At 49.3% G+C, this 276,505-nt stretch overlaps 65 protein-coding genes and 2 non-coding genes across 67 annotated transcripts in view; 31 read left to right on the top strand and 36 right to left on the bottom strand.

Moving 5' to 3' along the window:
- J7337_008312 (uncharacterized protein) overlaps positions 1-2,075 on the top strand; it is a gene marked incomplete at both ends in the record, with an annotated part of 3,588 nt that extends 1,513 nt beyond the window's left edge. The window contains 4 exons of the mRNA XM_044825933.1: positions 1-726; positions 780-852; positions 907-1,642; positions 1,703-2,075. The exon at positions 1-726 is cut by the window's left edge and continues 165 nt beyond it. Coding sequence (XP_044678850.1) covers positions 1-726; positions 780-852; positions 907-1,642; positions 1,703-2,075 — 1,908 coding nt within the window. The remainder of the gene's footprint in view (positions 727-779; positions 853-906; positions 1,643-1,702) is intronic.
- Positions 2,076-2,893: 818 nt separating this feature from the next.
- J7337_008311 (uncharacterized protein) lies at positions 2,894-7,426 on the bottom strand (the record flags this gene model as incomplete). The annotated part of the gene is made up of 4 exons (XM_044825932.1): positions 2,894-6,344; positions 6,393-6,660; positions 6,709-7,084; positions 7,151-7,426. The coding sequence occupies 4 exons, from the start codon at positions 7,424-7,426 to the stop codon at positions 2,894-2,896; spliced, it is 4,371 nt and encodes a 1,456-aa protein (XP_044678849.1).
- A 4,038-nt stretch (positions 7,427-11,464) lies between these two features.
- Positions 11,465-15,729, top strand: J7337_008310 (uncharacterized protein; the record flags this gene model as incomplete). Its single annotated transcript, XM_044825931.1, has 2 exons — positions 11,465-11,839; positions 12,127-15,729. The coding sequence occupies 2 exons, from the start codon at positions 11,465-11,467 to the stop codon at positions 15,727-15,729; spliced, it is 3,978 nt and encodes a 1,325-aa protein (XP_044678848.1).
- A 1,114-nt stretch (positions 15,730-16,843) lies between these two features.
- On the top strand, positions 16,844-18,714 carry J7337_008309 (uncharacterized protein; the record flags this gene model as incomplete). The annotated part of the gene is made up of 3 exons (XM_044825930.1): positions 16,844-17,914; positions 17,985-18,428; positions 18,481-18,714. 3 exons carry the CDS (start codon positions 16,844-16,846, stop codon positions 18,712-18,714), a joined length of 1,749 nt encoding a protein of 582 aa, XP_044678847.1.
- Positions 18,715-22,238: 3,524 nt separating this feature from the next.
- Positions 22,239-23,470, top strand: J7337_008308 (uncharacterized protein; the record flags this gene model as incomplete). Its single annotated transcript, XM_044825929.1, has 3 exons — positions 22,239-22,364; positions 22,554-22,834; positions 22,966-23,470. 3 exons carry the CDS (start codon positions 22,239-22,241, stop codon positions 23,468-23,470), a joined length of 912 nt encoding a protein of 303 aa, XP_044678846.1.
- Positions 23,471-24,257: 787 nt separating this feature from the next.
- J7337_008307 (uncharacterized protein) lies at positions 24,258-25,607 on the bottom strand (the record flags this gene model as incomplete). Its single annotated transcript, XM_044825928.1, has 3 exons — positions 24,258-25,048; positions 25,099-25,241; positions 25,300-25,607. 3 exons carry the CDS (start codon positions 25,605-25,607, stop codon positions 24,258-24,260), a joined length of 1,242 nt encoding a protein of 413 aa, XP_044678845.1.
- A 1,446-nt stretch (positions 25,608-27,053) lies between these two features.
- Positions 27,054-28,676, bottom strand: J7337_008306 (uncharacterized protein; the record flags this gene model as incomplete). Its single annotated transcript, XM_044825927.1, has 1 exon — positions 27,054-28,676. One exon carries the CDS (start codon positions 28,674-28,676, stop codon positions 27,054-27,056), a length of 1,623 nt encoding a protein of 540 aa, XP_044678844.1.
- A 1,948-nt stretch (positions 28,677-30,624) lies between these two features.
- On the bottom strand, positions 30,625-32,804 carry J7337_008305 (uncharacterized protein; the record flags this gene model as incomplete). Its single annotated transcript, XM_044825926.1, has 3 exons — positions 30,625-31,147; positions 31,196-32,294; positions 32,615-32,804. The coding sequence occupies 3 exons, from the start codon at positions 32,802-32,804 to the stop codon at positions 30,625-30,627; spliced, it is 1,812 nt and encodes a 603-aa protein (XP_044678843.1).
- A 2,622-nt stretch (positions 32,805-35,426) lies between these two features.
- J7337_008304 (uncharacterized protein) lies at positions 35,427-37,443 on the top strand (the record flags this gene model as incomplete). The annotated part of the gene is made up of 2 exons (XM_044825925.1): positions 35,427-36,178; positions 36,228-37,443. The coding sequence occupies 2 exons, from the start codon at positions 35,427-35,429 to the stop codon at positions 37,441-37,443; spliced, it is 1,968 nt and encodes a 655-aa protein (XP_044678842.1).
- A 3,049-nt stretch (positions 37,444-40,492) lies between these two features.
- On the top strand, positions 40,493-42,120 carry J7337_008303 (uncharacterized protein; the record flags this gene model as incomplete). The annotated part of the gene is made up of 2 exons (XM_044825924.1): positions 40,493-40,959; positions 41,019-42,120. 2 exons carry the CDS (start codon positions 40,493-40,495, stop codon positions 42,118-42,120), a joined length of 1,569 nt encoding a protein of 522 aa, XP_044678841.1.
- Positions 42,121-43,081: 961 nt separating this feature from the next.
- On the bottom strand, positions 43,082-45,319 carry J7337_008302 (uncharacterized protein; the record flags this gene model as incomplete). Its single annotated transcript, XM_044825923.1, has 2 exons — positions 43,082-43,979; positions 44,031-45,319. 2 exons carry the CDS (start codon positions 45,317-45,319, stop codon positions 43,082-43,084), a joined length of 2,187 nt encoding a protein of 728 aa, XP_044678840.1.
- Positions 45,320-47,132: 1,813 nt separating this feature from the next.
- J7337_008301 (uncharacterized protein) lies at positions 47,133-48,881 on the top strand (the record flags this gene model as incomplete). Its single annotated transcript, XM_044825922.1, has 1 exon — positions 47,133-48,881. One exon carries the CDS (start codon positions 47,133-47,135, stop codon positions 48,879-48,881), a length of 1,749 nt encoding a protein of 582 aa, XP_044678839.1.
- Positions 48,882-50,220: 1,339 nt separating this feature from the next.
- RPS4 (40S ribosomal protein S4) lies at positions 50,221-51,249 on the top strand (the record flags this gene model as incomplete). Its single annotated transcript, XM_044825921.1, has 3 exons — positions 50,221-50,234; positions 50,347-50,769; positions 50,901-51,249. 3 exons carry the CDS (start codon positions 50,221-50,223, stop codon positions 51,247-51,249), a joined length of 786 nt encoding a protein of 261 aa, XP_044678838.1.
- Positions 51,250-53,183: 1,934 nt separating this feature from the next.
- J7337_008299 (uncharacterized protein) lies at positions 53,184-54,875 on the top strand (the record flags this gene model as incomplete). Its single annotated transcript, XM_044825920.1, has 5 exons — positions 53,184-53,192; positions 53,240-53,639; positions 53,699-53,917; positions 53,967-54,365; positions 54,433-54,875. The coding sequence occupies 5 exons, from the start codon at positions 53,184-53,186 to the stop codon at positions 54,873-54,875; spliced, it is 1,470 nt and encodes a 489-aa protein (XP_044678837.1).
- An 899-nt stretch (positions 54,876-55,774) lies between these two features.
- On the top strand, positions 55,775-59,958 carry J7337_008298 (uncharacterized protein; the record flags this gene model as incomplete). Its single annotated transcript, XM_044825919.1, has 2 exons — positions 55,775-58,745; positions 58,799-59,958. The coding sequence occupies 2 exons, from the start codon at positions 55,775-55,777 to the stop codon at positions 59,956-59,958; spliced, it is 4,131 nt and encodes a 1,376-aa protein (XP_044678836.1).
- Positions 59,959-61,526: 1,568 nt separating this feature from the next.
- J7337_008297 (uncharacterized protein) lies at positions 61,527-62,165 on the top strand (the record flags this gene model as incomplete). Its single annotated transcript, XM_044825918.1, has 1 exon — positions 61,527-62,165. One exon carries the CDS (start codon positions 61,527-61,529, stop codon positions 62,163-62,165), a length of 639 nt encoding a protein of 212 aa, XP_044678835.1.
- Positions 62,166-62,599: 434 nt separating this feature from the next.
- Positions 62,600-69,905, bottom strand: J7337_008296 (uncharacterized protein; the record flags this gene model as incomplete). Its single annotated transcript, XM_044825917.1, has 3 exons — positions 62,600-63,061; positions 63,114-69,395; positions 69,444-69,905. 3 exons carry the CDS (start codon positions 69,903-69,905, stop codon positions 62,600-62,602), a joined length of 7,206 nt encoding a protein of 2,401 aa, XP_044678834.1.
- A 644-nt stretch (positions 69,906-70,549) lies between these two features.
- J7337_008295 (uncharacterized protein) lies at positions 70,550-74,144 on the top strand (the record flags this gene model as incomplete). Its single annotated transcript, XM_044825916.1, has 4 exons — positions 70,550-71,192; positions 71,239-72,912; positions 72,960-73,841; positions 73,933-74,144. The coding sequence occupies 4 exons, from the start codon at positions 70,550-70,552 to the stop codon at positions 74,142-74,144; spliced, it is 3,411 nt and encodes a 1,136-aa protein (XP_044678833.1).
- Positions 74,145-75,529: 1,385 nt separating this feature from the next.
- On the top strand, positions 75,530-76,595 carry SOD1 (Superoxide dismutase [Cu-Zn]; the record flags this gene model as incomplete). Its single annotated transcript, XM_044825915.1, has 5 exons — positions 75,530-75,542; positions 75,914-76,093; positions 76,225-76,376; positions 76,425-76,521; positions 76,573-76,595. The coding sequence occupies 5 exons, from the start codon at positions 75,530-75,532 to the stop codon at positions 76,593-76,595; spliced, it is 465 nt and encodes a 154-aa protein (XP_044678832.1).
- Positions 76,596-77,686: 1,091 nt separating this feature from the next.
- J7337_008293 (uncharacterized protein) lies at positions 77,687-80,347 on the top strand (the record flags this gene model as incomplete). Its single annotated transcript, XM_044825914.1, has 1 exon — positions 77,687-80,347. The coding sequence occupies one exon, from the start codon at positions 77,687-77,689 to the stop codon at positions 80,345-80,347; it is 2,661 nt and encodes an 886-aa protein (XP_044678831.1).
- A 1,807-nt stretch (positions 80,348-82,154) lies between these two features.
- Positions 82,155-83,678, top strand: J7337_008292 (uncharacterized protein; the record flags this gene model as incomplete). The annotated part of the gene is made up of 6 exons (XM_044825913.1): positions 82,155-82,193; positions 82,415-82,433; positions 82,490-82,501; positions 82,659-82,942; positions 83,002-83,385; positions 83,445-83,678. 6 exons carry the CDS (start codon positions 82,155-82,157, stop codon positions 83,676-83,678), a joined length of 972 nt encoding a protein of 323 aa, XP_044678830.1.
- Positions 83,679-84,193: 515 nt separating this feature from the next.
- Positions 84,194-85,444, bottom strand: J7337_008291 (uncharacterized protein; the record flags this gene model as incomplete). Its single annotated transcript, XM_044825912.1, has 1 exon — positions 84,194-85,444. The coding sequence occupies one exon, from the start codon at positions 85,442-85,444 to the stop codon at positions 84,194-84,196; it is 1,251 nt and encodes a 416-aa protein (XP_044678829.1).
- A 1,340-nt stretch (positions 85,445-86,784) lies between these two features.
- J7337_008290 (uncharacterized protein) lies at positions 86,785-87,251 on the bottom strand (the record flags this gene model as incomplete). Its single annotated transcript, XM_044825911.1, has 2 exons — positions 86,785-87,158; positions 87,227-87,251. The coding sequence occupies 2 exons, from the start codon at positions 87,249-87,251 to the stop codon at positions 86,785-86,787; spliced, it is 399 nt and encodes a 132-aa protein (XP_044678828.1).
- Positions 87,252-87,631: 380 nt separating this feature from the next.
- Positions 87,632-88,480, bottom strand: J7337_008289 (uncharacterized protein; the record flags this gene model as incomplete). The annotated part of the gene is made up of 1 exon (XM_044825910.1): positions 87,632-88,480. The coding sequence occupies one exon, from the start codon at positions 88,478-88,480 to the stop codon at positions 87,632-87,634; it is 849 nt and encodes a 282-aa protein (XP_044678827.1).
- A 1,441-nt stretch (positions 88,481-89,921) lies between these two features.
- J7337_008288 (uncharacterized protein) lies at positions 89,922-91,261 on the bottom strand (the record flags this gene model as incomplete). Its single annotated transcript, XM_044825909.1, has 2 exons — positions 89,922-90,718; positions 90,772-91,261. The coding sequence occupies 2 exons, from the start codon at positions 91,259-91,261 to the stop codon at positions 89,922-89,924; spliced, it is 1,287 nt and encodes a 428-aa protein (XP_044678826.1).
- Positions 91,262-95,836: 4,575 nt separating this feature from the next.
- On the bottom strand, positions 95,837-96,695 carry J7337_008287 (uncharacterized protein; the record flags this gene model as incomplete). The annotated part of the gene is made up of 3 exons (XM_044825908.1): positions 95,837-95,940; positions 96,013-96,430; positions 96,468-96,695. 3 exons carry the CDS (start codon positions 96,693-96,695, stop codon positions 95,837-95,839), a joined length of 750 nt encoding a protein of 249 aa, XP_044678825.1.
- Positions 96,696-97,814: 1,119 nt separating this feature from the next.
- On the bottom strand, positions 97,815-101,251 carry J7337_008286 (uncharacterized protein; the record flags this gene model as incomplete). Its single annotated transcript, XM_044825907.1, has 2 exons — positions 97,815-100,763; positions 100,826-101,251. The coding sequence occupies 2 exons, from the start codon at positions 101,249-101,251 to the stop codon at positions 97,815-97,817; spliced, it is 3,375 nt and encodes a 1,124-aa protein (XP_044678824.1).
- A 3,151-nt stretch (positions 101,252-104,402) lies between these two features.
- On the top strand, positions 104,403-105,691 carry J7337_008285 (uncharacterized protein; the record flags this gene model as incomplete). The annotated part of the gene is made up of 3 exons (XM_044825906.1): positions 104,403-104,601; positions 104,657-105,329; positions 105,364-105,691. 3 exons carry the CDS (start codon positions 104,403-104,405, stop codon positions 105,689-105,691), a joined length of 1,200 nt encoding a protein of 399 aa, XP_044678823.1.
- An 836-nt stretch (positions 105,692-106,527) lies between these two features.
- J7337_008284 (uncharacterized protein) lies at positions 106,528-108,128 on the bottom strand (the record flags this gene model as incomplete). The annotated part of the gene is made up of 2 exons (XM_044825905.1): positions 106,528-107,833; positions 107,992-108,128. The coding sequence occupies 2 exons, from the start codon at positions 108,126-108,128 to the stop codon at positions 106,528-106,530; spliced, it is 1,443 nt and encodes a 480-aa protein (XP_044678822.1).
- A 2,300-nt stretch (positions 108,129-110,428) lies between these two features.
- HHP1 (casein kinase I) lies at positions 110,429-111,713 on the bottom strand (the record flags this gene model as incomplete). The annotated part of the gene is made up of 2 exons (XM_044825904.1): positions 110,429-111,532; positions 111,702-111,713. The coding sequence occupies 2 exons, from the start codon at positions 111,711-111,713 to the stop codon at positions 110,429-110,431; spliced, it is 1,116 nt and encodes a 371-aa protein (XP_044678821.1).
- Positions 111,714-116,042: 4,329 nt separating this feature from the next.
- On the bottom strand, positions 116,043-118,223 carry J7337_008282 (uncharacterized protein; the record flags this gene model as incomplete). The annotated part of the gene is made up of 2 exons (XM_044825903.1): positions 116,043-117,023; positions 117,084-118,223. The coding sequence occupies 2 exons, from the start codon at positions 118,221-118,223 to the stop codon at positions 116,043-116,045; spliced, it is 2,121 nt and encodes a 706-aa protein (XP_044678820.1).
- A 2,240-nt stretch (positions 118,224-120,463) lies between these two features.
- On the bottom strand, positions 120,464-121,202 carry J7337_008281 (uncharacterized protein; the record flags this gene model as incomplete). The annotated part of the gene is made up of 2 exons (XM_044825902.1): positions 120,464-120,609; positions 120,659-121,202. The coding sequence occupies 2 exons, from the start codon at positions 121,200-121,202 to the stop codon at positions 120,464-120,466; spliced, it is 690 nt and encodes a 229-aa protein (XP_044678819.1).
- An 864-nt stretch (positions 121,203-122,066) lies between these two features.
- On the bottom strand, positions 122,067-122,993 carry J7337_008280 (uncharacterized protein; the record flags this gene model as incomplete). The annotated part of the gene is made up of 1 exon (XM_044825901.1): positions 122,067-122,993. One exon carries the CDS (start codon positions 122,991-122,993, stop codon positions 122,067-122,069), a length of 927 nt encoding a protein of 308 aa, XP_044678818.1.
- A 12,886-nt stretch (positions 122,994-135,879) lies between these two features.
- J7337_008279 (uncharacterized protein) lies at positions 135,880-138,594 on the bottom strand (the record flags this gene model as incomplete). The annotated part of the gene is made up of 2 exons (XM_044825900.1): positions 135,880-136,154; positions 136,212-138,594. 2 exons carry the CDS (start codon positions 138,592-138,594, stop codon positions 135,880-135,882), a joined length of 2,658 nt encoding a protein of 885 aa, XP_044678817.1.
- Positions 138,595-143,000: 4,406 nt separating this feature from the next.
- On the bottom strand, positions 143,001-145,509 carry GUA1 (GMP synthase (glutamine-hydrolyzing); the record flags this gene model as incomplete). Its single annotated transcript, XM_044825899.1, has 17 exons — positions 143,001-143,020; positions 143,078-143,269; positions 143,331-143,367; positions 143,397-143,613; positions 143,685-143,722; positions 143,777-143,820; positions 143,969-144,022; positions 144,074-144,144; positions 144,205-144,241; positions 144,289-144,444; positions 144,506-144,564; positions 144,621-144,658; positions 144,714-144,877; positions 144,929-145,042; positions 145,107-145,235; positions 145,289-145,317; positions 145,370-145,509. 17 exons carry the CDS (start codon positions 145,507-145,509, stop codon positions 143,001-143,003), a joined length of 1,539 nt encoding a protein of 512 aa, XP_044678816.1.
- A 1,604-nt stretch (positions 145,510-147,113) lies between these two features.
- On the bottom strand, positions 147,114-148,679 carry J7337_008277 (uncharacterized protein; the record flags this gene model as incomplete). Its single annotated transcript, XM_044825898.1, has 2 exons — positions 147,114-148,416; positions 148,468-148,679. 2 exons carry the CDS (start codon positions 148,677-148,679, stop codon positions 147,114-147,116), a joined length of 1,515 nt encoding a protein of 504 aa, XP_044678815.1.
- Positions 148,680-149,570: 891 nt separating this feature from the next.
- On the bottom strand, positions 149,571-151,019 carry J7337_008276 (uncharacterized protein; the record flags this gene model as incomplete). The annotated part of the gene is made up of 3 exons (XM_044825897.1): positions 149,571-150,133; positions 150,186-150,817; positions 150,907-151,019. 3 exons carry the CDS (start codon positions 151,017-151,019, stop codon positions 149,571-149,573), a joined length of 1,308 nt encoding a protein of 435 aa, XP_044678814.1.
- Positions 151,020-155,031: 4,012 nt separating this feature from the next.
- Positions 155,032-158,343, top strand: J7337_008275 (uncharacterized protein; the record flags this gene model as incomplete). Its single annotated transcript, XM_044825896.1, has 3 exons — positions 155,032-155,064; positions 155,119-155,433; positions 155,485-158,343. 3 exons carry the CDS (start codon positions 155,032-155,034, stop codon positions 158,341-158,343), a joined length of 3,207 nt encoding a protein of 1,068 aa, XP_044678813.1.
- A 189-nt stretch (positions 158,344-158,532) lies between these two features.
- On the bottom strand, positions 158,533-160,979 carry J7337_008274 (uncharacterized protein; the record flags this gene model as incomplete). The annotated part of the gene is made up of 2 exons (XM_044825895.1): positions 158,533-158,856; positions 158,913-160,979. The coding sequence occupies 2 exons, from the start codon at positions 160,977-160,979 to the stop codon at positions 158,533-158,535; spliced, it is 2,391 nt and encodes a 796-aa protein (XP_044678812.1).
- A 944-nt stretch (positions 160,980-161,923) lies between these two features.
- J7337_008273 (uncharacterized protein) lies at positions 161,924-163,114 on the bottom strand (the record flags this gene model as incomplete). The annotated part of the gene is made up of 2 exons (XM_044825894.1): positions 161,924-162,778; positions 162,842-163,114. The coding sequence occupies 2 exons, from the start codon at positions 163,112-163,114 to the stop codon at positions 161,924-161,926; spliced, it is 1,128 nt and encodes a 375-aa protein (XP_044678811.1).
- Positions 163,115-164,533: 1,419 nt separating this feature from the next.
- On the top strand, positions 164,534-165,520 carry J7337_008272 (uncharacterized protein; the record flags this gene model as incomplete). The annotated part of the gene is made up of 2 exons (XM_044825893.1): positions 164,534-165,260; positions 165,312-165,520. The coding sequence occupies 2 exons, from the start codon at positions 164,534-164,536 to the stop codon at positions 165,518-165,520; spliced, it is 936 nt and encodes a 311-aa protein (XP_044678810.1).
- Positions 165,521-167,206: 1,686 nt separating this feature from the next.
- Positions 167,207-168,694, top strand: CMT1 (Alpha-1,3-mannosyltransferase cmt1; the record flags this gene model as incomplete). Its single annotated transcript, XM_044825892.1, has 4 exons — positions 167,207-167,489; positions 167,630-168,301; positions 168,356-168,621; positions 168,686-168,694. The coding sequence occupies 4 exons, from the start codon at positions 167,207-167,209 to the stop codon at positions 168,692-168,694; spliced, it is 1,230 nt and encodes a 409-aa protein (XP_044678809.1).
- Positions 168,695-168,951: 257 nt separating this feature from the next.
- J7337_008270 lies at positions 168,952-169,033 on the top strand. The gene has a single exon. It is a non-coding gene; the product is annotated as a tRNA-Gly (tRNA).
- A 555-nt stretch (positions 169,034-169,588) lies between these two features.
- J7337_008269 (Type I Iterative PKS) lies at positions 169,589-177,070 on the bottom strand (the record flags this gene model as incomplete). The annotated part of the gene is made up of 8 exons (XM_044825891.1): positions 169,589-171,093; positions 171,143-175,514; positions 175,562-175,911; positions 175,960-176,200; positions 176,252-176,454; positions 176,501-176,708; positions 176,774-176,830; positions 176,897-177,070. 8 exons carry the CDS (start codon positions 177,068-177,070, stop codon positions 169,589-169,591), a joined length of 7,110 nt encoding a protein of 2,369 aa, XP_044678808.1.
- Positions 177,071-181,064: 3,994 nt separating this feature from the next.
- Positions 181,065-181,640, top strand: J7337_008268 (uncharacterized protein; the record flags this gene model as incomplete). The annotated part of the gene is made up of 2 exons (XM_044825890.1): positions 181,065-181,246; positions 181,295-181,640. 2 exons carry the CDS (start codon positions 181,065-181,067, stop codon positions 181,638-181,640), a joined length of 528 nt encoding a protein of 175 aa, XP_044678807.1.
- A 2,721-nt stretch (positions 181,641-184,361) lies between these two features.
- J7337_008267 (uncharacterized protein) lies at positions 184,362-184,767 on the bottom strand (the record flags this gene model as incomplete). The annotated part of the gene is made up of 2 exons (XM_044825889.1): positions 184,362-184,604; positions 184,663-184,767. 2 exons carry the CDS (start codon positions 184,765-184,767, stop codon positions 184,362-184,364), a joined length of 348 nt encoding a protein of 115 aa, XP_044678806.1.
- Positions 184,768-186,279: 1,512 nt separating this feature from the next.
- J7337_008266 (uncharacterized protein) lies at positions 186,280-189,178 on the bottom strand (the record flags this gene model as incomplete). Its single annotated transcript, XM_044825888.1, has 4 exons — positions 186,280-187,321; positions 187,376-187,503; positions 187,553-187,687; positions 187,766-189,178. 4 exons carry the CDS (start codon positions 189,176-189,178, stop codon positions 186,280-186,282), a joined length of 2,718 nt encoding a protein of 905 aa, XP_044678805.1.
- A 9,763-nt stretch (positions 189,179-198,941) lies between these two features.
- On the bottom strand, positions 198,942-201,826 carry J7337_008265 (uncharacterized protein; the record flags this gene model as incomplete). Its single annotated transcript, XM_044825887.1, has 4 exons — positions 198,942-199,116; positions 199,627-201,101; positions 201,170-201,745; positions 201,803-201,826. The coding sequence occupies 4 exons, from the start codon at positions 201,824-201,826 to the stop codon at positions 198,942-198,944; spliced, it is 2,250 nt and encodes a 749-aa protein (XP_044678804.1).
- Positions 201,827-203,615: 1,789 nt separating this feature from the next.
- Positions 203,616-203,715, bottom strand: J7337_008264. The gene has a single exon. It is a non-coding gene; the product is annotated as a tRNA-Ala (tRNA).
- A 3,744-nt stretch (positions 203,716-207,459) lies between these two features.
- J7337_008263 (uncharacterized protein) lies at positions 207,460-210,722 on the top strand (the record flags this gene model as incomplete). The annotated part of the gene is made up of 2 exons (XM_044825886.1): positions 207,460-207,866; positions 207,920-210,722. The coding sequence occupies 2 exons, from the start codon at positions 207,460-207,462 to the stop codon at positions 210,720-210,722; spliced, it is 3,210 nt and encodes a 1,069-aa protein (XP_044678803.1).
- A 2,893-nt stretch (positions 210,723-213,615) lies between these two features.
- On the top strand, positions 213,616-214,710 carry J7337_008262 (uncharacterized protein; the record flags this gene model as incomplete). Its single annotated transcript, XM_044825885.1, has 1 exon — positions 213,616-214,710. The coding sequence occupies one exon, from the start codon at positions 213,616-213,618 to the stop codon at positions 214,708-214,710; it is 1,095 nt and encodes a 364-aa protein (XP_044678802.1).
- Positions 214,711-216,531: 1,821 nt separating this feature from the next.
- Positions 216,532-224,791, top strand: J7337_008261 (uncharacterized protein; the record flags this gene model as incomplete). Its single annotated transcript, XM_044825884.1, has 2 exons — positions 216,532-216,744; positions 217,718-224,791. 2 exons carry the CDS (start codon positions 216,532-216,534, stop codon positions 224,789-224,791), a joined length of 7,287 nt encoding a protein of 2,428 aa, XP_044678801.1.
- A 666-nt stretch (positions 224,792-225,457) lies between these two features.
- Positions 225,458-227,631, bottom strand: J7337_008260 (uncharacterized protein; the record flags this gene model as incomplete). The annotated part of the gene is made up of 4 exons (XM_044825883.1): positions 225,458-225,703; positions 225,758-226,284; positions 226,341-227,322; positions 227,398-227,631. 4 exons carry the CDS (start codon positions 227,629-227,631, stop codon positions 225,458-225,460), a joined length of 1,989 nt encoding a protein of 662 aa, XP_044678800.1.
- Positions 227,632-228,357: 726 nt separating this feature from the next.
- Positions 228,358-229,510, top strand: J7337_008259 (uncharacterized protein; the record flags this gene model as incomplete). Its single annotated transcript, XM_044825882.1, has 4 exons — positions 228,358-228,642; positions 228,706-228,907; positions 228,967-229,292; positions 229,349-229,510. The coding sequence occupies 4 exons, from the start codon at positions 228,358-228,360 to the stop codon at positions 229,508-229,510; spliced, it is 975 nt and encodes a 324-aa protein (XP_044678799.1).
- Positions 229,511-230,128: 618 nt separating this feature from the next.
- J7337_008258 (uncharacterized protein) lies at positions 230,129-230,890 on the top strand (the record flags this gene model as incomplete). The annotated part of the gene is made up of 3 exons (XM_044825881.1): positions 230,129-230,236; positions 230,293-230,372; positions 230,422-230,890. 3 exons carry the CDS (start codon positions 230,129-230,131, stop codon positions 230,888-230,890), a joined length of 657 nt encoding a protein of 218 aa, XP_044678798.1.
- Positions 230,891-235,350: 4,460 nt separating this feature from the next.
- Positions 235,351-239,469, top strand: J7337_008257 (uncharacterized protein; the record flags this gene model as incomplete). Its single annotated transcript, XM_044825880.1, has 1 exon — positions 235,351-239,469. One exon carries the CDS (start codon positions 235,351-235,353, stop codon positions 239,467-239,469), a length of 4,119 nt encoding a protein of 1,372 aa, XP_044678797.1.
- Positions 239,470-240,487: 1,018 nt separating this feature from the next.
- J7337_008256 (uncharacterized protein) lies at positions 240,488-241,418 on the top strand (the record flags this gene model as incomplete). The annotated part of the gene is made up of 4 exons (XM_044825879.1): positions 240,488-240,605; positions 240,655-240,826; positions 240,890-241,037; positions 241,089-241,418. 4 exons carry the CDS (start codon positions 240,488-240,490, stop codon positions 241,416-241,418), a joined length of 768 nt encoding a protein of 255 aa, XP_044678796.1.
- A 131-nt stretch (positions 241,419-241,549) lies between these two features.
- J7337_008255 (uncharacterized protein) lies at positions 241,550-242,478 on the bottom strand (the record flags this gene model as incomplete). Its single annotated transcript, XM_044825878.1, has 2 exons — positions 241,550-242,329; positions 242,380-242,478. 2 exons carry the CDS (start codon positions 242,476-242,478, stop codon positions 241,550-241,552), a joined length of 879 nt encoding a protein of 292 aa, XP_044678795.1.
- Positions 242,479-243,660: 1,182 nt separating this feature from the next.
- Positions 243,661-245,435, bottom strand: J7337_008254 (uncharacterized protein; the record flags this gene model as incomplete). The annotated part of the gene is made up of 2 exons (XM_044825877.1): positions 243,661-244,459; positions 244,513-245,435. 2 exons carry the CDS (start codon positions 245,433-245,435, stop codon positions 243,661-243,663), a joined length of 1,722 nt encoding a protein of 573 aa, XP_044678794.1.
- A 715-nt stretch (positions 245,436-246,150) lies between these two features.
- Positions 246,151-246,691, top strand: CYP1 (heme binding; the record flags this gene model as incomplete). Its single annotated transcript, XM_044825876.1, has 2 exons — positions 246,151-246,183; positions 246,236-246,691. 2 exons carry the CDS (start codon positions 246,151-246,153, stop codon positions 246,689-246,691), a joined length of 489 nt encoding a protein of 162 aa, XP_044678793.1.
- Positions 246,692-247,155: 464 nt separating this feature from the next.
- Positions 247,156-248,475, bottom strand: J7337_008252 (uncharacterized protein; the record flags this gene model as incomplete). The annotated part of the gene is made up of 2 exons (XM_044825875.1): positions 247,156-248,205; positions 248,407-248,475. The coding sequence occupies 2 exons, from the start codon at positions 248,473-248,475 to the stop codon at positions 247,156-247,158; spliced, it is 1,119 nt and encodes a 372-aa protein (XP_044678792.1).
- A 1,746-nt stretch (positions 248,476-250,221) lies between these two features.
- J7337_008251 (uncharacterized protein) lies at positions 250,222-251,274 on the top strand (the record flags this gene model as incomplete). The annotated part of the gene is made up of 1 exon (XM_044825874.1): positions 250,222-251,274. The coding sequence occupies one exon, from the start codon at positions 250,222-250,224 to the stop codon at positions 251,272-251,274; it is 1,053 nt and encodes a 350-aa protein (XP_044678791.1).
- Positions 251,275-251,671: 397 nt separating this feature from the next.
- J7337_008250 (uncharacterized protein) lies at positions 251,672-253,580 on the bottom strand (the record flags this gene model as incomplete). Its single annotated transcript, XM_044825873.1, has 4 exons — positions 251,672-251,766; positions 251,842-253,219; positions 253,278-253,357; positions 253,484-253,580. 4 exons carry the CDS (start codon positions 253,578-253,580, stop codon positions 251,672-251,674), a joined length of 1,650 nt encoding a protein of 549 aa, XP_044678790.1.
- Positions 253,581-257,094: 3,514 nt separating this feature from the next.
- On the bottom strand, positions 257,095-258,386 carry MPG1 (mannose-1-phosphate guanyltransferase; the record flags this gene model as incomplete). Its single annotated transcript, XM_044825872.1, has 4 exons — positions 257,095-257,991; positions 258,051-258,197; positions 258,285-258,328; positions 258,380-258,386. 4 exons carry the CDS (start codon positions 258,384-258,386, stop codon positions 257,095-257,097), a joined length of 1,095 nt encoding a protein of 364 aa, XP_044678789.1.
- Positions 258,387-262,025: 3,639 nt separating this feature from the next.
- On the bottom strand, positions 262,026-262,777 carry J7337_008248 (uncharacterized protein; the record flags this gene model as incomplete). The annotated part of the gene is made up of 2 exons (XM_044825871.1): positions 262,026-262,384; positions 262,747-262,777. 2 exons carry the CDS (start codon positions 262,775-262,777, stop codon positions 262,026-262,028), a joined length of 390 nt encoding a protein of 129 aa, XP_044678788.1.
- Positions 262,778-269,605: 6,828 nt separating this feature from the next.
- Positions 269,606-271,343, bottom strand: RAM1 (CAAX farnesyltransferase (FTase) subunit beta; the record flags this gene model as incomplete). Its single annotated transcript, XM_044825870.1, has 5 exons — positions 269,606-269,858; positions 269,924-270,235; positions 270,326-270,476; positions 270,502-270,629; positions 270,766-271,343. 5 exons carry the CDS (start codon positions 271,341-271,343, stop codon positions 269,606-269,608), a joined length of 1,422 nt encoding a protein of 473 aa, XP_044678787.1.
- Positions 271,344-274,835: 3,492 nt separating this feature from the next.
- Positions 274,836-275,915, top strand: J7337_008246 (uncharacterized protein; the record flags this gene model as incomplete). Its single annotated transcript, XM_044825869.1, has 1 exon — positions 274,836-275,915. One exon carries the CDS (start codon positions 274,836-274,838, stop codon positions 275,913-275,915), a length of 1,080 nt encoding a protein of 359 aa, XP_044678786.1.
- Between the last annotated feature and the right edge of the window lie 590 nt (positions 275,916-276,505).

Below are 276,505 nucleotides of genomic sequence, written 5' to 3'. Positions count from 1 at the left end.
ATGCGAAAGAACTTCCCGGAGCTAGCAACAGCGTGGGCATGGATCCAAGAGCATCAAGGAGACTTTGAAAAGGAGGTTTTTGGCCCACCCATGATCAGTTGTTCCATCAAGGACGAACGATATTCGGATCAGGTGCAATCCCTTCTTCAAGGAGACGACTTTACATGCTTTACAGCACAAACAAAGAATGATTACAAGAAGCTGTCAGACGAGCTCTACCGTGTACAAAGCTTGTCTGTCGTTATTCGATCTTGTGCTCAGCCTCTCAATGCCTTCTCAAGACCCGTCAGTATAGAGGAGGCAAGCGACCTGGGCCTTGACGGTTTTGCCATCGACTTTCTTGAAGGACCCGAACCTGTTCTAGCAATGCTCTGTGCTGAAAAGAGAATTCATCAGTCAGGAGTCTCTCTCCGGGATCACAACGATGCTCAATACGATCGTCTGGTGAGAAGCGGCAGAGTTAACTCCTGGGCAGCCGGTAACCAGTCTTTCATCGTCAGGAGGCGCAGAGAATATGGACCCCAGGCCATGACCACCGTCACCAAGGACATTCCACCCGGGAGATTCTGGACCTCACAGCCCATCGATGCCCAAGAGAAGCAAGAAATGAACAAGCGATTGGCTGAGTTGAATGGTGAAAGAGACATTCTGAAACAGCAATACCATGAGTTGCATGAGAAAATCCAAACCATCGAGGACGGACGGACCAGCATTCATGATAACATTGTAAGTAAAGACTGCTGACTGGTTCCATCCGCATTGATGCTAATGGGATCCAGAAACGACTCAAGTCAGAAAAGAATGCCCTGCAAAAAGAATACCAAAAATGGCAATCTCTGCCTGAGAAGATCGGTGAGAACCACTGAATGATGCTATGTCGCAAATTTTACTGATACGTTTGACTAGAATCCGAGGAGCGCTCCAAGAGAGCTCATGAACAAGCCATGCAGGATGCACGCAAACGAATGGTCGACATTCGTTACGACTGGGACGAAGCTGTGCTTCGTCGGGCTGAGATTGTTCTTCGCCACAAGGAAGCCATTGAAGACGTACGAAGAGCACATCAGGCACTCCTCGAGGCCGAGATTCGCAGTATTGAAGCATACTCTGATGTCGAAGGCCTCAAGGGACGAAATGCACATATCATGCAGCGTCTTGATGCTGAAAAGGAGATATTGCAACAAGCCATCGATGACGCCAGTCGGGCGCGTGACGAGGGCAACCGTCTCTCCGACGAGGTCCAGCAAGTCCTTGAACATGAGCCAGAGAAGCGCGAGCTATTTTCACGACTCTGCGAAAACAAGTCTTCCCAAAATATCCAAGAGGAAATTGGAGGAGAAGAGGCGAAGCTTGAAGTGATACATGTCTCCAATCCTAATATAATACGGGAGTTCGAAAAACGCGCTGACGAAATCGATCGTTTAACACGAAAGATAGCTGGTTCCAACGAGCAGCTGCAAGGACTCAGCCAAGAAATCGACGAATTGAAATCCAGATGGGAACCACGACTTGACGAACTAGTTTCAAAGATTAACGACGCTTTTGCATACAACTTTGAGCAAATAAGTTGTGCCGGTGAGGTTCGTGTTCACAAGCCAGAGGACTTTGACGCCTGGGCTTTAGACATCATGGTTCGTTTCCGGTATGTCTTGCTCTTCCTTTCCTGAATTAGCTTTGCCTGGTTCTAACCTGTGACTTCCAGTGAGAATGAAACTCTTCAGCAGCTAACAGCACATCGCCAATCCGGTGGCGAGCGAGCTGTCTCCACCATCTTCTTCCTTATGGCTCTTCAATCTCTAGCCCAGTCACCATTCCGTGTTGTGGATGAGATCAACCAGGGTATGGACCCTCGCAACGAGCGTATGGTACACGAACGAATGGTCGAGATCGCATGCCGTGAGCACTCAAGTCAATACTTTCTCATTACTCCGAAACTCTTGACAGGTCTGCGATATGACCCCAAGATGCGCGTGCTTTGTATTGCGAGTGGCGAGCACATGCCTCGTGAGGGGCGTAAACTTGATTTTAGACGATGCTTGAATATTCAGAAGGGTCTTACGGCCGGTTCTGCTTGAGGCGTGAGCTCAGGCGCCTCTTTCTCATACTTGAACGACAGGAAGCAGTGGGACAAAGTCGGCTTGCATCGTTCTGTACAGCATGGGTAGGAGACTAGGCGAAAAGGATTGGGAGTCCACGGGGACATATGATGGTTTTGTAGCATTAATAGACACCAGAGGGAGGTATGGTGTTTTGGAATACCCAGCCGCCGTGTCCTGTCTCTATTCTTGATTTGACCCCTTTGAAACGACTTGATCGGATAATTATGCCCAAGCTTACACTCAACTAGTATGGGTATAGAGGAGTGAGGTGAATACTCCAGATTTAAAAATAGACAATACTTCATTTATTCATTGACGCTTCTTCCAACCGTACGTTGCCTCGTGCTACAAAGTAGGATCTTCCTATAAAAGGCAAAGACACCATCCATGCCTATCTTCTTTCCCTTACTACCACAGAACCGACGAATAGAAAAAAGTCTCCTATTTTACATGCGGTGTTCTTCAAACATGTAGAAGAACAACTAGAACAAAAGTCCGCCAACCCAACTCGTCGATAAGAGAAGTGGAAAAGGGGAGGAATAGATCATCAACCACTCTTCGAAATGCATTAAATTTCAGGGAATCAACCAAGCTGAAAAGTGCAAAATGAAATAGAAAGAAATCCCGAATATAAAAACAAAAAGGTTGTCTGTTAACTAAGACAACGAACTCCATTTCCACCTTGGCAAAGATCAGGAAGTACAGACACTGACCGCTGGCCCGATAAATCAAAACGAAGACGGTGGGTATATTCGAGTCATGAGTGCGTATCGGCAGCCAGGAAGTGCTTCGAATTAGGGATGTCGGGGCTTTTCGCCATCACTGTGGTGTTCCTCGGTATCGAGTCTTTTGCGCCAATCCGCAAGGCTCTCGCTAAGGCCAACGCCTGCAGCGGTATCGTTGTCCTTCTTGACAGCCGAGGTAGTGTCGAAATCAAAGTTGGTGCTCAGTCGATAGTTCTTGTTTGTTGCTTCCCATTGACTTCGAAGGGTCTCGAGTTCATTGGCAAGGCTGTCTAAGGCAGCACTGTTTCTAGCTTCCAGACCACCATTCCCACTGGTGGTGCCTCCGTATATACTTTCACCTTCGGAACTTTCTTGCCTCGAATGCCCCAGTCCTAACCCATTGGCACTTGCAGCCATCTCGGAGTTCAAGCTTGGCACTTGACGGCTGCGTCGGCGGTAGTTATCGACAGAGTGCTCGACTTGGTCTAGTAGAAGGGCCACTTTCTGTTCAGCATCGCTAGCGCGTTGCTCCAGCAGCGCATTCTCTGATTGTAGTTGTTCGAGATCCTTACGATGGTTGCTCAACTTCTGTGTAGCCTCTTCGCTGTTCTTTAAAGCTGTTTCGCGGTGATGATTGGTCTCCTGGAGTTCTGTTTGAAGACCGAGGAGTCGCTTCTCCATTTGAGCAGAAGACTCTTGAAGCTCTGTCTCGAGGCTTCGAATACGCGCCTCGAGTTCGGCTTTCTCATTCTCCCAACGAGGCGAGGTAGAGGCTGTGCCACTTTGAACACGGTCTTCCAGCTCCTCAATCTCTGTCTTCAGACGGCCATTCTCTGTCTTATACCAGGATAATTGATCCTTGAGCTGCTTGAGCATCTTTTCAGTGCCTTTAACATAGTGCACAGCCGACTGATAATCACTTTCAAGTTGCGAAAGCTTCTCACGCCAGGCAGCCTCGGATTCCTGGATTTGGATTGCAAATGCTTGCTTAGTCTCTTCGTGAGCGGTCGATGAGGTGGCGAGCTGAGATTCAAGATCTCTGACACGGTTCAAATCAGGCGAGTTCGTTCGTGGGTTGGGAAGATTCCGAGCACGAATAGAGGCTGTTGGGCTTATGCCACGTTCACTCAGGATGTCTTTCAGCGCATTGTGCTGAACCGTCATCGCGTTTGTTTCAAGTTGTTGAGCGGCCAATTGATTCTTAAGATCGGTGTTGGCTGCCTGTAGGCTTTGTGTATCACGCAGCGCAGATTGAAGTTGCCTTCGAATGGTGACTCCCTCCCGGCTTGACTGTTCTTGGTATTGCTCAAGACCAGCAATACGTTCTTCTGCGCCACGCAACTTGTGAACAACAGCCTCGAGCTCTTGTTGGGATTTCTTGACCAATTCGTTCGAGGTGGTGAGCTGATTCTGTAACGCAGCAATGCGCTCGGCGTCTGCCTTGCTTGATCCAGAAACATCTCGAGCAGAAATTTTGTCAAGACCAGCGAGAACAGCTTGACGGTTCGTTCTAGCCTCAGCCGCGTGTTTTTCTGAAAGCTCTTCCGCATCACGTAGACGCTGGGTGGTAGCTACTAGTTCCGCAGTACGAGCTTCATGCTCAAACTTAAGCTTATTGAGCTGTGCTTCGATCTTCTCTCTCTGGGATCGTTCTTCAGCGAGCTTCGATTCCAGAAGGCCTGTCGAGGCCTCTGATGCTAAAATTGCAGCTCGGAGGGAATCAAAGGTTTCACTGTGGTCCTTTGAGCTTCCAATGGCTTCTTCGTACTTCTGTTGCACATCATTCTTCTCGATGCGGAGAAGTTCAACAGCAGCGGCAACTTCAGCGTGCGCAACTGAATGCTCTCGTGCTTCGTGCTGGGCAAGATGCAGCTCAGCCTTGAGGCGTTCAACCTCTGTCGAGGTTTGTTGTTTGTAACTTTCTAATTCTGCCATGCGCTTTTGGGCTGCATTCGAGGTGTCGTCTGCCAACTGTCGTGCCTTTTTCTCGGAATCAAGTTCGCTTTTCACCGAATCGAGTCGTGACTGGAGATCTTTCTGGATGTGCAGTGCAGTTGCAAGCTTCCTGCTCAACTCACTAGACCTTCCTTCAAAATCGTCTCTTGGGCCATCAAGCTGTGGTGTGCTTGCTGAACTTGCTCCTAGGTGGGCAGCCAGCTTAGCTTTAGAATAAACAGCTTCTTGGATGGCAGCATCGCGCTGCTTTTCAGCCTCGGCAATTTGCTTCGCTGCAAGTACGGCTTGTTTGTCTACTGCCGTCTGGACATTTGCTAATTCAGATCGCATCGCCAGCAAAGCCTCGATAAGCGGCTGGTCTTCGTCGTCAAAAGTTTCGGTGGCCTTGTTGTCAAGCAGAGGGCTGTATGAAGTATTGGGCACGTAGCCGGCCTTACGCGCGAGCTCCAACTCTGAGGCATACCATGCGTTCCTGTTTCGAGCCGAGTCCAGTTCCTTTAGAAGAACAACTGTTTGGGAGTTTCTACCAGAAGACCGCCTGGAAAGGGGATTGCTTGGCTGTCTCATGGGGACGGGCGGCGATGCTGGGCGGGGTGCAATTGCCGGCTTGAGAGCAACGTCTGAAGGGGCATCACCTGCTCCTTGAGGACGGCTTTGTTGAACTGCCTTCGCCTTGGATGTGTCTCCATTCACTTGATCTTGCCTGGAGCCAGCGCGCGCATTTTGCTGGACTGGCGTTCGTCGACCGTTCGATATGGGGCTTTCTGTTTCATTGATGACCTCTCGTGTGATAGGCGACCCGGAGTGCATTGTCCTTGGAGAGCCCGAGGCTCCACTGCGTTCGGCAGACTGTCCTCTGACTCGTGCAACTGCAGACACATCAACCGTAGGCCTAGCAGGCATCGGCCCCTGAGGGGGAGGGCCAGACGGAGGCATGGCTGAAGCTCTAGGAAGTTTTGTGCCGGCGGTTGCAGCCTGGGGGTTTTCCGCGTCGCCGTTATTGGGCGGCGATCGTTGCCCATTAGCTGGAACAGAAGCACCTCCTGCGATCAACTTCCTTGAATCCGTTGGTCCATTCGATCCATCTCGTGCAGGATGTGGCCGGCTGCCTTCGCTCGCACTTGGTCTACGTGAACCTTGAGCTCGTTGCTGAGCCGGCTGCTGCGCATCGTTCGGATATCGGATCTTTGAGGTGTCCAAAACATAGAGAAGGCCCAAATCGCTGACAGATGTAGTTGCTGAACTTGGCTCTCCGCCAAGGACCACAATCGATTTGCCAACGGTTGTCATACTATGTCCAGAACGGGGAGATGGGGAAGGGCCCATGTTCTGAAATGTGTACCACCGTCTCGATGATATCCTGAAAGCTGCGAGGTCGCCAAGATCTGTCCCTTCTTCTGTTCGTCCTCCGAAGACGTACATCACATCGTCTACAAGAGCAGCAGCGTGCCCCTCGCGTGGCGCTGGGATATAGCCAATGCAGTCAAATTGAGACCACTTGTTGAGAGCTGGATCGTAACACCAAACATCGTTGAACCATTGGAAGCCGTTCGTACCGCCAAAGCTACCAGCGTGTCAGTTTCATTCGATACAGCTCGGCATTGATACTTACAGATACATCTTGTCGTTAAATGTGATCATAGTGTGATTAGTACGGGCCGCGGGCATCTTGGGGCTTGTCTCGCCCTGGACCAAGATTTCCCAGCGATTATTTGGCATCTGAAGCTGGTTGAGATCGAATGCCGAAAGATCATTCATAAACAACCCCTCAACTTGGCCGCCGAAGACGTAGATTTTAGAGCCCAAGATGTTGAGTGAGTGGCCATAGCGACCTGAAGGTCGCGGCCCAGCTGGTAGAGCGCGGGACCATTGTCTTGTTGCTGGGTCAAGGTTAGAGAATAGAAACCTCTACAAATGGACAAGCTTACAGGTGTTTAAAAGATAGAGTGTCTCGTCAAGTACGTCAGCCTCGTCAATCTTAGTGTCGCCTCCGTATACGATAAATGCATTGCCGACAAGCAGACTCGAATGTCCAACTCTTGGGCCAGGTCCTTCAGCCGTGGTTGCCAATGGATAGCATGCCATGTTACCTCCAGCCTCGATCATCCAGAGATCGCCCTTGACTGTTGACCCGTTGATCAGGCCACCCATGAGGTACACGTCTCCTTCTTTAGACGACACAGAGTTCACTGCAGCGCCATATCGAGGGAAGGGAGACGGATGCGTCGAAGTATATGTCAATCGGCGTTGTGACCAGGGATATAGAGATGCATTGGGACCGTTCAGGGGGGTGCCATTTCGTACCTAAGGAGAGCTCAGTGGTTAGGATATCCTGACAGCATTGGATGCAAGAACGGGTAGAAAACTCACTGATGTATCGCTTGGTTGTTGGATTGGTTGGTCAGCACTCCCACCACGGCGCCCATGTCCATGGCCATGGCCATGGCTATGATCGGGACTACCGTTACTGCCTTCATTATCGATTGAGTTCAAGCTCCCAGTTGGAGTTGCGCGATGCTGTAGAGAGTTCTTCTCAGCAGTACGGGCGCTGACACTTTGGATCGACCCTTGAGAACCAGATCCTGCGTCGCGACTTGCAGGCTGCGACCTCTCTGGATGCTTTTTTGATTTGAATAGAAAGGCCATGGTTTATCGCAAGGAGCCGCCGAGCGGCTAAAAGTCGATTCGAAAGCCGTATAGAATGATTCGCGAGAACAATGCGATAGAAGGTCGCGAAGATAGTGCGTTGTCGTGATGCAGTCGTCGCGTGGGTCAGGGATCGTTAGGAGACGAAGCAAATATCCCGACAAGTGAGTTCCAGCCACAAGGATAGTAGCAAGAATCAATATTCGAATTTCGACGTGGCTGGGCCAGCATTGGTAGGCTTGTCGATAGAACTGCGGATTGTTCTTTGGGAATTCCAGGGACGTGGTCAGCCTCCCGAATTCCGGTCTTCGAGAGAGGGGGCTGGATGGCTCCAAAGCAGCGGATGCGCTGGTGCACGTCGTAGAGGAGCAAATGCTCTCAAGCTCGATCTTCGACGGCGCGGCTAACAGTCGTTTGAAGCAGATTCAGAAATTCAGACGCTAACGAAGGGAAACGGTGACGATGCGCAAATAAAGAGCCCCTGTTAGGTTGGCGTAGGAAAAGATGCGAGATGGAAAGAAAGTGGTGATGGTCAGGTACGAAATAAGTAAGGTAACTAGCCAACAAAAGCCTGCGACAGCTGTAGCGGAACGGAAACTGGCAGCACAAAAGACGGGGCTTGACTTAGTTGGTCCTTGTCAACCTTTCGCCTCCTGTTGCTAGTTGGCTGTCTTTGAAAGGGCTGGCCTTTCACTTCTACACCCTGGTGGTCCCAACCAATTATCATAGATTCCACTGCGCCCCTGGACGGTTGGCGACCGGCGTCAGTTAACACCCGACGATATTTAGGGGTTCCATGCAAACCAGTCAATGTACAGTGCCATTGAGCACAGTCTTGGAGTGTCTATAAGAAAATGTGTTTTTTATAACTCGACTCGCCACTTGGCTTAAGAAAGTTCTGTCATGTGCCTTGCAGGTGCCAACTGACAAAGCTTCGACATTTATAGTGTCTCGAGTCCAATTCTGCAGTACTATCCTTCATGTGTTTGTTGCGCATCCTGCCGAAGGCTACCTACAGGTAACACAACATCGTCATTGCTGATCGAAGCTCCTGTTCCACGTCACAGGGGAAACAAACAAATTGCTGCCCACCGCGCCAGGGTTATTATCTAAATACCTTGCCTTGTAATTGGTGACAAGACGGTATCGCGACTTGTGCATTCAACTTTTAGCCAGGGTCTCTTTGTTCCTTGCATCTTGAAGGTGGAGACGCCCTGGGCACTGGGACAGGAAGCTGAAGATATCTGTCCAATCAGCTAGACTTTTGTGCCCCTTTCGTACATTGTGCCTGGCATTGAGGTGCACTTGGCCTATTCAAGATCTGAGCATTGCACATGCAGTATGATACGGATTTCAAGTTACGCATATTTTGAAGCCAGAGAACGGCGTTGGTTTATCAGAACTGTACGGCCAAGCACAAGTTACATACAACCGTTTTAGTTCTTGTTACTAACCGTAGAGGATAAAAGCTTACGAAACGGCCTGGCACACGAAGACCCCATAGGTACCTCCTTGAACTTCTCCAACTTGATGGCTTTTTTTATGGATATGTTTTGATCACGTAGACCTAAGCTATGTAATACCTACTTCCCTTATTTATTATGGTTGGCCTCTAATTAGTAGGCTCTAAAGTGGTAACAAAATATCCATACTAAGCTAACCTTAAGGTACCTTAGTCGGTATGCCGCTAACTTTAGTATTCCTTGCTCACGCACGTAGTACTTGTACTCCGTACTGTACCTAGGTGGGTATTGAACATCACATCACTCACCTTATACCAGATAAATGCTCAGCTTCTAGGGTTGGCCTTCAGAAGGAAGCAACACCAAGTACGTGCTCCGTACTCCCATATTCGCCAATCAGACTTCAACCCACCCCCCTTACTGCACACCTAACGACTAGGTAGTCTTAAAGCTTTGTTTCCTCGTCCCTGGAGAATTGGAATCACAAAGTCTGCCCGTCCACTAACGTAGGATACCTTTTCCTTATTGGGTGGCCAGGATGTGGTTTCATGTTTCTCGGGCGCTAACATCGTCAAACCCAACGGCCTACGCACGCCAAGGTAAATTGCCTACCTTACTTCTCAGTTCTCTACTTCCTAAGTTCTCCCCTCTGGCTTAGCCCCACCGAGTTCCCTCTCGAATGAACGATGTAATTAAAGAAATAAAGGGGTGGAAATCCGGCACCTCGTTAACATACTCCGTAGTAGCGGCTTGTTAAGGCTAACACCTATGGAGCACTCACCAGGTAGGTACTCAGGTACCTCCTCTGGGGGAGGAAAGAAAACTCAGGACCTTGACCCTAAATGATGAAAATACCTAGGTAAATCTAGCCTAAATTTAGGGGAGTCTTTGCTAGGTTTATTTTGACACCTTACATTAAGGTTCGGTGTTTTCTTGCCCCCTCAGGCTCCTGTACGGAGTGAGGTAGGTATGGGTTGTACAGTATCAATGAAGATGTTTCTCGCAACCCGGAGTAATTCAGCGAAACGCACACTCCGCAACATTTTTTAACAGATACCTGGCAACCTTACTTCGTGGCGGTCTGCAGATCCCACACATTACAGCCTCAGACCCAGTACTTTATGATAGACTCGAAAGGATACTTGGATCGATCGTTCTGGCTTCCGCCGCAATCCCGCAAAGTTCTCAGCTCTCAGGAGGACTTACATCATCCCGGTAGATCAGCTTGTTTGGCCGATACGAGCGAGATCATTCCTTGTGACAGCAAACATTCGATGTTTCTACATGCTGATTTTGGATGCTAGTATAATTCAAAGAAACATACCCTGCTGCCCAGCTATTGGGGTTTCTTTAAATTCCAATCAATATTTGGTCTGCGTTCAAAGGTATCGATTATCCATCTTGGTGTTACTAATGACAAGACCATGAGCCATTACAACTGAAACTAACACAACATTTACACATAAGCGTCAGATAGATAAGCATACATCATGTCTTCTGCATCGTACAGTCGTGGCGGCGGTATTGGGTTTATGAGTGAGGGGAGAAAAAACCTCAGCGAGCTCGGGGGACTAACGAGCCACATGGTGATCACGTGCAGCCATCTTGTCTGTAGGTACCTACCTAGTGTTATGGCTTGCTAGGGTACTTCAGCCCACCTCATGTAATGGGCTGGCCAGGTAAACTAAGAAAACTTTAGCCCTCTATCCTAAATGATAGAATGACTTGGGTTGGCTCAGTATATGGTGTTTGTTGAACATTATACTATGGAGTACCTATTGGAGTTTAGGTGCGTTTAGCACCTTGCTTTGAGATCGGAGGTTTTCTTACGCCCTCTAGCCGGCCATCCAGAGTTTCGATTGGAGCTGGGCCCAGTAAGACCCATCACCTTAGGTGAGGTCGGCTAGTCGGTAAGTAACAAGAACATCAATTACCCTATGTCCATACCAAACCTTACATTGGTCAGCGTTCAAGCATTCGAATGTCCAACAACAGTGCTGTTGCGCGTAGACAGACCTTTTTTTTTTTTTTTTTTAATAAAAAAAAAAGCTCTAGAGATATTCAAATCATACTAACTACGATTTATTGACTTTACTGTATGCGGGCTGCCTTTGTGTGGATGTGAACAAGCCAGCACTAACTTAACGGAACCAGATGGTGTACCTACTAACTTAGGAATTCTTAATTTCTGCCTTTATTCTGGTCAGCCGCCAACGAACTTTGGACCTCGTCATTGGCTCTCTCCCAACCTCAGTCGAAAGCCCTCCAACTGCTTTTTGGTATTCTACACCTAAGCGCAGTGATCAACTAATAGTGAAACAGGCTCAAATAGAGGGCTATCATCCGCAATGCCGGCTTGAGCTACACAGAGGGCCATGACAGCTGTGTCGTTCCAATAAACGTCACTTCCTCCACATATTTACACCTACTCAGCCAGCCAAACCCGCTTCACTGTAAGCTCCTCCACCAACGCTAGGTAGACATTTCAACCCGCCCCCGTCACGGCAACCTGCGCATCTCGGCCACAACCAACTACCTGAGTCGATCGCGACAATTTTACGGTTATTCGGGCGTCATGGCGCTGCGATCCGACATGAACGGCACCTCTGCGCCTACCGTTGAGCCCAACGGAGCTGCCTCGGCAACGCGACCCAGGGTGAACGGCCGTTCAACATCGAATGATGCTACCAGGAGCGACGACGACGATCAACGACCGTTGAGCGCGCCAAACCGGCGCAACGGAAGCATAGCGCTAGAGACAAGAGACGACATCGAGCATCACCAGAAAACGCGGCCTGCCAAGCCAATGCTCCTCCGGTCGAAGAGTGACTACGCGCCCCGGGCGATGGAAGAGCCTGAGCCAACAGAAGATGACATACCCGAATGGGGTGCTAGACATGGGTTTGAGGATCATTATCAATCGGAGGACATCATTTCCCAGCTGGCGAATGTGAGTTTTCCCTCTCAATAATGTCAATTTGCTGGTTAGTCATCTCGGATACATCAAGCCTCTGTATTATGCTCGACAGTCGCAAGATAAAGAACCCTGGCTGTAGTATGCCGTGGCACATGGAAACAAGCACCTCGGGCATTAGCTTCGAGCCTCCCGGCAATTTGATCACCTGTTAGGTGTCTTCTGCATCAGTCCCAGAGATATAGATCCATGGCCTGGCTGCGAGACCATTCTCGCACGATATTTATGTTGCCTTAGGTTCACCTAGCTAATTATGCCCTCAGAACTGGTATATGTATTTTACCGATAAGCGACATGAGACGACAGGCAAACCTAAACCACTGCAATACGAACTTCAAGATTGGCGGCAGAGAGACAGGTTAAAAACAGTGTCTGCAGCCCTCGCGGTGTGTTTGAATATAGGAGTTGAACCTCCCGACCAGCTCAAGACCAACCCAGGTGCGAAGCTCGAGGCATGGACAGATCCCACAATACCTCCGATACAGAAAGCCCTCGAGAATATCGGCAAGTCACTTCAGGCGCAGTACGAGACACTTGCGATAAGAGCGCGGTACAAACAATACCTCGATCCATCCGTCGAGGAGACAAAGAAATTCTGCATCTCATTACGGAGAAATGCGAAGGACGAACGTGTTTTGCTTCACTACAACGGTCACGGCGTGCCCAAGCCAACCGCATCAGGCGAAATCTGGGTTTTTAATAAGAATTACACTCAATACATCCCTGTATCGCTGTACGACCTGCAACATTGGCTCCAAGCTCCCACCATCTTTGTCTGGGATTGCTCTGAAGCCGGCAACATTCTCAACAACTACCATCGATTTGTTGAGAAGCATGAAGAAGAGGAAGAGGAGGCCGCAGAGCGCGACCCAAACTACACGAAAACTAACTTCAGGCCTTATATTCATCTGGCAGCCTGCGCTGTCAAAGAGAACCTCCCGACAAACCCTCTTTTGCCTGCTGACCTGTTCACAGCTTGCCTCACCACTCCCATTGAGATGGCTCTGTGGTTCTTCGTTCTACAGAACCCTCTCAAGACCAACATCAGCCCAGAGCGGGCCAAGAAACTACCTGGTCGCCTGCAGGAGCGGCGAACACCACTGGGAGAACTCAATTGGATCTTCACTGCTATCACAGACAGCATTGCGTGGACAACACTGCCTCGTGATCTCTTCCGGAAATTCTTTCGACAAGACTTGATGGTGGCAGCGCTGTTCCGCAATTTTCTTCTTGCCCAACGCGTTATGACGGTCTATGGATGCCATCCTCAGTCTTATCCTAAGCTACCCGACACCCACCAACATCCATTGTGGGAGACCTGGGATCTAGCTGTTGACATGGCATTGGCTCAGCTGCCCATGCTTGAAAAGAAAGAGACCGAAGGCTTTGATTATGAATATCAAAATTCAACATTCTTCACAGAACAGCTTACTGCTTTCGATGTTTATCTTACGAGAGGCGATGCGATGGCTCAAAAGTCCCCCGACCAGCTGCCGGTTGTGCTCCAGGTACTGCTCAGCCAGCAACATCGGGTTCGTGCTCTTATCTTACTCGGCCGGTTTCTTGACCTAGGCCCGTGGTCTGTTCAGCTCGCCCTCAGTATAGGCATTTTCCCTTATGTCCTCAAACTCTTGCAGTCGGCTGCGGCCGAGCTGAAGCCAGTTATGGTCTTCATCTGGGCTCGTCTGATCGCAGTGGACCTTTCTTGCCAGCAGGACCTCATCAAAGATAGCGGCTATAGCTATTTTGCACAGATTCTGAAACCCTCCGAAGGATTGCCTGTTGTTGACAGCGACGAGCACAAGGCAATGTGCGCTTTTATTCTCGCTATGCTATGCAAGGATTACAAGAATGGACAAATGGTCTGTAACCAAACAGAGATCATGTCATATTGTTTAACTCATCTTCAAAATGAAGAGAACCCTCTTCTGCGCCAGTGGGCTTGTCTCTGTATAAGCCAGCTTTGGCAAGACCTTCCAGAGGCCAAGTGGCGGGGAATCAGGGAGAATGCATATGTCAAGCTTGCTTATCTCGTGAGAGATCCTTGTTGCGAGGTTCGGGCAGCGATGATCCATGCCATGACTACATTTTTGGGAATTCCTGATCTGACAGAGGAAGTGGCCCGTATTGAGGAGTCTATTGCATGGACGATACTCGACATGGGTAATGATGGAAGCCCAATGGTCCGCAAGGAGTTCATTGTGTTTCTTTCTCATTTTGCTATTCGCTTTGAGAGCAAGTTTCTAGTCGCAGCTTACGAACAACTGGTTGAGGAGAAGGAGTATCTCATATTCCCTCCCCAGGATGACGGCCAGGAACACAAGATGGGCTTGCATTACGCAAGACCGGATAATCGCAACAAGGATGGTACCATCAAGCCAATGGCCCATGGTCTATCTCATAACACAGTGTATATGGCATTGTGGAAGCTGGCTCTCGTTCTCAGTGTGGATCCTCATCCTGAGGTACAGCGCGAAGCGACTATCGTTGTAGACTTTGTTCACAACGCGCTACTCAGCTCAAAAGTCGGAGTTCAGACGCAGCTGGTCATGGCCGAAATCCGAAAGCGTACGGCAAGGACGGCACACAAGCATACTCCGAGTGCAAGCCAGCGAAACAATTCTCCCGGCACTTCTAACTCGCAGCCTTTACCCTCACCAGGACTCCTTCGTCGAACTGCGAGCCTGCTTTTTCCATCACTGGTAACCAACGAGGACAAATCAAGACCAACGACCCCGACTTTGCCCCGATCACCATCTCTGAAACTCACGCCGAACCAAATACCGGTGCCTGCAGAGCAAAACGATCGACCATCATCGCTGGCTCAATACAATGTTGCGCATGAGCCCTATTCAGGCGCATACAAAGAGCGGGATCTGATGAAGCCTCCTGTACTGCCTCTCAAAAGCAAATTCCTGGAATGGTCAATTGAGTATTTCCGTGAACCACAGATGAAGCCGAGTGAGGCGGATGAGCCTGGAAGTACCGAATACAATGAGCGTCTTTGGCGAAGAGCTCGGAATGAAACCATTATCAGAGAAACTCAGCCATTGAAGCAACAAGCGGGAAGTCACAAATGGAATAATCAACTTGGGATCATCAACAATGGTGCTCAACCCGCTAAGATGACCTTCCATCAATTCGAAGATCATCTTGCTGTAGCGGACGATGGCAACACTGTTTACGTATGGGACTGGAAGAAGCAAGGACGATTGAGCCGTTTCAGTAACGGTAATCCAGAAGGATCAAAAATCAGCGACATGAAGTTCATCAACGAAGACGACCAGGCGATGTTACTGACAGGATCATCTGACGGTGTGATCAGAGTTTATCGCAACTACGAATCGGATCGAGCCATTGAACTTGCATCATCCTGGCGTGCCTTGACACACATGGTCCCTAGTAACGTCAATTCTGGTATGGTGTTCGACTGGCAACAAGTCACTGGTCGAGTCCTTGTTGCTGGTGATGTCCGGGTAATTCGAGTGTGGTATGCCGCTTACGAGACGTGTGTCATGGATATCCCAGCACGCTCGGGTTCCTGCGTGACTTCGCTCACATCCGATCAAATGACGGGTAATATGTTTGTGGCCGGCTTCGGCGACGGTGCCGTTCGAGTTTTTGACACCAGAAATCGGCCTCAAGAGTCCATGGTGCGCAAATGGAAGGATGAGTCAGATCGACAATGGATCAAGAGCGTGCATATGCAGCGCGGCGGACAACGCGAGCTCGTGAGTGCAAGCAGAAATGGCAAAGTCAAAATCTGGGATATTCGCATGGATAAGCCGCTGCACTCATTCCAAACGACACGAGACACACTTAGAACAGCCAGCACTCATGAACATTTACCAGTCTTTGCAGTGTAAGTATTGGTTCAGCGCAAGAAGCATGAATCACAAGGACTAGAGCTAACTTGATCGACAGGGGTACATCAGCCCACGCAGTAAAGGTCTTTAATCTTGATGGGCACGAGCTTTCGAATGTTGAGCCCTATTCAAGTTTTCTGCAACAGAACCGCAGCTCACCTATATCGGCCACTGCATTCCACCCTCATCGGCCAATTCTTGGATGTGCTGCACGAGGTGATCAACATATCAACTTGTTCACTTGCGAGAAATCGGAGTCTCTGCACCCAAGCTAGCGTCCTTGGGGCGGCAGGTTCCGCTTATAGTAATACCCACAGAAGAGGACAGATGAGGCGGGATGTATTGATCGCCCGGACCATGGAGAAAGGGTGTCATTCAGGACTCGAAACATGGGGATACGGATGTGGGGTTGAAAGGGGTGGTAACGTTAGCTGTATAGGTTGCATATCATATCATCCAGGATTTCTTTCGGCACCGGCGTTTAGGAGTATGCAAGACAAGCGAGGCGATGGAGGCCCAGGACGAAGCGAATCCCTTTCCACAACGGGTACATCCCGTCAGCGTCGTCAAGTTAAGCGATGTTGGGCGGAAATGGTTTCGTCAGAATATAGGATGGGACATTGGAGAGTTGTATGATAAACTTAATATGAATAGCTTCTAATTTGAGAGCCTGGGCCTTATGGTCTTTGCGTGTATGGACACTAAAAAGCAGAGCAATGGTTCCGAGGGCATTTTCTTTGGATCGACATGCTGGGGTTAATAAGGTCCTGTCCGTCAGATGTTGAAGACGGTGCTTGGATAACCCCACCATGACGCCGCAGTTGAAATGGATTGGTATGGCGGGGCAGGAACCCCGCTGCGCGGCCTGACTGATGGGCAACCACCATTTCATATTTTTATGCGTCACCTTATTTTCTCCCACCGACACAGTCACCATCGTTACTATCTCCTGATTCCAGTCCGGTCTCGTTGCGAGCCTTCCCCTAGCTTTGGTCATATCGAAACACTTCCAATCGCGTGTTTCTATATCAACCGTCCGTCTTCAACCGACACAAAGTGATTGCGCGAGAACGAAACCCAACGCCTACGAAACACATATTCGAGTAGCTTCACCATGGCCGACGCCCCTGTTGAGCAAGCTGCTGCCCCCCCTCCCGCCGACCAGGCTCCCGCCGCTAGTGGTGAAGCCGTCGAAGGCGGAGAGGCTGGCCCTTCAAAGAAGGCATTGAAGAAGGCTGAGGCGAAGGCTAAGAAGGAAGCTGAAAAGGCACGCCGAGCTGCTGAACACGAAGCCCGACAGTCTGCTGCAAAGGCTGCTGCTGGAAATACCGAAGACCTCGCTAAAGACAACTATGGAGATTCCACTCATCTTACCAAGATCGACGCAGAGCGAGTCAAGCTTCGAAACCTGAGCGATGAACATCTCGGCAAGACCATCAAGCTTCGTGCGTGGATCCAGAATGCGCGCATGCAAGGTGCTAAGATGGCCTTTGTTGAGCTTCGTGAGGAGCGTGACTGGGCTATCCAGGGTGTCGTCGCTGCCAGCAGTGAAGGCACGCCTGTCTCTAAGCAGATGGTCAAGTGGATTGGTAGTCTGAATCTAGAAGGCTACATTCTTGTCGAAGCTAAGGTTGTGAAGCCCCAGGAGCCAGTCAAGAGTGTGAAGGTCTCCAATTACGAGCTACATATCGCCAAGTGCTACGTTATCAGCCCTGGCCCTCAAGTTCTTGGCATGGGTCTTGCTGTTGCCAACCGGCCTGTCACCAACTTTGACGATGAAGACGCTGGTGGCCCTGTGGAGGAGGTTAAGGAAGGCGTTGACAATCTAACCCTTGAGAACGTCCCTGGTGCCAGCATGGCAACTCATTTGAACAACCCCGTTATGCACAAGCGAGCTCCTGTTCAGCAAGCCATCGCCGATGTACGACTGGCTGTTCGTAAGCTTTTTGTCGAGTACCTTGAGGCTCGCGACTTTGTCCAATTTGAGGCGCCTTGTCTTATTGGAGCTGCCTCTGAAGGAGGATCCAACGTGTTTGGCATGCCTTACTTTGACAAGCAGGCTTACTTGGCCCAATCTCCCCAATTTTACAAGCAGTACGAGATTGCTGGTGGCCGGAAGCGTGTTTTGTGCATCGGACCTGTATTTCGAGCTGAGAACTCCAACACCCCTAGACACATGACAGAAGTAAATATCCCTATTTGCCCTACCAAACTCCCTCGTTTACACAGAGGACAGTGCTGACCTGCATCAATAGTTCACCGGTCTTGATCTTGAGATGGAAATCGAGGATCATTACCACGAAGTCCGTGACATGCTCGAGGGGGTTCTTCTTCATATCTTCCGAGGGCTTCAGGAGCGATGTGCCGAGCAGATTGCTCTTGTTCGAACAGTTTACCCTTCTGAGGACTTTCTTTTGCCCCAGCCTGGCAAGGAGGTTCGCCTTACATTCGCTGAGGGTCAGGCGCTGCTCAGAGCTGAGGGACCGGAGGAGTACCGCAATGTCTCCGATGAAGAGGACATGAGTACACCACAAGAGAAGGCACTGGGTGCTCTTATCCGGGAAAAGTACAACACCGACTTCTACGTGCTTGACAAGTTCCCTGAGGGTGCTCGACCTTTCTATGCTCTGGAGGATCCCGAGAACCCCAAGGTTACTAATGCATTCGATTTCTTTATGCGTGGACAAGAGATTCTTTCCGTATGCCACTCTCATATATCATTTTTCTAGTCGTCACTAACTTGCTCAATAGGGTGGTCAACGTATTCACGTACCGGAGACCCTGGAAGCACGAATTCGTACAAAGGGTATCGATCCTAAAAGCCAAGGCATCAAAGAGTATGTCGACATTTTCCGCAGTGCCGGTGTTCCTCCTCACGGTGGCGGTGGTATTGGCTTGGACCGTGTGGTTGCGTGGTATTTGAACCTTCCAAGCGTGCACTTGGCAAGCTATTATCCTCGTACGCCCAAGAGACTCTTGCCTTAAGAAGTTGAAACGATCTAGAAGCTGTATGATTTCTAGAATATGAGAACTACTAAAACTCAGATGAGAAAGGGAGACTGGAGAACAAGAGACAACACTACAGACAGTTCCTGGGATTATGACTAAAAAAAAAGATTGAATATCCCAGCCAAGAAGTTCCCCGTTTGTGTAACCTAGGTCAAAACGGGATTGTATTGCAAGCTCGCGATGACTCTTTTGTATTAAACAGAATTTAACGAGTGAAACTGTGAGTAAGAAGAAGCAAACATATGTAGAACGTCAACATCAAGGGCTTGTGAGATTCAAGTGTCCCAGGTTTAGGTATGAGATAACAAGGCTGGGTTGGTCTGCTGGAAAGAAGCTACTCCGCAAATGGAACAATTGAGTTTCAGCAGTGCCAAGTTGGGCTCGCTTAAAGCTCAAGAGTTAGTCACCTGGCCATCTGACTTACATTAGCTTCGTGGATCAATATCACATACGTGAGTATGATGATTGTGCAAGTCGGGAATAACGGCACCGACAACAATTTGTTCATCACATTCTAGGCACAGTGGCTAAGGTACCCGGCCATTGGTGTTGTGTGGTGACAACACGTAGATACCTAAATGCAAATCTCTCATCTCAATGTTACCCTAGGTAAGTCTCCAAGGTGTGATAAAAGTCGGAATGGTGAAGAGGGCTGGCGGGCAGCACCCACCCATCTCCCTGGGGCTTTAGGTGAGCGAGTGCGGGATCTACCTTATGTACGGGTTTTGCTCCGGAGGGTGCGTAAGATCCAAGTTGATTGCTCCCCACGTTTGACAAATTGCGAGTTGCATTAGCATGCACCTACCTACACAAAGCTGCGCCCGCCAGATGGATACCCTAGGTTATCATATCGTGGGTGCAACATCTGAGTCCGATTTCTCGGAGAGAAGCGTCGGGATTCAATTCCATGGGAAAAGGCATTGCGACCTTGGACTGCATATATCATGTACCAAGGGTCTTAGGATACCACTTAACTACCCAAAAAGAATTGACCATCCCAGGACAAATCCTGGAGACAGAAAAACCCGACAGGTCCAGCAGGGGATGCGCGAAGCTGCGCCTGGGTGCTGTATTATTAGTTACACAGACAGACTTCCATGTGCTAGCGATGATAAGTCAGTAAGCACCTAAACGGAGCGAATGTCTTTAGACTGTGGGTGCGGTTGCTGACTACCTTACTTGACATACTGTATCATTTAGGTTGCGTACAGGAGCCAAACTACTTTACTCGCAGTTCTAATGATTCTGGAGGCCATGGCGAATTATCAACAACACACCAATTCGACAGCTGTGCCGTAGTTATCCCCCTCCAACCCTGATATCTCACTCTCATGCGCGGATTCTATGGGCCGAGTTTGTATATATCTTCCCCAAACAAACCCGGCGAAGGTTGGGAGAAGTTGCCAAGAGAGCACAGAACTCCGGCCGAACCACGCGCAAGCGAGCAGAGACGGCTCAAAAAATTCTAGTGCTCAAGCTCTCCATTGTGTTACGGGAGCAGTCGGGGGTCTCTTGAGGGTCTCTTGAGGGTCTGTTGCTTAAGCGGGCGGGCAATGCGGGCGGGCGGCCGACTAAGCAGAGTCGGATGCAGATGTGGCTTCGCTTGATGAAGTTGTTGTCCGTTGTATCGAGATTGCTTGACCAGGCCGAACATACTAGATCAAATTACGGGTCTGTTTGTGCAAATAGGGCCGAAGGGGATTCAGCAGTTGTCCTAGTAAGGCTGGGAATGAGAAGGTCGTTAAGAGGTTTGCGAGATGCATTCATGGCGTTGTTGAGGTAGGTCGTTTTCCATCGATAAATGGATATACTGTCTGGAGCACGATATTGCCGGATTAGGCAAGGGAAACCGAAGTGTCAGGACTGTGCAAAGTCGATGAAATCCCGAACAAATTCGGAGCGTGTAATAAGTTAGAGGGAGATACATAGATATGGGATATCTTGGCTTATACGATCTTGATATGTCAAGCGCAGATCCTTTTGAACCCCCATGTGAAAGACGACCTCGAAATGCTTACCTACACTCCAACGACCCACCAGGCCTCGCTCGGGGACAGAAGGAGAAAAGAGAACCGCGATGGGGATCAGGCAACAGTTTATTTTTACCATTGTGCATTAGACGGAACCTTTGAAGTTTGCTAGAACCACGCTGGCCAGTGGAGTCGGTTATGTCAGGTCTGTCCGTAGGTTGTTTGTTCCAGGTTCTGAGGCCGTTCATATGTCTGAGCCGAGAGTTGTCTGACTAACATTGGATGTCAACTTGGCGCTAGCACAGACTTCAGAAACTCAGGAAACTACTGTGTTCTGCAGTTGAAAGTGGTGGTACACGAAATGGAATTAAGATACCAGCTGATAAGAACAATGTGTCAAGGGGTCTGTCTGTCTGTCTGTCTGATCAGTGTGCACCGCTCCCACTAATTACTGCGTCAACGTTGCTTGCTGTTCAAGGTAGCCCTGCCTGCATGTGCAGGAGACGCATTTTTCTAGCCTCAAGCTCGTGGGCTAACTCACGACTTGCCCTTCACGTCTGCACAACCATCGGGCTCCAGGGAGATAACTCAAGAGCGCTGAGCTGGCGGGTAAAGACAAGGAAATAAGGGACGAATTAAATGCCCAGCAACGTCGGCCGCCTTGCTGCAGCTCCCCCATCGAAACTCCTCCTAGGCGACACTTTAGCTTGGAACGCGACATGGAACCCTTTCCGTGATACTGGACAACCTTTGTGAGGCCTTTGATCATCCAGAAATGTTTCTCATTTGGAAGTCCGTTGCAATGCTCGAGTTAGGAAGCTCACGATGTTGATATCCGACCCTGGCTTGGCACGACTAATACACAACGGCCAATATGCACGTCAAAGGCAAATGCCGTGTCAGTCATGATTGGCACCTAGCTTTGCCTCATATCGCTTAGCCCGGCCTAGATCGCAGAGTCTCAGCCATTTCTTAAAAGGGCCCAGGCCCAACCTTTCCCGTCCCCCCGTTCGTGAAACGCATTGCACGTTATGCTTCATTAAGGCTACCACCATACTGTACTCCTCCGTCTGACCTACTGCCCTGCCCTGTCCGTGTTTTGTGCTCTGTGCTTCTGGGGCTCACTACCTTATCCATCTCACCTTGGTCAATCGGTCTGCACCTGAACCTTCTGGCCCCCTCACACCTCCACCTCCACCTTCACCTCTCTTCTTCACCCACCCGCGTCACCCGGCTCGTTCACACCTAACGTTACCTTAGTTAATTCATCCACCAACCTACAGCCAAGCCCCCATACAACCTCAACTTCTTCTCCCACTATTTTAACCAAGAAGCGCTTCTGTCTCTTCAAACCGGCATTGACTCATCACATCTTTGTTCATTCGCGCTCACGCTCTTTCATCTCTGGCTCCTCTTCCATTTTGTGTGGCCACAGTCACTCCCATCGAACTACTCGATTCGATTCTGCTCTACTCCACCTGCTTCGTTTAACCTTCGCTCAACCTCAACCACCGCCTCTGAAGGTTCACGATGGATTTCACCGGGCAATACAACTTTGCCAACCCTCAGCCCTATCACCAGTTCATGCCGATTCCTCCTCTGACGCCGTCGCACTCGCATTCCGCCGGCTCCGATGACTTCAATGCATCCCCGCCTGTCAGTAAACGACCCTTTCTCCGCGATCTCCCCCACTCCCCCGGTGCAGCCCTGCCTTAGCGTTTCCTTACCTGAGCATTACTCTAGCAATATTGAGCCTCACAAGCACATCTTCAACATTGTACCTGCAGCTCGTCTATCTCATAGCATTAGCGCATCTTTGCTGACATATTGCTTTGGCACGTATAGGAAAACTACGACGCCCTCTCTGCCAGTCAAAATGACCAGTTCCAGTCTTTCGATTATACCACAGCCCAAGGCTTCAGTGCAAACCCTCATCAACCTGCCTCTGGTTTTCCGGGCCCCCCGACACCTCCCGGCTATGCTTCTCAGGCCCCAGCCCATCAACAGCAAGGAGGCTCATTGAGGAATGGCTCTCCTGACGAGCAGTCCGTTGCCCGCGGGGCCAGCGAGGAGGACGAGAACCTAACTCCTGCTCAGTCTCGGAGGAAAGCACAGAATCGCGCTGCGTACGTCTTCAATCCTCTCCCGCCTTTTCCTTTCATTTTGCGAGAAGACCTCACAGTATACAATATTGCTGTGACTTTGAAATGCGTTTGATGACGACGATTTTATACTTGGCTAACATATGGCTGTACAGGCAACGTGCCTTCCGCGAGAGGAAAGAAAAGCATGTTAAAGACCTTGAGGCGAAGCTTGCCGGCCTTGAGGCCGCCCAGCAACAATCATCCCTTGAGAATGAACGTTTAAAGCGAGATCTCCAGAAAATATCTACCGAGAACGAAATCCTTCGTGCGACATCCCGCATGAGCCATGGTTCCATCTCTCCAGAGCCTGCAACCGGGCCTCTGCGCTTCAAACCCACCGACTTCTACTCCAACGTCTTGCAGAATCACACAAATAAGTCGCCCTCACACCGCATTGTTACCTCAGACGATGGTGAACGTCTCCTAGCTGCCGGTGCAACATGGGACTTTATCATATCCCACGAGTTGTTCAAGAAAGGCCTTGTTGATATTGCCGATGTCAGCGAGCGTCTGAAGAACTGCGCTAGATGTGATGGCCAGGGCCCTGTTTTCTCAGAGCGTTCAATCACCAATGCCATCGAACAGAGTGTCGCGAGCGGCACGGATGATCTTCTCTAAGTAAAAGGCAAGGCGCAAAAGGGCCAATTTGGAAGAAAGGATACATGAATGGCTTCATTATGATTGACGTATATTACTCTAAGAGACTAGGTGGAAGATGATACCCCGCCCGTCGGGGCTTTTTGGCGTGGCGTTTTGTATTCAAAGGTCTTTACGTATGTCTCCCAAGAAATTTTGGACAGGTTTTGAAAGACGCGCAGCAAATGTCTGCTACATGCACGACCATGCTGTAGGATCTTGGAAAGTCAAATATATTCAGGTGCAAAAATGATTAAATATTTCCTCCCAAAGGTTTCTTAGTCCCCTTCAAACGGCTTGATCTTGAAAGCCTAGACCATGGTGGTATTGCCTCCACATGGTCATACGTCCATACAGGTTCGCAGAAGACCAATATACTGTTAAAATCGACAGCAGAATAGAAATAGCATCTATAAGCTACAGCAACATTATACAAAAACACGCTGCAGAACTCCAAAAAGCAAGAACCAAGCCCGTTCCTCATACAAATCATACAAAACTTCTACACGAAAACCGTAATAATCAAAGACATGCCCGACCCTGATATATGTAATAATCGCAATGCCCCTCCTTTGAACCCTCTTTAGATACCTTGACTCATTCCCAATGCTGCATGAAGCGTTTCCATTACTCCGTTCGAACATGGAACTACCGACATCTCTATTTTTTGAGCCCAATTGTTTTGTCTTGTCATGTGACTCTTCTTCTATCCAGGGGATCGAGCCCCTGTACCGCCATAAACCCTTCGACGTGGGTCTATATCAGTCATTTAGTCCTTCTTTGTACCATTGGTCTGAGCACCTTCGTTTTCAACATGAGGATGCTTAATGGTGAGGCACCAGATGTCGAGGTAATCGCAGATGGTAACGATAACGTCAACGACAAAACTTCCGTAGACGCCGACGGCGGTTCCGAGCATCATGAACATGAAAGCCACTTGGTAGACATTATCGCCAAGAGCGCTGGGCCAGCCAAACCCTAAGTTACGCTGGAAGATGGGGCCCAATGAGTCGATGACACCAAAGGCAAGAGGCAGGCCCAGCACGTTCCAGTAGGGGAAACGCAGGTGAACAAGGTGAGCAGTGATCATCTGCCCGACGCTGTAGGCATTGACAAGGCCGGCGAAGAGGGCAAACGGGATGAGATGGCATTCGCGGATCTTGGGTTGAAGATAAAGGTAGGCAACCACCATAGACCAGATGCTGAAGAAAGGGACAAGGCCAAGCAGCGCACCTCGAGAACGGTCTCCACGGGCACGTCGAGCGCGGATGACGTTGAGTGAAGACTCGACAGTATTGAAGACAAGAACAATACTGCCCTGAATAAGATACCACTCGGTAAAGGTGAGGTTGTAGATGAAAGATGGGATGCCAATGGTGGAAGGCACACCGATGGTATGAAACATGCTCTGCTGCCAGAAATGGGCACCCCCAACGTAGCCAGTGAAAACGAAGACCAGGACGATCGCAAGAACGCCCTCGACGGGTCCGTTCACGATACCGAGAGTGAGAGTCTTGGTGTGATAAGTCTCCCATGTCTGAACATAAAACGTCAAGAGGGCTATCAAGTTAGCATCGCGGATCCCAACAGAACCGCCAGTGTTGACTCACATGCGAACAAGACTGCCACAGTCTGCCAGCTCTGTCCCATGTTCTGAGAAGCAGCAAAAAGAAGAACCTCAAGCGAGGTATTGCAAGCATCTACCCCATGATCGAAGAGTTCGCCCAGAGGTCCGGATTGCCGAGTTCGGCGCCTGGCGATTTAGTCAGCACATATTCAACACCTGGCAAATACGGTTGTCATAAGCTTACGCTTGAGTTCCGTCCACAGCATCGAAAGTTTGATATAGGAACAAGCCCAGTGCCCAAGAATAATACACCCAGGCGGGGCAATCTTGGTCAAGAGTGGGAGTATACCACAGCAGCGTCAAGAAGTTTGCAACGACGAATGAAAAGCCCGTCAGAGTGATCAAATTCGGTGCCATGCTCATAGGGAAGCACTTGATGACGAATTTCGTGTAGAAGGGCTTTAGAACATATTTGGAAAGCAGTGAATGGTCGACACCGGAGTATTTGTACTCACGGAGCGCGGGGAGCTCCTTTTGCCGTACGTAGACCATCGTTGTGTATCTCGTTTGTTTGACTTTGTCGCGAAAGTTGTTTGTTCTCAGTCTTGTGCTCCGGTTGGCCTGCCGAACTATCGATTGGTACGGATATTGTGGCCTTTTCTCGTTGGAGTGGGTAAAATCTAGGTTTCTCGTCCGATTCCCGCTTTGCACTTGTATCCTCTCTCTTGTTGGGTCGTGCGTTAACGCGCACAGAAAGACGGAATCTCGTGGTAGTGAATAGCCAGAAAGTAGTTAGCAAGCGATGCTTGTAGTTCAGGACCGGCACCCAGAAAGAAGGGAAAAGGATACGATCAAGAGACTTGGAACTTGGTAAAGGAAAGAAGGGAAAAGAGGGCAGCAGTAAAAAGAAGTGGGCCGAAGAAACACCAACGCGATCTATAAGGTAAGGTACCTAGCTAAGATAAGGGTACTGTAAGGAGGGATGGAGCTGACATTATCTGGCATCAAATACCGAGTCAGAGTCTCCGAAATACAGTCTATCTCGAAATGACATAAAAGAACACGTCTCCGTAATTGCAATTTCAGCTTTTCCCAACTCTTTGACTCTTGTTATCTGGGCGGAAAGGAAATTATGTAGTATACTCCGTACCTCCATAAGATTCCCAAAAAAACAAGGCCCCTTACCAACGTCATGAGACCCACTCACACTCTCCTTCAATTGTCTTCATCTTCTCCTCAAAACTAAAGTTGGTGCTAGCTTGAAAAGGCAACGTACCCAAGAACAATGTTGGTCACTGTCACTTTCTGACATGTGCCATCATGGCCATGCGCCAAGTGCGTATAGGTAAGGTATTCAACATCCCATGACAAGTCGAGAGCGCATCAATGATACCATGGTACGGTATACCATCACGAGTTAGACTATCGATTTTTCCCGATTGCGAGCTTGTTTTCAATGATGCCTTTCCCACAACATCTATGGTGAGATCAAGGTTTTCTGGCTACTACCCCCGTGTATATCAACAGACTTCTGTTCCTAACTCTCGTAATCCTTTTGAAAGAAGAAGTTGGGATAATAAGTAGACGCATAAGTATAGGTCATGTTGCACTTAGCCAGTTGCCCACCAGTCAGTCACAAGAGGATCAACGTTTCCGTTCCAAGTATGATAATTGTTCATCATATTCCGTTTTTGCATGCCGGCTATGGACTACTAAGTTACCCGTTTTTTCCATAATGCCAACGTCGTGGATCGGCCGAAATACATTTGCTTGGCCGTTGTTCTCGCGTAAGTATAACATCGCCGCTCACATGGTGACTGGCCTCCGTCAGAGCCCATCCCAAAAAGCATCCAACCTTCCTGCCATGCAACAGTCACGCAAGGCGGTCATAATCCACATACTTTTCCTCATAAACTATTCCATGCTATCGTGTATGGGGCATCGTATGAGAAATATTTCCTTCCCATCGCCAATCACCTCCTTCCTGACTAACAGCCTCTACTTGGTTGCCTGTAGTACCGTAGCACGTCCCTGGCTCTTGTTCCACTCGCTTTCAATGAATTGTTGCACATTTGCATGTGCCATGTTGAACAATGGGCGAGCATGGTCGGCCACTGACATGCGATTGGCGTCTTCAATCTCCATGCGGCGATGGAATTCACCTTTCTTTGATGGACGGCCATCCCCAATTGCACCAAACTGCCCTTTCCCCTTGGGAGGCTGAACCTGCAAAGCAATCTCGCTTGGTGTAGCTACTAGGAAATCGGCTCCGTAGTACCAGGCGTGATTGATCTTATTGTTGTAGGCTTGAAGTTCCTTTGGTGCTCTGAATCTGGGTCCCGATGTGTATCGAGACTGGCTGAGCTCGGGCGATGATGTCCAGCATGCTGATGTTGTAGCAGTATCTAAGCCCCAGGATGGCGCTCCTTTCGCAAAATACTGGAACCCTCGCGTCGCGGCGGTTGTGGGTGCACTTGGTCGGGTGATTTTGCAATTGGCAGACAATCCCTCCAACCCCTCTACGATTTGTGAAACTTGTGAAGCAGTTGCTTCAAACGACGGTGTAGTCTGTGCTAGGCTGCTGTTACTGATACCTGCTTGTCGTAGAGTCTGCCGAGTAATGATAAGAACGTCCTCATCTTCATCCTGCTTGACATCCTGGCTTGGGACGTTTGTGTGGAGTGCTTTGAAAGTTGACTCGAAGGTCGATGGTCGATATTGGCGTTGACCAGGGGGGCCGGCAGTCAAAGGCCGTGGAGCACCGGTGCCAGGAGCCATGATACCAGGAGCACGCGCGGTATTGCTGCCGACTGCACGATTGAAGCTCCGGGATGAGCCAAGGAGAATGCCAGGCGACTTATTGGCTTGGGAATTCCAGAATGCGTCATCGAAAGATCTCCCAAGTGTAGGTTCCTCTAACTGTGGTGGCTGTAACACACTTGGCAGGGCGTTGTTGTTGTTGTTGTTGTTGGACGCATCTTGGAGTCCAAAGGAATGAGTCATGGGAGCCAAAGGCTCATCAACACGGGTTGTCGTCTTCAGGCCCAGGGCTGGTTTGAGCCCCCGAAGAAGGGCTTTCTGAGCTCGCTTCTGATTGGGGTTTGGGTAAGACGCCAGATTGTGAAGAGACTTTACTGTCATATTTATTAACGGGTCCATGCCGAGTTCGCAGTCTTCGTCGCTTTCCTCACTTGCTTCAACGTCGGTAAGCGTGTCTTGTTCAGCTTCGGAGAAAAGGGACGTAAGCGGCGACGGAGTCGCAGAAGGCACGATTCGGGGTACTTGAGCGGACATGTTGATACATCTGTGGTCTGTATCGTTCAAGGGGCTGGATGCTCTGTCGTAGGGCGTCTGAGGGCTGAAATGCTGAAGAGTCGAGGACCGTGATCCAGCTTTGAGGGGCAGAGTTGCAAGAACAGATTTGGGAAGCAGAGATAACCCAGCTGCAGGGAGACCAGCAGGCCACTTGAGAGAGCGACCGCGTCGGGCAGGCGGTTGCAGTGGCTGAGAAGTGCTAGGATTGTACGGGGTGCCAGCAGTGGTGTAAGTGACTTTTGAAGCCGAAGTTGGAGCAGTTGGGGTAGACGAAGTGATGCTGATGGGGGAAGACAGGTCCTCCATGCTGGCTCAGCTTGGTATATCTTGTTCGTCGGAGGTGGGAAGGACGATCAGTATCTCTGAAATTCAAGGAAGGTGCCTGTTAGATTGGGTTTGCTAGATGGTCCAGATCTGTCTGAGTGTGGATGCAGATGAGGTCGTGGGGATATCCAGCAGAATGATGCTTCTGCAAAAGTGTGAGAAGGACTGTATAAATGCAGAGGTGGCCAATGTGCGTAGTGCAGTATAAGATACCTAGTTTAAGAACGAGTGTGCTTTCACAGCTTTGCCATCACTTTGACACAAGTGATCGATCTTGTGGAGAGAATCAGGCTGGAGAAATAAAAACGAAGTTGAGGGTAGGAAGACGGGATTGAAGAGAGAGAGGCGGGGAGGGAGGGATGGAGAGAGAGAAAGAAGTGTATCGGTTGTGGTGTTGGCAAGAAGCACTCCGGGGAAGACAGAGGGTATGCGCCTTCCTTCTTAACTCCAGCCCACGCTACGCAACTCGCAAGAGCAGGAAGGTGCCATATACCCAAAATCGGATGTAATTTGAGGAACATACAAAGAATTCTGGCGAAACACTTGGCCACAAGATCCAAAAGTTGAAGATATGTATGAGTTAGGATGGATTAGGTATTTACCCGGCTTTGTAGGCTTGGTGGAAATGCTTCTTTTCGGCAGAATGTGCAGAATTTCATAGTTTTCTTCTTCACTACGTTTCATGAGTAGGTAAGCAGAGGGAAATCAAATGCTTCATTCAATTTGTAACGAACGAGCTTGTGGTGGCTACAGAGGCACTCGAATTCTTCGACCCCATGTGTCATTCATTTCCAAGCCTAACAGTGACTATCAGTGTCAGGATGCATTACCGCAATATAAGCGCTGTATGAAAGGCGAGGCTAGGTAGTCAACAAAAGCACGACAACCATTCAATATAGACTGGCAGGTAGATTGGTACTTTAGTAGGCAAGGTACCTAAGGTAGTTTGCCATTACAAACTGGGGTCTGGGTCTGTCTGCCAGTCAACCTTGGGGAAAGGCTCTGGCCCAGTTGCTCTTTCAGCTCGAGTCACATACTCGAGCCTACCTAGGGTGTAAGGTATAGGTACTCTGAATGGCCTTGACGATGAATGGACTTACGCGACTTGATAGATTCAATTTGCATGACGGTGAATGCCTACCTACGTTAGCTGGCCATATACCATCAGTAGCGATTGCATATGCAAGCGGTACTGTCAAGTCACGGTTTGCCATGCAGTTCTCAAATGCGAACAAAGAGTATTGTTCAACTTCAGCTGAGAGTCCACAACTTATGCATAGAAGAACACTGTTCGATTGATACTTCATTATTCATCCTCTAAACGAAGATATATAGTCATATATTTGTTCCCTCCTCTCATTCATCTCAATCGATGTACTCTCAGGAACCACTTTTACCTGCAGAGCCTCATTTGTCACGTCGTGTTTCCTTTCTTCTTTCTTTCCATCAACCAACCAACACATCAATCAGATCAAATCAACAACCGTGCTAGCAACACGCCCTCTTTTCAGGACGGTGTGGATTCCATTGACATCAGACGTGGCTTGTCATGCAATAATCGCCAAGGAATCACAGCGTCCTGCGCTATAGCCAAAGACAAAACAACAATAATAGGGGTGCAAGAAGCGTCAGGTATGGACAGAAGCTATGCCTGATCTCCATGACATCAAAGTAAATAAAACAAAAATGTACGTTTCAAGGAGTGTAATACACAAAGGATGAAGAATGGTAAACCAACACAGTTTGTTACAGTTAACCAACAATAAGACACTAGATTAGTCTAAGGGACAATTGTGTCTCCCGGCATACCGCCATAATAAGAATTGCAAGGCATGAACACCCGAACAACAGGAGAAGGGTCGGGTATGTATTAGAAATAACCCAGTCTGGTGGCCATGATACTACCATAGAAGCTCACTAGGCAGATTCACTAGAAACCGCCAGGTGGGTATGCGCTTCCAGGTACCATTCCAGGACCTCGTCCAGTCCGTGAACTAGGCAACTGAAAGTCGGGGGTATCTAATAGCATGTCTTGACGCTGCTGTTGTTGATGTGCTGGTCGGCGATGAGGGGGTCCTTGTTGGTACGGCAGCGGCGGGGGATTAGGGTTCCAACGCGGGTTGATTCCACGCTGGGATATGGAGGTAAATGTTGAATGCTCAGACTCGGCAGGGCTTCGAGTCCCCGCATTATTGGCATGGATATCCTCGTATATAGGCTCAATAGGGGGCGGTTGAAGGTTGTTACTTGCGGGCGGTGCATCGGAGGCAAACCGGGGATCAACATCTTCATAATAGTTGCTATTCCCGGTGGCCACAGGCTGTTGGACAACAGGTGGTGTCCTTGTTTCAGTGAGTTCAGCTCTTGGTTGACCATTTACCAGAGGTGACGGGGCTCGGGGTGAATTTCTGCCATCGCCCTGAGTCCATCCTGAGCGGGGTGGAGCGTACTGCCTGGTCATCTGGTCAGTATCGTGGGGAAATCATGAGTGAGAAACATACTCATCGGTGCTATATTTACTTCCCTCGCTCATGTACGTATCATGTCGCTGTGGGATCTGCCCCTGCTGGAGTCCAACCATACCTGCAACATCCGCGTCACTGTCCCGAAGCTGTCCGTAGGTTCCTCCGTCATGACGCTGAACAGCCGGGGTTGCATCCATTTCTACTGCGCGACCCCCAACAGTGGCAGGCTCGGTTCCTGGCAAAGGCGGTGGCGACTCAGCTCGAGGCAATGTGGACTCTGGGCTGTAAGCAGTATAAGTGTTCACACTCGGCATCGAAGGATTCGTCGAGCTATATCCATTAGATGGCTCTGACGGCTGAACATCGTGAGCAAGGTTTTGAGCAGGTGACGGTCTCCGATCGTAAGAACCGTTGCTGTATCCTGGGGGCGCATTCAGACCTCCCCTCATCCCGTTTGAAGCATAGCCTCCTCGGTTGGGTTGTCCATAGCCTCCTCGTCCTCCTCTGGGACCATATCCAGCCCTTCCAGATGGCCCGTAGCCCCCACGACCTCGGACTGGTGCTCCATAGTTATCATATCCGCCACGACCATAGCCCCCTCTTCCACCGCGGTAGCCTCCTCCGGCTCCTGTTCCACGGTTACTCAAGCTTGGAGAAGGTCCTCTCCGCGTTGCATATGGGTCGGTAGCATTGTCGATTGGATTGCCAAACTGATCGCGAGAACCTTGCCTCTGTGGGTTCCTGCTAAAGGCCGCAACCCCACCCACGCTTGCCACCTCGTTAGGGGGTACTGGTGATCTATTTGATGTGGTCCGGCGGGTGAGAGGGATGGCTTCTTCGCTAGCTTGGTCGCTTCTACTCTTCTGTTCGAAGGTTGTAAAGGACGGAAGATTGTCATGGACACCATTGCCACCACTCACAGTGGGTAGAGTCGGTTGTCGAGAAACTTCAGGCTCCACACTCGTCTTATCTTGAGCAGTTCTGTTGTAATAATTCTCGCCACTCATTTCAGCATTCTGAGCGATACGTCGCTGCCTGTCTTTCCTGCTGACTAGAGTGCGACGCATCGCACAAGTTACCAACCCACTCATGGCAACTAGGATAGTAGCAGCAAGGACGAGGTAAGATCCCCATGCTAGATGTGGTACAAATAGAAGCACATCGATCAAAAAGGCTAGCAAGCAAACTAGGAAGTCAATGAGGAGGAAGATAAATAAAATGAGCAGGTATCTTGTCGAGTGCGACGGAGCGTGCAAGTGAGACACAGCCGCCATGATAGTCATGACAAGGGTAATAAGTGCCGCGACTGGATGCACAATAAGAATGGCAGATAGCGTATTCCGAACGCCAGATGGTAAGTCAAAGGCTTGACTATCATCCCCGACTAATTTGGCTGAAAGAAGCATCAGTACAACTCGAAAGAGGGAACGCGTTTCAACATCACGGTAGACTGACCAGTGTCGTATCCAACCCCGATACCGCTACATCCTTTGCCCTGTTGGCAATAGCCAAAAACGCCATATGTTACACCACCGAAGTCGCTCAGTGGAATGGCTTCAATGATTGGGGTTGATATAACAGCTAACAGGAGCAAAGCAAAAGCTGCGAACAGCAGCACCGTCAACGGTGTGCCAGGCCGTAACATGGCAACTGTGCGCTAAGCGCCCAACTCAAGACCGATAAGAGGACGACAGAGCAAGCGGCCGACGTCGTGAAGACGCGGGGACGGAAAGGCAATATATCAACGTGTAGCTCTTCCGTTATTTCCCTCTGCTGCAACGCTGATGAATAACATTGGCGAAGGGAGGGTGAGAGTTGTCGGGGAAATGAAGCAACAAGGCCAGTATTGGGCTGTAAAGTTGAGCTGTCGAATCCTAAATATGTCTCCTCAAGAAATTGGCCTGGTTCTTATTCTTTTTCTCGCGTTTGTGCCGAGATCCTTCGTACGAATTGGGGGCTATATCGGTGAATATAGCAAGATGCAGCGCAGTCGCGAGACCTGAGTTGTCCCTGTTGCCGGTATAAAGTCGTAGACTTGAAGAAGTAAACAATGGTCGCCAAGCCGCCTGATTATACTGAAAAACGCCCCAGTGGGCTTTGGCAATCGATGCTATCGTCAATATGTTTCGACACCGTGCTCCGGTCGAGAAATGAGTTGGGAACGAATGTCGTGGTCGAGACTGAGTAACGAGGAGGGGGATTGGCTTTGGGTGTTATCGGACAAGGTGCTTGGCTCTGGTCTATCCAACTTGGCTCTTTGTGGCTTAGCAGAGTACCGGGGGAACAGAGAGCGCTAATCTCAGATTAGCTGGTCTGGTGGGAATGTCGATGCGCTGGTCCAGGAACAAGGGGGCCAGCCCCAGCCGTCTGATCTCGCTGAATACACGCGAGACCAGTCTAACAAAGGACGTCGCAGAAATTTGTACATATATTCCATACATTTATCGATCTGGCCTACTTGTTGCATCTTTAGCACGTGCTCTATCCGCAGCCAATTCTCTTACGGGGAGTAAATAAAGATTCCATCCTCAAAGTATACGCCAGCAGCCAACTTAGCAAGGTTGCCAATAAGACATTCTTAGCCACAAGTTTAATTTCTCAATCATGGATGTCATGCTGCTTATCCTACTACCACCACACCATTTCACAGCATGAGGGAAATGGGAGGCTAGGACATGTGGGTCCCCACCGTTGTAACATGCCCACCAATCCCACGTTGGAAGACAGTCGTCATTTTCGGTTGCAGGTCATGCAGTACGAACCCTCTATCGCGCCTCTTCTGTGCTTAGCTCAATATCCTTGTCCTAGGCTGCCAGTTTAGGCTCGATCTCTACTCCGTATGTATGCAGTCTATGAAGCTAAGAAAGACAACTCCACCGACTTTGCAATCTTCTCTGGTTGGGTGACACATGTACCTAGTAAACAACCTGTGTTCTTCGCTCGAAAGAAAGCAACTTTCCCTGTGGCCTGGGCCCTTGCTATATATCTGAGACAACGTTTTGTCCAACACTCAATCTTCCCATCGCAACAACCCAGGTCGATAATGTGCACTGACGTGGCTAACTTAGTCTCAGGAGCAAACTTTCGATGGTAGCACCATGTAGTATTCCGCATTCCGTGGGAAATTTGATCTCAATTGTTTTCTCAGCATGGTTACGCGCGTGTAAAGGCTCAGTTGCGATGGTACTAATATCAAGGCCAACGACGGCATCTTCGTCAGCCACAACACTACTATAGATAAGTCGCCAGTCTAGCATGTTGATTTATTCACCATATAGACCGATGCATCTGCTAACAATAGATTTCGACCGGATACATGCATGACCTGGAGGCTATAGCTTCCGACCATGTAGTCATCATACCCTCCTCTTGTGCCGCAATTAATATGCAACGGGCCGATGCTCCTCTCGGACCCTGGCCCAGCGGCCAAGCAAGCTCAGCAAAGGGAAGGGAAAAAATAGAAACTGAGCGAAGGATGATGCCCATGCTTTGCTCCTCGATATGTAAAAGCTGTCTTGGCTCGATCACCTACAGCCCCATCCTCATTATGATTTTCTAAATGACGAAACACACTGCATAATGCTTCATGTTTCGACAACTGGGGTATAGTCTCATACTCGTCAGCCCATTGATACACTTGTTGATCACGGGCTTCACGTTTCGACTCGTGTTTGATAATTTATGGTTTTGTTAGTGCTCTTTTGATTTCCATGTTTAACTTACACCGTTCAACAAAGTGCTACGACTTCCATTTCTCAACCTTCTTTCTGTTATGCTTACCCTATAACTAGTCGATATTCCACGGTATCTGGGCAGCCGAACAATGCTAAGAACTATATGCATATGATCACTGTATGTCCAGAATCTCAACCCAGGGAACAAGTATAATATAATAATGGTTGTTAGAACCTAGATAGTATCATGAATCCGATGTGTAACTGGGTTCTAATAATGTCAACATTGAACAATGTGAACACGAGCTACGGGGAAGGCAATGGACAAGAAAAGCTCCACTGTGCCTTGGAAATCGGCCAGAAAATGCACCGACTTGCGGAAGGCGATCGTGTGCCCCCCGATTCTCCGAGCCGTTCCGGGGATAAAACTAGACGTCATCAATGACTCCGGAGATAGGGCAAGAGGATTATTGCATTTCGCACTTATCTTTTCCTTCAACCTCCCCCCCCAGTGTCCTCATTCAGTCGCTCGTAGCTATATTCCACTCAATCCTCATGGTACTCGATCGTTGATCGCCATCGACCCCCCCAGCATGTTGCGCAACGCCATGCAAGGCCACTCAGCGCGCGCCACCATGCGCTGCCGACACAGAATGCTCGCACCATCGTTGCGAAGATTACAATCAGGTGGCCCTTTCCAGGCCATGCGACCGCCGTCGCCAGAGGAGCTTGGTGCCCCCCGGCATGCAAAGGAATACAGACAGGGACGGCGGTGGGCGCGGCGCTTGCTCTTGACATGCGTAATGGGAGGTACTATCTATCTCGGGGATCGTCAGATATACGCATCTGGTTTTGGCCGCTCTCTACATACGTTCGGAACCGGCTTGCTCGTAGCCTTCGACTACAAGCTGAATTTTCGACCCCAGCCTATTACTGGCGGGACTGTGCAGGACTTGCATAATCGGAATGCCGAGCGACTGTTCAACCTTCTCCGTTCCAATGGCGGACTTTATCTCAAGATCGGACAGGCTATTGCAATGCAGAGTGCCGTGCTGCCCCCCGAATTCCAAAAGATGTTTAGTCGCATGTTTGACGACGCACCGCAAGACGATTGGAGTGACATCGAAGCAGTGATAAGACAAGACTTCGGGAAAAGTGTCGAAGAGGTCTTTGGCGTCAGCTTTACAGGAAAAGAGGGAATGGGGTTGATGGAGCGCAAGGCTCGAGCGAGTGCGAGTGTTGCTCAAGTCCATTGGGCCAGACTTGCGGATGGTCGCGAAGTCGCTATCAAAATACAGAAACGGGAGATTGCCAAGCAAATATCATGGGATCTATGGGCCTTCAAGTAAGTCCGAAAATTGCAGAGTTCCCGCCTGCTTACTGATGCAAAACAGGACCGTCGCGTGGATATATTCGAAGTGGTTTGACCTCCCACTGTACAAACTAGTCCCTTTCATTACGGAGCGACTCGAGCTAGAGACTGATTTCGTCAATGAGGCCAAGAATTCAGAAAAAATGCGAGAGCTTGTTAATGCAGAGAAAGCCTTGAAAGGGAGGGTATACATTCCTACGGTTTATCCCGAATTTACGACAAAGCGAGTTCTCGTGACCGAGTGGATCGAGGGTGTGAGGCTTTGGGATAAGAAAGCCATAACATCGAGATGGCTCGGAGGGCATGGCAATGGATCTCCTGGCGCTGGTCGCCCACTCCCGCAAATTGATATTGAGGCCGCACGACTTGAGCTTCGGACAAGGCCATTCCAAGAGAACCTCAAGCCAGAGCGTCAGGAATTATGGAGAGGCCGACGAGGCCGTGGGGGACTTGGTCTGTCAACACGAGAAGTCATGACGACCATGGTGGACCTCTTCTCCGCACAGATTTTCAAGTGGGGTGTCGTTCACTGCGACCCGCACCCTGGCAATATCTTTATCAGACGTTTGCCCAATGGGCGAGCCGAGCTTGTGCTTATTGACCATGGCCTCTATGTGTACATGTCATCGAAGTTCAGAAACGAGTACGCCACCTTCTGGAAAGCACTCATGACCTTCGACAACAAAACAATATCACGAGTGACAGAAGCATGGGGGATCAAGGCGGCAGATCTCTTCGCGAGCGCAACATTACTGCGGCCGTACGAGGGTGGAGATAAGCGCACGCATAATGGGATAATGAAAGACCTCGAAGGCAATACGCCGGCTGAGCGACATTACGAGATGCAGAAGCGAATGAAGCAGGGCATTCGAGAGATCCTGACAGATGAAGACAAATGGCCACAAGAGCTGATTTTCATCGGTCGCAATATGCGAATCGTACAAGGCAACAACCAGTATCTCGGATCACCAGTCAACCGCGTCAAGATGATGGGCGAGTGGGCGAGCCGAAGTCTATTCGAGGACCCCCAGTTGCCACTGAGCCAACGCCTTCAGAATCGCTGGCGCCATGTCATCTTCAAGACTGTCATGGCTGCCTCTGATGTGGCCTTCTACATCTTTAAGCTGCGCCAGTGGTTGGGCCTTGGAGGAGGGATGGAGGATGAAATGGAAAAAAGAATGAAGGATGTCGCACAAGACTTTGGCATCGAGCTTCAGCATGATGTTTTTGAAGGCTGAGCCAGTGCCACTGCAACGAGCCTGGAGGAAATGTAAACTACTATGTCCACGACAACTTATGACGAATTCCCCTTTCATGTAACAAGAATATGTACAGTTCATATAGATAGACGACGATTGGCACTGCCTGGTAATTATCGAGCTTGCCTAAGTCAAAAGATAGAACCCTCTCAAGATAGGCAAACGAGTCCACGATAGCATTCAGACCATTGGACTCGAATACATTTGCATAGAAAGTGTATGCGACAATATCCCATTGCATGTTGTCTTTATCCCCTATATATTATTTGGCCGGAGTGGCATGTCAGCTGAAGAATGATTTGTAATTGATCCTGGCTACTATACCTAAGGAGACATTTGAGGGGAGGAGTACAGCCCATTAGCCGTAGCCACCACCAAATCGAATATTTTGTGCCCTTTGTCGATGGCCTCCTCCTGTTGCCGTTAATCTATTATTTCGACTTGATCACTAAATCAACAGTCCTACCACGCGATAGCCACATACTGACGCCTCATATTGTTCTGGCTCACCGAGGTTAGTGTGACACGAATGGTTTTACTGATGAATATTTTCATTCATTGGTGTACCAGTAGGGAATTGCTGAAGTAGGACTGATAGATGTTCAAGGAGTAGCTCAAACCGGAATTGGAATGTAGTATCCATATGGGAACCTGCAGTTCGCATCTTCATAAGTTCATACCTGTAGCATTTAGTCAAATGAGGTAACATGGAAAGCAGTGATTGCCATCGTTTTAGAAACAGTGTACAAGAAACAGGCCTTGGAAGCTTGGGTTGGGTAGGACCAGGTGAATGGATCTGTCGGTAAATGAACTAGCGATAGAAACCTTTTGTTTCTTCGCTTACATGCATTAGATGCCCTGCAATTAAAGCCACTGTGTTTTATCTACACTTCTACTAGCTTCCATGTTCACGCGGAATACGGAGTACAGCCACCTCATAATACCTAGGCGTATGGAGAACTACAAAAATTGCTCGTGCTTTGACGTTATATGTCCTTCAAGGTAATCATTCTTAATGCCCAGAAGGACGACACTTTCTGATTGTTATCGACGGATGCAGATAGTGGAGGCATCTAACCTCTTCCTCAAGCCCAGTTGAGTTGACACTTGACAAGCCGTGTACCTGCATCAGTGGGTCGATCCGATACAGCCTAAAAGATGGGATTTCTGGTTTTGGTTGGCTCATAGTAGAAATATCTTCATGTCTGTGCTTTCAACAAGGACATGGGAGAACATACTGGGATTCGGTTCTGATCATCGAGCTTGTATCCGGGAATGCAAGCAATAAGGCCGCACGCACTCCGTACAGAGTACTCCGCACCACGAGCCAGGTAATTAAGACACAAAGACACAGACTTAACACATTGGAGTCTGAGCCCAAAGCCATGTGCCTGTGGCGTTAGATTGGCGGGACTGTCTCCACCTCATGATGCCCCCACTCATAAGGATAAGGACCATGCGACCAGGACCCAGCAACCAGGAGGAGCGCTGCAAGACTGGAGCTTCGTTGACTGTGTTGTAAGACATAGTCGGTGTTCAATGGTATAGGAAGAAAGTCGGTGGGAGATACCCAGGCTCCTTTGCTCGTTCAGACCACTGACTGCGGCTTTAAATTGACAAATAATCACCGTCTCTTATAAACGGAGTCAAGTCCTCATGCAGAATCGGCTTCCCCCTAATGCCCCTTACCCGTCCAGTCATATTGTCTTGGACCCTGCACCATCACTAGCGCTGCAGAAGGTTAGCGAATCAGTTTTAAGGGTCCGCATCCGGGATTGTGTCAGAACAAATGCGCCGATGGATTGCGAATCCTGACGTCTTTAGATGATATGGTAAAAGTCATGGTAGTTGAAACGAGGGGGGAAAGGGAAAGAAGCCTTAGCATGCTGTCGGATGGAAAGCTTGGCATCTGTGAGTACCTACAGGCCACAATGTGTCCGGGCTAGGCTTGTGTATCCTAATGTTTGAAGTGATCCAAATATGGATGATACCTACCTATGTCTCGGACACATCATCGACAAGCGCACTGTAGGTCAGGTAATATGGATCATGCCCGGCGTCTATACGTAGCAATGAGTCCGACTGGGCATTAAGACTTGGTTGCCCATGTATAAGGGCTGGAGTCGGTACTACCTTGGCTGGTATTCTTTTGGGCACAATTCCGTTGTCTAAGCTCTATTGAATCCATGCCTTTAATCTCGACCTCCATCAGTGCCGTTTTTTGACCTTCCACAACTTAAACAAGATAGCCAATCAGATGCCTTATCTTACTCGAAACGAGCCTGGGCCACCCCTGGCAAATAACTCTCCCAAAAGCGCCCGACTCTGGAGACGCGCATCAATCCTGTTTCCATCTCGTCTCAAGGCTACGAATCAACGTCGGGAAAGACCAGGCAAGACACGTCGTCCAGCTCATCTCCCCCTTTGCAAACTAAACGAACGCCTCGACCTTCATTCAGAGACTCAAATTCTCAAACACTCTCCACTGATCTCTTACACCCACTACTGGCACTGGCGGCTCTCCACACCTGGTACACGCGCCCTATACCTCAGGTAGGTACTAATCCATCAACCGTATCACCTCCCTCCACTGTACAGATCCCCTTTTCTGCTCCTCAAGAGTTATTTGGAAAGGCCTGTAGTTGACAGAGGGCAGGTGATGATCAGTCAATGTTCGTTCAGTTGACATCTGCTGATTGTCCGTCTACGAAGTTGTTGCAACCAGCTGCCTCGTGCCGCCCACTCGCTTGAACACTTTGAACTATCAACCAAGACCGCCCACTACCGCACGCCCATCCACCTTCCGTCTCGATCGTTCCCGTTTCCTCCACTCTGATCCATTGCCTTTTGTTCTCGACTTCATTTAAAGTCACACATTTAGTTTTTGCTCCCCATCCTTCCACCTTAGGCCCCCCGCTACTTCCACGTGCTCCGCACCCTCCTTCTCGCGCTGCCCACTCCCCTAACCTTCTGGGTTGCCTTCTCTTGGCCGCGACTCTCTTCCTTTTCATGATCAATTCCCTAGAGGATGAACAACGAGCAGCCTCGCCGTACCAGTTTCGGCATGTTACTCCGACGCAGCAAAAGTGGCGATCTAGGCAAAGGTGGTCGTAAGGCGCAGGCCCTTAGGGAGGCTGAGCTTGAACGACAGCGCCAGGCCTCGACGCGCATTGCTCCTAAGCTGCCCGAATTCGCCAACCATTCTGAACAACTATCTAAATCCTTTGGCCCCGAGTTGCGCCCCGAGTCACCAGCCAACGTTCCTCGATCAGCAGATTACATTACTGTCAGGCCTTCAGCAGAATATCCTCGGGGATATGGCGCTGCTGCACATGCTGCCGTCCCTGTTCCGCCGTTGCCCAACGGTGGTTTCGATCCATATGCCAGAACAGAAAGCATGACGAACCGTGGCCGCTACAGCTATGCTAGTAGTGCTATTAGCACGGTCAACAGTCCTCGTCGTGTTCGCAGACGAAAGGACCCGACGCCTTTGAAGTGAGTTTATAATTAATGCAATTCATTTGTTTGATAGTCGTGTGCTAACACCAAACCAGCATTCTCGTCATTGGTACTCGTAACTCTGGAAAAACATCCTTTCTTGAGTTTCTCAAAACCGCGCTCGCTCTTCCACCTAAGAAACGAGCCAAGAAGGGTGATGACGAAGTGCCGCAGAATCGCAACACCCCCTCTGGAAACTTTATTCCACACTACCTTGAAACTGAGATTGACGGGGAGCGTGTTGGTCTCACCATCTGGGACTCAGAAGGCCTAGAGAAGAATGTAGTCGACCTTCAACTTAGGGAAATGTCCGCATTCCTTGAAAGCAAGTTTGAGGAAACCTTTGCAGAGGAAATGAAGGTTGTACGCTCTCCTGGTGTGCAAGACACCCACATCCATGCGACCTTCCTTGTCCTTGATCCTTCTCGATTGGATCGCAACATTGCATCCGCAAGGAACCCAGCTATCAATGGTCAGCAAAACGGACACCTTGGTGCGCGTGTGCTAGGGAGCCTGGATGAAGACCTTGATTTGCAAGTTCTGCGTACGCTCCAGGGCAAGACTACTGTGATCCCAGTCATTGCCAAGGCCGACACCATTACCACCAAGCATATGAATGTTCTCAAACGAAGCGTTTGGGACAGCATCAAGAAATCGGGCCTAGATCCCCTGGAAGCACTTGGCCTTGATGATGAGGACGAGAGTAGTATTACTTCTGAAAGGATTGCCGAGGAGGACGAGGAGGAAGATGAGGTCGGACACGAACGCGGTGGTGCTCAAACCCCTGAAAGCCAGGAATTCCCACTACAGGGCCATCGAGAAAGCCCAGCGGCGTCTCCAAGCTCCAAAAGACTATCCACCAGCTCCATTCGGCGACATAAAGCACAAGAAGAGGCCAAAGAAAAGGAAGATGAGATCCCTTTCCTGCCACTTTCCATCATCAGTCCGGATCTGTACGAACCAGGTGTCATTGGCCGACAGTTCCCGTGGGGTTTTGCTGATCCTTACAATGAAGAACATTGTGACTTTCAACGGCTGAAAGAGGCTGTTTTTAGCGAATGGCGTGCCGAGCTACGTGAAGCTAGTCGGGAACAGTGGTACGAGGGATGGAGAACGAACCGACTCAAGCAGAGGGATGTCCCCTATCGTCATCGATGAATGCTCTTTATTGAAGGCAGCACCTACTACGCAGGACTGATACGCCCTTAAATACGATCAAAATGTTCAAAACGACATTTTGTCACTGGACCATGTCTTTGCTTGATACGGCATGGATCAAAACGCTCTTACTGCGACCATCTTTCTTTGCTCACACCACTTTAACGCTATACCATTTCCCGGAAAACTGCAGCATACCCTTTGTCATCTTGTTATAACATTTCTGAACTTGCGAGGAAGATTACTGTTTTATACAGACAAGAATAGCTTCAACTCGCCTTTACGGCTGATACCCATTTATTGAGACACCCGACTGTTTCTACCGCGCGGCTTTTGACTTTTAGACCGACGGACGAGCTAGTCTCGCAAGGTTTTTATCAACTGCTCATGATATGTCTTTCACTTCTTTTTTTTTCTATCTCTTTCGACAAACATCTCAGACACTAGCGTTTGTGGCATTGGTTTTGAGATGAGAGGTCTTTATGGGCGTCTTATGGCTCCGCCTTACAAATCGTACCCTTCTTGACATCACTATACCGGCGCTTATTGCTGTTGTCTGGACTGAGGGCACGACTAGCTTTGATTAGCACCATTTCTTAGGGCATGGAACACAATAGCTATGCCGCCAGCCATTGCGAAGAGTCTGGGCAAGGATGATGATATGTGTAGCTGGCTCTGTAGACTCAGGTGTCAGACGAGATCGCCTTTTCTTTAGTCAGCTTATTTTACTAGAAATACATTACGCAACTCGTGCTTTTTAACTATGAACTGACTTACAAATGCTATGCAATTTTTGACCAAGATTTGTAAATGTACACCACAGCAGTGAGTAGGGATTCGTCCCCCCCTGGCGCGATATGGCCTCATGATACATAATGTAAAGCATGACGCCAATGAAGAATTGTACATGATTATAACCACTCGCTGAATTTACAAGCTTCCGTATCTATGCCGCCCAATGTCAAAATGGCGTGAATTCTGCAAGCTCAGTATTGATGGGATTGTTATGGTCATCAACATCCGCCTCTTTACGAAACGGGTTCTTCCCAACTCCTTTGATCTTTGCAATTTCTTTATTGCTCAAAGCTACGCCGTCAAAATTCGGAGGCAATAGCATGTCAATCATGAGAATATCCGTCTTGAGGTTTCGAGCACGGTCGCGGTACGCCTGTTGATTGCGTGGGTATTCAAACCGCTCACTCATGGTTTCGATGGACGACCAACGGACACCGTGTTCCTGGATGAGATCTAAAAGGACCTGAGAGTCGTGCTCACTCCAAGGAACGCGCTGCCGTGGACCTTGTCGCTCTGGATCTGCCATACGAACCTCCTTTTTCCTTTGTGATGCCGCCTTTGCGATAGCATTGAAAGGTCTGGAGGACATTGGCGCCTGCGATACTGAACGTAACCCCATATCCTGCGACGACTGCTCCATAGAAAGGGGGGGTACGGGCTCTGAAGAGAATGAAGACTCAGTAACATGCCTTTGAGGACGCTGTGGGACAGGTTGTGGCCTTGGAGGTGGCGGCATCTGTCGTTGTAGCTCTTCTCGCCTCGCTGGATCAACGTGCCGAGTGTCGGTCTCAAATGAATCGTCCCCATCTTCATCATCCTGGGAAAATCGCGGTCGTTTCTGCCCTCTTTCTCGTTCCCTCCCGCCTCGGGTCGCTAAACGATAAGAACTTGCGGGGGGGAATGGGCTACCACCCAGGAGGTCGGCATTTGAATGCTCATGATAATCACGGGGAACTCCGGATCTGAAATCTGCAAGCTGTTGGTTGGAAGGGGGAACAGTACTGGTTGCTCGACTTCCACCACGCAAGGCTCGAATGGACTTTGGCCCGACAAACAAACTGGGCCTGCTGGGAGGTCAATATTTAGCTCTGTTACCAGGTAAGAACATTACTTACTCTGCCTCCTGACTTCCCATACGCACGATTGATTGTGACTCCGAACCATAATCATTGCCTTGGCTGTAGGCAGCCTCTTGCTGGCCATGTTGAGAAGGTTCAGTACCCACCCTCTCGCTCTCTGCGTACTCCAAAACTCTGTATAAGCTCTCAAAGCACCCTAAGAGATCTTCTACCAAATTATGCAGGGGAAAATGTCTTCTTAGCTCAGAGATTCCCCCGTCCTCCTTGTTATCATCGATAATCTTCTTGATCCGAGCGATCCGTGCTGAGCAGAGATCATCAACATCGTGATCGTCACCAGCTACACCGCCGAGGTTTTTGAAGTAACCCCCAGAGAAAAGTTGTGGATATGAAGGAAGCCCTTCTTCGCCCTCTTGTCCCGACCTGTTCAAATCCTTCAAAATTTCTTCTTCTTCTTTGCAGAAATATGCAACAAGAAGGTCCCGAAAGTCCTTTTCGTCCTTGTGATGAGAAAAATCCTCGACAAATAACCAGGTCCGTAGGTGTAATGTGCTCTGAGGGTTTTGAAACATATTATCAGCTGGGGTAAAGAATGCAGGCAAAACCCGGTTTAGGCATTCGAGAAAAGGAAAGATGGCCGATGTCTCCTCATTCTTAAGCCCGTAAAGCGTGTCGTAAGCTGTCACAACATTGGTGCGTGCGATCTGAGTAACCATAACGCTTTGGTTTCGAGTGAGAGTGTCATCCACGAAGTGCGCGAAATCAATGAATGGTGCCGTGTTAGACTGATCAAGTGCATCATATTCTCTTCTGATGGTGTGGAAAGCACGTCGCTTGATAGCCAAGATTCCATTGAAGACATCGTCAGCTTCCTTTCCTTGGAAGCATTCAAACAGACTATCAGCGGCTCTTGCTAAGTCTGGAACGCTTAGCTCCAAGATCCTTTGCTGTGCTATGGTGATTGCTGAACCAAGTCGAAGCTCTTTGATGGGGCTGTTGACGTTCTCAAGTTCTTCGCCGGAGTCTTCCGGTTGCGAATAATCAAACGGATCATAGAATTCGGTTTCATCGTCAGGCTTTAGTGGAATCGACGGGATGCTAATGTCGTCTTGAGCCTGAGGGGGTGGATTACGGCGAGCGACGGGATCGTTCAGTAAAACCCTAACAGGTTCAGGTACAGGGACGGGCTGAGTAACAATATTCTTTGTTGGGCTTGTTTTACGCTGAACCGGGTCGTTTCTTCGGTTGCTACGTCTCGGTTCGCGATTTTCATTCTGAGCAGATGCACGCTTTGAGCGCCCTGCGGCGGCACTTCGAGTATTCATTATTGCATGAAGAATTATAGATGTGTATGCGTGAGGCTGAGCCTAGGTAGTGCCAAACGCGCTGTCTGTTGTGACGATTAACCCTTCGCGTTATCAGCCAATAAGAGCCTAACCCTAACCCGACGGTATTGGGTTACACGAAGGCATCTTGGTGTTGAGAGCTTTGACCACCCTCCCAAAGAGCCACCCCGGACGCCAAATCACGGGACATGTTAGCCTCCACTACCTACAGGCCTGCCTCTAAGGCAACCTTACATTTTTGCATGTAAATACAATTGCAATCTTCCTTTCTTGTATGCGTATGACAATTACACCACAACTCATGATTTCTCAAAGATCTATACGCTGTAGGACAAAGAGAGAATATAATCCACCGGTCATGTGTTAGCGATGTCTTCCAAGTAGACTAGCTGTTTCACTCTCAGATTTTAATATGAGAACCATAAGCCATGGCTATTCTGTCACCAATACATAGTTTTCGCACTCATGGCTATTAGACGGTCTTCTTGGCGGATTTGTTGACATGATCAGGCCCAAAGAAGCCCGTAAGATAGACTGTTCGCGTGAAGAAAAGGAATAACTAAGTCATAGGTCAGCGTCAACCATAACGCTGGAGATGATATGGCAGCATCTGATTCTATTCCTGGCTTACCGTCATTCCAACATTTCCCCAAGTCATGGCATTCCACTGGAGAGGGCTTAGTAGCCTGTCCCGGCCTATCCCATAAGAGCTGAAGCCAACATGACCAATATCTGCGAGCCAAAGAGCAACGAGATATGAGCGAACAACTCGGGTTTCAGTCGTGGTTGACAGGATGGCGACCCCAATTAATGCTAGCAGCAGATATAAATTCCCTAGCTGCCAGGCTATAACAATGCTATTGGGAGAAGCATCGCCGTCGTTCTTCTGGGGAGATTGCTCTCCGATGAACCAAGCTGGATCAATGACGGCACCAGCAAAACCAACAACTCTGATTTTCCATGTTAGCAGATGTGCCATTTACCGGTCGGGTGCAAGACCCTTGTTATGGGATCTTACAAAGAGATAGGCTCTACAATAGTGAATACTATTCGTGGAAAGGTGGGGAGAGAAGAAGCCATGATTATGAATTGATTGATTGATTGATTGGAAGTTGAACGGGCCAGTAATATATGGCCAAGCAAAGCTGAAGAAATAAGGAGGGTACATATATAAGATACCAAGTTTGATGTTTGTTTCCCCAGAATCGAATCAAGCTCCAGTTTCAGATGCCGCTATCCAATGAGAATAACATATTAAATCCTGGAACTGCTCGGGATAGACCGGAGCGTAGCCGATATTGTTGACTGCTACCTGTAGGGGAGCAAGAAAATATCGAGCGTTGATATAGGGTGTCAAAATAAGCTTACCAAAACACACCCTAAGCTTATGCTACGTTACCTAAGCTCTTTTTGTCACTTAGGATCAAGGGCCTGATTTTTCTTCCCTCCCCTACCCGTCGCTTCAGTGCTGTTGTGCCCCTCCTGTTGAATTTGTCAATGGCAAGCTTCAACATGTGGCGATTTCACGTGCTACTGCAACTGAGAGACACACAGCCCAAGTGAGACCATATCAAAGCGTTCACGGCACCAACTCTTATGAACCAGCTCCCCAAACTCGTAGTCAACATGGTGTTCTGAGCTGTTGCCTCTTGCCAACGGCATATGCAGCTTCCCCTCCCCTCTTTATATTCTCCTCTCCCCTGGCTAATATCGCATTCAATCGTAACTGTCTCTTTCTTCTATTGACTTTTAACTCATGCTCAATGTGCCAACCCACCTTTGAGAGCCCACGATGGCCACGATCGAGCCACGCTTAATTCATCTGCTTAATGAGCCGACGAGGCCGCAACTCAACCATGCCGATCTTCCACCGCTTCATTCCCTTGCATTCCCTTCTGCCACTGATCGATCATTGGCCCCAATCGAGTCCGACACGAATCATCGTGGTGATAGAACAGTTGCTGACACGCAGTCTGTTATTAACGCCGTTGATTTAATAAATTTGACCAACGATGATATTTCTTCAGATCTCCGCAAGGAAGGGAATGTTCAGGACGGAAAGATTGTACCGGCCTCGGAAGGATTTCCGCTGCGAGTAGCCTCAAGCGACTCGGATGCTGTAGAACCAACCAATTCAATAAGTCGGTTACTAGGTGACGGTCCCGAGCTTCTTGAAGACGTATCCAACAAAAAGCGACATCGCAGCCTTCATATCAAAGATGAGTTCATGCAGCTCCCGCAGCCACTGAAAAAGCAAAAGGCCGCCCAGCAAGCGCCAGTAATGCCACCGATCATCAATGGGCTTCATGAACCTCCGCCTCACGCCGCTTTATTCCCTCCTATATCGTCGGATTCATTTGATAGCAAGGATGGCTCGCATATGAAGGCAATACCCGATTTTACGCAGCCTTCCGCTCAGCCAACTACTCAAGCGTCTCAAGAGGTTGAAACGATTTTGGTAGCCAGCAAAACACGCAAACGGACCAGCAAACCGAGACGGAAGTGGTCTGAAGAGGAGACAAACCATTTGTTATTGGGCGTCAATCGATATGGGGTCGGAAAGTGGACGAGCATACTTGAAGATACCGACTTCAGGTTCAACAACCGGACGGCTGGGGATCTTAAGGATCGATTCAGGACGTGCTGCCCTGAGGAGCTCCGCAAGTCCAACCGATCGCTTGAACTAGACTCGCCTTCACACCTCGACCGGGGATCGAACCAGACTGGCAAGGCAGATGTGCACTTTGAAAGGATATTGATAGATGGAAATGGTGCATCAGCAAAAGACACGACCTCAACGATGCAGCATGAGGTTGACACTACTCCTAAACAGAAAAGAAGTCGAGCACATCGCAAGAAGATGGAGGACCTTGTGGAGCTCGGTATTCATGGGCCTTTCAAGAAGTCGCATCGCCGCGAACGTCGACCTTTTACTGAGCAAGATGACCTGGAAATTCTTCAGGGTTTAGAGATCCATGGACCCGCTTGGACGAAGATTCATCGTGACCCGCGCTTCCATCTTTCCAGTCGCCAACCAACAGACTTGAGAGACCGAGTACGTAACAAATATTCCAGTGTTTATCAACGAATAGAGAAAAGCAATCTCCAAGCCAGGGAGATGACCCGAGGGAATGATGGTATGGCACCATCTGTGAAAATACCAGCTGGGAACTCATTTAAACCTCGAAAGGCTACAACACTGGAGCCACAAATGAACCAGCCGACCTCGCGCGAAGATCTTTCTCGATGGCCAGCTCAGCAAAAAATCGAGACAGGCGAGATTATGGGAGCAGGTCATATCTTTGAGTTTGGTGAAACTATGCCACCCCAATTCATGGGCGGTGAAATGGACATCTCGCGCTTGTTACTTGACGACGCCAAGCTTTCGCCAGCGATTCCACGATTTGGTATTGAGGGCATCCCTGGTCTTCCTCCGCCAGCGAACACCCCACAGAAAAGTCACATCAAAGAAGGAATACAACACCCGAGTAGGTTGTCAACAGTCGGGCCAGCATCCGTGAGTCGCAGTGCTCTGCATTAATGTTATGAAAATTAGGAGTCGGGAAATTGGTTTGCAACGGTATTGGGCGCATTGAGACTTGGAACTGGACGAACACACAGCACGCGCTGGTTATCGGTTGCTTATTACTGTTATCCGAGGGTATTGTTTGGCGCTGGAAGGCAAACACGGGTGCCTCACGGGTAAAGACGGAATGTTTCAAAAGTTGTGCATCGTCGATTCTGTGAGCCGCTCATGACATTCAAAAAGGATATCTTGTCATACTACCGCCGGAAGTTGAGTTGAAGATGACTTCAGGGGCACTCATTCACGGGATATGCCATGCATAATCTTAATGATAAGATACCTAGTTCAATAAAACATTTATTTGGTCAAAAGAGCTATGTGAGGATATCTCGAGGCCTCTTCATTCATGACATTCAGATGAAGGACTGTGTGAGGTTACTTGTTTGCAAAGAACGCATTGGCAACGATGATGGCTCCAAATTACAGCAGTTTTAGGACCGCAATTAGGCAATATAATGGAATATGTAAGTGAGAAAGAAGAGTTGGAGGGCTTTAGGTGATTTTTCGTAGAAACGGATGATAGTTCGCTGTGTCTCTAGATATTTACTAGCCCCCAAAAGCCTTACTCGTCACGCCAATCTAACTCGGAGCTTCGAGCCAAGGAAGATACAAAGCATCGCCAATCAAAAGACCCAAGTCCCATCAAGCACAACTCTTGTCGCTCGCGATAGAGTTTGAAGCGCGTGGGGATGAGCAGAAAACAGCGATATTTATTGAGACTGGCTAGAAACACAAAGTCGTGACAAAGATTTATCAGTCCTCTGCACAGACGGGGCACGTGACAAAAGAGCATTTTCAACCGGACGACTACATATCAAACCCAGAACACCATCATTTGAGACTCTCGTCACTTATTCGGAGAGGAGAGAAGTATCTACAAGCTGCCCCCCCTCCCCAGACATAGTCTGATCGTCATCTCAGTATTCGTCGTCTACGATAAGTGCGCAGTCAGGAGTGGGTAAAATGAGTGCTAAGGATGCTCGGCAACTCGTCCACGGGCTACCTACCAACCATTTGCTTAGATAAAATCACAAATCGCTTACCGTTGAGGAAGAAGACCGCAGTCAATAAATAGAATCAGCAAGAGGATAAATCTATCATGGTAAGGAACCAAAACCGATAAATCTATGGTGAGGTTAATTCAGGACATCTACTTTGGGCCCACTTTTATTTATCACGTGATCTCCACGCACAAAATCTAAAAAAAAAAGGCAACTACAAACTCCCTCTTTCTCAAAGTAGGTTTCTTCGTTCATCCTCCTCATCACCGCCGACAAACCAGCCAACCGACACCATGGCCCGCGGAATGTAAGTGGAATATCAAGGAGAACGATCGCCAATGCGATTGAAAGGAATCGAGATTTGGATTTATCTCTCCTATTGTCCCGTTATGAGAACCAGGATCTGACCGTCTCGATAGCAAGAAGCACCAGAAGCGCCTCAGCGCCCCTTCGCACTGGCTGCTTGACAAGCTGTCCGGCACCTACGCTCCCAAGCCTTCTGCCGGTCCTCACAAGCTCCGCGACTGCATGCCCCTGATCGTCTTCATCCGAAACCGCCTCAAGTATGCTCTCAACTACCGCGAGACCAAGGCCATCCTGATGCAGCGACTGGTCAAGGTCGACGGCAAGGTCCGCACCGATTCCACCTACCCCTCCGGTTTCATGGACGTCATCACCATCGAGAAGACTGGCGAGAACTTCCGTCTTGTCTACGATACCAAGGGCCGATTCACCGTCCACCGAATCCAGGCTGAGGAGGCTGAGTACAAGCTTGGCAAGGTCAAGCGTGTCCAGCTTGGTCGCGGTGGAATCCCATTCTTGGTCACGCACGATGCACGAACGTGAGTTCTGTCAGACATCATTCAGCCGTTGGATCAAGCTTTGGTCGATTCAAGTCACCCGACAAGACAGGAGCTTTATTTGACGGCTGTATGTAAACCCCAAATACTCCCGTGCTAACGAATTCTCACAGCATCCGCTACCCTGATCCTCTGATCAAGGTCAATGACACTGTCAAGATTGACCTCGCCACTGGTAAGATCACTGACTTCATCAAGTTCGACACTGGTGCCGTCGTCATGGTCACTGGTGGTCGTAACATGGGTCGTGTTGGTGTTATCACTCACCGTGAGCGCCACGATGGAGGTTTCAACATTGTCCACGTCAAGGATGCCATTGACAACAGCTTTGCTACCCGTGAGAGCAACGTTTTCGTCATCGGCCAGGACAAGCCCTGGATCTCTCTGCCCAAGGGCAAGGGTGTCAAGCTCACCATCGCTGAGGAGCGTGACCGCCGACGTGCTTACGCCATCTCTCACTAAATTGTGGATTTGCGATTGGAATGGTAAAAAATGGCATGTGGAATGGAGTCTCGGATTTGACGTTTGCTTTGCGGCTTTAACTACTCTGAAGATAGCCGGCCCCCATGAGGCTACGATAAAAGATGAATTTGAGCCCAACAAAAGTGTCGATTCTTGACAGATATCTCTCTCGAACTGTGATGGAAGTGAACTGAAGATGTTGCCCTTAATCTTGTAGCAAGCCAGGAGAAACCGCACTGCCATTCGTACATTTCTCAACTACGATAATATATCTCAACACTCTACCAGCACCCCTACACGTAGCTCGTGTTTCTTTCGAACACCGTGGTTGTCAAGGAGTAATGTGAGGAAAAACGCTGACTGGTAGGGCTGCATTGCACAACAATTTGCGATCACGGTAATGACGAAAACAGCCTGTGTACGAAAGTGCTCATGGGTTACATCCAATGGTTGTCGGACTATCAGTTGACCTCCTAATACGTATGTAAAGTTGTGGCTGTGTTACAGTTTTGCTGACCGAGGAGAGGAGGATTCGGATGTAGGCGAATTCCTATTCCTTAAGTTAACCACCCCACGTTTAGGAGAATGTTGGTTGTTTGCAAATGACTTGTCTCTCGAATTGAGTTTCGTCGTTTATTCCCCAACTTCTCCATTGAGCTAGTTGTTTCATCCCACTGAAGGAAGCTCTTGAACCCCCAAACTGCGAATAGCACCAAGTGGGCTCGGCTTCTTTTCCCCCTCTCCACACTCGCACGGTACATGCTGTATGCCGCGAAACTGCTGGTTTGGCGAGCAAACCGAGTCATTTAGGAGCGGGGAAATCCATCGTAAATCTAGGGTACCGAATCGTAATTACGCATGAGGTCAAAATGCATGACTAACAAGAACTGCAGTCGCCTGTCGAATCCTCCTCAGCCATGATGCAGCTGGCTGCACTCCCTGAAGCTGCGATTCGACAATGCGAGTCTCACGCGCGCTGTTCCTGTGATGTGCATGTGGGCGTAATGCGTGGGGAGCCTCAAACCATCCATGCGACTGAATTTCTTGTTACAGTAAGACCGCACACGCAACAAGGTCCATGAAAGATGGATCGTGTGCCCCCTCACCATTACCTAGACAGACCCGCTAGGCTCAACATGCTATGGCAAAAGCCATGCTAAGACCCATCGGCTACGCGGTGCCCAAGGATTGCATCAGCGAGACTATGCTTACAAGAGAAGCCGTTTGAATTTAGATTTCTACGTACTTTGCTGGATATGCCCCACGTGCGCCGATGATGTTCTTGAAACTAGGTAAGGTACTTATAAGTGAGTGCCAGCTCCATCGTGGCCACATCTAGTTCCGGAATTCCACTTCGCGAGGTCATCTCTCTTGGTTGTTTGAATTGAAGGATTCTTGTCCTACTTTCCCTTTCTCACTTGTTTGCGGATACTCGGTACATATTCGCTTAGATGCGGCAGAGCCTCCTGTTCGTGATCAAAACATTGCTCGCAAGAGCCATATTACGCAACGGACTCGTTGAAGTTTGTTGATTGGAGGAAAACCAGCAGTCTTTGGGCCTTGAATCGATACTGGTTTTATCGGTCAATTGCGGATCGGGCCGCCTGAGTCATAAAATTATAGGTTCCCTTTAACATTAGGTTGAAATGTTTACCAGCAGGACCTCGACAAGAACTCTATTGGGCCGTTGTGCCCCAAGAACGGAATTTCGACGAGGACTCACAGTCTCTTCTGGCCTTCGTTCTCGCATTGCCCATGATTCTGCTCAGAGAGAATCAAGGAATAACCAGGGATGGTCGCGACCAAAGGTTTTGGCAGTAGCCATTGGGGCTGGTGCTCTTGGATGGGGGCTTGCCAGCTTGAACGAAAGTAAAGGCACTGGAAAATCTACATGGGGTCGATCGGTTGCGCCTCATTATGCTACATTGCCCGAGATGGAGAAGGTAGAATACCTGCATATTTTCATGCCCTCAGGCTAATACTAAAACAGGCGATCAAACGAATCGAAAACGAGGTTGGAATAGAAGGCTTCATTTCGACAGATCCCGAAGATCTGCTGGCACATGGCTACTCAGAATGGTCTACGGTCAACCCTGATACTTTGCCAGTGGCTGTGGCATATCCTAGAACAACCGAGCAAGTGTCTGTGATAGCCCGTATATGTCATGAGCATCGCGTTCCTATCATCCCCTATTCTGGAGGCTCAAGCTTGGAAGGCAATTTTTCTGCCCCTTACGGAGGGATCAGTGTGGATTTTGCGTATATGGACCAGATCATTCAGTTTAACAAAGATGATATGGATATTGTGGTCCAGCCAAGTATTGGCTGGCAAGACCTAAACGCAAAGTTGTTGGCTATGGATAGTGGCCTTTTCTTTCCTGTCGATCCTGGTATGTGACTAACAAGCATGGAGCGCCAGTGATATCGCAGCACTGACGAATATTTCCAGGCCCATCAGCGAAGATAGGAGGTATGATCGGAACGAATTGCTCTGGAACAAATGCTGTAAGATATGGTACAATGAAGGATTGGGTCATTAACTTGACCGTTGTCCTGTCCGACGGGCGTATTATCAAAACCAGACGAAGGCCGCGAAAGTCATCTGCTGGATACAATCTGAACGGACTGTTTGTTGGCTCCGAAGGCACACTGGGGATTGTCACGGAAGGTATAGCAAGGCGTATCCAAGTAAATGAAAAGTCTACTAACGCTCACAGCTACACTCAAGCTGGCTGTCATTCCAGAGCAGTATTCGGTTGCTGTTGTTACATTTCCTACCATTCGAGATGCCGCTGATGCGGCAGCTGGTGTCATGCAGGCCGGCGTCCCCGTCGCGGCGATGGAGATCATGGATGAAGTTCAAATGCGAGTCATCAACCTCGGTGGTGCTACGAAACCGCGGGTCTGGAAGGAATTGCCAACGCTGTTTTTCAAGTTCTCAGGTACAAAAGACGGCGTGAAGGACAACATCAACAGGGTAAAGAAAATTGCGGCGGCAAACAAGGGTGGAAGCTTCGAGTTTGCTCGGGATGCTGCTGAGCAACAGTTGCTCTGGTCTGCCAGGAAAGAGTCCCTTTGGTCTATGCTCTCTCTCCGAAAAACTGGTGACGATGTTTGTGAGTACCACAGTGTCGCAATTAACATATTGCCTGTCGATTTGGTCGCTGATTTATGATGGCACAGGGAGCACCGATGTAGCTGTTCCGTTCAGTCGGCTGGCTGACATCATAGAGGTCAGCAAGAAAGAGATGGATGAGCTTGGTCTCTTCGCCAGCATCTTGGGACACGTGGGAGACGGGAACTTCCATGAAAGCATCATGTATAACAAGAACGTCCCTGGTGAGCGCCAAAAGGTCGAAGCTTGCGTCAAGAACATGGTGAAACGAGCGCTAGACATGGATGGGACATGTACAGGAGAGCATTCCATCGGCTGGGGCAAAAAGGAGAGTCTACTCTGGGAAGTTGGACCAGAGACTCTGGAAGTTATGGCAGCTGTGAAGAAGGCTTTCGACCCTGAATGGATCTTGAATCCTGGAAAGATCATGGATGTGCCTTGGGAGAACACTCTGTATCCTGGGTCAAATACCGCGGTGACACCAAACCGTGTGGTGAAAGGCTTGGTCTAAGACAGGAGCTATCGCTGTGTTTCTACGTAGCTCCTTAGACTAGTGGGTTAGCAACACCTAAATCATAACTGTATATAGAGACTTGCAGCATAGATTGATGCTTCTAGGGATGGCTTGCAGCCGTAGTTATTGTATTGAGTAAACATTGTAAGACCAACCCAAGTCAAAGCTATAGATTGAGAGAGCTACTAATGCAGCCAAATACCTACTCAGTCATGAATACAAAATCAAGGTACACTGCAACACGGCGTCTTATACTACAGAAACACTTGACAGAGGTGGTGCTGCCGTAGCAATCAGGAAGTGCATCAAATTCAAGTGAACAAACCATTTATACAACGGCGTCTGTACTCAGGAAAGCGAGCAAACACTGAACTGTTTGCTAATCTCGGCAAATTTGCTTCGATAACTAGGCTTCTTGCATTGCTCTCTCAAACAACACCAAACACCAAACACCAAACACCAAACACCAACAAACATCAACGGATAGCTGCGTTCAAATTTCGTCTGACCTGAAACCCTTTCACCTCTCCTAGAATTTCGACATTAGGTACCGTGCTTACCTTAGCGGCTTCATTCACTGCTTCTTATGACCTCCTAGTTCGATTTACTTTCCTTGTTTACTGCAGCACCTGCAGCAGGAGGCATCTGCAATCTCGGGCCTCTAGAAAATGCCTGCTCTCTGAATCACTGCACAACACTTGCTCCTTTTCATCGCACATCACCACGCCAAGTGAAAAATTTCATCTTTCTCGATCCAAGAAACTCTTGTTATTCCTGGGGCATCCTTCAATTGACAAAGGTAAATTCTCCCAAAGACATCACCACTACTTAGGCTCGTCGTCGAGGAAGCCACCTTTACTAACAACCTCTCCAGATTACACGGATAGAAATTGAACATGAGCTCCAAACGCCCCCCCGACGGACTCTCGAAAGGGTTCCAACCAAGCCCCAAGCACCAGCGAAGATCGAAGAGATGCAGGCCAGGCAGACCGAAGGTTCGACGAAACCATGCAGTCAACGTTGATGGCCTTGCTCCTCAGCTCCACGAACAATGGAAAGCATGGCCTGAACTCACGATACATCTGGAGGGATTGCCAACTTCAGTCACCACTTCAAATCTCTGGGACTGGTTCTCTCATGAGGGAGAAATCGCATACATGGATATCTATGAGACGCAAAGAAACCCGAACATCAGTAACGCCAAAATCAGGTTCGAGCCACCGCCAGAGCGAAACTTTTGGCACTCGGGCGGTTATATTGTTCGCCATTCCGATAGAAAACAACATCCCAGAGAGTTCGAAATTTCCGTCAAGCTTTCCAATCACGCACCTCCAGGTTTTCTCAAAAGCCCAGTACATCCTGACCGGACTTGCCCTGTAAAACTGACACTCTATCCTGCGGCCATACATTTCGGGAGCCTGATAGGGGAGAACTCAATGAAGATCATGAAGTCTATCCCTGGGATGGTCAATGGACGAAGTCTTAAACTCGAGCTCAGCCCGAAATACCAGAAACTGACTGCATTCTTCTCCATACCAAGTGTTGTGGGAGGGAACAGAACTGAAAGACAACACAAAGTTGTTATTGACTTTGCGAGTATGAAGAATGTTTACCAAACAGCGGCCGCTGATAATTGCTGTACTCTTGTTGTTCCTCTCAAGACACCACCTCAGTACTATTGGAAGGCACCTAATATCCATTCGACCTTTTCCGACGAAGCCAAGAATTGGAGTGTGATGGAGAGCTGGAACCGTGCGACAAACATTGTCCAGCATGCTGGCCTTCCCATGATGCACCCGGTCACTCTCCATAACGATTTCAAAGATCCCGAATTTGTTGATATTGGCCGATGGACCACCCTTGGCTTCGTTTTGGATGGGGGGACTGAAATAGCAAGCCAGGTCAATCAGCAATTAGTGACCATCCTGGACGACTTCAACATCTCCACCAAAGTTCAAGATGATTTCAAAACTGCGCATGGAACAAAAGCAAAGATGTGGGAATATATAGACCATCAGGCTCCGACCGAAGGGCACAACGCACTTCAGATGCTTCAGTACTCCCCGCATTCGGTTGTCCATCTACCTTTCGATATTAGATACCAGCTTGAAGTTTGTCTTTCACGCGGCTATCTAAACGAACACATGATAGGGAGGGAGTTCTTGGAGAGACTTGCGAACATGAAGCCAGCCAAAGCCAGGCTTTGTCTCGAAACTGTGGCTGATAGCGCTCAAGTTGTCGTCGACCCGATGGCTATTTTGGAGGAGTCTCAGCTTGATGGCTCCATAATCATGTCAAGAACTCCTTCTCACTGTTGTCTCATCCGTAAAGCAGTCATCACGCCAACAACCATTCGCTATACAACACCTGCTGTGGAGATGTCCAACCGCGTCATGCGTCGCTACAAGCATTATGAGGATCGCTTCCTCAAAATCCAGTTCACCGAAGAGATAGAAAAGGGGAAGATTGCGGTAAACAAGGACCAAAATGATGAGATCTATAAAAGGGTGCTTCGTTCAATGTATAAAGGCGTCCGTATCGGCGATCGTCTTTACGAATTCCTTGCCTTTGGCAACTCGCAGCTCAGAGTCAACGGCGCTTACTTCTTTTGTCCCACGGAGCACCTATCATGCGATGATATCCGCAGGTGGATGGGCCAGTTTGGCCATATAAAGGTTGTGGCGAAGTATGCTGCTCGCCTAGGTCAGTGCTTCTCTACCACACGAGAGCTTCATGCAATTTCGGCGCCGGCGACCCGACAGATACCTGACATTGAGAGGAACGGCTACTGCTTCACCGACGGCATCGGCAAGATATCTTCGTTCCTAGCGCAGCTTATCAGCGAAGACATGATTCTTGATGTTATTGCGCAACCCTCCGCCTTCCAGTTTCGCATGGGTGGCTGTAAAGGGGTTCTCGCCATTTGGCCCAACGACACTAAAGTCATGGAAGTACATATTCGCGAATCCCAGAAGAAGTTCGAGTCAGATTCCAAAGGTCTCGAAATTATCCGCAGCGCAGCAATGGCGACAGCAACCCTCAACAGACAAACAATCACCATTCTTGAATGTCTTGGGGTCCCCATCGCTTCCTTCACTAAGCTACTTGAACACCAGTTACGGTCGTATGAGCTGGCCATGGAGGACAACGATGTTGCTATAGACATGTTGACCAAATTTGTTGACGAGAACAATATCTCTGACCTGCTCAGGGCTGGCTTCAGAACAGATTGTCTGCAGGAACCATTCGTTGTTAACGTACTTAAACTTTGGAGGTCTTGGTCCTTGAAGCTACTCAAGGAGAAAGCAAGGATTCAGGTGCAGAAAAGTGCCTTCGTCCTTGGCTGCGTCGATGAAACTGGTACTCTCAGAGGTCACTCATCCGAAACCGAAGGCTCCGAAGATAAAGATATCGATAGACTTCCGCAAATCTTCATTCAGCTGAGCGACGCAACGCACTATAACAAGACTCAGGTCATCAGCGGCGTATGCATAATTGGACGCAACCCTTCGCTGCACCCGGGAGACATTCGAGTTGTTGAAGCGGTGGACTGTCCAGCCCTGCATCATCTGAGGGATGTCGTTGTATTTCCCTCCACTGGCGATCAGCCCGTTCCTAACATGCTTTCTGGTGGTGACCTTGACGGTGATGACTTCTTTGTAATATGGGAGCCGACTTTGATTCCTAAAAGGTGGAATTATCCGCCCATGAACTACTCGGCACCCAAACCCATTGAGCTCAATCGTGATGTCACAGTCGACGATCTCAGGAACTTCTTCGTCAAGTACCTAAAGAACGATAAACTGCCGCTCATTGCAACATCTCATCTAGCATTTTCAGACGAACTTGGCCCAATGTCACCAAAATGTAAGTCGCGGTAATGCTCACATATCAAAGTCTTATTCTAACCCTGTTTCAAGGTCTTGAACTTGCAGAGCTGCACTCCAAAGCGGTGGACTATCCGAAGACAGGCGACCCGGCGGTATTGAGACGAGATCAACAACCTCGGAAGTGGCCCCATTTTATGGAGAAGAAGAACTGCTACACCTCCAGGAAAGCTCTTGGTGTCATATTTGACAAGGTGAAAGGCAAGCAAGTCAAGTTTGACCCTATCTGGGACAGTCCGTTTGACCAACGGATTATCAACAAGTTTGAACTCGACCGAGACATACTCAAATCTGCAAGAAATATAAAGACACAATACGATACATCTGTGCGCCGACTACTGAGCCAACATGCACTCAAGACTGAATTTGAACTTTGGACAGGCTTTGCCATGTCGAGACCTGCTGTTGGTTCAGACTACAAAGTTCAGGAGGAGCTTCGTCGCGAGTACAATCATCTAAAGGCAGCGTTTCGACAGCTTTGCATCGATACTGCAGGTTCTAAAAGTGCAGAGAAACTCGAACCCTTTGTCGCAGCCATGTACAAGGTAACCGACGAGGAAATGAAGATTGCACTATACGAGCACCACCGAGGAGTCATCAACGACGCGGGAACCATCTTGCAACCGCGCAAGCTAGAACCAAAGTCAATGCCTCTGATTAGTTTCCCCTGGATCTTCCATAAGGAGATGTGCCGTATCGCAAACTCCAGTAACCTTGAACTGAGATCTCCACTTGCCGTGGGACCTCGTCAAGGAGAAATGCCAGGGGTTGGCGAGCACCTTGAGCCAACAGTGAAGAATGATGCCACACCTGCAAAACAAGAGGTCCCTGGGGTATCTGAGCTGGCGCGTGAAGTCCATTCTCACCTTCCGGATGGCACAGTCCTTCATCGAGGACAGCCATTGGCTATTTTCCCTGTGGAAGATGATGCGGTCTCCGAGGGAGATGACGACTTCCCTTGCGATATTCCTGGCTCAGGACAATCATCTTCTACTGGAAACGATTCTGGAATGGTCAGCGACGAACATCCAGATCTTTCATCAGAGAATGACATGGAAGTTGAAGTTCCGAGTGAGTGTGTCGTTGAAGACGATACAGACTCGATCTACAGTGATGAATTGAAGGAAGACGAAGAAGAAGAAGAAGCCATGGATCGCTTGGTCAACCTCATGAGTCAGGTGGATGCTACGTGATCATAGGTGGAAGAATGGACCGTTGGAACTGTGAGGACGATAACGGACCAGCCAGCTAGTAAGGGCAAGGTAGACAGTAAACTCAGTAGTACAACCAACCAAAGTCTTGGGACTACGAGGTTACTTAGGCCAATAATCGAAGTCATCGTCTGATGCAAAGATCCGTCCGTAAAACCCATTTTTCACCTGCAGTAACCTCTCGTCCTTCGTGCTAAGTTGTAGTGATTAGTAATTTGTATAGGATCAAGATTCATGTAGCACCGGATGTCTGCCTAATCAAAGATGGCAAAAAGGTGAAGGGAGCTTCTTACCAGTAGACAATCGTCTCCGTGTTTGTGCAAAAGCAATGTCCCAGTTTCGAGAGGAACCACAATCTCTTCTCGAGTCGACCTTCGATCTCTTGGGTAAAATACAGTCTCACCCCCAGCACAGCCCTCAGAAGCGGATGTCAAATAGAGCAACAAGGTCCACGTGGTTCTCACTGATAGTGGAGGATTCGAGGGCAACGTCAGGTTGTTCGAGTCGTCATCTGGTGGGTGGAACACACCTTGGTCAGCTAAGGTGCGTATGTCGAGTGAGAAGTGCGAGCCATAAGATAGATGGATGGGTGCTAACTATGGAACGATTGTGGAAGGACAGGCAAGAGGATTGCGTCTTTATGCCATCAAGCATCGAGGTCGCTACGATGGTCGCTGAATGGACAGTTGTGGAGATGAGACTTATAAACGTACAATGACAGTCAAAAAATTGGCCTTTCGAGTAACGATATACGCGAATGTTAGGATTCAGCCCAACAGGTTCACCACCCCTACGCAACATTAACTTTGTTGTCTACGACATCGTAATCATTCGACACGAAGCAAGACTTACCACTTCTTGTTAACATCACCGTCTAGCAAGACATCTTTCAAGCCAGTTTGCTCCCATAATCGAATAGCAAAGTCATAACTATCAACCTGGAAGCGATCGTTGACACGAACTGCTTCGCCCCGCTTGGGACGACCCGGCGTTGTTTGTAGAGGAAGAGTTTTTAGAAAGGTGACATAATCGCGGCAGAGCGACCGCGGGAAAAATGAAGGTATAAGAACAACCTTGGAAGTCAATGGATGGGGTTCAGGAGCCAAGCCAACTATCGGGAGAGAAGGCTTGAAAGCTGGCCATGATGGAGGAACTGGTGGCAGCGACGTGGAGGCTTCCACTTTGCCTGATTTGGGCCCTTTATTTCTTGTTTTCGGCATACTTTTCAAAAAGCAAAGTAGCGAGTATTTATTAGGCGGATGCTGGGCTGAGGGGAGAGAGGTTGATGATGTTCTTTATTGACTTGGCACGACATGACATGAGACGGGCAGTGATAGCACTTGAGTTATGTAGATATCCACTACATTTGCGACTGCGGTATGCAATGAGCGGGGGATACATATCCCTAAAAGCAATATCGAGCAACTACCTTACCTAAGTTAAGGTAAGAGGAAGAAATAGGCGTTCAACGATTTACCTTATTATTCCAGCATAGTTATCCGTCACAAACGCTGCCGCCAAATAAAAATTAGCGGATCACGAAAAGAAAAATGCCTATTCTGGCTTCTTTAGTAAGCTCATGGCTCGGGATACCCAGCTCTGATAAAGGTTCAATTCCCCAGGAAAACCAGGAAACTTCACCAGCCCAGCAAAGACCATCTGCCAATGTTTCAATCCCACCAGCAACACCAACTCCACCAACTATTTCTGCTGCTCCACAAAGAACATCGCCAATCACAGCAGCACAGCAACCGTCATGGGACCGTTCGATTCGACAGTTTGGTCTGCTTCTCACTGGTGCTGGGTTCCTTGCTGCATCTGTTGCTGTATCAAGACGTTCAGTGCTACGAATGCGGCACGATCTCTTCCCTAAATTTTACACTTCCAACCGACACCAAGTCAAGTTTGACTCAGGTGACAGATCTTTACTCGCTGTGCAAGCCCTTGGACTTGCCACGCTCAACGTCATGAGCTTTGGAGTCATGCTGGTTGGAGGCATTTCCTGGGCATTTGATCTCTCCTCGATAGAGGAATTGAGGCAGCGGACACAGGCTGTGACCCGTAGACCCGGGATGGTGAGCCCTGAAGATGAAAAGGCTATGGAGGAGTTGATAGAGGGACTTATGGGCAAGATGGGAATGGAGAAGCCACAGAAGCCTTCAAGCATTCTCCAAGAGGATGAGAAATGATGGCCTTGTGTCGCCTGTTGGGCCAAGGCGCTCCTCGATACTACAAAGCTGAGCAGAGCTTGGCGTGTAAGATACGATGTATTCATATTATGCGAGGTGGAAAATTCCAATCACAAAACGACCCCTGAAGAACATTGGGCATTCAACCAGTCGTATTGAAATATCATACAGTGAATTTGCCCCAGAAGGAGGGATCCCACATAGTAAACATGCAGCGTAAGCTCTTCATTAATTATACGCAAAGTAAATAATCCCTAAAGCACTAGCGAGCCAAAAACCATCCTAGACACCATCCGCCATCCATCATGCCCGCCTCCCATGCCTTGCAAACCATTACAGTACCCAGACCCTGAACAAATGCTTCAACGCCCCATCAACATGTTTCCAGCTTATGTGTGTATCCTACATTTGCCTCCTTGCTCAACCCCCTACCTTTATAGGAATCCTTTTGTGAAGCTGGGGACCCTACTAAGGCTACTCTTCCTCCTGGGAATATCTACCATGGATGCATCATCTCCTTCGCTGACCCGCCAGGGGCCCATGCGACTCCGGACACTACCCATGACGCTGCCTGACCCCTTGTCGTTGCGGAGGTTCTTCAATCCTGCCAATTCGCGCTCCAGTCGGGCAATTTTCTCTTTTTCTTCTCGGAGTTCACGTTCAGCTCGACGAGCTGACAACTGATTTTGGGACTCCGATGACTGTAGCTCCTCGATGGTCTTCAGAAGCTTCTCGACCTTGTCGCGCATCCTTGAGACATCCTCTGAGAGCTGTGTGTTTTGTTTGTCCTTGCGGTCGATCTGACCTTGCATATCCTTCACGATTCGATCTACATTTCGAACGGAGCGTTGAGATTTGCTACGCTCAGTCTCCTGGTCTTCGAGCTGTGATTCGAGCTGCATCATGTTAGCTTTGATAAAGTTGTTTAGTGTTACAGGAGCAACTTACCTCCTGAATACGTTTGTGCAGGAACTTGACATCCTGGCTGGCGCTCGAGTAGCCCTTGGTCTCCAGATCAACAAGTTTGAGTTGGGCCTCGTTGAGAACTTTTTCCAAAGATGCCTTTTGTTGTTGCAGTTGAATGCTGTTTTCGCGCTCCACCATGACGTCCTTTTGTACCTCCGTTACTAAGGCTTCTGCTCTGCGCATCTTCTCCACGGCAGCAGCCGCAATATCCTCTTGTTGGGCGAGGTGTGACCTTAGTTCCAGAATCTCCTTGTCCATATTGGCGGCATTGCGCAGAGAGGGACTGTCTCCCTTCACAAGGTCCTCGAGCCCGGATTTCGCTTCCTCGAGGCGAGCCTCAACATTTCGCTTCTCCCGGAGAAGATGATCCCGTTCTGCTGTGATCTCGTCCACCGACGAGCGGAGAGTACGGACTTGAGAGAGCAATGTCACAACCTTTCCTTGAGCTTCGTTGTGAGCGTTTACTGCCTCATCACGAGACGAAGCGACATCTGCCAATGTTGACTCTAAGCGAGCCTTCTCCTTAGACCAGGTTGAGCTGTTGAGGACTTCATCATCCCACTTTGACCTCAATTCATCAAGTTCTTCTCGGAGGCGGGCAATCTCTGCTTGTTTGAAGAGCCTCTCCTCACGAGCAAGATCAAGTTCGTTAGTCAATGTAGCGAACTCGGCCTGATACTTCTTACGAGTCTGCTCCATACTCGATTCCTTGTCCTCGATCTCCATGGCTCTCTGGTTACGGTAGTCCTCGAGTTCGTGCTGAAGTCTCTTCTTAGCTTGAGTGGCAGCTGCCAAATCTGTAGAAATATCCTCAACCTTCTCCTCAAGGCGTTGGTTCTGGCGTTGGAGATCCTCAATGCTGGCATCCATCTTCTCACGTTCTGCCATGACCTCCGCATATGTGTCTTCGGCTTCCTTTGCTTGGGATTTGGCAAACTGTTCGGCACGACTAGCTTTGAGAACAGCGATCTCGGCTTGTTCGAGCTTGCTGAAGTATTCGTCTGCGCGGCTCTTGTACATTTCAAGACTTGAAGAAACATCTGCAAACTTCGAGGTTTCTGCATCGAGACGAATCTGAAGATCTGCAAACTCTTGGAGAAGCTGATTTCGATTCTGTGCCTCTTGCTCTCTTGCTAGAGTCATTTCTTGCAGGTCAGACTTGACATCGCGGAGCTCGACTTCGGCTTTGGCGCGATCGTGTCGTAGTCGCTCGAAGTGTCCCTTGATATCGGTCAACTCCGCCACGGCGTCCTTGTGACTATGAACCAAGGCTCGACGATAGTCTTCTTGGCTATTCAGGACCTCCAAAATTTCTTCGTGTGTGCGTGTCTGTACATCCCGTAATGAAAGCTGTCCGGATCGAATTGTGCGCTCCAAAGCAGATACCTTCTTATTAGAGTCATCGAGCATTTCATGAAGACGAGTATTGACCATCTCGAGTTTTTGAATGCGACGCAAAGATGGGCTTTGGTCGTCGTAATTCTCCGGTATAGGCGTGCTTCGGTTGATCTGGCTCTGTAAGTGACGATTTTGCATTTCCTTAAGTTGAAGCTGATTCTGAAGTTCCTCGACTTCGGCTTTCAAATCCATACGGTTGTTGAAGTTGAGTGTGTCGATGGTACGATCGGAACGTGTTGAATCTTGAAGATGGTCGAGATCCTGGAAGCGCCGGGTGGGTGTGGAAGTATTTGAGTAATTGCGAGCATGAAGCTTAGCTGCCCTCTTCTGAGTTGGTGACCCTTGGAAGGGCGCCTCATTCAGCTGGATCTCTTCGAGCTTGGGTCGGCTAGCAGGGTCGTTCCTCGACGCTCGCATTTCACTCAGTTGGTTCTCGGCGTTTGTTCGAGCTGCTGTTTGCACACGAAGGTTTTGCTGAAGCTCCTCAACCTTTCTCACAAGATCAAAGTTCTGAATGAGTATATTTTCATCAGCTCCATCCGACTGAGGGGGGATGGGAACCTCTGGATCAACAGTCCGTAGAACATCAAGCATCTGAGCTCGTAGCTCATTCACTTCCTTGTCTCGTGTATCCACGGATGTTTGTAGGGTACGAATAGTGGTCTGAGCCTGAGTTCGCAATTGCCGCTCTGACTCAATGGTTCTATTTGCTTCAGCCAGCTGCGCTGTGAAGGTAGAAGTCGCCTTTTCAGCATTTCTGCTTGATTTAACTTCACGTGCAACCTCATGACTTAGATCTTCCAGGCTGAGCTGCAATTTCTCCGCTCTTTTCTCAAGTGATGCAATGGCGAGTTGGGAATCACCCAACTGCTTGTTGAGTTTTGTGTTCTGCTCTTCCAGCCGAGCCTTTTCGCGCTGGAGAGATATGATCTGACCTCGAGAAGCTTCACTAGCGCGTGAACTAGAACGAGCAATCTCAAGCCCTTTCTGCTGTAGTTTGTTCAGCAAAGCACGATTGTCATTCTCTGATGCTGTCAGGCGGCTCTTCACAGTGGTCAACTCTCGTTCAAGTCTTTCTTTGGCTTGGTCGTTTTTCAAGCCAAACTCGCCTGATTCGAGGATCAACTTGTTGAGGTCTTCAATCTGGTGGTTTAGCTTGGCGCACTCTCCTTCAAACCATTGAAGCCGTTCCTGTGCTGCATCGAGATCTTTTCGAAGACTGTTCTCGCGGTCCAGGGCTGCCTTAGAAGCTTGTCTCTCGCCAGCGACCTCGGCTTGCATTCTTGCCTCCTCGGCCTGTGTCTTCGCCACTCGAAGGCGGCGAATCTCTTGTCTTGCTTCGTCACGTTCTTTCTCAGCAGTAGTCCGAGCCTCCATTGTTCTCCGTAAGGTATCCTGCTGGGCATATAGTTCCTTCTCGATGATGATTTTTGACTCATTAAGACGATCGAATTCATCCTTCAACTCTTGGTAGCGGTGCTCACCGAGCAGTTGGACGTCATCTCGAGACTGGCGTTCTCGACTCAGATCCATCTGTGTCTTGTACAGCTCATCCTTCAGATCCTTTATTTGTGACTCGAGGACTTGGCGATTCTGATCGGCTTGTGCGTCCTCCGACAGACGTGCTTCCAACAAGTGCTTTGCGTCTTCGGCCTCTCGCTCCAGTTGAGATTGCCGAGACTTCATGGCTACAAGTTCAGCTTGGGCCTCACGGTACTTCTCGGCGTTTTTCTCCTTCTCAGTGGTCAGAGACTTTTTCTGATCCTCAAGAGACTGACGCTCGCTTTCGAAGTTCTTGTTGTCGGTTCGCAGAAGAGCAAGTTCACTCTCCTTTTGTCGAACAAGATCTTCGTAATCAGTCGACGTCTTGGAGAGCTCGTTGAGCTGTCTCTGGATATCTTCGTTCTCATGAGTAAGTTGAGTTTCTCGGAACTTGGTTGACTGAAGCTCTCTTTGAGCTGCGTTGAGTTTAAGCTCCGAATCTTGGTCGAGCTTCACAAGCTTGGTCTCCAAATCTTGAACCTTCCTTTCCTTGACCGATAGTTGACTCTGAAGCATCTTGATTTCATCTTGGAGGGCAAGTTCTTGCTCGCTACGTTCGGCCTGCCTCTGAGTTATGTCGGCCATTGATTGTTCAACTTCGCTGATCTTTGTGCTCAGTCCCTTCTTCTCCTCCTCAAGCTTAGCAATGAGGGTGGCAGCTTGCTCGAGCTGAGAACGATATGTTTCGATATCTCGTTCCGCCCGGTTCTTGGCATTTAGAAGGTCGTCTAGCTCGTCTTCTAGCCTTTCCTGGTCTTCAATTGCTCCTGCAAGCTTCTCCTCGAGCTCCGCTTCTCGAAGCTGAAGCCTCTTGAAAATTTCTTCTTTGTCTAAAGCAAGCGCACGCTCACTCTCAAGAGTTTGCTGGATTCGGACCATTTCGGCGTGACAATTTCGCCGTTCCTCCTCAAGCTTCATACGATTTTGGGACTCCAGTTGCATCCTTTCGTTCAGATCCTTGATCATTGCATCCCTTCGCTTGACTTCTGTGGCTGTACGAGTGGTACCAAGAAGAGGCTTCATCTTCACAATTAGCTGCCACCATGGATTTTCCGCCAAGTCCAGGTAAACGTTGAAGTTTCTTTGGATGATTCTGGTGGCCTCAGTGCGAAATAGCCTCTTATAGGCTGCCCGCCTTTGTATGAACCCTCGAGCGACCGATTGAAATCTGGACATAATTTGGGTGATTAGAGCATCTCGCTGTTCCTCAAGCTCTGCAAGGACACCCGCGCGGAAGAAGACTTTGGTCAAGCCAACCCGGTATAAAGCGCGGTCAAGTCCAAGCTTTTCAAGCATAAGACTGGCCGCGGCCTGTCCTTCGAGATATCCTTTGGGCATATCCTGGCAAAGGACCTCATATCGCTGTCGAAATTCTGCAAAGGGAAGTCTATTGGGGAAACCAGTCCTCGCGATTCTGATACCTTCCAGAACACCATTGCAGCGTAATTGGTCAAGAACAAGGAGATTGTTGAACTGCTTTGGCTTCTTTTTATGGTTGGGGAGGATGCATCGAACAAAATGAGGGTGGGTGGAGTGGAGTTGTGCCATGAGACTGTGAAGATGCTCCTTGTGTTTCTGGGCGACTGTGCGGAAGAGCCCCCGCTTGACTCTGCTTCTTCCAGTGGCATGATCCTCCTCAGATTCAGCACAGTCAGAAAACAGGGAAGCGACGTGCTTGTTCGATGAAGCAGCTAGAAGGCGGGTGATGTTATCATTCAGAGGATCTTTGTTTTTCTCTAGCCATCCTTCTGTAGAGTACTCGACCTCGGCAGCGTAGTGAGTGAGAATGAAACCCTGACCTAGACGCGAGGGTCGATATTTCGTTGATTTCTTGTCCCATAAAGAATTGAGCTTCTCAGTGAATGACTTGTCCGTAGCTTTGGGCATAACGCAATCCTCATCTAGGCAAGAAAAGACACCGATTGGATTCGACAGTTCAATCAAATCAATCGTGGGCTGCAGATCACGACCAAAATCGATGAATTTCCATTCAATCTGCTCACGTGCATATTCTTCTTGTTCCAGGACAAACATGTGATGATTGAAGAATTGCTGCAACTTTTCGTTGGTGTAGTTGATGCATAGCTGCTCAAAGCTATTCTGTTCGAAGATCTCAAAACCGGCGATATCGAGTACTCCGATAAAGTGAGAATCCTCCAGGCCCATGCCAGTGCGATCGAGCTGCCCATTGATTCTGTTGACGAGATCGCCGAAACCGCGTTCATATATGCCCTTTGAAAGAGCGTCTAAGCCAAGTCGAACTTGCTCAGGGGTTTGTACCTTCTCGACCCATTCTCGGCCTGCCTTGACTTTGGGGTGGAGGAGACCTTTCAAGAAGGGCTCTAATGGTACACCAAGAAGCTTACACACTTTTGCGGCTTGCTCTTTTGCATCCGGTGCCAGACGGGCTTGGTCTGCAGTGCGGCTTTCCTTGACAACGGTAATGTTGCCCAGGTGTAGCACAGCGGCCACAGTTCGCAAAATAGACCTCTGCTCTTCATCCGAGAACCCCATCACGTCAAATGCTTCCATGAGGGATTCCCATTCATCATGGTCTGAGACACCCACGATTGTGTCGTGGCCGTCCCTGGTATAATTGAAATCTTCGACGGTAAGACCATCGATCAAGAATTCCCTCTTCAAGCTGGAGCTTGCGCCTTTGAGGAGTTGGTAGAATACGTGGTAATTTCGTTCATGGGGGTTGATATGTACTACTCTGGACTTTTCTAGCAGATACCAGTCGATATATGCGCCACAAATAGCTCCATTTCGAGTAAATTCAATGCGAATGAATTTTCCGAATCGCGAGGAATTGTTGTTGCGGACTGTCTGAGCGTTTCCGAATGCCTCGAGAATTGGGTTTGCTCGAAGAATTTGTTGTGAGAGGTTAGAATGGTGAGGTTTGTTCTTGATTGTCGAGTCTGCCTGAGCAACAGCAGCGAGGTATTGAATGACCTTTTTCGTGTTCTCTGTCTTGCCTGCGCCGGATTCGCCAGTCACTAAAATGCTCTGGTTCTTCCCCTCTTCCACAAGATTGCGGAAGGCTTCATCAGCCATAGCAAAAATATGAGGTTTCGTGTCCTCTCTGTTCCGCCCGCGATACATGTTGATGTATTCATTGCTGTAAATAGGAATCGAGGCGTACGGGTTGACGGTAACAAGGAAAAGGCCTGAGTACGTGTAAATCAAATCGGCCTGGTATCGCATGTGAAGGTTGTGGACAACTGATGCCTCGTTCAAGTGTGTCAACTCGGCCATATCGTTTGCCTTGTCGAACTTGGCAGGGTTCACTTTGTCAACACTCTCAGCATCGACGTCTCTTTGCTGAACAAATGTTAATATACGGAACGTCAATCATCAGCTGATACTTACAGTGCCGTCGTCACATTGCACTAGTAACCGATTCCCATCCATTTCTTCGACGATCCATCCCCGTACGAATGCGGCTTGCGGATCCTTAAGCCAGACGTAGCGCTTCCCGGAGAAGTCGTTTTCGCCTTCGATACCCTTCACTGTATCATGGCGTTTCATCTCCTCAGTCTTGATGAATGACGGTGCAAATGTCGTCGATGTTGGAGTGCCGCTCTTGGAGTCGCTGCGTTGCTGTCTCGGCGCTGAGCCGGAGAAGCCATGAGTTATTGCTGATAATGATCCATTCGACTGTGTCCGGCTGTGTCCTGAAGGTGTAGAGAGCCCAGGAGTTGATGAAGGGGAGGAGAATATGGCTGACTTGGGTCGCAAGTTGGTATTCGTAGCTGGAGAGGCAGAAGTCGTTCTCGCAAAAGGATTACTGCGCCGATGCGCTGTGCCATTGGCGTTGGCATTGAAAGACATCGTGATGAGCCCACATGAACAATTGGTTGTATTGCGGTCGTCTCGGCCAGAGACTCAACTCTGGGTTGTGCGATTACACGAAGTAAACAAATCAGGCAGGGTAGAGAAACAATAGGGAAGCGCAGTTTCTGGTCTTCCAGTTATTAAAAAGTGAAATTATAACAAAGATGTGATCGGGATTCACCCTTTCATGAACATGCCATGAAGGAATGCAATGCAAATGCAAGTATTGGGATAGCACACTTGGGCATGGAACGACATTAACATCATCGATCTATTCAGCGCGTTGCCAGGGACAGCTGACGGGGGTAAACAAAGCTATGTCATGTGATCTAAGCGCCCGGCCCGCGCTAAACCGTACGCGACTAGACGCGGCGCATATTCAGACCAGTCAACGTACGAAAAGAAGAAATCACGGTGTTGACTGTTATGACCCATTACGAACTCTCGATTTCGAACTGCAACTTTCACTGCTCGGGGTTTGCATATTGAGATCACAACGAATAAATTGACCCTTGCCCCGACTTATTCACCCCGAAAAGCTCTAACGCTTAACCATAAGTCTGAATTAGCATCTGATTTTCTCGCCGACGCGATCGGGCACGCCATCTTTGCTTTGCGAAAACTTGGAATTATCATCACAAATGAGCCGGTACGTGTATGGCCATGCGGCTCAGGGCTACCAAACCTCGCAGCCCTACGCGTACTCAGCAAACGAACCATATAATCCTACTTTTTATCACAACGACGCAGCTGCGACTCAACCGACTCACGGCCAGGGAGTTGCGGAAGCGTATGAGTATAATCAGACTGCCATTCCAGGTTTAGGAATGAGATATTCGCAGGACACTGCGAACTGGCAACCAACATTACCTCAGAAAATTCCCGATGTTCAGATAGACTCGACCGGTGCCATGACAACGGGTGTGACCACAAAACCCGATTACAACAACGCATCCAGCCATTCGATAACATACAACTCGTGGTCGACTATGGCAATGGATGTGGATACAATGGAAGACGGTGAGCTCAGCGAAGGCGAACTCGAAGATATATATGAACCCAACGGGATAGATGGTCCCGCTGCCGAAAATAATGGCCCTCAGCCGCCAGGTTCTACAGCTGCCAAGCAACACATGACCGAGAACCTGCGAAACAACCACGATGGCGAGAAACGAGCTTCGAACTCAAAGCAGCCCGGTCGCGAACGTTCCGGCTCGTACTCGCCGTACCTTCTCCCCCGTGAAATAGAATCCAACGGCTCGGAAAACGCCAGGTCAAACACGCGTATGTCTAATTGCTTGGTACTTTGTGGTGATGCTAATTCGACCAGATAACTCAAGCATTGCTAATGGCCTTGCAATGACGGAATCAGGAACAGCCATGAAGACTACAAATGCTAATGGAGGCGAGTACAGCTCAAGCCCAAGGCCTGGCACAAGCCATATAGATGCAATTATCTCGGAATATAAGAAAAGGGCTGGAAAGGCTATTTTACACCTCTGGCCACTCAATGTTCGATATCACAACTATATCGAAGAAGGAATTGATCGGGCACTGCTGGATGACCTTTTTGGGGAAATGGGCCTCGACTTGGAGGCCAATACCGAAATCCAAGGAGAAGCAAAACGCCCGTCGATGGCAAAAGTTGCTGAAGTACCAAGTAATGCCCTTGGTCAAGAGAGTGCTTCAACGGCAACAAGCACGGCCGCCGCTGGGCTTAAGGGCGTGGAGCAGACGAAAGACAAGTCAGAAGAACGGAAAGACCGCATTGCCCGTTTATTGGCTGCCAAAGGCTCCAAAGCAACCGCTGGAGACACTGATATCGTTAAGCCTTCACATCCGATGTCATTATTGCCAAGCAACGCGAAAACAGACAAGACTAAGAGTCAATCGGAGAAGTCGAGGCTGATCCAGCAAAAGATGGAGGCATTAATAAAAGCACGGGAGGCAAACGCGAAGGCGGCACCCAAAGCTCATACACCCTCAGAGCCTCACTTACCTCCGCCAGTAACTGAAACCAGCAGGTCGCAAAGTCTTGCGCGTGCTGATTCTGTGAATATTGATGAGCAAACAGAAGCCAACGCTGACGTTACGGATCCAGCAACTGCACCTTCTATTCCTGGCTTATTCCTGTCGTCAAACGCACCATCTCCTGTTCCTCATCAGCGAAAACGACCTGTTGCAGCGGAGTTGAACGAGAACTCCACGGCCATTTCCCACAAGCGCCCGTTTGGCCAGACTCGAGAGTCTCGTCCATTCCTAATCGATGTGAGCGACGATGAAGACGACGCTGAGATGGAAATTGATTCTCCTGAGTTACGGCCTTCGTCAATACAGCAGCCTATGACGCCCGGTCCAAGAACAGCGTCTTTCCGTGACCATCCAGCTCTGCCAGACAGTGCGTCACATCGTGCTGCATCCAGTCCAAAGACTGCAGGGACTCCCGCCACAAATGCTAATAGCATGTATGATCTGAAGAGTATGAACAAAAAGATTGAGGATATGAAACGAAAAATTGCCGAGGCCGAGGCTCGTAAGAAGGCCAAACAGTCCGGCAATAATTCACCTTTGCCTCAGTCTGGATCGCCTTCAAAAGAGGGTAGCGTCGACATTCCGACCCCGCCAGCACCTGCTGTAAGGCGTGCTCTATCGACAAATGCTGAAATGGCTCAAGGTAGCCCGGCGTCAAGTGTGCACAGTTCTCCACACGCTATTACCAAGTTGCCTAAAGCAAGAGACCAATCAGTGACAGCAAGATCTTCGCTGCGCGCTCGAGTTGCCAGCGAACGCCTGTCTATTGTTGAGGCTCGGCGAAAGGCACAAGCCGAGCAACTCAAGCATCTATACTCCGAAGCCGCTAGACTCGAGAACGAGATTCAGAAGAGCTTGGCTGAAGAAGAGCGGTTGAAGGAAGATGCTGCAGAAAATGAGTTGAACCCGTCAACGCCGAACGAGTCTGAGCTGGAGAATTTCCAGAGGGACGGCTTAGATATGGCGACAAATGGTTAGCATAATTGATTCTGTACGTGTTCTATGCTGATCTTGAATTAGCTCGGAGTGCCTCTCTAGAGACAAACTCGAAAGAAACATTAACTAAACTTGCAGAGAACGAAAAAGCGAAACTCTCTTGCGATGAGGTTGAGCCAGACGCCTCGATGGACGAAGCCTCGAGCATTGAGCCGACTCTTGACAAGGAAATGATAGACGAACCTCCTCAAGGTGAACTGCAAGAGCTTGAGGATCGTAGGACAAAAGAGGCTGCTGTACCCGGTAGCCTCTCTGCATTGGCGACAAGATCTTCCACCACACACGATACAGCTGGCACATATGGCGATCCTGCCATGAATGGAGCTGAAGAGGCCGAAGAAGATGTGGCAATGGAAGAGGACGATACTTCGAGCGAGGAGGAAGATACCGATGACTACGAGCCAACGCATGTCGGCGTTCGTCTACCAGACCCGCAGTCCCCTGTTTCCCGGCATTCTTCGCCCCCTCATGCACCACTCGATCATGGAGTGCTGGAAACAAGTGATACTGACATGCAGGGCATGGCAACAACAACTCCAATCACTCAACCGATCTCACTCGGGGATGGAGATACGGAATCTGAAACGCATCGAGAAGTAGACAAACTTGGTCTGTTCTTGGGTTGCAAAGCTAACTCCTTACAGGCTGAGGTCCAAAAGGCACCGCGAGTTGGTGAGAAAATCGACAAAACCACATTCGTCCCATATGAGACGCCCCTTCAATACTTTAGGGCTTATCGCTTTCATCCTCAGTACAGCGGCTCGGTGGCCGGGGGGTTACGCTCTTTGACCTACAGCAATAAGATCGACGTAGCAAGGGAAGTATGCCCTGATCAGCTTATTGAAGGAGCTTGCCGTAAAGGCAGCGAGTGCCAATTCCAGCATTTCGAAAACATGCAGGTTCCGGGTACGTGCCATCATGATCCACGAACACACAACCATAAACAAGCGAGGGCGCATGCCAGTGGAGGGAACGCTAACATGCCGAGCGGCAATAGATGATCAAATTCTCCTTCAACTTGGTGCTTATGGCAACTGCGAGGCAGATCAACATGATCAGTACGTTGAAGGACTTCGCAAATTGCTTACAGACTTTCGCGAACGCAAGGTGAAGGATTTCGATGCCATCAGCAGCGGTATTATCGAGTATCGCGCGAAGTTTCTCGGCGACAAAACGAAAATTCTACCATTGGGTGCTGTCACCCTTTGAAGATGACTCGAAGTTTGCCCTGTCCTTTTGAGACAATAACACTGGCAATGGTTCTTGTCAGAGTGCTAATTCGACCGCCATTGCACACTCGGTGGATCGATGATACTCAAGACATGACTTTACACAATGAAGCGTAGTGCTTACGCGACTGCGCCATCATGCAGCTCGTTTCGTTCTGAAACTGATATCCGTATTTGACTCTCCAAAAGATCCGTTCAACTTACTAGAAAGTCATGGGTTGCATCTGAGTGCCTCCCAGCATGATTGATATGCTGTGATGGGCAAGATGCAGCTGAAGCGATACAGAAAGATAAGAAAGACCTCGAAAGGAAAACAAAGAGTAACATGCTGTATTTTAAAGAGGAGGTAGACGCGTTATCGGAGTACAATAGGTACAGTCGACAAGAGTAAATGGATTGCATCCGTATGAGATGACCAAAATAGCGGGCTGGGGGGTAATTCATTATTATTTGATAAATTTAATTGATTTCAAACACAATGTCTCCTTCGCTGTTATTTCTTGTGAGATCCTGAGTGCTTATTGTCCAGTAATCTGAAGCAGGTCACCACTGAAGCCTCAATATGATACAATGCAGCAAAAATTGGCCATAATCATGGGTATCAGGATATTCCCTTGTAGAAGCATAATTTAAGACACAATCCGGTCTTGAATGACAGATGACCTAGTAAATTCCATGTACAGTAGTTCTAGTAGACCTTGGACTGGTTTATGTTTGGCACAGTGCCTCTAGGTTAGATTATGGGCTTTCTTGCTCCATGAGGCTAACATATGATATTCTCACAACATTGATTCCACATCATGCAGTGCAATCTCCCTGGTCATGCTCCACTTCAAGTCTTTGTAGTTAGATATCCGCGGCATGGAAGCCAATATAAGGAAATAGAGTAACTCCGAAAATCGGCATTGATGTCTAGGTACTGTAGGAACTGATTCCATCAATGATGTAATGTCACTCGCCAAGCCTATTTGGGACAAGGCAAAATGACGACTGTGTGACGGAGCGGGGTACAGTTCTTAATGTTACTGTAACCCCACCTCAGTATTGCTAAGCTTCCTAAGACGCTGAGATGTCCCGCAGCTTGCAAGAGCTTGGTGAGAATCGCAAGGGATTGGCTAAGAACTCTGCTAGGCAATTCATTGGATTTTGGGTCCAGGAGTGGGGAAGCACAGCGCATGAAGCGGGAAGGTCGAAGCTGGCGACGGGAGAGGTAGAAAGCTCAAAGCTCGGAGGTCGTGCCGCCTCGGACCCCGATGCTTCCTCAAAAACTCCTCTTTGCTCCCCTCTCCACTTGCATCATCGTTCAATCTTCAACTACCTACTTTCTAACCTAAACTCATCCAACAAAAGAACAAAATCATCAAAATGGTCAAGGCTGGTAAGACTTCCTGTCACCAAGCCACCGCTCCCATACAGGGAGGGTGGCTCTTCTTATAGATGGCATCACCCATGCTCCACGGGTGACAGTGAGGGGCTTCGAGCTGGTTTGAGCGAGTTTCCCAGACCTCCTCGTCCAACGAGATGACGAATTTCACACTCAATGCACCTTGATGGACTTTTGTCTACCCCAAGAGGAACATTGAATGATAATCGAAGGTCCCTTGATGGGCTTCAACATGACTCAGCTGTCCTTGCTGTGTCCATCAAGGTTGGAGAACTGCTTCGCTCTCAGCGCCACCACCAGTGGGGAGGATGCCATCATGTATCACAACTATACGCATTCAAGGTGGCTAACACGGTCCTTTGCAGTGAGCGTTCTCCGCGGTGACTCCAAGGTCTCCGGCACTGTCATTTTCGAGCAGGAGTCCGAGTCTGCCCCTACCACCATCACCTGGGACATCACCGGTAACGATCCCAACGCCAAACGAGGATTCCACATCCACACCTTCGGTGATAACACCAACGGATGCACTTCCGCTGGCCCTCACTGTGAGTTTGTTCCTGCATGACGCACCGCCGGTTTGTTCGGTTTTACGGAAGGGCCCGTTCCTGCGAAGATCTCCCGTCACAGATCTTCAGCCTTGCTCCTGTTCACAACACGCTAACACGTTTAATGCCAGTCAACCCTCACAACAAGACCCATGGTGCTCCCTCTGATGAGACTCGTCACGTTGGAGACCTCGGAAACCTGGAGACTGATGGCCAGGGAAATGCTAAGGGCTCTGTCACCGACTCCCTCGTCAAGCTGATTGGTCCCCACAGCATCATCGGCGTAAGACGATTGCTGCCCATGTCCAACATTTCACTGACAATGGTATAGCGAACCGTCGTTATCCACGCCGGCACCGACGACCTCGGCAAGGGCGATAACGAGGAGTCCCTCAAGACTGGCAACGCTGGTCCCCGGCCTGCTTGCGGTACGCTTAACTCAACATCTAGTTTATTTACTAGTGCTAATCTTTTGTCAGGTGTCATCGGAATCTCCAACTAAGGAAACCAATAACATGAAACTTTTATTGCTTGGATCAAGAAGCCGTCAGGTAATGAACAGTATGGCGTGGCACCCACTCCGCCTCCATACAAAGAGAAACAAACGAAAATAGTTAAATACAATCAAGCCAAGCCTTATCAGCTAGTGACTTTCGATGCAGAGTGTCAACTCACATACACCTTTGTTCAAGTTGAGCGACATGCTGATTGAAAATGCCCACATTTTGGGACATATGCCGCCATAATAAGAGGGCTCAAGCTCCGAAGATACTCTGGATACATTGAGGAAAGTCAATGGCTCCATCCTGAAGACAGTATCAGACATACTATACCATCTAGACCATGTACCAGAACACACTATAAGAAGCTTGAATCTGTGACAACTCCGCCTACACGTCCTTGGCATGGTTCCAAAATCTAGAGCTGCTGGGCTCCTAGCCATTTCGGTATAGCTTTACCTAGCTGAAGCTGTCCAAGGAGACAGCTGCCGCTTCCTTTTCTATGGAAGGTAGGTTATGCTGGTACCCCGCGATCATTCACTAGCTGCAGGGACATCCATCCGCCATAAACCCCTGAGTTTGTCCCCACATTCAACCCTTTAGCGGCGAACTTTGCCTTGGGGCCACCTTGCCATAAGGGACCTCACGCGATTGCTACTCCGCATTCAATGCTCAGATGAAGCTCTTTCTTTCTTGTCCTCCCCTCTGCTGACCTTCAAACTTCAATATCTGAGCTCAACTTGTTTTCTCAATAAGGCTCGATCTTCTAAGAAGAAACACAAACTCCCTGTTCCTAGGTACGTGTGAGATATCTTCTTAACCCATAGCATCATTGTCATCTGGCGGTGGCGACGGTCAAGGGAGCTTGAAACTCAATTGAAGCTCTGCTTAGCTTGGCCTTTCATTCAGAAACTTCTTGGATCGTGAGAGCTCCCACGGCAACAATCTCCACCGTCTCTTGTCCCTACGTCTGTTTTCCAGTGTTCTTCCTGTGTCCTGTCAAAATCGCTGTTGCACTTGAATTCTCAGCATTCGACTAACATGAGCTTGAATCAAACAGGTCTTTCCGCTTCGTCCTCCTGTATCCGCCACAATGTCCCAAACCTTCCTCGGCCGTGTCAAGAGCGTGCTTAGTGGCGACACGCTGATATTGACAAGCACCAAGAACCCCAACAGTGAACGCACCCTGTCTCTCGCCTATGTCACGGCCCCTCACTTGAAGCGCGAGGGTGACGAGCCTTTCGCCTTCCAGTCTCGCGAGTATCTTCGAGACCTCGTCGTCGGAAAGCTCGTTCAAGCAACTGTTCTGTACACAATCCCTACTTCCGGCCGAGAATTTGGTACTGCCAAACTTCAGCAGGATGGAACCATGCTGCCTGATGAGCTTGTTAAAGCTGGCTGGCTGAAGGTCCGCGAGGATGCTGGTCGGAAGGAGGAGTCGGACGACGTGCTTGACCGCCTTGAGGCGCTCCGCCAGCTCGAAAATAAGGCCAAGGCTGAGGACAAGGGACTCCACGTCGGGGTTGGTGGTATTATTGAGGTTCAAAATGATCTCGGTGGCCCTGAGTTCTTGAAGGAGTGGAAAGGCAAGACAGTGGATGGTATTGTTGAGCGAGTTCTTAGTGGCGACCGCGTATTAATGCGGCTCTTGCTCTCCGAGAAGAAGCACGTTCAGCCCATGACCCTGATTGCAGGTATCCGAACGCCTGCCACCGAACGCACACTTCCCTCTACTGGTACCACTCAGCCGGCCGAGGAATATGGAAATGAGGCTAGATCATTTGTTGAGTCAAGGTTGCTCCAGCGTCGGATTAAGGTTGAGATCGTTGGTGCTAGCGCCCAAGGGCAGCTTGTTGCCTCTCTTATCCACCCCGTTGGAAACATCGCCGAGTTTCTACTCCAAGAAGGTCTTGCACGATGCAACGACTTCCATTCTATTATGCTGGGTGAAAAAATGGCGGCTCTCCGCGCTGCTGAGAAGCAGGCGCAATCCAAGAAGCTCCGGCTTCACAAATACCATGTTGCCAAAACTGAGAGCGGAAACCAGGACGCAATTGTATCCAAGGTCATTAGTGCCGATACCATTCTCGTAAGAAACAAGGCCGGAACAACAGAGAAGCGCATCAACATCAGCAGTGTCCGAGGGCCTCGCACTACAGAGCCTTCAGAAAGTCCTTTCCGGGAAGAAGCCAAGGAGTTTCTTCGTCAAAAGCTGATTGGGAAGCATGTGAGGATCAGCATTGATGGTAACAAGCCCGCAACAGAAGGATATGAAGCTCGTGAAGTCGCCACTGTCACCGAAAAGAATACCAATATCAACCTTCTCCTGGTTGAGAACGGATGGGCGTCAGTCATCCGACATCGAAAGGATGACACTGACCGAGCCCCTAATTATGATGACCTTCTCGCTGCCCAAGAGAAGGCTAAAGCGGAGAAGAAGGGCATGTGGTCAGGCAAGCCTCAGAAGGCAAAGCAGTACACCGACCTCTCCGAGAACACACAGAAAGCCAAAATCATGCTGGCTACCCTACAACGACAAAAGAAGGTACCTGCTATTGTCGACTTCTGCAAAGCTGGTTCTAGGTTCACTATCTTGATTCCACGAGAGAATGTAAAACTCACAATGGTTCTGGGTGGAATCCGCGCCCCTCGAGCTCCCAGAGCCGATGGCGAAGGTGGTGAGCCTTTCGGCAAGGAGTCCCTCGATCTTGCCAATCGTCGATGTAACCAGCGCGACTGTGAGGTAGATATCCATGACATGGACAAGGTTGGTGGGTTCATCGGTGACCTTTATATCAACCGAGAAAACTTCGCCAAGGTCTTGGTCGAAGAAGGTCTCGCATCTGTTCACGCTTATTCCGCGGAAAAGTCTGGTAACGCTGCTGAGCTATTTACCGCCGAGAAGAAAGCCAAGGAGGCTCGGAAGAACTTATGGCAGGATTGGGATCCCTCACAGGACGAGGAGTACGAGGAAGAGAACAATGCTGAAGTTGCCCCTGAAACCGAAGTCTCTATCGACAAGAAGCCCACCGACTACCGCGATGTCATCATCACTAATGTTGACGCGAACGGTAAACTCAAGATCCAAGAGATTGGCAAGGGAACAGCCGCTCTTGAGAGCTTGATGAGCGAATTCCGAAGATTCCACCTTGATTCCAAAAACAACAACCCTCTTAAGGATGCTCCAAAGACCGGAGAGTACGTCTCAGCCAAATTCTCTGCTGATGGTCAGTGGTACCGAGCCCGTGTGAGGGCCAATGACCGCAGTGCCAAGAAGTCTGAAGTTGTTTATATCGATTACGGCAACAGTGAGAAGATTCCCTGGTCTAATTTACGAGGACTGGATCAACCCAAATTCGGTGCGCAGAAGTTGAAGGCTCAGGCCGTTGATGCCTCTCTGTCATTTGTGCAACTTCCTACCGGTGCCGACTATTTCTCAGATGCTATCGATTTCATCTACGAACTCACTGAGAATAAGCGACTTGTTGCCAACTTCGACTTTGTTGACAACAAGGAGAACCTGAGCTATATCACATTGTATGACACAGGATCCTCAGGAGAACTTCCCGGACCCAATGACTCTATCAACAAGGAAGTTGTTGCCGGTGGGTACGGCATGGTTCCTAAGAAGCTCAAGGCTTGGGAACGTAGTAAGGCGTTTGAGTCTACCCTTAAGTATCTTAAGGAGGTCGAGAGCCAGGCAAAGGACCAGCGGCTGGGTATGTGGGAGTATGGAGATATCACTGAAGACTAAGCAGCCCCCGGCTTCAAGGTTGGCGCTGGTGATGATTATGGAGCAAAGCTCTTGGTTACAAATATGTTACAAATGGATTTGACAGACGAAGCTTCAAGCACGAAAAATAGGGAAGAGAATGGTGTCCTGGGGTGGTCATGGGGTTTGCAGTCACTATCTATGTACTAGTTACAAGCACCAGAAACAAAAGTCTTTACTGGATGCTTCATGAATGGCAGCTTCTGGAAAATTTGGGGGTTCCGACAGGTGAATAACATCAACACAAGCACTTGCTGCGTGATGAGTGAATTCGACGCTAAACAACATTGAGTTTAGCTCATGGCTAAATAAGCATGCTGAGCAATATCAGCCAACCTACGGATACTCCGTAGCCAATGTCAATATTTGTATGTAGTGCCAGAGTTCGATCGATTTTGTTGAATTACTGCGCTTGTTATTGCATATCAGCTGCATCCATTACATACATTGTATTAAATGCTTCCATTTCGATAGCACTCATCAAATCACTCTTCGTAGCACGTGGAGGTGGTGAGTAAAAGGCTGCATGCGCTCGGCGGGGAGAATCCCGATGGTACCGGAACCCTCGTGTGAGTGAGCACTTCGGAAGACTGTAAACCGAAAACATGACGTTACAGTAAACATCAATCACGCCTGGCCCCATAATTCTAATTGCGACTTTCTGCTCAAGTCCGCCGCAACAATGATCTGAGGGCGCGATTTTCGGTGACATGGTGTTCAGAAGGACCAGACACAACAGCGGATAATGCCCAAAAACACTGATACTGAAAATGGCACGGCCCAGTTGCAGGCAAAAGTAAGCGGCTAAATAAGTATGTATGTAGAACTTGCAAACCAGCGTGTTAGCCCCGCTGCTTAACTTCCTTATTACCTTCGTTACCACTGCGCAGTACATCTCCACGGCATTGTTTGTCCATAAGGTGGGTAGGTATGGATGCTGTCGACATCATTGAGGGCCTCGGTGGACTCAGCGAGGTCTCGACGGGCCATTGGAGCAACTGAGCTCCAGGTGGCGGGTGGGGGTCTGATTGCCCGCCTTGTCCGCTTGGAGTGAGGTGAGAGTAGAAACGTTGGGGGGTGAGGGGCGGTAGCGATTACCAACCTACCTTAGACAATCGAAGGATACATCGCTTGCTTTGCCGATAATGTCAGTACATATGTAACTATCTGAAATACCTACCAGTGATGCATAGAATGACTGATATCAATAGGTTCGTAGCCAAAGTACTAAGATATCCATTGTTGATGAAATGTCATGCATGACGAGATACAGTAAAGGCAAAATCAGCACCACAGAGCACACAGCATTCTTATTCAGATTGCATAGGTAGTCTAGAGTTCCCATCGTTCCTGGCTGGCGCGGCTGTAAATTAGAATCTGTAGGTGAAGCAGTTGAGGTGAGAGCCCCGGTCAAGGCACCGACTTACCCAAGCACGATCCAATCCTTAGGTATGACATTGGATACTAAGATACCTTAGGTAGTGGGGCAGTCGACGTAGCTAAGGTAGGTAAGGTAGAGTATGGGCTCAAACATACAGAGGAGGGGTGAAGTCAGAGAGTCCGAGTTGAGAGTGAGGGGCGAAGACGAATAGAAAAGAAAGCGCCAGTCGTCGTGTGTACGTCAGGTCCCTTCCCGACTCTAGGTGGAATCCCCAATCTTTTTTCTTGTTGTACCCTCGCCTTCCTCTTCTTCCTCTTCTTCCATTCTTCCTCTCTCTTCTTTTCTTTCCATCTCACTTTCTCATCTCTTCAACGAAATTACTCTTGATACGAATCAATACCATTCATCATGTCTTCCTCTCTCGAACAGCTTAAGGCCACCGGCACTGTATGTCACCCCACCATTACCCCTCCAACTCGTTTATGAGTGCGAACAAGAGCGAGCATGGCTTCATGTTTGAGCTTGATAAACAACACCTCTGATTAATTGGGCTCGCCAATTCCTCGCTCTTGGTCTTCCTCGGGACCAGATGTTGTTTTTGCCCTTCCGTAACTATGCCTCTCATGAGAAATTGATGACTGACCATTTGTTTGTTTCCACCTCGATAGACTGTTGTGTCGGACTCTGGTAATTACCGCACCTCATGGACTCGATCAAGTACTTTACTAACTTCTTACTCTTAGGCGACTTTGTCTGTTAGTATACACCCCTATCGTTATGCGCCCCGAGCCCACGACTCCTGCTATCCTAGCCAAGAGTTCCAACTTCACCCATATGACATAAGGAGTCATGATCGCCATGATGTGACATGGCATGATATGTAAGAATGAACAGCAGCTGACATCTCAACAGCCATTGGCAAGTACAAGCCTCAGGATGCCACCACCAACCCTTCTCTCATTCTCGCTGCCTCCAAGAAGGCCGAGTACGCCAAGTTGATCGATGTCGCCATTGACTATGCTAAGCAGAAGGGTGGCCCTATCGACCAGCAGGTCGATGATGCTCTCGACCGTCTTCTTGTCGAGTTTGGCAAGGAGATCCTCAAGATCATTCCCGGCAAGGTCTCAACTGAGGTCGATGCTCGATACTCATTCGACACCCAGGCTTCCGTCAACAAGGCCCTTCACCTCATTGAGGTAAGCCACCATAGCCACAGGTTACCACTCTAGAACGAAGTGCTAACGTAAATTTAAAGCTTTACGGTGAACAGGGTATTTCTAAGGATCGCATTCTGATCAAGATCGCCGCCACTTGGGAGGGCATCAAGGCTGCTGAGATTCTCCAGCGCGACCACGGCATTAACACCAACCTCACCCTCATGTTCTCTCTTGTCCAAGCTGTTGGTGCTGCCGAGGCCGGTGCCTACCTCATCTCTCCCTTCGTCGGCCGCATTCTTGACTGGTTCAAGGCTTCTACTAAGAAGGAATACTCCAAGGAGGAGGACCCTGGTGTCCAGTCCGTCAAGACCATCTTCAACTACTACAAGAAGTACGGTTACAACACCATCGTCATGGGCGCCTCATTCCGAAACACTGGCGAGATCACTGAGCTTGCTGGCTGCGACTACTTGACCATCTCTGTATGTCACATCAAATCTGTGTTGCGAATAGGAACCAAGGACGCTAATATTTTTTACAGCCTAACCTGCTTGAGGACCTCCTGAACTCGAATGAGCCCGTTCCCAAGAAGCTTGATGCTTCCCAGGCTGCTTCTCTAGACATCGAGAAGAAGTCTTACATCAATGATGAGGCTCTCTTCCGCTTTGACTTCAATGAGGACCAGATGGCCGTTGAGAAGCTCCGAGAGGGTATCAGCAAGTTCGCTGCTGATGCTGTTACCCTCAAGAGCATCCTCAAGGAGAAGCTCGCCTAAATCTCCTGCATGGTTGATGATTTAAGAGACAATGTTTAAAAAAGTTAAAAGGGACAGTGTTGACGTGGAAATGCAGAAAGCACTGAAGCTGACTGCGAACAACCAACTATAATTTGTTCACGATCTTTGCTGGGGAGTTGTCGTTGCTTATACCACACATCTTCTATAGTTCATATCCATCAAGTATTCCTCAGCTTAAGGCGAAGTCATTTGCTGTAATTTGCCTCGTGAGTGAGGTGCCCATTGAAACAGATAGCGGCTAAATGACGAAAATCGAGGATATGAGCTCAAAGAAAACTAGCAAAATCATCATCCCTCAAACGTCGTGAACCGCAATTTTTTAGTTTACGTGAGAACTCCCGTCTACATATCTTGACAAGAAATGACCCATCATTGTCATTATTATCATGACCCATAACGCCATCTAACTAGAATGCGTGAAACCGCTTGCCCGAGTATTGACTTAAAACCATCATTGTACAGCATGATATCGTATCGTCGAAATTGTGAGGACCTTACCACCATCCCTTTTTGCACATGACCTGATGAGTTGAGTGTTTCCAGCCGCCTTCTTCCTTGGCCTGGATAACCAGGCCAGTTAGAGCGTTACCCTTGACGCAGCCAGAGTCGAGGCCGAAGGTGTACGAGTCCTCTTGATAGCCCATCTTGGCATCGTGGCCGTAGATGACAGAACGGCGGTCGGGTCCTCGTAATTTCCTTTGCTCACTATTCCATAGGTCGGTCCATCGTTCACCTTCGTGGCCATCTATGGGAATCCATACATCGCGATCAGGGTTTGGGCGTTCGGCGGCGGCTTCATCGGTCGACGGTACGGCACCAGCGGAATCGGCTGGAGCGGGCTCAGCACGGGCAGCGTGAGCATGCGGGTCGGTATCCTCCTCTCCCGGAACAAAACTGCGCTGCTGAAACTTTGCCTGCGTGTCCTCCTGCGCCTTTGCTAGCTCCTTTTGTCGCAGTTTCTCGGCCTGCTTTCGTTTCTTTTCAATTTCCTTCTTACGGAATTCTTCGCGTGGGAACCGCAAGGTGCGCATGTTCATGACAGCCCAGGCGTCTTGTTGAGGGAGTGGGACGCCTGGGACGAGGCCGGCGTGCACAAAGTAGAGGGCCATGGATTCGGCAGATATAATGACCGGTAGGTTTTTCAGCCACGTCATTTGCGCCTCGGAAAGACTGCGGGCTGTCTTCAAGTCCGCCTCTTCGCCCCTGTGCTTGGCAGCATCTTTGGTATCGAGGTAGGCGGCGACGCCCTGTTGAGAGCTGAGGCCGCGCCATGCAAGAACGACGCGATCTTCGTGGTTGCCGCGGACCGCGCTGGCTTTGAGCTCCATAAGACGAGCAACTACCTCGGAAGGCTTGGGGCCTTTGTTAATCATATCGCCCACTGCGATAACGTGGTCTGTCTTGGGGTTGAATTCGATCTTCTTGAGTAGCTTCTCGAAGGGGTCAAGCATGCCGTGGATATCGCCAACCACAACCAACCTCCTTCCATTCTTTACTGTAGGGACGTATTCACTGGGTAGATTCCTGATGAGGTCGATACCATCGTAGCGCGGTCTGTTATACATGCCATAAGACATGGGGTTATCGGCTCGAAGAAGTTCGACTTGTGGACGCAAGACTTCGTCCTCGACCTCTACGGGCCCAACTGTTAATGCTGCGAGACGCGAACAGCAATAAAAAATGCTAAATACGAAGAAGAAGGTCGATAGAAGGACGAGTAGACGCCGCTGTGGTGCGGTGATCATGATTGCCATTGTCTGTGGCGGCACGAATGGGAAAGGAGAGATATAGATGCGACGATGCGAACTGAGGATGATAGTGAAGTTATGACGACAACGACAGCGGCGCCAGTTGTAGACCAGACCGCATTACTAAATTTGGCGAGGCGATAGATAAGGTACTTTGATTTGATGTGATGTGATTTGCCTTGACTTGGCCTTGGCACAACTGGACTCGGCGCTGGGCAGGTGAATGAATGAGCGGGTTGAGCTCAGGAGGAAAAGGAAAGGGAGAGATGGCTAATATTGCGACACACAGATGTAACTGAACGTCTCAGGCGGCCGTGGTGAGACCGTTCAAGAAGCGGGAGACAAGGTATGTATGTAGTAAGGTAAAGAAGGTTACCCAATCTACAAGTGGAATGGGGAAATGATAGCAAATAGCACAGACTACCTACGTATTAAACACCGAATGGCCGGTCAAGCCATGGCGAAGCGATTAAACCAAGAAGCCACTAATTTACTGACTCCTACCAACCCAACCACTGCCTCTTTTTCTTCTTCCTTTCCACAAGGACAAGGACATGGCCGTTATGCAACGCGTCTGGCGCTGAGGGTGGATTGTTCAAAGTATGACGCAGGATACACACGAGGATAACTTCCCTCTTGGGCCAGATTCATCATATGAACTATGCATAGTACCTAGGTAGGAGGTAGTCTCGATCAATTCTTGTCACTAATGGGCTTTATTATTTCCTTGTCCAATTGCGTATGCTTTCGGGTTGTGGGGAACATGTCTGTCCCTCCCGACTAAGGTATCATAAATAAATGAGGTGAGGTGAGGTGAGATGCAACCTGGTCCAGGTTGGAAACTTGAAACCTGACACGGGCCATAAACTTTAATTTAGAACGCTAATAAGCATGAATTGACCACTGTTGTCCAAGGCCATTGACGTTGATTGAGTTGGAGGCTGGGTTGGCAATATGACTGGCTAGAAAATACTAAACATATAGTGATTTACCCAGGTGGGGGTTGTAGGATGCATAATACCTACAGTTATTGTACAAATCTTGGTAGTAGAGCAGAACAAATCGTCAGAACGTAAGAATTTCAGCCTTTTTCCCTTCCCTTTCCTTTTCTTTCTGGGTATATCCAAAAGTCTTCGTTCGTCCGTCAATTTCGTTATGCAGAACTGTTTCAGCTCAACCGGTTCAGCTCAGCTTCATCATTGCTTTCTATCATCTTCGGCGTTTTGAGGACCATGGTGGTAGTATCAAATACTACTGGTACGAGTAGATAGTCGTCACCGTACCACGCATATCCCATGTCGAAACAGGCTTGATTCGATCAGGCCACGACCTCCATCTCACTTCTTCTGCTGCTCCATTGCCGCCTGTTCTGCCTTCCACTTCTCGTTCTCGACTTCTCTCCAATCTTGAGGAATGGGCTCGTTTCCGTCTGTCTTCTTGACACCGCCCGCAAATGCCGGGCGTCCGGCGTAGAGTTGGTATCCTTGACCCTCCTCGGCCTGTTCCATCGTGCGGTATGCCACGGGCATGTTGCCCCGAAATCTCTTACGCATGTCCACCATGCCACGCTTGCACTCGCCGAAGCCCTTCTTCAGCTGCCGGCACTTGAGCGGGAGGGTGTTGACGAGGGGCTCGCGGAGGCAGTCGGCGGCGCTGTTGCGCTCAACCATGACACAGTCGGATTCTTGGAGACACTGCGCGAGTGCTTCGCCTGGGAAAGCATCGGGTGTTAGAATGATTGATATGCGGGCTGTATGTCAGGGTCAGTGGATAGCTTACGCAGTTCTTTGCATGAGCTGGGCATCTTGGTTGGGAAGGCTTTGGCAATGGCACCACGGCTCAGATCATGTAACTTTAGGGTCAACCCACGATAAGGCTTCAAAAGGGTCGGTCGTTTTGCGGTCGAGATATGATTGGCTGGCTGTGTACCGGGAATAGAACGGAAGCGCTCCAATTTGTAATAACACGGGCAGCATCATACTACGAATAGGCACCTGTTACAGAGCTCTGTAGAGAGAAGTTACAAGGCATTCTAGGCATTGTAGCTGTTTGTTTACCTTCCATGCTCAAGAGTCAAATACACCGTAGTTCATTCCTATCTCCAAAGCCACTGAGGCATCATAAGCCTGCCCAAATTTGGACTTCACATAGCTCCACTGGTCGTTATGAACTTGCCATAATTACCTATACTCTGCGTCCTCCAAAACCACCTGCAATCCTCACGTCGCTTATATTTGGGATTTGAGCCTCAGGCTCCCTTTCATCGATTGCTTGTTCAATTCTTCCCTTTTCAACTTTCACAGCCGCCCATCTCTGCTCCCTTCCCGACCTGGCTCCTGTATGACCTTCCCAGACGCCCAGCTCATCCAACAACACCTCCACAACCCATACCATCTCGATCTCCTCCCCAGGAAGCTGCCTCACTGCTCCCTCAGAATCCTGCCTTGTCTTTGGGACCTTTGTGCATAGTAAATGCAAGTCCAGTAGCTGCGTAAATATCAGGCCAAAGTTTGGTTTCGTGCGCCGGGCACTGTAGCCGTTTAATGGTGGTGGGTTGAAGATAGATCGTAGTGTTGGATCAACTTGGCTTTGCTTCGCTGGTGACGCTGCGGTTGCGAGTGCTGGGCCCGAGGATACTGCTGATGTCGAGTTCAGTAGAAGGATAAGTGGCTTCGATGATAGATTGCGTGAGAGATCGCGGAGGTGTGAGTTCAAAAGCTGAAGCACGGCATGCGCTGCCGACTTCTCGCGGTGAAAGAAGAGACCTGTCAGAAGGGATGAGAAATGCGTAATGACGATAACGTCTGGGTGCCGTTGCGTCTTGTTACACGGCTTCTCTGCCAGTAGCTGTGAAGCTTGATGGATGGGGGAGAAAGCCTCATCATCGTCATCCTGACTATCCTGGATCTCGTCAAACTGATATGTTGTATCATGTTGTCCCATGTTTGCCGCCACTTGGTCCTGCACCGCACAATCCTTCTCTTCAACCACCTCGCAATCCAGATCTGCCAGTGCCTCCCAGAGACCATCCATGTCGAATACACAAGACAGCATGACTTTTTCAAGACATTGTCTGACTTTAATCCTTATAGTATCCTTCGTGCACCGTTTGGCCTCGAGTTCGCACTTCACCGCGTCTCTCAAGCCGGCCAGCATTACGCTTGCAGGCCTGGGAGTGACGAGCAGACCGCTATTAACCGTGCCTTCACAAAGTGAATGTGCAAGTGTCTGGAGACCAAGCTGATGCAGAAAATTAGTCCAACGCTTCGTTCACACAACCAACGACTTTATCTGATTATTGATCTCACCTGAACCCCTAGCTCTTCATCTTCTGCGCTGATACCCATAACACACCCGCGTTCAAAGCCTCCTAACATGACATCCTCGTCAATTACTTTGCATCCTGTCTTACAGGCTCCCAACAGTGCGATTGCATCGCGCCTTTTCACCTCTTTGTCGACCAGTATTGCTGCAGGAATTGGTTCAAGCTGAAAGTGGGAGCTTGCCTGTGAGGGGGGACTTTGTGGTGGGTTCATGGAGTGAGGTTGTTTGTGGCCTAGTACTATATTTCGTTTGGTGCTATGCAAGGTCCAAGTGCGTTACTGCTCCTCATGGTTTGTTTACATAAGGCACTAGGTAGGCTTCAAGGTAGCCCCAAAGTGACAACAACCGGATCAGCTTAATACTGCCATAATAAGTCATGAATTGCATGCTTTCCTTTGAAGTCTTGCTAAGCATGATATCAGGAGGATTGTAGTACTCAAAGTTGAGAATGATAATATCTCTTGATATGTCTCGGAGGTTGTTAGCCACTTCAAGGTAGAAAAAAGCTTATTGTTTTCACACGATAACATCGCATTTGAATTTATTGATGCCATGATCAGACATCAAGTCCTGATATAAAACATACAAAAAAGGCTTCATAAGAACCTCCCAGATCTCGGTCGGCAGTCCCATGTCATTTCTGGCATCGCAACGACTTGGAGACGACTCAAGCTCATGATGTTCCTGCTAAGCCAGACCTGCCTGGTGTAAATCTCCAAAACAGAGCAAATGACCCGGCCTATGGGCTTGGTTTCCTATAACCCATGCTGCCCGCCCCATCCCAAACTCAACAAAAAGAAGATAATAAATAGAAACTTCATCGGTATCTGGAGAGACCAAATAGACCTTATCTCGTCGCATTTGTATACCGTTTTCTTGAATAATTGTGTACCTGGCCAAGTCTTTCTGCTTGAACCTCTGCAGTATCGTAAAGCAATGGTTCAGATTCTTGTACCGTGCTTGAGGCGTACGCGGCACACCTCTCTGCCTCTCTCGGCGCCGCATTTTCTTGATCTCGTGTTGGCAGACTATTAGCCCGTGAACTTTCATTCGCGTGCTCATTCATATTCTCCGCAAGGCTGTCCTGCCTTGACTGCCATCGCTTCGGACTTCGACTTGAGTCAAGGAGTCGCCCGGCACCTGTCCTCCACTAAACGGCCGTTCCGGGCACACCGGGCCCGTTGCTAGGTATCTCTGGCCGAGGCTTACGCCCCTTTAAGCTCTTCATTCGTCCCATGAGCCCGGTGGGCTTTGCTGGGGCATCGTCCAGGGTTGTAGCCGCATCAGTCGTCGCCCGTCGCTCAAGGACAGCTCCGGCAGAAGGGCGTCGGGCTCCAGGAGGGCTGTTGGATGTCATTGAGCCATCTCGCGGCCTTGCGCTGAAGCCTTCCTCGCCTTTACCGAATTCTGCAAAGAAGGGATTGTTGTCTGAACCGGTGCTGGCTGCTGTCGGATAGGCATCTGGGGTGATTCTGGAATATTCGCCATTGGGGCGCCCTGACTGACTATAATCGCGGGGGCCCTTGTTAATGTGGCGAATGCGCTGTGCAAGCGACTTCTTGCGCTGTAGACCACCCTCCATATTTTCCTGAGCCTGTTCAGCCTGGTGGCGCTGAATAGCACTTCGCGCAGCGGGGGTCCCTTCCAAGAAGGTTGAGGTGCCCAGGCCAACAGACTCATCTCCATGAACAAGCTGGTCTCGACCTGAGGCATCAAAGATGGCGGGCTCCTTGCTACGGGATTTTGAGGGTGCAGAAAAATCTCTGAAAGCCTCATCTGTGGCATTTCCCATGAGAACTGAATGGTCAGCTCGAGCATTAAGCGGCCCAGCGCCTCCAAGAGAGTTGTTTAGTGAATCTTTGGGGAAGGCTTGCATTGGCGCACGTCTCGCGTTTTGGCGATTTCGGTGGGGGTTCAGGGCGTCGAAAGGTCCATCATGATGGAACACTGTACTGTGTCAGCAACAATCAACTTGAGGATTAGGGAGGGGATGAACGTACGCCCAGTTCCGTAAATACTTGTGGCATCAAGCTGATCAATAATATCCATCTTTCTGCTTGGGCGACTGGTCTTCTCCCTATCTCCCCGCTCCCGACGATCGCGGTCACGGTCGCGGTCGCGGTCGCTTCTATCACCGCGCTCCTTGCCCTCTCCCCGACGCTGTCGTTCGTACTCGCGTCGTCGGGCTGCCTCGATCATTCTTTTCTCCTCCTCTGTGATTGGACGGGCATCAAAATCGACCAAAGAGGACTCAGAATTCCGTCGAGGACGTCGTGGTGGGGCACGTCGTTGCGGTGAACTCTGTTGCGGTCGGGGTCCAGAGCCCTGCATCCTTCGAGCACGAAGAGCTTCTTCCTGGGAACGCGAAGGGCGGTGGCTGCCACCCTCAAGCGGCGGGTTTTCGCCGCCGCGTTTTGGGGGCAGTCCGTTCATCGGTCGGCGAGTCGACTGCTGTCTTGCTCGGTCGTTGGAAGTATCATCGAGAGTCATGGAGTTCTGTTTGATGGCAAGTTAATATCAGTGCAAGAAATCATCGTCGACACCATCGAGAATTAACCATTCTCAACATGTTTGAGACAGTGGAAGAAAGATATCGACTGAAGTACATACAAAAATTTCCTCGGCTGAAAGAGACTTAGAGTCTGAGTGAGACGACATCGCACCCGGTGACCTAAGAGGCTGTGACAATAAATCAACTGGTGGCTGATCGAGAAATGGATTTCGAGATAAAGGTCGTGCTGGGGGGTCGTCGAAGGGAGAGGCGGGTTTGCTGGGGAAAAGAAGGTCGGCACTGGCTGGAGATGGTGCGCGGTTGCGGAAGGGGTTATTCGAAGATAAGTTGAGTGTGAGACCAGGAGATTGGCCAGAACTGGTGTGGTCTGTTTCCAAGAAAACCTATCAGCTGGGTGCCAGATAAACGGGCGCATGCATGCAATGACGACGACAAATGGACCAAGATGAAACAGACAATCTCCTCAGCATGACACAAGATGGATGCCAGCCAAGTGGACCGACCAGCAAGCTTCTGGTGAATTGTTGCGCCAAGTTGACTTGCGATCCATTCAACATTACAGTTGATCCAGTCTCCTTTGTTTACAAGATTCCAAGCGCCAAGCTTTGGCAGCTATCGGACGCGAATCCCGGTGAAAACAGAAGGGGAAACTTTGGGAATGGGGTGGTTGTCGCAGATCACATTAAAGCGAAATCATCAAGGGGCGGGCGCTTACCGGAGTGAAAAGACTGAGCAGTAGACATGATTGCAAAGGGGTCAAGCTTGGGCTTGTGTTTCTGATTTGAAGATCCAGGAGAGAATGCGGAGCCAATCGATATAGAGTAGCAGAGGAAACGGCAGCCGTTGCAACGCCAGGTAAAACAATGCGTTACGTGTGTCGTATAAAAGATAAGAATAGAGCCCGGGCTTGTGCAAACAAGGACGAAGGCAACTTCGCCAAGAGGTGAAAGTCAAAGAGCTGGCCGTGGTAAAATACGTAGGTCGGGATGGATTAAATTCCTCTGTCCTGAAAGCTCAGACCCAGCGTCATACCAAGTCAATAAGAGCACGGTACGCCACTCAAACGCGATTCGAATCCCCGTTCTGTCGTTCAACTTTCAACTTTGTTCAGGCACCTGGTGGGTCAATAGCTCTGGGGTGAAGTGGCCTTCGTGGTGCCCGAGGGCCAAGGGCTCGGAAAGGGGCTGGCTGGCCTGAGAAAGTAGTGCGATCGTCTTAGCGGCAGATGCCCCTGGGTTGAAGCTCTTGATGAATTGTTAGGTCCAAGAGGAACGAACTGTTTGAGGCCGAGAGGCTAATTGATGTGGTAGCAGTGCAGATATGGAATGGGTCCTTGCCGAACGTATTTTGCAAGCCAAGTGCCTGAAATCAACAAAATGCTGATGAAGGGTGTTCAATTTGCAGGTGCTTGGTTGAACCACTCGGGGTCGAGTTTGGCGACTCGTCGATAGGCCTGTCAGCGGGGGCAGGTCAATGCTCACGGCTGTCGAACTTGGGCAGGGGCCTTCAGATGCGGGACTGGCAGGGGTCGTTGACCACTGGGTCGTACACGATGTTCCCAGACAAGGGTGGAGGACAATAAGAAGATAAAATCAGGGTCCAGAAAGGATCACTTTTCAAGCAGTGTCGTTAGCTTTTAGTCCTGTAAACAGGATATTCAATTGCTTGCAATTAGAGAGACCAAGTAGCTGTATTTGTTGAGCTGTGATCGACGGTGACAGCGAGCGAAGACGGGCTATTGTTGGTGACAGGTCGCTCCGTCGGCTGGTGGAATCCAGATGTGAATTGGCCTTGAGATTGAGATCAGAGGTTCCGGGGTCAAGCTTCGGAAAGGCTCAGCAGCGATCAGAGGCGAGTGAAGGATAGAAGGTGGACGATGGATACTGCGTGAGCGATATGCTGCCTTAATTCGGTTTTGTTGAAGGGTTTGTTGCGTTGCCAGGGTTCGTGAGGTTCTCGGTGTTGTATAACAGTGGTGCTATGATGAAAGGAATGGGATGCCAATCTCTACCTGAGTTGTGTTGGCCGTGTCATTGAATGGGATGACAGAGGAGAAGGAGGAAAGGAAGAAGAAAGGAGCGCTCGAGGCAACTTAGAGCCACAAGCCAGAAAAGTGAACGCTGTGTAGAATTGAGGGTGAAAGAAGATCAAAAACGTTCAATGGAGAGGGAGAAAGATGGAGGCATGAGGAGCCTTCTGAGAAGCTCGGCCGGGTAAGTACGGACCAGAACGAATGGGGAAACCAGGTCTAGGCAGGTAGGGTATAAGATACCTAGGTAGGTGGTCAAGGTAGGTACCTAGCTCTACAGTATGTACGTCTGGGCTGCTGAAGCAAGTCGGTGAACGTGGTCAGACGGGGAAAGAATCAGTCGTTTGTACGGGCTGGGGAGAGAGCAACTCAGTGCCAGTCTCGTCAACCTTGGCTGAGCTGAATCGAGCTTGGTCCAGCTTCCGATCTAATTAGCAAAAGTAAGGTAGCGGTACCTACAAGGTCTGACTTGAGCTACGGACATTTGTGCCTGTGGCTGTGATTTAACATTTCCCTGCCCAGTCTTGCATCGTTCAGTTTGAGACTTCACAACAGCCTTATTTCAACGGCACCCGACAACTGCAACGGCTCCTACATAACTAGCTAGGTATCGGCAGTTACCAAAACCTATCCCCATCATCAGCATGTTATAGGTATGTCGAAGCATGGACTGAAAGCATTGAGTTTTAAAAATCTATGTACTTTTTGTAACTTCTAGCTTCATCACCCATGTCCCTAAACTTTCAAGTACCGGGTCCTGATTCGAGAAGGTGGCGGCAGCTGACTTGGATCGTAGACATCGGGCAGGCTTTCACTAGCAAGTTTGACTATGTACCTGGACCCAGATTGTTCGACCTGGCTTATGGATGCCCTGGCTGGCCAAGCCCACATAGGCCTCGTCCCAGCCATGCCGTGTTCTGAGGACGCCCAGAACTCCGTCTGATTTACCTGACTCTTGCGTGGGACCTGTGCATGTCTACGATCGAACAATGGATTTGGAAACTAAGGGATTCACTCACCTACATCAGCATCAGCATCATTGTATCCCTAGCATTGCTTCCTTACCTTGCCCGGGAAGCTCGCATGTATCCAGACTGCACTGTCATTTCCTAGTGGCTGTCGGCCGAACACAAGCCCGGGTCACCCTACCCCTTAAACAATCACTAAGCCTCGCACAGCCAATGACAAGGCCGTCTCTTCTCCACAGGTCGCAAAACGCCATGCCCCTGCCCCTGACGCCAAAGAAGTCAAACTCCACAACTAACAAGAGCCCCGATTATCGATGATGGCTCAAATTTACTTTTCATCAGTCTCCTTTTTCGTCTTCTTTGTCAACTTCAGGGGTGTCTTACCATGCAACCCGGCCGTTGAGATCTTGTATACCAGGCAAGTTGCTCAGTCGAGATATCAGACAATGTCTCGCTAATCCTGATGTCAGTCAAGCCCTTCTGCAGAGCAGCTACACCAAACATAGGCGCCTATTCACAACAAGAGCAGTAAGAGACGCAACACAAAGCAAACGCTCAGAAACCCAGCCTCGTATTCTTTCATTCCACATTTCCTTGACCTTGTCAGTCAGAAGCTTGATCGAGCCCGGTCCAGACTGAACCTGAATAGTAGCATTCTAATTACAATACCCGGACTTGGCTGGTGTCTTGGCTAGGGATCATGACCACGTGCTATATAATGGAGCCACCATCTATCCTACTATATCTGCAACTCATACCTGGAGTAGCATGAAGAATGCATGGACTGTAAGTTTCCTGTTGCAAGCAAATCTTGAGCAATCTCCCGTCCGAACGGGTGAATGATGCGAACCTCGACGTAGACAGCTGGATCCATCGTGATGACATTTGGTCGCAATCAAGCATGCAGCTCATTCTTTGTGGTGGGACAGCGCCTACAGTAAAAACCTGCGGCCGATCCCAATCATATGAGAAGACGGAACCACTCACTTGCGTAACGCGCAAACGCGACAAAACACTGGACACCATTTCAAATGTAATTCTGTATGATGATCATAAGTTCCTAACTAATGATCTGCCAAGCTAGGTTAATTATTGCAGCCAGACCTGATGTAGTAGTATCGTGACTGTGCTAGTCCATTGCTAGGTACGTAAGGACCCTGATTCCCCCAACCCCACAATCTTCAATTTCGTCATCCGCTATGCGCAAAGACGATAGCTTGCCTAAGGTACCTAGGCTTGCTTCGTCTACATAGAAGGAAGAATTGTACGGGGTACGTTGCTTCGAAGCACATTATCGATAGGTAAAATTACAGTAATTTCCGTTCCGTAATATCCACTCATTCGTCAAACAACAGCTTCAGTCCAGCCGTTGGCGGTAAAACAATGTTGATACTCTCTATACTCGAGCAGTTACTTTTTGCTTTACCAGGGTAGATGCAGTGGTGTAGCTAAATCTTCGCCCAGAACAACCTCAGCAGTCCCAATATCCCCTAATCAAGCAGATAATCATTAGTCAGCACTCCATTGGCATGCCACGGCGCAAATCGTTATGGAAGCTACTCACGAGGTCCTCGCGGTGCCCAGTATTCTCCTGTTTTGCTGATATCAAGACTGTCAATCCAGTTGATGAGACTCGCCGCCGCCTTGTCTGGTGTCACAGCTAGTTGATTAAACTCCTGTTAGCTTCCACAACAGCATATATGTTATATAGTAAGTGCTCGCGAGATCTCACCTCCACCATCATCCCAGAACTTGTCGAACCCTACGCCTTTTGTCATTTCAGTTCGCATAAAGCCTGGGTGCACGATGCTGACAATGACGCCCTGGTCCTTAAGATCCAAGCTAAGCAGCTTACCAACCATGTTGAGAGCCGCCTTACTTGCGTGATGAGCGTAGTTCCCACCCCCTTCCTTTGGATGTCGTAGAGTGATGCTGCCAGATTCAGAAGATACAAGCACCACTTTGGAACCCTTGCGCAAGAGACCTTTGTGGATGAGCTGGTGAACGATAAAGACGGGGGCAATGGAGCTGGTCGTATACATCCGCTGCTCTTCCTCCCACTTCGGACCTTTGTCTAAGCTAAGGTCTTCTGTAGCGAAGTAACCGGCCGTTATGATCTTTCCTTGTTCTTTAGTCTCGTGAAACATCGACTATTGTCGTAATGCAGCAATTGGAAATGCTACTCACCACCGAGTCGATTGGCTGAGCTGGGTCTAGCAGACTGGCCAGCTTCTGACCAGCGTTAGATTGCATGAGGTCGATATCGGAAAGCCATTTGACTCCTGAGGGTGAATCTTTCGGTCCCTCGGATGATCTGGTTGTACCATAGACGATGTTTTCGCTCTTTTCGGCGTATTTCTTGGTGAGGCTGGCTCCCAAGCCACGAGTAGCTCCTACGATGAGTATGACGGCCATGACGAGGTGAGTGTATCAATCGGATTCCTCTTGTTTGTATAGCGGTCCCAATGGTTGCGGTAGCGGCTGATAGTTTGAAAGTATTGTTTGCGGGGACTGTGTTTACTCTCAAATTTGGTTAACTAGGTCGTAGACAAGACTCCTCTCCTGCGACTAATAAAGTCATCTGAGGGGAGTACTCAAGGCCGTTGATTACATGCCTATCGACCACGTTGATGATGTCATTCTTAGATAGCGGGGCATGTCGCACTATCTAAGGTTCTTAAGCATCATTCTTGTACCCTCTGTACACGAGGTAAGGTAGGTGCTACTATAAGTAAGGTAATTCTATATCAGTATATACGCCCCTAGATATTTCACGGATATCAATAGAATGATCGACATCAATATCTCTCGTCCACAGTCAATCTAACCTTCTCATATGGCACTACATGTGTTACCCTTATATGGCGAAGAGTAATTTTGATATCAAGACCTAATGCCATGCTAGTAATCTACTAGTTCACTTCCACAAAGGATTAACCATTTATGCTTCCTTGGGCCCTTGAAGTGCTGATTAAAATGTCCTTTCTACGCTGAGCTTGGCCTCTGGTCTGGTCGATGCTAAGTTGGCACTCATCGAAAATCCCCATACAATGCCAGCTATGTCATAAGCTCAGCTCTTGGTAAGATATGTTGGTCGGTTGCTAATCTCTTCCTCTACCACCTATCCCCTTGGTATCAAAAGTGACTAGGTATGCCAAACAGCAAAGGCGTGTTGAACAAATTTCCCACTTAGAGAGACATGTAATCACCTAGAGAATTACAAGCCGAGGCTTATTGAGTTACTTACTATAATTTTCGTATCTCTAGTAGCCATGAATACCCGTGCTCGTAGATACAAATATCGAAGACTTCTTGTTTGGCCACATCTGAAAACTGTGAAGCTCTGCCCTCTACCAGCCCATATTGAAGCTCATTGCAGGTTACGCCAATTTCACCCTCCCAATAGTTCTGTTGTGGTCATTCAACCTGCGTGAAAGGAACGCTCTACATGATGTGGACATGGTTGACAACATGAACCATGGACATTTCATTTCGTTGTTTACAAGGCCATTTTATGGCACTAACATCACAGCTCTATCCTTCAAACTCTACCACTGCCGATCCTCCAGTCGACCCTGTCGAAGTCGCGGTACCAGCACGGGGCCTGCCTTCGTTGGGGTTCACGTCGAGTAAACTTTGTTCTTGAGGTTTGCTTAGTGCGCCAGCCTCTGCATCTGCCCCATCTAATAAATCCCGGTCCGAGCTCCTCACGGATCGTTGTTCGATGTCGGTGCTGCTACCTGAAGGTCCCTTTCTCACGCCGACTTCAACTCCGAGATCATCGTCATCTTCTTCATCCTCTTCAGGTCGCTGTCCAGGTAGAGCGTTCTTCTCAAGTTCCTTTTGAGCCTCCTCCATGCGTCTTCTGACCTCAGTGGCGACACGCATTCCGTCCGTGACGATGTTATCAAGCACGCCGCGTAAGCCACGGCCTGCTCCTTGAGGGCCAACAGGTGGGGGCATAGGAGGTCTAGCTCCAAACCCAAGGCTGGAGAATGTTGTAAGAGATGATGCTGACGATGCCGTGTTGGGCAGCCCCTCGATGATGTGGAAAGAGGCTGGGAAAGACGACTCAAAGAATTGTTCTAGCAACTCATCCGCGAGAACAACCATGCGGAAGGTTGGTAATGTAAGGTGCAGAGGATGCGCAGGATCTAGCGCCGCGTTTGCTGCCTCAGATTTGGCTTTCGAGACCCTACGTCGTGCCGCATCGTGGTTGTCAGCAGTGCTGAGAGAGCTCTCTGATGAGAGGGTGGGTTTCTTAGCCTTTGTCGGGGTTCCGGTCGGAGATTCGGGGCCCAAAAGATCTTCTTCATCTTCCTCATCCTCATCCTCATCACCTATAGCAAACGCATCTCTCGAGTCGCCATCATCTAGTTTTGCCGAGGCCGTGTCATTATGCCCGCTAGCTGGATCTGCGTACTCGAAGCACCGCCTTATAAAAGCACTCACACTTCCCAGGAACCTCTCGTTAGTCGATATACCAGGTGGTAAGCTAGCTTGTGATTCATGCCCACTTGCTGAATCACTTTCTAGGGCACTGGAAGTTCCAGGACTCAATGTGCCCTCTAGACCCCGACGAGACAGAAATAGCAAAGCTTCTGAGATCCGTAAGATGCCTTCACGGTCAACCTTGCCGTCCTTATCGTCGTCATATAACTCGAAGAAGTATGTAATAGTGCCCATAATGTCACGTTTCCCTTTGATCTGCGCTAGACCTGTAACAACGTTCTGAAGAGTCAGGGCAGAGCTGTCATCCACATCCCATTTCTTGAATAAACGTTGCAAAAATTCGTGATCAGCAGGCTCCGGTCCTCCACCCCAGGGCGACATTATTTCAGATGGCCGCCTGGCGCTGTGAAACATATTTTGACGGTCGTCATAACTGCTATACTTTGTCGCACCTGGTGAATCTGATATAGCCCATTTTGACATGCTTGCAAGAAATTCGCGGAATGCATCGTAGTCCATGAGACTTGTACTTGGCCCTAACCCAACGCGTCCCTTTTCAACTTCGTCGTGATGAGTTGCGAAAATCTCGGATGCCCGCATCCTGCTTGACTTCGCTCGCCGCAATTTCTCTTGTTGAATCATATGGTCCCTCTGCTGGCGTTCGTATAGGATATTGTAGAACCGATCATATAGTGAACCAAGCTCATCAGTACTTAACAATTTGCTTTCGGGACCCAGATTGCGAATAGCAGTCCTCTTGGCAAAGTTCTCAATATTATTGAGGACAGCGTCCTTATTCTTCAAACGCAGCTCGGTGATACTGCTGTGAGTTATTCCTGCGAACTCCTTGAAGGCCACGACCATCAGTTCCTGGAATCGGGTTACGGCACGCAACTTGGGATTTTCAGACTTGGGATGAGCCGACTCATCCAAGCGGACAAAGTAAGCCTTCAGAACTGAAATGAAAGCTCCGTCATCCGCCGCATCAAGCAACTCCTCGCCATTGATACGCAAGATTGCCAAGCCTACCTGAAACAGTACCTTTGGCCCCTCGACAAAGAAAACGTCCAGGACACGAAAGGCAAAGACAAGGGGCATCGAGTTGATGTAAAGTGACAGAAACCAAGGGAGCGAGACGACAGACAATTGCACGTCGCTTTTGACAAGATGATCCCAGAGTATGGGCATTGTCCTTTCCACCAGGGACTCAAATACCTTCTGATCAAGGAGGGTTCCATACATGGTCGTGGAGTAATACCCGGGCACGAGTCTGTCGCAAAGGGCTGAGAGGAGAAAGAAAGCCTGAGCTTCAGACATGTAAATCAATAATGCGGCCACGACAATATTCATGGCTTGGCAATATCCGACCTCGGTATTGACCCAGCTGTAAGCAGTTAATACCCGGCGTAGGCGGTTGATTCCATCCTCGCTTTGGAAGCCTGGATACTCTGGAAGACTTCGGTTGAGGTCCTTCTCGATCTCGTCGATAGCAAGCGACTCTTGGCCTTCAAACTTTGCCAGAGTATCGGTATAAAGTGCTGGATTTTCCAGGCGTAAATAAACCGAGCCAGATGTGAGTTCCCAAATCTCGCCTCTGAGCCGGTTCGGCAGACCAACGCGAATGAGCTTGTGGAAAGTGGGTTGGCGGATCAAGGTAAAGTTTCGACCATTGTCACGTAGATACTCAGCCCAGAGGCGCATTTTCGCCCTGTCCCGTAGCTTTTTTGGGTCGCCGGGATATCGGAAGAGCATTCCTAGGCCAGCATCTGGTGGGGAGGCATTTTTCCTATCCTCGGTCCTAAGGAGATGCTCAGAATAGCACTCAGCAGCGACTCGTCGTAGTTTGGCAACATTACCAACTCCTGCCCTTAGGCCTTTTTTGAGGCCATCGCAAAAACGCTCGCAAGACTGCCTGGTCCCGGCCAGATGGATTGTAATACGTTGCTCTCTTAAGTCCTTTTTGTCCTTCAAGTCCTTGTCTTTAGGAGTGTCGGCGAGAAGACCATTCCAGGTGGTTAGAGCCAGCGCGAACTAGAACATGGTAAGGTCAGTTTAAGTAATACGCATGAGCGTCTCGCCAGTATGGACCATACCTGAAAGTTTTGGCTATTCAGGCGCTCAACCCTTCGTATAGCACATAATGGAAATGTGAAGCCGTTGCCGCTGGGGCCTCCGCCATGTGTCTGACCAGTGAAAGCGGTCGACGTGGAAGTACTGGCGGATTGGACAAAGCTAGTAGGAGTTGTTGAGAAGCACATAAAATTCTCTGATAGATGCAATTTTCCAGCATAATGCCATCCTCTCTCTTGATCCTTATCGCCGTGTGTCGCGTTGGAAGGTGGAATAGTAAGCTCGGCGTTGATCTCGTAGAGGGGTGTCTGGGAGGCAGGGAGGCGGAATTGACTTTGGAATAGGGACGACTTGGAAGGATTGCGATCGGAGCTGGAAAGATTGAGTCCCTGGGTAGGGTCAATAAGCTGCTGTGCTTTCTGGACAATGTTGGTCAAGTTTGAGAACATGATTTCGGTCAGCGGCGCATGACGAGGGGGATGCGGTTCGACAGGGAGTATGCGGCTGAGCTGAAAGAATAAAGGCTGGGAGTAGGAGACACAGAACGAGTGTGAGAAAGCAAGGCCGTTTGCAATTATCTGGCAGAGTACAAGAGACTAGATATGCGATAGTACAGAACAGACGGTAGGATTTGAGTATCGGGGCTGGACGAAGGATGAAGACAGCTTAAGTTATGGAGAGGAAACCTGAGGTCAGCGGAGATGGATGGGGTCCAAGCTGCGTCAAGTCTCCAGATATGGGAGTTGGGCCATCAGCTACTGGCCAGGGAACCTCAGAGCATTCCTCGCCCAAGAGCCGCTACTAGGGGGCTCCCTAGGGCTCCCGGGTTAAGTAGCCCAGGGAGTTTTCCTGTCCATTTAGAGCATAGTTGAAGTATTCGAGAATAGTGTGGCTTAACCTGTGGCTCAAGTGGAGTAAGTGAATTGGACAAGGTATCGAGTTTACTTACCCTGTAGCGTTATAATTCTTTATAGATCCATGTCAAGAGAAGCTCTAGGTAGGTCCTGTATTTATTCTAAAGGTCTTACACTCTACATAGCTTCAATAGAACTAAACACAAGGTGGTCCGTTTCATTACAGCGACTCCACTGGTTGGTATTAAGCACTGCTAGTGTCCCAATGCCTCTTTAGGCTGGAAAGCCGTCACTGTTGCTATATGTGGCAGCTGGGAGGGCCACAGATTTCCCATACTCCGAGGCTGCATGATCAGGGTGCCTGGAGGAGCAAGGCCGCTTTTCATCTTGCTCGAGTTCTACTAGACGAGGCTGTAGAGAAGTATTACATAAGGTAGAGTGTAGTAACCAAGTACAATAATATGTACCTATACTGGCATCTCTGATAAACTGTTATTCCTGCTTTGGTTATGTAGTCACACCCGAAAGACTTCGTGATGCGTGACTCGACTTAGGTTGCCTTGGAAGAAATGATCTAAGCCAGAATATATTGGGAGGTGCAGATTCATCACTGGGTCCAAGGATGATCAAGGTAACATATGCCCTATAATAGAGTCTGATCAGGGTTATCCAACAAACTTATTGGCTACAAGCTGAATCTCGCGGGCAATTGTCAACGAATGCAAAGGCGTTAGGTACATATGTAGACCGTATCGTCGAGCTTGAATGACAACCTAGGTTCTCAGCCTTGGACAGTTTACTCTTTACAACGCTAGTAAGCTAGCTGAAAACTGCCATATGTGAACGTCAAGACATGCTGTGCCACTAGTGACCAGGTAGGCAAAGGACAAACCTTGAGAGTTGTACGAAGCTAGGTCTAGTTATGATTGAGGCCATCCCCAGGTCCCAAAGCTTAAATATATCATCTGGCAGAAAACGGGTTTCCCAGCCGGCTTTGGTAGGTAGTTTCGTTGCCGACCTGGACTACTGGTAATAGGCCAAAACATCCAACTGCCACCCAGCACTGAATTAAGCGCTATCTCTGCACATCCTGCTCAAAGACCCAATGCTGCATACCTACCTTAGTGAGTGGTACGTATAAGTGCTTGGCGGTGCTGCCGACATACCCAGACCTGCCCAGAGCAGCCCGTTATCTCCCGCGTCTGAGATCTGACGTGGATGGACTGCATAGAATGGAAAGGAGAAATTGAGAGCGTGGGGATGGCATGTCTCGAAGTGACATTCCAGTTTCAAGGATCTCACTCTAGGATCCGGCAGATTGGGAGCAAGAGCCGGCGGCAGATGACGCAAGTGGATTTCGATTTAAGTTAGGTAGGCTTTTGTGTTAATTGTAGGTACTGTAGATATTCGGTCAACATCCATGGAACAGGTGAGATACCTAGTTGAAGTGTCTGGGCTACACTCCCCAGCCTTGAACGTGAATCATACGAACACTTCAGAGCGAGGCTGTGACTGTAAGAGATAAGGGGAACGAGTGAGAGTGGTATTCGTCTCCGATTATGCAATATAACCCTCCTTTACGTCAAATAGCAGAAGCCATAAGCTCGACGACACCACCACTGACAACTTGTCGATCGCCAAAAGGGTATATCTCTGGGTGACTTCTCAAGTTCCCCGTCACCCACATTTTGCGTCATAATAGATCCTGGACCCCCGCCGCCGAGTCCACTTTATGTGCTCCGCTGTATCTACAATAGATCGCAGTTGATAGGAGGCTGAAGGCCAGACAGATGACAATGTATTTTCAATTGCACCTGGGGTTTTATTTTCATGGAGATGGCGCCTTGGACACAGGTAAAAAGATCATCAATTCAGGAAGAAATAGATACCAATGGAATATCGGTCATGGTTCTGAAGTCTATATGACCTCTTTTATTCACCACATGCGACGGCCTTCTTTCAGATACTCGTGTCATATTGTTGGCCCTTCTTCGGCCCCCAGCCGAGCATACATATCCATGACATCCGATGGCGCTCCTTCACTCACCGTTTCATGGGGACGCCCTCGTCTTAATCCTGAATAGGCACTCACGCTGCATTGGCTGTTTACTATAGTAGTCTAGTTCATAGGCTAGGCAAGGCACATAAACATCACGTCAAAGCCGTTCATTTTTTTAGCTTCTCATTCTGCCTCCATCTTCATCACTATCTCATCTCGCTCGTGCATTGCCCACCTTCCGCCGCCTTTTCCCATCCGCCTCAAGAGTCTCACCTCTTCCTCTTCCTCAGCCTCACTTTTGGTTCCAAACCCGCTGTCAACAACCTTGGCCCATTTCTTGATCGAACCTTTGCGCTCAGTCTGAATCTCGGTCCTTGAGGTTGCCACTTAGAATAACGGGCCGGACCTGAGGACGCCGCATCACTCCGTTATCCATCGTCTCCGCATCGTCAGGAGAACCGAGCCAGACTTGCTCTAGAACCCCCCAACTGACCGCGTGACAAAATCACAACCACAGGCGACAACGGCAAACAACTCAGCGTATGCTAGAGGCCCCCTCGCTTTTCGAATTGCCTCCAATTTACTGGCCATATCGACCGGATTTCTGGCAGGATTGGTCCCGGGTTGTTATGGGCTCGCGCCTCAACCCTAGTCAATAATCGATTCCCATTGACTTCTCCCCCTTTGCCACTCTCTTCACCTCTCTGCTGCCGCGATCATATCACGGGACTTCAGGACGATAAAGCTATGGCTGCGACTGTTGCGCCCTCACACGCTGGTGGCCTACCATCTTCATCGGGAATCTCTGCGCCCTCGCATTCCGCAAACTCTCACTCACATACCCAAGATGCTCCGAATGGACCAACATCTCCCACGCCAAGTCCATTACCGCAAACCCGAAAATTCAATCTTCGCGACTTCAGACGAGTTCGCACACTAGGGACAGGTATGTCAATGTCTTGTAGACTTCTAGGCATTCCGCTTCTGACCCCTCGAAAAAGGAACATTTGCTCGGGTCTGCCTCGTCCGTCCCGCCGCAACTGCGCATATCCCCCTTGACCATCAACTCAACCCTGAAGTCTACGCCCTCAAGATTCTGCGGAAACCGGAAGTCATCCGCCTTAAACAAGTCGATCATGTCCGACACGAACGCGCTATTCTCGCTGATGTCGCAGGCCATCCTTTCATCACAAACCTAATAGCCTCCTTTTCCGACCAAGATTCGCTCTATATGCTGCTCGACTACGTTCCAGGCGGAGAGTTGTTCACATATCTTAGAAAGTTACGACGCTTCGAAGAACCTGTCGCACGCTTCTACGCCGCCGAGATTGTTCTTGTTTTGGAGTACTTGCATGAGCAGCAAGGAGGTATTGCCTACCGAGACCTTAAACCTGAAAACCTGCTTCTGGATCAAGAGGGCCACATCAAGCTTGTCGATTTTGGCTTTGCCAAGCGACTCGGCTACCGTGAGGATAACCGCCCCGTCGAGACATACACCTTGTGCGGAACACCTGAGTATCTCGCCCCCGAAGTCATCCAAAACAAAGGTCACACAGGCGCAGTTGACTGGTGGGCACTGGGTATTCTAATATATGAATTCTTGACGGGGTATCCTCCCTTCTGGCATCAGAACCCCATCGAGATCTACAAGCAGTGGGTAACTGTTCGACAGATGTATGAGGATGGCAAGTTGACTATGTTCCTGCAGGATCCTAGAAAAGCCGGTTGTCTTTCCCCAAGACCCCCCCTTATCAGAAGAAGCCAAGGATATAATACGGTCCTTCTGCACCGTCGATCGTTCTCGGCGACTTGGTAATATAAGCGGCGGTGCAGCGCGTGTGAAATCCCACCCTTTCTTCCATGACACCAACTGGGATGACATTTTCAACCGTCGACAAAAGGGCCCAATCCAGCCCCCGATACGATATCCCGGCGATGCACAATGCTTCGACATCTACCCCGAGGATGACGGATCTCGCGAGCCTTATGGCCGCGAGATGGCGGAGAAATATGACCCTTACTTTGCTGACTTCTAATCACGAACCACCCACCCACCTGGATCGGAAGATGGGGGTGCCGACGTGTCTGGCCATGCCAAACATCCACTCAATACATGATAATTACTCGGCAGCCAGACTCCACTCCAATACGCGCACGCATACATGGTGCCCAAACGACCCTTCAGAATGAACATGAACACAATGATGAATTACGATTCAGCGCCAGGAATATCGGTTCTTAAATCAGCACTTCTCTTAAGCCTTTATGACCAATGCCTGGGGAACAGCGTTTCACTACGAATAATGACTTCGACGGGGAGATAGGAGATAGGAGATACTATACTACACTAGTCCTTGGTATCCAATATTCATTCAAACTCCATTGCTTTTTATGTAATTTTTCCTTGTGCAAGCGAATGGTTTAGCCCATGACATCAGAGTTGTATAGGCTGTCATAGCACCTGAAGCTTTATATTACCCGTACGCCCGATGCTCGCTCCTCTCTGCGCCGCGAAATGTGCGGCGAGACAGTGAAGGATAATGCAAATACCTCATTTCTTGTTCAATAAATTTATTTGTTAACGCTATTTGCCTTTGCTTGCAAGCTGCGAAACTAACACAATACTAGGTCTTTGCATACATGATGTTTGAGTGCTTTGCCTGCTGCCATATGCTACCTGAATGAGCTGTATCGACCAGCAAATAGTGAAGTGAGTAATGGGATATAGCGACAGACACGCAGTCTAGCGTCACAAGCATAGTATAAGACACCTCCCACCGAGCCCTAGGATGCTTGAAGATGCTGGGTTTTCTTGTAATTATGTTTTCGCATCCCCCCGAGACCAGAGAGAACAATGCAGTAAAAGTGTGGCTCAGAACCGCCGGTGCAGCCAGTACAAACCTGCACCAAAAGCGAGTACTGTGGCTAGGATACAGGCACCCTCCTTAGTACTCCAGAGGTACATGCTCCAGCCTGCCATGACCTCCTTACGGCGTGCGGCGGCCCGGCGCTCCCAGGCCTCTGGGTCAATTTCCATAGGGAGTCGGGCCCGAGGGTCCTTGCTTACACCGCAGTCCAGGTCTGACGGCGGGGCCATATCACTCGGTGAAATGAGGGGCACGTCGATACGTAGGTACACTGGACGATGGTCGCTCATACGCAGTACTGGAAGACAGTCATAAGCACGAACGTTGAGTTTGGGGTCCTGGCTATTCCCTTTTTTGAGCCATGAAGGTACATCGAGAAAAAGGATCCGATCTGTCCAACTTGGATAGCGATGAACCGCAAATTTCCAGGGCACGTCAAGCTCAGGCTCTCGCGTGCCAGGTCGTGGTGGTAGCACATCGTACTTGTAAGTCGGCGGGAAGCGCACCTCGTGCTCTGATAGCCCATGTAAAGTGCGACCAGCGTTACGTTCACGAGTAAGCTGATCGAGGCGGAAAAAATCTGGATAGTAGTTCTCCGAATCCGGGTCTAGACTGGGGAATGTAGCGGAAGGCGGCGGGGACGTGGTGGATATTCTATAATTTAGATCACCGGCAACAAAGAGAAACGATGAGGGCCTGAAAACGGAGATGTTGTGCAACTTTTGTTGAAGTTGTAAGTGTTGCTCGTTGTGTTCATTATCGAGGAGGCGCGCACGCTCGGGCTCGTCCTCGGCAGGTGGTGTTGAGGCTGGAGATGGGGTGACGGAGGTCTTGTAGCTATTCACAACCACTTCTGGGTTTTCAAAAGCCATACCACGCATTATAGCAGCCCAATTGGCGTTACGCCGGGGTAAGTTCCATTCCATAGCCGCCAGGTGTGTTGCGACAAAGGTAAGCTCAGATGAGCCACCATCAGCTTCATAAAGCATGCGTAGACCGACAGCGCCCTTGTTCCCTATCTCAGCGGCCCCAAATCCGACTTCCGCCTCTTGAATATTCTTTAGCCTCGAAGGCTCGCGAGCGAAGAGCAGTAGGGCGGTGTAGCCCACATTTTTGCCTCGCACAAGTGTGTATGGCTTCGAGGGGAGGGCGGTGGGCGCAGTGTTAACAGTCTCGCTATTTCGGCTCGATAGATCATCGATTATGTGTTGAGCGGCGATATTGATGGCTTGTTCGTATCGTGAGAGGTACGGGTTCAAGAAGTAACCACCAATGAAGGAGTACGCCAAGGGTGCCACCTCTTGTAACGAGCTGCGAACAGAACATGAATCAGTACAAGATATTCCGGTGCTCTATGTAGACCTTGTGCTGATCATGTCTAGAGTTCCATGACTGTCCAGGCTAGCAGCGTATCGATGGCTTTGGTAACCTGATCGCCTTCGGAAGAGACGAAGAGGATCGCAGCTTACAGAACAACAACCTCTGGTAAACCAGTTGCGTTTTGACGAAAGGCGGTTTGCAAATGGCTGCCGAAGACGGGGATGTCAAGAAGGTTCTTGGCACAGTTGAACGTGAGATACAAGAGGTCAATAGAAGAGGGGGTCATGGTGGATGAGGCGGAAGAAGACGGTAATTTGGGTTGGGAAGTCGATGTTTTCGTTGATGGTGCAGTCATGGATTTGGTTACTGAAGTCGATGCCGCCGTTGCAAAGCACACGACATTCAGGTCCCGTTGTCAAAAAAAAAAGAAAAAAAAAAAGTCAAAGATCTTTACAAGGATGAAGAAGAGAAGTGGTGAGAGAGGAGCCAACTAACTTAAGAAACTACCTGAAGAGACAAGAACAAGGGTCCCGCTGCAAGTCTAAAAAGGGCAACCTCGAGTGTGCGCAAAGCTCACGACAGGCAAGGGAGGAAGGTAGGTTACAGGTAGGATGGTGGGCAGGTGAGATTGAGGATCTGGAACTGGCTGGCTGTAAGCAAGGTAAATGTGGGGTTAATGCTTGGTTTCGTAGATCACTATCGACTTTTGGCCCGGTTTAGGCTTTGTTTTGTGGGTGTCGACATGCAAGCATGATCACTTGAGATCCAATCGTCAACATAGGCCAAAGAAGGGATCGATCGCGTGGCCAAGCTTCTCCTTGGGATTCCAGAGTCACACTACAGATTTCGACACCCGTGATGATGTACACACACCTTCCGACTCCTGCAAGGTACGGCAATCAACGTAAAACTCAATATGGCACTTGCCTTATGCTCTCCTGTGTTGTGTTACATGGAGTTGCTCAGTCAAATCCACTATCAGAAACTGAAGACTATTCCTGGAATGATGGCTGGCTACATGAAACGTTGTACATCTTCACTTCTCTGTTTCTCCAATGTCTACTGGCCTGCTATGCAATTAGATCCTGTCATCCTTGTTGCCGCTCGAGATAGCGAGATCCGTAGCCTGCGAGGCACGCATTTCACACATGTGACCATCCAAAAGACTTTGTGATCGGGAAGACGGTTCCTCGTACAACCATTCGAGTCTGCTCTTTAAAGGCTACGGATGACTAATAACAAACGACATGACGCATCGATCTCAAGTTCAGGGACAATTTCCAAATAAACAGACTGAATTTGTAGACTACCTAATGTGCGATCAAGAAACGAATGAAGGGGTGGATGGATGTACGTAAGATGCAGGACTGCTCAACCCGGCGGTTGAGAATGCTGGCTCATCAACCATGTATCCTTTGCTGGGGAGTTTCGTCAATACCCGATTTCCAAACCTTGAGCTTCATGATGGGAGTGTCATGTCAGCTGCCGCATCAACGCAGTGTCTTTGAAGGTTGTAGCAACTTGTGTCAACTTGTTCGCCCCAATGAAGCTCCTGTTCCATCCACCAAGTCGACCAGTAGGACACCGGAGCTGACCTTAACGTAGGCCGGTAACTCCCACTGTTCCATCTGCCACTGCACCACGATCCTCGGCCAACGTGGGCTGCTATCCGTAACAGGCTTGTCGTTCGCGACATGGTGTTGAGACTAGCTTTACCAGCAACATAACTCCTGAAATGCCCCCCCTGTTGCCTCCCCAGAAGCTATCTCCAACAGGTAGGAGCAGACTCAAAAGACCAGAGCAAACGTCCGTGCAAATTAAAAGAAAGCAAAGAAAAATACGATGAAGGAAATGCCTGCTAGGGGATCGAGCTGAGCCGCTTCGACGGAAAGGTGAGCCATAGCGAGATGTGGACCCAAATTCAGCTCCAGGGGCGAATTTTGTATTGTCGACACCATGGCATGTGGCATTCCGAGGTAAGGCTATTTTGCGAGTAGCAATGATAGCCCCACAGGTTCGGTACACCCAGAAATAGGAGTACCGGACATGCCGTTCAGGAAGGTCTCCTGAAGGTATTGTAGTCGCTCAAAGGACGAAACCCAGAAGGTTTATCCATTGTGCAACTTTTCAACCATCAAGAGATACCCGAGCCATGCGTAAAGTCGTGAATTCGCCAAAAGATACGTCGAAGAACAAGATAGAGCAAAGGCGTAGAAAATAGGCGTGACCGATCCGCGCTCCAACATTCGACCGCGATCAATAAGCAAAATGATGACCAGCAGAACCATTCAGCTGTTCAAAAGACTTGCATCCGGGTGTCGATGTTGGGTGTGAATCGCCAGTATCGGTAGCCATGAGTGAGAATCCCAAAAAGAGAGGAGTGATCGGTTTAGAAATCATTTCGGCCGATAGCTGCCCGAGGCATATCCCGCTCCCTTTGAAGCTGAGCGAAGCCTGTTTATCGTCCACTGAGTCAGCCATAGTTGTCAGCAAATCTCCCTTCGGCCAGCGGTACAAAAACACACTACACGCGCGAAGGAAAAAGATTCCTTACAAGGGACTAGAAAAATAGGCGTTACTTATCACTCACATCCTGTCGCTTCCACCGATGGCACGGTTGGTGTCGGGAGTATCGACGCCAGCACCGGAGCCTCGCTCGAGCATCTTGCGACGAGTGCTGGGGATAGCATTTGGCTTAGCAGCAGACTGGCCGGCAGTAGCGGCATTGGTACGGCTGGCACGAGCCTTTTCCTCGTCTTCAGGGTTGGCCTGACCGGCAGCCTGTGCGATAGCCTGCGCGTTCTTCTGGTACTTGTAGACTGTCCAGTCGAAAACATAATCATACTGGAAACCCTCGCGAACAAAAAGGTCGCGGAAGATCTTGCGGAGGTAGCTGTAATCAGGCTTATCGTCGAATCGAAGAGATCGAGTGTAGTTGAGGTAGATTGCGAACTCATTGGGGAATCCACGGCAGAGAACCTCAGTAGGGGTGGTCATCTTCTTTTCCATGATACGGTCGTACTTCTGCTTCTTGGTGGCGGCTTTCAAGCCCTGCCAAGGGAGAGAGCCACGGCAGAAATAGAGCATAACGTAACCGAGGGACTCCATATCATCACGTCGTGATTGCTCGACACCCAAGTGAGTGTTGATGGAGGCATAGCGCGCAGTACCTGTCAGATTCTTGTTCTCTCTGTAGGGGATGTGGAAGTGAGTCTTGGGGTCGCGATACTTCTTAGCAAGACCGAAATCGATAACGTTGACTTGGTTGCCTCTTTTGCCAATACCCATGAGGAAGTTGTCCGGCTTGATATCTCGGTGGATGAAAGACTTGGCGTGGATGTATTCGATTCGAGAAATGAGCTGATCTGCCAGGAGAAGAACCGTCTTCAAGGAAAACTTTCGGTTACAAAAGTTGAAGAGATCCTCCAGACTGGGGCCGAGAAGATCGAGAACCATGGCATTGTAGTCGCACTCAGTACCAAACCAGCGAACAAACGGGATTCCAACGCCACCAGCAAGAGACTTGTATACACGGGCCTCATACTCCAGTTGCGGGTGCTTGGCTTTGACGGACTCGAGTTTGATGGCAATCTCCTCACCTGAGATGATATTGGTGCCCAGGTAGATATCGCCGAAAGAACCTGAACCGATCTTTCGACCGATACGGTACTTGTTACCAACGCGAAGATCCTGCCCAACAGGGTTAGCCAATGCTGCAATAATGTTCATCATCTCTCCCCAAGCTCCGGTACAACGAGACCGATCAAAAAGGGCCTACGGTGCCAAAAGACGATTGACATCGTCTTGGAGGTGTTGTGCACCGAAGCCTGATTCGAGACACTGGGGACGGCGAACGTACCATGGTCGTCATGATGAAAGTTGATGGTTTTCTGTTCCGTATGAATAAAAACGGATAGATAAGTGTGCAATTTTGTATGATCTGCAAGCCTTCGTTGGCTATATGGGGAGTCAGCAAGGTTCAGGTTCGGTTGAAAAGTAGATAAATGAAAGCAAATGAGAAAGGGCGGCAATGCATGCAATGAGAGGGGCAAAACTGGGTCGGAGAAGAATCAGGCTTGAGGGCGGTGGACAACGCCACAAGGCAAATCCGACGCAACTCGACGTAAGAGCGACTCGCCCGACAAGCAGCATTAATAAAAGCCCGCGTAGGCGTGAGTCGGTGCATCCGAATGACAGAAAATCACGAGACCAACGAGCCGGTTGATACAAATCCGAACAAAAATATACTATACTTCGGTGTAGAAAAAATGATCAGCTAACGTACCTGCAAGAGAATCGTGTGCGTTTGGAGGCGGTCAAAACGCGTGCAGGCTGAACTTTGGGAGGTGACAGCGTCGGTTAGGTGAGAATCAGGGCAAGCTACGAGTTAAAAACTCGGTCAGGATTCTCGAGGACTATGTGGCTCTGTAAATCCCGAGATTCTTGTTGAAGCTGTAAGAAAGGACTAGAGAATCTCAACAGCTATGGCAGACGTAAAGTCGCGAGGTCGTCTTCGAGATGACAGTGGGTGTAGGTAGGTAGTTAGATGTTAGGAGAAGAGATGGCGGAAGGGCGTCGTGGGGTGGAAGAGAGGAATGGGAGAAAATGGCAGGCCGAGGAGGAGAAATGGGAATGAATGTGGAAGGGGGCGGGTAAGAAAGAGCAAGTGAATAAGAAAAGTGGAGAATGGGGAGAGCGAGGCCTGAGGGTGAGTGACAAGCTGCCCAGCGCAGCCCATCATTTGGTGAAGGGGGAAGGGAATTTGTCTGAAGGGCGGGTGGCGGGTGATCCCAGCTGGAGGCTCCCAGCATGGATGGACAAGAAGTAGAGCCTATGAATGGGCCCTGACGCGCCCTTCGACCGCCATATTAGGCGCTTCTCACTGGATCAGCCACAACTTAGCGGTCCGTTTCCAGGGGGCTCGGCGTCTACTGGACAAGCGCACGGCGCACTCCCCTCCCCAGCGCGACGGGGCCGCTCACTGGCTCACACCTCCATTCAGTCTTCACCGTCTAGGACTGTTCAAGGGCAGGTCCCCCGTCGTCTTCTGAACCTGAATGCGGCCCAAAGTGGGGGATGGGGCTACAATTGGCAGGCCAAGACAGTGGAAATAAGACCAGTTACAGACAGGGCGCAGAGTCAAGGCTCAGAAGTGCATGAATCGAAGTCTCACTAACACGTACAAAGACAGCTCCGGATGTTTCATGATGAATCAATCATTCAAGCTGTTTGCTTCTCTCTTGATGTTTGCATGACCTCGGTACACGTCTTCTAGTTACCGTCCATCACTGGCAACATGATCCAGCCGGGGGTAGCCCAAGTATCAGACCTAAAAATCTCTCAGCACTGACCTAGGTACATGTATGTAGTATCTTTACCTTAGGTTCGGGTCTCCGATTCGGCTGTTTCTTGAATCATGTTGCAATCGGGTAACTACCACGGATAATGCTCCGTATCAGCATCCTGACATCCATCCCAACACATTGAGGGTTGCCCTCTACTAAGCTAGGCCATCCGCATCGCAAATGTCAATAGCCGCCCTTGCAATGACGATCTGGACAAGGCCTGCCGATCACAGCACCGCCCGGCAATTTACACAATATGTTCCAAGATCACGACGATGTTTAGAATGTATCATGTGCTTTCAATGACAGACGTCTCGTGGATGTGTTTTCTTCGAACCGCTAAGATGAGTAATCTGGTTCAACAATTTAGGTCTATGGAAATTGACTCCATGGGAGTGCAAATATGTAGCCTACCTGTTGGTTACATTGATGAATATTGCTGTTACTTATAATATCAGTCTTTGCTGTGCTTAGTTCCATGAGGTGATATATATATGTAGACTATTGTTGAATGCTGCACATCTTTAGTTCATGGTGGAAAGAATGGCAAAGGAAAACGTAACGACTGCCCAATCTTCTTGATCCGCGTATTTCGTTGTTTGCTTATTCTGACCGGCCTCAATATTCTGCTTTGAAAGCCTGATACGCATGTAAAACAACGAATTGCACAGCTCCGGCTCAGCCTCCCCGGTGAGGGGTGCGAGCGAGCTGTAACCGGGCGGTAAGAGAGGTGATAACAGCTCAGAGATAATTTGAATTATTGGCGAACCTGCATGGATTCCCTTGATTTGTCTCGCAGCATCAAGCATGTTCTGCTTTCTCTTATGTGGTAACTAGGTATCATACTATATGACAGAGAAATGGAGAGATGGTTCGGAGCAAACCGATCAACCACACAGCAGACGGCATCTCCGCTAGAGGCAAAGAATTCTTCTAGCGCCTCGACCTAGTCATGGAAGAGATCTTAGTCTTCTCTTACTCGATGCACCGAGTGAGAGAAGGCTAAGCCGAAAATAAAATATCAAAACAGCTCCTATCATGAAGTATACGAGACTGAGAAATATATGGGTGTATTGGTAGTCAAGTTGTTGGACTTGTACAGCCAGGTAACATTGAAATGATGGAGTTTAGCTTCCGATCTTTTGTCTTTTTCAACCTCATAATAAAGCTGAGATATTGTCGGTCCGTTATTTACCTTCGGAGCCGACCATTCGGGACCATACCCCAATGCTCACCGACTTATCATTCAACAAATCCATATCACACATTGTTTAATTCATGTTTGCCTTTTGCAAAGGGCGCTACGTGCATGGCTTTTCAGGGTGTTTGCATTAAGAATGTCACGAGAACTGACTTGCAGCGCCCCTCACTCAATACGTCAATATCACGGTGACTAGGTACGCTTCCAAAGCTCACACGATGGATGGCTCACTCAGACTTGGTGCTGTTCCGTAAAGCCCGGCTGATTACAGCAGTGCGAGTCTCAACTGATAATTAAGGAGCGACACTGTGTAATCTGTCTCACCTGTCCACCGGCTGCGTGCATCGAGATGCCAGGGTCTATGATGGCTTGCAGGATGTCAGTGAGCTGAAAATAGCTGCCTTGTGCTGTTATAGGTAAGGTACTTAGTTATATGGTGCGACTATCCAACGCGCCCCCTGTGACAATCACCATCTCGCTACGCTTCCTTGGTCCCAGAACTACAAGAGCTTCTTCATGGCATGCCCGTTTGAATTCCCAAGATTGAATGCGTCTCCATTCACTAATTGAGTTTGTACGCCCGGCGTTCAAAGTGAAACACATTGAGAGTGGCAGGCACAGGTAACCTAAGGTAGACGCCACCAGAGGAACCGGGCTTTTGACGGCAGATGAATCAGGTTTGGCCAACACAGCCCTCCAATCGTTCCGCTCTCCAGTTCTTGAAGCCATAACTAAACACTTCATCATCATCCGCAGAAGTAGCTGAGTCTCCTGCAATCTAACCAAAATAATACCAAGGCAATATTCTCAGCCTGGCAGGCGGTAGCGAGGTTCTTCTGTGCACAGGTCACATTTTGCAGCTTCCTGTTATGTATATCAAGGGTCCTACGAGACATGAACTTACTTTTATCGCTGTACCGAAAAGGTCAATATGTGTGTAATTGTGAATACTCTCGGCTTCAGTTCGCAATTCAATATAACCGAGCTTGTTGTACATAAGGTAAGTACCCATGGTTATTGAGTTCAACAGCAAAGGGCCAGCCAGATCTGGTCTCATGACGCAATGCCTGTTGTCAATTCATGATGTCACCCAGCACGTAACTTAATTTTTCTTATCGATAGGGGTAGTCTACTGAGCAATCATTTGGATAGACTCTTGTTTCTCAGAATGATCCTATTTTCTCTTTCATTAACTAAATTGCATGCATCATCTATTTACTGATCAAACCGAGCACTGGTTTATGAATGAAGCTGTAAAATCGCTCTGTGGTTATGTAAAAGTCAAGAAGTATGTTTGAATTCTGTTACACCTGGTACGGATACACAGCTTTGAGTTCGCCCAATGGAAGATACAAGAAAGCTCTACGCCTTCTATTAATAATTTATAGTATGGTATGTTATCCTTTACATCACAACTGACCGCCTTTGATAGCTGCAAGTTTATGTCTGTAGAGTCAAGCCGTATTTTCGATGAGGTGCTTCGTGTTTATAACGAAGGAGACAAATGCCACAGACGACCTTAGGAGCCAAGGTTACGCTCTCCTGTTTTCGCTAATCATAAAGGCACGAATGCATATGAAATTCGTTGTCCCATAGCTAACTGAATGGCACAAAAGTAAACCAAATTTCAAGGGAGCTATATAGACAAAACCGTTTAGTATCCTGGTGCACTGGGTCCCTGTGGTGGATGTCCGGATTCCGAAGCACCTCTGTACTGAGGAGCCAAGTGAGGTGCATGGAAGTGGTGGCCTTGGGGGGGATACTGGCCTGGTGCCTGCTGCATCGGTTGTCCCTGTTGTCCTTGCAAACCGTTGGAGCCCGGTCGATATGATGCCGATTGCCCTGATTGTCCTTGAAGATATGGTGCCAACGTGCTTTCCAATACCTGGCCCGTCTTCTTTAGCCATTTATCTGCGGAGCTGCTGCCAAACAACTTCCCTCCGCCACCAGCTAGCTTTCCAAGGCCAGGCCGTGGTGGCAGCGCAGGAGGAGGTGCGAAATATGTTTGTGGCGGACGGGGATAGTTGGCAGGGTTATAACCAGCAGGACCTGAACCGAAGCCTGATGTGGGAGCGAAGCCTTGCGATGAAGATGGCCTGGGAGGGAGCGCTGGGGGTTGTAGGCTATTTCCCGGGTGATTTGGCAAGGGGGGACTTGTAGTCGGAGCGTAGGTAGGTTGGGTAGAATACTGAGGCTGAGGAGGATAAGGCCCGGTTGGAGACGGTTGATAAATCGTGGGATTTGCTGGTCCAGATTGTTGTGATCCAGCTCCAAAGCTGGTGTCCGGAGCCGCATATGGAGGTGGGGGTGATTGTGGGATCACTGTCGGCACCGGTGTACCATACGGTCTCGTGTTCGGTTGTTGCACAGGTGTTTGTTGTACATTGGGCCCGGGAGCAATTGGTTGTTGATAAAGTGTGGGTGGGTGAGCGGATGCTTGATTTAAAGTGTTTTGTATTGGTTCTATTGGAGTTGAATAAGTTGGCTGCTGCACACGATAGTTGAACTGAGCCGGAGTGGATTGTGACAAGTTACTGGCCGAAGTGGGCATAACAGATGCCGGGGCTTGTGCAACGGTTGTGTTGGTATGGCTTAATCCAAAGTTATGTGCTTGAACCGGAGTACCATATTGCGGCTGTGCAAATGGCACTCCAGTATGATGAGATGGACCTGGTGATGTCACTGATGAAGGTACCTGGGCGTACGTCGGGACAGCAACGTGAGCAGCATATTGTGGCTGAGTGAAGGGAATTCCAGCATTCGTCGCAGGAGTTGCTGGCGAAGAAACGACTGAGGATAACTGGACTGAGGGGGTCACAGGGGAGGGAAGATAGGTCGACGTAGATGGAGGCACCGGTTGAGTTGGAGCAGCGTTAGGGATGCCATACTGTGGTTGCGTCTGAGGCTTCGGGGAGGTAGGAAGACTGGTAGCCGGCTTTGGTAGGGTGGCACCCGAAGCTGGAGGGTTTGGAGTGTGGCTCGGAGATGTTGTGGAGGTGATTTGGTGGGAAACTGTCCCGGGCGATTGCTGTTTCGGGGGGCTTGGAGGCGATGCAAGAGGGACATTCTGATCAGGGGACGAAGTGGCAGGATGTGTATTGGATGTTAGTACAGGTGAAGCAGGAGGCTGAGTCGAATGTGGTCTATATGGTCGATATGCATTTAGAGCCGTCGGGGACTGCGAGTCGGTCCTATCAGGCCGGCCTAAAGGCTTGAGTTCCAAATCAGATGAAGCCTGGGCCACTGGAGGAACATACGCCTTGAAGGCAGGAGGGGAAGTTGCATTGGCAGGACGATGGGCAAGCTTCAACGGAGCAGGATAGAAGGCATGGTCCTCATTCTTGAGGACTGGGCTTGAAGGATTGGTGGACGGCCGTGTGCCATGAGGAACCTCTGGGGGGCTGTCATTGCTATCGCCAGGATAGGGTCTGTACACTGGCTCCGATGGCTGGCGGTTGTCTGTCTGGGGTCGTTGCGTCTCTTTTGGCTTACCATCCGAAGATTCGGGTCCGAAGTATGCCCAGGGATTGGCCATGACAGATTGGGATGCAGTGAGTGTATCTTTGCTTGGCTTGTTCTGGTCCTCTTGGCCTTGTTGTGTTGGTTTGGACGCACCCGGAGAATGGAGGGACGACGGGCCATTATGAGAAGTACTAGATTGATTTCCATCTTGACCATGCTGCGGAAGCACTGGCTCGCCGCTCATCTCGAACACGGGTGTTCCATCTGGCCTATGATGAGATGGGGCATCACCGGGACGTCCTGGCTCGCTGTCGAGCTCAGCGATGAATAGGGGAGGCGGATGATTGCCGCCGTAATAAGGGGTTCGGACCATATTTCCAGCAGCAATATACAGTGCTCTTATCCAAGACGATTATATGATGAGATGACGTGTATTCGAGATTGAAAGAAAGGACCCGATGTTAACTTGGGGCTGTGAAAGAGTTGGGTGAAAGGGAGGCTCTAACTTAACGCCTTGCGGGCTGCCTTGACAAGATGACTGAGTGCCTTGCACTTGACGTGAGTTACCTACCTTAGTAACTAGTGCACTTGCCTGAAAGGGACATAGTACTGTCGTCTTCATTTCTCTTGTTCTTGTAGCATTGAACCCTGGTCTCAGATAGGCAGTACATACTAAAAATGCCACCCGCATTCCAGTCCAGTGACATGCTGTTCACCCAGCTGAAAGACCGTATGTGCCTTGGCTTTGGTGGGAATTGGTCTCGGGCTGAAGCTAAGCTGCTCATGACAGGGATGTTGTGTCGAATCCTTGGTTTGGCTGAGGAGAAGCTTCTTTCGAAGGTTCGGTTCTTGGCAGACTCACTATCACCGGTAATCTAATCTAAACGACACATACTTCAACTACCTAGTTATGATCTTCGACTCAATTCCTCACTGAGACTACCAACGCACAGTGCAATGGCATTCGTGGAGGCGACGCTCCTTTCTGTTCTGCTGTAGGCAACTGTATCGGGTGCCGTGGTGATGGGGACTGCTACGGCTAAACACCGTCCTGTGAACACAATTTTTGCACTGATTTAGGCAATTGGCCTCGGGAGGAGGCTTTAAAATGCGTCGCCGAGATCTCAGGCTTTCGACACTTTGCATCAGCGATTGAACTGTTTGTGTGTACAGAATCAAGCATTCAAATATGCCACAACATCCATCCATGGAAAGAGAAGGTATTTCCCCCATCATTGCACATAGCTTAAAATTCCTTCGTCCATCAACACCTATAGACATTATATACAGAGTAGAGACAGGGGCATCAGTGCCCAGTTCGCTTTGGACTATAATACAGTAGCTTTTAAGCTGTTAATATTCATTTTACCTTACTTGATAAAAGTCACTTGGCGTTTAACTTATTTGATAAAATTTCACTTGGTGGCTGATCTCCCAATGACCAGTGCTCTCCCACTTAGGCCGATGCGACTCCATGAAAGCGCGCACTCATGGAACTCGAGATCGTCTGAGCTAAAAACCTGGGATTATTCAGTTCTTTCTCTAATTCTGGCTCGTGTGTCAGCTGTCATACTGAGTCCAGGCTCGGCGCAAGACTCATAGAAGTTTGAACCTATCTGAAAAGTGAAGAAGAAATAAGACCTAAGAATCCGAGCACTAGCAACAGGGCGCTTCTAGCCATGTGCTCTCTAGAGTAGCCTCAGGTCTCACAACCTTGACGAATACAGTTCCTTCTACCTGTGTCAGTTTCCTCAGGAGAGTACCAAGAATCAAGACGGTCATCGGCCTCAAGTAGCTACGTGAAATGTGCTCCCTCTGCGCTAGAGTGCGAATATGTGAGATCAAAGAGACAAAATTGGCATGGTACAATATTGCATACTTGAGATACATCTTCCCCTGAGGCAGGGAGCATGAGTGTTATTCTCCTCACAGATGAACGTCTTTCTCAACACAGCGTTACAAGATGCTATATTACAAGGTGTCAAAAGTATCAAAGCATTAATGGGCAGAGGCAATATAAAATTTTCTTTCCAACGATAAATACACAGTATTGTGATAAAGGTGGCTTTGACCGATACCGAAGCACTAAATCATCCTTTCTTTCTTCTTCCATTTCCATACTCAATTAATCCATTCTCCAGCTGAACCAACTGCTGCTATGATCCAAGCCTATGTTATGTTCCTAATATTCACAACGGCAGCTAGTTACATGTGTAGCTCACATTCCTGTGAAACTTGTATCTTGCTTTGTAGGATTAATATACAGGAGCCACTAGATGACAACAAGGCTTCAAGCTCCAGCACCTTCGCCAAAACAAAGCTTGCAAGAAAAGCTAGCATAACAGTAAGCTTTGATAAAACAATATTGATGCGAGAGAAAGTGGTAAGGCAACCGCAGCAACTCAAGAGAAGAAAATGGTGGAGTAAATAAGAGAGAAGACACCTCCATCGGATGCCATCGCAGAATGGTATCGTTGAATATGAGACGAACGAACAATGAGAGAACCAATCTCTAATATCGATGATGCAGCTGGGGATGTTTAAAAACAAAAAGGACAGTGGTTTGGTTTTGGGTTTGATAAAAAACAAGGCCGAATAGTCCAAGGATTGGTTTTATTCGTCGTCTTCCTTCGCACCACGTCGCATGCGTTCATTCCATCGCCTCTTGCCAGCACGGGTTTCGTAATGAGGGGCAACAGTTTTGACATCTTGCATGACACTCTCGATAGCAGCACGGGTCTTGTTACGGTAGCAGTCCACTACAAGTTGTTAGTAATCAATTGCCAAAGAGTGTTTGTGACAACTTACATGCTCGCTGCAAGAACACGGTCCGGCCCGCAAAGACTCGGCTCTGCAGCCAGGCCATGCGGTAGCCAAGATCATTAAGACGGACTTCCCTGCCCCGGGTCGATTTCCTCATTCGAGGGATGGCAATCTCGCCTGATGATTCGCCCATGGGAACCTTGACCATCTCCTTACCAGTCCTGTTAACACCGCGGCGACTAGACTCACGGCCTTCGGTCTCTTCGATGCCGTCATCATCATGATCTTCACCAAAGAAACGTGAGCCAGTAGCACTGGGGGGAGGACTTTGCATTTCCCGGGGAAAGTAGCTGCGAGGGAAGACACTGGCACCCTTGCGGAAGCTGTCGGGAATCTCATTAGTATCGACGCCCTCAAGGGTGACCCTGACCCGGAGACGAGATCCGCGAACGTTGTCCTCGACAAGGATGAACTTTCGCTTCTTAGCTTCAGGGATATCCGGGAATAGATCGTCAGGCTCATCAGCATTGGCTTTGCTGTGGCGCTTGGCTGGGACAGCGCCCCCAGAGTGAGGAGCCATATGAGACATTGGCGCACTAGTGGAATAAGGCTGATTATTGTACCCAGTAAAGACATGGGCTGGTCTCACATCGTCACTATTTGGTGGATTTTGACCGGTAGGGGCTTGGTGGTGATGGTGTTCGTAGGAATTGCCATCGCCTATGAACATCTCTTGTTAGCTTGTCTCCAAATGCAAATTCAGTTCGTGAGTGCTTATGATGACATGGCGTTGATAGGATGAGCAGCAGCGGCAGCAAATGCAAAACATGACCAAACTCAGAGTATCTAGCTTCAGGAATCAAAGCAGAACGAAGGGGTAAGGCTTGCAAGGTTGATCTAAGTTAGGCAACCCCAAGACAAACGGTAACTTTTAAAGCCAATTGGCAGATTGAACTCGTCTAAGAGTCGCGAAAACCCAGCAGCAAATCAGACAACTAACAGTAGCAGCAGCAACTGTGCAGGCGCGACTTTATGGTAATGTACAGAACTGTGCCAATAAACAAATAAAGAGCTCTTCATAATCCCTCGAAAGCCACTGCGGCATGCTGTATAGATAAGTAACATCCGCCCATGTCGTCTTTGACAGGCAGTGAAATGACAAAGAAAGGAGATGACAAACCCATTTCCCAAACTTTCGAACCGCGAACCGAAACAATGGAGATAATAAAGACGTAGACACAGCCACTACGGCGGAGGAACAGATTTTGTAAGACAGTAAGGAAGAAACAATGTGCGTTTGGTATCAATTAATCAACACAACGTTGGTCAAGCAGAGCTTTTGATGATGCGGTGCGGTGCGATGAGTTGAGGGGTAGCGAAGGGGCAAGGCAGATGGGAGCGTGGAGGCTAAAAAGCCATGTGTAAACGCCGACACGAGTGTCGTTTAAATCAATCACATCTGGTGGAACATACCAACTTCATCTCCTCCACTTTGTCCTGTACCGTCAGGGTGAGCTCCTGGCTGGTGGTGGTGCATTGGTTGACCCATGCTGCCGAGACCAGGTTTGCCCATTGCGGCGGGACCAGGTCCCATGGGCCCTGGACCTCCAGGCATCCCTGAAGGTCCGCTGGGGCCGGGCATGTGAGCCGCACCGGGATGCGGAGAAGCTTGAACCTGTTTGCGCTGGTTCATCTTTGCCATGCGTCGAACTCGCCTGCTGCGAAGTCGGGGATCTTGGTTGCTATTGCGCCAGCTGTCGACCGCTCGCTGGATAAGTCCTCGCTTGCCTCTGAGGGGGACGTTGAGCTCGGCCAAAGCCCAGCCAACACGGTTGCAGTCGGTCTCGTACATTAGGCGGTTACCGCGGTATTGGTCCTTGGGGCAACATGCTCGGGGGTAGACGCAGTTTTCCTGCTTGAATTCTGGCGATAGTTCGTCAATGTTGACCGACTCAACATCACAGCGGATGGTGTACTCCATCTTGACCCTGTCCCTAGAGTACTCAAAGGCTATCCACTGTACACCGTTACCGTCTTGTCGGACAACGAGAGGGGTTGTGGCGGGGATAGGTCCCGGCGCGGCACTGGGATTGACACCGGGCGTGGTGTTCCCTGGGCTCTGCAGTTGTCCGCCGTTTTGAGGGTGGTGAGCCTGCTGCATCGGAGATGACTGAGGCTTCTGGAGCTGCAGAGGCACCTGAGGCTCGATTTTGGGTCGAGGACTACCGGTCATTCCTGCGTGCGCATGTTGTGCAGCATGCTGCGTCATTTGGTTCTGGGGTGCGGTTTGAGACATCATCATAGTGGGCTGCGATGTCATGGACTGTTGGGGGTGAGGCGCATGTTGCGCATAAGGTGAGGCGGCAGCTTGGGGGGGCATAGTCTGATATTGATTCTGCGGCTGGTAGTACATAGATTGTTGAAGATGCTGCGATGGGGGTTGGCCATAGATGCTTCGGTGTTGATCATGTTGCGAGGGCGATGCGACTGAAGCAGGCGAGTTGGATTGAGGCGTATGATAAGACATTGGAGGGTAGGGAGGTCTCGGCATTTGAGCTGCGGCCATCATATCGGAGGTATCTACATTGCGTAATGTAAGTGACTGTCTTGCAACGCGAAGTTCAAAAACGAGATGCTTTCAAGCCAGCAAGAACTTACCTGCGGATGTGTATCCGCTTGTGGCACCAGGTGTGCTGTAAGGGCTTGGATGGTTGTAGTAGTTGAGGTTGTCCTGATTGCTAGGCGCCTGAGCACTGGTTTGGTAACCTGGCGGAAGGGAATGCGTGGATGAGTACGCGCTTGGATGCTGCTGCTGTGGCGGTTGGTGAGGTTGAGTATGATGTTGCTGGTGAACCACACTCGGGGGTCGCGAGTGTTGCAAGTGTTGGGAAGGCGGATGACCCTGTTGCTGGTGCTGTGGATGATGCTGCATAGAGAGAAGACCCATTAGTCAGACATGGACGTGACGTGTTTAAAAAAAAAAAAAAATGAAGCTATAAGGCACGGGTCAAAGAAAGAAAATAGTATAAAGTCAAGGACGCGTTGGTGTTTTATTTTCCCCTTGCCAGTACCCAGGTCTGGGGAGCTGGTTTAAGTGGATGTCCCCTGATGAGGACTGGGATTGCACGGGTGAGGCGGGCTAGGCTCGGAGTGGTAATAATGATAAAGCAACCCGGTTCTCGAGGGCTACAGCGAAAAACACGGGATGGAGGGTACCAGGGGGTGGCTATACCTCTTGGCTGGATGTGGTTGGAGAAGAGATTGGCAATTGGTACCTTCAAACTGTCCCCGTCTCGAAGGTTAAAGCTCGTGTGCCAGGGACGAGGAAAAGAGAGCAGGCCTTTGGAGCGCCAGAAGACAAGATCGATCGAACGAAGGGTGTGCTAAGGGGTGGGCGACGGGGGGGAAACGAAGGGGCAGGGGAGCGGGTATTTGAACCAAGATTGCAGTATGGGGATGAGAACAAGGTATGATCCCAAGTGGATAATAGAGAATTGGGCGACTGGGCCATGGGTAATGAGCTGGTTAACGGGATGGCAGACCAGGCAAGTGCTCAATTAAGATGCAACTGTTGAGCCAGCGGATAGGAACCAGGAGTACGAGGCTTGTCTGGCAGTTGAGCGGGCGCCACCAGGTCAGGGTTCAAGTAGAGTAAAATGCTGTCAAGAGGGGAGGGGTCTGCCTGGAAATGGACAGGGATGGTAGGAGAGTGCTGCAAGTGTGCCAGTCCGCGACGAGACCCCTGTCGCAGGATTCCCCAGGAGCATAAATTACTTTGGGATCAAGAGAGCGGAGCGGTGGACAACTAGTGATAACCGTCCTTTCAGAAGGGTTCACCAGCTTAAGCAGTGACAGGTATCAGCCTGCAACTCGCAGTCTAAAGCCCACAGCCGCGACACTCAATGAGGGGTGGGAATGAGTGCAAATGGTGTAACCGGGGTGGTGTGAAAGCTCAAAACCGACTTCAAGAACCGGAAAAGAACACTCCAGCTACGCACCCATTCAAACCTCGACCGACCCATCCATCCAATTCTCAGGAAAAGGGGACAGAGGGAGGATACGGGTAAGATGATGAGGATGCGCTGCTGGTAGGTACTTGTCTCTCTGTACCTGCAAGTCGAGGTACTGTTGCGTAGCGTGTGTCGGCAACCCAAGCAGATGTCTCCGGGGAGGACAACGCATGGAAGAAACGTGACAGGGGTCAACTGGGTTTGATTAAGTGGCCAATGGTCGCCTCACCATGGCGCCCAGAAAGGAGGAGCTGCCCAATAGGGAACACGAGAACCGGGGCTAGCCAACGGGCCAGGAATACACCGGGATTGGCTTTTCCCTGGTGGTCCTATTTTGGCCACAGGCGGTGTGGGTAACGTCTTTTCAACCGTCGACTTTCATGGTCCCATCTCGAATCCCCTGGTCATTCGTACTGGCCCGCTCCCAAAATGGCCCGGCTAGATACTTGAGCTTTAACTCGACTGACGCGCAACTGCCATTGACTGCGGGAGGAATGGTGTACAGAATTCCGTCCGGGTCCAGGTACCTGCAGAGTACCACACTTTGATGCGCGAAATCTCGCGTATAGGTGCTTGTTTCCTTCTGATGAACTGAGCCCTCGAGGCTTGCGACTGTGGATATTGCAGCCTGCTCCTGCAAGAGGCCGCTTGCTCGATATCAATGCAGTACGTCACCACTGGTGACCTAGTGGTGATGCTGATGGACGCAGTGAAAATGATGCATGTAGGCGAGCTCGTGCGTTCAGTTCTTCAAGTCGCGTCCTGTTATTGCCTATCTCGACTTTTGACATTTGATGACCGTTCTGCCACACCCTGAATCAGGATGGGCAGACCAGTATCTGCAGCCCAGCGCCCCACAGGAAGAGCACCGTCGATACAGTCTATACCCACTTAGAATAGTGCGGTCAGGGTCGCCAAGCGTTTGCTGTTCTGGTGCTCTGGGTCGCGTATTGTCATCTCAAAAAAGAAGATTAAGACGTTTCTCAGCTGAGTTAAGCGTCCTTCTCGGCGTCTTTCCCAGGCATCATCCACCGGATCCTGCTCCGCGCAGCCGGGGCGCGTCATTGATGAGATTTGGATTGTTTGGTGTGGTGGGCATCTTGGTCGGCAGGTTGACTGACACTTGCACTCTCTTGTGTCGCCAGCCTCGCGACCGTTAAGTGGATAGCAGCCAAACTTTGGCCTTGGTGGCGCTTCTGTGGCACCTCGAAACCCCAAATTTTGGGTTTCGTGATTGCTGGTGAAGGGCAGTTGTAACAGTGTCTGCGCAATCCCGTTACGCCCAGAATATGGCTTGACGGCTTGAACAGAACGGTGTGGCTGGTGCATGCGAGGCCACTGGCCGTTTCCCTCAACGCGGTCGTTGAGAAAGATATGTCGCATGTTCCGCCTCAGCCTGGTCCGTCTCCCATTTTTGGGTTTGAAATGAATCTGGTCAAGAAGGCTGGAGCTGTTCAACCCCTCCCTCCCCTGATCCCTGCGACGGCCCCGGTCATGGTGAAACAAGAGATACCCTGCTCAGTCCACCTTCAAGCTCCTGACCTGGTCAAGCTTGCGACAGGCATATTGCGCGGGATGCATCTCAAAATCTTGGTATTCCCGGGAACTTGTAGCGACAGACATGCCTCCTCCAGCCTTCACTTGATGCTGGGTCTCCCAGACGCGTCGGTAATCGCGACGCGAATGATTGTCGATGTCATTTGATAGTCGTCACTGAAGTAGCCTAGCCAAGGTTTTGCTCGGGCAATAGATTCCAGGTTCTTGTACAAAATACAAATCGACAAGGCAAACAAAACAATAAGAAGTAGTACTTACAGGATGTATTCCATGCTCCTGCTTGAAGTTGCCCGGCATTTGGCGACTCGACGACATGCTGACAGTCATGAGAAGTAATAAAATTCGTCAACTGTGCTGTGAAATGCTCGTCGTTAGCAACCTGGTGGGTAAAGCGGAAGCGCAGTTTGAGCAGATAGCAAATGCTTTACTGGGATATTCGTTGTAGACCATAGCCAAAGTGGCGTAATTACCAGGCCCGTATAAGCAGTACATTGTCCCTCAGATAGAGCTCCGCCAACCAAAGTCTGGATCTGAATGGAATGGAAGGGATGTGCCTTCGAAGAACAAACTTACCAGAGCTTCCTTCAATTGTTATGGGATGCCAAGTGTCGTTGACTTAGTAGTGATTGACGAGTGAGACGCAGTGGCGCTTTGAGTCTGAAACAGAGTCGCTAATCTAGAAGACGCGGCATGTCAGTTTGGTGAAATAGGATAAAAATCAACTCGGTCCTCTCTCAATTTATGTACGTCGGTAAAAGACTTGGATGCAGGCAATGATGATCGGACGGTCGTCTCCTTAAGCCGTGCGAGAAGCCACTAGTAAAATATACTAGTAAGCCTCTGCGGGCCCTAATTTCGTAGGAGAAAAACGACACCGTAGGACAATTACAGCTCTGTAGCCAGCATCTTTTGCAGCTGCAGCGAGGAGCAAACGGACGATAAAATTCGACGCACCTAGTAGTCGCGTTTGAAGTGTTGTAGCAATAGACGACAAGTAGCGGCTGTGATATCTCTTGAAGGTGGCACACAAGAGGTTGTTGGTAACGTTTTCCACGTGCTGGTTCCAGGAGCGCGGATCCCTGTCAAACTTTCGAGAATTGCTCAGGAGCCCCGACTATAGTGCGGTGCCGGAGGGTCGGTTTGTTTGTCGCGATGACCTTTTCTTTGAAGTGATATGGAGATGTAGTTTGGTCACTACAGCGCAAGGTCTCGTGTCAGTCCAGGTATTGCTTCTCGATCGTTTCGAGATGTTCTATGCAAGTTAAGCACGCACACGTACCTTTTCTGGACGGTGACATCGACAAGGATGAGCTCTGTAGGTAAGACACCCTTTAGCAATGAGCGTGTGTTCGCAGAGTGGTCTGGCAACTGTCAGAAACGGCCAGGGCTCAGCTGGGATAAGGTGATTGAAGAGAACAGCAACAAGAGATCAAGGTAGCGCGGCCCTGCAAGATATACTGCCCCAGCCCTGGCAGCCGACGGTCTCTGGGACTTTAGTCATGCCGGGGCCCTTAATTACAGGGCGTGAACCTGAGCGATATCACACTCCTGACTTGGCCTGGCTTGGAACTTGGGCCCGGGAGAGCGGCTTCTGATGCTCACTGGGCAGCAATCACAATAAGATGAGCGGAGACACAATATCCCTTCTTCGCGGCCTGAGCTTGCTGTAATAACGCGCTACCAAATCCGCAATAGCGAGCCTGGTTCGAGCAAGACAAAGCACTTGATCAGTGTTGATGTAATTATGTGCTAGGCCCCAAAACGAGCAAGATTGGGAAGCAAAACAAGACAGATGGCGGCCATGTGAGAGCAGGGGGCGGGGAGCTGCACGGCGGTAATGGCTAACATACCTTACATATCAGGGGTACCAAAGAGAATCCCAGCTGGTTCTGGCTGTGGAAAAGTACCGGCTAGCGCAGCGTATCCGGCTTGATTCGGTACCAGTAACTATTAGTCCCTCAACCTAACTGAACGGACCGTTGGCAAAACGAGACGTCGTAGGCTTCGATGACTGTAGTGGGTGGAACCGTTGCCTGTCAAAGAGACTTGGGACAACGCTAACTCTGGTCGGTGCGGGAAATGGGTGAAGCAGGGAATGCCTTAGTTTGTGACGAAGAGGGAAAACAATGGCCTAAATAGCAGATAACTTCCCCCTTGTATAAACAGCATCTGGTCCTGTAAAGACAAATAGATACCTGAGAGCTTTGCCTGGGGAATAAACGACCGGCGGTCTGGCCACGGTCCACCTAATTATGCGGTGTTCAGTGAAGTTCAGGTTGTCGGTGATGCTATAAATGTTTCCGTCCCTTATCGATGATCTCGTGGAATGTTGCAGTGCGAGACGCAGTGCGAGATTGGTTGCATACATATGCTTAGATCTTCAAATTGACCTAAATCTTGTGGCAGCACGAGCCTTTGTGGCATGCGTTCGAGGACAAGGGCACATGGATTGCTCCAGATTGATGATCTTGACATGGTCACACGGGTGCTAGAATCGGCATCTGGATGACCAGCATTCGCGTAGCTGGGCACGACCAATCGAAACATTGCGTGAGGATGTGGATGTTAGAGCGACATGCGGTGCACTGGGCGATGCGTTGTGCGAGGAGTGGTTGAATATTCCTAGAGAGGAGAAGCTGGCTATAGATGTTGTTCTTTTCTTCTTGTTGCTACATACCAATTTTAATTTGCTCCTCCCTGACCTATGTCAGGACGACAAAAGAATCCATCGGTATCTAAATTACTGGGATTTTTAAGCTTTGAAACGGGTGTACTGAAGCAGAGACAATTTGAGGGTTGCCTTCTGGTCGTTTACCCTCTTGTGAGACCAGTCTTCCACCTCAAGCCACCGCGTTAAACTTCTCACTAATTTAAGACCAAAACGCGCACCTGGAGGGGACATCAACCCATTGCGTACGTGGCAACTCTCTACTATACAGTATTTAAGCGGTCTGGGAAATTCACGAACAAATTGAATTCTATCGTACTGCCTGGGCGACATGCCAGACCTGTATCTTGATAGATCTACTCTTTTCATGCTGGGGGGCTTGTGATCGTCTAGTGGCCCATACTATAAGCTTGTAACTGCTCTTGGGCATGTCCCTTGCTGTTGTCAGGTTTGTTCTTCTAGAGACATTCTCTCCAGATTCTTTGTGCGGCCAGGGGGGGGGACCCTGGCAGCCACCCTGCCTGACAGAGTTGCTGGTATGCCACCTGGGCCTGGCTACTCGCGGGAGTACGTGCAGATGACAAGCCTTTCAAGGGGCAGGGTTCAACACCAGGTAATGGATTCGGAAAATAAAAATGTGTACAGGGTAGGCAAGGCTACACTGGTGATATGTTTTTGGAGTACATATAGTGAAAGGAGCATGAGGGGAAACATTCGGTATGTAGGTAGTGTAGTCACTTGGTTGGTATTATGACTATTGGGTGTTCTGTCTAGTATCGTGGTGATAAACTACCTAAGTCGGCCTGGATAGTACCTTGCCTTGGGTGATAGCTCGATGTGAAATCAAGCGACGTGACCAAGCAAGAATGCAAGTAGAATTGGCAACTCCCTCACAGAGCGCATAGGCAACTGCAAGATTATCATCACAATTGTCGAAACAGCATGACCAGACTGGTGTCCAATGCATGCAATACCTATGCGACCGAGCTCCAAGTTGAGCATTCATTGCATCTTGGTGGGAAGCCCCTGTTTAAGGTTCAACGTCCAACGGTCAACCTCAAAGAAACCGTCGTTACCCAACCCGGTAATTGACCTGAGTGCTGGGAGCGGGAGACCAGGGTTGTCGCGGGTGGTCCGTCGACTCGGAGTTGTGGAGATGGACCACGGGGGGGATGGAGGGTAGGGGAGGCATGAAGCTCAAGGGAAGCCCCTTGCCAGAGCCCGCGGCAATGGATGACCCATGGCAGTTTATAGCCCGTCCATGTGGCATGAGGCAGCTTAAACCTCTGCTGCACATTGATAATCGAAGTGAAGTGCGAATACACAGCGATAACGATGGACGTGGCTTTGAACATGAGTGATCAATACCTCCAGAGAAACGCAGGCTGACGCTGCGTCAACGTATGGACGGAAATTTTACTCAAAACGACGAAATCAGTTAAATAAGCGACCGACGTTACGAGATGACAATCCGAGAGGCCACCAACACCAAATTTGGTATTGAGATACCCACTTGAGAGTCAACCATCATGAATTGGGAACCATCAGAATAATGACTACTCTAGACGTGGAGCAGAGATGTCCCAATCTTGGCATAGGTGCCGCTGATGACTGAACCTTAGAAAGAACCATTTAGCGCCAGCACAAGTCATAACTTAATTTATGCCTGTTTACTCGGTATTCATTCGCATTATGCGCATTCAAGCCAGGGAGAATGTGCATTTATTTCATGTTCCACTGGACTCGCCGCGACGAAGGACAACGTAATACGGACACGGCATGTACGAAGTTGGTGCAACAGTGCATCTCTTTGCTGGATCTATAACACAATGGATGCTAATACCTAGAGAGGCTGGTGGGTAGCGGTGAATGAGGTGAAGGGGGTTATGAGGTGTAAGGCACTTAGGGGTGTAAGGTACCTTTACCTTAGGTACCGACGTGTATGTACCTCGATGTACCTAAAGAGAGATTCTCCAATCCTGCCCTACGGAAAGCATGACGCCCACGCTCCTGCCAAATCTCATGTGAGTTCGACGGCTTCGAATTGTGGCTCTCCCCTTCGCCAACGGCTTAATTACAAGGAGGGATGCCCCCACCAGAGGCAAAGTGGTGGCTTGGAACATGTGCCGCACTTGGACAGCCTCCCGCGCCTTGTTCCTGACTCAAACATGAAGGTTTTGGACCAACGTCAACGACGACGACGACATCATCACCATCACCATCACCATCACCACTACCACTACCACTTTCATGTCAGCCTTGCGAATCGACATGCAGCAGCAAACACATCAACATACAGGGCATTTCGCACGCAGATACATAGTAAGATCACGCCCAAGCCTCTCCAGAATATGGGAACACCATCCGTCTCGATCTCGTAGTGGCACTCGAGAGCCTATTGGAGACGACCTCCATCGTTACCCTACTACAGTACGTGCTTACAGTACTCCGTAGCTTGTCATTATTTCGCCAGCTGCCAACGCTCAGCGCTATGGATGGTACTAGCCGTCCCGATGCCTCATGCAGTGCAGGTGGGGGAGTGGTGCAAAGTCTGAGGGACTTCTGGAGTGATGGTGTGTGTGAAGCCTTGCTCTGCAGAAGTTACTATTCCTAACTTGGGCTCTAGTTAATTTTAGGATGCCGCTAAGTCGCCCCAGAGTCAAACTCATCAACATCTCATTTCCCATCTCATGCACGGCTGACAACCTGTGGTCACCAACCTCGGCCATCGCGTTACATGCTTGATGTCGACTCTGCAGTTCAAGGGACCTTCTCGCTTTGCTCTAGTGTCGATTGTGGCATCCTCAAATAGCATGCAAAGTAACTTGCTGCACTGACTTGTGGTCCCATACTCCCTATGGTGTCTTAATCCACTGAAGCAACTGTTGAAAACAACATGATCACTTTTGCATTACTGCCCATGATTGGAGTTCAAGAAACAGCGCAACGGCATCACCGCCACTGAAGCCGTGTTCCCCGCTGCGCTCCGAGGCACAGCCGAAGGATATCAGGATGGAAGCTGGCTTCACATTCAGCCTACCTCGGAGTTGCAGCCTGAATACGCATCTTCATTGGGATGTATTTGATGAATGCTCAAAGCCATTACACATCGTGCCTGTTCACGCACTCCAATTCTGCAACCTCATACCATTAGTTATCTGAGCCCTGTCCGTAGCTATCGTCAGATCTGGCCGGGGCCTTCATAGATCCGCGATTTCTTTGACACTCGTCCGTCATGGGCTTGGTTTGCGTTTGATAGGCACCACCTGTCAACATGCACAAGGCTGTCACAGACCCTGACCCGGTACTGCCATACACGAGGTGCGATCAAGGGCCCAGAGGTGCTGTGCCTAGCTGTCGCCGCAAGCTAACTCACGAACCTCTTGACGACGTCTTGAGTCATCCTCGCAGCCCTACCGCTCAAGATTGATATGGACTCAGGGCTTAAAACCGTATCCTGGCACAATCTCGGGATTATGAACCAGATTGTCAATACCTGACTTACAAACCGAGAGCCATAATATTAGCAGACATACTGGGCTATTTTTTGAAGATTCTTAACGAGCAAGAACCATTACACTCCACAGATTAGTTGAGTCACCGCTATTTTCTACCAATTCCCATCTCGGAGTCGTATACGACCAGACCAACGATAGTTATGATACAATGTCGCGCGCATCAACGACTTTATCTGACGAGTCTTTGCACCTTCAATCTCTTTACTGCAGTTACGTCCTTCGTTGGTTCCTAACGACCCATGTCTGGAATGTCGGTCAGGGGGGATGTGAGCCCACACTCAACTCGAGCGACTACCAGCCGTTGTGGGACACTGGGACTGTGTGTCCGGCTCGACCAGGGTCCGCCATTTCCAGGCACAGCCAAGATGCACAGAAGGGGTGCGCCCGTCATCCCCGGACAAGGGTGCTTCATAGGTACGTACAGCACAAGTATTCGAAAAGACTAATTGAGACGACATCACCGGCAAGGGGTTCCGCTTTCACGGTGGTTCGTGGGAGAACTTTGCGCGTAAAGACCTACAGATAGCCTCCTGGAGGTCTGTAACCGAATCTAAATTTCAATGTGTAGCCGAGCTCGACCCAAGCTCCCAGGGAGGCTCTCTTCCTATTCACCAACTCAACTGCCGGTGTTGCTGGCAGATCCACCTAGGCATTGAAGAAAAACAGCCCATAGTTCTGATTGAGATCCATTCGTGAATATGGAGCATGATTACTTTCCCTCAGATTAGTTACCTTCGTATTATATTAATGCTGTTTCCATGTGCAGTTACACAGCTGCTTCACAAATCCTCTATATACCATTAGCGTGAAAGATGAATACAAATAAATCCATACTACTATTTCACGACAGTGATAGAAAGAGATCAGCACCTACTATCAATGTCAGAAGAAGCTTACAGCAATCAAGGGATAAGATCTGGAGTATCTCTGCTTGAACGTCTTCGAAGACATAGACAGTCACTGTCCCTAACATCAATGAATTGATGGACAATTGATAAGAGCCAGAGGTCCCATAGCAAGTCGAAAAACCTGGCCACTTTGACATGAAGACTGCACCAGTACGGAGTATAGAGGCCTAGGCAGCCTGGGAAGCACAGGAAACCTTGAGAGTCAGTAAAATCGACTCATACCAATCCGTAGATTCGCATGCGTTGATAATTCACTCGTTCTACCGAGCCACGACCGCTCACTATGAGAAGCCTGAGATCATATGAAGCCCGATTACAATCCCACAATAGCTCTGAGGGTATCCTTTTAAGCACAATCATGAGATACAGAACCGCAAGCATTCGCTGCGGCCCGCCGACTCTAGTTGAGAAGCTCGTTCGTACCGATGGCAAACGAGAATCTGGATACTCCGTACATATTTGTACATGCTGGCAGGTCCTGTCAGCAGTTGCTTAGAGTATCTAAGTATGTTGTAGCCCCTGCCATGTATGTATTTCCCGTGAGATCCCTGACATGCTGCCTGTTTCCCCACGCGGCTGATATCTTATACTAGAGACGCAAAGCTAATCTTCAAATGCATCGTGGTTGAGACTATTGCCTCTATCGCATTCGGAGGCGGAAAATATCCGCCATTTCCTCGAAAATGTTGAGACATGCCATTTGTTACGGAGTAGTCTCGCAAACAATCAGCACACGACACGGCTCATTGGCCGGCTAGAGGTATTTAAAGCCACGCAATGTGATGAGATGGGGGAAAGGGGTACTGTAATTACAACAACTTGCATTTCCAGCGACCATTCGCAGTATCCGTAGGCTGGCTGGCTGGCGTTTCTGCCGTTGACACAGTCTAAAATCATCTCTGAAGGTGTGGAGATCTAGACGTGTCTTTTTTTTGTTCCCGCCACCATCAAGCCAGAGATCGGCGGTTGGGCGTCGTTCGCTCCCCTTGGGGACGTGGCTGCTGAGTTGCTATTCTTGGGATGAGTGGGCAAACAGTAAAACATTTGATAACTTGACACCGAATGGCTTGCTTGTCTTGTGCCAGCCTGGAACGGTCACGACTCGTGACAGTATCATGCAGCCGCCAAGTCCGTTTTTTTATACTTTGAACAAGACTAGGCCATCTACTAGGCGCTTCCACAGCCGGAAGTGGACACTTGAAACGCATGCATTCTTCATCACGGCTTCTGCTTGTCCAGCTCTGATCTCATGTTGACTCAACACCGCACACGATGTAGGACAGTGAGTGACCTTTATAACATTTCCTGCCATCCCTCTTCTTGTCTTGTCATAGAGGGCTTGAACAAGTTCAGTCACTAGGCAGGGCTTCTAAACCCCCATTTGATGGTCGTCTCGTGCATAACACTTCTTTGTTCGCTCATCCGGACAAGCCACGGTGGGAGCTTCAACTCCCCGCACAACTTTGTACCGCCAGTATATGAAGAGTGCTAACGAATCACCGTAAACGGGACAAGTTCAGAAGTTTGACGTTGGCAAGGATGAGAGGGGTCGGTATGATTCAGCTTCATTCCTCTCATGCCTCTACCCGTGCCTGGCGCATCAGGATGCTTGCAGGTAACATGACATCCAAACGTTCTGCTTCAGCGTGGAGGCGTCAATCCATACGGTGTCTTTTCGTTCATGATGTATCAGATAAACCACGGGTAGCGGCTTTGAGCCCAGACTAGGATGTGGTACGACATCCTGTGCTGGAGGAGATGGGTGATCATGGCTCGAACATATGTTTGGACGGTGAAGGGAATGGAACTACGGAAGCCAGCGTAAATGTGACGAGGAAGCTTTCCGTGCGAAGCCTCAATTCCCTCTTTCATCTCGATGCGGGCGCTGCTGGCATAGGTTATGGTCCTTGTCACGACTTCTGTTACCATACGAAGCCGACATTGGACTGGACGCATCTATCGGTCCTCCAGGATGAAAGGGAACTAGTAGCTGGACTTGTTGCTGCAAACTTGTAGGCTCGTTCTCATAATGCCGTGAAACATGGAATGGATCTAGACAACAAGAGCAAATACGATACCCACAAACTCCTTAGTTAGTAGCCAAGAAAGCCTCATCAAGCTCCCCATCACATCTTAACTAGTCCCATCTCTTCCACCATTTTGCCACTGTAGGCACCCGATATGAAATGCTGCTACCCAACCTGCGACGTACCGTTACTAGCCCTCTTCTCCAGTCTTCAAACTTGGAGACGGTCTCGTGCCTTGCACCGAGATCCTCTGATAAGCCGAGATCTGAGAAATTTGCAAGTCGACTGTTGAAACTCTGTTTCTATACTCAGCGCTATGTAACCATATGGGGCGGACCAGTGCTAAAATAATGCAGGAATAATATGAACCAGAACATATTTCATTTTATGTTTGTTTATCCAGAATGCGTCGCTAAATTGCCCGATTTTTATGCTTAATGTGTGATGTGTGGTAACGCTCAATATATACCTGATAAAAGAAGGCCCGCCATTGGAGTCATTCGATGCAACGCTTAAATACTCAATCAAAACATTCAGCCATAGATAGTGGTATGGTGGTTTCAACGCTCTTTCTCTCACTAAGCCTCAAGCACAGGCTCGCGTTCTCGCTGAGAGCGGTGGTGGTGATGATGATGATGATGGTCCAAATCCCTTGACCGGGTGTCGTACTCTTCCTCATCTCGATGACGCCTGCGTCGTTCGCGGTCGCGGTCGCGGTCACGATCCTTGTCCTCGTAGTCTGAAGAGTCATCGTCCCGATGGCGGCGAGGACGATGATGTCTTCTCCTGTCATCCTCATCACGGTCACGATCCCGATCCGTATCACCACCATCATCGTCGCGGCGACGTCTCTCTATTTCGCAATTAGCACCAGCTCAAGCCAAGCCTAAAGCCTGAACTTAGAACATACCTCTCAAGACTTGTGTTGCCGAGGCATATGCCTGAATTTCCTCTTTGCTGAGTACCCGTAGTACAATGACAAAGTCATCTCTGACCTCGAACCTCTCTTTGCCAATGGTCAAGGCCTCAGGGTTAACAACCTTGCGGCTGATCTTGGTCCATTTTGCACCTGCAGGTGCTTCTCTGGCTTTCTTGTCTTCCTTGTGAGGTGCAACCCCTTCACGAATGGGATTCGGCTCCTCTGGAAAGCTGACCTTTGGTTGTTTCAAGATACCCTTGAGCGGCTTCTCATCCTTTTTATCACGAGGGGGCGATACTACACGCACTTGTTTGTCATCCGGAGGGGTCTGCTGGGATTCGCGGCCACGGGATTCTTCTTCAGGGGGTCCAGATGGCTTGGCATCGGGTGGTGACCGGGAGTCTTTGGATGGACGAGCCTCTATTGCTGTTCTCGTTTCTCGAGTAGGTGAAGAGGACCGTGACTTACTTTCGACCACGACCGGGGTGTCTTTCTCCTTTTCTTTGTCAGTGGTCTTCAGGGCTGCCAGTTGGTCCTTGAGATTCCGCAGTTCAGTAGTATCATTCGGATTGAATGCATTTGAATTGCGACGTCTCCGAGTGGACTTTTTGCCTTCGTCGGATTCAGATGACGAAATGACGGCTTCAGTGCTCTTACGGGACTCCCCGTTTCGACGACTGGTCTCTCTGGAATCACGATCCTGGTCACGCTGCCTTGATTGATCACGCTGTCGCGATACATCTCTCTCGACGATTCTTGGGCGTTCACTTTTCATCGAATCTCGCCGCCTGTCACGATCTCGGTCTTTTTCACGTTCACGGTCGCGCTCACGTTCGTCATCAGAGCCTTTACGTTTGCCGGGCTCTTTGTCGCGTTTGTCGTCGTCTTTGACGGCAGGCACGAGGCCTACAGCAGTCGCAGCAATACCCAGGCCAGTAGCCACCTTGTCACGGAACCGAGTACGCTCCTTTTCGTCATCATCACTCCCTTTCTTACTCTCACGTCTCTCACGGCGAGTGTCTTTGGAATCAAGCCGGCCTCGACGTCGATCATCGCGCTCATAATCAGCATCACGTGGCAGGTCTTCATCTGATCGCTTTTTCGGTTGTTCCAGGCGACGTTCACGGCGATCATCGTGTTCGTCAGCAGTGTCAGTTCGGATGCCAAAGCCACGGGAAGTAACTCTGTCATCTTGGAAGTATGGTGCCTCGTATGCGCGCTCGGGCTCATAAGTGAGTTCAGATTCTGGCTGATCACGAAATTCTCGCATTTTTCTTTCGTCTTCTCGGCTCCGATAGTAATCGTCGTGATGCGAAGAACGAGGTGGTCCCTCTTGGTACAATGACACTGGCCGAGGCCGTCTTGTGGTTTCCGTAGTCGCAACAAGGGGGGTGTCCTGTTTGACCAAGGTCGGTTCGGGAGTCTTAGAGGGCATCGGACCAAAGTCCCGCGGGCTTTCGTACCCTCGAATCTTGTCAAACCCTCGTGTACTTGGTGGTGGACCGCCCCGGTTATCGTATTGTCGATTGCTTGGGACGCTGGTTGTGCTTGTTGTTATGTAGTTGCGACTCAAGTCTGGGCTAGTATCCACATTGAACGTTCGCTGGTCCGCGTTGTAGTTGATATTCGGGCGGTAGTAGCCACGGTCGAAACTCTCACGTCTGCGAGTCCTCGCAGGGCCTGAATGATCGAGGTCGTAGCGAACCAGCTCACCAGCATTAGTGTACTGATAACCGTCATCCCCATAGTCGATATTACTAGAGCTCTGGCGGGGATTATTCTGGTATATAGCAGAATGACGGCTGTTGCGGTAGGGGTCGTCGCGTACCAAGCTGTTGCTGCGGTCTCTGCTGCTGCGAGCATAAGTGTCGTTTCCTGGCTGATCGGCATAGGAGCGGGCTGTGCTGCGTGAACGTATAGATGAGGCAGGTTGTGTATAAAACTGCCCATCGCTCGAACGGTAGTCATCCCTCAAGGGACTTCCGGGGCGAGCATTGGAAGAATGAGAACTCGTACCATTGGCGCGGTCCTTCTGGGTGGTCATGACAATTACTGGGGGACGACTAGTAGAATCTAGTGTGGAGGACCGCTGGGAGCGTGTGACATCCCGCGTAGTCGGTCTGTGTGAACGAGGGTCCTGAGTAACGGCGTACGTCCGGGTGGTGGTGTTTGGTGTTGGTGCTGTAGAAGTAGTTGTAACGTATCCTCGTGGTGTCGTCGAAATGGGCTGCTGCTGTCGGGTCGAAGTCGGCATGACGTGCATGTCACCAGCGTACAAAGAAGTGTAGCCAATGCTTGACGGCAGAGAAGTTCTCGCATGGTTGGCAAAGGTGGCCGCTCGTCCCGAGGACGGATAGCGATGACGGTCCGTCATGATGACGTGAGGCTACACAGGATTGCGAAGCCTCTCTGATCGCCGAGCTGTCGAACTATGTGTGCTGTTGTGAGCCAGCTGCGAGGGAAATCTCAAATGTACGAAATCGGAGGCGAGTCGTGAGAAACGTCGGACAAAGGGCGATGTCGTGGAGAAAAGCGGTAGCGTTAGGACGCCAGACGTTGGACTGGGTGGAGGCAGCCGTGGCGTATCGTTCCGTCCGTGGTGCAGGATGACGGCAATCAACCTTGCTGTATGTACTTCGAAGCCAAGGCCACGTGAGGAGGGGTCGAACTTGGTCAGTCCTTGTCAGCGTGGACCAGGGAGCAAATAGCAGGGTCAGGCAGGGTAATGTCTGATATGGTGACGAAGACCCAGGATTCGTTTTGCAGCCAAATAAAATGTCTGGCTAGGCTGAGGACTTGACAAGGAATGTTCTTTCTTGTTGCTGTTGTTATCGATGCGCTTCCGCTTGGAGCGGTGGCGTTGAGATCGGATGATACTGATTGAGATGATGCAGGGTGACCAGTAACACTGCGTTTCAGAAGATGTAATTGAAAGTAGAGAGCAGCGAGGGCAGTCTTCTGTTACAAGAAAGCCGCTACTGCAATTGAATGCACTCACACCTCGGCAGGCCGATTGAAAGGTGAAATGAGTGAGACTCAGGCGTGTATAATAAAGAAGCTGGTTCGTGAGGACTATCTTTAGTGTACTGAATGGTTCGAGCAGCAGTCGGTCAGCAAATTTAAAGTACGAACGAAAGTGGGATCTTCCAGTGGATACTTACAACTCGTAAATGCTGCTATGAACGGATTCGAGAGGGGAATACAATCGAGCTATCAAAGCGTTCTTTGTTCTGCTCTGTGCGTGTGCTCTCTCTTGTACGAGGAGGGTCCACCACCAGAAAGGTGGTCAAGGTGGGGTGAGGGGCAATACCGAGAGGACCAAGAATTATGGAGAGATTGGGAAGAGTTGCAGGGAGAGGGAAGAAGGAAGAAGAAGGAGGAAGAGACAGTTGATGGTGTTTTGCGAGAATCGAGGTCTATCTCCCGGAACAGCCCTCGACAACTCAAGGCGCTGAGAAAAGTAGCAGATTATTGCACTCCGCTGTGGTCAGAGCAACTAGCTGCCCAGTGCCAGCAACCCCTGATCAGTAACTTATTAGTAGAGGGTTGTGGGAGTACCGATGACGATCGATGTAGTGGCGTTGAGAACGGCGACTGCAAGCTGTAAACGTTGACTTAAAGTTCCCATGCAATCGTCGTCTTCAGACAAGACCATGTGTATGCAATGATCTCGGTAAGAGCCAGAGAGCGAGTCCCCCCGCCGGGATGCAATTGTCAGCACCAAGAGCAGGATAGTTACCTGGGCTCCGTGCCTAGGTCGGTAGGTAGTCGAGGTTATTGAGCTAACCTGAGGGTTGTTATTTACCCGGTTTGGCCTTTTTGTAACCGTACGGACCTCTTCCTGACAGCACAACAGTTAGACAATTTCTTTTTCACAGCATCTACATTTTGTCATCTCGACAGCACCAGGCATTGACTTGTAGGTACCTCAAGAATAATCAATATCCCGCCGTTTCTGAGCGGAGTTTCAGTGGCACTTGCCTAGCCTTCCTCGGCTTTTCACCGGGCTTCCTAACTCAATTGAGTGATGGAAGCACTGAGTATTTTGGGCTCTTGGAGAGCAACAACGGGGACAAGCCAACGAGAACGCGAGCCCGAAAACTCAGATGCCCAAAACTAAGCGTGTGAACAGACAAACAACCTTGATCCCAGGCTTAGGCTCAAGCTCAGGCTCGGGCTCGGGCTCGGGCTCAGGCCTTGGGCTGCGAACGGGTCCACTGGGGTAGTCGTTGATACCAGAGCGGGATGTTGAGGTACGTATCTATGAAGCGATTCTAGTTTACGGAGTAGATTTGGCGGAGATGGAGTCTTTCAGGCTTCGATGTCAGGGACAGGGACCTCGTGAATTCGAGGCGAATAGTCCCAGACTAAGGCCAAGAGGGCTGTCAGACCCGAGCTAGAATGTTCAACCGTGCTGGGTTTTGAATCATGAGGCTCTGCAACCATGTGCCCACTGAACAGATCGGTACAAGATTGACGCTAAGAATGAGAGAGAGTTTTGGCGTGGTAACGTTGGCTTTGGCTTTGGCTTTGGCGTTAACTGGCGCGATGGTGGGTAGTGTAGTCTGGCGGACAATGACGTCTCGCTTTGGGCTTGTCTGGCTTTTAGAGTTTTGTTCTGCGCCGAGTCCTGTTATCGTTGCTTGTGGCAAATGGAAAAGCGTCAGTGTTGCAATAATAATTGATAATGACAAGGAACAAGAACTTGGACAGATCAAGCTCATAAGTTGTTGCTGTGAGTGAAGGATGGAATGCGGAAGACGGCTGCCTCTCTCCCTCGCCCTCTTTGGCACCTAGCTGTCGTTGGGTGCTGTGTAGATCTGGGTGGCTAGACGAGTAGAAACCAAGGAGACACAGACAAGGCTAGACCCGGCCGTAGGGCGGCTCGTTGAAGCCTTGCCAGATTATTGATGTTCTGTGACTGTGTTAAGAATAAATCGACGATCTGTGTTTGGTCTTTGGCTTTAGTGAAGTGTAAGTGATGTTGTTTCTCTGAGATATCTGATATTTCACTTTTAAAAAGACACGAGAAATGCCTTTATTTTAAGAAAATCTAAGTCGAGTGGTTTGGCAAGTTGAGTTGGGCATAAAAAAAGCCTCCAAATAGAACGAAACTCCCGGCATCAAACAGCCACATTCTCGACCTCAGTAAAGTACCTATGTTACTCAGTGAGGCAGAGAAACTCGTGTGTGACCGTTCTATTTTTGCCAAGCGCGTTTGTCGGAAATAATTATTTTACGGAAACTGGCAGTTATCCTATTGTGATTTCCGAAAGGATCGATTTTGAAAATTCCAGTAATCATAATAGGGGTTGACAGTCATCACCAACAGAATCGTCTCCCAACTTTATGCCATGACTGACCGATGACAACAGAATGTACCCTATCACCCAATCACTTGTGTCTGTATCGGAATTTATGCGACGTCTGCACTTGGGCTACCCAATCACCAAACAATGACATTTCCCGAAGACATGTCCCAAGCGCCTACTCAGACATTACTCGTTGTCATGCCAGCATATCGAGTCAGGGAACGGCCCGCTGTCAAAGCCACAGCATTACCTTATTCGATGGATTCCCATCGACGTTTCAGAGACCACGTTAACTCGCAGATGTTATTGAAGACTGGAGGCGGTGCCTTTCACCGACCTTTTCAAGTTGCTTGGATATCTAGATCATTCGCCTTCCGTCGATCAAACGGGAAGCCATAAACCCCTTGTGGTCTTGAGACTATGAAGAATTATCAAGAGGGCAGCCCGGAAACTGTGTCCTGTGGCCCTTTGTTGTCTCACCATGATGTGAATCTTCAGGTCTTCAGGTGACAAGTGACAGAGCCCTGCATGAAACGAGATAGCATCGTATTCTGGAACATTGGCTCCTTGACAATGCTGCTCCTGTCCACTCTGTTTCACAGGAAATCCTATCACTCCATGTATTGATCCCCTCGGAAGTCCGCCTTGGCAAGGCAAAGTATACCATTCTAGCCAGTGATCATACGAACCAATCCATAGACAAACTTCACCGCCGACTGTCCTACCGCTAGTGGCGGGCATTAATGGCAATTACCACTGAGGACCTATACACGCTTTTTTTTTGTGAGTACAGTTACTTCACGGCTGCGGTTGAGCTGCTTCTCGATCTTGATGTGCTGGCCCCTGGCTATTCTATGGCGACTCACAGACACGTATATATCTATAATTCTTCACGATTGAAACAAATCCATGCCACGTTGTAATCAGCTCAGACTGGCATCCTTCTCACATTATGGTGCGAAGTGCCCAATCAATACCGGTCGATCAAGGGACAAAAGGGGCTTGTGTGTCTATCGGGCTAGACGCTGGTCTTGCGGGATGTATTTCCCCAGATGTAGCATTTTATACTCTGGCCTTGCTTGCAAGAACCGTCTCGGTAAACTCACCACCGGCCGCGAAGCTGATAGCTTGAACTGAGTAAAAGTCGTTACTGTGTAGCCTGAAGAGACCAGAGCCGGTATTCTCAAAAGAAAAACATAATCATTGAAATCATGAGACTACGTAAGGTAAGTGCTATCCTTGATCAAGACTCGGAGGAAATGTGTCCCGTCGCTTAGCCTGGATTGACTTCCATTGCAGAGTCGCTAGGGCGTCGAGTCGAGTCGTAACCTCCTATTTCGCAGATCCGCAGCTAAGACACATATCCCTTTATTCGGCAAATCTATTCCATCCTTCTAAACGCCATCTCAGGTCTGCGTTGAAAGAGCAGCCTGGTAAAATCTTCTTTGAACTCGATCGGGGAGCAGTATCACTCCAATTCAATCGTTCCTGTCGGTCTGTTAACATCACAAGCATGCGAAGGAGAAGCCTAGAGGAGGCTCTTACCTGGAGGCTTAGACGTGGTGTCGTATACCACCCTCGCAATGCCATCGACTTCGTTCACAATGCGTCTGCTAATAGCCTTGAGAAGACTCCACTCGAACTCGTAGGGCTCGGCGCTCATCATATCCAAGCTGGTCACGGCTCGCAGAACGCAGATGTAGCCATACGCTCTGGCATCACCCTGCACTCCGACGGCTGTTGACGAATGCAAGTCAGATATTGATACAATTTCATAGCATGGAAGAAAAGGGGTTACCTCTGTTTGTGTCAAGTGCAGCGTAGGCTTGGGTGACCTGGCAAATCGATTAGTAAAACTTCTCACAGACGACAGGTGGTCGCGTCGAACCTCGTCATAAATTCCAGCCTCACGGATCATGGAGATGAAGATATGATCCGCCTTGCGCACAATTTCGACACGCTCGCGGGTGACTTCGCCGATGATTCTGATGCCCAAACCAGGACCAGGGAAAGGGTGTCTTCCAATGAGCTCCTCGTGAATCTGCAGTTGGCGTCCGAAAGCCCGCACTTCGTCCTTGAAACTATGCATTGTTAGCAACTATAACCAGCAATGACCCTCTCATTAGATTCGTATTCAAGACTGGTCACATACAGTTCTCGGAGCGGCTCAAGGAGTTTGAGGTGTGCCTCCTGTTTTTTATCAGTATCTTCCCATTAAATTATGGAAAATCGGGTGCAACTTACGCCGTTTTGCATGCGAGCAGGAAGTCCTCCCGCATTATGGTGAGCTATGCATCAGTTAGTGTCTGCAACGGCATTCGCGAGGTGCATAAGAAGTTGGGATTGAGGGGGTTGCCTCGGTGTTCAAAGCGCAGGCATTTTTTCCTTCTCGGTCTCCCCAGTACATAACGAGAAATGAACAACGGGGAGACTTACATTTGATGGTGGAACTGGCGGCTCCCTTGAAACTCAAACTTTCCACAATGTCCGCTGTATCGTGTTAATATTTTCGATCCATGGTAAGTAAAGTTAAGAACCGACCATAGAGTGTTCCCTGAAGGAACCATTCAACCTTTCCGGCAAACGGTGTGTTTTCTGCTTCCTTCTCGATACTGTAAAAAAAAGGTTTAGTTAGTCTTCCACAGTTCAGAAGAGGACAAGTATATGCTTACCGGAGTGCCTCGATTTCAAAGAGATCGATAACTTTGCCTGGGGTCAGCATGGTAGGCTAGTCGGCTTCCAGGGGTAAGTCTCACAAGTCTCTCCGATAATCTTCCTCTTGGCTTCTGGCTCCGTGACTCCTGCAAGACGGCTGAAGAAGAGATCAGATCCGTCCACCACAGTCAGGTTAATTCCCAGGTGCTTGTCCAGGGTCTCCTTGACCTGTTCGCACTCATTCAGACGCATCAGACCTAAAGCACATTAGAACATTACTCTGAGGCGCAAATACGTTGTCAAGCAACAAGATCTCACCGGTGTCCACTAGAATGCTCTTGAAGCGGTCTCCAATTGCTTCCGTCAATAATTTAGCCCTGTTAGGCGTCAGTGAAACGTGTTCGGTAGAGATCTTTTGACCTGAGTATCATACGCCACAGTACTATCAACACCTCCGGAAACAGCTCCAATCTGCGAAGTAATTAGTAAGTTGACATAGGGCGTTGGGTAAGATTGGAACACATACAACTTGTGCCTTGTCGCCAACCAGCTGTCGAATTCGAACAATTTCTCGCTCTGAGAAGTTGTCCATCTTCCAGTCCGCTCGGGCACCACAAATCTTGAGAGCGAAGTTGGCGATTATGTCCGTTCCACGCTCTGTATGAGAGATTTCAGGGTGGAATTGGATGCCTGCCATACTTATTAGTAAAGCTTGGCGACAGCTTCACAAGACACACATACCAAAGACGGGCTGAGAATCATGGGCAATGCCAGCAAACTCGCTGTTCTTGGTAGTGGCGATGGTCTTGAAACCATCGGGTAGATGAACGAGCTTGTCGAAGTGGCTCATTACAACTGTAGTCAGAGAACGTTAGATACCATTAAGCCAGGCCAGAAAGACAAGATCTGCAGAACGAACCATTTAAAGAGTCTCCCAATCCCTCGAAGAGACGGTCAGCATGGTTACCGACTCTACGGATGGCCATAGAAGTCTCTCCGTATTCACGGGCCACGCCAGGTGCCACATTGTTTGGGTTTACTCGCCATGCTGGGACAGTCGTTAGTCAACTGTCACTCAGATATATCCAGGGGGCAAAATACCAATTAGTTGACAGCCATAGCAAACTCCCCTTCACAAACACATTAGCAGCCTTTTCATCATTCTTTTGGCGTTCAACATACAACACAGGAACACCGAGCTCGAACACGAGCGGATCCACGTTTGGTGCATCGGGAGAATACACGCTTGAGGGACCCCCACTAAGGATGATTCCAACGGGTTTCCAGGAAAGATCCTTGAGCTTCTGAGTACATGGCAGCATCTCGGAGTAAACTCCAATAGATCGCAGACGTCTCAAAATGAGCTTTGTTTAATTAGTCTTTATCACGCACACATAGCAGGAGTAGAGAACAAACATGACTGGTCTGGGATCCGAGATCCAAGACGAGGACGGTCTTGATAGCAGTGGTCAGTACTAGTACTACGTCGAGATTTGAGAATTTCTAGTCCTTACATCAAAGGTAGCATGCGGCGGCGCCGCGTCAAGTGTTTCGCTCATTTTTGGAAGAGATTTCTGGTCAAGTCTTCAGGCGAAATAATTGTAAGTCTGGTTATACTGGCAGAGGGACAAGGGACCTTGCAAGCATCTAGGCGAAGCGAGCAATGTATAACTAAAAAAGAAAAAAAGAAAAATTCTATTTGGCTGACTCATCCTCACACCAGCCCTACCGATGTCAGTACCGGTATCGCATCAAGGTGGTCAATCTTTACGAAATCCCGTTAATTTCCGTCAGTACATGCTCTTAGCCATGTTAATCATTTAACCAGTACCTAGTGCTGCTAAGTCATAGCCACTTTTACAAGTACTCCAGCTTCGTTAGACGCATACCCCGATATCTTAAGGTCGTAAGAGTTTCAACTCAGCGTCTTATAATCGAATGGCTACTTCTACTCAACGATCGAGAAAACATTCAAGCAGGTCTACCTTATACAACATGGCCAAGCCAACTCAAGTCAATCAATTCCAATGCTCTACTGTCCTCTCATGTTGCGGCGCCATTTTGGTAGGTGAGAGAATCAGTCACATTTCTACTCATGGGGTGACAACTCTTGCTTGAACTGGTTTTGTGTATGAGTTTACCACAGGGCCGCACAAACTCATTGCGAAAAGACAAAAAGAAATCATTAATTCAGTTATTTGTTACAGTCGAGATCATCAGCTTCTAGAAAGTGCCAATACTTGAGAGATTTGTTAGGTTGGGAAGCCTTTCATAACAAAATCATGATATACCTCCCATCAGCATCAAATTTATGTACTCGGAGCGTTTGCTTGGAGTCCTACTCTTTGAGAGAACGAATAAACCGGGAGCGAAAGCTTCTTAAGATATGTTAAGAGTATTGGACTTTCGGGTATGAGTGATCGAGAACTATAAGATCATTCATCTGGCTGATCAATGTTTGCACTACTGAAAACTCGAAAACTCGACTTGCCCTTTCAACTAGGGACCTCAGAGACTCCCTGATGACTGATGGGTTTTCTCGATCTAATTGTGCAACGGTGAAATGGCCCTGCTACTCACACAGCATATCTACGTTGCAGCCGTTGAAGTTCATAGAACAGCCAGACCGAGCCACCTGACTTCCAGAGGAGTCGCCTACGATAGTTTCTTTCATCGGGCAGATACATCAGGTGGCCATCTCATCAGGGAATATAACTTGTCTTTATTTGAATAAATCATCACTTCAGGACCTGGGAGCCGACCCACGAGTGGTTCCATGATAGGTATCACGGTGTACGGTTGTGCTGCGATAGTGTTGGAGGTAGTTACTCTATGTTCATTCTCTCAGCAAGCATCAGTCTGGTGCAAAAGAAGTCTCAATGTCGTCCCACAGCAATACCTTCGCATCCGTAATAAGAACGCTGACTCAGGCCAGGGCGCCCATAGGATCCCATGGCGGGAGAACAATCGCTTCCTTCTTGAGCACATCGCGAACCTCCTTGCTACAGAAGCGAGGGTCTACAACGGCCTGATAAACAAACTGGTCGAGCCAAGCATCACTCATGACAAACCATCCTTTATCACCAGCCGCAGTGCCCCAACTGTTCTGCACTCTCCAGCGAACAGGCTTGCCCGTCTCCTCGTCGAGATGAACTGCAGTCAACACCATAGCGTGGGTCATCTGACTCTCTTGTGTTGTCAATCGCTGTGCTTTGCTCATGCCGAGCAAGCTAGTGTTGAAGCCAAGTTCGTAGTCGATGAGATCGAGGTCCATGATACCCGACTTGGAGTCGGAGAACTTACCGACGTCGCTACCAAAGAAGATAGGGAGACCAGCCTTGAGCATCTTTATGCACGTCTCCTTGAGTGTGTCGATATCAACGTTCACGTAACTCACGCCACGTCCACCCACGATGTTACCAAGTCGTGAAACAGAGAGGAGAGAGAGCGGCTCGTGCCGAGGATCATCCACAAGTGAGATCATGCTCTCGATGGTGCTAGAAGTGATGCGGAAATCGGAACTGTATATGTTCTTGGCAAACTCTTTAGGTGTAGTCTTGAGCTGGTGTGACTTGCCATTCTTGTCGTTGTACTGCCAAGTGAAGTTTTCCTCGGAGCTTGGTGGTGGTCCAAGGAGAAGAGTCATGATGAGAGAAATCTCACGAAGCATTTTGTCTTTCGCCGACGAGAGTGCGGTAGCTGTAACACCGCTCTTGGAGTTAATCAGGCCCCGTAGCTTGAGTGCGAATTCACGAAGCTTGGTCTTGATGACACTATTAAGAATGCCGGAGCTCTGGGCATTCCATGTATCAGGGTAGAGGGTCTGTGGTACTAGGCCATACTTCTCGACAAGGTTATAGACCATGTCCCACTGACCACCATCAGAAACGATGTCGCCCAGTAGGGTTTGAACGAGACGTCCTTCGAGATCCTCTCCTGCGGTGTCGATGATCTGTTCCAGGAACCAGTTCGCCTTTTCAAGCTTATCCCAGAAGAAGAGATACTGCTGTGAGAGCTCAAAGCTTTCGAGATTATATCGCTTCATAATGGCAACTCGGAACACGTTTGTGGAGGCAAACAACCAGCAGCGGCCGCTTGAGCGCTGATTCGTGATCGGATCTCCCTCGAATGGGATCTTGACATTATAGATCTGCTGGTCTGCTATTTCGGTCGGTAGTGAAGTGAGCACCTGTCTCGGGTTTGCTGAGCTCAGTGCCGTGAGTGCGAGTCTCAGTGGATGTTAGCCTTGATAGTGGCGCCTCGACAGCCGGAAATCTCACTTGTTCTTGGGATCTTTGAGGATAGCAGACTGCCAGGACTCGAGGACATGGACAGATAGACCTTGAGCCTCGCGAGTCAAAGGCCCGACAACACGCTTCTCAGCGTCGCTGCTAATTTCGACGTATTCGCCATCCTCCTGGAGTTGGAGACTACGAAGACGCTCCATGACAGCCTTCTCGTGGAGTGTTGGCTTTGATGGCTGAGCACCCATGGTCACTTTGGATACACAAGATTGTGAAGGGTGATAAATAGATGGTTTGGGGAGAAGTAAATGTTTAGGAGGAGGAAAAGTCATGCGCTATCAAGGTTTAAGGAGAACTTGTGACAGAGTTTCGTCACGCGCTGTCTCATCAAGCATAAGCTTGCGTGGTTGATTATCAGGCTGTGTACCTGTTGCGTTAGCCTCGCGCGGGGAAGTACCTTGATGATAGATAAGAGCTCTGGACACGCATGATGCTTTAACCACTACGACCATCATGGATATCATGAACAGATTGACACCTAGGGCCTGAATAAAGATACTTGTTACATATAATTAAAAGAGACAATCCCCAGACTCATAATGAATAAAGCCAAAACGTCACTGAATAAGAAGCCAGAGGACGGCAGTTGAAATGTAGGGTAGCAATAGATTTGGAAGTGTCGGCACCTCTGAGCCGCGTATCATACGGCGGAGAGGCAGCATGTTTCCGTTTGTGGTTAGTGGAGAACCTTGAGAGCTCAGGTATAACTCCTAAGCCGTAATAGTGCAAGTCAGACAGAAAGTGGCACGGGGACGCGGACGCTTAGCTTTATGTAGATGCGGAATCAATTGACAATTACTACAGTCCATGTACAGAACTTTCCCATCTACGCAAAAGACTCCAATATTCCAGCTAGCCAACATGATTTATCCAATCTCGACACAAACAAACTTGAACCATCTTGATACATACAACAGATCCCCAGGAAACTTGACATTGTACAGGTGACTCTCAGGACAGCCTGGACTTACTCCTCAAAAGCGAGGTAGACCCAGTAGTGCTGTTCATCAACTCATTATGGTGTTGGGAAATAGTCGCGTTACAAGCGGCTGCCCGTCTTCAGAAAACAGTAAACACGCTTACAGGCGAGAGCCGTGGATGACCTTCATGTCAACGGCGAGCTCACGAGCACCGTCGTTAAGAACGAGGACACGGACGGAACCACGGCCAGACTCGAAAGCGCTGCTGAGGCGGGCGTAGAGGTTGGACTGGTCAATGACAGGGAGACCCTGCTTGACGTCACCAGTCTCGGTCATGGCAACGATTGAACCCTCCTGCATGTCGAGGACACGGTACTGCTTGAAGACAGGGCCGAGCATGGACTGAACGACAACGCTGGGGGCAGGGTTGGAGATGAAAGAGGACTCCTCGTGAAGCTGCTTGGTGAAGAGATCGACACCAAGGTAGCGGTACTGACCGGTGGCAGAGGAGGTAGAGATGCGGATGACCTGGCAGGGGCGGCCCTGAAGCATCAAGAAGTCACCCAGGCGGATGTGGTGGCAGGGGATGCTGACGGTGTTGAGAAGGCAGTCAGCAGAGGGACGGGGACCCTCGTGAATGTCAATCTCAATATCGCGACGACCTCCATGGGCGATGCGATCACCGAGCTTGTGAGCACCGGCGCGGAAAGAGTTGTATTGACCTGCTGACAAGTTAACTGGCTTGTTCGCGAGAAAGATCTGGTATTGACTAACCGTCGTCGTCGTAGTAACCCATCTTGGACTTGTTGTTGTCGACCTTTGTAGTTTCGACGATTTCTTCAGTGAATCTCACGTCCTTCTTGTTAGATGGACGAGCAACAGGTGTGTCAACGGTGAAGTTGTTGACCTGAGTTGTCTTGGTATCGCGGTACTGGGGCTGGGAAGAGCGGCCGTCAACAGTGAAGTTGTTGATTTCAGTCTTCTCAGAAGTGTATTGAGGTCGGGAAGAACGGCCGTCAACAGTGAAGTTGTTAAACTCGGTCTTCTCGGTCTGGTTGTACTGAGGGCGGGAGGAGCGTCCGTCAACGGTGAAGTTGTTGATTTCAGTCTTCTCGGAGGAATAGAATTGGGGAGTCGGTCGGCCTTCAACGGTGTAGTTGTTGGCTTGGAAGTTGTCTTGAGTTTGGTGGTGAGAGTGGGAGTGGGAGTGAGAGTGGGAAGTAGGGTCTTCAGTGGAAAAGGCTTGGGCAGGGCGGTAACGCTGGCGGTATTCACGTTCAGCGAGATCGATGGGGGTGGAGTAGTAGGGATGACGGTGGGTGTCGACCTCTACGTGAGTGTGAGAAGTTTGGTATTGGGAGGGTGGTTGGTACTGAGAGGGTCGGTATTGAGAGGGAGGTTCAGGTCTGGATTTGTCTGGGTTAGCTGATGGATGTCTATAGTATCTCGCTTGCGTATCATATGGCAACGGGAGGCGGGCGGCCCCTGAGGTAACTCCACCGCCTTGCTCAGGCCAGAAGGCTCAAGCGCACTAGTGGGCCAGGGGTGTGAAGCAAAAGCAAATTGGGTACCCAGCCAAGCTGAGGTGGTTGGCGCGGTAGCGTACATGGGTAGGGGTGTGATGTGAGACGGTGTGTGTTGTGAGATGTGATGTGATGAATTGAGATGGCTGGGGGCACTCAAGGGGCCGAAGCGCCTGTGATGAGTGGGTTGTGGCCAGCCGGGTTGAGAAAAGCGAAAGTGAAAATAGGACTGCGGAGGAAATGCTCAAGGGGGAACGACGATTGCTACCGTCACAAGTGACAGAAGACATGATGTGCCTTGACATATTCCATCTGATCAACTCGGGTGAGAGAACTGCCCTGCTCTGACCTGGAGAGCTGTGATTTCCCGGGCCATTGCGGACTCGTCTCATACGGTCGGCAAATAGGTAGAAAACGTGTAATATCAAACGAAACCAGGGGCCAAGAAAGTTGTAAAATCGGACATACCGTCGCGAGTCTTCACGGATAGTAAAGTGCTCTTCTTCGTGCTCGAATTTTTGGACACCGGGACGGCGGTAACGTTCTTCTTCACGCGTAATACGGACCTCTTCTTCGCTAAAGCGTTGCTCTCCGCGAGGAGGAACCTGTTCGGCGGTGACAGAGACAGAAGAGTATTGACCTTCCCGTCCGGCTTGGGGCTGTTGGGGTTTGATCTCAACCTCTTCGTGGGTTTTTGTTTCGGTAACGGTCTGGGTATGGGATTCGGATTCCCGATATGTCGATGGGAATATGCTAAAGGGAACGGGGACGCGAGCCTCAAAGTCCAGATTTGCGACTTTTGATGGCGCGAGAGAAGCTTCTCATACAACCTTCCGAAATTCGAAAGGAAGACAAGAAGTTCTCTGGCTCTTGTTCCTAGAAACAAAAGTCGAAGAGAATGGAAAAGAATCGGTAGATGGCGAGCGAGGGCCTTCAGTCGTTCTTTTCTTTCTTGTCTGGATGAGGTTTTGTTTTGACGATGTTGATGTGGATGGCGATAATTGGAGGGAGTAGGAGGAGAAGAGGGACCGAACAGGACGCAGAACGAAACTGGGCTTTTGAAGACGGGGGCAGGATTGGACGACTTGAGCCAAACTGAGCGTTGTGTTGCTCCCTCGGCAGCGCTGTGTCCTGTTGATCCGTTCAGTCCTGTTCTGTCCCAGCGACCCAGCCCTTTCTCACGCACTTTGCCCTCCCCACCGTTTTACTTCTCTCTTTCTCACCCCCATGGGGCGTGTCGATCGTCTCTGAGTTGTTGTCGCCGATTGCTTGTTTACCACTCGTCTTGTTTACTTGCTAGGGGGTTAGCATGTCGTTCTATTTACCTCTTACCAAATCGAGTTTAAGCCCAAAGCCCAAACCCCGTATGTGGTAGTGCTCCTCACCCACTCTGATTATTGCAGCCCCGTCTTGGCCTCGGAGTGCCACTTTTATCCCTTCCTCCTGCGTCTCAGCCAGAGACATTCAGCCAGCCATCGAAGCTCTCGAAGCTCTTTGCCTTATCTGGCCTAGCCTGACCTCAGCTTCAGCCAGTCACCAAGAGGCCAGCTACCTAGCTGTCCGCGTCGTCAGCACAGGCTGCACAGCTATCCGCCCATCCTGTTCCACGCAATTCCTCTTCCAGCTCCGATCTTCTCTCGTCCTTGGACTTATCCGAAGGGCCCATGCTCTGATGGCTCCCAACTGCCAACTTATCACCAACAGTAATAATAGAAAGTGGAACACAACCCCATATACGAGAGATGGAACATTGCATCCGTCACCGCTCCCTATCCATCGAGCCTGAGTGACTGTGATGAGCGGCAGCCCGTCATTTCAAAAGCCTGGGGTTGAAGATCTTCCCCTGCCTTCACATTCATCTAAAGCTCTGTCCGTCTGCCTAACCGTACCAGTGCTCCGTTCCTGGCCATTGGAAGAGCCGTCGTTGTTAGCAAAACAACAAAACAAAGGACTGTCCAGTTACAGTTCCTCTTGAACGCCACATAAGCACCATGTTTAATCAGGGGGCGGGGACCAGCATCCAGGTACTTTGAGCGCTACCACACAGTATCCCCAACCACTCGATTTATCATTTTACCAAACGTCTTTCTGTCTGATTGACGGAACTCGAAAGATGATAAGACTGCCCATTCTGAAAGTGCCGAACTGCACCACGGATGGCCTGTATTCGATCAAGATTGGCCGGTGAACCGTGAAAGGGTGACAAGCGCGGAAACGGAATCAGGTCCTCACATCTCAGTGATAGATCAGTATCCGTACCCAGTTGGCCAACGGCGCAACCACTGTTTGAGGGGCTCATGCAAGTTGTAACCTTTCTTCCATTGGCTGCCATGTGAAATCCCAACCTCCCCAATTTAAGTAACTTTCGAATGGTTCAAACCGGCGCACACCAGCTTTATTCAGCTGCAGCGGAAGCGGCTGATCAGGCATGAAATCAGTCGTAATGAGCCTGCCATTGCTATCGTGGAAGCCAACCATTGGACCTTGAAGCATCATTTTATGCCAATGCATTAATTAGTGCAAAATTCTATTCAACGATCGTTCCCCAAACCCCAAACAGTCATGATGCGAATTGCCTTTGGTACCGCAAAGTCAATGTGTTCCTGACTTTGCCTCGGTAATGGTTTGGCCTCAAGAAACCGACGTTGGGTGCCAAAGTGGCCTTGCTTTCGTCAGTTTCAGAGGCTCCTAGAGCTCCTTAGCCCGTGTTTGAAATCCTGCCGGCTCATCACGCCGTTCGTTGGCTGCAGGAAGCATTGCTCTTACTGCATTCAATGCATTGTAACTGTACTCCGTACAGTAACCATTGACGTATGAATCCATCCAATTGATTACTGTTCTTCCATTACGGCGCACGCAAGTGTTTTCCGCCGACGAAGCACAGTCTATTATTTCATGTGAATATGGTTAGATTCTCACAATCAATAGATCAACAAACTAGTCTCTGCCATTGAAATACGCCAAGCTTTGGTGTGGTCTCGGCTTTCGGTTGCTGTGACAACTGGAAAGCAGTTGCAATTTGCTGACTATGGATCCTTATTTGAGTTGTTAATTTGCGACCTGGGTCTGATAATCTCAGGCCACCACTAGTCTCTGGCGTCAGCCTTCAGGTCCCAGTCTCCCAGCCGCGGTTCGAGATTTGTACCCGTGCGAAACGCGATTCGCGAGCGGCTTTGATGTTGCATTGGATGGATCGATTAATTTGAACTTTACTCCGTATGAAGGACAGAGTCAACAAACTGAACAGTGTTCCTCGGCCCAACGGCTTCCACTGGATTCTCACGTGTATCCTTCTGTCAAAATCCGCGGCTGAGTTCGTGGAGGTGGCTCGTGTTGTGCCGATGCCGATGCCGTTTTCTGAGACAAATCTGGGGTAAGTCGTCGTAAATACATTACATGACATTTGGGTGGGCATTACAAGATGCGTTACGCGTGTTATCAGGACCCCGATGAATATGCTAATGCAAGTCTGATGCGCATTTTCAGATTCTGTCCTCCGCATATTCTATAGACTTTCCAGGGCTCCAATAGTATCTCTAAGAATCAGGAATTCCCCAACTGTTGTTGCAATGTTTACGAAGTATACATAGTGTGTTACCTTGACGTCTGGATAACATGATATGTCTTATTAGCAAGACAGTCCAGTGCGTCTATTCTGTGGATTGATGAGATTTTCATACGAACGAGCATCAACCGATTTTTTGTGGTTCATATGAATCACTGAAGCTTCTCTCACGTCCTCATGAGCCTAGTAGTAGCAACTCTTGCAGAAGGACTAACGTTATCAGGCTCAACTCTAGTCCGAGGTGTTTGAATCTCCCAAGAAATGGAAGCCACTCAGAACAAGGAGCATAGTGTGTTGGCCTGACAGATTCGTTTCTGTTTATAAGACCCAGCTTCAATGGCGTTGAGTCCGTTGGTGGTTCATACAATGGATTGATATGATGAAACAAAGTCACGTGTTACCTAGATGATGTCAGCTTTCGTGCCCCTCCAACTACCCCACGACAACCAAGTTGCCCGCGATTGATGATGTCGCTAGTACAGCTTGAGATTTTCATGATTGTATAACGCTGTTTTGAGCGAAGCAGTTGAAAATGAAGCAAAGGTTCTCTTCTTTGGATGTTAAAGTAGGTCTTCTACCAAAGCTACTACTCGAAATGTATCCTAATTATTGAACAAAGATCATTGCGCATGAGCTCCAGGAACGACTGGTGACTCTTCGACTCTCCAACATATACGATCTCTCGTCCAAGATTCTCCTGCTCAAGTTTGCGAAACCAGACAACAAGAAGCAACTTGTCATCGACACGGGCTTCCGCTGCCACTTGACGAAATTCGCGCGTACAACTGCTGCGGCCCCTTCCGCTTTTGTTGCACGTTTAAGAAAGTTTCTCAAGACTAGACGGTTGACGTCAGTTAGACAAGTGGGCACCGATCGAGTACTCGAATTCGAGTTTAGTGATGGCCAATACAGATTATTCTTGGAGTTTTTTGCTGTACGTCATTTGCCATACGATCCAGAAAAGCCACTGACCTTTATGTCTTAGAGTGGTAACATTATTCTCACGGATGCCGACTTGAAGATCCTTGCCCTCGCAAGAACTGTTTCAGAAGGTGAAGGTCAAGAACCTCAGCGAGTCGGCCTACAATATTCCCTGGAGAACAGGCAGAACTTTGGCGGAATACCTCCTTTGACAAAAGAAAGGGTGCAAGATGCCCTAAAGACTGCCGTGGGAAAAGCTGCTGCCGCTACTGCATCTGCAAAGAAGCAGAAGGGCAAGCCTGGTGGTGACCTGAGAAAGAGTTTGGCTGTATCAATTACAGAATTACCTCCAGTGCTTGTGGACCACTGCCTACACGCAAATAATTTCGACACCACTATCAAGCCTGATGAAATACTGGCTAATGAAACGCTGCTGACTGATTTAGTTAAGTCACTTCAAGAGGCCAGGCAAAGTGTGGAAGAGCTCACCAGCTCAGAAGCATGCACTGGCTACATATTCGCGAAACGTCGGGAAAGGACTGAGGGAGCAGAGGCTAGTGACGAATCCAAGACGCAGCGCGACAATCTTCTATACGAAGATTTTCATCCGTTTGTTCCCTACAAACTCAAAAAGGATCCCGCCATTGAGGTCCTTGAATTTACAGGATATAATGAGACAGTTGACGAATTTTTCTCATCTTTAGAGGGCCAGAGACTGGAGTCCCGACTTAGCGAGCGGGAAGCGGCCGCGAAGCGGAAGTTGGAGGCCGCGCGAAATGAACAGAGCAAACGGATCGAAGGGCTTCAAGAAGCCCAAGCCCTCAACTTTCGTAAAGCTGCCGCCATTGAAGCGAACGCCGAACGAGTTCAAGAAGCTATGGATGCTGTCAATGGATTACTCGGCCAAGGAATGGACTGGGTAGACGTCGGCAAATTGGTGGAACGCGAGAAAAAACGGCATAACCCTGTTGCCGAGATTATCAAACTACCTCTGAACCTTGCCGAGAATCTCATTACGCTTGAGCTGGCCGAGGAAGAATTTGAGCCAGAGGAAGACGACCCCTACGAAACGGACGACGACAGCGCCCTTGGTGATGATGAAGGTACATCGACAGCAAAGGCAAAACCGGCCAACAAAGCCCTAAGTGTGGAAATCAACCTTGGACTCAGCCCTTGGAGCAATGCTCGAGAGTATTTTGACCAGCGGAAGACGGCGGCCGTAAAGGAGGAAAAGACCCAGCAACAGGCCTCGAGAGCCCTGAAGAATGCAGAGCAAAAAATTACTGAGGATCTCAAAAAAGGGCTGAAACAAGAAAAGGCGCTGCTTCAACCGATCCGCAAACCAATGTGGTTTGAGAAATTCATTTGGTTTATCTCATCCGATGGATATCTTGTGATCGGAGGCAAAGATGCCCAGCAAAATGAGATGATTTACAAGAAGTATCTCCGGAAAGGCGATGTATACTGTCACGCAGATTTACATGGGGCATCGAGCGTTATTATCAAGAATAACCCAAAAACTCCCGATGCGCCCATTCCCCCAGCGACCCTGTCTCAGGCCGGATCACTGGCTGTATGCTCGTCAAATGCTTGGGACTCGAAAGCGGGCATGTCTGCATGGTGGGTAAACGCTGATCAAGTTTCCAAATCTGCACCGACAGGCGAATTTCTACCAGCAGGAAGTTTCATGGTCCGGGGAAAGAAGAATTTTCTACCTCCAGCTCAACTTTTACTCGGTCTAGGTGTTGCATTTAAGATCAGCGAGGAGAGCAAAGCCAAACATGTTAAGCATCGCCTGCACGATGCCAACTCTACCGGTGGCGATGAAGCTTCGCCAGCAGCGACGTCGCAACCAGCAGACAGGGCAGACGATCTGAGCGAACCTGAAGGAGAACAATCAGCCGAACCATCCGACAATGAATCCGAAGATGAACAGCAAGACGAAGAGTCGCGTGACAACCCTCTTCAGGCCTTCGGCAAGGATGAAGACCGCAACGACGAGGTTGAACAGGCCGAAGAAGGCTTGTCTGATCTCAAGATCGCGGATGACACAGCCGACGGGGTTCATAGCCAAGAAGTGGCGGAACTAGATGAAAATGAAACAGTGGGAATAGAAGCAGAAGAGGGCGAAAATGACGAGTCAGCTGACAAGCCAGTTGACACAAGGCCGAAGAATAACAACCCCAGCTCTTCGAAGAAAGCACCCCCCAAGCGAGGCCAGAGGGGCAAGGCAAAGAAGATCGCTTCAAAGTATAAGCACCAAGATGAGGAAGATCGAGCTGCCGCAGAAGCTTTGATTGGAGCAACAGTTGGACAAAAGAAGGCTGAAGCCGAGGCAAAAGCTAAGGCGGACCGTGAGCTCGAGCTCGCTGCTGCTAAAGAGCGACGCCGCGCGCAGCACCAGCGAGAGCAGAAAGAGACGGCCGAACACGAGGAGATTCGACGTGTTATGATGGAGGAAGGTGTGGACATTCTTGATGAGGACGAAGCCAGCCAGATGACTTTGCTTGACTCCATTATTGGTACGCCTCTTCCTGGAGATGAGATCCTTGAGATCATTCCTGTTTGTGCCCCTTGGAACGCTCTCGGACGCTACAAGTACAAAGCAAAGTTGCAACCCGGTGCGACTAAGAAGGGCAAAGCTGTTAAAGAGGTTCTCGATCGTTGGAAGGCAGCTTCTAATAAGAAGGGTGTTGTTGACGAAACCGCTCGCGATACTGAAAGGATGTGGCCCCGTGAAGTTGAGCTTATCAAGGCGCTCAAGCCTGAAGAGACATTCAACGTCGTACCGGTCGGGAAAGTGAGGGTTATGATGGCGGGTGGTACTGGCGGAAATGCCGCTGGAGGCGGAGGTGGTAGCAAGAAGGGTTCGGGCGGAAAAGGGAAGGGTGGAAGAGGAGGCAAAGGGTCAAAGAGATCATAAGAAGCGAACAAACTTTGATAATAGCATTGAGCTGAAGAAATGAGTTGAGGTTGAAGTACATATAGAGTGCTATTCTAGAAAACCCAGTAACGTATCGCCATGATATCCAAGTGCTGCAAAAGATGGGAAGCTCTTCCATGCCTCACCCAATTCCTTATATTATTCATGCAATCATAAATCATAATGTGCTCATCTTACACTATAGCTGACTTTGTCAAATTTTCTGACGTCGTCTGGCATACGTGCAATGCACAATTCACCACAGAATTCGCCCCATTCACCGCTCGTTGCATCGCGAACGGCGTCTCTCATGGCCTTGCCGTAGCGCTCCCGGAAGGCTTGCTTCACAGCGCGCATGTGGTGTGGATCCCAGTGGTATCGAACAAGACGCGAGATGAGTAGCTCGCGGCGTAGGCCATCTTTACGGGACGCTGATGTGGCGTGATGGATGAGGAGGGCATCACGAACAGGACGATTGATAACACCATTGAGAATGTGGGCTAGGAGTTCACCCTGAGCAATGTCAGTATTAATTCATTAACTTCGAGGAGGGAAAGGCTAGGGCTTACCACAAGATTTCCGCTCTTCTTGAGAGCGTCGCGAGCAAAGTTGGAGCGATGCTGTCGCTCATATTCCTGCAGAATGGCGCGTAGGTGAGAGTCGCTTCGAAGTATAATGATGTTGATCATCGCCGTCTCGCCACCCTTTTCAGACCTCACAGAGCGACGCAAGTCAGCGACGTCCTGGTCGACGAGAGCATAGTCAATTGGGACAAGTCGACCATAATGATCGTATTCCTCCATGCGCCGCTCTTCTAGAACAAGGAGAACAGCTTTTTTGAACTTGTCTTCCTTGAGTTCTTCCTTCATACACTTGACGAGGCTGTTGTCATATTTCTTGTCTGTGAATGCATCCTTGATGTAACGTATTTCACCGTTGGTGCGTCCCATAAGAGACTCAATGAGAAGCTCCCTGCGAGTCTTGTCACCCTGGTACCAGAAATTGGCCCAGTATGCCTCGCTCTCCCACATGCCGAGAGCAACGGAGTAGCAGGCCTTCATCAATAGCGGATCTTCATCTTTGAGACGAGCACGAATATGCTTGGCGATGTTCACACCTTTGCGCTCAGAACCCGTCTTGACAAGTGCCTTGTAGTCCGCACGAAGCTTCATCACTTGATCATGCGTCAAACTTGGTAGGATTTCAATGAGCGGCTCGGTGTCGGGACGGCGGCTTCCCTTGAGGGCCTGTGCAAGTTGAGTGGTGATATCTTCCGAGTCATGGAAGCGGGCACGTCGGCTACGGCGTCTGCTATCGCCCTCATTATCAGAACCCAACGGAGAAAGCGCCTCAAGAGCTCTATTGTCGTCATTTGGGTGCTTTGAGGCGAGCAGTAGAGGAGACGGCATGGGCGAACAGTCCTGATAAGTACCATAGTATGACTCGAGCATGGGTGACGGAGGCGCATTGGCTAGGGATGCACCAGCGAGTCCGCCGGCGGCCAAGCCTCCCACAGTCAGCCCAGTGTTGATGCTGAGACCTGACATTCTCTCACTGGGAGGCTGAGGGGACTTGTCTTTTCGGCTTCGGTGCTTTTCCCTAGACCGCGATCTGTGACCGTCCCTTGATCGTGATCTATACCCGTGGTGTTTGTCTACTCCCAGAGTATCTCGTGAAGGCGACTTATCTCTTCGGCGGGATCGCGATCTATCGCGTGACTTCTCGCGCTTTCGACTGCTTGAATCGACAGTCAAGCGGTCTGAGCTACCCCGGGGACCGGAAGACCTGTCCCTGCGTCGGTCACGGTGTTTCTCATCGTCGCGGCTTCGAGGCTCAACGGTCATGACATTGGCACTCGAGCCGTAGGCGTCGTCGTATCGTGCATCTTCCCTTGTCTTGCGTGAGCCATACTGGTCAACGGAAGGGCTTGCAGTTTCTCGATGAGAATATCCGTAGGGTGGTTGTGGCGCATAGTACGGGTCTTCCGCACCTGGGGGAGGGTTATATGTAGTCATAACCTGGCTAGCAGTTGACGGAGCTCCCGTGGCCTTTCCGTAAGCCAAGTCCGAAGAGTCTTTAGGTCGCACAGGCACGGGAGGCTTTCCGTAGGCCAAGCCATCGTCATCCTTGTCCCTCTCCTTGTCGTTGCCTGAAGATCCAGTGAGCTTGCGCATGTACTTCTGGGGCAGGAAGCTAAATTTGTCCTCGTCTTCCTTAGCACGAGGCTCTGCATTCTGGACGTATGGGTATCTATCTTTCTCGCGGCGGCGGTCATCTGGGAAGGCTCCCGGCAGGCTGCTGTCGACCCTTTCGTGTGAGGAACGATATGGCGAGTCTCTTGGCGGAGAAGCGGTTCGGTAAGTGGGCGGCTGAGGGTCGTAGCTGTACTGAGATGAGTTCCCAGGAATCACAGGATAGATTCCTCCCTCTTCGGGGTACGGTAGAGCGCCGCTTGCTTGCGGTGCGCCTGGGCGACTATAGCGATCATTGAGATCATCCTCTGGATAGATGTAACTTGGTTCGCGATTATCGCTGTAGGAAGGGCGCTCAGGTGCGACATCACTCCTTGAACGGCGGTCACGAGATCGAGATCGAGATCGATCCTTGCGGGACCGGTCATCAGGCTTGAGAGACATGGTCTCAGTTTCGTTGTGTTATGTTTTTGTTCTGGGGACGCAAGGAGCTCAGCTGTTGAAATAGAAGCGGGGATCTTTGGTTTGATATGGAGGCAGGGGCCTCAGTCTCAGGTCAAGAGGGGCGCCAACTGAGGGAGGTCTTCAGCAGCGAGGCAAATCGAGTAGCAAGACTTCGAGGATGAGGAGAAGCACTTCTCTTGAAGAAATGGGCAAGTTCGAGAGAAGATGCCCAATTGAGCAGTAAACTCAACATTTATTAAATGGTCACACGCCGCCTTGTGCGTCAATGGCGGGCGGACCGAGAGAATGGAGGGGCTGAATGAGACCTGACCTGCAGCTACATACATACGCAGCTACGGTGCTGTGCTTGGACCTGGAGCTCTTGGAATGTTCTCTTATTAGTGGACGAAGAGGCCGTCATAGGGCCAGAAGGACATGGGTCGCACAGGGAAGCGAAAGAAATGCCCACAGGGCAGACCAGTTAAACAGCCGTTGAGGGGCTCAACGGAGGGAGATCGGGGGACCCCGAGCGCTAAAAGCGTTCACCGTGCCGCTTGCTGGGGTTTGGTGGTGGCTGTTAGAGAGGCTGAGAACAAAGTATTGTCCCATCCTTGCGGGGGCAGATGCGGGTGAGAATGAGGAAGAAACATGATGTGACTTGACTGGATTGGAGGACGTTTTATTGATTACCTATTCAGTTGACCATTGCGAGGCAGGGTAAGAGATTTGAATGGGATGACCTAGGGCGTTGTGTTCCTCTCTGCAGAGGTACCTACTTATTAGGTATGATGAGATGATTTGTGTTTGATGGTAGCCCACATCCCGGTGCCCGGGTTTGGTCAATAAGTCTGAATCGTGGGCCGAAACTCCTGTTGAGTAGAAACATTTGTCTTGAGAAATGGAACTTCCTATCATGGCCCTCAATCATCTGAAATCATCTGAATCTATTCTTGCGGCACTCGTTCGCCCCGCTGGAAGACATATAGTGCTTCGTCCTTCCCAGGAAAGGACGGCAATGCTATCTTTACTACCATAGTCCAGTCCTCATGCTCCTTCGCCATGAACTCATCCATGGTAACTCCCTTGAATCCTGTGTAACCGTTCCTATTCTGCGTGCCCACAACTGCGATAGTGTCGCCGCCAAAGGCAGAAACCAGGTTCCGCGTAAATCCTCCCTCACTGCCGCCACCAACACCTCCACCAACAACAGGATACACAAGCAGGAGTACCATGCCTTCACCGTTGGAGTTCTTGCGTAACCACTTCACGCCGTCCGATATGGCAGTGTCGTTTACCCAGTTGACTCTCCATTCGCTCTGCATGTTATCCACCGCATGCACTGTGAGGCCGTAGCGTCGGAGCATATAGGACCAATAACCATTGCCAGAACCGATGTCGACGATTGGGCGCCCGTCAGACAGAATTTTCAGGATAGCCAGGCTCTCGTGGGTTGGCGTTGCGCAGCCAAAGTGATGCATGAAAATTGGAAGAACATGGTGGGACATCGGCACACGTTCTGATGCCGGGCAAGGGCCGCACCATTCAAGAGAGTGACATGACCACATCCAGAAGTCGAGATAGGGATTTGCGCTGGGCGGTTTTTTGCTCTTGGGGATAGTGAGTTTCGTTACAAGCCCAGGGTGCAGATATCGCTTGCTCTCAAGGTTGGCTGCGACTTCACGCCTTATGGAATCTTTCTTAGCATTTGTTCCTAGATTCTTGAGAAATGCAGCAGTAGCTGTTGATGGTCTGAAGATAGAGGTGTATGCTTCGATATCAGCTTGGGGAGGTGGCCCTCTCTACATGGATGTCAGTTTCACAAATTCTTAATCCTTGGACATTACCCATAGGTAAGTTCTTACAGGTGAGCCATCCTCATTGCGATACCACGCGTGTAAACCATTGACACCTCCAAGGTTGACTACTGACTGGACTTGGGCAAGTTTTACACTTGCCACGGCATGGTATGTATAGGGATCCGGATCAGGGAGTTGGAAAAGCACTCGACTGGCGTTGAAGAGATCATTCTTCAACAGGTGGTCCACAGCCTCTCTCTGACGGTCGACATCTTCAATGAGTTCATCTGGATTGAAAGATGGGCTTCCAACACAATGAACGAACTTGGATAGGGGCATATTGAGTTAGGAATGGCAGGATACCGAGAGATCACTCACAACAAGTGCCTCGGTTCGACATGGATGACGCTATACTGTTAGCATAGAATTGAGTTAGGTAGCTAAGGGTGGTAGGTATTGTTTGAAGCCTCCAAAGTGGACACAATTTAGCACTTTGCCAAGCCTACCCCCGGCGGCCCTGGCACACAATGCAATTGGATATCTAGGTATGTATTAGGGAGTATTGAATAGGTATTATTTCCATCTTATAAACCACCGGAAGACCATCTTATCGCGATGTTATCCCGCGGGCCATTTGTTACGGAGCAGTCTTGCACCCCGACCCCGAATAGAAATTCGTTCTGACGTATCATTTATGAGCGGTTTCGTTCATTTGTCGAACTACGTCTGTTGCCCCCGAGCCTAGTATAGTAGGTGCGCTGTCGTTGGTTGGGATCCGTTGGTTTGCTTGCTTTTATTACCTACCTCGGTACCAAGGTTGTTAATGGCTCCATGGCTACCTATCTAACAATGCACTTGGAAACCCCCTCGAAAATTACCAAGTCATGTTCTTTGTTCTGATTTCTCCGAATTCAGGTACTCAAGTGCCTACTGCTTGTTTGTGATGGCTAGAACTTTTATCGCCAGCGTGGTTCGCTGGTAGTACAGAGCCAAATGATAGAGTTCCGTACTAAGGGGGCGCCTGGCTGGAACAGTCTCTCGCTCGCATTATACGTATTTCTAATCGGTATGGCGGCAATCTGCCACCCGACCTCTTAACTAGCACGATCTATGCCGCGCCCTGATTTATTAGTGTGATACATGGATCGCCCTTGGGCGTGGAAAGGAAAACTTCACTGGCGCTTCCTTGGGTTGGGTTGCGTCAAGAAATCAACGCTACCTACCACCTGCCGCCTGCAGCCCCACAAGCTCAATGTAAGTCAACCGACCTTCCTTACCTCCATACCTGCCTGCCTTTATCCATTGCATGAGGCGCCTCGTAAAGTCTCCCTTCTCCATCTACAGTTTGCTACTGTGCTTGAATCCGTCGCCTTGAATCTACCATAGTTCATCTTGTTGATGTGGCTTTGGAAGCAAAACCCCCGTCTGGTTCAATTACTCTTCTCAAATTTCTAAAGGGAGTCCCCTGTATTCAGATCGCCATATTCCGTACCAAGCTTGCCTTGGCCGACCCTAAAACAACCTTGCTTCGTCATCGAAAGGCTCCAACAACTTCGACCGCGTCTCCAATTGCTCCCCTCTTGGCATAATCCAGAGAGAATCGTCATAAGACACTCCCTGTGCTGCAATTGCCATAGTTAGCATATATTTCCACTTCACTTGAAAGTTGTGCTTTCGGAGTCACAAACAACACCAAACAACCTATTGCTCTTTGGTTATATCCGTCTTCCTCCCGGCGCACATTCGTTCTGGAATAAGATGGACCCAGAACCGCACAGCCAGACACAGGCATTCCCGCCTTCTACCCGAGGAGACACTACGAAACACGATGGCAAGTCAATTGATGCCGAACAACCACAGGCCAGCATTCAAGCGAATGCCAAAGTAAGCATATCAGTTCCATCTGGAGCCGGTATTGCTGAACAGAGGATTCATAGCGGCAGCACTGAGCTCTCATCGCAACCAGCAAAACCCTTCGACATCTTCAAAGACGTGTATGGAGTTAGTCGTACACCAGGCTCCCCAGGTTCAGATACAGAGAGCCCGCATCGACCCATCACGTCTCCTCTTACTCACCCCAACGGTGTCTCTATGTTTCCGGGCCTATCAGTTACGGAGCAGGAAGCCATGTCTCGACAAGCTTTTGCTCAGGCCGAAGACAACATTGTTGCCGATAGTGACGAATACAGTTCCATAGGCGATGCTGTATCTGATGCCGGATATGGGAGCGACAATATGAGCACTGCAAGTACATCCATCGGGTCGTCTGTTCGGGACTACATGTTTGAGAATGGCCGTCGCTACCATAGCTTCCGGGCCGGTGCCTACAATTTCCCCAACGATGACATAGAACAAGAGAGGGAGGACATGAAACATGCAATGGTGAGACTTCTCTCGGGCCAGAAATTACATTTTGCGCCAATAGATGAAAACCCTCAAAACATACTTGATATTGGAACTGGCACAGGAATCTGGGCAATCGAAAGTAAGGTCAATTCTCTTTTCATTTTCGTTTCAGCAATTAATAGTACAATAGTGGGAGAACAATACCCCAGTGCTCATGTTCTAGGCATCGATTTATCGCCCATCCAACCGACATGGCTGCCGCCTAATGTTCACTTCATGGTTGATGATGTTGAGTCTCCTTGGCTTCATGCTCAGAATCATTTTGACTATGTACACTCTCGGCACACGGTTCAAGCGATCAAAGACTGGCCTCAACTGTTTAGTAATGCTCTCCAGTAAGTATCAACTCTGTCAGAGCCAGATCCTCGCATTGTACTTACACGATCTGAGGCATATTAAGCCTGGGGGCTGGATGGAACTCCAAGAAATTCATCATTACCCCCACCATGCAAGAACAGGAGACGCTGTCCCGCCACACGAGCACCCAGTCGCACAGTATTGGACATATATCAATGAAGGATTAGCACAGCTTGGAGTAGACTTTCCTGCGGCAGCAGGAGGTAAACTGGCTACAAAAATGCAGGCAGCTGGCTTCGTGAATGTCACGGAACGGGTATTCCATGTGCCTCTTGGGACTTGGCCCAAGAATCAAGTGCTTAAGACGGTCGGACTGTACTGGCGCACCATACTGACGGATGGCTTACAAGCAATCGCATTGGGTCCTATGTCAAGGGGCATGGGCTGGAGCCGCGAGCAGATTGAGGTGTTTCTTGTTGAGGTCCGGAGGGCGTATAGCGATCATACGTCCCTTTTGTATATGCCTATGCACATTGTCTATGGGCAAAAGCCATACTAAATTGTCGAACAGAATCAGAGTACACAAAGGCTTCGCGTTCAAAGAATTCACAAGGACGCATCAAGCCGACAGCCCTATTATGATGCTGCCGTGGGCCACATAGCATGGCGTGGCCGCTAAAGATGCAAGATGGAATGGAGGCGGACGCTATAATCTACCCGATAGAACCGGTCATGGTCACGGCTGTCTAGGCTGTCTATGGCCAAGCCTCACTGAGAAAAGAGAGCTAGCACTGGATATGTGGCCTTGATATCTGATTAATCAACCTTTGCCTTGATAAGGGCACATCAATCTACACGACGACTGGGGCCGAAAAAACTGATCACTCACAGCAAGTGCAGCTTGTTGGACAGATACCTACTTGTACTCTGGACACAGAAGTTCAGTGAACAACCTGACAACTAGAGAATGCACGTGATTTCTTGGTTTTCGTCCAGGGTTCTACATGAACCATGCCAGTCATGGGTCCCCGGCTGTTCCATGTTGCCACACGAAATTTCTACTTAGGACAGGCGGATTTCCCCACGATGCATAGGAGTGGGCATTTCCGTTCCAGACGTGCGATTCTTAGCGAACAAAACTGCACGACCAAAAAGCTCCGCGAAAGACGCTTGGTGTTTTTGACGGAGGATGACGACCCGTAGTAGATTTACTTCTGCAGCCGAGCTTCGTGTCACCGGTACCAATACTTGTTAGCTTCCGTGCTAGCTTGTGGAGAAACTAGGAACATATTTTTAATCTAACCAAGGCTGTGTTATCGTAACTAAGGTACCCACCCCAGCAGTTAATGTACTGTAGAGCTTTCAGGTCATGTCTCGACTCAACCTTCAGGGATTAAGACCATAGCTTGCAGGACACACACCAATCATGACGACTTTGGAATCAGCGCGGAATTCAGGCTTGACGTACTCTCGCCACATGTTCCACTGGCGTTTTGAGGAATGATGGTGGTGCGGGTGGGTAGACTTGTTCATGCCGCCTATGTCTTGAGCAGAACAGCTCATGTAAGGTATCCTCGCTACCTTGTTTGTACCCGCATTGGCCATGATGGTAGTCTAAGGTCTAGAGTCAATTTGGGACGATGATGGACAACAATGATGTATAAAACCGCGCATCCCCCTTCGCTTTGCAACAAGGGCCAGGGAACACGACCATTTCACTTGTTCAACATGGCTGAATCACACATTTCGTCACATTCGCAGAATCCGCAAAGCCTGGACACATCTCTCATGGTGCAGCTAGCTAGGAAGATTACTGAAGAGACGGAAAAGCTCGATGGGTATCTCAAGGCCAATGGTTTTCCGGACTTGGGCTTCGATGCCAATGCCCCTGGAGATCTTCCCAAGTTGCCGGATGACATACAGAGAAGTCGCATTGAGATCTCCTCGGCAACCAAACAGCTGGAACTTCTTATTCGGGGACCCAGAGAAACTGTCAGATGGGGCATATGGAGTGTAAGCTTGCAGCCTGTGCATTGGCCTTAGTACTAACACAACAAGTATCTTGACACCTTGAGCCTCCAAATATTGACCAGCTATGGAATTCGTGAGACCACCAAATCTGATTTTGTCTACATATCTAATCTTACATAGCCAATCTCGTGCCTCTGAAGGGATCTATCGCGTTGGCGGAACTCCAAAGCAAGACTGGACTGGACCGCATAAATCTGGCTCGCGCTCTTCGTCATGCTATGACAAATAAGATCTTCCAAGAGCCGACACCAGGGCTCATAGCACACACTGCGGCGTCAAGGATGCTTGCTCAGGACGCCAGCCTCCAAGCCTGGGTAGGTTTGAATGGAGAGGATTTCCTTCCAGCCGGGGCCCATACCTTGGAAGCTCTTCGTGCCGACTCAGAAGCAACCTCACTCACACGGACCGGCTTCAACTATGCATGGGGGACGGTGGATAAAGAGCCAATGTTTGCAACATTCGGTAAGGACCCTCCCAGAGGGAAGCGATTTGCAGAGGCTATGGCAAGCCTGACAGGCGGCGAGGGCTACGAGGTTCGCTACCTTGTCGAGAACTACGACTTTTCCGAAATCAACAACAACGCAGGCACATTGGTGGATGTAGGTGGTAGCCATGGCTTCGTGTGCGTCGATCTTGCCAAGAGATGGGACAAAATGAAATTCGTGGTACAAGATTTGGCAAAGACAATCAGCAGCGCCCCAGAGCCGATATGCGCAAATGAAGAGGTAGCTCAACGCATATCTCTTCAGGTCCATGATTTCTTTACTGAGCAGCCAGTCAAGGATGCTGATGGTGAGATTGACAGAGTTTACCCCTTGAGTTCCCCCCCTTACTGACACATCCAAGTGTACTACTTCCGCTGGATACTTCATAACTATTCAACTCCATATGCCGTCAAGATCCTCAAAAACTTAGTCCCAGCTCTCAAACCGGGAGCGCGTGTCATCATCAACGATCATTGTCTCCGTGAGCCGGGGGTTGAGAACCACTGGGATGAAAAAGTCATGCGGAGTATGGACCTGTTGATGTTGACCTTGTTGAATGCACAGGAGCGGACAGAAAAGGAGTTTGAGGAACTCTTTAGGGCTGCCGATGAGCGCTTTGTATTTAAAGTAAGTCACCGAACCTCTTCGCCTCTGACTCGTGTATACTGATATGTCTTTTAAAGGGTGTAAGAAGGCCTGAGGGATGTAGGATGAGCATTATCGAGGCAGTTTGGCAGCCTTGAATGGGAACGATGTGATTTAGAAGCAACGATTATCAACAAAGGGGACGGCAGTAAAGCCAATAGTGCACAGGAATGATATAAGTCAAGGAATGTAAAGTGAGACTGTCTGGATTCCCGAATGTTTGGTACTGAATGGTAGACTTGAGAATTTGCAAAGCATTGGTTTCTGGAATGGCTTCCATGTAACCAATTAACCAGTCTCGCATTCAACAAAGCGTAATTGGTTTAGTGGTAAAATTCTCCGTTGCCATTCGAGCAGCGTCGGGGAGCCCTGGGTTCGATTCCCAGATTACGCATTGTTTGTTCTTTTGCTTCTAGAGCTCCTTTTTTGTCTCTATCTCTATCTGAATGTCCCTTTGGATCATTTTGCCATTTCGGTTTTGCTTGGAGTGATCTGCTTGAGATGGTGTTGAGTCAATGGCTTCTCAGGTCAGGGGCTTGAGGTTGGTTGCACTTGCCTCAACACGTAGTAAAAGGACTGCGTTCCAAGCTTCTCTCAGCATGCTGGAAAGAACCAATTGAAAGGTCTGATATTGGTAAAGTCAAATCAGTGTGCCTAAATGTATCTCAGAGCCACCCGAAGTTGTCTTCCAACCAACCTTGTAGCCCTTTACAATAACAGCATAAGCCACAACGGACCAAACAGAGATTTCTAGAGCTTTGTATATTATGCAACTATAATACAAACTGCAAAGGAGTCCCTGCATTTTATGTCTAAGGCTTCAAAAACGAGTTCCCTGTCTGTGCTTTCCCATTCTCAAATCATGAAAAGGAAATCTAGAGCCTTCTTGACCCCAGCGTATATAAACACAAAATCCCCGCTGCCTCTGTTACCAATCTTACAACATTGCTCATTTATCCTCGTCTCCAAAACCTCCTCGTCTAGCGATTTCCCCGGCCAGCTCGGCCACTGTTCTGTCACTCAAAACTTCAAAAACCGAGACCTCGACACCGCAGTTGGTGACAACCCAGTTTCGGACACCAACGGCAACCAGGGAGTCAACACCGTAGACATTGGGAGGCTTCCCAGTGTCAATTTCCTCAGGAAGCATGTTCATGGCCTTGGCAAGCATGAGAGAAAGACCAGTGGTGACTATTTCTGCAGCTGCATCTGTGCTAGAGCAGCATGAAAGAAGGGACTTCAAATCAAAGTCGGTTGAAGCATCAACCACTTTCAGGTCGGGGTTTGGGGTGTCTACCAGGTTGAGGTAGCTATAGAGAGCAGTCCGAGACCAGTATGGATCAGCTGGTTGATTCTGTCTAATAAGACCACCAGAGCCAATGCCCATGATAACACGACCAGGCATGGGAATTCCAGGAAAGATTTCAGCAGTGATCGCGTGTGTGATCATGGTCAGGAAATCTTCATGACGGATACCATAGAACCCACTGGCTCGAAGAATGTCAAGAATCTCCTCATCATCCGCAAGCATTCCTGCACCGAGAACAGGCCCGAGATCGATGGAAACGGCATGTTTTCCTTCGAGGCGGAGGTTGAGGGCGAGGGCATCTTCAAAACAATTACCCGCAGCGTAGTTGGCTTGGCCACGATTACCAATAACTCCCGCAGAGCTGGCAAGAAAGATGAAGAAAGGGTCTTCTGAGATCGCCGAAACCGCTCGAACTAGGTTATGCGAACCAATTGTTTTTGGTCTAATTGCCTCGGTCCAGTCAGAGTATGTCATGTTTGAGAAAATCGAATCTTTGATAGTCGCGGCACACTGAAAGACTCCTTTGACAGGCGGCATTTCTTGACACATCTCTTCCTTGATTACCTTCGTGAGACCTTCGGCATCGCAGAGATCAGCCTTGTATACCCGAGCGTCAATACCTTTATCGCAGAGGTCTTGAAAAAACCGCCGAGACGCTTCAGAAGAGGTACCGGTCCGTGACAGAAAGGCAATGTGCCGAGCACCATTTTTAACCAAGAGTTCGCAGATACTACGACCGAGGCCGCCCAAACCGCCTGCAAGTAGGTAGGTATCAGTATCCGACAAGGCTTGATGCAACGGCTTGATAGTCTTCTTGATAGCCATATCAACCTGAGGCGTGGCATCAGGGCCTCCGGTGATAGAAACGAGCCCAAAAAAGGGATCCTTCTCGATGAGTTCGAATGCTTTCTTGATTGTGTTGATATCGATGTTGATGACCGGCGCAGGAAGTGGTAGGTCATTCCCCAAACCATCAGAGCTACTCTCAACCCGTCTACTGAGCTCTTTGACCAGCTCCCCAACATAGTCTGCATCATACTTCAACATATTTTGCAAGTCAAAGTTGACGAGCGAAACATCAGAAGATAGAACGTGTACCGGCGGAGGACTTGGCAGTCTGCAGGAAAACTGCACGACAATACCCCCTGTAAGAAGTCAGTGAATATGCAGTTATAGGAGAGAAGCTGAACGTACCTCGACGAGCGCACTTGAAATTGTCTTCGATGTGTTTCTGTGTAGCGTTGTAGACGAGATCAACCCCGTGTCCCGAACGATTACGGACAACTGTCGTAAAGAGATCCGAGTCGGCGTTGACGATGTTTGTCTTTTTTACGCCAGCCTCTTCCAGAAACGCTCGTTGTTTTTCTGGATTTGGTCCCATAACGGTCGCAAACACCTCGGCAGAGAGTGCAAAGGCTACCTTAATAGCAGCCATCCCGGCGCCGCTGGCTCCAGCATGGATAAGGACTGACTTTCCTCGACCAAGTCTTCCAACCTTATCAAAACAATGAAAGGCTCTAACGAAATGACTGAAGGGAAGACGAGATGTCCACTTTGACACGAAGCGACTGTCTATGTTCACATTGCTTTGAACAGAGCCGCTAGTCACAAGACCGCTCACAAGATCACCCGTCATGAATCCACAAACGTTGCGGCCAATTCGACCGATGCGGCCAAATATTTCAGATCCGACTTCAGAATCCAAGGTTTTACCCATGGCGGTCTCCAAGTCGATGAAATCGAGAGGTGCGCTTTCGAATATGACCTCAACTTCCCCAGGTTGAGGAGCATATCTTGTTCCAGCAGTAAATACCAGGCTATCATCTGTGAGGCCGGGCTTTGAGACATGAAGCTTCAGATGACGTGGGTAGCCATGGAATGATACCTTGGCGATCTCGCTAGAAATGCCATTTTCAACAACATCATTGAGCGGCCCAATAGGAACGAGCCGAGGGACGAAAATCACGCCGTTTCTCTCGGCATACTCTAGTTCACGCGGAATCGAGCCTTGATCCGCTACGAATGCTTGAAGGAAGATCTTGTTGACATTCTGGACAACTGATGAGGAGTTCAGAGGTGTATCCACACTTAAGTCAAATGTCACAAATGTCTTCAGGGGCTCTTCTGACATTAGTGTGCGCGCAAGAGCGATGACGGGAGCTCCTTTGGGATTCATCGGGTTCATGTGGGCACTGCGGGAAATCCAGAGAATTCCCTTCACTACTTGATGAACACTATGGAAAGCTTTGAACTCTGCCTCGGCCCAGTTGTAGATGGACGCTCCCGCATCGGATCCTGCTGAAAAATCGAGAAGCGAGATGATGATCTTGTTCTTAAGTCTTGAAGGATTGCTTAAGACTTGATTGAATTGCATAGTACGCATTTTCACGCTCGCTTGGCGCTCCATGATGAGCTGTCCAGCAAGCCATTGCGCCTCTGAAGGAGGATTGTCGGGCAGAAGGATAACAACGTCGGGGACAGATAGCCAATCTTCAGCTGCGTTCTTGCGATTCACCCTAAATTTGATCTCCACTTTCTCGCCATTGACTTTGTTGTATTCATGTGAAACGATCTCATTGAGCTCGGGGTTTCCATCCGGACAGTTTTCCATGATATAGCCGGGACGGTTCAAGTGAGAACTGAGCCTGGCAATGTCGATTTCACTTCGAGAACAAACAAGAATCAGGTCATAGTCAGGGAGAGGCTCTGAATCGTCAATAGGTCTTTTCTCGATGAAAGGCTCGACGGCAGTTCCTGCAAAAACGGACACAATATCAGAGGTTTTGTCGTCATACTTAGCCTCAGCCAGAGTGTAACGAGAAAGCCAAGGTCTTTGGCCTTCAGGGTTGGCCAAAGCACTGACAATCTTTTGTGTGATGCCAGATGTACCGCCAACTTGGAGAATAGAAAGTCCTGGCAACTTATGTGCGAGCATTTTGACAAAACCCTCGACATTTTCTGTCTTTGAGCAAGTGATGTCTTCCATCCATGAGACCTGAGTGCATAGAGTGCGGTTATTTGGAAGAAACCCATCCCCTTCTCGGGATGATCCAGAGATGCCAGTGAAACGAAGACCACGGACTATAACTGATGGCTGTTCCCAGCCAGATTGGGCCATGACGATGTTTGCGCTTGCGTCGCGAACACCAACTCGAGTGGCGGTAGAGTAACCATCAAATTCCTTGTTGATGTCACTGGAGATCTTGGCCGAGACGAAAATGCTCTCAATGAAAGATGGGACCATAGATTCGCTCTCGATAGCGAAGGGTGTTTGAAACATGGAATCTAGAGTTGCAGGATGAATGAGATGATCATACTCGAACTTTGCAGGCATCTTGGACCGCGTGTCAGGAATGCGTATCTTTGTGACGCACACGCCCTTGCTCTTGCGTATATGGATGATGTTCTGGAAAAGAGAACCATAATTCATACCCACAATGTCAAGAAGCTCATAGAATTGCCGAGGTACAACTGATTCTAGACACGACTCTTTGAGCAACTCGTACTCTTCGTGATGCTTCTGAAAAGCAATCTTCCAATTCCCACGCTTATATCGCACCTCGATACGGCCAGTAGCGTTCTGTTCCCAAGAACAGTTTAATTGCTTCGAATAGATGCAGAAATCAAAAGCAGTATCTTGCAAACTATGAGCAGACGTGCAAGATACAATCTTGAAGTTCATGGCCATTTCTAGTCCATGTGCTGTGGTTGGGACAATCATAGCTCTTTCGATGCGCATGTTGATGATTTCATATCCAAGGATATTCTCTTGATCCTTGGTGGCCTGGAAAGCGCCTTGGAGGGCCATGGAGATCATGCCAGCAGCAGGGTAGATGGTCGTCTTTTGTATCTGATGATCCTGAATCCAGGGGTTCTCAGCAATGCGGAGAAAACCCCGCCAACGAGGTTCGAAGGAGATAGCATCAGCTGTGGGAGCACCGATCAGATCTTGACGAGGAAATTCTCTGAATCGTGTTGCCTCACCAAGATGAGACTCATGCCAATAAGATCTAATGTGATCCCACGGATAAGGTGGAAGATCAGCTAGAGGCTTAAGGGGTATCTGATAAGAACCTCGAGTGACAACCTTTTCCATGTTGAATTCGCACCCACAGGCCCAGAGCTCGGCCATAGTTCCTAGGAGCGACATTGCACCATGGGTCTTCCGGTCAAGAATAGCGCTATATCTGGGTGGATTTGGAAAGCCAAAGTATGTTATTATATCGAGAACTGGCGAGCGCAGAGTTGAACTGGGACTTAGCTCAACAATGATATCTGGGGACTCGCCGGACGGAAGCTGCAGCATAGTGCTTATAGCTGACATGAACACAACAGGAGACACCAGGTTCAAAGTCCAGTAGTTGTTGTCAAGCTTATGCCCACCAACTTTCACTCCAGTGACGGAAGAGAACATTGTAACTGATTGCCGGTGCTGACGTGGGTTGATCAATCCCAGAGCAGACTTGTACTCTTTCTCAATCTTGAGCATGTCCGAGGAATGATAGGCAACCTTGACGGGCAGAATGCGACAGAAGATACCTTTCGCAGAAAGTTCCTTGAAGGCACCCTCGATATTTTCCTTCCTGCCAGATAATGTCAAGGACCGAGGACCATTCACACAAGCAAGCTCGCAAGGGTACTTCTCTTCATCATAACTTTCGTCAAGATCAAGAAGGGAAAGGCCAACTACCATCATGGAGCCCTGTGTGCGAGTGTGTTCAATGGTAAGGGATGAAGCAACGAGTCCGCGATAGTAAGCAGCCTCCCAAGCTTCTTCCTTGGTGAGAGCACCCGATGCGTAGGCTGCTGCGATTTCCCCAGAGGAGTGCCCAATGACATAATTAGGAGTGATATGAAACGAATCCAAGAGGTCCACGAGAGCCATCTGAATAGCTGTAGTCGCGGGTTGCGAGATTCTGGAGTCAGAAATTCGAGTCTCGGCCTCGTCTTTGAGAATTTCCTCGAATAGATCGAAGTCACTGGCGAGTTTGTTCTTCATGTATCGAGAACCAGCTTCCAACGCATCGCGGAACGCCTCAAAAGGGAGAAGATCTTTGCCCATTTGCGCAAATTGAGCACCCTGGCCACAAAAGACAAAGCATATATTGGGCTTCTTGTTCTTTGATGTTCTTTTGAATAGGGACTCGTCAATGTTCTGAAGTTTGGCGATCAGTTCCTCTCGAGACTTCGCGACCACAGCATGCTTCCATTCAAGGTTGGATCGGCGACAGCCAAGTGTGTAGGCATAGTTGTGCAAAACTGTTGTGTCTTCTTCCCCCTGTGACTCCAAGTAAGGGATGTGTGATTCCATAATACGCCGCAAACCCAGTTTGTTGTGGGACGAGAAGACAAAAAGCTGAGGCTCGAACACTGCCTTGGTATCGGATGCTCTGCGTGAAGAGGTGATCGCCTCGAAAGAGTTGTGGTTCCCTCTAAGTCCACGCGCTGACAGATAAAGAGGGGCCTCGTCCATGATAACATGGGCGTTTGTGCCTCCGAAACCGAAGCAGTTGACACTGACACGGCGTAAGCCAGAGACAGGCCAGTCGAGCAGTTCGGTAGGTACCTACGACTGTCAGCGATAGTTGAAAGCAGTAAGATGCTTCTACAAACCTTGACCTTCCACTCTTTGAAGTCAATGTCAGGGTTGGGCTTCTCGAAGTTGATATTAGGCGGGATTTTGGCATGTTCCAGAGCCAGAACGCCCTTGATGAGGCCTGCTACACCAGCGGCGCCTTCGAGATGGCCAATGTTGGGCTTGATCGAGCCGACGACAATGGGATTATCGATGTCGCGAACAGTGCAAAGTGACTCGGAAATGGCTTTTAGTTCGCGCCAATCTCCGGCTTTAGTTCCTGTGCCGTGGCACTCAACATAGCCTGTTTGACTGAAGTCAAGGCCGGCGGACTCGTAAACAGATTTGATGTTGGCGACTTGGGCCTCCTTGCTCGGAAGGGTTATGCCTATGACTATTAGTATTGCTGCTATGACGCAAAGGTTGACCGCCATACCTGTCGTATGACCGTCCTGGTTGACCTTTGTTGCTCGAATAACTGCACGAATTGTATCGTTATCACGAATAGCATCCGATAAACGTTTCATGACAACAACACCGATACCCTCGCCTCTACCATAACCATTGGCTCGAGAGTCGAAAGTGAAGCATTTACCATCAGGGCTTAGGAAATTCAGAGCTGTCATAGGCATCATGGTATTTGGCGTAAGAATCATACCAGCCCCAGCGGCAATCGCCTACAAACTTGTCAGAATTGCACGAATAGAAATGGTGGATATTGCACCTACAAGTGATGTCTCTTTTGCCCGGAGGCTCTGTGAGGCAAGGTGAACGGACACGAGACTGCCACTGCAGCCTGTGTCAATAGTCATGCTGGGGCCATGAAGGTTGAAGAAGTGCGAGATTCGATTTGCCATTATGGCAATGCCGTTTCCAGTGGCAGCGTACTGAGGCTGCCAATCAGGATCTCGGAGACAGACTTGCTCGTAGTCTAGCAGGATTAGCAAGGAGTTCCGGCAAATATCGAAAATACTTACCTTTGACAAAAGAACCGACGTACACAGCCGCATCGCTGCCGTCGATATCTTCTTTGCGGATTCCCGCTAAAGTTCCATCGTCAGTTTCGACCAGTATAGATAAGCACTTGGTAGACAGACCATTTTCAAGTGCCTCATATGAAGCCTCAAGGAGGATTCGTTGTTGGGGGTCGATAGCTTTGGCATCTTCGGCGGAAATTGAGAAGAACTAGAGGAAAGAGTAATGTTAACCGAGTAACTATAGCAACTACGAGCCACAGGACCGAAACTTACGGAAGCATCAAAAGAAGCAAAATTGCCCTTGATGAAATGGGCTCCTCGGAAAGAAATCTGTTCAAGTTGGGTATATCATTCAGCCATGTTATACCGACCACAAGTATGTTGTCTTTAACTTACACTGCCCTGTCGATCACCACTAGGATGATAGTACCCATTGATGTTGAGACGGTCCTTGGGGAATTCAGACCACTGTGACTCTCCACGCTCCAAAACTTTCCAAAGTTCTTCTGGGGAAGAGGCATCGCCAGGGAATCGCAGACCAATGCCTACGATGGCAATGTCGTCCTCCATGACGCCCAAAGCACACCTCCAAAAAAAAAAAAGAAAAAACAATGTAAAACAAGTCGGTAGCAGAATCTTACTTTATCCTCTCTTTCTTTCAAAACATCCAGGATGCATCAAGATAGGACGCAGCGGTAAGGGTTTTGTTGGTAGCAAAAATGTCTCTTGTGAAGAAGAGGAAAGGAAGGAAAGACAATTCCAGCAGGTGGATTCTAAGATTTCAAGACTATGAGAATAACTGGATACCATACCCAGTGAATCACTGACTGCCGGTCTGCCAGTGTCAGCGGAATGGATATCTTGCCCGCGTACGCAATGGATGCTAAGAATCGGTAAAGAGTTTAGATTTGGTACGGGAAGTCGAGGTAGGTACTTAGCACTGGCAGACAGATACTGAGGTCTTGTCGGAATTTCACCCGGAATACAATTAAGCAATGAGAGAGAAAGAAGAGCCTGGAAATGCTCAGGTTCGGAGGATTTTTCTAGTGATAATGACTAGATATTATCTATCCTTGTGTTTGTGGCCAGAATGAAAGAAAGGGAGCGGGAATTCATATTCGACTCTTTCCATGGATCAAACAATAGCAACCGGGCCTATATCATCGCCTTGTTGAACTATGTTTCAAGAAGTAAATAGGGCCGATGCCGTCATTGATGCTTTACGCCCCATGCCTTCTGAGGGCCGCCGCCCGTGTTATAGTCGGTGTGAACCATCTGAAGGCATCTTTCTTTATGCCAAGAACTGCAGGGAGGTTTAGATCAAAGCTCACCCTCTTGATGTTCTTTGTGTATGATTCTATGATAGTGGGAAAGCTGATTGTCAGGTTCCTTGTCGACGGCACCTTGCTCAGGATGGAGGCTTGCTGCAATATCCCGTCAAGTCTAGAAGACAACGTACTTCTTTCAACCGGTCTAGAATCTTTACCGCCCTTTCAGATGAACTTCATGCAACTCTCCATAAAGTTCTACTTATTTGACGTGCCGCCTTGCCTATCAAGCTTTGTTCCGATGCTTAACATGGCATATCTAGAGCAGAATGCGGGAAAAGGAACGGATCAGATGCATAGTCAAGAATTGCTCCGAATAGACGCCCAAGACAAAGAAGCAAATCATACATTACCTTTGTCTATAAGAGTGCGGTGGGACACCTCAAATCTTGGAACATTAGACCCAGCTTAATGTTCATTGGGCTTCGATGCTCAGACATGAAAACAGGAGAAATGCCTATAAGTCGTAAAGAAGGCCAGATTTTACGATGATATTGGCATACAGACTGCCATAATATGATTATGGGAGCGGGGATTAATACTTACTAGCTTTTTGACGACTAAGTAATAGTACGGGAGGATGTTAGTAGGCCACGCTGTGGTCCATCGTTCCAGGAGGAGGGTCCGCTGGAAACATAGCTCGAATAGTCCTTTCTTCATCATCTGGGCTTCAGCGATGAGAAAATGTTCTCTCATGAAGGTAGTTCGCAAGAAGTGCAGCTGCATATCTGACAGCATGGCTCTGAACCACTTCGGATGGATTAAGCTGATGCAAGATGACATATGCGGGAAAGGCCGAGAACAGACTGGCAAGATCAATCAACAGAGAAACTAAAATCGATTGGGTGTGCCATTATTACATACGGAAAGCTTACTGTTCCGCAACGGCTACATGAGGCATGCTATGCCATGCACGGAAGACCGACTAGGGAATAACCGTTGGAAGCCTCCCGAAGCAGGGACCGGCACTACGTCAGATGGGAGCGTCCCCATAGCGGAAATAACAAGAAGATAGGCTATACTCATAGATTTTATCGCAATTTCCGAGTAGAGTTTAGGTTGCGGGAGACTACCATACCTCAGTATCATCACGTAGAACGGCTCGTCAATTTCAAGACGGGTTATCCGTCCCAGAACCAGTAGCCGAACACAGTGTCTTGGACATATTTCTCGCCGTCAAGCCATCGTGTTCCTGGATCATCCGATTATCTGGCAAGAGTGTGGAACAAAGTTACACAGGTAACGCCAGGCGAGCGTCGCTTGGCTGACCAGCTACCTAAAGACTCAACCGTACGACGCAGCTACCCATCAGTCAAGACGATTTGGCATACCCAACCATTGCCGATGTTTCTCTCAACCTCAGGTTCTTTTCTGAGGCCCAGATTTGTTCGCAAGAAACATCTTGCCTGAGGATCTTGTGCAAGTGAGAGGGGCTCAGCTGGGACTGAACAACTAAATTCATGAACACAACTAACACATTGCATACGAGCGGTAGATTTATCATGAACAGCATTTTTTCTCCATATTCTACTTATATAAGGCTAAGCTTTTAATTCTTGTAGCGTGTATTCCAGATAACGCGGGCGAGTTGAGAACCGACAACTCTTCGTCTAAGTAGCCAAAACTCTAGCCCAGCCACGAGCAGAAAGCCGTGCCATGTGTAACCACAACACAGGCGGGATCCTACAGTTTTACCGAGGTTTCTTCGTTTGGACTACCAAGCGGCGGCTAGAGGATTTCCCGTCATGGATAGAACAAACATAGCTGTTGACAATGGCCTCCGGTTTGCTTCGTATCAACTCACCCAATGTACCATGTCACGCAGACAGGACTCACACAAAGGCATCTTTGAACTTCTTCACCTTGTGCCTTTCGTTCATATCAGACTCTTACCCCCAAAGCTTCTTCTTACCAGTGACACCAATCAGTGGGTCATAGACAACCATATTTAACATGAGAGCAATACCCTGGGTATCACAGCACCCGTCAAAGCCACTACTCCTAGAACCGTGTGACTGTCAGAAAAGATCTCATGTCTTCCGCAGTTCCAAAATCTTTTGGGTTATTTTCTTCGGTGCAGGTGTTTGAGGTTGGCGACGGTGTTGAGTGGCCTCTTGTGGTCTCTTCGCTTGTAGTCGTGTAACGTTTGAGAATCATGTCTCAAATATTAATTCGGTCCTTCGCCTTTTCCGGCAAGATAGTACCAAGTGGTATGAATGTTTCAAGAGTATTATGTTCCAAGTCAGGTGTGTTGTCTCTTCGCCTCCAGATTCTCTGCAGATCGACTCGATATGAAAAGCTCCAAACTTTTCCAATCGGATACAGCTGAAGATCTTTGAATTAGTGTCAACCTTGCCAACAGATTATCTCATATCTAATAAATCACGAGAGTCTTTCTAACAGGGAACTTACCTACCTAGGTGCCAAAATAGAAGGGCTCCTGCTTTGTCAAGACTGTAGGCCGCGCCTTCGCTCGAGGAGACTCTCCAGGCCTTTAGCTGCACTATCTCTTATCTTCACTGCCAATCTTGACTCTTCAACTTCGACATCGGATTACAATCTACCTCCAAGCTCTCAAGCGCTTACAAGAAATTGCATCGAGACTCTTGGAGCGTGGGAAAAGACCGATAGCAAAGATGGCCAACGAATATCGAATGTCTCTCTCCTATCCAAACCCATCCCTGGGCCAAATAGCAGCGACGGAGAATGATTTGGAGGAGAATGCTCCAATGCCAACGGAGGTTATAGGATTGCGCAAACATTCAATCACTAGGCCTCGACGAGTAGTTCTTGTCATCTCGTAAGGGAGTTGTTGCGTTGGCATATGGAACTTGCTAATTGACATATTCAGGTTGTTGGCTGGGCTGCTCTTTTCCAGCCTCGACACTTCCATCGTCTCGACTTCGCTCGTCACCATCTCGCACGACCTTGACGACTTCACAAACGCGCCTTGGATAGTTCTAGCGTACCTCCTCACATACATGGGTGAGTCCCTTGCAAGATCGTGAACCAAGAGAACATCTATTGACAGGATGCAACAGGATTCGCTGTCTGTTTGTCCAAATTGAGTGACATCTATGGACGGCGCAACATACTCGTGGTATCATGGGTCATTTTCGTTGGCTTCTCGCAGGGCTGTGGATCGGCAACTAGTATGACAGCTTTGTATGCCGCCTACTCTGTACTCTGTTCTCAAACTGACCCCTTTTAGGATCGTATGCCGCGCTTTCCAAGGAATGGGGGCATCTGGTCTGTACAGCTTAACACAGATCGGCCTGGTAGAGGTTGGGCCTTCTCACAGTCCCAGTCTGATAGGGGCTTTGATCGGTGTTACCCTCGCCGTCGCCTTTGTACTGGGTCCTATCGTCGGCGGTGCAGTTTCTCAGCTTTCGGACTGGAGGTGGTTGTTCAACATGAAGTAAGTATACTGACTGGCACATACTTGGAGAAATACTGACGACGTCAGCATCCCTTTCGGCTTGGTTGCGATCCTCACAATTACGAATCTCTGGCCGCACGAAGAAGTGTCACACTTCTTCTCATGGAAGGCTTTCACCAGCATCGATTTCCTCGGAAGCGCAACCCTTCTTACCAGTTCAGGCTTTCTGGTGTTCGCTGTCCAACAAGCTGGCTCAGAGACGTTCGTTTGGGGAAGCCCAGAGATCATCTCTGCTTTGGTCATTTCAGGTGTAAGCTGGCTCGTGCTCGTGTGGTGGGAGGTGCACTTGGAGACAAGGCCATTGCGTAGCATCGAGCCAATTTTCCCGATCCGATTGATGCTTCGAAGAGTATACTCTGCCGGATTACTGTAAGTTGGAAAACAAAGGTACGCCCGTGGTCCCAACTGACACCAATTAGCGTTACTTTATTCACCGGGTTTCCTTACATCTCACTTTCCATCGTCATTCCGGAAAGATTTCAAATTGTCAGCCGTGAAGAAGTCCTAACGGCAGGGCTGCATATCCTGCCTATGCTTGGTGCTTGTGCCGTTGGCTCGTTTCTTGGTGGTGCCATTTCGAGCCGGAGAAACAACACGTCCCTAACTCTTCTTGGGGCATCATGCCTACAACTCCTTGGAGTTGGTCTGATGTCAATGTTGACTGGGCCAGACTCCCACAGTAAAGCCCAGTATGCCTTCCAAGCAATCTTTGGGCTTGGCGTCGGTCTCTCCTTTTCTGCCGCAACTATCATGACCAGTATACTCGCCGCTGAACGGAGTGAGCTCGCCTCTGCACAAGGCGCTGTGGCACAGGCTCGTGTATTGGGCGGTTGCATTGGCCTTGCGGTTTGCACTGTCATTTTCAATTCCCACGTCAATGAATATCTTCGGGACCATTTGACATCCGTTCAACTCGCGAGTCTCCACCGATCACCGCTAACAAGTCTACAACTACCGGGACATCTACAAGTCTTAGTTAGAGATGTTTATGCTGGTGCATTTGCAGAAGAAATCAAGGTCATGATGCTCGTGTGTGCCGTCATGGTAGCTTTGTCTCTTTTCTCGCTAGAAAGAAACCCAGCACCCCTGGAAAGGTTGACGGCTTTTCCTAAGGATCAGTTTTCTTCCAGAAGAGGCAGTGAATCCGCCACAGAGATGACGGATGTATCTAGTATACGCCGCTCCGTTTGAGGCTGATTCATGTCATTCTTTTACTTTATTGCACACCACTGCATTCTATCCCAAACAGATAGGGGGTACGAACTGGTGCGAACAAGTTGGGTTTGGCTTTGGGTGGCATATTTGGCGTTAGCTTACAGGTTTGTGGGTTTTCTCGTATATAGCTGTTGAAATACTCTGATTATCGCGGCGCACGATAGCATATGTACAGGGCTCTGTTAGCATAGGTTTTCAGATGGTGATATTCTTTGAATACAATAGCAATAAAAGAATTCAACGGCTCGTTAGCTGATGGTTAATCTTAAGCTCAACCGCTCGACTGCAAAAGAGACGAGAAAGCCCTGTTGCATAGTGTGCCATTGAAAAGACTACGAAATGGGCGGTTCCCGTGCCTGGAGACAAAGGTATCCCAAGACAAGTCTCGGTCACTCGTGATGATTTTAAGCAAATAGCTCACTTGTACTACTCTGGTGCCCGACCTTGCATAGAACACAACGCTGGATCAACTGGTTGTAGAGGCGCCGACTGCAGTTACTACTGTACTACAAACTTTGTGTTTCTCCTCGGCCAGTCGGTCATGCACAAAAGTCCGCAATCGGGGCTCCTTTGAGAGGCCTCGTGATAACGCAAGAGCCGTCCGTCTTTGAGACGGTTTGGTACCGCAGATGGTGTATGTGTATGTTTCGAGAGTCCAGACAAATGGGGCGTTGGAAAGTTCTCAAGCTACTTGTCTCGAGTTTTACCTATCGTGGCCTCATTTCTCCCGGTCCTAAGTCCTCACAGAGAATGTTCCTCGCAACAAGATCCCATGATGATTCTCTCTCTAAAGAATATCGTGTGACGAGCACGACTGTAGTCGTATTTGGACGTCAAGGTCTGTCAGAAAATATGCACGATGTGTGTCTTATTGCTTCTCTTTTTTCGGTACTTGTGTTCGTTTCTAACCTGCTAGACAATTTTCTAGGCAACTGGCTACCATTTTATCGTTTCTCGACAACCTTGAAGGTCTTCAGGGTGTTAATCGCACCCAATCCCTCGCCTGCAGGCCTCTTTTCATATCGACACTTGCTTTCGTAGGGACGTATTGATAGCAAAGTCCTAGAATCGGATTAAACATCTCTTTAGGGTTGGACTCGTGCAAAACTCCTCAGATGGACTGTCGGCATTTTTCGTCTTGAGCGTCTGGGTTTCCTGTAATACGTGAGCTCATTTTGGGGAACTGTTGACCAGCAGCACTCGTTCTTAGGTGATCAAATATAGTCCTTTCGCTGACTCGTCAGAAAATGATACTGGTTGTTCTTGCAAGGGTCTGTGTCCCTTGATAGGATCCTATCGCCCTATGGTACAAGTTATACTTAAGTTGACACGCACAATGGCTTCTCGTAGTAAGATATATGGCGAGTGAAGTGTGGGTGACAAGTGATGAGGTGTTCTATTTCGGCGAACCTGCTTCTCAAATCTCTTTATGCGATAATGCAGAGCTTTTTTTCTACAGAAACCTCAATGAAATCTTGGTTATGAGGAGAGAAAGAACTGGCTCGTGCCCGCAATGTAGCTAAAGGCAGCACTTCCTTCACAGTCTTCAATACCTAAGCAAATTTAAATGAGGCGCCAGTATCGAGAACTAATTATGGGCCGTTTACGGCGAGCGACTAGAGTCTGGAAAACGAAAGCTCTTCGCATTTTTCTCTTGAGTAATAAAAAGCAACGCCTTGATGTCTACGATATGAATAAAATTGCCAGTTAGTTTGGTGATCTGGTATGGCTTTGTTCTGTGCTTTTCACATCATAACGATCACAGTTCAGTTCACGGGTGAATATTGTTAGGGACATAAATATACCAGTTTGCGGAACTCCTCAAAGCATTGATGTATGAAGGTGAATTAGCTGTTCGATTTATTTCGTGGTTCCCTGCTCAGGAACTGTGATCAGCACCACCGACAGCCTGGGGTTTGAAGTAGACGGTCATAACCCCCTGAGGGTTAAGCGAGCCCTTGACAAAGTCCTTGAGCGCTTGGTGAGCCTGGCAACCCTCGTCATAATACTTCATGTCCTCCATGCTAGCGAACTCGGTCTTGGAGACAAAGGTGTATCCCTGAGACCGAGCATCCTCATCGGCGGCACCAACAACCATGGAGAGGATATAGGGCTTGCCGTCCTTGAACAGACAAGTGAGCAGGTATGTACAAATAGAGATGTGACTGGAGGCAACTCACCTTTTGCTGAGAGGCATTGAGCTTATGGTACTGGTCCAGAAGCTTGGCCTGCTCGTCCTTGCTAGGCAGCTTGAACATAGTGATTCGGTGCACACGGTTGGCCATCTTGACGGTAGGGATCTGAGTAAAGGGTCTGGATATGCTTTTGATATGGTGTTGCGAGACTCGTGCGGGGTTTGGGGGGATACGGCTGGGAGAAAAGGTGAGAGTTCGACAGACAAGCCTCGAGTTCATATAGGATCTTGTGATAGCTTGGAGAACCACAGTAAGGATAATGTCGAGGTAGGCACTGCCCGAATTGGATAGTTGAGTAGTATTTAACGAAGACAATGCGCGAGGCGGTTTCATGCGGGCCAAACGCGGGGGCGGCTCAGGAGCTAGGTTATCCCCGCCCACAGACTCCGTAGACTAAGGTATGGAGCCGTTATTGGAGGTTGATTTCTAACGGTTACTAACCAATCATCTTTCATTATTTTTACGAGCAAGTACTGGGGATCATGGAGTTTCGTTTCCGCACCTGAGCCCGAGTCATTCCGTTATTTATGCCGCAAAAACGGAATTCACTGGTGGTTCTTGACCAGATATTCTGCTTGGACGATATGCTTACAAAGCTGGCAGAAAACTGCTATTCCCTTCTCCAAGGCTCACCCATTCTTGGTCCAGGGTTGATATCCATTACTACGCGATGTCTCCGACCGACATAGCTTTCGAACTTCACTCCAGAACCTACCCCGCCCCCACGAGCCGAGCTGTCAGATGAATCTCCAACTTCAATCATGAGAAAGGGCACATAGGGCCGAAACAGCCGGTATCTGTGAGGCGATAGTGGCGGGACAATTATTTTCCATCTATGTCGTCCAATGGAGCTGAAACCTCGGTGCACGGTAGATCAGTCGGCTCAGGGATTACCCCAGATTCACCCAGCTCTGAGTGGCCAACGATTTAACCTTATCGCCGTAATGAGCATGACATGGACGAAAAGAGTACCAGTTTCGTCGTTTTCCTCCTTCTATTCCAGGTACAGAGCTGTTCTAGATCCTGTGCCATGCATAGACTAGTGCATCAATGCTAATCAGGCTATACTGCGTCTGGGTGTCTAGTAAGCGAAAATACACTACGTAGATACTCAGTCTAACAACACCAACCTCTTTAGCAATGATGGGCATGTTTGACTTTGACTTTGGTAAGGAGAACAAGGCCCGCATTGGCAAGTCCCCAGACTGATGGGCTAGGCAAACAATCTCATTCTTACTAGCATTGACTAAATTGTTTGTGCTGTCATGGTTGGATAGCGTATAGAGGACAATTACCTACCATCGACGCTCTCTTTTCTTCGTCCTTTCGTACCTATCTCGTCCAAAGCCAGGTTCAAACATGATAGCTGTCGATTACGTACTCAGTCAACCCTATACTGCGTTTCTCCCCCTTTTATCTCGATGAATTGCCGTCACCATAGATCTCTTCATCTAATAATCCCGTACTTTTGCCGTTTTATGTTCCCTTTTCGCTTTCCTCCTAACTCCTTCGCTGACTTGCTATATATGAAAACAATAAAAACCACTTTTGTTGTAAATACCGCAATGCGCACATAATATCCTTTCTGACAAAAGGCACTGTCTATAACGTTTTCGTTACCAGGTACCCCTCCAATCCACCTTGGAGATCACCAAGGTGTCGACACAAGCTTTCAACAAGGGGAGGCATTGCCTCGCTTGCTATAGGGTAGTTTTGTCGAAAAATGAGCCTTGCCAGCGACAAAACCGCCACATAGTTCGACACAGGCTCTAACTGAAGACGCAACCCTTCTGGAGACGAAAGTGATGGGGTGCCCTGACCGAGCTCAAGGAACATTGTCGTCTCCCTCGTCTCTGGTTCATTAAGTGATAAGACTTCTTGTCCCATCACTTGATCGCCGTTCGTTGTTCTCTGCGAAAGCAGGCCATACGCCCACAGCGTCAGACTAGCAAAGTAAACAACCATAGCGTTGAATCCTCGCAGGGTTGTTGGCATACACTCCTGTGCATGTCGGAGGACCTGTCCAGCATGCCAGGCAGCATACCGGGACTCTGGTCCAGGTAGCCACGTGCTCTCTAATACCTGCATTGCTCTGCGAGATTCCTCGTCGCCCTTCCTGCCCGCCAGCCCCTGTACATCGTCCAGCGAGACATGTATGATCATCATGAAAAAGTCTGAAAGAAGCGATAGCTCAGGCCTTGCGGTCTGTGTAGATTTGAGCTGAGTTGACAGTTTACCAAGGCCCTCATAGAGCTCTTGGTAGAGGGAGCGGGCCCATTCAGGAACATCAGACCCCGGACGATCCGGAGCTGCGTGATGGCATTGAGCGATGGCGTTACGGTACGTCCAGATTTGTCCCCACAGTCCATGCAGAGCAGCCTTGCAGCAGGATTCTGTGTCCACCCACGTGTTCTGTTCAGTCATGACAAACTGACATTCTCTCACATCGGAAAGGCGAGGGAAGCCGGTAGGAGGGAAAGACCCCTTGGCCAAGTTCAAGTCCCACCATATCTGTGAATTACCAGCTTTCCAGAGATCACGGGCCGCCGGAAGTGCAAAGTCGAGCTGGCTGTATGCCAACGTGGGTCCTTTCCACGATACGATCGATGTTTGTATATCGTGGAGAAATGCACGGATGGCCAACCTGTACGCGAGTCAATATGCTAGCTGGTGACTTTAGTATGGTAATATAAGTAACCTTTTGTAAGATTCGATTGTCGTGAATGTCTGCCATTTCGACTCAAGTGCCTCAGGAGAGTCGCCGGTATTGGGCGTATGTGTAGTCAAGTCTGAGGTGAAGCTCAACTTCCCTGCTTTTCGAAGCAGCTATTCGGGATTAGCCTGCTAGCCAGACTCATAATCACAATAGACTTACAGCCAAAAGCTGAGGCGCAAAGCTTTCTGCCATCTCGGTCTGACGATTGAAGCCACTCCATTGACCAGTTTCAAGGTGGAGGACAGACGCTTGAAGAAGTGTGATATCTCGCACGGCCAGGCATGAGGATTCAAGCTGTTTGGCAGTCAGCATGTGGTTTACCTTTTGCCAATATCTTTGGCTCACCGTCGCTGCACCATGGTCCATACTTACTCGTTTCCCAATGGCACTTGCCGTAATCTCGTCAAGAGCCAGGCCGAACTGCCATATAGCTGGGGTAGATATACATGAAGCCCCACTAGATACTACAGCAGAGAAAAGCTCTTGGCTAGTTGCCGAGGGATCGAATGATGATCTGTGAATAAAGGCCTCACTCTTGGGGTCTTCGCTCTTGAAGTACGTCTCGATCATATAGCCCAACAACTCAGCTGATGGAAATGTTGGTACTCGGTGCGGTATCGGATTGTTGGCGAGAACCATGGCGAACATGCTGTCGCGTAAGTAGGGTGAAACGATATCGGAGCGAGACGCTGGGCTCCCTGCCTGACCATTGGCCTCGGGCTCATACAACCATACTGAACGCTGAAGGGGTGCTTCCACCGAGACAATACCTTTACGGCCTTGGCGTGATGTACGTTTTCCTGCATTGCCAGATTGAGGATTTCGTCCGGGCACATCTGAGCCTGGAATCCTTAACGAGCCAAAATCGACATCCCAAGAGAATTCAATTTCCGGAAAGATGCTTTGCGTCGCGGCGAAAAACAAAGATTCCGTAGGCGGTTCCTCAGGTCTGGGCGCGCCGAGAAAGGAGGTGACGCTGTAATCGACGGCAACATCAACGGCATGACCTTGATGAGCAATAGCCGATTGGGGCAAAGCATAGGTAGCTTCACCGGCCGTAAAGACCTGAGTGTCATTGCCCGTAGTTGAGGCAACCATTGAACTGTCAGAGGGTGACATACCAGCCTGCGACTCAGACGTGCGGTATTGGTTCCCGCGTCTCACTGGCATCTGACATGTCAAACTCTTACTACGGCAGCGGCTGCACGGCTTCTGATCTTCGCATTTTGCCTTGGAAGCAGCGCAATTGAGACATGCCTCGGCGGCGCGGTCGCTTCTTCTGATGAACGGGCGGTCTTTTGCGGCCCCGTCTCGATCGTGGGTGGTCTCGTGCCGTGTCAGGAGGTCAGCGCGATTGAAACGCTTAGGACATCGGGTGCATTGATACGGTCGGGCATTCTCGTGCGACCTGAGGTGTCTGGTCAGGTGGTCGGCTCGCTCGTAGACGCGACGGCAAATATGGCAGACGTGAGATGGCGATGAGGCAGACGCATCAGAAAGTTTTCTCTTGGCAGGCAACGTAGAGGCAATTCTCTGGGGCGTTTCCCCTTGGAGTTGTTGCAGTGCGGGATCTAGCTGCTGCTGGAAGATTTGATGCTTCGAGGGCGACGCGGGAGGCAGTGAATGCTGCAACTCGTGCTGTTCCTGCTGCAAGGGTGGCTGGGCGCGTTGATTCGAATCGGTTACGGACACAGGCGCTGCGAGGGAGAACAGGGACGACAGGAGCATGTCTGAGCCGGCGGCATCGCAAAGAATGTCGATGCCATTTTGCTCCGTGGTCGCCATTGGATTCGAAGCCGTCGCCTCAGACAAAACCAGGCCAAGCCGGACTGTGCCGTTCTGGCCGCGGGGGGGTTGACTAGCCGGACGTGGACTGAGAGAAGTAACCAGTCGCTTGAGCCAAGGCAGCAAGGATCGCTGACTGATTGTTGAGGGGATCGCGAGACAATCCAATGCCGTTGTTCTGTAGTTCGGAACAGAGGGGGCGGGGGGCGGGAGATGGGCGGCAAGCGTCAATGGATCCTGGTGGGGTTCGCGGCTGTCCAGCGAGTGATGGCAATTCAATTTCAGCTTCAGGAGCTGAGAATATCGAGCCCCACTTTCCGGAGCCGGAACCGGCGCCGAGTCCATACGCAGTGTCTTGAACGCGAATTGGCGCAGCTGAAACTCAGAATAACACAATACCGAGCTTTACACCTGGGATGAATACGTTCCTCCATGTTAGTTCGATGAACATGAGGTGGTTGATCAGGGGAGTTTTTCATAGCTACCCCTTGCGTCGCCCTCAAACTTTGACAGCTGAAGTCACTCCCTTCGTTAAACTACCCAGGTAAAAGCAGCCGCTGGCATCTCGCTAATAAGGTAGCCCATGCCAACGGCCCGGGTAGGTCAGTACGTAATGTACTTGTCACAGGTCATGTCTCAGCATCCCTCGTTGTGTCACTCAAGCCACTTGGTGAAGATTTCTCTCCTTTCAGCGCAAGGAAGAAAGTCCAGAACCCTTGTATGTCTCAGTGTGATTCTCACTTCAATGCCAAGACTAGATTTGGCTGAGATTGGTCAGTGACAGAGGCGATCACACAATAGCGATATGTACCTATTTTCCGTTGTCTTATAATTGCATTCGGGTCACTAGAGCCAGCCATCCATAGACAGGGATGTCAGAGTGAGAAGGCACATATCAATCTTGGGTTTTATCTTTGACTTCGCATAAAAAGTTAAGAATATTATTGAGATATATCGATTTCGAGATATTGACGATTTATTGCGTCTAGCTCTTACTCCAGTGCTATGTCAAATCCTTCGCGTACCCAGGAATTGGTTGGGCTATGCACCTAATCCTGGACCCCAGTAAAGCCATCGGTAAATGATTCTCGACTATCTGATGCACCTCACGTGGCTGCCCTCTGAGATTCGTCGAAGTGACATCGAAGTGACAAGGTGGCTGATCCGAGTCACTCCCAACATCCTGGTTGGGCTGCTCTGGCCTATGGCAATGCCTTGGACCGACCCATGAGTTTTTCCTTGTATCATATATCAACTTTAAGCATGACTCGGAGATTGCCGTGATTCATGATCAACCAACGCGCACGAGCACTGTTTGAAGGTGCCCGTTGAATCAGTGGGGAGTGGCAGAAAATGGCTGACAAGACCCAAATCATACCCCTGGGCCCTCGCATTCCAAGACATGTTCGACGACGACGTAACAATAGGTCCGAGTGCCGCTGTGCCAATCAGAGATCGTGGAGTCTTCCATTTCACGACGTGAGCTGGCTGAAGTGCTTCAACAAGTGTCACTCTTGACTTGTCGTAGATCCCTCTAGTCGGAATAAACTTTCTTGCCCATCCATGCTAACGAAAAAGGGCATATGATATCTCATGCCATGTTCAGCTGACATTTGAGATCCACAGTCCTGTGGTTCCCAGCGGCGAGAAGTGCTCGACAACATCTTGGCATTGTGCTTTGGGGCAAGTTTTGAAACAGGGTAGAAGCAGCCAAAGGCCCTGATCGGCAAGCCCGGGTTGGTATGTTGTGGCCGGTTTTTGGGTACATTGATCCTTCGAGGTACCCAAATTTGTGCCGTTTTGCAGCCGGAATACCAACCTGTTAAAACCTACAAATTGGAGGAATTTCTTGGCAACCTTGCCTATTTAGGTAGCTTAAGCGGCCCCTACTAGCTCGATACATTGAGGAAAATGGCCAGCTAAGCCTAATTAGGTTAGTATCCTGATTTTCAGCTAAACGGAGCCTAATTAGGTAAAACGGTCAGAATTATGCTACTTTATGTAAGATAACGGTTAGAAATCAACATACAACATGCTATCCCGGGCTTGCCGATCATGGCCAAAACTGGGCTAATTAGTTACATATTCATTCGAGGTTCTCGTAAACTCACCTCGACCCTGGGATAGATCTAGTCGACACAAGGAGTACCGCAGTACCCGCAGCAGCGGCCAGGAATTACCCAAACTTCTTTGCCAGCTAAGGCACAGGTAGGACATCGAGTGCCAGGAACTTTCTGAGCTCTGAATGCACTGGACAAGACCCGAGGCCCAACAGGCTCGAGGGTTTCGGTTACAGCCTGACATTCTAGTTCCGGCTGCAACGAAGCTGTATCATGATATTGGTCTCCATCGTACAGCATGGAGGGCGAGGGGATGGGTAGAATATCTTGATGAAGGGCCATGATGGAGGTCATATCTTGGGTTGACAGCTTCGTGTAAGAGAAGAATGATTCTGAGGGTAGGCAATATATAATAAAAATTCAAGTCACGAGCAATGTATTATAAAGCTTGGAAAGGCACGAGCTGTTGAAGCTGTGGGGGTAGCAAGGGATTTATGGTTTTCGAGGACTAGTAATAGGGTGTAAATGGACGGAGGAGGCCCAGGAAGGGTAAAATCAAGGGGTCGAGGAACAAAGTATGGGTATTGCTCAAAGACAAGACAGGTACGCAATACCCTGAGTCCCTGACACAAGGATGATGCTCCCGTTCAGTCGATGATCAGTAGCGTGCACAACCTAACGTAGTCTCGGTGGGCATGCCAGGGCCCAACGGTGGTAGCGTAAGACCTGTCATATCGACTACCTGAGAGTCTTCAAGCTGTCATTGCTTGCCAGGGAGGTGCCAGGCGCCGCCCTTGAGCAGGACTGTGGGCCATATCGAGGGGGGCGGGGTCTTCTTTGTTTGGATCTTTTCCTTTGATCTGTTCCTGAACCTCGAAGTTGGTGCTTGTTACGGAGTACAGGGATCAAATATGTTGTCCTGCATTCGGTCAGTAACAAGAGAAGACATTGTAGAACGAACAAGTCAAAGGCGGCATCATTTTTCTGCCACTTCTGTATTACAACATCTGTTCACGTTCACAACCGTTCATAAAAGTGATTTTTTGGACCAGCTGAAAACCGAACTGAACTGGCAATGTGAGAGAAATGCTCTTTTTTTTTTTTTAGCGGCGAAGGAGATATTGACCGGGCCGGCGGTTGAGCCATTGATTGGCCAGGATATGGGGGGTGTGACGGACTGGCGTTAACAGAGAAAAGCAAAGTTGTGACTGCTCGTCTTCAAGAGGGTCACGATGACAAGGAGCCCACGGTGCTGACTTGCTCCATAACTTGAATTAGGATCAAGACCAGGGGATTTGCTCGAGCCGCTTGGCTTGGCTCTCAGGTAGAGACACCCTGAGGCATGCTAGATGATGGCCTGTTAAGCTGGGCCGAGTGGACGAACAACATGACAAGATTCGCACAGAGTCTGTGCGCCATGCAAAGGTGGTGAATCTGAAGATCCCATGGGAAATTCCCCTAAGAACGCGATCTAAGCCCCCAGTCGCGCGCACCCACCATCAATCCACCACCACGGACCACGGACCAACCCCAGGACTTGGCGGGCACCAGGGCTCTGGAATGACGGATCCTCGTCACTCTTCATTTTGTAAATTCAAGCTCAGAACAGCCGCACCCATCCATCCATCCGATCAGATGCCGCGCCAGGGCCGGCTCAATGCCCCCCTACCTTTGAAAGCTGGAACGATCGCCAGTGCGTCAAGCTATCTCAACGACCAGCTGGAGCTGGCGTAAAATTGTAGAGGGGTATTGGTCAAGCGTCCACAGTCCCACTCAGAATTCTCTCAAGGCATTGCTTTGTGCTCCACTTGCCTCTTCCTGTGAGAGAATCTTTTTTGCCTGATGGATCCGGAGCCGAAAATCATCGGGTTCGTAGACACACTTGATGCTAGAGAAAGCTTTTGAAAGTTTGCATAGGTAGACTATGTATTGTTTGTTATCTCGAGTGTCAGGTCGAGGAGTGTCTTGGCAAGGAAGTTTTGGTCCTCAGCTATACGAGTTGTTCGTTCCCATGCGAGCCACATAAATCTCACGTCATAGTCCCGACTCGTGCACGTTCATAGACAAACCCAGCCTAAATAATATGGAGGGCAGACCATTAGTTGGGGTCCTGAAAGACCGGCCTGAGATGGAGTGAAGAGTAACGGGGACAGTGGGGTTCACGAACCTGCGGATAATCCAGGTCCAGGTCCCTTAAGTCTCAGGCTCAGTTTTCCAAGAAGCAACGGGACCCAATGTACAGAGTAGGATTCGACGCTCCAGGATATCTTACCAATCGGCCATCCTTGATGCTTGTCGGGGATGTCGTTGTCGAAGTGAGTGGTTTCTCCCTCTCGTGAAGACGAGATGGATGGGAAGGCTGGTGTTGCGATTGGTTCGCTGCCTACTGAGGACGCTGTCAAAAGTTTTGCCTCGACCCCCTGCTCAGTAAAAAAGAGCTTTACCAATAAAGGCTAGTTTGGCACCTCAGTACATCAGCCTTATCTTATCAGCCCTAAAAGCTCCATAGCTTATGCCCTAAAATCCACTATAACTGTTAACTATAGCGCTTACTATAGAGGCCTCTTGTACCCTAAGGTACCGACAGGGGTTATCCCTGCTAGTACAGCTAATCTTGACAGGGGGCCGGGACAAAACTTTTGACCGCGTCCTCTGTACCAGGTTTGATCTTGCCCTGCCTGGTCCTGCATTGCATAAGGTACTGTCAGGCTGAATCTTGATCGGCATCTGACCCGCCAAGTGCCGCAGCTTGCCTACATACCAAGGTAGCCAGCCATAATATAGGTAGATCCGGTTACGGTGCAGATAGAGGCTGCTTATCTCGGCTGTATGTTGGGTAGCCTCATTTGGAGCTGAACATAATTGTGCAGATTTGGCGGGATTCTTTTTATGGGTTTTTTGATGATTAAGCGGCAGTTTTACTGATCTATCAACTATTCGAATAGGACGTGCCTCGAACATATCATGCTGCAACGAGTCTGCCCAGTCGAATATATCCCTTCTTATCCAAGGAAGGCTTACATATACAAGTGAGTGCCGTCATCCAGCGCTAGTCTCATGACTTCTATGAAAATGGTAAAAATGCGAGAAATAGTCCAAGTACAGAAGACTTTAGCTTATTTCCACGAGTGGTGTTTGTGGAAAAGCTCCCCGTGGTTTTTAGGTCATTGTATGTAGTTCTTGAGAATGGAAGCTCTAGAACTCTTCCAGTAACATATCAATATCGTCGTGGTCCTGTCATCGTTGGTGTGAGCGGCCCCCCCACTAACTACTAGCTGGGCTAGCCTAGGTTAAGCGCAGCTTCATGTCACGGCTGAAATCCAACGTATGTATTGACTCAAACAATGGTTTTAAGCACAAGTTTGGGGTTCTACGACTCGTAAATGGGCAAGGCTTCCTTGAAAGGATGAGGCCAGATTCTCCAACCTGTCGAGGTAGAGCTCAAGGAACCTTAGTAGTTACTAACCCATGAAGTGTTGGATTTGTGCAAGGTGCTAAACATGCTCCCATACCTAGGCGGGTAGACATGGCAGGGGTGCCCTTGAAAACTGCGCAGCCAAAGATACATCTATGATCTCCCCTGCTTGCTGTAGGTAGCGTAGCCCCTCGTAGGTCTTCATAACCCCTCCTCCAATCGACCTCGATTGAGAATCGATCTCATCTCGGCTTCTCTAGTCTTGAACTCAAACTCAATTTTAGTTGAGATCTTCCTTCTCCATTCCCTTGCCCTGTACTCTATACTGATTTGGCTATTTCCGTTCCGTTGGCAATGCACAAGTACCGATTTTCGCAACAGTGAGCGATATTGCCCTCACTAATTGAGCTGATGGCACCCTCGACGCTAATAAAGTTCGAGGTGCACGCGAGCAATAGTTCCAACGGGGAATTGCTTTTTTACAGACAGTCTCAGCCCTGACGCCATTAACTTTGCATAGACTACAGAGTTGGATTTTTACCATATAAAGCGCCAGCGGTATACCTAGGTACCTAAAATATGGATTCAACGACCTCAACCAATATGGATTCAAGGTATGTGAGGTGCCTATCAAAACCTATCTCGTTGGCCACGATCGCTGTCGCACCCCCAGGCAAGCCACGATCGATCCGCTTCCATGGGGGGTGTGATGAAAGCTATATTAGCTGTCGCTGTGAAATTCAACAGTTGCGTTCGTTTTTTCTTTTGGGTGTTCACGTTAATTCGTCCTTTTCGCCATGGCTCTCTTGATCTGTATCCTTGTGAATCCTTTGATAGCTGGGTCGTTTTTACTCCAGTACGGCTGACATACATGGATTATCTCTCGTGACGTTGGCCGCAACAGACCAGACAATGCAGTACTCGAAACAAAATCTACAGGCACACGCAACTGCATGCGCCACTTCCGGAGTCGATCGATCTCCATAAGAACTGATTGATGTACTTGGCTACTTGCTCACCGGTTCAGTCCATAGAACATCAGTGCCAGAAACACTCGACTTGGTGTTACAAATCGTTTCAACGCTGGGTGTTTTTCCAAATGACTCACCGCTAGAGACTTGACAGATTCAGGAGCTGATCTCCGATCCAGCTGAAAAGTACCAAAGATTGGCTAATTGGGTGCTCTCGATGTCCGGCCATCGACTGTTTACTAGAGGATTTTCACGCGTATAGCGTATAACAGCCGAATCGGACTTTACTTTTGTCGACGCATGCATGGTCTTGACGCGTATAGCTGAATTGTATAACACCTGTCCTCCCTCCTTACCTACTAACCCAGCTACTTTAGCTTTCGACTTCATATTGCTTTTTCGTGCTCCACTCCGTGTCTACCTGCACGTTGGTCCTTTGCCAGTCAGTGCGAAAATGACCAATCCTTAATGGAGAATATCGTTTCCGACAGGTGTGCCCAGCCAGCCGCAAACGTGTCATGCCATAACTATTCTCCTTTACGAACCCCTTGAGTCGAGCCTGAGCAATTTTTGTGTGCTACCGCGGCATACTGCAAGTGTTTTAGGTTAGCTCACTGGCACTCACAGCCATCCACCATACAACCTCGAGTGCTATAAGGTTATGCGTAGAATGTAAGGAATCAAACAAAATCCTTGCTTGCTGCAAGCGTTTAGTAATTCGCCTAGGGGCGGGGGTACACCTGAAACTGTCTTACACCGTTTATCAACTTTTGTCTCGTGTTTTCGTCCCTACAGTACCTAGACACGGAAGTGGCTTCTACCCTGCGCGTCCTCACTCCGTTCAAGGATGCACCTACGCAGTAGACTGGTCGTTGACCCCCCACTCCAAAGCAGGGCTTAGGTGCGTCAGTTAAACCTGGGCAAAGTCGTCATTTTTGGTCAAGATAACCCAACAACCAAGGATCGTAACGACTCCACACCACCGTAGCCACAGGTATGCCTTATCACGGGACCGTTGAGACTGCAGCCACAAATCAATATCAAAGACTAGCTCCCTAGAATGCCACAGCTAGACCCATAAAGCTCTTCCCTTACTGAGACAAGCCCGTTGAACCTCGCATGAGATGTAGCATGCACTGTATTGTGGAAAGGGAGGAACCTCAGCCACGATATGGAAAGTTCGGGCATTTGATACGATGGAGCGTGGACCAACAGCCTCTCCAATCCATATCGAAGGGTTGAGTGTGGAACGTGTTGACCTAAAAGCCTCTCACGACTACGAAGTACATGCATGTACAGCACTGGACGAAGGACATAATCAATTGTCAGTGCGTGTTTCGTTGTGATTGCAACTACCTAGGAGGACAATGTCCGACATTTTGAAGGGTCTGCAACAGGCATGGACAACTGCATTTAGCTGCTCAATGACAGGTCAACTACTTTGAGAAACATTCAAATAACTTGGAACACGATAGGTCCAGGCTCTGTCGTTTGTGGTCAGTCGACTGAGACTATTTTGTCCAGACATCAACTTCTGTCACTGTAAGCAAAGGACACGACACGGCGCATATCCCACTCTACAGTTGAGAAGGAAACATGTGTAGTCCGAGTCAAGCCTAGTTTGCGATGGACAGATCGGGCCACGGCGCAACGAGATGCATAGAATCTAGGGTAGCGTTATGCTGTTCGAGTATTTAGGCCAGTGGCAGGTAGCGAACCTTGTGCACCAGGCCCATCGTGCCTCTCTGCCACCAACAGCCACCCGGCAGACTGGCCGCATCCACGGAGTAGCCGCGGCGACTATCGATCTTGTCCCCATGGGCCTGCATATGGTTATCTCTACTGTATGTACCTGTGCTCAACTCGCCTCCAGATGAACTAAACTAGTACCGCTTGTGCCCGATTGGAATTCCCGGTCTCTGCAGCCCTTCAGGACATTAAGTAGATTGGAAGATATGCAAGTTGAATGCATGACCACATGGCAATACTTGCACAATCTCTCGCTCCCATACTCCCAGACTTAACTTACATATGCATTGAGAGTGCGAGCGTCTAGCTCTCGGGGCTGCCATTATCACCATGGTCAATACTATAGCCTCGAAGTTCTTCAAGGTGGATAGTGTCTAGAACTCATAAAATACTGACCATCCTTTGTAACCAAGAGACCACCGCACGAGTCAGGCTTAGTACCATAGACTAAACATATACCTACTGCATCTCATCTGATGAACGATTAATAAGGATCCTCCCACCGCGCTAGGGATCCCGAGGACAGGAGGGAGGGGCGCACGGGTAACACCAGTGGCATGTTGAGGGTGAGCAGTATCGTTACTACTTTTACTACCGTATGTATACTGTTGGCAGCCGGACATCTCAGCACTTCGACACTAGTCAATCAACGACTCGGCCATGCTTATTTCCTCGTCAGGCCAGAGTACCTAGAATGCCCAGGGTGCTGAACTCACAATGGCAGAAAGTTCCCAAAGAGGTTTTGACTTGCATAGCAGCGAACTGTGAAGCTGCTCTTTTCTGGACAACTGGACGAGTAGGTTTCGAACAGAGCAAATTTCAATCAGTTCATGATGTGTGAGCGGGTAGTGTCCTCACAACGTGTATGCAGTAGTTTACTTGTAATGCATGATAAGTGCCGCCACGCTGGCACACCAAGCTCTTCACCAGGTGTTGTGCGTTCTTCATGCATGTAATTTCACTCGAGGCTGCAGCGCGCGACAAAGAACTATGCAGCCAACCTGGACCTCGTCCGAGCACTGCCATACGGGTGAACAAAGACGTTCTTCGACTGACAGATAGCCAGACGAGCAACGCCAATTCGTCTCAGCACTGACTACGGCAAACGGCGGTAGGCTTGAGGGCAGAGAGAAATGGCACAAAACATTCATTGCTCCTGGGTATCCCAAAACTCCTGTCTAAGAAATCTAACCAAAATCCCAGCTATATCATTATCAATTCAATGAAACACCACCACAGAAAACAAACGGGTGCCAGTTACTCAAACCCCCTTCGAGATGCGAGCTCATCTGCGTATACGATCCGGTCGTGATTTGACACATGTTCAGAAAGGCAAAAAGTGTCCAAAAGACTTGACGGAGCTAAACCTCAGGATGGCGAAAAGGAGATATGCTGCCAGCCAAAGACCTATGGTAAGTGTGTGACGCGGATCGTTGTAGACGATGTCGTAGTACTGTGCAGCATGTACGAAGTATCATCACAGCAGGGAGTTGCCACATTACACGAGTGATGCCCTTGGTATCTGAAGTACAGCATCATTCGCAAGGATGAACTATACGGGCTATCGATCAAACCAAGGTCTTCTCGATTTTGACCAGCAGCTTCCCACCAGGTACAACGCGGGGCTTCGAGTCCATGAGTCGGATGAATCGATAGCCGGGTCGCAGACGGTCTAGGCGAATGCAAGCCCAGGCAAGCAGTGGCGAGCTGCCAAGCTTGGCTGAATCGTCCTCGACCTTGAACCTAGGGAATTTTATTGAATTAGCACGATATGAAGCAAGAGTTGTTGACCAACAAGCTTTGCGTCCCGCCCCGCCCCGCTAGCTGGCGGATCTCAAGGATGGCGAAGTGAATGCCACGAGTCACCATCACGGTGCACCAGTATTGACCATACCAGCCTAGACAGTGTGGGAAACGACAAGTAGCAACCCGATGATCAAACATGATTAACCGTATTGGGACCTGCGATCTGCGTCTCGCTCAAACCGAACTGGAGGTCTGTGTCCTGGGGCAAAGGATGTCTTGGAAAGCAGCTGTTCCTTGATACCCAAGGAAGCCGATGGGCCACAGCTATTACCATAGGACAGAAAGGAGCTCACCGCCATAATGCAAGCTCTTTGACCGAAAAAGACTCACTGCAGTGTTTCAACGACACACTTGTGTGATTGGCAAGACACCGGAGACAATCCGAGAGCAGGAGGTGGGAGGGTGGGATACCGATACATGACAGAACTGAAAAAGTTGTCCACTAACCTGATGAAACTGAGCTCTTCGACCACCTTGGGAATGTTCAAGAACTGGAGGGTCGAGCCGTGGGGGCCGAAATCGGGATGATCCGTCTTACCAACGTCTGTTTTATCTTTGTACTTGTGCTCCTGCACATATGCGTCACGTTCAGCATCGGTTGGCTTGTCGACATGCAGCTCTGCCTTTATCAACGGCCTTAAGGTGCTGGCTGAGCGGCCGGCGTCTGCTGCGTCGCCAGCTTGGATCGGAATGTGTTGTCCAGCAAAAACTGTGATCCTCAGATTCATGGTACGACCTGGTGTAGCTTCGCTCTGAGTCTCTGCAGATTTGTTTGAACTTTGATAACCCTCCGGTTTCAGAACCCAGCCCTTCTCATCTGCGAACATGCCTTCGTTGAGCATCATGCCTTCATCCAGATACTGCCAATTCATGGCGACCATCTGAACACCGCCACGCCAAAAGAGACTTGGGTCTGGATTTGAGCTATCGAACCTTCGACCTGCAGGGAAAGCGCGCATGAAGTATCCCTTGTTATGGGTAAACATGTCGCGATGCTGCTTTTGGTGAAGTTCTAGGATACGGTTCTCGCTGATAGAAAAAATGTGGGCAGGGATTTTGGCTTCCTTGGTTGCGAGACCCTTATAATGCTGACTGCGTGTGTACACAGCAAGTTTGCCAAGGTTCTCACATATCCGGACCTTGGAGCTGGTGTTCTTCTCGTGTGAAGGAAATGTGGTGTTAGAACCTGTCAGGGATGGTCCTGTGGACTGCGAGGGATGCTCATCCTCCGACCCTGATGCATCCTCGTCATGTGCGTAAATAGCAGGTAGATCCATAGTGCTAGGCGGCACCACGATCTTTGCAGGAGCCTTCTTGACCTTTACGAGAATTCTTTTTCGCAGCTCGCCCAACTTCGGGAGTTGCAGTCTCGGGCCAGTATCATCGAATGCCTTATCCACAAGCATCTCACCCCATTCCTCTTTCATGATTTTGACCATGACCTCTTGCTGGTCCTCGTCAGCGTGCACCTCTAGGCTGACTATAATTGGAAGGTCATTATCGATGAATGCAGACTCGCCAACGGCTCTGCACACCTCTCGAAACCCACACGGCGCAGTTAGAGTCCATCCATGTGTCACAATTGGCTCTTCTTTGGGGAACGACTGCCTTGTGCGTGGTGAAAGAGGTTTAGCAACTTCCAGACGATCTCCAGATTCTCGTGCCTCGAGTGGAACTTGATTCACACTCGATCGTGGGGAGGAATTTCGGCTTCCCAAGCTGGTACTGCGGGAGCGATTGGCGGTTTTGTCACCAAGATATCCTTCAACTTTGTCGATCACCGTGGTAGCGACATTGGGAAACGATTCTCCTGAGAGTCCACGCTTGTGGTCAACCTTGGCGGTTCTGCCTCTCGTTGTGGGAATAATTGTATCCCCATTCCACACATCAATCTCGATACAGCGGCATCCTCGAAGAAGAACCTATTGGCAACCAATGTCAGCTACTCAATCCTCGAAAATGCTTGCAGAGTTTCATCGAATAAACGTACTGTTCTGTATGCTTCAGGGGAGCTTCTGCTCAGTGAAGCCAGTTGATTTCCAACGAGATAGGTGTTGTGACTGCTGCTAATAAAGTAATTTGTGAGAGGTTTTGAGAGATCTTTTTCTGGCAAGGGCCCGGTGGCCTCCCATGAGAAATCAGTAACCCAGGTGTATTTGAAATCTCCCAAGGAATAATCCTCCTTAGCAAGTTCGCTCACGGCGCTCTCGCTCTCGCCCTGGACAGTTCGTAAGAAATCGGCAAACTTGTCTTTGGATAGTCGCGGCTCTGAACCGCAAAGGTCATAGTATGTACGGTCGAGGGCCTCGTGCATCTCAGTAGTAATATGAATGTCTGGTATATCGGGAATTGGCGCTTGCTGATCAGAACTGCGGCTCGAGCATTCGTCAATCGGTGGTTGTTTCTGTGCTACAGGCTGTTCCCAGCCGTACATGGGAGCTGGCGATGCGGCGGTCGTTAAACGAACCATGCCCTTGAGAGCACCTATGGCTTGGAAATTGGAGTTGCCAAAGATGGACATAGTACGGGCGCGGCGAGGTTTGTCGTCCTTTGCGCTACGGCGCCGCTGGAGTCTAATGTCAGTGGATACGATCAAGAGGTTTGAGATGCTGATATGGCTCACTATAAGGCCACAGAAGAGCGACATGGCGACGAGCTATAGTTCCCAGGGGCGAAATGGGGTTTGAAGCTGGCGATGTCGGCGACGGTTATATGGCAGAAACCATTGGAGCGAAGGGCTGCCCCGTTGGTCAACCAAGCATGAGAAAATTGCAAGCCCGGGACTCTGTTGCTTCGCAGTTGAGAATCGGTACCTTGAGTCCGGTCTTGTGAGCAGAGGTCCTTCGATTGAGTGTTGACAAGTAAGATGTGTTCGAAAGAAGGAGAAGAAAGGCAACAAAATGGATGGATTGGATGTCAGCACGCTTGTCTGATAGGCGATAAATTAATACGGCGGTCTCCCCGGTTCAGTAGCCAAGCTAGCAGCCGAGTCCAGGTCTCGTTAGCGTGCTGCAGCACAGCCCTAGGGGATGGGGTCGAGCAGGGGACGGGCTGAAAGAAGAATGGATACCGAGTCCCAGGGCTGGAAAAGATTTGGGCCATGGAGGCTTGGGGGCGAAGAGATGATTGGAGAGAGCGTAGTTGACTGTTTAGAGGAAGCAGGGCGACCGCACAGCATCATGGCCACGGCTGCTGTGTCCTCAAAGAGTGAGGATGACTGCGTGAAAACGATAGCAACGGCCTGATGGAATGGGGGCTGTGCCTTGCCATGTTGTGCTGTGCTGTGCTGTGTTGCGATGCCATGTGTTACTGTGCGCTGTATTGTATCAATGATGAGCCCTGCTATTTTCCAGATTAACAGATGCTTCATGCCAATTGATTGATCTGCCAAATTGGATCATTTGGGTGTTTCTATGCTCTACCAGCAGGCATAAAGCATTCCGAATTTGGATCCAATCGTTCAATGGGATTCAACGCCAGGCTCCGGGACGGTGCGGGTGGGGCTGGAATGGGCGCAGTCGCGAAGCATCATTGCTTAAGGTAAGCAGTGAGGTCATACGTTGGCCACATTCAATGACAGCGTGATTCACATCCCAAGGTTTTACTTACTCCAAGACTGTAGCAAATGCAGAAGTTATCTACAGAGACTGATGGGCTTTCGTGTATATCTCCAAAGTCAAGCGCATCATCCTCTGCAAAGCTGCACCGAGACCAAACGCTTTTGATCAAGCTGGTGAGGCTTGAGTTCATATAAACCCAACAATACTGCATGTTCAGCATCATGGGCTTCGGCAATGAATACGAGGAGCAAGTTCGAGCGTGGGGTTTCGAGCGGGTTTCCACCTGGAGCGATTCGCCGTAAGTCTTCTTTGCTATTGCGATTGTTTCTACAGACGATGGTTTCTGCAGCCTCTGCACGTCGCATATCCTTTCTAACACTTGGTTATAGAAACACTCACTATCCACCACACTCACACGCCGCTCTTACGACTCATCTAATTATCGAGGGCTCGATAACTCTTTGGTATCCGCAAGAGAAGGACAGTCAGAAGCAGGTATATGGCGTAGGGTCACGTATTGATGTTGATGCAGGAAGGGTTCATGAGGTCCAGGTGGGTGGAAGTGGGTGCACAATGGTGATAGGTGAATGAGAACAAGAGTGATCAGTTTCGCTTTTGCGTTGAGCTCTCAGACATGGCTTCGAACACAAGGTCACTGAGTTCATGGCTTAGGGTGGTTGTGCCTTCACATAGACACTGCTCTAGACAATGTGTATCAAGACTCAACAAGCATCTTACACTCTTTCAGGCTACATGCACGTCATGAATCAACAGGACGACGTATAGTCTTGGTGTATCATCTGCTGAGAGTTCTGGAATCATTTCGAGTGCTTGAGCAGCAAAAAGAGTCAGAGGATAGAACGTGACTATCATGGTTGGACGAACAGGGAATCGAACCCTGGACCACTCCCAGATGAAGGGTTGATGAGCAACGAAGCCATGCTAAGGGAGTATTATACCACTAAACCATTCGCCCGGAATTGTTGAGTTGCGGCTTCGAAGGATGCAATATTCGCGCTTGGCAAAGTGAACACTGCAAAGTTCCGTTCGTACTCCGTAGATTGGAGAGCGTCTGGCGTCAGTTGAGTATCCGGAACAGGTTGCATACATTACAGAAAGTCTGTGAGTAGGCTAGTAAGATGTGTCGCTAAGGAAATCACTGCTCCGGGTTCGTGTAGTCTTTGCATCCTCGAGAAGAAAACCGCTATGGGGAACGTCAAGAAGTGAGGAGGTTGGGTATGCATGTGAAGAACAATTGAGAGTTTGCTGACACGAATGTCACATCATAGGGTGTTGGATATTTCTGGAAAGGCGGGCCAATGGCACACCGCATGTGATAGGGTGTGTGAACTCTCATGTCGATCGCGGAGAATTCGATGGTAAGAGTTCGCGATTCCCATGTGGGTTTACTCTGCAAACATCATGCACTAGGAGTCTATGACTTGGTTTGATGATGTGATAATTGCGTCTTGTGTTAACCCCAATCTGTCAGCATACCATCCAGTGTCTGAGAGCCCTGATGTGAGAACGCAGTTTAGGGAGTTAGCTGAGCAACAGATGAAACGGTCAACACGGGTCGAAAGCAAAAAGCCATGATCAGACAAGTCCGCTTGTCATCTTGCATGTTAAATGAACCCATGTCGAATGTCCAGGATGGGACCCTGTCTATATCCGCTTGACTTGTCGGCCGATGGATGGATCATGGATAACCTTGAGCCGTAGCATTTCCCCACACTCCAGAGTCTCATTTCGTATACCATCCTCCGGAGTATATTGCTGTATTGAAGATTCGAAGTCAAGAGGTCGGACGTCATGCAGGACAGGTTGGGAATGTGGCTAGCTCTCGTTAATTAGACAACCACTATTAGAAACCAAGCATATCTATTAACTAGGTCTAATAAGTTTATCTTCGATGGCGGTCAGTCTTATCTGCAGAAAGCTCACAGCAAGGTGTCCAAAGTCGTTGAGTATCTAGTAGACCTCACCTTGCACGCCAATTTTTGAGGGGGTCGAAAGGGGCCTCGTAATGCATGCAATGCACGTTAGGATTTCTAAACTCTCGGCGGCATATGTCGGCCATGAAAGTCTGTTTGTCTTTATTCATGTTGACGTTGACATAAGTGCCAGAAACTACCAGTATACGTTGACTAGCGCGCTCATCAAGAGGGGAGGCTCAAAGACTATTTGGGTGATGCGTGAGTAATTGGCTGCAAGGCGTACGCGTGGATAAACAACAGAGTTTGGTGACACTTTAACCGTGACCAAGTTTTGAACTTGAATTTAACAAGTATCAGAATACCTTGATTTGAGTGATATAATACTGCCATTGTATGAATAGAATGCCTGGGTACCTATAGTAAGCGGATGGTGTCGGTCTGGCTTTGGTCTAGTTGGTTTATATGGCTTACCTTGCGGATTTGGAGCTTTCGCTCTCTCCAAAGAAGGTAGTTAGTACTAAAGTTGCCAGCCTACCTAGCCAGCTAACCCTTTAGGTTACCTGAGCTAGCCCGATGTACCATAGGTATCTATGGGTATCGTACGTTGAGTGATGGATCCCATTTGAAACGCTCCGGTAGAGGTGGTAGGTGCTTTGGGTTATGTTGTGCTATGCGGGCTGCTTTCGGTCTTGGTGGAGCATTGCTATTCAACATGATGAGATGACGGCATGGGGAAATCATGATGCAGCCATTTCGTATCGCATCGTATTGTGTTGGGTGTAAGTCATGGAGCGCGTCGGTCTCCATTCTACAACATGCCGACTCCGATGATACAGCATCAGCATCGCATCGTATCCACGAGGAGGGCGCTCAGACGGCTTGCGTGTTTCGTCCTATGCGAGTTCTGGAGCTGACAATGACAATTGCAGCCGAGTCGGGTCGAGTCAAGAATAGGTTATATCCACAGCCCTCGATCTGTAACGCTGCAGCTCAGCCTCTAGTTGGACAACATCATGTCAGCTCTTGGTTGGGTGGCCTCGACCGACATCGAGATTGATTTGAGCAAGACGAGACAAAAGAAACAGGTTCAGAAAAGAGGCTTGAGGTTCCGAGAGAGAGGCCGACAGGGGGTGTGAGTGAATGCTCCCCGCAACTTTGCAAACAGCCCGCCGACCTGGACTGTAATAAGAAAAAACGGTACTGCCTATTCTATAGTGGACTTTATTGACCAATATGGATGAATGGGATGCTACGGATTCATGTTTGGCAGGATCGTCTGTGAGACGGATAAAACAAAGGAGCTGGCGGAAGTCGTCCAAGATGATGATTTACACAAGCATAATTTCGCGGATCATCATAGTGTGTGAAAATCCAAGACCTGATCGACCTGCCATCCCTAGAGGACACGACATCCATGTTCGCTTCGTTTGTTGCTGAGGTTGCATACATAGTTAATTGTAACTCAATTCTCGTAATCACTCCAGATGGGTGTGGTTGTTGGAAAGGGTACCTAGTGACGGTTCGAAGGCCACCTCATGGCGGAAACTCAATTATCCTACATACTACTTAGGTACCTATGTACTAACCTAGGGAGATAACCTCGATGATCGCTGAATAAGACTCGCTAAAATCAGCCTCTAACGCATAAACTGTGAGATGACTTTTTGTTATCTCCAGGCTTCAGAGATGCGTTGAAACCTTGGCGCCTCTGAATCGAGGACATTCTTCCGAAGTCGATTGCCCTCCCAACCAGTTGATTGGCTACTGGGCGGTTGCCGAAACGTGCAATCCAGTCCAATCGTATTAGGATCGGGAGTATCGATGGAGGTGCCTTGGCTAGTGCTACCTAGCTGCCTTAGCTCGTTCCCTTTGGTTCCTTAGCCTACCTAGGTAGCTTGGTGCTTGGTTCCTTGGTGGATGACCTTCTGGTGACCATTTGGTGTGTTCTGCTAAGACTGATAACCTCCAAGCTCTCTAAGCTCCACTCTCTTCCCGTCATATCATAGCTCCTCTAGCTTACCATTAGTTTCTGCTCTCCAACATGGGAAACTTCAGAGTTCGTCTAATCCGGGAGTGACATGGACGCGCAGCTCCTCTTTTCTTGCATGTGTCCCCTCAGGATGTTACTCTTTTCATCACATCGCATCAGCACTATTCTCCGCTCTGCCTGCTCCCTTCAAGGCTGTGATCGCTTGTGCTGTGCTTTGCTGCTTGATGCGAGCGTCTCGCCTCGCCTCGTCCGGTCCCTGTCCAGTTTGGTATGGTTTGGTTATGGTCTCACCCCTCCCATGGATCTCATACCTCACCTCAACAACCAGGTTCTCCTTGTCCTTGCCCGGGAGTTCCCCTCATGCGACGCCGACTTTCCAAATCAACTCCGCCAAAAATGTCATGGATCTTTAAACTCGACTCCACCTCGTCCAACCTCCCCTCGCTCACTCTCTCTCTCTCTCTCGCTCTATCTTATTCTCTTCTATTCTCATATCATCGAGCTTCTTTCTTATTCTCAGTCCTCTTCCTAGATCATAGACTAAGCAATCAACAAACTTTACGAATACATACTCCTCCACCCTGTATATCGCGAAGCTTCGCTTCAATTCCATCCTTCCTCGCGGCTGAATAGAAAGACGGGATAATTCGTGTTTGACGGCATGGAGGCGTTTATGTACCAGTGAACGGTCGTTTCTGCTTGTTGGGGCATCTCACAAGCTCACTTACGAGCAACCAACCTCCTCTCCTCCCGATATCATCTCACGAGCAAGGAGTTGAACCAGTTTGGCCCAATGGGCAATGAACTATCCGCCGAATCCCCTCGCGGGCATCGGAAACTATCCAAGCCACCTCACTGCAGCCAGGCATCTGCAGCTGGTCTGCCATACACTGCTACTGCTGTGACACCCCATCGTGAGCACTTCTCCAACTCGTATCTGGTCGGATCGCTGCCGCCTGCTCCCAATAAGGCTTCTACAACGAGAAGAGTGGCGCCTGGGCTCGGTATAGCCGTCCCAGCTGGTGACGCTTCCAGTCCTGTACAATCACCTACATGTAGAGACCCCATGCGCGATTCGAAATCGCGTACGCGGTCTATCCAGTCAGAGCAGTCTCCTATACTGCCAGCTTTCGTCAACAGCTCCAGGACCAGCTCTATTGCTCAGGACAGCAGCTACCGCACACTGGCGCGCGCTGATAGGTTTGTGCAACATGTCTCCATGTCGATAAATAGAGCTAAATGCCTGGAAATAGCATGCCTGTTGCAGTACGGCGTGGCTCTGCAAGCTACGATACGAGAGCTGCTGAGGCCAAGAAGCTTCTCAATGCAAAGGAGAAGCTCCCAAGCGAGCCCATCAACTCCAAGTCCAATAAGCATTCTAATGAGACTAGTCAGGATGTGACGGATGATACCAACAACGCCACCCAATCTGCAGGTTCGTCCATTAGCAGAACAAATTCAGACGTCTCTTTTTACATGCCAATGCGCCGCCGCTCAGTCGCTCAAACTCCCGGCATAGCAACCAGAGCTCATCATTCCAACCCCCCAGTCTCGGCCAAGTCAAGTTTCCGCAAGAGTCTTCCAGCTACGCCTTCTCAGTCCAGGCACAATTCGATAGAATCTGGCATGGCAAGACGCATGTCAATGCCGACAACAATCCCTTCCCAGGCGCAATCCACGGTCCGAGCCGTAACGCCGGTCGAAGCTGACTATAAACAGCTAGGTGGTATGAAGTTTGGATCCCTACGCATCACAAACGGGGCCCCTGGAACTTCTCCAATGCCTGAGGATGACGTCAAACAGCAAGGGGCTTCTGAATCGGCACTAGCAATCCCTCGTGCGGAATACTTTCATGAGCAAGCCAATAACCCACTCAGACTGATGAATCAGGGCTCGACCATGACAGAGACCAATGAGTTAATGACGGGTGAGAAGACACCTACTTCTCGAGTCGCGAGCTGTGTTACCGAGTGCTCGAGCGATGCGGAAAAATCTAGAACAGGCGATTGCGGAATGTCTGGGAACGGGAATGCTGTCTCATTTCCGGTTGCTGAGGTTCTGGACGTAAGGGAAGACCCAAATGCAAAGCCCGACCCCAAGAAAATGCAACTTGGACTCGAAAACAAAATGCTTAAAGGGTTGTCAAGATCTGATAGTGGCTTCATTCCAAGTCCTTCATCGGAGAAAACCCAACGCTCTGCGTCTCGAGTCGACAGTGGTTACAGTTCCAATGTCTCTCTCCGATCATTGCCCAGCCTAAGATCCGGTGTCACGGACAAGAACACCATGGCCTCCGAAAAGCTTGATGTGGACATGTCCGGGATGTGTTCGCCTTCGGATTCGAATTCGACCCGAACTTCTTCTTTAGTACCTTCTCAGACACGTAACCGACTGCCTATCCACCTCGAGGTCCCGTTGTCATCGACAGATGATGATACCTCTTCGACTTGTCCAGCGAGTCCCTCGAGCCCTGCTAGTCGTCCGTTCTCGCCATTTAGTCGTGGTAGCCGCATGCGCCTCTCTTCGTTGAAATCAAACAAGAGTTTCGAACCAAGGGTGTCGAACACTACGACAGCGCCGATCGTCTTTTCCACAGGAGACTTTCAGGAACAGCGACCTCCGCCAGCCGCAGACGTCAGTCGTGGTAGCAGTAAGATATACAGGTTCCTGAATGGCTCTCGCAAGAAGGGATCCCTAAAGAAAAAAGTGACTACAATCGAACAGGATGTCACTGCCGATCCTTTAGGACTAAAGACAGGCTCCATACCTAAACCCAACCGACCTGCGCTTCGAAAGGAGCCGAGCAAGGACACTCTGCATACTATCATGAGTGTTGGGAGCCAGGATGCGATCGGTGGTACAAGACGCGGGGAGGACGTAGCGCGAGGGGTCAAAAAGACCGTTGGCAAGAAGATATCTCGACGTCAATCGTGGCGCCAATCCATTGCTCATTTATTTGGTTCACGAAGCGCAGACGCCAGCCCTGCCTTGAGTCCCATACCTGAGCCTGAGCCCACACCAAGGCGCCCATCAACTGCTATGGAGCTTACTTCTCGTTCTTTCAATGCGGCTCCCGGCCCTCGAGCTGTGAGCTCATGGTCATCTCGCCCAGCACCAAGAAAGGCTTCCAGTAGCTCTGATAGCTTAGCTCCAGAGACCCGGAAGATGGTTAATCAGTCAAGCATACAGGAGAGCCGCGACAAGCCAGAGCTAGCCCATCTTCGCACGAATGTTTCCGCACTTAACTTGTCAGCGAAACGTCGATCATCCCTGAGTTCATCTGCGCTTGAGATGGATCAGACGCTGCGAACAAAGACCTCACCGCCTGTGAGTATGCAGAATCGAGGCAGTAAGCCTCCCAAAGCAAAGTCACAGGCACAAAACCGAGCCATGACACCTTCTTTTCCCATTCACTCCCGTCCGAGCGCTAGTCGTCGACTCTCGTTACCCCAAGATTATGGTCGAATTACACCACACAGCCGTCAGATCTCGCATGGCCGTACCGAGTCACGCAGCTCCAGTCGAGGCATGGCCATGAGTCCTACCGCGGGGTTAAGCTCCCAGCAAGTCAATGCTGTTCAACACTCGAGAGTTTTGTCATACTCCAGTAATGGCACGCAACAGAGTGGTCCTGCTGCCCAACAAGTCAAGCATCACCGGCGAGTATCAGCACCTGCGCAGCCGTACCAAATCGCCAACATGCCGCGTTCTCGGAGCAGCACTACACTTATACAGATACAGCAGCAACAGATGCTACAGCAACACCAACAACGACGGCCTCGAACATCTGTCCAATCATGGGCTCCAATGGATATGCACAGCCTCAATCAGCAACTGCAGCAGAACTACATGATGCAGAATCAAGCGCTTGTCTATGGTGCACCGAACATGGTTCAACAATACCCAAACATCTACGTTACAAGCCCAGTCCCAAATCATCATGTGCACGGTAGGCAGGGTTCCCAGGGAGGGATATACGTCCAAGATCCCCCTTTTCGGGTCCTTCACAGCTATAACTCCCCAGCATATCGAAACGTTCCTATATGGAGCCAGTAGCTCAGAGCCTCAACAGCTGGCTCGCCTACTTCTTTGATTTCATCGAGATACCATATATGATGAAAATGGTTTACAATTTCATTGATTCTTTTACTGCTTGGCGTTCTCGGGTAAAGGCAGCCTTTCCTTGGAGTACTGGAATTGGCCCACAGCGTCCACACGCATTCCTTCGTTCATTCATTTAATCAGTCACACACTGTCTTTCATTCTAAGAAATTGCATGTACATTCTTATGATCATGTGGAAAGTGTTATCAGACTTGACAGCTACACCTTCCAGGGCTGGAGCTTGTATTGATCTTGGTAATTTGTTGTTGAAAAGCATGATCTCTCTAGGCGATGTATGATTCAATATGCTAGCCTTACTATCTCACAGCGCATCGTTAACCCGTACAGGGCGAGGTTTCGATGGCAATGCAATTTTCATAGTGCAATACTATTTAATTAATGACTTGGTGTCTCTGCTTCTCCGTTGAGACCACTTGACTATCGTGTGTATGAACTAGTCCGAATAACCTCATGACAGACGGTAGACTGAGCTGGTTCACTCTTCCTACGCGTGCCCATCTAGTACTTGCTTAGCCCTGCTTCTTGTGGGTATGACCTGGAAGGCTATGGCTAGGAGATAGGGGTCGAAGAAAAGGATTAGTTGGGCTGATATTAAGCATCCCCATGATTCCCGACACAGCCTCACACAGATCGACAAAAGGATCCAGCTAGAGTGACGTAACATTCAACGACACGTTACTGCCCGACTCTCGATATGAAACAAATCAACAGACGAGACCACGAGAAAGGATCTGAGTGGTGGATGAGACTTCGTTTATAGGAAGCGAGGTTGGCGATACAGTATTTGCACTGGTCTGACTATCAACAAAGCGTGACTACATAGCAAAAAAATCCTTCACACCATCATACATAAGCAAGGAGGAACTTGATGACAGGGTACGCCTCCACACGGAACCAAGTAGGGCCACAGGGGCAGATGCCTTAGGAACACTACCACGATTCTCAGACAGTTGTCGTTTTAGTACGTGGGGGGGGGGGGGGGGGGGGGGGGTAGCATGATGCTGTAAATTGAGAAGAAGAGATAACCTTGACAACATGTCGTAGAAGGTGGGTTTCTCATGGCTATAAGATCATCTGGGAAGCAATAGCATGACGACAATGGAGACGGATAAAAAGCCCAAGAGCGAAAGAATAGGTAGATATCTTCCTCCAGGTATGATTGGCGATCCGGGAAGACGGGGAGTTTTTGGCATGGCGTTCCGGGGGGATCAGGTTCTTTGGTGGGTCGATGCTATTTTTGAATGGGAACGTATCTTTTTAGGGGACATCCCATGCATCCATGCGTGATGCCCGTTTCCCCATCGGACGACGCCAGCCTCCCATTTATTGCTCCGTCTTTGATCCCCCAGACAATGATAGAGTGGATAATCACTTGATGGAGACAATACTGCAATTTCGTTGACAAGACCCTGAAGATGAGCTATGTCATAGTAATGGGCCAGGACCTGGAGGGAGCCGTTTGTTGACGGCGTTTACATACTCTGTACGGATAGGCGTTTACTGACATGTGTTTGTCTCCATATGAGCAGTTGAGTGCAGAAGGGTGATGACGACGACTCCTAGAGGGTTGGTTGACAGGGGTGGGAGACCCATTCGAGATGGATGATATAGCCAGTTGATTTGAAAGCTGTGAAGAGTACAGAGTACCGCTGAGTAGATTAAGGTGAGCCAAAAAAGGGTTTATGAAGGAACCAATTCGAAGTGGAGGAGTCGGGAATGTCTCATTCATCATACCAGTATGGTCGGTAAATACATGCCCAACTCGCGTCTCCCTGCCGGGAACAACAGCGCACCTGCATACCGGTATAAAAACAATTCTTATGTATCATTCAGGGGACCATGCAGAAAACAGAAACAATAGATCGCCCCAAAAACTGGCATAGACAGGCTCGTAGTGGAATCGGTTAGTGACATCTACTGAGACGAAACGCTGGCTCTATTATGTGGCTTTCTGACTGAAGTTCCATATCGGCACGGGCAACCTTAAAAAAAAATCGCAAGTCCTCCACTGGTAAACCTAACCCAGCTTCGAGCATGGTCCAGACACGTCCGGATCAATGTGGCCGCGACCAACGGGCTGTCTGTTTCGGTTAGGTACCTAGGTGAGGTGGTCTTAGGCGGCTCTTTAGGTGAGGTTTTGGCGCATGTCACCCAAACGCAGCCGACCTTGACAGTGGCCTGCCCAGTCTGCTAGGGCAAGCACAGCCTCCATCCAGTACCACCGGATCCATGCAGGCAAATACGAGAAGACCTCACAGTCTCTGACCTATCTTTCCATCCATTCCATTCCATCCTTCCTTCAAGTTACCCATATTTTTTCTTTGTCTGCCTGCCCTTGTCCCTTTATAAGTCTCACCTCCCGTCAGTGCCGTCACACAACCTTTACTCTCGTGACTCCATCCACCTCCGTATTACTCACTCTCGCTTTTCTGTCTTTGTTATTTCCTCTATCGTTTAATTTAACATCGTATCCCAGCTCAGCCTTGGCTCGTCGATCTCACTCTCGCTCACGCAACTCATTTGGCATTAAACGATTCTATCTACTGCAGATACAGAAAAGTCTTGTTATTCTTCGTCTCACACCTATTCGTTCAGAGTCACAAACGACGATTTGACACAACTCTTGATCACGCATATCCGCATTCCTCACTTGGCTGTGTATCGCTCTGGAAGTTCGCGTCAGCGACCAGTTTAAAGCGCCATTACGTCTTCGTTCCCCTTAGTAGTTGCGAGCCAGGACGACAACCTCGACATATCTCAGCTGGCATATCCTGCTTACCCAATCAACCTTTCTTTTCGCGAAACACTCAACAAACTCGGTCGCCATGTACATGACACGCATTGTGAAGCTGCTAATGGTAGCTCTCGCCGTTGTCTGCGTCGCTCAGGCATCATGGATTGATCTCAACAAGATTCACTTGCGGGAGCGTCGACTCGTCCGCAGAGCGAGCCCAAGCCAGTCTGATGACTCCCAACCAAGCGCAACTGCACCTAACAGCAACCCTTCAGCTACTCAAGCAGACCCAGCATCCGATCCTGCTCCTACTGATGCAGCTGACCCTACCTCGGACGAATCTGCCAAAACCGACGCTGAGGCTACTCAGGCTACTAATGACCAAACGAAACCATCTGCCACTGATGCTGAGCCTACCAACAACGATTCCGCGAAGACAACCGCTGCTGAGGCCTCCCCCACAAACGCTTCTCCCACCAGCAAGCCTGCCGAAAAGTCTAGTGCTGCTGACACCAAGCCCTCCGAGACAGCCGCTGCCACACAATCTGAGGCTACCGACAACGTCGAGTCATCGGCTTCTGCCACTGACGCCAAAACCGCTGCTCAGTCCACAGCCAACTCCCCAGCAGCCACCAGCACCTCCAGCAACAATCAGAACAATGACGACACCAGTAGCACCGTCAGCGAGAACAACGATGAGGCTTCCAGCACTGCGGCCGAGAAGAACACACGAACTACCGCTAGGCCTGTGACCTCTACGCATGTCGCCGTCGTCACAAGGACAAACAGCGATGGCAATCTTGAGACCATGACCACTACCAGTGTGTCTACGTCAACACCTGGTCTGAGCGACGGTGATGACGACGGAAGCTCTTCAGGCATGTCGGCCAAGACCCGCAACACAGTCATTGGAGTTGTTGTTGGTATTGGTGGTGCAATTGTCGTTGGTGCACTCGGCCTCGTCGCCTGGCGAATTTGGGGACGCAAGAAGCACCAAGAAGAAGCCGATGGTCTCATGGACTTCAACGAGAACAATAGCCGTCCTAGCAGCAACGGCCCTTACCACAGCGTTGAGAAGACTGAGTACGGCAGTGTCGGGAGCTCAGGACCTCAACGCAGCCCATTCCAATCCACGCTGGACACTTATCACCAACCAACGCCCGTGAACGCCTCGTCCAACTTTTAACGACAGAGTCTCATAATCTCTTTGCATCATTGATAAAAGCATTCTCTTTTCCTTTATTTTCCACATATTCCACATCGAGGTCATAGGCGTTTCGGGCACGAATATTTTTTTCGCAGGGGGGTCATATAGAAAGTGCTGTACGAATTTGATAACGAAAGTCACGGCTGCAATCGTCTGAAGCAGCATATATCCCGGGGTCCCAGAACTTTGCGGTATTTGGGGCGCATCATTTACAGTATGCATGATCTAGTACACGGTTCCAGTTTTTGAGTTGTCTGGGCTTGATCATACTGCATATAACATATTCTTCTTCCCTCCCGCAGCCACGCCAATCATCTGCTACTTGATAGGATTGTTGTATGGAGAGACTCAATTAATAATATCTCAAGCCTGGCTTGTATAATGGGTTCTTGAAGTCGAGCATGAGTGAGGTAGATCTTTATGAGTGTACATGAGGCAATGTTCCTGCAAATATGCGATGAGGTTGACAATTGTTGATTCGACAGTGCCTTTATTGTCTCCAAGGTTGATACTAAAGGTTTTCTCCTGCGATGAAGGCTATGTCGTATGATACGCACTGTAGTGAGGGCTTTGCTCTCCCATATTGCTCGATCTGACGTCGTAGACTTCGTGGGGATTGCCTTGAGTAACCGATAGTGGTACAAAGCATCTGACTTCACATTATGAGCAACGAAAATACCACTTGCTTTCAGTAGTCGAGGGCCGTCCGAATATATCACACATTTTTTTCACGCTACACATCTAAGTTCGTTGCTTGTGTGGCATTATATTACCAATCACGGTTTAACGGCCACTAAGTTCCCGTATAAAGGTGGAACAGTGAAACCCTTGGTTGACCGTCTCCTGCTCATGCACCGTAAATATATCCTGGACTCGGACCTCTTGTTTGCGGTACATGCATCACTAAGGAAATCAGGTAAGTCTGTAGAGTGAGCAAATTGAATGGGCTCAGAGCTACTTTCAATTGGATGGACCATAGGTAACCACGCATTCCATGGTGCCAAACAGGACGTTGGATTTGATATAGGGTAAACGCACCAAATTTAGGCTGCACCAGGCTCAGCCCAGCATAGAAGTCCTTGTAGGCCTGAAGCGGAAAAGCCGACAGCCCGGGTTCCTGAACTGGCATTCCAAAGGTTAACGACGGCGGTGGAGGCCCAAGCTAGCTCAAGGTACGGGCGGGTGCGGCCCCGACCTTTTTAGGGGTCCTAGTGGAGAGTTCAGAAAAAAAGAAAGGGGCAAAAATTGACTTTCGATTCCTGAGATCTCAGTACGAGAAAGGAAGGGTCTGGAGTTAGATGGATATGGTTATTAAACCTCTCATTCCGTTGGTATATCACGATGATTTGTATGTATACGAGTTAGGGTTGGCTTGGTAGGTACGGAGTAGTATGATGAGTTGTTAAACCTGAACCCGACCTAAACTCCGGGGAAATGATTGACCTGGACTGATTCAATCCGAACCCACTTGTCAATCGACTTATCCCAAGATGGATGGGATTGAGCAGGCATGTTCATCCTCGAACCATGGAAGAACATCGGAACCCTGGTTCAACAGTCATGTCGTTAAGTCGTGTACCGACGCAGGCGTTGACGGCCAGTAATGCAACACCTGCTGCTCCAATTCGACGGCAATAAATCAGGAGCAAATGAAGAGAAGCCTTAGTGACAACGAAGCAACCGACCGCCAGTGCTTGACCAGTTGTCGTGCTCTAGAATGCTGAAGACGGGTCGTGTTGAAACTGCTAGTCAGGTACCTAGGAAAACGATGAATGATACACCATCAAAGCGCAATTCGCAATGCAGACAAAGGTATTCCTTACCAACCTATCGTCTGTCGAGTTCTTCGCTTCGAAATTCTTCCAAGATGCCAGGGGTCCTTGGCGAAATTACATACGTCGTGGCCAGTGCGGATACCGACTAGAGCGGGTCTCATTACAGAATAGCTCCCCTTTGAAGATGTTCCCTGTGGACGAGGCTACAGCGATTTTCCCAAGTGGCCAACTGTTCAGTGTCTGAATTGGATGATTTGCTGTCAATCCTTGTGCTCTACAGCGTCACCAAGAACTTAGAAGGAAAAGCTGGGCCAGCACACACGCCCAAACTTGGAAGTGGCCGCCGACCAGCACAGGTGCGAGAAAAAAAACCACTGACACCAGAGGCAGGTGCATGTGCAGGTACAGACAGACCGTACTTGACCCTCTCTCGACTCTACCTACCTTAGTCCGAGTTAGCATGGAGTTTTGAGCTGCTTTGGCCACTCATTATCAAACAAAGCTCTCGAGGGCTCATCTAATCTCATATCGCGCCCCTCGAATGAGAGACATCTTCAATTTGCTGTACTGTTCCTCTCTCACGCAACTTCTCCATCTTGTCCTTTTCCTCCTTCTTCCCGTTAATGCTGGCCGCCCAACTTTGCAATTGACAACATTCTCAAAACCCCGATGTGTCCGGCCGGCATCATCATTTTCTCATCTTTGGTGTCTTCCGGTCACTCTTTTCTTCTCATGAAGCTCTTTTCTTAGGTTCTCGATAGACACTTTTTTTCTATTACTGTATTTCGCGCGACACCCCTGGAAGCCAGTTTCCACACCCCGGAAATTTCCCACCTAAATAGCTCTCGAGGCAAACCGTCATTCCGTCCGCCCCCTTAAAGTTGGACAACGCGTCGCGTAGTATTCAAATATTTCTCGACCGTTAGGAATACCGGCCACGATTACGGTTTCGCAAACCTGTGTCCCCTCCCTCAGGCCTTCGAGATCAGCTTTTCAACTGAGCGACCGACCTTGAGAGAAAGGACTGGCTCTATTTGAGACTCAGCTGCAGACATATTCTTAGTCTGCACTGATCTCCCTGGGTGAGTAAATCGAAACACATTTTCCTTATTTTGGTCTTGGACATGTATGAGCTGGCAGAACACACATTCATCTCCAAGCGCCACTGCATAGCTCACAGTTGCTGACCGGGTCCGCCACCAAACAAACAGGCCGCTGTAAAGACGTCTTCTACAACGTTGTCGGCTGCTCCTCCTGGTGCATCCGCACAGGACGGTCACGGAGCTTCATACTCTCGATCCCGCCCTGCCTCACCGGCTTCTCCTACACTTTCCAATACGTCAACTGTTGACGGCGAAGAGGAGATCGAGTCTTCGCCAGTTCTTCCTCCGCTTCAAGCTCCTCGACTCCCGGAAAGAGCTTTACAATTTTTGAGGACACCACCTCCCGACGAAACCCAATTTGGTACTGCCAGCTGGGGCTCTCCCTATCCCCAGTCAGATCGCAACCTTCGTCGTCAGAGCTCTGGAAGTGAAGCCTCGGACGATTCTCCAATTCATCACTTGGATATTGAGACGCCTTTCCTACGCCCGATTCCTGATCTGCTACGTTCACAGTCCGACCCTCGAGGCTCTTCGCTCAGTGCTGCCGCCGCCGTCCTCGCGAATCGTGCTCGACGGCAGACTCGTGGTCTTACTGAGGATTGGATACGTACACACACCACTGACGACCCAAACGAAGAGAGTCGACACTGGTTTAGTGACGGAAGTGAGAGCGAGCACTCTTCGGTGAGCGGCTCTGAACCTGGCTGGTTGGAAGAGGGCGAAGCGCGCACTCCCCGACCCGTCCAGAGAACAAGGGATCTGTCTCGAGAAGGATCTGGACACCATCCGCGGGCCAGATCTAGCATCGAGACTCTCCGACCAGGAGATTCTCTCAGTCCCAAAACGGGACAGAACAGCAGTATGGCGACCTCCGAAGCCGCGCCAGTAACGCACGATGCGGCGAGCGACAGGTCTCAGGCCGCCTCCACCCCGGATGTACCTGTCGCAGAAAGTCCAAAGAAGCGTGTCCCCAGTGCTACCGCCAATGGGGAGCCAGCGCTGCCTGCAACACCGATGAAGGGCACTCAAAAACCTCTCCCCAAAGAACCAGCACCAACGCCTCGACTAAAGAAGAAGGTACCATGGAGAGGCAAGAATATCATGGTTCTCATACCACGAGACACTGAGCGAGGCCAACCTGGCCAAGCACCCATGCCCTTACGTCAAGATGAGATAGAGAGGATGTTTTCATCATGGGAAGAGCTTGGATATGACATTTCAGGCTTTGACTTGGAAGTCGAGGGCTATCAAGTCGAAGGCACAGCGGATTCTCAAACCCGAGATTCCTGGCCAGATTTCGATGAGGTCGTTAGAGAGAGGGAAGAGCGCAGCTTCAAGGTTACTCTTCCTGATTTGAATGCTTGGAAAGACTATATGAATGAGCTTCAGGAAGCGAAACTGCGCGCTCTTGGTGTATCTTTTGGAGATGACGAGCCCGAGCAACCTTCTGTTTCTCCTGGAGCAACAGACCTCAGCCGACAACCCTCCGCCCAGTATCCCCCTCTTCCATTTTCTCCTCCTCTACCTACCTCATCGGCTTCAAGTAACCATGGTATGCCTGGATTCCAACCTGGCCATTTCGTACGGCCCTCGACGCACAGCCCGGGTCTTTCCCATGGTGCCTCACCACTTTCTTTCGGTGGTATGCCCGGTAAATTCAACCCGCGGCAATCCATTTCGTTCCCTGCCAACAGCTCGCCCTTTGGCTTCCAACAACAATCTCCATCGGGTTGGCCAGGGCTTAACCGCCATGATTCACCTTCTCTCATGGGCATGATGTCTCCTCAGTCCCCCTTTGGAGCAGAGAGCCCTGCTGCCATGAACCTGCACCAGCGTCACCAGTCTCTACAATATCCCATGCTGCCTCATCAGCAATTCTCATATATGCAACCTGCTCGAAACTCACCTCGCCTGCAAGAGGTCCGTGAAGACGAGGAAGAACCTGCAAGCAAGAGCCCATCAAGGACGCCCGAACCTCCTCAGCAACAGAACACGGATACCCTCCAGGCTGAGATCGATGATGCGGAGTACCACTTGGAAGAGCAGCTTCGCAACGAACTGGAGCACGAGGACTACAATCCCCAACCCCAAAACGAGCAGCCTGCTACCCTCCCAGATCCGTTTGTCCCGGCTCATGGTCCTCAAGCATCTGGTCAATTCCCTGTTCAGGAGCGATTCGCCAGTGAACAATCTAAACCCCTGGTTCTGCATCATCCTCGACCTCACAGCCGCGGCCACTCTCTATCACAGGGTTACTTCCGTGATCACAACGAGAACAGCGTCACTGCCGATGAGAGCAATCTCACCAAGTTCAGCAGTCTGAATGAAATCCCAGAGTCCCACAAACCTGATGATGCTTATGAGATTGAGACCAATCCCAGCAATCTGGGCACACCGGTCCAAGAATTTGATTTCCCTGGATTCGGTCACCAGAAGAACTTCTCAACAGCTAGCAACCCATGGAACGATACCGGCTCAGTTGATAGCGGGAATAAGATGGATCGACGCTCCAGCCATGCTAGTAAACCCTCGCTGTCCAAGCTTAATGTGCAAGCACCTGAGTTCAAGTTCAACCCCACGAGTTCTTTCACTCCTGGTCAGTTTGACTTTGGCAGCAAGAGCAATACCTTCCAACCTGGTGCTAGTAGCTTTGAACCGGCGGCCAGTACATTCCAGCCTGGCACAGGAAGTTTCCAACCCGGCGTAACTAGCTTTCAACCTGGCGCGGGTGCTTTCAGACCTGGTGCTAGTAGCTTCCAACCAACTGCCAGCACCTTCCAGCCTACGGCGAGCACCTTTGAACCTGGCAAATTCCAGGGTGCCAGTTTTGAGGCCCCTGGATTTCAGCCCTCAATGTTCCAAGCGAACACTCACATTTCTGATACGAACATGTTCACCTCACCTCCTGCGAAACAGCCTACACATGTTACACCAGCTAGAATCAACGTCAATGCGCCGGCTTTCTCTCCTGGTGAAAGTTCCTTTAGCTTTTCGACATCAGGCCCCAAATTCAACGTTGCTGCGCCTACGTTCACCCCTCACTCTAATTCCTTCACAAGTCCAACCAGCCAGGGCCATGGCAGCATCTTTGGAAGTATTGACCTTTCTTCAAGTGACATGCAATCGAACAAGAAGTCGAAAGCTATTCCCATCAGGAGACCGTCGAGTCAATCATCTGCTAAACTCGATGAAGCTGAGGTGCAGTATGATACTGACGGCCGACCTCTGGCTGATGAGAACAGAGTTAAGCGAGCACGTAGCTCTGCGCCTGGCGGTGATGATGTGCCAATGTTCGCTGAACAACCTACCCAGACCGATGGGTCAGTCGAAGAAACGCAGGAAGCCACACAAGATGACCATGTTCTCCCTGCTGACACGTCAATGTCTTCTATCGTCACCTCGGACCAGATCGACACCAAGGCCACTACAGCCGCTCCGTCTGCGGCGCCTTCAGTTACTTCCACCAACGAGAATAATAACTGGAAGCCATTCGAGTTTGATTCCAACCAGGATATTCAGAACTTTAACGATGCTCGGCCATTCGGTGAAGACAACTTCGAGCATGAGCACAAGAAGACTCTTTCTGCCGCTGCCGAACCCTTCCAGCCTGGTGCGAATTCTTATGGAGAAACCACCCAGACTGAAAATGAAGAAGAATCGGAGGCCTCTCCTGTGGCCAGCCCTATGCCAGCCCGGGCTCCCTCTGGGCTTAGCACTTCTCGTCTCAACAACAGCCAGCCTCCACCGAGAACTGTTTCTAAGGGACTTGGTGCTTCACGCTTTGCTGGTCCTCCTAAGCCTGCCAAGGGTCTCGCTGCGTCCCGATTCGCTGGCAGCCCGACTCCCGGCGAGAAGCCTCTTCCTCCCCCACCGGTTGAAGACGATGTCGTTGAATCAGTGGAGGAAGAGCCTAAGCCTGAGCTGTCTGCTACTATAACGCATCCCGCTGGTCGTGGCGTCAATGAGCCTACATATGAGGAGATTGACGCTGTTATGGATCAATTCATTGATGATCCTACGATGGGTGTCAACAAGACTGTTGAAAATTCACAATGGCAGCAATCTAGCCCAGTTCGCACTCTTGCGTCTATGGCTACCTCTTCTCCCTACAAATTGGAACCTGCTGCCGATCAGTATAACCGTGATGAAGCCAGCTTGACGCCTCGGGAATACCACCCGCTTTCCGACGCTTCTGCTCAGCCAGTACCAAGCACTGAGCTAGAGGACCCATTCCTGGATCCTCCTGGAACATTCATCACTGCCGATGGTGCTGATGCTGTTGACGGCGAGAGCCTGCCCGCTAGTGACTGGGAAGCCGCCTTTAGCGAAGACGAGCATGACAAACTGGAGAGCCGAGCACAGTTCTTCGATGGACGTGTCAATGAAGTTGTTGGAAATCTATTGGCATCGCGCCTGGAGCCCTTGGAGAAGACACTATTCTCCATCCAGCAAGTATTGGCGACCCGAGCTCGACGTACACCTTCTTCCCGACGCGACATGCGTAGCGTCTCTGCTGAGCTCCAGCAGAGTGATGCCGATGACGAAGATGAAGAACCCGTTGTTCGCCGTTCGATGAGTCCTCGACGGGACAGACGTCTGGACCAGATTCGGATTGCTGTTATGGAGGGTCTTCAAGCTCAGCAACGCAGTAAGCTTGAGCCCTCGCCTGCCCCCGTTTCTGCACCAGCCAGTTCCGAAGCACCGGCCACTGCTATCCTTGAGGCCCTCGAAGCACTAAAGCAGGAGGTCACAAACAACGCAAACGGCGATAATGGTCTAAAGAAGATGATCCAAGAAGCCATCGAGACACGCATACCTGCTGCCCCCAAGTCCGAGGAAGTAGAGAACGCTAAACTCACTGAGCTTCAGGACAAGATTACCGATCTTGAGCAGCGTCTGTATTTTGAGCAGACCAAGGTTGAGAACGAGGTCTCTGAACGTCGGGCGGCCGAGGACTTGGCGTCTGAACTCATGCGCAAGCTTCAAACTGCCGAGACCCGTATTGAGGTCGAGATCATCAACCGCAGCGTTTTCGATCAGCGCGTAGCCGACTTGGAGGAGAGACTTAGGGGAGCTGAAGAACTTAGCGAGGAATCAGTCGTTGCTCGCCGTGCTGCTGAGGATAAACTGACTGAAGCACGTGTTCAGCGTGAAATTGCTGGCGAAGAGGTGGTCCGTCTGCGCGAGCTGGTCGAGCAAAGAGATCATAAGCTGCGTTCACTCGAACAGGCAAATAGCAAGACTGCTATGCGCATTGCCCTCCTGGAGGCTGCCCAGAACAACGCCACACAGGCTCAGCACGAGGCTGTTGCCAGATGCAAGGGCATGGAAGTTGAGCTCAAGGATGTTCGACAAGACAACCACCACTGGCGTGCAGAGGCCGAGCGATATGACGAGTCTGCTCGACAGAAGGGCGCCGAGCTAATCCGTGCTCTCGAAGACAACCAGCATATGCAGAAATCATTGACTACTCTTACGACGCAACTTGAGGAGAATGAACGTGTTCGGGAAATGTGGCGCGGCAAGTTTGTTTCTCTTCAAGAAGATATGGGACGGGCGGCCCGGGAGATCGCAGAAGAGAACGCCCGCCGGATCAAGAAGGATCAGGCTATGCTTGCTAGACAGGAGGTCTTGGATGCTCGTCTGCAGGCTGAGGCTAAGACCCGAGAGCGCTTGGAGATCGAGATGGAGCGTCTGCAGTCTAACGAGCGAGCTGGTATGCGTGCAACCAACGAGTGTGCTCGTCTTGAAGGCATTATCGGCGAGCTGAAGACAGAGAACCACAAACTCGAGCAGAAGGCTATGCGTTACCAGCGCGAGTTCGAAGAAGCTCGCGAGTCTGGTTTGAGTGAAGTTAAGCGGACCCGCATGGCGTTACAGACCGAGATCGACGCCGCTAATAACCAAGTTAACTACATCCGCGAGGAGCTCGAGGAGCATAATTCTAAGCTTCGCGCTGAGCTTGATAACGTCAGACTCGAAGTGGATACAGCCAAGGCCCAGAATGAGATGCTTCTCGAGGAAGCTGAGAACAGCAAGACTGCTGAAATCGAAGAGCTTACCCGAAAGCATCAGAACGAAATCGAGGATCTCCAGACACGATACGAGCGCCGGGTTCACAACGCTCAGGAAGATGCTCACAAAGCCGAACAACACCTTCTGGAGCGACTTAGCCTGTCTACCTCCAAGACCGAGCATCTTCAGGATCGCATCTTGCACCTTGAAGATAAGCTGGATATTGCCAAGCAGGCTGCTGCTGCTGCGGCTCAAGCAGCCAAATCCGCCGGAGCTGACGTAAATGTCCCTGTTGCCCAGCCTAGACAGGCATCACGGGATCTTGAACCTCCAGAGAGAATCTCTCCCCAGGCTCTTCGTGAATCTATCATGGTTCTCCAGGAGCAACTCCAGGCGCGCGAGCAACGCATTGAGGAGCTTGAACACTCCTTATCCAAGATGGACCCTGACGCCTCCACGAAGATTACCAAACGCGATGATGAGATTACTTGGTTGCGCGAGCTTCTCGCGGTCAGGCATGAGAACCTGCAGGACATTATTGCCGCCCTGCAGAGTGATCGATTCGATCGTGACGCAGTGAAGGATGCGGCGATTAGGCTCAAGGCCAACCTCCAAATGGAGGAACAGGAACGAGAGAGAGCCATGAACGGTGGTTCTGCCATCAACCTACCAAACATCGCTCAGACGATTCAGAACGCTACGCCGCGTGTGGCACAAACTATCGGCCCTCTCGCGGCCGCTTGGGGCAACTGGCGAAAGGGGAACCGCAGTCAACCATCCCTCAGTAGCCTGTCTGGTGTCCTCAGCTCGCCAGCTCCTCGAAGAAACGCCACGCCATCGCGTAGCAACTCGACCTCCCAGAATAACTCGCTGGGTGGCCTCATGACACCTCCTGCTTCTAGCCTTCGTCAAACACCTCCAGAAGACAACAGACCCCAGCCTACCGCTTTTGCCAGTACAGGGCGCCGATTCCCATCACAAAGCTATGGTTCTGCAAGAGCACGGGGGGCTTCAAACACATCACATCGAGCAGAGCCGACTGTTGTGACGCCACCGCCTAGGGAGTCGGAAGATGAGCCCATGACTCCCACAATGATGCGAACTAGTGGCTACGATTCGGATGCTCAACCTGGAGACTTTGACGATAACGATTTCTTTGAAGACTGAACGGATTCGAAGACGTATCGGCTTCAGCAGAGGATACTCTGTCATGATTATTTATATTAATTATTTCCTTTGTCAAAATCATCAACTACGGCCGATGCATACATATGCGGCGCACATTATTACACTAGTTTCACCAAGACTGCGAACCTAGAAAGATACCCCCTTTTGGATTGATGTTTATGCTACACAGATTGGGATTATTTTGTTCTTTATTTTCATGGAGTCTTTCCTTTGTCTCGCATTGTTCAACTTCATGATGAAGCTCGTGTTCTGGAGGAGGACTGGTTAATGAAGAAGGCGACCAAACCTATACAAGAAAAAGGACTAAAAAACAACGGCTGAAAAATGATAGTGGACCAACAAGTTTTGTTATTTAAGTTATTCTACTCCCTGTCGTTTGCATAGCGATGTGGTGGACGTCAGTTTGGCGCGGTACATCATCGAAGACGATTGCTCGTTGTACATAATCATAATCTACTCTCAAATGAATTGTTAAAACATATGCAACTTATTGGCACTGCTGTTAGGAAGATGGCGGCACCCTTTTTTTGAACCGGGCTATTGCTGTCTAGTGGGAATCCTTCTCTTGTTAACATTATGTGACATACAACTATTGGAATCAACAAAAAACTCCCACGATTTCCAAGACGACTATTATTTTCTTTTTCAATGGTTACTGAGAAGCTTCTCTACCGCCCATTTTACCGAGAAATTCCGCAGGTCTGAATAGTGCTGGCCAACACCAACAAAAAGCACAGGGACGTTTGTTGCGTGAACAAGACTAACAAGAGTGCCGACCATGTCACCAACAGTGTCACACTTGGAGATGATAAAGCCATCAAGTGTGCGAACAGCACCAAAAGCAGCGTTGAAGTTGCGTGCTTGAGCGACTGAGTCGGTACCTACAAGAGCCTGGGATCGAAATTAGTTAATGCAGAAATGGGCTTCAAAGAACTGATGACATACCTCGCCAACCATGAGGATCTTGTCAGGTTGAGCAAACTTGGCAAATTTCTCAAGAGAAGACATAAGACGTTGATCGTTATGTCTTCTACCTGCTGTGTCAATGAGAACGACGTCGTAGCCCTCTTGCGTAGCATGGGTCACGGCATCCTTCGCAACCGTAGCAGCATCCTTGCCATAGCCTTTCTGGTAGAGCTCAACGCGACCACCTTCACGAGCCGTCAACTCCTTGAGGTTACGGACGTGAACAGCCAGTTGCTCAACAGCGCCGGAGCGGAAAGTGTCACCAGCGGCGATCAGAACCTTGTACTTATTCTGGAGGAGGAAGAAGCAAATCTTAGAGAGGTTGGTGGACTTTCCTACGCCGTTGACACCCACAATTGACATGACATAGGGACGAGGCTTGCGGAGAGATGTCACCGGAGGAGCCGTGATAGCGTCTATTTCGCGAAGAAGGTCGAGGGATGATGTCGGGGTAAGCATCTTTGTGAGCGAGGCCTCCATGGCGGTTTGGATTCTGGCATTAATACCTGCGAAACTGGTCAGAATGAAGTCAACAGGACATGATAACGGTCAGTGAACGTACTCTCGAAACTGCCAGTTTTGACACCAAGCAATTCCTTCTCGACACCTTCGCATAGTCGGACAGCAGCCTCCCGTGCCACGTTCTTCTGAAGTAGGTGCTCCTCCATACCCTTCATAGCCTTGTCGAGATCTTCTTTGGTCAACGTCTTGCCTCCAACAACGTTGCGAAAGAGACCGCTAATAGCGCTGACGCCCGACCCCAAGAGGCCAGATCTGGTTTGTGTCTTTGTTCCCGCTGCCTTCTCTGCTTCTGAAGCTAAGATCTCATGCACCTCGTCACCAAGATCCTTGAGTACAAACTTGCCCTTCGATGTTGAGCCCCATGTGCTGGAGTCAATCTCATCCACAGCAGTTGATCGCCCCATTGCCTCAACCTCAGAGTCACTGGTAGCATGTGCCTTTGCGGAATAGTCCAGCTGGACATCGTCTTCCTCATCGGCGAAGCCATCGGCGTCCCATTTGCGCCCCTTCTTGGCGACTGCCTTCTTCTTTCGCGGCGCTTCGTCGCCGGAAGACACCGGAGCTGAGGTCTGGTTCTTCGCTTTGCGGGCTCGACGAGAAATCTTTGCGATAGGACCACCCTTTGCGACAAGGAGATGGTTGTTCGGTGTTCCGGGTCGTGATCCGTTCGGCGTCAAAGCGGGGGTTGACTCGTCGGCTGAAAGGGCATCCTGAGGCCCATTGAGGTGGCGCCCTCGGTATGTTAGACCTGGCGCAACGGGAGGGTTGTCGCCAGTGTTTGCTGAGATGATTTCTTCTTCTAACGGGACTGCGCCAGCCGTGATGGTAGTGGAGGGGACCTTAGTACTAGTCTGGTCGAGCTCCTCGAGTTGTACGTCGAAGTATTCATCGAAGGCGTGGCATTCAACGAGGGTAGTATGCGGCTTGGTCAATTGTTCACCGTAGAGGTTGACGAATATAGTCTTGATATTATCAACGAGCTTGTCAACCCATGAGAGGTGGAGGAGGGATCTGTAGACGGCCTAAAGAGGGAGTGGAGACGTCAGCGCCGAGGATCGGGGGAGAGGCCATCATGACAAGTAAGGTTCAGGACTCACAACGAAGATAACGCCCAATTCCTTAACCAGAGTCCATTTGAGAGTATGCTGATCGCTCTTGTAGGGAGTGTTGGTAGCTGCGGACCTTGAGTCGCTGAGGGCAATAGCACCACTCTTCTCCTCGATGAAAGTGTCTGCGATGAAGTTGTTGATGATGGAAGGGTTTATGGGAGTATAAGTGCGAGACCAAACGACCACGCCCGAAGTGGTTAATATTTCGAAGGAATCTAACATTTTGCGAGTATCTCTCTTGAACGTTGGGCAAGAGGAATGATGATGATGCTGGTGGGGGAATTGAGGTGCAAGTCCAACGTGGAGGCGAATATTCGTTGGTAAATGTGGCTACTGTAGAGCAGAGTGGGAGCCCAGAACTACCTAGGTAATGGGCAAGTCTAGGTACCTAGTTAAAGATAAGATAAAACCGCTGCACATCAAAAGTAAAGGACAGGGACTCATCCCGGACACGCCGTTTGGGTCTAGGCCTTCCTTGGAGAAAGAAAACCCAACCCTAGGAGCAGACATTACGATCAATTGAGAGAACGGAGGTGAACATGACAAGGTGAATCAGTTCAACTGAGAATATTTTGAATTCACTACCTAGTGATAAATGTCTTCTGAATAAACTCCGGCGTCTCTGCATCTCCTTCGAATTCGATATCGAAACAATCACGTGGCCCTTCTAACTTACCTACCTTAGAAAGAAACAGGGGCTGACGTTGAGCTCCCTAACTGTGGCAGTGGAGGTTGCCAGGCTGGAGCTCTCCATGATGCTAGCGCCCAATCAGATGAAATCGACACATTTCCTAAACTTGACCTACCAGGAACTGAACAAACACCAGCTTTACGTTTAACCTCGTCATCAGCCATCACCAACTCACCTGAACCCAACTCGAGACGTCGAAACGGCAGAGAAGAGCAGAAAAATACCCAGCGCATAAAGAACACGCACCCTCCTCCGTCATGCAGCGAGCGACATACGCGCAGTCGCCTCCCCTTCACCATCCAGTCCCTCAGCATGTGTCGACCGTCCCTCAATTAAGATCGCCACCTCCTCCTCCAGGCTCCGCGCAATCACAGCAAGGCTACGCTGCCAACGCGGGAGGAAACCCATATCAGCAGCAGGGAGGCACCAGCGGCAACGTCTTTGGCCAGTATGGCAACTTCATGAACGACCCTACAGCACAGGTGGCGGCGCAGTTTGGACATACGGCCTTTAAGCATGGACAGGAGTATATGGAGCAGAACGTGAGTCCTACCAGCAACACGGTGGGTGATCCTTGTGGCACCTGGTACTAACTGTCACGATAGTTTGGTCGATACGTCAATGTCTCTGCCCTCAAGCATTACTTCAATGTCTCCAACTCATACGTCGTCAATAAACTCTTCCTCGTCCTTTTCCCCTGGAGGCACAAGCCCTGGTCTCGCAAGCAGGCTGTTGGTCAGAATGGACAAGAGGGCTGGTACCTGCCCCCACGAGAAGACATCAACAGTCCCGACATGTATATTCCAGGTGCGTAATGCAAGGTTGGAGACCGCCAGAGTTGGGCGAGTTGGCTAATTGTAGTACAGTTATGGCACTTGTGACATACATTCTACTCTCGACGCTGATCGCTGGTCTTAACCACCAGTTCCAACCAGAGCTTCTTGGAAAGACAGCTACAATTAGTCTAATTGTTGTCATCGTTGAGATCTTCTTCCTGAAGCTGGGATGCTACCTCCTGAGCATATCCAGCCAATCCCAACTCCTTGATTTGATTGCCTATTCTGGGTACAAGTTTGTCGGAATTATTGTTACTATTGTCGTTGCTGAGATCCTTAACGGCGGCAAGGGCACCGGTGGCTGGGTTGGCTGGTTGGTCTTTGTCTACACCTACCTTGCAAACTCGCTCTTCTTGGTAAGTTGCATGGTTATTTGGCAATGCAAACATGCACATGCTAACTATTTGCTTAGATGCGATCACTCAAGTACGTCCTCCTGCCCGAAACATCTGCCGGCTCCAGTGGGCCAATGCAGACAGACTCACGGGCGAAGCGCAGCCAACGCACAAAGTTTCTTTTCATCTACTCCTACTTTGTGCAGCTCTTCTTCATGTGGCTTCTCACCAGGGCATAATGAGTGACAGCTCATAGGTGAATCACTTGTTGTGTCTAGAAGGTCTGCATTGCACTCAAAAGGGCCCGGAGACATCTGGGTGATATATAAACATTGGTCAATGAACCATGGGGCAGAGACGGTAATGAGGGATGACTGGGGATGTATGATGGCAGCTTGAGCTGAACGACGAAGCATAAAAAACGTCAATGATTTAATTTATTCAACCCTGAGCTATAGATTTCAATGATATTTGCTGAAAGTCACTACATGACTATTCACCTGCAGCACATGCGTGTGTTGTTGATATTAACCAATTAGCCATGGCTCACATCAAACTATATCTCTCTCCACACATCTCATGAATGATTCATTAGGTCCCTGTCTCTCTTGTTTCATTAATAATACACCGCCTTCACGAGCTGCTTTTGTTAACCCTACAATACAACTTGAGTAACCGGAAACAACCCAGCACTCTCAGCGCTTGGGTAGAGTGTCATCAGAAATCTATCCTGGCTCGCCTATCTTAGCGCCGATCTCACTGTCTCAACTTAACACGTCTCTATTCTTATCAACTCTTCAACATCGTCTTCTCTTCCACTCACGTAATCCCTGAGATTTCGTACAATAATAACAAAAATGGACTACCCTCCCGTGGTTATGGCCACTATTCAGAGTGCTGCTTTGGGTGGCATTGCCAATATATTGGCTCAGGGCATCTCGGCCTACAGAGCTGGGGTAAATCTGGTATTTACATACGCCTTGACACGTTCGAATGCTGGTATTGACTATCTTCATCTTAGAACGATATTGTGATAGACTGGATTCCTGTATTTCAGTTCCTCCTCTTCAACGTTATTTGTACACCACCCAACTTCTACTGGTATGCTTCTTCTTCTTCCCTTAGCAACCTTCAGACTGACACGTCCCAGGCAAGATTTTCTTGAATCAACATTTCCCGCTCATCCTGATGATGTCCCTGAAGCTAAGGACTCCAAGGATGCTAAAAAGACCCAGCCCAAGCTTTCTATACGGAACACTCTTATCAAGTTCTTTCTCGACCAGACTGTTGGTGCTGCTGTGAACACTCTGCTCTTTAGCACCTACACCCATGCTCTACGTTCAGCTATACATCCCGCTCCCGTCATCACCAGTCTCACCAAGGCCATCACATATTGGACTTCGCCAGGCACCCTGGACTTTGGACGAGTTAACTGGACAGCCGTCTGGGAGGCTTCCAAGGTCGATTTTGCTCCACTTATCTTTGCTGGATGGAAACTTTGGCCTGCTGTCAGCCTTGTCAACTTTGCAGCGGTCAAAACTGTTGAGGGACGCAACCTCGTAGGCGCGTTGGCTGGTGTTGTGTGGGGAATTTATATGAGTCTAGTTGCTGCCCAGTAAACCATAGCGATATAGGCAGGCTTCAGCAATATATTCTGGCTAAGCCGAAGCATATGAGCAGACAGACAACAACTCAGTCGAGTATATGGGGGATACCGAGAAATCTTCGGTGGGTAGTTCTGATCTAAGCGGAGGCAGCAGAACACGAGCATGTACCTAACCTTGAAACTTGAAAGAAAACTTGTTATATATTTAGTCGCTTTTCATTCTTTACGCTTACATATTGAATTGCTAACCTCAAGCCATCAAATACCCCAAACTACTCAGCGACAGAACTTCCCGAAGTCATGCCGTTTCCAAAAGGGTCAGAGTGTGCTTCTGACAAAACACTCTCGACTTCTCAATCAAAGAGCGATTCGCAAACCGAGCAGGAGATGTCGCTGGAATATTCAAACAGATCTTCCTCATCCCAATCCTCCAGAGTCACATATTGCTGAGGTAGAGGATTATGCTGAGAAGAGGTCGTGTCTGTAACACCGAGAGGTGAAGTTCCCCTAATAGTATGATTGTAGCGAGACCATGGCCTTGAAACACCACTGGTGCTTGCACTCTCAAAAAGTCCCCGGGAAGAGAATGATCGGCCACCTGGCGTTGGGTCGAATACAGCTGGCCGACCATGGCTATTGACCCCAATTGCTTCAATTCGGTGGTTGAGCTGGTCAAGTACCCTCGAGGGCAGTGGTGCGGCCAGGCGGTTTATATCGTCTACTCCCGAGTTCGTGGTGAGATTGGAAATGGGCGACGGCGGGTGTTCTGCCGTGCTTTCAGTCTGCTTGGCTGGTCTCGGCGGTGACTCGGGGCGCGAACGAGGTCTCATGAACCAATCTGGTTCTGGTGCCGTGACAGAGACATTGAACTTCGTGAAGAGGTTGTCGGCAACTTGATACCAATGCATAAGCCAGGACCGCATCTTCTAGAGGTATTCTTCGGTTTGCCCGAGCTGCAGCATTGCGCAGGAAAAGTTGTAGATGAGTGCCAGTACCTATCTGATATCCTTGGGTAAGCCTTGGCGGGCTTGGATGATGCATGACCATTCACGAGCTGCCTCGAAAACTGGATCGCCATCTGGTTCGATAGTGCGCAATGATTTGAGGATGTTAAGGTGATCAATGTTCTCACAGCATGGCTGGTAAGCCCGAAGGCCATCGAATGTCATGAACTCCAAAAGAAACATAGTTGGTATGCGAGGATGTTCGATCAAAATAGTTGACAACCTACGATAGGTAATGTCGGTACGAGGTAGCGCATGATGGTCGGGCATGTCCAGAAAGATGTTAGAGTCCTGCAAATCGACAGCCCGACCGAGAGTACCGCTATTTGTATTTGTAGGTAATACCATGCTCCCATGTGCCATTGAGGGAAGTTCGACAGCAGAAGCCTTGAGGTCTTGTGGGTGGATCCAAAAGGCATAAGAATGCTTATGGAAGAAAACGGCAGCACAATCTCCGCAGAAAGGCTGAATAACAGGTCGAGTTGTCCAAATGGCATGATAACATTCGTGGACTGGGCAGAAGTACTATGCCTGTCGCCCAGTGAAAAGGCCATTGTGAGACAATTGACGGTGACAGATACCGTGCGTGTCGATGGTGATGGTGAAGCATTTGCACGTTGACATTGTGATAGAATGAAAGTGAAAGTGAAAGACGATGATTGAAATGAATCCCCGTGGATTAGTGCTTGTTTTCAAATCGAAAGACTGTGGGATATTTCCTAAAGCTGAAAAGGGTAGTAGTTGGATGTTGTCATACAAACAAAAACCACTATGCCAATAGGTTCAAATAGAGTCTTTACACTTAGGGCCTAAGGCAACAGTGCTTACCACCTATAGGTACCTATTCTGTAGGTCCAGAAGATGCATCTCAGGCTTGGAAGGATCCATCTATAGTGAAGCAGGAACCACCTAGTGACGCCCATCGGACAATTAATAACGGCGGCTCAGGAGCCAGGTTGTTGGGCCAGGAACCTCTTGATACTCAGCCCGGATTCTGTACCTGCTCTAGACGCGCCACGCAGAAGCCATCGTGGAGTCCACCTCAGGCAAGGCGCCTATCGACCGGGAGATATTTAGTTGCCAGGCCAGGTAGGCATTTACCAACCATCAAACTGGAATGCGAGATCTGAAAAGGGCTACCAAGAGATCTGGCCAAGCGTTTTGGCAGATCAAGCCCCTAGACTGTTGAAGATGTTATCCAATGCTATGCTAGTCCGTTGACTTTCCAAGGATTGGAAGAGATCACTACTGTAGGTACTCGTACGGATTTCACATCTCTGCCCTAGGCTGTACGTGTCTGTTGCAAATTTAGCAACTCAACGACTGGAATAAGATTCATCCATGGAACCTTTGCGTCTGTGGTGGGCCAGGTCATCGCGGAGTTCCCCTACGTACTTGAGATAGTCACCAACATTTCTTAGCAGCGGCCAAGTCCAACTTGGGACTGGAACTCGAAGCTTGTTGACTAGCACGGTACCGAGAGCTTGGTGAGTTCGGGAGATGCGCAAGCACCCGAGTGCGAGCCAAACTCAAACAGGTAGGATGAGCAATGTGCACGAGGATGACAGTGGCCACCCGAAAAGCTAGTGAACTTACTCACCATCCATCATCATTGATCGATCGATTTGATGCCCATGCCATGTGAGACAAATTCCGAGATCGGTGGGTGCAGGCATGCCAAGCTACCCAGCCAAGGTGTCGGCTGCGCATCGTAACGTGCCTCTGAGATAATATTCCCGATCTCAAATTCGCCGATACGAAGATGGCTTCCAACACGGACAGCTCATGGCTGTAATGCTCTTAGCGCTGGAACACCTAGGCAAGTACAGAGTAGTTTTTGCCTCAGTAAGCTGCATGCCGTGGTGTTGCGCTACACGCACATAGTTCCGTTTTGCATCAAAAACCACATACCTAGTGTCGATGCAGCGAATCAGATATCGCAGTTAGCGAGGTGTAGTTGCATGCTTTTCGGCTATCCTTATGCTCAAGTTGACTTTGTCCATCTTGCAATTTCAATGCATACTTCTTCTGATGCGTGTTCGAAAATCAACATCGTCTTCGTTGCGACGGCAGGAGTTCAAGTTGCGAACGTTTTGATTCATCGCACTCAGCATGACATTATTGTGTTTGGTCGAATCCTTGAAACAGCTATGGTCTAGGATCCTTCTCCATGGGGTTCTTGTCTCATCGAATTTCTCTTAGAAAATTCGCTAGGGGAGGAAAGAAAACTCAGGACCTTATTCCGAAGTGATAAAAATACTTAGGTAAATTTGTCCTTAGCTTAGGGGGCTTTTTGTTGAGTTTATTTCGACACCCTATATCAAGGTTCGGTGTATTCTTGCCCCCCGAGGGGATTTGCTCAGTTCAGACATCTCGAGTCATGGCACCGGCATCTTTCATTTTCGGTCACTCTCGACACCATCTCCTAGACATTGCCGTCCTAACGATATGCCAGATAACAGGTTCCATTTCAGGGATGGCCTCTCTTTTGCCTTCTGCTTTTGCCCATGGCGCGTCTTTCAATGATGCTGGTTTTCATAGGCCACCGGAGCAATTATTACTTACTTAGCCTCTCTAGCCTCTCAACCCCCAGCCCCCAGTCCCCATCTCTACTTGATCTCCAGTAAAGTGCATGGCGTGTCTTAGCGTGTGTGGTCTGTAAGGGGTTTATTTCAGGCGAGTCCGAAGAACTACGGTGAGGTCTTCCCTTCCTGATCTATTTGGAGAATCAGAACCAGACTGATGTGTTTGAATGATCTAGAGTTTGACTATGGGGAGTATCGCATAGAGCGGCTCATATTCAGTGTCATATGAGTAAGAAGAAATCGAAGCTTGATTTAGAACTTGGAATCCAGGAATTCGCCGGTAGCCAAGAACCAAGAAGCAGGTACTGTAGTGGAGACAGCTACTAAAATGACCGTTCCTCTTTTGGTGGAAAAAGCCACTAAGTTTTGTCATTCATCATTCATCACCCGCTAACAAACCTGCCCATCCACTCAGGCTTCTTCTGCAGCAGGGTGCAAGGCATAAGATACCCCACCAGCGCGCATTACAGGCTTACAGTAGATCCCCAATCCTAGCACCTGCCTGGCGCTGGCGATTCAGAACTTCCCGTCCCATACGCACCAACCTGAACCAAGGACAACATAACACGCCCATACCCATTCAATTTCTTCCCGACGACGACAAGATGATGGCTTCATGTTCTTCTTTGGGCTGAACAGACCCGGGCCTTTCCTTTAGTTTCCAATTACACGTCACTGATCGAGTGCGACTCATCACTGTGATCCGACCTCGAGGCCCTCCAGTTTGCGACTGCAATGACGACACAAAATACGCCCAATACCTCACATCTCTTTCGATTTTAGGACGCTCGCCGTCCACTTCCTCAGTAGTTGCTGAGCCGTATCGATTTCTGCCAGCCCTCATAGTCTCAATAGTTTGGGCTTTGGCATGATCATACTGCTCAATGCCGCCTCCAGCTCTTCAACACCTCGGTCTTATCGACCTCGTCGCTTCTGACCCTCGACCAACATTCGTCGTTGCATTACCTGATCAATCATCCTCCAAGATATCCCACTATTCGGCCGATATCCTGTACCGAAACCCTGCATTACAGAACTCTTATACCCTCGACTACTCCATTGCCTCCATTCCGCAAGATGTTTCCCACTCGCCGTTCTGGAATTGGGTCACCAGCCCGCCATCTGCGCCAACTTCTCAGTCAGATGCCACAGGCCCTACACCAACAAATACGCAACACTCGCTTCCATATCTTGGTGTTTACTGGACACGAAGCATAGTTCTGGGTCAATGGGTGGTGATGAGTGGAAATGAAACGCCTCCTTCGTCAGAGCCCCCGCGCAAAGTTCGAATAGAGGGAAAGGAGGGCGAGACAACTAGAAGATATCCCCAAAAATCGCCACTGGACAATGCGCGCTTACCGTCCCGAAAAAAGTCGGAGAGCAAAACCCCTCTGCATTATCGCGATGAATCAAACACAGGGCTCATGGTTCCGGTCTCCGACTCTGAAGCAGAGCCATTTCTTGACGTGGTTCAACATGTGGATTGGGAGTCGACATCTCTGGGACCCATGTCAGATTGGCCCGCTCAACTTCAGCATACATTCAATCAACTCGTCTCAGATTCGCGACCAGTAGCGCTCTATTGGGGTCCCGAGTATGTCACGATCTACAATGAAGCCTTTTCAAAATACTGCGGCGCTCGACATCCTGGACTTTTAGGACGACCAGCGCCTGAAGCTTGGCCACACCTCAAGACAAGACTTGATGAAATGACGGCTTCGCCATCGAAGAACTATTCGAATGCTGAGGATGAGTCCAAGTTTTTCATCCCCTTGGTAGATGGCTCACATGAAGAGACATATGTTAAATCTTCTATGGTCCCCATTGTCTACGACAAGAAATGCCTCGGAATCCAGCACTCGCTACTTGAAATGACCTCGAGACGACTTTGGGAGCGAAGGATGAAAATGCTTATTGATCTCGGTGAGGCCCTTGTCTCTACAAAGGATGCCAAGTCGTACTGGTCTAGGACGATTGAGGAATTGGAACGCTGGAGCCCTGCCTACGATGCTCCTTTGGCTTTTTTGTACTCTGTGGCAGATGACGAATCCGGCACTACCCTTTCAAAATATGATTGTCCCAAGATTTGTCATCTTGAGGGCTCTCTGGGCGTGCCAGAGGGACATGCGATTGCTCCTCAGGTCCTTAACCTCAGGGAAACAGATGAGGGGATGGCTTCTGCTATGAGAAAGTCATTAGATCACCGTCAACCAATCCTTTTGCAGACAAAGGACGACACATTGCCAAAAAACCTGTTGCACGGTTTAGCATGGCGCGGCTTCGGTGACCCTTGCCAGGCTGCCATCGTGTTGCCTATTCGTCCAACTAAAGAGGAAAACACTATGGGTATTCTGTTCTTAGGCTTGAATCCTCGACGCTCATACGATAACGATTATCGGCAGTTCATATCCTTATTGAACCAGAAGCTTACGAGCTCTCTTGCTTCCACAGTTCTCTTGGAAGAGGAGACCCGGCGGCGGCGCAACATTACCGAGCAGGCTGCCCACGATAATGCTATGCTTACGCAGCGGCTAGAGTACCAAACTGAACAGGCAGAGAGATCCATGCAAACGTTTACCGCGGTTGCTGACTTTATCCCCGTGGGCATGTGCTTTGTTGACGTTGAAGGTAATATCACCTTTGCCAACGATGCCTGGCATCGTATCACCGGATGCCCAAGAGGGCCAATCGTGCAAAGCACACTGCTCGAGTCAGTATTCGAGGAAGATAAGCAAAAAGTTATACAAGCATATAAAGACGTCCAGAAAGCCGACACGGTTACTTTCGAATACCGTATCACCCGAAACGATAACACAGCAGACCCTAAGAACTTCAAGTTTCCCACAAGTCCTTTATCTTCAAATGGCGAAAGAGTCTTGCGTCATATCCTGGCTTCTACAAAGGCCGAGAGAGCTTCAGATGGCAGTGTCATTCGGATTCTTACTTGCCTGACTGACGTAACGGTACAAAAAGACACGGCCGAGGAGGCGGTCCGCAGGGCACAAGAAGCGGAGAATCTAAAGCGCCTCGCCGAGTTTGCCACGGTTGGAATGTACGATGTCAGCATGGATGGAAGACTGCTTAGCGCGAACAATCTTTTCTGGGAACTGACAGATTTGGAAAAGGTCGATCTCACAAAGACCGATGTGAGGCCCTGGCCAGAATGTGTTGTGAAGGAAGATTTGCATATCCTACAGGAAAGCCTCGACAAGCTAGTCGTGTCAGGACGGACTGAAACGGCCGAGTTTCGACTCCGCAACGGCTTGGCGACAGAGGACAGCAACGGGAATTCAGCTGTGGCCCCGCGATGGGTGCTTGCTACGTTTATGCCAGTCAGAAGCTCTGACGGCGTGATTCAATCCTTTACCGGCTGTCTGAGCGACGTGTCGATACAGAAATGGCAATTGGAGCAGGAGAAGCTTCGCAAGGAAGAGGCGATTGAGTCGAAGCGTCAGCAGGAAAATTTTATTGACATGACCTCACACGAGATGCGGAATCCATTAAGCGCCATCCTTCACTGTACTGACGCAATTATTGCCTCTCTTGCAAGAGTGCAAGACATCAGTGACAACTCTGCACCTCTTACACCAACACGAAGCGGCATTCAAGGCGAAGAGAGACGTGTTGGCGAAAGATCCGTTGAGGAGAAGAAGCTCTTGGAGGACAGCATCGAAAATGCCGAGACCATTGTGACGTGCGCTCAACACCAGAAACGCATTGTTGATGACATTCTCACAATGTCGAAACTTGACTCCAAGTTATTGGCCGTAACGCCCTGCACGGTAGATCCGATCCAAATTGTGAACGGCGCTCTCAAGATGTTTGAAGTGGAGGCTCGTCGTGTAGACATTGAGCTGACTTCTTATGTCGACAAGTCGTACAAGGATCTCGCATATGACTATCTTGACTTGGATCCAAGCAGAGTTCAGCAAGTCCTGATCAACCTCCTCACGAACGCGCTGAAGTTCACCAAGACTGGCAGCACCCGGCATGTCACTGTCGGGTTGAAGGGGTCTCTGGAACCACCAGGAGAGGACATGACAGTGGTTCAGTTCATCCCTCGATTCTGCGATGTTACAGAGGAATACGACCAGCCCGCGCTTAAGGAACGTACTCGCCCCGTGTATCTCTTGTTCGAGGTAAAGGATACGGGCCAGGGTTTGACGGTGGAAGAGATGGGCAGCCTCTTCAACAAGTTCGTTCAAGCGAGCGCCAAGACACACACTAAGTACGGAGGATCAGGACTTGGGCTGTTCATTTCCCGACGCTTGACAGAACTCCAGAACGGTGCGATTGGTGTCTCTAGTCAACCTGGCGTGGGATCAACGTTTGCGTTCTACATCGAGGCTTTTGCACCAAGCGAAGCCTCCCGGAACGAAGCGCTCGCTGCCGCGGCTGCAGCCAGGTTGATTACTGGTGCTGACGGTACGGAAGCTGATGGCAAACGGCCCTGCCGAGACATTCGCTTGCAGAAGCATCAAAACCCAGGAGGAAATGTTCGGCTCGATGGGATTCTTGTTGTCGAGGACAACCTGATCAACCAGCAAATTACGAGACGCGGGCTGACGGACCGAGGCTACATGGTAGATGTTGCTAATCATGGAATTGAAGCGCTCGACAAGCTAAAACGCAGGCAAGGTGGTGTCCCGGGACTTGGCCTTAAGGCAGGCAGTAGTCGCTCGGGGAGGAGCAACATGAACCCGCTACCTATAGCTATCAATCTCGTTCTTATGGATATCGAGATGCCGGTTCAAGATGGGTTGACGTGCACGCGAATCATTCGCGAACTAGAAGCAGAGGGGGAAATCTTTTGTGCGTCTGGAGGTCGCATTCCCATCATTGCTGTTACGGCCAACGCACGGCCGGAACAGGTTATGGAAGCCAAGCAGGCTGGGTGTGACGACGTTATGGTAAAGCCATACAGGATACCGGAGCTCATTGAGAAGATGCAAGTGGTGGTACGACGAATGGGGGGACTCAGCCCGAACTCGCCAGTGAGATGATTGGCATCGTTTAGAGGGCTGGAAAACAGCTACAGCCCAGGTGAGATTACATTTCAATTCACGAATGTTGGCGTTGGCGAAGGTCAGGGGCCACAGCGGAATAGAGACGGGAGCATCAAGAAGTTGATCTCAAGCTGTCTGGAACAGACTGAGACTGGTGGAACTACCAACCGAAACATGGCTGGTAAATAAAAAGATGGCATAAGAAGGAGTTCAGGTACATAATTGCATAGGCACAGCGGAGTTTTGGTCTTGCTTGAGGATATATCGCATATCATGCATGGTACGGGACAGCGTTGAATGGGCAATGACCACCTTTTAGGGAACGGAATTCTGATGAATGAAATTTCAGAGCAAGCGATAGCACTTTAAATTCTTAGATTCAAAAATAAAACAAAATGTATCAGTCATGCATGATTGGAGTAATTTTTTGCTGGTGCGACATTATGGCGATGGATAATGATGAGGATGTTCCCCCACCACCCGGGCCGGATGGGGCCGTTGGCCGGTCCCTTATCTTACCTGGGGGAAGTGATGATATGATGCCTTGGTGCTTGAATGACAGACAATTCAATTGATCATGAGGCCTTGAAATGGAGATGCACGTAAATGCATCAATAGAAAAGAATCGATTACATGAATACCTAGAAGGAAGAGAGTAGAACTTGCCATTCATTCAATCTCAAGAGTGCTGTTCCTGAGTGCATTGTGACATCATCATTGGTCCTTTCTCCATTCAAGCTCCCACCCGTCCCGTCCTCTCCTCCCGTACCTCCCCGCAATCGAGGAACCAACCATTTTAATTCCGTCACCTTCTATAATAATCAATCAATCACTTTAGCTAAGGTATCGACAATCTTCTTTCCCACCTGCTACAGAACAAGCCCTGTAAGTCGCTGATCTCCTCTTACCGGTTGAAACTCGACTGTCATCAACCCCAAGACCAAGACTTGAGCTAAACAGAGATCTCATTCATTAGGCGCACACCCTCAGCAATTTTCATTCTAATTCATTCATCATGACGACTATGCCCGCATCTCACGGCCACAACGAGGCCTGCTGCAACATACCTCCTGTTGTATCCAAGGGATATGAGGCAAAGGGAACCTATAAGGAGATTGGAGGCTACAAGACTTGTAAGACGACTCCTAGCACATACGAGAAGACAATAATTAACCTGGGCAGATGTCACTGGCCCCGTCGACGCTAAGAAGGCCATTGTCGTCATCTACGACATCTTTGGATACTTCGATCAGACCCTTCAGGGGGCTGACATCCTCGCCTTCAGTGATGCTCACCACAAGTACAAGGTCTTTATCCCTGACTGGTTCAAGGGCAGCCCCTGCCCCATTGAGATGTAAGAGCCCACGTCCTCGTGTGTTTGTTTGTAGAGCCTCACTAACCGCTAACTCGATACCAGCTACCCTCCCGACAACGACGATAAGAAGAAGCAGCTTGGAGACTTCTTCGGCACCTACCCTCCCCCCAAGGTCGCCGGCCAAGTTCCTGACTATGTAAAGGCTGTCAAGGGCCAGGACTCCTCCATCGAGAAGTTCGGAATTCTCGGAGTAAGTGATAGTCAGTAGCAGCTATGCTTCAGTACTGACAGGTCTTAATAGTATTGCTGGGGTGGCAAGGTCGTTGCTCTCAGCGTCAAGGCTGACTCCAACCCCTTCTCCATTGCTGCCCAGATCCACCCCGCCATGGTAGATGCTTCTGATGCCGAGGGCCTTTCGGTCCCTACCATGCTTCTGGCATCCAAGGAGGAGCCCGATGATGAGGTCAAGAAGTTTGAGGACAACCTCAAAGTGCCCAAGCACGTAGAGACCTTTAAGGACCAGATCCACGGCTGGATGGCCGCTCGTGCCGATCTCAGTGACAACCGCGTCAAGGAGGAGTACGAGAGGGGTTACAAGACAGTTCTTGAGTTCTTCGGTAAGAACTTTTAAAGATAGAAATGTGATGTCTATCTATCGAGAGATGCATATAACTAGCCTATGAGAAATGACCAAAGAAAACAAAAACACTCTTGTCAGACAATTGCGCTTACATTTCTCATTATTCATAAAACGTTCTATAATCATGATTTAGGTGCCTTTTCACCAAATTCCAATACTTCCTCCATATCAAGATTTTGAAACTCGCCGAGCTCGATACTCTCCCCATTATCACCATTTCTTATAGCTGTGGAGATCATGTACTCCTCGAGTAGCGGCACCAGTCTCACGTCAACGCCCTCAACCTTCTTGCCTCTCAGTCGAACCTCTTGGGCTTCCTTCATGTCTTCTGGCGGGGCAAAGTTGTGCATCTCGAGGTCTTTCAACCAGCTTGCCAGAAGAGCATCCCCTGTCATCTTGACATAGGCTTCGCGGAGACACCATAGTGCATAAAAGTAGCGCAATGCACGATCTAGGTCTTGAGCTGTAGGAACAGGGTTCATGCTCTTAAGCGCTGAGACTTCTCCCGCTCCAAAGACATCGGCATGAATATCGACGAAACTTGCCCACCCATCCTCTTCTAAACTGCTCAGATCTCGATCTCGTCGTTCTGATGGACAGACAACATCAACCCCTATGGCAAGGCCCTTTGGCGGATCATGAACAGCTAGAAGAACCGCGAGACCGGCCTGGTGGGAGACGTTGAAGATCAGCGGCTCATCACCGCTTGGCAAAACAAATACAGGCTTAGTTCGAGCGTCTTGCGTAGTCTTGGCCTGGAACCAGGGGACGTGACAGAAGCGAGAGATTGCGTAGCGCTTAAGAAGAGCCGAAGCGAGAGCGAGCTTGGCATCACGGACGTGGTAGTATCTCAGGACAGAAGATTGTTCCTCCTCGGTGAGAAGTGAGAGTGCACGTGAAGCCTAAGGTATGGCATGAGTATCAGGTTAGAGTGGATGACTAGAGCACTTACAGCGGATGTGAGGTCTTTGGTCTTGAGAGCGGAGGGCCAAAGTGGACGAGTGTCGATCACCCATTGGATGACCGTAGGCGAGGATTGGGCACTACTCATCGTTGCTACAGCTATTGCCTTGGAATGCAGGAGAGCTAGCGTTTCAGGCTTCCAGTGACAGAACCATTTGAAGTAGGTGATGGAGTTGAGACGAGACTGTGACAAGACATGTGAGACTCGGAAGCCGAAGAGACGAAACCGGGCCTGTCGGAGGTGGGGTCTTGATTACGGGCCGGCCGAAAGGGCTTATTTCTCATAGAGCAACGACCATGAAGTATAATAAGAGGCCATGAGGAGAACATTGAATGTGCTCTACAGGATCTCATCCCTTTCTTCATTCTTGAGATCTAGTTATGCAGTCGAGTCTTGTACGAGAATCCTGCACTTTTTTTTTTTCTCTCCTTGACAACCACAACCATGATCAGTCGTTAAAACCACCACGGCTCATTATGTCCGAGAGGAGACTTCCATTCTTATCTTATATCACTTCTTTTTCTGCTCCAGTTGAGGCCTTTTTCTTCTCCTCTCAGCATTGCAGTATCTTCTACTCTTACCATTTGCTGGCTTAAGCCAAACGAGTTGTGCTGCGCCGACCAGTGCATTTACATTTACCGAAGCCAGTTCCTATCAGCAAACTAAACAATACGGACTATCCAAGAGCTTCGGTCAAGGAAACTTCAGGTGCACTCTCAGCATGCAACACGCTCGAATTTTCACTATTCACCCGCCCATCTTAACGCCGAGTGTTGGGCACAACAAAACTCCAGAGGAAGCCCAGTCCAACGCATTTGCTATGTTGGATATGAGTGGATGGAACGACCCCTGCGAAGAGTCTGAACCTTTACGCGGTGCAGGGGATTAAGGACGTTGGTGGTGGCCGATGTCTACTAATACAGACTCGAAATTATGTCTTTGTTATTAGAGAGATACGGGGTACGCGTATGATGTGGATGGATACGGAGACACCGAGATAATGATTCTTAATTTTATTTTGAAGCAGTCCAGATTTAATATTAATGTTAATGATAATGACAAGCCCTTCTTTCGGCTTCCTAAAAGTGAAGATGTAGGACAAGTTACTTGAAGTATAGTTTCATCACAGATCCGGCCGATAGACGAAGCCTTGAACAGTTCATGTCTACTCCTATGACGCTCATGTATAATATCTACCTATGCACTTATGCTGAGGCATGCTACTGTGGCCAGATCCCATCATCAGAACGACGGCCATGAAACCTCTGCTTATTCTGTCTCCGACTCAGCATCAACCGAGAGTAGGAATACATGACGCTCTTCCTTGTTTTCGCTCTTGTCCCCTTCCTTTGCTTTTCCATCTTCTTTATCCTTGGGCTTGTCCTCCCCGTCTTTCTTTTCATCCTTTTTAGTTGTATCCACGACGCCGTCCTCTAGTTTGCCAAGGGTCTTGATCGGGTTGCCCTGGCCATCCAAGTCTACAACCACATCAATCTTGTCCAGGCTCCCATCTTCGGTGTATTTCCACATCTGCTTAATCTCTCCACGCACCAGTCCTGTCAGCCAGAGAGATCCCAGAACGCCAGGAACGAGATACAACAATGCAGGCTGGCCACGCTTGAAGATCAAGAGCATGGCCAAGGTAACTACCATGCCGAGGAGATACCCAGTGACGGAGGCATGAAAGTAGGTCTTGCGAAACTGTGCAGCCGCCAAGTCAGGGGGCAGCTGTTGTGATCCAAAGATGAAGAATGCCCCACGCGTCCAGAGGCTATCTCCCCATTTGCCTTTGACGTTGACGTACTTGGCCTTGACCTCCTTGTGTTTAGTCTCGCTCCGTACGATGAGAGCGCCTGATGTTGGGTCCTTCTCAATGAGCTTCAGGTCAGTGCTCTCATACTTGATCTTTCGATCATAATGGAGCCAAAGGTCGAACCGAAGGGCTAGGGCCATGACCATGCCTGGAATGACGATATCACCCAGTCCAAGGATGCTTTTTCGCTCTGCAGCCTCGAAAGTGAGCTTGATTGGGACCTCCAACTTGGTTGCTACTGTAACCATATAGGGGCTGGAAACAATTTAGCTTGGGAGTCAATAAGCAATATCAGTTCTACAACTCACGTGTAGAATACCATTATTATATCGTAAAAAAACAGACCAACTAGGATCAGAGTACTAGTCAGGAAGTCTGTGGGTGAGATGAGTTGAAGGGAGCCATAGCACATGGCATAACCAAGCATATTACTCAACAAGGGGGAAGTAGTTGATGAGTAAATGAGCGCTGTGGCTAGTGCCATAACCAAGGACACAACATGAGCAAACTTGATTCGACCTTCCTCTTTGCCCATTCCATGGATAAAGAGCTTGATGGCCCAATGCCGCTTAAGGAGACCTCGAAGCTCCCAGCCAGACTTACGGATCTTTTCCGAGAACGCCAAACAAGCAAGTGGTCCAGGAAAGGGGTTTTGTGACTTAGGGATGGCTGCGTCAGGGTTTCCTGCATCATCGCAGACTTGTACTGATCTTGTCTTCTGATCCGCTTCCCTTAGTCGCCCGTCACGGCCGCGCCAGTATCGTGGAAACGCCAGACAGGTCACTATCTCAATACCATGAGAATAGATCGATACCAGACTAGCAACGGACATGGTAGACATGTACCAGCGCAGAATTTTGTTGAGAATGTCAGGGTCCTTGAGCCACTGAATTAGGTAGTACAGGCCGATAAGGACAGCACCAGCCATAAGCGGGAAAACAATGGCATCGGAGGGCTCTAGTCCCTGGGCAAAGCTTTCGTCCTCGTCATTTTTGGAGCCGGGCTTCTTTTTCTTCGCGGGTTGTGCAGATGGGGGTCGCCGAAGAGCAGCGTGGGCACCAAGATAGATGATGCCAATGGCGCTGAGGACGAGCCTGACTTCAAGCATGACAAAACTCAGATCTTTGATATAGGCAAAAGATGAGAGCCAACTTTGCCCATTGGCGAGAGTAGAGTTTAGAGCATCGAAAGAGCCCTCCAGGGCGGCTGGGTCTGTAGCGTTTTCTGCCATGGTTTGACTGGAAGACGTTACTAATGTTGTTGATGGGGAGAAAGCAACGTGTTCTAAGCCTTGACAAGTTGTGTAAAGTGAGAGCTAAGGGCCCGTCATGACATTTCGTGACAAATTTTCAGCACGCTGACTCGGTTGTATCTGCAGAAAAATTACAGTAGAGTTAAAGAAAGGAGCGAGAAAGATAAAAGGTTAACAAAGCACAGAAAAAAGAACAAAGTCCTGAAATGCAGCATCTCTGTTGATGAATGACGTCTAAGCAAGTGTAAAAGTTCACTGAGCTGAACGGAAACAGAATCTTATGGCGGCTGAAATATAGTGGCCGGCCTTTTGTTACACAGTTGCTTAACCAATCATGCAACTCGCAGTGCTAAAAACGCCAGGAACTCAAGGCGCATACAAACTGCGCCAAACCTAACTCCCCATCTTGTTGATTATACCTACCTAGAGATAGAGACGCCGACCTTATTTTGGCAAGGAAACGCATAGTAAGCGATGATAGTAGGTAAAAGAAAAACAAGATGCTTTGGCAGAAGTGATGCCATTAAATCTCATGAGATATTTGCCTTGATCTTATAGCCCAAGTACGGATACCAGTTGACCCTACTGCTCCATGCTGGTAGACTAAAGCTGGATGTGTCTATGGATGGATGGGTTCGCAGATCATAAATTTCCCCTCCATCATAAACAACTTACACCCAACAGCACCGCGATCATGACAACGAACATATCACTCGAGACCACAATGGTACGTCACAAACTCTCGCCTTTGACTACAACCAGGTACTGAGAAGCTACAGGGCTCGCTCACCGTTGAGCTCTACACCACCCACGCCCCCAAGACCTGCAATAACTTCACCACCCTCGTCCGTCGCGGCTACTACGACAATACCATCTTCCACCGCATCATCCCCAATTTCATGATCCAGGGCGGCGACCCAACAGGAACGGGCCGCGGCGGGAGCTCCATCTACGGCGACAAGTTCGAGGACGAGATCGACCCGGGTCTCAAGCACACAGGCGCTGGTATCCTGAGCATGGCCAACGCGGGCCCCAACACAAACGGATCGCAGTTCTTCATCACGCTTGCGCCTACGCCTTGGCTCGATGGCAAACACACTATATTTGGAAGGGTCAAATCCGGCATGAGTACTGTCAAGAGAATGGGCATGGTCAAGACTGGGTCCGAGGACAGGCCCAACGAGGACATTAAGATTGTCAAGGCTCGCATTGTAGAGGAGGACGAGGAGGTCTAGATAGAAAGTATTCGCGGAGTGGATTAGACATCTCTAGCATTGGCGTTCAGGATTACAAGTTACAGGCCATGGTCACGATCACGGTCATGGCTACGATCAAAGTCACAGGTCGCGTTCAAGACCATATTTTTGCAAATATCCATTGTTGTTGTACTCACTACGCCAAAAACGCCCCGGTCCCTTTTCCATGGATGCTGTAAATATCCGGTCCCGGTATCCTTAGCCAACCAGCTCGCCATTCCAATGCAATGATGTATTGATGATAATACAAGTAGAGTAAATGTTCTCGGGAAGCAAGCGATAAGGAAATGATGTCCTTTGTCGCGTGACGTACTGCCTGCTTCTATCGTATCCAACCATAACATTCATACTGATGCCTGTAGGCCAGGCCGACGCCAAGAGGACAGCCTGACACGCCATCAGATCGATAATATATCGCTCATAATGCTATTCCTGAGCGAGGTCTACTGAGGAGGGGATGAGAGTGTGTCTGAAGACTCTGACTCTCCAGTTGCCTCGCGGATGAGGCTAGTAGGCTTGGGCTTGGGTGACCCCAGCGGAGGTTTGTTCATCTTAAGCTTCTTAACGGGACTGATACCCTTGGACACAGCCTTCTTGGGTGCCACGTCAACGGATTCACTGTTGCTGTAGTCGGCCTTTTGCTCCTGGCTTAAGGACGACAGGCCCTTAGGTTTGTCCTTTTTGAGGCTCGGCTTCGTCTTGAGAATCACCTTCTTGGTGACTGCCGAGGAAGTAGGCTTGAGCTTCTTTTTCTTGTGACTGTTCTCAGAATCTTCCTCTTCGTCGCTGGCATCGCGCTTCTTCGGGCTGGTGGCGCGTGAGCCTGGCGCAGGAGTCGCCTTTTGTGATGAAGGTGGCGTAGTGTCATTCTGAGATCCGCCATTACTCAACTTCTGCGCTGCAGCTCGACTGGCGTTGCGACCACTGTTCCCAATGCACGAGCCCATATGGTTATTCAGTCGAGTGACAAGAATACAACGCTTGCATTTGCTGCAAGTAGCTGAGGGGAAAGAAAGAACATTGGGTGGTCGCTGTTCAGCATTGGGAGAATCGGTATTCTTTTCCATGTCCTTCTTCTTCTTGCCTCGGCCGGGACCTTGAGGAACCCAGCTCTGGCCATAGATGTCGCACCCGGGCTTATCAATATAAGGATGTTTCTTGCAGTAGATGACACCGGGATCGGGTTTTTGAGCGCCTTTTCCGTCTGTCGGGTATAGGAGTCGGGGCAGATGGCATCGGGGGCACAGAATCTCGGCGGTCGTCTTAAGAGGATTGCCCTTCAACAATACTTTTCCATCCTCGTATATAGCGGCGTCAGTCTCAATCCGTACGTCCGGTTTTGAGTCTGGCGTTGAGCTGTCGGACGCGTCGGATGCCAACTTCTCGATGCGAATGGCAGCGGTGGTAGCTCTAGCCGTCTTCTCTTCGCGGTGCGTCTTCATCAATAGATCGCTCAGAACGTTGTAAAGCACATCATCTAGTACAGCATGTGCCTGGAGGAAGGTTCGTATTAGCGATTTATTAGAAAAGGCATTGCCGATGGATGGCGAGCAACAATTTCGATGCAATGGTGCTGCGATAGGGGGCGCAGAGACGAGCAATCACCACAGAGGACATGATGGCGCTCGCGGATGGCGACTGGTTTCGCATCGCAGGGAGGTGGACAAGTAGAGAGATAGAGACTGAATACTTACCAACTTATCCATCGGAGCAGCATCATCTGGAGCGCTTATGACGCCCGCCCTGCCCGTGCCAGCATTCATGATGTCGCCGGATATCCTGAATCCGAGCCAGGGCCGACAAGTTTGTAAGAAACAATACTGGAAAGCGGAGGGTGTGTAACTGAAATCGTGTGATGATGCCGAGGAGCGAAACGGCAGCTACCGGGCGGAGGGGGGGTGTGCACGGAATTGCAGCTGGGGTACAGTAGTGTTACTGAGGTGAATACGGAGTAGGTAGGGGCGCTGGTTATTGCGATAAGAGAAAAAGGTTTGGGGGAGAAAATATCGAAAGTTGAAGGGGAGAGAATTAATGGCGAAAGAGGAGGAATAATTAATGGGTGTGAGTAAGAATGACGAGTAATTGTCACTCTGATCAGGATGAAACAATGAGTTAACAATAGGAAGTGGTGAGATGAATAAGGTAACAATTGATGAGTTTCTATTCTCCAACCTTCGTTTGTAGGAGGCTCCCAGTGCAGTGCGCTACAAGTTCAGCGTTTGCGTTCGGCAACCGGGGAGAAAGATATTGACGAACGGCCCAAGTGACGAAATAATGGCCCGCTTATTGAAGCGAGGAATTGAGAAGGAAAAAAACAAAAGAACACCAAATGCAGCGACAAAATTTTCGATGCCTGCGATGAACCAAAGATGACGAGACGATGGGTTGGTTCAGGGGAAGATTTTGAGCAAAAAAATAAAAGTCAACGTTAGCAGAAGCCACCCGAGACTGAGCCTGAGCCTCAGTGGGAGTGAGTGTGCCCCAGCGCCCAGTGCTCACCTCGGTCGGTATCAGCCACTGAAATTAGAGATGTAGAGTTTGGGAGTCATCTCCACCTATAACGAATCTGACAAGATTAGGGGTTGGTATTTATCTTACTACAGCCCGGTAATGCTATTATACAAGTACTGAGTCTATCATACGTACTACATGCGAGAGGTAACTAGTCGTCAAGATCGATTGATCAAGATCCAGCAGCTTCGCTTGTGTGAAGTTTAATTGATAACCATGACAGATGCAAGGGGCGATCGATCACCTTTGACTTGTATGTCACTAATGCAGCTCAAAGTGTACGACTTTTATACCAAAAACTGCCCAGAAGTTGAAGGAACTCGATATGAAAGAGTGTTTTCGTGAGGATCAGTAACATCGGAATATATCCCTTCACCGTGTATACTTCTCCCTAGAGTTGCTCATGTGCTATCCGTTACCGTCCATGGGTCTACTATGTAATGCTGCAGAGACTATCCGTAACCAAACCACTTACTCATTCTGCAACTCACAAACGACGCCTGTCAATCGACTTTCAGGGGCGGGTACCATTCAGAATATTGGCTGGGCTGCTGCTAAATTTATCTAACTCCCATCAAGGGGCTCCCTTTAACGAATGGCGATCGACTTCAATCAAGATCTCTCACGTGGGATTGGCTATCCCTTCATCTTGAATACCATTCATTGGGCGACCCGCGCTAGTGGCTAAGGTACCTTATCCAAGAGCCTCATCCCCCGTCTGGACTTGCATGCTGACTCGACCCGACCCTTTGAACACATACCTCCACGAAAGCATAATCCTCATTGCTCCGGATTGACACTTAAACTCAAAGAGTGCATAGTCTAGGGTTTCAGCCGGGTGCTTTGTCTTATGTTTCCTAACCTTTTGTCTTCTTTTCCCTTGTTCTTCGTCGATATCTGATCTGTCTCATATAAACAAAGTCCATCCTCTCCCAACATATATCCTCTCCCTGTCTCGATCAATCTCCGACTACATATTTACATACCTTCACGCTAATATGTCTCTTCCGTCCACAAAACCCGCCCAAACCTCCATCCGATCCTTCTTCTCGGCAAAAACACCCAAATATGCTCCTCCACCTTCTCAGGGGGCTTCCATAGAACTCTCAAGGCCTCCCCCGCCGCCTGCTGCTACTGCCCCTCCACCAACCTCGAAGGCGCCAGACTCCACGATAACCTCGTTCCGAATTCCGCCTCTGCCGACATCTCTCCCTAAAGAAGCTACGATCCGGCTGGTCTCGAATGACGACGTCAACGCTTTACGCCGCATCAACGCCCTTCTGCTGCCCGTTAGCTACCCTGACAACTTCTACCAGCGTGCAGTTGATCCGACATCTGGTCGCTTTTCCCGAGTCATCACCTGGGCTCACGATGGCTCTGAAGCCAAGGTCGTCGGCGGTATCGTTTGCCGCGTTGAACCCATCCTCGATTCCAACAGTCAGGGAGCTATGCCCCAGAATCTATACATTCAGTCGCTTTGTCTGCTTTCGCCTTATCGATCGCTGGGTCTCGTGAACGCTGCAGTGGACAATATCATTGCAGGTGCTGTATCGGACCCCAACTTGAATGTGACAACTGTCACGGCTCATGTTTGGACTGAGAATGAGGAGGGTCTGAAATGGTATGAAGGTCGTGGCTTCAAGCGCGAGAACCAACCTATTGAGGGCTATTATCTCAAGCTGCGTCCCAATTCAGCCTGGCTAGTCAGTCGCCCAACTGGCGCTTCTGTCCGGAACTTGCTACCTTCTTCCTCTTCTGCGCCTCAACCTAGTGTGCCCGCGAGCGTAACTGCTGATATTGCCAACCTGGACGCAGCGTCAGGTCCTCCCAGAAATGGCACATCAAGACCTCCCATGCCTCAGTCTGGGAAATCCTATCAAAATCAACGACCTGAAACTGAGTGGAATGATCTCCCTGAGGATATGGCAAACAGCCGTCTCGCACCACCACCCCGGGTAGGAAGTACTGGCTCTGGCGCAAGCTCTGGAAGTAGCTCTGCGGCACGAAAGAAGAGGGATAGGTCTTACCCTGCGGCTGCTTTCGGGAATTAAGGCGTAGACGAGAAAGATGCGATTTATAAAGCTGCCGCCAAAGAAGAATGGATTGCTTCACGATGGTGTACGATTTCAACGGTTCGGATGGGCTAGACGCGATTCAGGAAAAGACACAATATTAGACTTACTATAATAATAGCACAATAATAAATCCAGTTGCTCCTCGGGAAACTGAAAAGGAATCATCAGATTATCTTATCATAAAACTAGTTGCCTCATAATTATACAGCTTTTGAATAGAGAAGAAAAAAAAAGGCAAAAGGATGAAGATATTGAGGAAAACGCCTAGGGCCCAAAAATGAACATGACCACATCCCATCACCAGCACATATATACATAAATCTTGGCATGAGTTATCAACTCAGAAAAACATAACACCGAAACATGCAGTTGCTCATCGACGCTTGTTGTACCATATAGCTGCTAGCGCAAGGAGACCGACAGCACCGCCAATGAGCAGTGCCTGGTTCGAGACTGGTGCTGAATCGACTATTAAATTGTTAGCAAATGTCGCTTAGGCAGAAGCCGAAGTTTGAATGGCTTGGGATGAAGGGTAGAACGTACGGATCGCATCGGAAGACTTGCGAGCGCGGTTGGACTCAGATCTCAAGTCAGTCAAATAATCTTCAGGCTTCTCCCTGCCAGCAGCTACCAGGGCAATCAAGGCGGCGCCGACACCGCTACCGTCCTTAGCGATACCGATTCGGATCTTCTCAGCACCCTGGGGTCCAATGCCGTCAATGGCACGGAGGGCCTCGTAGATCATATCGCGGAAGAAAGGGTAGTGCTCGACGAGACTGCCATCCACACCGATGTCGATAACCTCTTCATCGAGATCATTGAGCTTGCCAGAGTTGAGAGCTATGGCACCAATGGCGACGGCCGACAATCGAGCAGCGCGACGACCAACAGCATTGGAAACGGACTTGAAAGCCTGGGCGTCCTCGAGTGAGGGAGTATAAACACTGAGGAGGTTCTCGAGTTCTTGGCGAAGGGTAGACAGCTCAGGTGTATTGTCGGCGGCCGCAACGGACATGATGGAGCTGTCGAGTCCCCAAGGCTTAAGGAAACCAGACGATGGCGCGATGTTTGTGGTAGTGCCCCAGTCGTTCGTGCTCGAGTTGAGATCCTTGAACAGAGACGAGCTCTCATTGTTGATCATATCGGCCATGGCAAGTCGGACAATCTCGCCCAAGAACATACCAGATACCCGCTTCTCGAACATTTGAAGGCCAGGGTTTACGCTTTCGGCGTCAAGAGCCTTGTCCCAAGGTGTTGATGGCAAGACATTGAGCTGGTTGTCAAAAGAACCCCACTCTGTGTTGACAACCATCTCTCCTGTTGATTGATCGTACTCCCCAGAGATAGGCTTCTTGATGTTGCTCAATTTTTCCATGTAGGCACCATTGGTACCAGTACCAAAGATGGCACCGAGAACAGATCGGCTCTTGCTGGTTGAAGTGTAGGATCGAGCCATGAGAGTGCCGACAGTGTCGTTTACGAGCGCCGCAACCTTGACGGGAAGATGGAGCTTGTCGATCTCGGTCTGAAGCAGAGCGCAGACGTCCTTGCCTATGGCATCAGGAATGTCAAAGCCCTTGGTCCATCGGATTAGCAGACCCTTGTTAATGGCTAGCTGCTTGACAGGGAAGCTGAAGGTGAAACCAAGGCGGAAAATATGTTCATCGCGATAGCCCGATGGTGTACTGGCAGTGTTGCGACGGCGCAGGTGGGAGTTGAAGTGGTCGGCGTGGTGCTCCTTGAGGAAGATCTCGATCTGCTTGGCGAGGAAAGAAAAGAGCTGTGCAGAGGTCTTTGCGACCATAAGCTCCTTCGGAATGGCAACCTTGTTGTAAGTGAGGTTAAAGGTGGTGTCACCATTGAGCATGATGGAGCAAACTCGGAAGTTTGTGCCTCCCAGATCAACGGCCAGATACAGACCCTGGTGAGGGACAATCAGTCTGGGCAGCTTCACGAGCCAAATGTGGATAAAAAATTACCTTTTCTGTGCCATTGGGAACGCCAGTGACGTAGGTAGGAATTTGTTGGAGGCTGGTACCCTCTTTGTGAAGGCCCTCGTCTAGGAAACTGTGAGTTTGGGTTTTGTTGAGGGTTTAAAACCAAAATGGGAGAAAATGCGCATCATGACAACGAGCTACAGTAGCACCGCGGCGCAGATTCTACGTGGAGCGAGGGGTGAGCATACCCATTTGCCTCAAGAACTCCTTCACATGATTGTTCAGTTCCTCGTCGGAGAAGTCGAACTCTTTGACGATACGGTTGGACTCGTCAGCGAGAGCCATGGTGATAGCTGGTGAGGTAGGCGGCGTTGTCGTGAAGAGAGGGGTGATAGAGCAGACAGCTTCGGACGCTGAAGGGATTGGTAGTGGGGATGAGAAAGAGAGTTGAGGGAATAAAAGGCGAAGAGTTTGTAGAAAAATTAATTGGAGGAGAGAGGAGAAGGAAACCAAAATTGAGGCGTTGGCGGACGACAACGAGGTCAAAAGGTTTCTTGGGAATTTGAGCTCTGGCTGCTGCTGGAGCTTGGCGTCACCGTTACTGAGGACAAGCTGGGAGAGCTGCTGACGGAACCTGTGTCAGTGGCTGATCAACTACCAATGACGACTGGAAATGGGGGTGTTTTCTGGGGCCTGGGGATCATGGAGCGTTACGTGAGTGATGACAAGGGCCTGGGCATTGCCATTGAGCGCCGCCGAATGGGCCCGAATTGCTGTGGATTTTTTTTAATACCACGAGCCTCACTCCAGTTGCTTCCTTCTCCTGATTGAGGCGCCATCCCCATGGTTCTGAAGCACTCAACCCAATCGAAGTGTCGCCGGGCGGCCGTGGAGAGGCCGTTCAAGTGGAGAGATGGTGGAGGTGTGGTCGGTGGTGCTCGGGGTGCGGGGGAGAAAGCTCATAGAGGCTCCGCTAATACGCCGAACTTGGCCGTGTGTTGCTTCCAACGTCTTGTTTTTTACGGTGCTTGGTCTCTGAAAAACCATAATGATTTACTTCTTGAGGCTCATGTCCCGCGTGCATATCCACTGGGATGCCGTCATAAGCCAACTTGGCCCCAGTAAAAAATTAAAATAAAATAAAGAGTTGCCAGGGTTGCCAGTCGTCCCCAGCCGTAAAGATGATGCTATCGTCAAGTCCCTCAACAGTATACCCTCACTAGCAAGGTTTCGGTCAGGTCATGCCATGCCATGCATCATCTTCATGAGCCGAGCTCAACCCAGTCCCAGTCTTGCGGTACAGACGGGTGATTTCTGGGCTGGAGAGCCAAAGATGGGGCAACGGGGAGACAAATGGACGTGTGGGTGAAAGGCGGGATGACGGGGTAGGAATGATACTTCAAAATGAATGATATGATGGCCCCAGAAAATACCAAGCACAGGGAAAAAAAGATTACTGTGTTGAAATGCCAACTTACCACTAGAATCAGCATGAGAGCTACACATGAGACAAGGAACCGAGGCCAAGGGCGCTTCTTCGTCTTAATCTCATGTCCATGTCCATGTCCATACACCTGCACCTGCTGTGCCTCCATTGTCTGTCTAATTGACCACCACTTCTAAGCCAGGGCCCTGGCTGTGTCTTGGTGCACTCTCGTGGTGACTTTCGAGAATCGATTTTCTGGCCTGCTTTGGTCGCGTGCTTGTCTAGGATTTTCTTCTCAAAGAATTTCGCAGAACCAATGACCTCCCAATCGTAAGAGTATCGGAAATGAGGTGACAAACAGCCAGAGAGTTCTTAGCAAATTCTAGATCTTCGTTGTTGTGGTCGTTGCTGAATCGAGGTCTTTTGAAACGGCCCGTCTCCTCCGTATCGGGTGCACCAGACGCGGAAGAAGAAACCGTCAACTTCCACATCAATGAGCCGCCCCGACTTATCATGCGAGATATACAGGGGGAGCTTCGGCGCTTGATCTGGTGAGTCTCCTGTTGGGTGATGCAGAGGTCGGATTGGTGTAATGTAAGTGGTGGGCAGGACCCGGCACAGCGTTTGGTGGCTTGAGCCTCACGGACAATGATACACTGGCATTCACAATGTCAGGGACGACATACAACGTACCCCGTCTCTTCCGTGCCGTGGTTTATCCTCGAAATACCGCAATCGTTCGAGAACAAAATGGTGATATGTGTCGTGTGGTGTGGGTATATCGAGAAGACTTGAACAAAATGAGAGGTGGTAAATAGCTTCACGTTTTATGCCTCAGACGTGGCTTGGTGACGGGTAGGTGTTGAAGACTCGTACCCAGTCTTTTCCGTCTTCTTTGTTTTTGTGAAAACTTTGAGGACTTATGAGGGACAAAACCGGTCAAATAAAGGTAATAGATGGTAAACTCCGAGCAAGGCGCCCCATTCCACGACACCGCTCTTCATCCATAATAAGCTACCTACCTTAACCAAGAAAGAGTTGAGCCACTGTCCCACCCCCGGGCAGTAATAAGCCCTCCTATGAATTCCTTGTTGACTCGATAGTCTTACTTAGCTGTCAAGGATTTTAGAGAAGCCATCGCTCTTTTGGTAACACCGTGCATAACATCAACAGGTCCGAGGCCTGAAATACGCTTCAATGCGAGTCTTTTGTTCCTAACAACAAATTCTGATGTGTCCCTGCCTTAAACTCCAGGCCCTGAATGATAAAATGAGGGCAACCGCTGAAATACTACTGCGCTTGAATATTGAAGCGAAAGCTTATAACTTTAAATGGGTCTTCCAAATTCTATAGACGTCTTCGTGATAATGGATGTAGTAGAGCCACCATTGTCTCGCAGTGTTATGGCTATCCTCGCCGGGCGGCATTCCCTACTGCTTGGCTCATATATGTTTGGGGAACCTGGTCCATTGATCAGATCTACGACCAATCAGAAATCCACTTACAAGCGTTGTTCAAACTTCAAATTTGAGGTTTGAGCTTCTATTACCTACCACTGCATGTCTGTTGTACTCAATGATCGATGATAAACAGGCCAGAAGAATCTCACAGACTATGTGCCCACGTAAAAGATCACCTATAGAATCACCTATTATCTAACTCGGTATGCGAGGGAAATACAAGAAAGCTCAGGGCATAAATCCCAAGCGATATATAAAGATTTAGGTAAGTCTAACTCTAGGGAATTTTTTCTGAGTTTATTTCAATATTCTCCTCAAAAGTCTGAGGTTTTGCTGCTCCCTGAGGCCATGTCAGCTGAACATTCAATCTCTCCTCGCTGACCATGAGCTGTTCCCTCCGCGGGTCTGAATCAGAACCAACAGTGTAAGCAACGCAGTGAATGTCCGGGAATGTCTCAGAGAACGGCACGAAAGTCCCGACTACGCGTAACTTGTCTTGCTGGGCAATGTTAACACATCTCACAAGGGAAGCGGAATATTGTAAAGTTCCAAAATGGTATTGAGCCACCTTCTTTAATAGAAATAACTGTAACATAGACATTTAACATGACTGCCTCAGAAAGCTGCCATGGACCCCGCCTGCCCGACTGCCCTGTTTTTGTCCTTCCATGGCTTGCCTGCCTGCCCTCCCTCTGTAAATATCGACCTAGACGCCAGATAAACACGCATAAAGGGGCATTAGACAATTGCACAAAAGTATTAAGATAGAGAGAGCGGCAGGCTCTTGATTTTCTCCTGCCCCGCCTCCATGGTATAGAATGGTGGCCAGCACATCTCCCCAGCCAGAGTGGTGAATTTTGCTTCTTGACTTCTTCTTCGTCGTTGTCGTTTGAGATTAAAACACAGATGAGAAATCTCGCTGGTGTGTCCTCCAACAAGCTTCGAATAAGGTGGTGGTTCGTTAGATCGCTCCTTACATGATAATGGCAGGAATGTCGACGTTAGCCTTGATAGATTTGTGAGGGAGAACGCTGCCACCGTTGACGTAGATCTCATCGCCAATTGTGACATCGTCGCCGAGAACTGTCACGTTCTCGAGGCGAGCCCATCGGCCAACGGTGCTGTTCCAGCCGACGATGGTGGACTTGACCCAGGCGTGGTCCTTGACCTTGGAGCCGCGGAGCAACACGCATCGTTGCAGGCGGACTCCGTCACCAATAACGACATCGGGACCGATTGTGACATTGGGCCCAATCCTGCAGTTCTTGCCAATCTTGGCAGAGGGGTGGATCATGACATTTCCACCGTGAACGTAGGGCTCAGTGGGAGGAGTGAGCTCCTTGCTGCCCTTCTTTGTGAGGGAAGAGAGGTACAGGCATGTACCGCTGAGGAAGTCCTTGGGCTGCCCAACGTCCATCCAGAAGCCCTCAAGGTCGAAAGAGTGGAGCTGGTTATCCTTGACCATAGCGGGGAAGGTCTCCTTCTCGATAGAAGTCGGGCGGAGCTCGATACGGTCGAGGATGGAAGTGTTAAAGATGTACATGCCGGCGTTGATACGGTTGCCAACGAACTCGACGGGCTTCTCGACGAATCGGTCGATCAAAGAGCGGTGACCGGGCTGGTGGACAACAACACCATACTTGGAGGGTTCCTCAACCTTGGTGACGACAATGGTACCCTCATTGCCGTGGTTCTTGTGGAAAGCCAGGAGGTCCTGGAAGGGGTAGTCACAGATGACATCGGAGTTGAGGACGAAGAAGGGAGAGTCGTCCTTAGCGAGAATGCTTTCAGCAAGCTTCAGAGGTCCGGCGGTGTCGAGGGGCTCAGTCTCCACGGAGAATTCGATGTTGATGTTGTACTTCTCCTCGTACTGCAGAAAATGTTAGTTACATGGTGTTTAAGGAGAATATAAAGGCTCCAAGTTCTTACCTCAGCCAAGAACTTCTCCATGATCTCAGGTCTGTAGTTGACAGCAAGAACGATATCAGTGACACCCGCTGCGACCAGCGCCTCAATCTGGTGCACAATCATGGGCTTGTTGGCGAACTCGACAAGAGGCTTGGGGAGAGTGAGGGTCTGTAATGCGCCACAACATGTCAGTCACACACAAAACAAATATTAGAGGGGTGCACAGGAGTTTCGCGCGCCTGAGGGGTAACGTACGAGAGGGCGAAGGCGAGTGCCAAAGCCGCCGACAAGAATAAGTCCTAAACAATTTTAGCTGCTGGAGAGGTTGAGATTGGCCAGATAAAGCGTACCCTTCATGATTGCGGTATTGAGAAGCTGTTACGTGGTGGAATGCGTTGGAGTAACGTAAGTCGACAGTGACAGAGAAAGCAAAGAACAGAGAGCGACAGCAGCGAGGTCCTGAAAAGAAGGAAGCAACCTCGACAGGATTAGATTAAGGAAGAATAAAATGTTTAAAAGGGTATCGGGTATCTCGAGAGATTGAGTATCTGGATCAGAGTCAAAGTGAAAGTCAGAGAGAAAGGGGAAGATCAGGAGGAGAGGAGAAGAAGAAGAAGCTCAACTTTGAACTCAGGAGAGAGACCACGAGCAGAGGGAAGTGGGGATGTTCTAAAAAGGCCAGAGAGACGACCTAGGCAGGCTGAGAGTGGGGAATTGGACCCAGATTACAGGGGACGACACGGGCTGCCAGTGCCATAGCCCAGGGTCTAACTCAGGTTAGGAACGTTAGTTCTCAGCGGCTTCAAGATTTGACTTCTAGCTACGATCAAGATCTCTGTAGAAACGCAACTCAGTCACTTTGTTTCACGATACTCGAGTTATCTAATCTGCCAGTAGCGAGAGGAAGTCTGATGCTTGTATCTCATTCACGTCATTCATTATTGATCTCAGAGTATGATGTTTCTGCAGTCACTTCCACAATGGCTATTATCGCCACCTTTGTTTCCGATCCCTTCATCTCCAGGCCAGAACATCGCAAGGAATGCATCTGGACTCTCAACTCCTTCACATCCAATAGTCAGTTGGTCTACGCCTCTCAGACTATTGCCATCTCCCATCCGGGCCACACAGACAGACGATCCGCGACACGAGGTCCTCTAATAGAAAGGGGGCTGCGTGCTCTTCTCACTCCAATCAAACCAGTCTTGCGGGTCATTGTGGCTCTACTCCGTACACCTTGTCCGCTCCCTGGCGAAATTTATATTAAACCCCCTGTTCAGCGGATGGTTATTCTAGAATTGATTAATATCTGACAAGGTTAATATTGAATTTGAGAACAAATCTTCATGAAACCTGTTGCGTTCCTCTGCCAGAGAAGGTCTGAGGATCAATATCAAACCCTTCAGTGATTCGACCCCCTAATTCCCTACACTGCATCACTTTATGCCAGACAGTAATTCTCAATACCAACAGCTCAAGGCTCAATTGATGGCCCCGGCTCCTATTCATGTCTTTGCCTTCTCATTTTTATCAGGCTGTTAGCTGATCGAGGTCCGAGCCAGTGGCATCATCTTCTCTTTCTCAATGCATTGATTTAGTTAAAGGAGAACAGGAGGTGGCCACACAACCACTCATAAGCTGACGTTCATTTTTACAACCCCTGACAAGGACCCTGCAGCTCATTTACGAGTGTTCCTCGTGTTAATGGCGATTTCTACATTGGCTTTTTCAACTGTGATGACCTTCCGAGTATAACACGCACATAACCCCGTGACTTTATTCAGAGTCTTTGTCACGTCGTGAATAGAAACAACTGTTCGTAACACAGAGAAAAGACGTTCCACCTCACTCCATATGACTTCATCGTCGAAGGCGTTTCCATCTCTCAGCCTCCCCCGTGTCTCCATCTGACACGTCTGCTTAATTTAGCGTGTCCCGTCCCTGTGCTCTTCTCTATTCTGATTGAGCTGTCAATAACCACCTCGTGACCCTCATGTGTAATAAACTTACAAACTCTGTCAACCTCCCCTCACCCTTGAGCCTGTGCCTGTGCCTGTGTATGGGATTGGGATCCAGTTCAGCCATATCACGATCGACATGTATAAAATGTTTGATACACTAGGTATATAACTCTCGTTCGATTAGTCACCCCACAGTCTCTCTGTCTCACGGCTGCGCCATTATCATAGCTTGTTCGACGTCACAATAGAGGTTGAAATCTGTAACCACTTGACGCTGCATTGACGATCCTCGCTGAAAGTTATCAGAGCCAGTAATAGAGTTTGAGGTTGGTGGTGTTGTGCTCCCACCTCGCTAACAGCTGACAGTTGCTCGCGTTACCCCAGATCCCGACAAACTCGTTTGTTGGTCTGACTTGTCGTTTCCTTATTGATTACCGCTTTCAACCTAACTTCGCTTCTTGGTAGCATATGCAAACATTGTGGCTTTCCGAAGCTTGGATATTGTCAGAATTGAGTTTGAGCTGACTTCATCCGCCAACCTCAAACAACTGTTGGTGCACAGGATCAAGCCATCCGAAGTACACCGGGAATACGGAGTACCCCAGCTTATTATGTGTGACACTGCAGTCCGTGGCTACATATCCGTACATCTGGCTGATCATCGCTCAGTTGTTGGTCCTGGCTCTAATGTCTTTGAGCCTCCGTGCCGCTCATTCAAGCAGGTCTCAGAATGCATCCTGTATGTCACTGGCAGGTTGGCCTGGAGCTATATGTTCTCCTCATGCCCCAATAGACTTCCCTCAAAGCGTTTGCAAATCTTTCTCTCTTCAAGCATCAAGGATCACATCGATTCAAAGGATGGCAGAGGTGGTACAAGTATCACATGAGCAATTAGAAATGCAGCAAGATCAGGAAACACAAGGCGAGGCACAAGAATCTACCGGCAATCGAGATTCTAGTAGTAGTAAAAAAAAAGGTCATAATCATTATCGTCGTCAATAGCGCACTGCCATCAAATTGCACCATATTCCATGGTGGTTCTCATAATTCATCCCAGTCTCATAGTTAGTCCTCCACATTTTCTCATATCGTATCGTGATTGTGAAATTCAACGCTGGCTCCAACCATGCTTGTGCTTTTCCATCCGTCAAAGCAGAATACATATCTTCTTATCAGAATCCGCCATCTGGAGATCTGAGTAAAGTGCCACTCCTCGCTAATCGTCAATTGTTCAATGGACCTCCGAAACAGTGTGCTCTTTTTCTTTGTCATAGTTCGTCAAATTGTCGTCCAACGGATCAACCCCAGCTTCGTGAGGCAAGTGAGCAGTAATGCCACTAGCCAATTCAACTTTTAACCAAATGCAAATGTTTTTGAACTCTCCATCTCCCGTTCTTCGCTGTGTCACAGTTCTGGAGCATATGATATTAACCTGAGTGTTGGGTTGATGCGTGGTGGTGCTTTTTCAGACCAAATGCCGTATCATGCAACGTGTGACAACGTCCAACAGACCACCGGAAAGGTCAAAGGAAGCAGAGCAAGCCGAATATGTCGCAACAACATCGTCCCTCGCGGAGAAAAAGGACACCAAATGGTGACCAGCAAAAGAAAATGCCGCCCGTAGAAATGTAAGATAGCATCTAAATCGTATCGTGTCGTCATGATTCGTTGGCAGCAGATAGGATATATCAAGATATATATCGCTGCTCCCCAGTGTAAAGTGAAGAACAATGGGGCAAAACAGTAAAAAACAAAAAGAAAATAAAAGCCGAAACGTGGTGGTAGTAGCGGAAAAAAGGGGGTAGCTGATAACTCTTCGTGAGAGAGATTGCCCAGGAGGGAGTTTGGTTCGGGTATATCCTTGGGATTGCTGTGAAGCATTTCAACCGCTTGTAAGTCGTCTTGTGTGTGATCTCTTCCCCTCGTGTTTCTTGAACATGCTCCCATACGAGCTGGCCACAACGCTGATCCAAACCCATCCGAGTATTGCCAAGCTGGACTCAATCGCCTGCCAATGGCTGCCTCCTGGTGCTTTCTAGTCGAAAGAGGCAGTCGAGCTACTACTGGAATGGTGACCGGATCGCCTACTGTGGCGGTCGCTGTCTCGAGAAGACGTGTGACGGCTCTTGCGGCGACGAGACGGTTCCTGAGCAGGAAGTCCTTGAACGATACCATTGCGGGCCAGCATACCCCCATTGACAGAAAAGTTACGGCAGACCATGAAGGCACGCATAGCTGCGTTCTCTTGGGCTAGAACATCAGATTCGTACGCGAGGTCTGTTTGGTATTCGCGTCCATTGACAAGAACAAGGCAAGTGTAGCCGCTATGGTCCCGGTAGCACTCGTACATGGGGTCTGTCCATCCTCGGCGTCGGCAAAGGCCTGTTTCACACACTGTTAGCAAACAGGTTCATATCTCTAAACTGGTGACGCCCAAAACACATCCAAACGAACTGGTGTTCATAACATCCGTCCACAGATCGAACAATTGGGAATCAAGATGCTAAACCCGGCATTTAGTTCAAGGTTTTCCATGTGCTCTCAAGTCATGTCGGACATCAAATTATTGCTCAACTCGTGCCACACAACACGACAAGGGTAGAACAATAGTTTGTCTGTCACCACATGCGGGGAACGTTTACCCTGCAAGCGAACTTTTTTTTGTCCCTTCAACCAATTGCGTTTTTGACAAGTGCTGGTGCCATAGACATGATTGCCATTGAAAAAAGGGATAGACTCCACAGCCATTGACTTACTCTCGAGATATTGCATGTAGAAGCCGCCCATTGTGATATTGCTGTTGTTGGCTCTCACTAGATGTGACGAGTGGTGAAGTCGACGATGTTTAAGGTTGCAGTTGCTGTTATGACTGGAGGTTCAAAAAGGCGGGAATTCAAGCATATAAGAGCTTATTGTAAGGCGGCAAAGACGGTGGAGAGAATGCAGAGCATGAGAGGGGATATTTTTATGACCAAAGGATATCAATGGAGGAAACGCGAACAAAATAAACGCTTGTCTAGATCAAAATAGACGACTGATGCCGAAGACAGGGTTTAGCTCCGAGGACGAACTCCAGGATCGAGCGTTACAGCGGGTAGAGAGAATGGATGTGGAGGTCGTAAGGGATGTCAGGAACCGAATTGTAACAACTGAAACAGGCCTTGCAAGTCTCGGGCGGCTGTTGAGGGTGGAGGAGTGTCCTGTCAAGATTACTCGATTCGTTGTGCCCAGAGTCAAATGAAGCTCAAACAGCTGGCGTGAAAGATGAATTAAGAGGGACGGAGGGTTTGAAGGAGCTGGAGGGTTTTTGAAACAGGAAAAGACGAAATTGAAAGGACGAGCAATGTGGGAAAAATACACAAGGATAACCTTAGCTGTGTTGAATATCCGTCTTGAGTAATCCTAGGAGGTACTGAGTGTATGTACATCCATCCGCTGCAGTCGAGTTGAGCCGATGGAACGGCGAGACGTGTGTGCCTTTATTCCAGACAGCTTTTTAGCGTGGGACCGGGGGTGTCTGGAGACAAAGGACGACGCGCGAATGGAGGTAGATGCAAGCAACGATGCGGCTCTCGAAAAGTGTGACCCATCTTGCTGTGCTGGCCTACCTGGTTGCCAGTTGATCAAAACCGCTGGCGACTAGGCCACTCCACCGCAACACATGGAGGATGCAGCAAGCAGGCGATCTCTCTGACAAGTCTCAAAGTTAACGCCTTCAGCCACTGGCGTACCTCGAAAGAACTTAGTAGGTTCCTATATTCCGTCTCAGTCCTTGCTCTGCAGCTAGCTGAACCCTTTCTCGCGGGTCAATGTTTTATTTTCCTGTGTTGTCTCCATGTTGTCATTCTTCCTTTGGCGGCCTTATGTTGCCCTGGTTCAAACTTTGTATTGTTGTGATCGCTTGCCCATTTCTCTTTGTGATGGTTATCTACAGGATAAATGTAAGCATGGTCAGGGCTTTGTATCCGGCCGAGTACATGAGAACATAAGAGCATGGTCTGGAATGGGGGGCGATGGGGCCAGTAAGGGCCCCGTTTGCGAAGCTCATGCAGACATGCGATTGAAGATGCACTGCGACATAGCAGTAATTTCAATTTGCTTTAGCTTCAAGTCAAGTGGCGAAGAGGAGATCACCGTAGTGGTCCAAGGCGGGTAATTCGTTTCTGTTGCCAGGCCGGACGTTCGAAAAGCCCGGTAGGTTTGAGAGGGGCAAAATCGGTAGTAGTCACTCTGTCGCCGCAGAAGCAGCTTATACCTACCTACTGTACTGCAATTCAACACCAGACAGCCAGAGTAACCAACAGATGTACCTGACTCTGACCACCATCCATATCTTGACGTCTGAGATCTCTGTTTCGGCGGCCACTAATGCACAGCAGTGAGACCTTTGGAGTACTGTATCAGTACCGTGCTGTCTATGAGTACGTAGTATTTTGTGTCCAAAGAAGGACGATGAGCTGCAGTGAGGGGCAATCCACCTTGAACCCCTCCTCTTGAGCCCCGAGAGCCCCGGTGGCCGGAGCTGCTGCAGGACCAATTCGAGCTGTCCATTGTAACCGCAACTAATAATTCGAAGCGAAAATTATCAGGGTCGGGATTGGCATATGCTAGGATCATATTCTGATCCTCGCCAGTTGCGCGCGAAATGGTCGGCCGTGTTGTGCGGCCTAGTCTGATGGCTAGAGTGTCGCGCTGGAGCCGAGCAACAACGACTCAGTGGGAGAGGGCCACGTTCTCTTTCAACTTCATGTGGCGGTTAAGATCATGGCCGATCCGCAGACGGAAAAAGGCACATCAATAAGAGCGCGAGATTCTCATATTGCTCAGCTCAGGGACCTATAGGGCTTGTCTTTGTAGTGGCGATGGGCGCTTCCAATCTTGGCCATCGGATGTGACAAGGGCGTCTAATCTTCAGTTCGGAATAGCATCATGAAAGCTGTGACAGCAGCGCTAAACCTTCGAATACGACTCCCGCTATCAGTTCTGTCATTCTTTGACAAATGCAGGTAAAAAAAGGGTAGGAAACAAATTCAACAGTGACACCACCCGAAGCAGGCGAGGACAGTCCACTTGGATGCTTTCCACATCCCACTCCCCAGGGCCTGGAGAAAGGGTCGGTGAAGCAAGCAGCGCGACGACGTGCATGAACAGTACAGTCAGTGGCTGGCCCAGATATTCAACGACACTGCTCTCTCAGACACCCCTGCCAACCATGCCCTGCGCCATGCATCCACAGGCGTGGGTGTGGGCGCCGTTAGGGCTGTTCCCAGCAAGCAGCACGCAGGAAAAAGCAACAGAGCTCTTGTTAACTGTGGCTCGAACATGACAAGAACGGTGAAAGCGCCAAGACTGATTGGCTGATCGCAACAGCCTCTGCTCAAATGTCTCAGGGATAAAGACGGGGCACTGAGATGAGTGTAACGAGGGATTGGTTGATTTCCATGTACTTTGGGACTGTACATAGAACTGGATGACAAGAGAACTTTTTTCTGCCCTTTGTGCTTTAAACTTGGACAAGCCAATTTCTCTAGTGCGATCCAAAGTCTGTACTCGTACGTATGGATGGTACCTACTTTAGCAGGTACAGAGTTTTGAGGGAAGAGCGCGGCCTGTGCAGAAGGAAGCCAACGTGTCGAAGAGGGGGAAAGGCAGCCCGCCCATGGAACGTCCGAACGCCGTGGTTGCCTTATTAGCTACGCCAGGAGGGGTAACGTATGGAAATGACTGGCAGGAAGAACCCCAATAGAAAGGAAGTTGAGGCAAAGACTAAGGCAAGGTAAGGCAGGTGCAGACAAGTTTGGGGTCAGCCCCTACTAACCTCATGCATAGATGTGTTGGCAATGCCGTTCTGTTGATAAAAACAACATTACATTACTTGGGTCACTCTATGTACTGTCTGTCCTGCACTGGAACCTCGAGGCAACTTCCAATGGCGGCATCTTCTCTCTGCACAAGCTAGTCGATAAAGAGTACCGTTGTAGGTACCTATAGTACCTTACCTTTCGGACATCTTACCCTGCTGATGTACTATACCGTATATCCATGGGGTGGCCATCTTTCTCACTCCATCTGCGCCGATATCAAATCCCAGCAACGTCGCGAGTGCATCCATTTTGAACGAAGTTATCAATCACATGCGGCGAATCAGCGGTTTCACCATGTCAGGTATCGGACATCTGGTCCAACAACAACTGCATTGCCCAGTTTCTTAGTTACTTTACTTACTTAGGGCCGAGCTAACGACAAAAGCATATTCGACGGTAAACAAACGACCTGCCAAGCATCTGCAGGACTGATATCAAGCTGCAGGACGTGGCAGGGATGTTGCTAAAAGTCGTCCCTCGAAAGATTCTGTGGGCTTTGTGGAGGTACAAGGGAGCCCCCATGCAAACGCGAGCCATGACGGAGCGAGCTTGGTTGGAGCTTTTCAAAGTCGAACAACGATTCGACAATTCGAACTCTTCCAGAATTTCTATCTTGGGTGCCGCTAGTTAGCTCTGACGTGACCGTCCAACCGTCTCAGGCAACCCCATGACATGTCGACACGTCCCAAGATGCTGCCCACCAAACTAGAACATGATGGACGGAGATTCCGAGTGTTTTGGGTTTGGATCCAAACTTCTTGTACAAACAAACAAGTTAAGTCCGGAACTTTGATAACCGCCAGCGACGAAAAGGACTTGACGCATTGCACTTTTGCGAGCTTTGTCACCTCCAGCGTATCGCCAGCTGTAATGCATGCGGCGGCGCCTATGCAGTCGGGAGCAACAACGGGCAAGAGGGCTAATACTATCTTCCTAAACCGAATCATGGTAGCTTAGCATGGCTTTGCTACTCCGGTAGCAACCCTAACAAGCGTGGGATGCTTACTAGGACTGGATCGTGAGATCTCCACGTCAGAAAAACTTTGAGGGTTTGCTGGTTGTGGGTGCCCCACGTATATCATTGCTTCCCTCATTTGTCGACCTCAGCCTCATGTTTCCCGAGGAAGAGAGCATTGGGGAGAGGCGGGGCACCTATCTACTTTCAAATTGCTGACATGATGGACGAGTGACGGCAGAGAGAAGAGCATTAGTAAACAGCGCGCCATTGTAATTCTATATGTGCTCACATGTTAAGCCTTTTGAGCTTCGTGACAGCTGTCAACCTAGGGCTAGTGAACCAACCGTAAGAGCAAGCTATTAAGCCATGAGACTTCTTTGTGGTCGGATAAACGTGTGCGCAGCTTGGGGCTATTCATGGTGGCTACGGGCCTGGCCTGTGGAGGTCCCATGTTACAAACCAAGATATCTGATTTCCATAGCAGGGACATGAACAGTGGTCTCTCTCAAAAGTCTTGTGAAAGTTTACACTTATCTTCATTATCATGGTAAAGGCCCACTTGACGGGGAACAAGGGTGTAGATATTGTCCGCTACAAGCATTGATACCAATAGCAATGGCAAGAATCACAAATGATTCGCGTAAACTACATAGGCACCTGGTTTCAAGCTCTGTGGCCACGGTCACTATGTAGCCTGGACGGCCCTGGGCCTTCTTCATGGTCTTCAATCCGCAGGTAAGATGGCGAGATAACTTGTTACGTATGATCGGTAGTACACTTTGTGGTTTTCAGCAGGGTCCAGCTCGGTTATGTCTTGCCGGTCGATCAAGGTGCATGGGCCTCTTCGGGTTGACGATACTGAGGACTCTGGCCTCGAAGGATGACACGACTTACAAAACTATAACCATCTGATCATGCCATACTGTCGAGGACTGTCTGAGACAACAACTTTAATGCCCCTCGTGTTCGAGGCGGGCTCGATCGACTTGTTCTCAGTTTCAACAGCATGTCCCAAACGCGACGACATGCATAGGATGGTTTTGACCGTAGAAAAGCGCTCTCCGCTCCAATTCAACTCCGATCCATAATGAAGGTCAAAAGGTCTGATATCTTCAGGTCTCTTTGGCTCGTTTATGCCAAGGAACAATGCATGATGTCGGTTTCCAGCGTGATGTAATATTACGGTGTTGGCTGTACTCGAGGCAAGCCAGGTGTTGCGTTTTCTGCTTTTGTCTGCTTTCAAATCCCAGTGGCCACTTGTATCACCAGACATACAAAATAGGAGAGCTCACTCGAATCTCACAGCATCTGATAGCGAGATCTAGAAGTCCAGTACTGGTGGGCTTTGTTTCAGGTGGCAGATGACGATTTCATACCGAGAATGCTGTGACACAGGCTCAGCCATATTTGTAAGATGCCCTCGATGTGATATGAGTTCTCAACCTGAATTCAAGTTAATGCAGAGCCTTTTGTTTGTCTGGCGTTTCTTATCACCATCAGCTGGAAGCCAATGACTCTTGGTTGTCGTTAGAACGCGGAGGCCAGATTGTTCGGCGTGGACAGTTCACTTGGCTCTAGAACTAAGCCAGGAACTTATGACATGGCATTAGCGGATAATAGTATGATCAATAAATTCTTGACTGCACTATTGAACTCTTTTTGATTCTCTTAAGTAGCTGCTAGTTAAGAAAGGACTTGAAGTGAGCAATAGTCCTTTATATCATGGCTTCCAGAGCAACGATGAGGGTTCATCCTGATGTGCACACAAACAAAAACACTCGAACCAATCCCATTCACGCTTTAAGGCTGCCCGCTTGTGACTGGCTACATTGCTGTTGGTGAGAACAACATAGATAAACATGCTCCCTTCTGTGAAATGCTACCATCTAGGATATCGGGGTAAGTTTATGCTGATTCAACTCTCACAAAGTGTAGCTCCAAAGCAGACTTATGAATAACACTGCAGAAGAGTCTTTTGAGGGTTTAATTGCTGGTTTCGAGATGGAGCGTCGCTTGTGGGAAAGAGAAAGAGGCACAGTTCATTATTGACCTCACAGTCGAAGACAGTTAAATATTGGGCTCGGTAGGAATGGACTACCTTAGTAGTAAGTATTATCTTGAAGTTCAAATTGAATTACATTCTATAGTTTCAGAACACATATCTTTATGCAGGCTTATAGAAATTGGTCTCAATTCCCCATGCAGGTCTCAATTCAATACGATTTCTGTGTTTAGTATTACATGATCAAGTTACAGTGGAGCAAAGTTCAAGCACTCAATAGATATCCCAGAAGTATATGACTCAGCTGGACATACAGCCTTGGTTATTTGATCGAAATGCATGTTAGCTGCACTGTTACTCTGTCATGCCTGTTGACGACACGACATGGCGCCATCAAATTCGGCTTGTGTGTGAAGAAGCTGAGTGTCCCCCCGCAAATCCACTGATTCTGACTCTGATTCATGCATGCACTGCGGTCCATGTTTGTTCGTGTGCTGTATCTCTCTCTGATCCAAGACGGATAAGCCCAGTTTGTCCAACCTTGACGACGCAGGTTACATGTCGTGCTTTGGCTACCAAAATATGTATCTCTGTCCAGGATAGATTACCACAGAGTTGGTAGATCTGTGTGCCCAAGCAGGCAATGCATCCATCCTCGGTATTTCGTGTATACGCCCTCACAAGATTCCCAGCATATGAAGTACATTGAAAAGTGACATGTCTCAGCTGCATGGTCTCTCTTTTCTTATGGCTTCCAAGCCCCATCCTGCACTACACGAGTGCTACATGATCTAGAAGCCATGTTTGGACGAAAAGTAACTCTGCATGGCCTCCACTTTATGCTGCGGAATAACGTAGACCGGATGCACGGTAGCAACTCGATCCTCCTCATCAAAGATCTGTTCACCATCCATATACGGTGTCACAGACCACGAGTCGCCTGTCACATCAGCCTCGTGAGGTCGAGCAACATCCAAGTTCCACTTGTGCTGCGCTGCGCTCAAGCCAGAAAGTACATAGCATGTGTGGTAGGCGTCAGAGAACCTGTAGTCGGGCTCGAGTCAGCGCCCATTCAGATATTCTAGAAGCAGGGCCACCAAGTTGCATACTTGCTCGGTTTGTCTCTCAGACCACCCCGCTTAGACTGGTCTTGACAGCAACAAAGGATGTAGCGGATCAAGCCGTCACGGCTGAAAAGGCTACCCTTGGCCGCAGGGAGCGCGTGGCCGCCTGAATTGGCCTCTTCCCCTCCAGGGCCGGACCCGGGTCCGTTGAGTGCAGCCTCGATGAGGGGCCAGCATCCTCCGACCCAGTGACTGTAGCAACCGTCAACTAGCTTATTGGTGCGACCTGAGAAACCACCCTCTGGGGCGTACTGTCGCGAAGACAGCCAAGAGATAAGCAGTGGAACATTGAGATGCCTACAGAACAGAAACATCAAGACAAGGTTAGCATGCGATGCACCGCTTCCATGTCACAACATGAGTGGTTAGACAAAGGGAGAAGCATACCTCGGGATGGAACGATGTGGAGAATCAAGAATCGAGAGGCATCCGAGAGCGCAAAAAGCATATGCACCATGTGCTTCGATGCCCGGCTTTGCCGACACGCCTCCCTCGTGCGTTTGGCCTTTACGGTGAATGATCAGAGACGGAGTCGTTGCTTTGGGATTTCGTGCGTCACTTACATTGGTGTACATAGTCTGCAAGCCCAGTGAACAGGCCAGTGTGGCCAGCGGATCGTGCAGGAGAGTCCTGTGATAGCTCAAGAGGTAGATTGAGTAACGATATGATGACGGCCGCGCAGTAAGCCCCCCTACAACTTTGTTAGAAGGAAGTGATCGTACATGTGTCCTTGGGGTTCACGGCATGAGACCGATGGGGAACTGCGGGCCTTGATCGCCGCGCTGCAGAGAAGAGTATCGAGGTGTAGTGGTACAGCATGCACATACCTGACGTCCTCTTCGCCGCCGAGTGCCATCTGGAACCCTCCATCGGGCTGCTTGAGTGAGCATAGCCATCTCCACATTGCTCGACGGTCGATGACCTCGTAGGCGTCTTCACCGCCAACAAGGGCCAGCGACAGAACGGTTGCATAGGAGGTGGCGAGATGCGAGGTATGTCCGAATCCGCCAGCGAAGCCTCCATCTTGATTCTGCATAGGCCGGACGGTATCGACAAGTCTCTGTCGGTACTCCACGACGTCCTCTCCCAGGAGAACAAGAGCAGACAGACACCAGTAGAAGAACCAGGGCCGACTGGGGTCAGCGGGTGTGAAAGCGGCGGGCAGCTTTCCCAGCTGCTTATGCAGAAACTTTACATGGAGGCGACGGTCCAGATGGGGCACGCCGTGGGAGTTGCAGCAGTCGAATTCTTCGCCTTGAAGAAAAGGTAGGACTTCGTCTATCGTTGCATCCTGGACACGCGATGACTCTGTGGGTAGGCTATCGCGGATGAGAGGTTCAGTAGTGAAGAGAGGCGGTATGGAGAGTTCAACATCGGGCTGTGGCGCTGTTGCAGCTGAAGCCATTCTTGTGTTTGATCTGATATTGCTGGTGGCAGTATTGCTGTTGTTACTGCGTGGAAATAAAACGCGAGGTCGAGGGCGTGTGAGACGAGAACGGGCTCTCATAACTCACTCAGTTGATGAACCAATACTTATATTATGTCCCGTTGCCTTATTTGCGTTGCTTTAACAATGACAAGTCCGGCTGATATTGTTCTCCAAGCCATGGTATCTCGCAATCCCATCTTACCCCCACAATATTGGATTCAAGTGGACGGCTTCGTTCCTCTGCCCAATAAGAATATGCGTTTGGCGGGGCATTCTCTTTTGTTGGTTACTTTAGTACCAACGACAGGTCATGCCATGAGATCGATTTCCTCGAATTTGTGTTGGTTTTAACATTGGAAACCCCATTATCTTGAGCTTGGATCTGATAATGGTCGATACTGAACCGATTAGACTACTGTGCTGCGCATAATACGTGACTTGTTTGACTTGAAGAAACGTCAATGTTGTAGGTAGTTAAAAAGACACAAACCGTAGGAGCTTAAAGCCACTACAGCTCTGAATACTTTCTAATATTAAGGTCAAAAATACCAAAAGGAAAGGTATTAAGTATAAGAAACTAAGAACAAGTTGGAAAACAATTGCCTGAGGAAGGGTCATATCGCTTGGCCACTTAAGTTATGCTTATCTACCTACCCTACAGTCTTTTGCTTCCTGGCAGGTTGGAGGTGAAGAATTGGGAGGTTGGTTTCCAATCTAACAAAAGCAATCTCATGAGAGCGTTATGGAGTCAAATCTTATTATGTGACTATATTTCATAATGCTGAAGGTATACATGGATAGACTACCAATGGGTTTCAGTGGGAAGTTGCAGGGAGTCTTCAATATTCTTTTTTTATCACTTAGACATGACGAAGAAAACGAATTTCTCTCATGACATGGCTAGATACCCTCAGAAAAACCAGTCCAGGAAAATCATAGTATTATGAAAGTTATTGGATGTATTCATATCTTTCATTGGGTATGAAGTTGAATTCAGAATTGCTATATCCACTTTGCGTGTGGACAAAGAGGCATTCAATGAACTGCAGTGTTTCTCAACTTACCAGTCTCGCTTTTATATCGATTCGTAGACATATGTCCAAGCCTTTCTGATACTTCTTGTCTCGGCATAATTGTAAGTAGCTTGGCCGTCTTCAGTCGTCTTTGAAGAATCCTGGCCGTTGTAGTTTCTGAGATTCACTTAAGAACCACAGACTTATTGTCAAGCCCAGGTTTTCCCAAATTTAACCAGCAGCTGAAGCAATTGACTTTAGAAACGCCGATATCTAATGACGAATACCGTGAATGATATGTAGTATCTGCGAGCGAAGCCATGGCAATCATCCACATGCCGCTGAACGGAACCTTTCGAACGCGCAAGTGATCATGCAGGGTATCCTTCCAGAGGGAACAGAAAGAGGACCTATTATAGATTCACATCAATACTACAACTATGATAGTTGATAATATCGACGCCGAACCTGTCTGTAAGACCTTCTAATTCTTGGTGTTTTGTAAGTCAGTGAGAGACCTCGGGTATAAGCCGAGGTGACCAGATATAACATGAGATACACAAACTCAAAACGACTCTGACACGTATTTGAACGTGCAATAGCCAGCAGAAACAGCAGTTTCTAGCCAGAACATCGACAGCTTGCCACCGGCCACCATCAAACCATTGTACGCCACATGTATCGGTCCGAAATAGCCAGAAAATTCCTGTTAGCAGCTTTTCTAGAAGCAATTTTTGCATCGAGCATGGCCGTCAAGTACCGACGCTAGGATATTGAAACTTGCACATCAAGGCGGAGGTAAGTTTCCGATTAACCTGGCCCTCTAAGTCTCAGAGAAGAAATAACACATTCAACACAAAAAAAAAGTGATGCGCTAGTTGACTAGTCGTGCAAGAGTTGTTCGCTTTCAAACGGCTCAGTTTCACACTACTGTAGCTATTGCAGCAGGACGTGATCATTTGCACATTTACGAGAAGTTTGACTGGATTGACTATCCCAACAAAGGTGAGACAAAGACGGGACGACGCAGATCCCAAAACATTGAGAGACATACGAAAAAGAAAGTCCGACGCTACTCGCGGAAGTTGAATGAATCGAGCGAGCAATGCCCTTCGAAAATCCGAGTTCTCGACCGACGTTTGGTCCGAACCGAGCCAACCCCCAACTTATGGTCTTTGGTTGGTGGGGGCGCTAATGAAGATCGATCAATTAATCGAGAAATATATGATTGACGATTTTGATGCTGTGATGGAGTTGTCTAATTGATATGTTTGTGGTTGTGAGTCTGTGTAGAAAAGACGTGGAATTGCGAGAGCCAGAGCTACGTCGAGGAACAAATATAAGAATAATGGCATCATGACTTGTCGAATCTGTTTAATCTGGGTAGCAAACAACAAGCCTGGGACAGTCTTACCTTCGAGTCCGGTCGATAGCTTTACCTCGTTTAGTAATTCTATATGGTAAACATATATCAGAGTATGGATGCGTTGTGCAGGTCTGCAGGACCAACTGTATAAGCCGGTGGGTTTGCCGACATATAAGGTCATGTCACTCTGGCATAACAAAGGGCCGATCCGAGGAAGTACATATACCGCGGAATCTAATATTATACGTAGTAATAAGAAACAGATCGAACTCTTATTTGATACACTGATAACGCCCTCCAAAACTCTGGAATTCCGCGGAAACAAAACACCACGAGATATTCTGGTGTAGTGGCATGGCATCTTGCTCCAATATGCACCCATGCAAGCTTTGTCCCGGTGGGGACATACCGGAACTCAAAGACCGGCTTGTCAAACCGGTCCAGGGCATATGCACGATATCATCCATGGTACGGAGTACATAGCCGAGACAAGGACCTTGGAGCAGACAACTCACGGTGTCTGATCATAAAAGCGATCAAAGAGATGTGCGAGTATGAGAGATAGAAAAGAAAAGAACAGGGCCAGCATAGGATATAGCGCTAGCTGTATCCAACATTTTGGTACGGATAGTGAGGTTGGAAACTCGGATTTATACTCCATCAAAGCTCAGAGCCTCACTTATTTTAGTGCCCCCAACACCACATCGGACCCCGCGCTTAATTGATACTCATGCAGGGAAAACCCACCAGCTGTGCGTATCCGTCCAGTCCAAGCAATATCCTTAGACTACAAGTTTGCTTTTTTTGTGTTAAATCCTGGAATCTAAGCGGTTCACTCTGCTGAGTCAGTCTCTACGCAGCCTGTAACCTCGGCCTTTCTCGAGAGGTCCAAGAGCACTCACTCGTGCAACTATTTTACCGCTCTTCTCTTCTTCTTCTTCTAAACTATAAGTCTAGTGTCGTCCATTCGTCTACTAAGTTAGTGTCCTTCTATAATCTTTTGTTCTTCTCTGCGTCATTGTGCGGAGAGATTTCAAACCTTGCTGTATAACTTAACTACACTCTCACATATTGTTTATTAAACACGCCATGGCTACACACTGCAACGTCCTCCAACAGTTCACCCGTACCGAGGAATCAGAGTTCAAGGGCATGATTCGCTATGTACCCAACCAGAATCGGTTGCTCCCATCCACTACATCCATCTCCAACAAGCCACGACTCCAGGCCTCTTCTCTAGGCCAATTGGATTGTCTCCCCGCAGAACTTCTATTGTCTGTGCTTGATCTCCTCGACTTCCAGTCTCTGTCTCGCCTGTCGCGGGTTTCTCTTCTAGGAAAGGATGTGATTGAGGAACTGCCGGTGTATTGGGAGACGGTCCAACATGCTCCCGAGGCTTTGGCTGTCTTGGGACAGACTCATCTTTTGAGCTACCATCCTGCTACCCTGCTTCACTCTGCTCTCCGGCAGAGCAGATGTGTCTCGTGTCTCGCTTTTGGGGGGTTTCTCTTCCTGCCAACCTGTGAAAGGGTTTGTTTTGAGTGTCTCTATGAGAACCAGGCTCTCCGGATGACGTCTCCGGCCATGGCCAAGGAGTGTTTTAGTCTCACTGACCATGATCTCCAACGCATTCCTGTTATGTACAGTGTTCCTGGCACTTTTGGTCTAAGGTTTCAATTCGTGCATAAGCAGGCTGAACGCCTTGTCAGCGTCAAGCAAGCAAAGGAACTTGCCCTAGAGATACATGGCTCGGCAGAGAAGCTGGCCAGACTGAGGCCAACATATCGTCCTGGGAGAACGTCCATGAAAGATGCTGCGATATTCAGGCACTTCCATGAGGCTCCTTTAGACCCTCCAGGCTGTGATCTCTCAAGACTACCGAGAAAGGCTGAGGTTGTAGAGGATGACTTTGGCGGAATGGCTTCCATCCGTTTCCCATCCCTCTCAGATGCTGGCACTGACAAAGGTGTCCTTTGCCAGGGATGCCTTGTCACTTATAGCCACTACATGCAAGGAGTGCTTCCTCAAAGTACGCTTTCCGAGCTTGTGCCCGTGGATGTAGGGCCTTATCGACCTCTTCTTGCGCTGTTGACTCGTCTATGGTCCACAGAAGGATTCGCTGAACATGCACATCAATGCTATGGTGTGCGCCGAATCATGGGCCAGTGAGTCCTACATACGGACAGAGCTAGAACAACCTTACAAAGACCTCAGCTGAGGTTTGTTGTCTCCTCTGAGATTTGTCAACGCATTTCTTGATCTGTCCTGGCTGATGATTGCAGGATCCTCAAAGCCCTGGAGGGCTAGTATTTCCACTCTTCTAACATCTCCTCTAAAATGTCTCTCGTATGCTCATGTCAATCAGTCGTTGGTCTTGAACGCTGATGGTTCTCAAAAGTTTACTGCTATTCATGATCAGCCAGCAGGTTTGTTTTTCTATCCGGTTGCGTTTATGTACCGCATAGTCGATTTTAATGATAAATGAGTCAATTCATGCTTTCGGATGTGTAATTATGAATAAGTCATCAGTAAGTATAGACCTAATCTTGGTAGTAGGCGATCTTGTTGTTGTTGTATGACTTCAATATAGACACTTTTATAACGTAAAAGAGAGTTGATACACCCAGCGCTTGTATGTTTCTGTTCCCCTTTTCCAAGAAGATATAGATCGAGAGAAACGAGACCGATAAGTTTAGAGATATGTCATACGATAACTGAATATATCCTTGCGTATCATCTAGCTTGAATCTGCCATACCA

The sequence above is a fragment of the Fusarium musae genome, chromosome 6 (genome assembly GCF_019915245.1).
Source record: "Fusarium musae strain F31 chromosome 6, whole genome shotgun sequence".
NCBI lineage: Eukaryota > Fungi > Ascomycota > Sordariomycetes > Hypocreales > Nectriaceae > Fusarium > Fusarium musae.
The sequence above is the reverse complement of the archived record's forward strand: the minus strand, read 5'-3'. Positions and strand labels throughout refer to the sequence as shown.